Source organism: Erinaceus europaeus, chromosome X (assembly GCF_950295315.1).
Source record: "Erinaceus europaeus chromosome X, mEriEur2.1, whole genome shotgun sequence".
NCBI classification, from domain to species: Eukaryota; Metazoa; Chordata; class Mammalia; order Eulipotyphla; family Erinaceidae; genus Erinaceus; species Erinaceus europaeus.
The window spans coordinates 119,973,360-120,255,199 of record NC_080185.1 but is presented as its reverse complement, the minus strand read 5'-3'; the positions used below and the strand labels follow the sequence as shown (position 1 = coordinate 120,255,199).

The window sequence follows — 281,840 nt, the reverse complement described above, 5'->3', positions numbered from 1 at the left end:
GGGAGAACAAAGCAGCCACCTGTAGCTTGTTGTGGACATGAACTATCGTAGGGCTGTTTTTTTTACCCAGTTAGAATATATAAATATTTACTAATTTTTCCCCAGAGCAGTTTCAGATCCACAGTAACACTGAGGGGAAGATACGGAGAATTCCCACAGATCCCTTTCCCTGCCTTCCCGCTCACGCAGTCTTCACCCACCGGAGTAGCAGAGTCATTAAAACTGGGTACAGCATGTGTGAAGCCCCAAGGTTGATCCCCAGCCCCGCATATGACTGACTACACGGGGCTCTCATCACTCATACAAATAAGATAATTAATGAAATATAAAATAGAATGAAAATCTTTAAAAGTGATGAAGCTACATCATAATTCTCTGGAGAGAGGGAGAGAAAGACAACTGCTCCACTGCAGCCGGGGACCAGCAGCTGCACCTAGGTCTTTGGGCTTGGTAAAGTGTGCATTCTACTGGGTGTGCACTGCCTAGACCCCCACATACTAGTTCTTTTTCAAATTCATTTTATTCCCTTTTGTTGCCCTTTTTTATTGTTGTAATTATTGTTGTTGTTGATGTCATTGTTGTTTTTGATTAGGACAGAGAGAAACGGAGAGAGGAGGGGAAGACAGAGAGGGGGAGAGAAAGACAGACACCTGCAGACCTGCTTCGCCGCCTGTGAAGCGACTCCCCTGCAGGTGGGGAGCCGGGGGCTTGAACTGGGATCCTTACGCCGGTCCTTGAGCTTAGGGCCACCTGCGCTTAACCCTCTGCGCTACCGCCCGACTCCCGAAATACTCGTTCTTTAGTTGTTACTTCTATGGATACCCGTGGGCATAATATTGTACAGAGTGTTTTCACTGCCCTATCTAGTCATCTTCTTTCCCGTCAGCCTATAGCAGCCGTTCATCCATTGCTGTCTCCATAGTTTTTGCCTTTTCCAAATGTCATATTGTTAAAATCATGTGGTGCCTTTTCAGACTTTTTTTTTGCCTCCAGGGTTATCGCTGGGGCTTGGTGTTGGCATTACAAATTCACTGCTCCTGGAGGCCACCCCCCCCCATTTTATTGGCTAGGACATACATACAGAGAAAGATACCTGCAGACCTGCTTCACTGCTTGTGAAGCGGACCCCTGCAGGTGGGGAGTGGGGGCTCGAACCTGGGTCCTTGCGCGTGGTAGTATGTGTACTTTACTGGGTGAGTGCCTCTCCCCCAGCTTGACTTCCCTTACGTAGCTCTACACATTTCAGATTCCTCTGTGTCTTTTCATAGCTTGATGGCTCCTTGCTTTTATTTTATTTTAATTAATTACTTTTTTAGCTCCTTGCTTTTTAGAGCTGAATACTACTCCAGTATTCAGATGGGCCAAAATATATCCGTTTACCATTTGGAAGACTTCTTGATTGCTTTCAAGTTGTGTCAGTTATGGCTAGAATTGTGATCAACTTTTGCAGGCACCTAAGTTTTCAACTCCTTTAGGTAAAGCCCAAGGGTTATGTATGATTTCAGGAGTAAGTGGTAAGAGTAAGTTAGAAAGGAACTGTCAGTGTCTTCGAGAAAGGCTGTGCCATCCTGTGATCCCTCCCTCCAGTAATGAACGAGAGTTCCTGTTGTTCCCTAGCCTCACAAATGGTGGTTTTTGTTTTTTAATTTCTTTATTGGGGGATTAATGGTTTACAGTCGACAGTGAAATACAATAGTTTGTACATGTGCCACATTTCCATATAACAATACAGCCCCCACTAGGTCCTCCTCTGCCATCATGTTCCAGGACAAATGGTTTTGAAAACTTTGCCAGTGTTTTCAGATTTTGACTGTTCTAATGGGTATGTAGTGATATCTCTTTGTTCTGATTTGCATTTCCCTCATGACTTTTGATGCTGAGCATCATTTCATGGTCTTATTTGCCATCTTGAATTAGATTTATATAGGATTTATGATATTTACTTTATAAGAGACACCAAAGCATATGCTCTGTGTGGGAGGGATCACATTTGGGACCCTGACACATTGCTAGTCCTGTGCTCTATCCACTGAGCCACTTCCTTGGCCCGTTTAGACTATATTTTAATAATCATAATGACCTAATTTAAAAAGCCTTTTGTTCTCTCTCTTTTTTTTTTTTCTCCTCCAGGGTTCTTGCTGGGCTCGGTGCCTGCACCATGAAGCCACCGCTCCTGGAGGCCATTTTTCCCCCTTTTTGTTGCCCGTGTTGTTGCAGCCTCGTTGCGGTTGTTCTCTTTATACTTACCTTCGTGTGCTGGTTTATTTTACAACCAGGATGATTCTAATACTAGGTGGGAAATGGTCAGATGAAGCACTTAAATTAGAAAAAGAAAATGGGAATGTGTGGGAAACAGGTAAATAGGTCTTCTTTCATTTTTGAAGAAAAACACTACAGAGATTAGAATGATTGATTTCCTCGCTTGTGAAGTAGCCCACTGGTATTCCAGGGTGAGCAAGGGAGTCAAGTTCGAGTTTGGCTTTCCACACTCTGCTGGACTTCAAGCAGGGTTTAGGTGTAGAGGTTACTGTAATGAGTCAAAATAAACCGTTGTCCTCTGGGAGCTTATGTCCCAGTGCAAATAAGGACGAAACGACTACCTTAAACTGGAAAGTTTTGTATTTTATGTAATGAATTACCAAATACCTAAGTTGGTTTATGTGTCTTTGAAGATGGCCACTTAGGGAACATTGTGCATATTTTAAGTAGCCATTATATTCAGTTTTCATTTTTGGTGAGCATTATAACTCCTAGCCATTAAGGGGAATAGTTAGAAAGCACTGTTGTGTTTGGATTATCAGGGGAAATTATCAAATGGGAGAAAAGCCAGTAAGTATTACCTGATTGGATAAGAGGCTTTCATTTAGGTAAAGAAAAAATATCTGCGTGAAGATAGGGATATTTTAAAAATTCCTCCCATGAAATAAGTAAATCTTTTTTAAAAAATAAAAGAAACTTTTGTGCATGGCTTCAGCTTTGGGAAGAAGGGATTTGTGAGGTTATCTTGTAATTCTTTGAAGCAAATTATTACAGAAAATTATAGGTTAGAGATGACATTCTTTTTTTAAATTATGTCTTTACATTTTAACTTTTTCATATTTATTTATTTTCCCTTTTGTTGCCCTTGTTTAACATTGTTGTGGTTATTGATGTTGTTGTTGTTGGATAGTACAGAGAAATGGAGAGAGGAGGGAAAGACAGAGAGGGAGAGAGAAAGACACCTGCAGACCTGCTTCACCGCCTGTGAAGTGACCCCCCTGCAGGTGGGGAGCCAGGGGCTTGCACTGGGATCCTTAGGCCAGTCCTTGCGCTTTGTGCCACGTGCGCTTAACCTACTGCGCCACCGCCTGACTCCCTACACTTTTTTGTGTTATCTTTATTTATTGGATAGAGACAGCCAGAAATCAATAAGGAAGGGGGTGATATAGAAGGAGAGAGACAGAGACACCTGCAGCACTGCTTCACCACTGCAGGTGGGGGCTGGGGGGTTGAACCTGTATTGTAACATGTGCCCTCAACCAGATGAACCGCCATCCGACCTTGAGATGAAAAATTCTTGTTTGCCTTTTCCATTGCTACATTATTTGTCCAGACTATTTTAATGTAAATGAAATAGCTTTCTGTTTTTGCGTCTTTATTTTTTTAAATTTATTTTCCCTTTTGTTGCCCTTGTTGTTTTTATTTTTGTTATAGTTATTACAGTTGTTGTTGATGTCATCATTGTTGGATAGGACAGAGAGAAATGGAGAGAGGAGGGAAGACAGGGGAGAGAAAGAGAGACACCTGCAGACCTGCTTCACCACCTGTGAAGCGACTCCCCTGCAGGTGGGGAGCCGGGGGCATGAACTGGGATCCTTAGGCCGGTCCTTGTGCTTTACGCCAAGTGTGCTTAACCCGCTGAGCTACCGTCCGACTCCCTGTTTTTGCATCTTTATATCATATCCCATCGTAATATTTCCCTTAAGAAGCCAGAAGCCAGCTTACTAAAACAGTAACTAGAAATATATGTGATTTTAGAGCGCTCCCCCCCCTGCCTTTTTCTAAAATACAATGAATGCAGGCAGATATGGGAAGTTCAAAAGCCAAACCATTGTCTGGTTAAAAGGGAGACATCTGCATAATAGTTATTTGCTAACTCTGTCAGAAAAATATTTCAGGTGTGCAAAACTAGAGAATTGTCCAGCAACGGTGTACCTATCACTCATCATAAGAAGTAGAATAGCCCAGTGAGTGTTCACATTTGCTGTGAGCCCTTTGGTGCCATTCCTCCCACCTACCCCACAGGTTACTGCTGGCCTCAATTTGGTGCGCATGACTTTAACATTTGTGTACTTTTATTATATGGGTGTGTGTATGTATTGTATATAGCATATAGATAAGGATGGTGTGGAATATGAATATGAATATCTATATCTATATATCCCCATCCAAAATATTGCATTGCTTTATACGACTTTTCAACTTAAAATGATGAGTATGGTACTCTGTGTTACCTGCGATTTACACTTTCAGTGCTCTGTTTTCGAGCTTCATTCTTGTTGACACAAGTAGCTCTTGTACATTTATGTTCCTTCTAGAAATTATTCATTACATGTCCTTACAGCGACTCATCATCCTGGTGCTGTAGAGACCTTTATGCCTAAGCAAAGTAGGTGGCATTTTATTTCTGTGTATAGACTGTCCTCAACATCTGCGGACATTAAAAACACCTACATAGCAAAATACTGACTGGTTTTCTTGTGTTAGAGGACCTTAGAGCTAATTGATTAGGATTTTATAAATTTGCTTTTTTTCTCATCTTTTTTAATGAAAAACAATTTCAAGAGTAATGCATTAAACTCTTCTGTATTTGTCCCCAGGTCTTACCAACCTTCAAATATGTGGTCGTTTCCATTCCCTTTGTATTCCCACTTTTGTTCCCTGCCCCTTCTGCTATTTTTTTTTTTTTTGAACAAGTCTCAGACATGATAGGACTCATAGATTGAACTTTATGGAAGAAATCTGGGGGTGATTAGGAGATGGTAACATGTAGAGTTTTGTCGGGCAGAAAAGGTAACCATGGACTCTGGTCAAATGACAAGACTGAGTGATAGTTTGATTAAGCCCTTGACAGCTTCCCTAATAATTGGGGAAACCAATAGGGTGGTTGAAAAATCATTAAAATGAAGACTAGAAGTACAAGATGCATTTGAACATGGTCCTAGTTTCATATTCATATCTAAGCTGCTGCACTTTAAGGGTTTTGAATTTTTTTTCTTGTTGCTAAGATCTATTTATTCAAAACATTTAATTAATTTGTTTGTTAATGATGGGAATAAAGGGAGACAGAAAAGAAGGTATTAAAACACTGCTCAGCTCTGGCATATGATGGTGCTGGGGACTGAACTTGAGTCCTCCTGAGCCTCAAGCATGGAGATTTGGTGTGCTTGTCCTAGTGCTATCTCCCTAGCTTTTATTTATTTTTGAGGTGGGGGAGAGAGAGGCACACCACTCAGCTCTGGTATATGCTGTGCTGGGGTTGAGCGTGGGGCCGTGCACATGAAAATTCTGTGCTCTACCATTGGGCTATCTCTTCATTCCTAGAAAATTGGATTTGAAGAAATCTTAAATTATTTTGCTAATTATTGGTGACATTTAAAAGATGTAGTCTATTTGGTGTCTCCAAGCTTTCCTTTTTATACTTTTTTTAAAAAAAAAGTTTATTTATTTATTCCCTTTTGTTGCCCTTGTTGTTTTGTTGTAGTTATTATTGATGTCGTCGTTGTTGAATAGGACAGAGAGAAATGGAGAGAGGAGGGGAAGACAGGGGGAGAGAAAGATAGACATCTGCAGACTTGCTTCACTGCCTGTGAAGCAACTCCCCTGCAGGTGGGGAGCCGGGGACTCGAACCGGGATCCTTACGCCGGTGGTTGCGCCTTGCGCCACATTCGCTTAACCCGCTGCGCTACCGCCCAACTCCTCTTTTTATACTTTCTATATTTCCTAAAGCCAAACAACTAATATGTTGTATTTTGTCATTCAGTTGTTCAGTCACATCTATTGTAGGTAACTGTCTTAGTCTGTTTGGAGTCCATTCAAATTGGCATAACAAAATATTGGGTTGGCAGAGAAGTCATGGCACATTTCATGACTTTTCCAGCCACCCAGTACCACAGATGAGGTGACTTGTAGACAGTGGACAGTTATCTGCAGTTCTGGAAGTTGCATGTCTAAGATCAAGATGCCAGTACAGTTACCTGTTGGTGAGGGCTTCTTTCTGGCCCACAGCCCGTGCAGCCTTGCTGTCTCCTCAAATGATGAAAAGTGCCAGATGACTCCCTGAGGTCTCTCTTTTTTAAATTTATTTTAAAAATATTTATTTATTTTCCCTTTTGTTGCCCTTGTTTTTTGTTGTTGTAGTTATTATTGTTGTTATTGATGTCGTTGTAGTTAGATAGGACAGAGAGAAATGGAGAGCGGAGGGGAAGACAGAGAGGGGAGAGAAAGATAGACACCTGCAGACCTGCTTCACCGCCCGTGAAGCGACTCCCCTGCAGGTGGGGAGCCGGGGGCTCCAACCGGGATCCTTACGCAGGGCCCTGCGCTTTGCGCCACGTGCGCTTAACCCACTGCGCTACCATCGGACTCCCCTGAGGTCTCTTGCATACACGCACTAATCCCATTCATGAGGGCTCCTCTCTTCATGTCCTACGCACGTCCCAAAGCCCCCGCCTCCTAATACATTTGGATTTCAACGTACAGATTTTTTTTCTTTCGGCTCGGATACACACTAAAACCAGAGCAGCAGTCAATGTAGGTTGCTCAGGAACTGGGGCTTTCCTGGACTGTGGAACTTCATTTTCAAATCAGACCTTCTCCAGCAAACCGGGATAGTTGGCTACTCCCTCTGTGGTTACTGCCTTAGTTAGCTGTTGTTCTTCTTCTTCTAGCGTTTGCCAGCTGTTGTTCTGTAATGAACTCACAGAAATTTAAATTGCAGTGTAAAGCAATCCCAATCCCCTATCTCCGTGTTTTTAGGAAACAGGAGTCTTGATACAGCTTGCTGGGTTCTAAGTTCAGACTTTACAAGGCTGCAGTCAAGGGTGCGTGGTGTTCCTTCATGGAACTGGAGACTCCTTCTAAACTCACAGGCCTGTTGGTAGAATTTGGTTCCTTGGGACTTTAGAAAAGAAGCATTCAGTTCTGAGAGGCCACTTGCAGTTTCTTGCCACTTGGCCCTCTGTGCAGATGATGCTTGACATGACAGAGCAACTCTGTAGATGAGTGTCGTCTACTGCCTGTGCCTTGTTCTCTTCTTGGCTAGAAGGAAGGGGAAGGTTCTGTCTACACTGGGGTGGTGGTGGGATTATTTAGCAGCACACAGTCAGAATCAGGACATGAGGGTTAGTGAGGGGTGAGAGAGGCCACCGTGGCATCTTCCCGCTGCTCTTGTCTTCCAGAGTTCTCTGGAGCAGAAAATTACTGCTTAGCTGTTGGGGTTCAGAACTCTTCAAATGTCTTTATCTTTTCAAAAAAATGTTTTCATGCATAATTCATTTTTATGCCAAGTAGAACTGGCAAGTACATATCTTCTGAGACATCATTCTCAATTTCAGTCTTTAAATAATTCGTTTTTCCTCTTAACTAGTAAGAGTTAGAAAAAAATTATGCAAGTAGATGTGCATGCCTTGAACATTTTAAAGGAGGTCTTTTCATTTGCTTACAGTTCAGGGGTCTGTAAATTTAGATGTGAAAATAATTGCTTCTTTAGTAAAACATTGTTAAATCACAAATAAAAAATACTTTAATTTCACTCTCCCTATAACTGAAATTCTTTTGTTATGCATGTAGACACCAAATGACAGTTTAAATGGACCCAGCAACATTATCACCTGTAAAAAGTGTGTTTTTTAAATCACATTACAGTTGTAGCGGGTATTTCAGTGATAATTGACGTACACGAGGTGTAGCGAGCGGCTGATTGTATTCATTGGCATTAAAGTAGTTGTTTCTTAATATTTCCATAGTTATTTTCCAACATATTTCTTACATTGTCCTATGTGTTTTAATCATTTATTTTATTTTACAAGTTTTATTCATTTATTTAGTTACTAACGAGAGGGAGAGAGAGACAGAGCATGCAGGGCTTGAACTCAGATCGCGTGCATGCAAGTGAGGCACTGTGCTTGCTGGCCACCTCTCGGGCCACAAGTGTTTGTTTTAAAGAAAGACTTGTTTTGATGAGAGACCAGATCATCTCACTGCTCTGCCATATTTATGATAGTGTCAGGGTGTGAGCATGCCAGTCCTAGCTCCCTGGCCCTCAAGGGCCTAATCGTATGCATTTAAAAGCACTCTGAGAAGAGGCTGATGTGGACTGCTAAGGGAAGGGCTGGCCTGCCGGCGGGGGGGGGGGGGGGAGGGGGGGGGTTGCCAGGTACGGGAGCAGGCATTTTTGGGCTTCCTGGTTCCTTGTTTCCTAAGTCAGGGGCAGCCCTGAAGGCGAGGCCACTTGGGAGCTGGCTCTGCCTGACCTCGGTGGTTCCTGCCCCTGGGTCTGGCCTGCGGGTCAGGGAGCCCAAGGCCCTGGTGCTCAGCTGTCTCTCCCACAGGGCCCTGCACCCTCCGCTCCAGCCTTTCCCTTGGTGCAGGGCTCCTCCTGAGAGCCCTTCCTGCAGTGGTGTTAGACCCGCTTTCTCTCTTTCTTTAATTTAAAAAAAATCTTGTATTAGTGATTTTATAACAAGATTGTGGGATAAGAGGGATACAGTTCCCACCACCAGAGTTCCATGTCCCATCCCCTCCTCTGGAAGCTTCTCTATTCTTTATCCCTCTGGGAGTATGGACCAAAATTTTTTATGGGGTGCAGAAGGTGGGAGTCTGGCTTCTGTAATTGCTTCTCCACTGCTGTCTTTACCTCCAGCATCACAGCTTGCTGACCTCAGCACTGTCCTGAAGGGAAAAGTATTTTTTAAAATATTTATTTATTTATTCCCTTTGTTGCCCTTGTTGTTTTATTGTTGTAGTTATTGTTGGATAGAACAGAGAGAAGTGGAGTGAGGAGGGGAAGACAGAAAGGGCGAGAGAAAGACAGACACCTGCAGACCTGCTTCACCACTTGTGAAGCGACTCTCCTGCAGGTGGGGAGCCAGGAACCGGGGTCCTTGCGCTTTGCACCACATGCGCTTAACCCGCTGCACTACCACCCGAGTCCCCCAGAAAAGTTTTTTTTTAATTTCTTTATTGGGGAATTAATGTTTTACATTCGACAGTAAATACAATAGTTTGTACATGCATAACATTCCCCAGTGTTCCATATAACAATACAACCCCTACTAGGTCCTCTGTCATCCTTTTGAAGAAGTGGTTTAACAGACCAGAGAGGACCTGGATGCCCTCAGAAATTCAATTCAGGACTAGGTGAGGTCATTAACATCAGGCTAGGAGGAAATTGTGCTCAGAGTGAGATCATGTGCGCCACTGTGCCATCAGTTACAGAGAACCGGCTCTGCTCAGCTTCCTGGAGGTTATTCAGTGTTTCACTTGTTAATTTCCGACTAATTGCAGTAAATCCCGTAAATGCTATCAATTAAGAATTGTACTTTAAGGCAGGATTTCTTAAATGTGTAAAGTTTGCTTCTGGTGCCTTCAAAATAGTATATCAGATACAGTTATCTAGCTGCCTCTCCATTAGTTGAGGGTCAGCTTTGTGGGAAACACATGGCTGACTGACTGACTATACATGAACAGCTTCCCCCACCCCCACGCCCACCCCCACACCTGGGGATGTTTGGTTTGCTTGCTTTCTGAGTTGGTCTTTAAGATATTTTTCTTCAATTTTTTGTATTACCTTTATTTATTTATTGACTAGAGACAGCTAGAAATCTAGAGGGGAGGGGCGGTGGAGGGGGAAGAGAGAGACACCTACAGCCCTGCATCACTACTTGCAAAGCTTTCCCCTTGCAGGTGGGGACGGGGGGCTCAAACCCAGGTCCTCGCACATTGTCACGTGTGCACTCAACCAGGTGCGCCACCCGGCCCATCCTTAGGATCTTTTAAAAGCCACTGGGCGCTTCATCTGTGCTCACATACTGGAGATAGCATTGCCAACAAAGCATGTGAAATTTTGTATGTGGATGCTTTAGATTCTTGTAGTTCGTTTGTTGCTCTAGTTTGGGTTTTCTTCATCTCAGACTCTTGACACTTTGGACCTGACCTGTCTGTGGAGGGGACTGTCTTGTGTCTTGTACGCTGATGCCACACCCCTGCTCACCATAGATGCCACTATCTGCCTCTTCCCTAGTTGTGACAGAACAAGCCATTTCTAGACATTGCCAGTATCCCAGGGCCAATCCCTCGCCCGATTCTAGGTACATGGTAGCAGCCAGCATTTATTTACTGACTACCATGCACTTGGCCTTGTCCTTTAACTTAAAAACGTTCGTCAAGGGGCTCAGGAGGCGGCTCACCTGCTGAGTGCTTGCGTTTACTATGCATGAGGATCCGGGTTTGAGCGCCAGGCCGCCACACAGGAAGATCTGCAGGGGGAAGGTTTCCTGAGCAGTGGGCCAGTGTTGTGGTGCCTTTCCTCTTTCTCTCCTTCTCTGTCTTTCATTCTCTACTTTTTCAAATCACCACCAGGGTTATTGCTGGGACTTGGTGTCTACATGGCAAATGCACTGCTCCTGGTGGCTCTTTCTTTCCTTTTTTATAATTATGATAGAAATAAAGTAAGAGAAAAGGGGGAGAGAAAGAGAGACACCTGCAGCCCGTTTCACCACTTGTGAAGTTTCCCCCTGTAGGTGGGGACCCAGGGCTTGAACTTGGGCTCTTGTGTGTGGTAACTTGTGTGCTTTACCGGTTGCACCACTCCCCAGTCCCTCTCACCCTCTATTTAGAGCAAAGAGAATGGCTATTAGGAGTGATGGAGTTGTGCGGGTCCTGAGCCCCAGCGGTAACTGTGGTGGCAAAAAATATTCATTGCATTTAATTCTTGCCATAGAACCACCAGTTAGATGTCGGCAGCCCTGTTCGAGTTCAGAAAGCAAAGTGGAGGTGGAGAGGCTCAGTAACTTGCCCGAGGTCACATAGATAAGTCACTGCTGGCAATACCTTTACAATTACAGCCATTGTTGAGGAGACCAGATCAAATGGAGGTTTGTGATAACACACGAATGCAGAGGCTGGTGCTGTGAGTGCGGTGCTGTGCCCATGCTGGAGTCCCGGCTTAAAGGGGTGAGTCTGGGGGCAGGTGTGTGATACGGCAATTTAGAGCAGCAATTACATGTTCCATCTTTGGTCCAGTTTCTGGCACGGGGTTCTTAAAATTCCTAATTCTCAGAGATATAAAGGTGTCTCTTGTGTTAATGAGGTGACTTTTGAACCCCACCTATGGATGGCTGCAGAACCCGTGTTCACTGGGGTCAGGACTGAGAGGATAGGACCTTACATCCTGTTCCCCTAGCCCCAACTTGGGTGGCAGGGAGTCTCTAGGATCGAATCAGTCACACCTGCACAAAGCCCACAGGCACAGGGGCCGGCGAGCTTCTGGCTTGGTGAATGCCGAGACCTGGAGAGAGAGAGCCTGGTGCTGGGTTAGAGCCTTTCCCGGTGAACTGACCATTTAGTCAGGAGCCTGTTTCTCTGAGTTCTGAGAGCCATTCTAGCAAAGTAATGGAATCTTAGGGAGGGGCCTGGGAACGGATCTGTGATTTATAGCTGGTGTTTCGGAAGCCCAGGAGATGATTGGAACTTGGGGGTGACATGAAGTGGAGGAGGAGGGAGGTAGCTTGGGCATGCCTACGGTGGGTTTGGGTGTAGAACTTGTAGTGTGTGTCTGGATGAAGACGTATGACCGCTCCTTACAGGCTGATGCTCTGAAGCAGAATATGGGGCAGGCAGTCTGTGCTCACGGCTGAAGAAAGCCATCAGGAATTGGGGTAAAGCTGTGAATCTTTTAGGGCCTCACAGGAACTGGCACACCCAGAGGTTCTCAGTAAAGCAGGAATGTGGAGACCTGGAGAGACTGACGAGTAGGAGGCGCCCCTGCTGCCCCTAAATCTGAAGGGAAGGGGCACATCGTGCTACAGCTAGGAAGGGAGGTCTGGAAGAACACAGCTGTTGGCAGAACTCTGTTTGGGGAGGTGGACCCGGGACCCATAACCAGCGCAGCTTCCCGTTCTCATAGGATGCCCTGCATCTCATGGTCCTCACCCAGCTGGGAGCCAGCCTCCTCGGCGGTGGACTAGGGTGGGGAGTGGCTCTGGGGGGCCAAATGGTGGGCAAGCCAGCACAGCCCGCCAGCTGAACTGGGAGCCCCTGCTCTGGGCCCTTGGGAAAGTGGGGTTTGGCTGGCGTGGGGAACAAGAGAAGTCCTTTTGTGTCAGGCAGGAACTAGACACACAAACCTCCAGGACAGGGACAGCAGAGGCCCGAATAAGGGCAGTCTGTCCATCTGGCTGTCTGGCCTGCTTCTGCCTACTTCCCTAGGAAAGCCCTGAGGACTGCTGCCATCTGCTTCCATTAGGGCCTGCGGGTGTGTTTATGGCTTTTAAAAACATACATTTTATTTAAAAAATTTTAAAAAAATATTTTCCTTTTGTTGCCATTGTTGTGGTTATTGTTATTATTGTTGTGGTTATTGTTGATGTCATCGTTGTTGGATAGGACAGAGAGAAATGGAGAGAGGAGGGGAAGACAGAGAGGGGGAGAAAAAAATAGACACCTGCAGACCTGCTTCACCGCCTGTGAAGTGACCCCCCCCTGCAAGTGGGGAACCGGGGGCTCGAACCGGGATCCTTAATGCGGTCCTTGTGCTTTGTGCCGCCTGTGCTTAACCCGCTGCGCTACCGCCTGACTCCCCATTTCATTATTTTAACGAGAGAGATACAAAGAGAGATCAGAGCACTGATCAGCTATGGCTTAGGGTGGTGCTGGGATTGGGGGATTGAACCCGGGACCTCAGAACCTCAGGCATGAAAACTTGTTTGTGCAACTATTATGCTGTCTCCCTTGCCCAGTTTGGCTGTTTTCGATCAGAGTGGGGCATTTCCATGGGTGGAAGTGTTTGTTCTTAGGGCGCTGGTAAGTTCAGAGTCGGAGTGACTTTCTTGGATATTCTACGCGTGACTGGCTGCTTGTTGTGAGAAGCTTGCTCCAGGAAAAGAGATCATTTCTTCAGTTGTTTCGAGAAGCAGAGAATGGCTTGCCATGCTGAGGGGCTCGGCTCTTTCCTTTCCCTGAAGGACGAGGTTCCTGTAGGAATTCTTCCTCACCCCCACAATAGCTCTGGGTATGTGTGTGTCCACTCCAGACTTCTTTGTGCCCGCTCAGATTCTCCAAGGCCCTGTTAAGCAACCCAGAGCTTTCGAACAAGCCGGACTCCTCCTTGTATAGTGGAAAGTAAAGGCAAATGCAGAGGGGCGGCTTCGTTCTCCTTGACGCTTGTCATGGGCTAGCATGTCTTCTGGAAAAGTTGTTGCTCTGGCGATGGGACATTACCCGCCTCTGTAGAAATAGCCCTTTCGTGTTTTCAGGATGCTGTCAATGACAGGCGGCTGGGGGAATGTATAGCAAGGCGCTTTGTCAGGAGCTGGTTCCCCCAGTTTCATAGTTGAAAGTTGCGAGATCACAGTGACTATTGATTACACTATCTCTAGCAGTATGGCGACTACGCAATTTTGTCTTGGAGAAGACAGGTAGCAGTAGTCTGTTTAATTGTGAATTATCGGCCCCTGCCTGCAGGTCAGGTAAATGGAATTGAATCTACCTCTCATGGTAAGAAGAACATGGCTTCTCCAGTCTTCCAGCTCCTGACCATGCAGCAGGAGTCGTGGAGGGGCTGTGGAGGGGAATTCCTTCATTCTCCAGCACCTTGTCCAGTCTCAGCGCCTTCTTGTATATATAAACCAAGAAGTAGCACGTGATTTGACAGAACAGATGAGCTGGAGCTGTTTATCAAATACTGACTTTTTGTAGGTTCTTTTTTTAAAAAAAAAAATATTTTATTTATTTATTAATGAGAAAGATAGGAGGAGAGAGAGAACCAGACATTACTCTGGTACATGTGCTGCCAGGGATATTGAACTCGGGACCTCATGCTTGAGAGTCCAGTGCCTTAGCCAGTGTGCCACCCCCTGGACCACTTTTTGTAGGTTCTTTTGTGGGACAGATCCTTGGGAAAGGTCAGCTTACTCTGCTGCTGGTTTCAGTATTGACTGTGCAATGTAGCCAAGGATGGAATCTCACCCTGATACTCATTTCTTATCTGAAAAAGCTTCTGGGGATTTTTTTTTTCTTTAAGAGCAGTAACTCTCAAGCATTTTGTCATCTTCTCACCTTCTTTTAAAAATGTTTTATTTATTACTTGAATAGAGGTGGCAAGAAATTGAAAGGGAAGGCGGAGATAGAAATAGAGACAGTGAGATAGAAAGAAAAGCCTGCAGTACTCCTGCACCACTTGAGAAGCTTCCCCCTCAGGTGGGGACCAAGGGCTTGAACCCAGTTCCTTACACATGGTTGCGTGTGCTTAACCGGGTTCACCACCACCCGCCACCGTCCTCTCACTTTCCAGAAGTCTGTTTTATGTGTAAATAACATCTTCTGGGTGCAAAAGTAAAATTTGCTCTAGTTTTGAGAACTTTAGATCCTCTTGAAAAATACCATGGCTGGGAATTTTAGACCTCAGAATAAGAGCTCTCTGATGCACATTTGACTACAGGAGTGTACTGGTTGCCTTTGTTTATTTGTTTTTTTTTCCTTCTCTTAGGGTCAGCTCGACTATCTCTTTGCTAACAGTATGAAGGTAGTTGGTGAGTGCTTTGCTGGGTATCTGCTATACCTTCAAAACTTGTCATGTCTTTTAATTCCCATCTATGTTTTTATCACTACTTTCCAGATAAGGCATCCTCTGCAGGTTTCTGGTTCTGGTAAGCATCACTGCAGTGTGGGACCTGGGTGTTCCTCCTTGCTTAGCAGAGCGGCATTCTTCTGGGATGGCAAAATGCAACTCAGCGGCTGAGTTTGTCTGGTAGCTGCCTCGTCCCCTTTTGGTATGACTGAGGGGCTAAGAATATTTGACATGTTTTAAGGATTGGAAACATTTACATTTCTGACATGTGGAAATTAACATGAAATTGAAATTTCAGTTGCCATAAAGTTTCGCTGACACATAGCCCCCCCACTCATGTGTTTGCTGCCTGTGACTGTTCCCAGTAGTGGCGGGTTGAGGAAGCGCCAGAGGCTGTGTAGCCCACAGAACCTAAGGTATTGACAGCGAAGGCTGACCAGTCTCCACTCTGTGTTCTTCTACATCTGGGATGGGAGATTGCACTGAATAATGAAAGCAGATTGAATCCGTCTACAGGCTTTCATGTGTCTGCATATTTACTACGTTCATTATTTCTAGAATATTTTCATCATCCCCAAAATAAGCCCTGTTCCCATTAGTAGCCACTCCCCAACCACACTGTCCTTAGGCAAACATGACTATTTTTTTCCTTCCTTCCTTCCTTCCTTCCTTCCTTCCTTCCTTCCTTCCTTCCTTCCTTCCTTCCTAACTTGCCTCCAGAGTTATTGCTGGGGCTCAGTACCAGCACTATAAATCCACTGGTCCTGGGAGACATTTTTTTTCTGTTTTATTGGATAGGACAGAGAGAAATTGAGAGGGGAAGGGAGAGGGAAAAGGAGAATGAAGGAAAAACACCTGCAGGCCTGCTTCAATGCTTGTAAAGTGATCTCCCTGCAGGTGGGAAGCCAGGGGCTTGAACCTTGTGCTTTGCATTATGTGTGCTTAACCTGGTGCACCACTGCCTGACCCCCTATTTTTCAACATTAACTTTCAGATAGAAAAGCAGAGAGGCAGAGATAGATAGACAGGCAGACCATGGCACTGCTCAGGTCTGACTTGGGGTTGGTGTGGGGGCATTGAGCTTGGGCCTTTTTCTTTTTGAAAAACCATTATGCTATTTTCCCTACCCTGTGATTGACATTTTTTTTTCTTTGTCTCCAGAGAGACTGCTGGGCCTTCTCACCTGCAGGATCCCACTGCTCCTGGTGCCTTTTTAGAATTAGATAGAGGATAAGAGACAGGGAGAGACAGAGGAGAGACACAGTTCCACTGCTCATGAAGTTTCTCCCCTGCAGGCACTCGCAAGCTGTAACCAGGGCCCCTTCTTTCCCTTGCCCTGAGGCACTCTCACCCCTTCAAGTTAGGACGCTTCACACTTGGTGGCATCTTCGGTGCATGAGAGTGTGCAGTCCGGCTGGCAGCAGGTTGGGAGAGGACACTGGAGCCTGCAGGGGCTGTGGGGGCCATGGGGGCTGTGAGAGGTCCTGCACTGCATGCCCCCTTGCTGATGAGTACACTCAAAGCAGGAGTTGAAAATAGCCTAGATTTACAGGATTTCAAAGCTGAGTACTAAGGCTCTTGTTTCTTTTTTTGGATTTTTTTTTAGAAATGCTTCATCACTGGTTCTGTTGATAGCACTGTGGGAAAGAGGAGGAAATGGCGAGAGTGACAGAAATCCAGTTCTGAATGGGAAGACATTTTCAGAAAACCTTGAGCAATTAATTGTGTTTCTTTGCCTCTTCATGCATATAGATGAGTGATAAATGAAAACCGGAGTTTAAAAGAACTTTTTTTTTTTTTAAAGCGAGGTCTCAGATAAATGCTGAGTGGTAGAGGATTGTGCTGTCTCTCACTTGGCAGCGCTCTGTTTTTTAGTGCTGTGTGAAATAATGGTGTGTGGGGTTTGAAATGCGCTTCTCCTCCTGCTTCTGCTTCTAGCTCTGTTTACACCTCAGAGGCAGTTGGGTCTCTTCCCAGACTTTGTATGAACTGACCTTCTTGGTTTCCATTTCCTGCAGTCATTTTATGTCCATCTGTTTTTCGAGCCATCATCCTTTTGTTCTTTCTCTTTTGTCCTTGTAAGCTTAAGTCTTTTTTTTTAAAGCCCTATATTTTTGTTCTAGTAGAGTTTTGAGTGGGAATAGAGGTTAATGTCTATGCTCAATCACTCAGGAGATAAGTTTATTAAAAAATGACTTACAGAAAAGTAGCAAAAATAGTTCAGGGAGTTCCCTTATATTTCTCACCTGCTCTCAGTGCTACCATCTTACATAGGCTCCAATGATCAGGGACATGAAATGAACACGAGTATGATATTATTAGTGGAATGACCAGTTTTTTTTTATTTCTGATTTATCCATTTTCCCACCGGTGATCTTTTTTTGACCCAGGATTCTATCCAGAATCCCAGATTACAAGTAGCTGTTATTTCTCCTCAGCTTCCGGGGGTCTGTAGCAGATTCTGAATCCTCTCTTTCAGGACACTTTTGGAGAGTGTTGCTAAATTATTTTCTAGAATGTCCCATTTGAGTTTGTTTAATGTCTTCTTTGAATAAGGCCTATACTTTAGGGTAAGATCACTAGAACTGCAGTGATGCCTGCTTTGTGCATTGTGTCATGAACTTCATAATATTGAGCTGTCTTAGTATTGGTGGGATTTACCTTGATCTCTTAGTTGGTGTCTGTAGGGCTTCTTCACTATAAACTTACTGTATCCCCCCTTGTCCTTATAGTCTGTTGGGGGGAGATACTTTCAGACTGTGCACATACCATGTCTCTTAAAAATGGGATTTACACACACGCGTGTGTGCACACGCACGTCCTCTCTCTGGCCATATGCAGTGCTGAGAACGAAACCCATGGCCACAGGCCCGCAAAGCAAAGCATGCTCTCTGTCTGCCACTCGTATATTCTATCTCCCTCCAGACTTTCGCCCATTAGTTGTTAGCATTCCTTGGTGAATCTCTCCGTATCATCTCATAGAGCATTTGTGATAAATATTTGATTAAGTAAATTAGAACTGAGCCCTATACATAGCAAAGATCAATTCCTTTTTAAGACATTTATTTGTTCTTAAGAGCGAGAGAGGGGCACATAGCAGAGCACTGATTCATTCTGGCATATTGGTGCTGGAGATTGAGCCTGGGATGTCATGCATACAAGTATGGTGTTCCACCCACGGATACCTCCCTGGTGACAAGGACCCATTACCTTAAAGCACTCTAGCTACTGTGTGCCCCAATTAGAAGCTTTCTTTCCCACTGCAGGTATTTTTGATCAGACAGGCATTTTTCTGCCATGTAGTGAGTCTAGGACCCAACTACACTTTTTATTTTGAAGTAATTTTAAACTGACAGAAAAGTCACAAGATAGTATACCGAGAAACTGCCGCATTTGCCTTATTTTCTTTCTTTGGATACGCGGATGTATTGTCTGCCTGTCTGTCTACCATGACATGCACCATATTCTTTCATGCCTGAATAGCTGAAATATACCCACCTGTTTAATACGCTTAACGTAGTTTCAGAATGGCTTATTCAGACACTGTGAGAAATACTTCCACTAATCAGATGACGCTGCCTCTTTCCCTTTAGCCTTATAGCATCTTACCTAGTTGAGATAGTGTTTTCGACAGTTTGCCACTGAAGTCTTACATTTGCAAAGTGTACACAATAGTATAAAGTCACTCAAACTCAGTACGTTCGCTATGTTAGAACACTTTGGTCTGCAGTCTATATTTTTGTCAATTTCCTTAAAAATGTTCTTTGTAGGAATCTTTGTGTTTGTTCCTAATACAAGATCCAGCCCAGGGCCACCTATTGACTTTGTTTGTCATAGTTCTGTAGTCACCTTTGGTTTGGAATAGTCTCTGCAAGCATTTATCTTTTGATAATGACATTTTGACAAATGATACTTCATGCTGCTGTCTTGTAGAATGTAGTAAATCTGGGGCTGGTTGGAGCTGCTCATGTTTAGACTGATGATGACATTTGTTTGGATTCTGCACCAGAGATGGGACCTCAAGAACTGACTGCATCAGGGTGCACATGGTGTCTCCTTGTCCCTGTTTGGTGACTTGGGCTTTGATCATTTGATTGTAGTCATTGTTTAAGTTGGGAGTGTCTTTAGATATGAACTATCATAGTGATCAGTACTGTGAAATATTTTTTTTTAAAAATCTACATATTGAGGGAGAGAGGGAGAGAAGAGAAGAGAGGCGCATGAACTAGAGTATCATTCTGTACATGTACTGCCAGTTATTGAACTCAGGACTTCATACTTGTGAGTCTAAAGCCTCACTGTATCCTGAACCATTGTGAAATCTCTTATAACAGTGTTTAGGTTGAAAATGATTGAAAAAGATTTTCAAAAATCATTCAGATTCACATATACCTAACTTGAAATCCAAACTATTTTGTTTTTTGAGTCATTCTCTGCCATTGAAATGTTAGTGTGTGATTTAACCATTCGTATCTGTCTTCTTTCCTCATGTATTTTTCCCTGAAAAAATTACAAAAAAAGAGTTTTTTGGGGGCTTTAATGGTTTACTTAAAATGGAAAAAGTTATTTACATTTTAATGCAGTAAAAAAATATGCTGAACCACATGTTGATTTTTTTTTTTTTTTTGCCTCCAGGGTTATCTTTGGGGCTCGGTGCCTGAACTATGAATCCACTGCTCCTGGAGGCCATTCCCCCCCCTTTTTTTGCCCTTGTTGTATTTATTGTTATTGTTGCCATTGCTGCTGCTGTTGTTGGATAGGACAGAGAGAAATTGAGAGAGGAGGGGAAGACAGAGGGGGAGAGAAAGATAGACACCTGCAGACCTGCTTTACTGCTTGTGAAGTGACCCCCCTGCAGGTGAGGAGCTGGGGGCTTGAACCGGGAGCCTTGCTCTGGTCTTTGCACTTTGTACTGTGTGCGTTTAATCTGGTGCACCACCACCTGACCCCTATGATTTAGGTGTGTCTTTTAGTGACATTCACATTCACAATGTTCCAGGCATTCACTTTCTCATTATTCTGAACAGACATTTTGTACCCGCTCAGCAATTATTTTCTGTTTCTCCCCCTTCCCCAGGTCCCGGCAACCTCATTTTATATGCCAGCACAATATTTTAGCATAAACACTGTTTCCTGTTTTACTTGGAATAAGGTCACTTGATTTTTGCATTCATATGAGGACTGTGATACAAGTCATGTTTGTCATATCATACAGGACAATTTCTGGATTCTGACACGAGTTATATAGTAGCCTCAAATTCCAGTAAGGGGAGTTTATTGTGAAAGCTAATGATTATTATTAGTCTGAACGTTTTTATCTCTGGCGTGGGGCAATTTGAATAGGAAAGGTGAAATTACTCCTGCAGGAGTGGCGGATCAGTTTCAGTTGCTTCACATGCTTTCCGTTTCGGCTGTAAACTAGTTGAAGTCAGTTGTTCAGCTCATCTACAGCACATGGCTCGTTAGCACAGAGAAACTGGAATGACTTCTAGTACTGTCAGAGGCTCAGGGCTCATCAAGGTGCTTTCCCACTGGGATTTCCCTGTATCTCTACTCTCTGGTCTGTAAACTGAACATAACAAAAGTAACTTCTTGCTAGAGGGTGACTTGGGACAAAATGGTAAGATGCTTTGCAGAGGAGAAAGAGCTCCTATTTCTTAGTAACATTCAAAGGAGGTCTCGAAACTTTACATCAGGCTCAACCTGACGCTGTTGACTGGCTACAGAAGAAGGGCAAACGCTAGAAGAAGAAGAAGTAACATTCCTCAGTGTTCCTTTGATGGTATACCTACTCCCAGTCGTTCTTCTGTGCAGGGAATACGCATCAGAAGTCACTTTAATGGCACCATAAAACAGAGCATAGCGGCCGTCCTGGTCTGCTGGAGCTGAACAGACAGCTCTGATGTCACAAATGAACCATAAACTCACCCACACGAGCCACCTAGCTGTTTGCTGCACTGGGTGACAAGACCTGCGCACTGCTAGCAGATCCCTGGATCAGGTGGGTAGTAGGTAGTGGTTGTGAGGCTCTAGGACTTGCTCTTGGAGTATTCACATGCAGTACTGCTAGAGTGGACAGCCAGACCACTTAGAGGAATTCACACACCGGGGGGAAGGGAGAGATTGTCAGAGGTCTGAGGAGTCAGTCATTACTGTAGGGTCCTACCCTAGGTTTTTCCATTCTATGGATTGAATGAGGTAGCCACTCTCCCGTGGTTAGTTCCCTGGGGCCTTGGTGATTGCAGTGGGATACCTCCACCATAAGCCAGGCAGTCTTTCTGGACTTCTTGCTGTGAGGGGACTGTGCCTGAGGATGAAGCATGAGTGACTGTGTCAGGTCCTAAGCCAGCTGCTGGGAGCCTTGCTCAGTTTCTACTCTCGACTGTGGGACAGTCAGACCACCTCCCTGTTACTTCTCTGGGGGTACAAAAACTTATGTGATGGGTGAGGACTGTCTGGTTTGGTTCTGTGTTTCTGCCTAAACCCCCACCATGGAACTCAGTGGATTAGATGCACCCTACTCACAGCTTGTCTGCCAGGGTCTTCAGCTGGCCAGTCGATCTCTCCTCCCACTCACGTTGACTGGACCTCGGGGGGCAGACGAGCCCCCTTCCACGGTGGCCTCTTTGAGGAGTGAATGGCTTCTTTTCTTGGTGTCCGTGACCATGTCTCTCTCCCTGTGCTGTCTCACCCTCCAGGTCCCCTTCAGACAGCTTGGGCTTCTCACATTACTCTAATGCCTGGGAAGCTGTGCTTCTTCCCGGGTGGCAGTGCAGTGAAAGCCTCTCTTTGTTTGACCAGTCATTGACCAACACATTTGGTACTGGGCCCGGGATATTTACAATAACCCAGTCAGGGTAGAAACTTGAAGTAAAGAAGTAATACGTCGGGAGTCGGGGCGGTAGCACAGTGACTTAAGCGCACGTGGCGCAAAGCACAAGGACAGCCATCAGGATCCCGGTTCGAGCCCCCGGCTCCCCACCTGCAGGGGAGTTGCTTCACAGGCGGTGAAGCAGGTCTGCAGGTGTCTTTCTCTCTCCCTCTCTGTCTTCCCCTCCTCTCTCCATTTCTCTCTGTCCTATTTAACATTGATGGCATCAATAACAACAGTAATAATAACTACAACAATAAAACAAGGGCAACAAAAGGGAAATAAATAAAATATATATATTAAAAAAAAAGAAGTAACACTTCATTACCTCTGCTCCGGGTGTGTGGGCGAGGGGTTGTCTAAACAACAGGAGCTCGGATTACTGAGCGTCACCCTTCAGAAACGCTGTCCAAACACTCTCCAGCCAGCCATCTGACCTGAGCAAAGAAGACCTTTTCCTTAGTCAGAGTAAGCTGATGATAATAGCAAGTGGAAACATCTTGATGATAAACATTTGCACAGCTTTTCTAGTCCCAGAGTACTGAGACTCTGTCAGCCTTGGCTGCTCTCCATATTCTCTGTACCCTGTTGTGTTCTTTTTTTGTCTTGAGTTAACTGCTGCCAAGAGAGCAGGGATGCAGAACAGCTGAGGGTAAGGCTTGGGTTGATGTGCAGTAATCTTCCCAAGTTTTTGGTAGAAGAGGGGAATGGCTTTCCCCCTCCCTGTTTTTACAGATGAGGGAGAAGAAATCTAAGAAAGATAAAGCGACTTTTCCTACTGGCAGGATCGTACTTGCTGTACCCTTTACCCTCGCTGATTGGTAACACAGAACACGTGCTTTGAGCAAGAGGAGGGTAGTAGAGCAGGATCGTTTTATGATCTTGGGTCTCTTGTTTGTGCTACCAGTGGATCTTTACAGTTGGAAAAGCAATGTTGGTTCTAACCAGGGGGCCAGTTCATAACATGAGAGCCAAAATGACTAGGAAAGGTGAAACCACTGGCTCCCAGTTTCAAGCATCTTTGGTATATGTTCATAAATGGCCATGTTTCAGTGTGATAAGAAGGGAATTTCAGATAAGCTAACTTCAGAGTGTGCTTTCTATTACAGACACAATGCCAAATTCACCCAATGTGATGAGCGAGCACATTCTAGGTGACTTTGAAAGCCCATAAGCAATTCATTCCCTAGAAAAAGACTGCTCAGATGACAAGTTTCCCCCACACTGTAGATGTATTACCTAGCACTGTATGAATCTTCACTGGGTGTCAGATATGTGGGAGGATTTAGATGAGTTCTCCTAGATGCTTCATCGGATACGATGATCCAATAGGAACTGAATGTTTTCAATCAGGATGTTTCCATGGATACCATCAAGCATGCCAAAATTCATAGCCACAAGAGATTTTCTTGTTTCAATATTGATTAAGAAATCTGAGAACAATTTCAAGAAGTGTAGGAGGTAGGTGGAAGATAAATACTTGGAATAGGATGAAATTTGCTCTCTCTCCCTTGGTTAAGGGACAGTCCAGATAAAATTCTAGGCAGTTGGCCAAGTCCAACATTCGGGTTTATTCCAAGAGAATGTGCCGAATAAAAGTGAACATGGATTATTACATCTTTTGTTCTGGGTATGTCTAGATGTTATTTGTTAGCATTCATTTTTTAATGTGCTGGGTACATGGCGTTGGTAGTATTTAAAAAAAAATCACTAAAACCACTATCCTTTCTCTGTTGCTTATAAAGGAAACATTCTAGATGGTGTCTGCAGATATCTAACAGTTTGCATTCCTCTGGGAAGAAGCCACGGTTTAGGTTATTACTCATTTTTAAACACAGATTCTTTACTTGGGTTCTCAGCTCTCCAAGGGATCTGTCTGTAGAATCCATTCAAGGGGACCTTGACCTTGGCTGGAGACAAAAGTACATGTTGTTTTGACTAGCCATGGATATTTAATGATGTCATCAACTAATGAATTCAGGCAAAAATCATAGTGCCATTAACCTACCTGTGACTTAGTCATCGATAAAACACTTTCCTGTTGAATCACAGCTGTTGCAGAGATCTTGAAATATAATCTATGCTAATCACTCTTTTAGACTGTTAGCGGTTACTAAAACACCATTAAATCCATGGGAAGGTAGAAATGTTCCGATGCAGTTTCTTCTGGATTTTAGTTTGGGGTCACACCCATCCAGAAAGTTTCCCAGTGTTTCTTGCCTTTTCCTTCCCTGGGTCACAGGTCCTGTCAGCAGGTGTGGGAGCTTGAGTGCTTGCTGGGAGTTGGAGCCCTGACTTTTTTTTTTCCTGTGGAACTGTTCCCTGGCTTATGCTGGAGGGGAGTGGCTAGAGGTTTAGTCATAAAAGCTCATCTTTCCATGTCTGGGAATATGAATGACTGGGGGAGGGTTAAATAAAATGTCATAATTGAGTGTCCACCATGATAGCAGTTTTATTTATTTTATTACTTATGTATTTTATTGATCGAGAGAGAAATTGAGAGGGAAGATATAGAAAGATATAGGAAGATATAGAAAGCGAGACACCTGCAGCACTGCTTCACCCGTGAAGTGTGCCCCCTACATAGTAACATGCACTCAACCAGATGTGCCACTGCCTGGCCCCTTCCATGACAGCATTTTTGTAGGAGGTGATGGTGAACTTGCTGTGATGTGATAGCATCATTGTGGTCTTTCCCTTGACTTTGTTTAGTCCCTTTACTTTGAAGGCAGTTTCGGTGGGTAGCCATTTAACATTCTCTAGCAGAATCCTGGAGGAACATAAGAAGGTAAGAGGTAGGTAATAATTACATTCTGTGACGTGGTTATTTTGTTAGGGAAAAAAAAACATTTTTGTGGACTTTCAAGATAATTATTCCCCCCTGCCAAGTTGGTAAATCGAAGCCCTCTTCCTTCTCTTGCTTTCAAATTACCCTTTCTTCTCCCTGTAGGGAAGCACTTCTTCTGAGTGCCAGCAAGAAGTGACAAAGAAGTGACCAAGAGTGTCAGTTATCCCCACTTGCAGGCAAAAAAATTGTATCACATTTATTTTATAGATGATGGCAATGAAAACAGAAAAAAAAACAAACACATTTTATTTCTGTTCTGGTAACTTTTTTCTAATAATTTTGTTAACACACAAGTCACATACAGTATGAATTTCTAATTCAGAGGGTGCAATGTGGTGGCTTTTAGTCATTTCACAGGATTGTGCTATTATCCCTACAATCAAATTTAGGATTTTGTTTTACTATAGCAAGAAACCTCATACCATTCAGCAGTCTCCGTAAGCTTCCCAGCCCTCCACAGCAGTCCTAGGTACCCACTAGTCTACTTGCTTTCTCTCTAGATTTGTCTATTCTGGACAGTGCACGTAAATGTAGGTGTGCAGTGTATGGTTTTTAAAAATTATTTATTTTCCTTTTTGTTGCCCTTGTTTTATTGTTGTTGTAGTTATTATTATTGTTGCTGATGTCGTTGTTGTTGGATAGGACAGAGAGAAATGGAGAGAGGAGGGGAAGACAGAGAGGGGGAGAGAAAGTAGACACCTGCAGACCTGCTTCGCCACCTGTGAAGCGACTCCTCTGCAGGTGGGGAGCCAGAGGCTCGAACCGGGATCCTTACGCCGATCCTTGCGCTTCGTGCCATGTGCGCTTAACCCACTGCACTACCGCCCAACCCCCCTAGTGTATGGTTTTGGTGTCTGGATTATTTCACTTAGTATGCTTGTAAGTCCCATCTAAGTTGTAGCATATATCAATACTTAATTTTTATGGTTAAATAATATTCCACTTTGTAGTGACAAAGTATTTTGGTAACCCATTTGTCAGTTGATAGGAATGTGGGGCTATTTCTACTTGATTATTATAAGTAAAACTGCTGTGAGCACAGATGTGTAAGTTTTATGTGAACAGAGGTTCTTAGTTCTCTTGGCTATCTATTGGGGTGGAGACAGACGCTGCTGCCAGCATCCTTGCACCTGCAGGTCCCACCACTTTTGGTGGGCTGTTTGTTTTTTTTCAGATGGAGGGTGAGATACATAGAAGAAGGGGTCGACAAGGACCGAGTGGTGGCATATCTGGTTGAGCACACATGTTACATTGCACAAGGACCCAGGTTCGAGCCCCTGGTCCCCACCTACAAGTGGTGGAGCAGAGCTGCCGGTGTCTCTCTGTGCTTCTCCCTCTCTATCTCCCCCTTCCCTCTAGATTTCTGACGGTCTCTATCCAATAAATAAATAAATAAAGATAATAGAAAAATATAAAAACTGGGGGCTGGGCGGTAGTGTAGCAGGTTAAGTGCACATGGCACAAAGTTCAAGGACCGGCGTAAGGGTCTGGGTTCGAGTCCCCAGCTCCCCACCTGCAGGGGGGTGTCGCTTTGCAAGTGGCGAAGCAGGTCTACAGGTTTCTGTCTTAACTCCTCTCTGTCTTCCCCTCCTTTCTTGATTTCTCTCTGTTTTATCCAACAACAACTGCTATAACAACAATAACAATAACAACCACAACAAGAGCAACAAAATGGGAAAAGTAGCCTCCAGGAGCAGTGGATTTGTAGTGTAGGCACTGAGCCCCAGAGATAACCCTGGAGGCAAAAACGGAAAAAAAAATATAAAAGAAGAAAGGGGAGATGGAAGGGAAGATCACAGCACTGCCCTGTCATTTCCCCTTTATATGGAGCTCTTGCCTGCGATAGCTGCTTGAACCCATGTCCTTGTGCGTAGTCAGCTATGTGTTCTAAAGGGGGTGGTATTTTCCAGATTCTCAAATATGTATATGCATGTTTAAATGATGGATTCATAGGTGGGTGAGAGGACCATAGCTTCAGCTGTCATATGCAGTGCCAGGGATTGAACTTGCAACATCACAAATCAAGTCCTGTGCTCTGCAGCTGATACACCTCTCAGACTCAAAAGTATTTTTAAAAAAATGGAATGAGGGGGTCGGGTGGTGGCGCAGTGGGTTAAGCGCATGTGGCACAAAGCGCAAGGACCGGTGTAAGGATCCCGGTTCGAGCCCCCGGCTCCCCACCTGCAGGGGGGTCGCTTCACAGGCGGTGGAGCAGGTCTGCAGGTGTCTGTCTTTCTCTCCCCCACTCTGTCTTCCCCTCCTCTCTCCATTTCTCTCTGTCCTATCCAACAACAAATAGCGTCAACAAGGGCAATAATAATAACCACAACGAGGCTACAACAACAAGGGCAACAAAGGGGGGAAAAACGGCCTCCAGGAGTGGTGGATTCGTGGTGCAGGCACCGAGCCCAGCAATAACCCTGGAGGGGGGGAAAAATGGAATGAAAATGAGTTACTCTGAAATACTTTTAAGTGTTTGTTTTCATAGCACATGGTTTTTGAAAATTTATTTTTATTAGTGATCTAATAATGATTTCTAAGATCCTAAGATAATAGGGATATTCTGAGCTCACATTCTGTGGTCATGAGTAGGAACATTCCAAGCTGCCCCAATATTGACCCATCTTCTTCAGGTGTAGCATAGAGTATGTTGTCCATCCTCCCTTCTGAAGATGGAACATTCTCTACCATTGTTGATCCAGGTTGAGGGCAAGGTCCTAAGGGGGCCCACAAAGAGGTCTATTTTGTTGTTCCTGATAGAGATGACCGGTAACAATGGAGAGAGGGATTTATTTGAGGTCTAGACCCATCATGTCTCTTTGGGAATCCCAGGACTCCCCGAATAGGGCCCCAGATGATGGAGTGGCCTGATAGTGACTAAAGAGTCATCGTTAAAGTATGCCAGTCTCTTGCCTTTATTCAGCTTTTGCAGTCCTTGCTTTGCTAAGGTTAGCTTTGGAGTGAGTGAGAGAACTGTAATAGGAGGTAGGTGAGGAGGGTATCTAAGACTAATTAGACACTATTTCATTAGGAACTTTATACTGACTCACTACAGACTGTTGTGTACTTTTGCTTTCAGGTACATATTTAGCCCTCATTTATGGATACATGTGAACGTACGCTCTATCTCACGGGACCTGGTCTGTATCTAGGTTTTGGAACTTTGTTAGGAAGTGAACCTCCTGGAATGGAATTAGAGAATACTATGAAAGGAAAGGTCTCACCTGAGTAATGAGGGCGAAGGGTTGACATTCCACGCCTGAAGTCTCTGGACACAGTCTGAGGTGAAGCATGCTGAGGTGGTCCTCATTGTGTTGATGAGGTTGGGATCGGCGGATGCAATATCATTTGGTATGACTTGAGAGAAGCATGCAGGAAAGTGAGCCCCACCCTAGAGGTTCCAGGACTGGGGGAAATATAGGCTCTATAGAGAAACGGGAGGTTCCTGCTGTCTTAGGGTCTAAGAAGACAATAGATAGTTATTGCTATAATCACATTATTTGGCAATTGGGTTAACTTTGAAAAATCCCTTTATTAGGATTTGCTCTATCATACACACCCTCACCATAATTTATGTCCTTTGACATTATTTGTATATAGCTATGCCACCGGTTGCTTCTGTTCTCCCTGGACTAAGCTTTTAAGAGAGTCAACATTTAAAAGACTCAACCTATGTATTAAAAAGACTCAGTGTATGATTTAAAAAGTTTGAGACATTCAATCAGTTTTTCCCCTCTCATATTACTTAGTGACTTATATGACTACAAATTAATGAGTGTACATAAACACCATTCTCACCACCAAAAGACTGTGTCCCGGGGCCGGGTGGTGGCGCACCTGGTTGAGCGCACATGTTACAATGCACAAGGACCTAGGTTCAAGCCTTCAGTCCCCATCTGCAGGGGAAAGCTTCACAAGTGGTGAAACAGTGCTGCAGGTGTCTCTCTGTCTCTCACTCTCTCTACCCCTCCCTTCCCTCTTGATTTCTGGCTGTGTCTATCCAATAAATAAAAAAAGATAGTAAAAAAAAAAAAAAGACTGTGTACCACCACCTCCCCCCCGCCCCATGAAGCTGAACATCCAACCTCACCCTCAACCCAGGTTTTTTACTTTAGTGCCCTACTCCAAATTTAGTCAAATCCTGCTTTGAGTTTCCCTTTCTGTTATTCTTTCTCAGTTTCTGTTTATGAGTGGAATCATCCCATACTCATCTTTATATTTCTGACTTAGCTCACTTAACATAATTCCTTCTAGCTCCATTCAAGATGGGTCAGAGAAGGTGGGTTCATTGTTGTTAATAGCTGCGTAGTATTCCATTGTGCATATATACCACAGCTTTCTCAGCCACTCATCTGTTGTTGGGCACCTGGGTTGCTTCCAGGTTTTAGCTATTGTGCTGCTATGAACATAGACAAACACATTTCTTTTTGGTTGGGCATTATGGAATCCTTGGGGTATATCCCCAGGAGAGGAATTACTGGGTCATATGGAAGGTCTGTGTCTAGCCTTGGGAGAGTTCTCCAGACTGTTCTCCACAGAGGCTCCACAGAGACTGTTCTCCACCAGTTTACATTCCTATCAGCAATGCAGAAGGGTTCCTCTGTCCCCGCAGCCTCTCCAGCATTTGTTGCTGCTGTCCTCTTTGATGTCTGCCATTCTCACAGGAGTGAGGTGGTATCTCAGTGTTGTCTTTATTTGCATTTCTCTGACAATCAGCGACCTGGCTCTAGAGGGATGCCGAGGTCACACAGGCTCCTAAGCTGATTACGGGCCCCAGATGACATCAAATCGATGAGGTTTACAGTCAACTATATCTATACTCCTTTCCCATATTGGGGAGCTACTCTCTTCCCTGATCCAGCTTTCTGGTCCTTTTTCCAGCCATGATGTTATCTTCCCAGACAATAACTTGGTTCCACCGGCATATCAGGTTTCAGGCTCAGGGGAAAAAAGAAAAAGGAAAAAAAAAAAAAACTAGTATAGCCACACGCCCTTTGGAATATAACTAAAATATGCCTACTAGCTATCTACAAAATGGAGGAAACCCCCCCCCCAACTCTTCATCTGCACTATTCTAGCCCGTAGGTACATGATTGGTCAACAATTTGTTTGGCTTTGTATGTTAACTCTCTTGTCAACCACCAGGTTCCAGATACTAGCAGGATGCCGACCAGACTTCCCTGGACAGACAACCCCACCAATGTGTCCTGGAGCTCCCCTTCCCCACTAGGGAAAGAGAGAGACAGGTTGGGAGTATGGATCGACCTGTCAATGCCCATGTTCAGCGGGGAAGCAATTACAGAAGCCAGACCTTCCACCTTCTGGACCCCACAATGACCTTGGGTCCACACTCCCAGAGGGTTAAAGAATAGGAAAGCTATCAGGGAGGGGATGGGATACGGAGATCTGGTGGTGGGAATTGTGTGGAGTTGTACCCCTCTTATCCTATGGTTTTGTCAGTGTTTCCTTTTTATAAATAAAAAATTTTAAAAAGCTCTGAAAAAATAGGGGGATTCCTCCACACCACTCCCACCACTCAAGTTCTGCCGTCGCACACAGTTGTAAAGTGATGTTTGAGTAGAGACAATGTTTATGTCTATGTTGGGTAGAGAAGGGTTGAATCTTTTGTTGATTGATTGATTTTTTATTTTTATTGTCTTTATTTATTGGATAGAGACAGCCAGAAATCAAAAGGGTAGAAGGAGATAGAGAGAAAAAGAGAGACACCTGCTTTGCCATTCTCAAAGCTTTCCCTCTGCAGATGGGGACTGGGGGCTTCAACAGAGGGGTCGAATCTTAGTAGACTGTGATATTAGTCTTGCCAAAGTTACCCAGGAACAACTTTATGAATGAAATCTAAGTACTTCTGGATGTTTAAGGATGTGCCAGATGCAGTACTGCTGACACATAGTCACCATTTCTTTCTTGATATAATTCCTGAGGATGAATCTGCTTTTGGTTGGTGGCTTGTGAGGGGTAGTGTATCTTATCCCAGGTGGAAACTTTAAGAGCTCCCATGTAGTTAGTCATATTTCCTTCCCATTCTCCCACGAGGACTAATGACATCACCTGATGGAGACACAGCTCCATCAGCTTGGATCAGAATGAAAATATCAGGCAGAACTGTAGTACCAGTAGGACGAGCAGGGAAAAAGTCTTTTAGGCCATTCGTTTTTGGTAACTGCTGCTTTGGGAAATGACTCAGCAAGAAGCGCCCAGGACTTGCACGCATGGGGGTCCCAGGTTTTATTTCTGGCATCACACATGCCAGAGTGATGCATGACTTTGCAGGTGTGGGGCTCTGGGATCTAGCCTCATAAAAACAGGAAAAGCAAAAACAAATAGGCTATCATAGTGTGGGATAGTGCTTTGATATTTCTCTCTCTCTCATATGTGAAAAGAATTAAGAATTGTAAATTGCAGTCTCTTTTCATATTCTAAAATTCCAAAGTAGAATTCATATTTTACATTACCTAAGTCATTCATAAGATAAATGAAAGTGTCAGTTTGCTTTTTTTTTTTTTTTAATCAGTTTGCTTTTATAAACATTTAGTGAATGGACAAAGTACTTACTGTGATAGCTATGTTGCAAGTATTATTTGGATGATATGTTTTCTTTTATTATTATTATTATTATTTTTGCCTTCAGGGTTATTGCCGGGGCTTGGTGCCTGCACCACGAATCCACTACTCCTGGAGGCCATATTTTCCCTTTTGTTACCCTGGTTGTTTTACCATTGTTGTGGTTATTATTATCGTTGTTGTTGGATAGGACAGAGAGAGATGGAGAGAGGAGGGTAAGACGGGGAGAGAAAGATAGACACCTGCAGACCTGCTTCACCACCTGTGAAGCGACTCCCCTGCAGGTGGGGAGCTGGGGGCTCGAACCGGGATCCTTCCACCCGTCCCTGCACCTTGCGCCACGTGCGCTTAACCCACTGCGCTACTGCCCAACCCCTGATATGTTTTCTAATGGTATGAATTTACAGAGGCGGGCTCTTGAGTCCTGAGAAATCTAGGCTGCTGGTGCTCCCCCTCCCCTCCCCTCCCCGGAAAAAAATCCCTGTAGAAAACACTGAATTCTTTATTTCCCAAAGTCCTTCCAACTTTTTAACATTTTTATTGCTGATTTGATATGCTTGAATGTCAGCCAAAATATAAGATAAATGATAAATGCAAGAACTGGGTAGTTTCTATGGAGACTTGTGGGGTCCTTCCTTTTTTCATTCAACTGTTGTGGGGAAGTATCCTCTTCCGGTTGGTGTGTAGTTCCTAATAATTAAAGTCCCTCTTGGAAAGAGTATTTACTTAAGCAAATTCAGAACTGAGTTAGAGGGTGCCTTAAATATTTCTGAAGCTTAGGGATGTTCACTGGTCTCCTCTTCCTAAGGTATAGTTTAACTATACATTTTCAAGGTCTTGACTAGGCACAGAAGGGTATGGTTTCACTTTCTGACCCAGCAGCCTTGAAATAAAGACATGTTCATCTCGGGAACTAGCCCATTACTTTTTCACCACTATTGATTGCATTGGCGTCAAGCTTTTTGCTTGCTTTTAAGTCTTTTCCCTTTTCTTGCAGAATTGTGTTCAGTTGGATAAGACCAATTCTACATGCAGGCCAGCTCACTCACTTCCTTCCTGGACACTCGTTGCCCCAGGGTCCTGCTTCACTTACACAGCGATAGCTTTCCCTTCCTTTATCTATTGATTTGTTATCCTGGGCACCCCATTTTCTTTCTTGCACTTAGGAAACTGTGAAAACATCCAGGATTGGAAGAAAAATCACAAAATTGAAGAGTATTTTAAGTGAGGGAGATTGAATATCACTATAGCCTGAAAGGTGGCCATCTGATGGGCAAAGTTGATTTCTGCTTGCACTCTGCCTGGTATAGATGCCCCCAGGTCAGTCAAGGTCAAGTTGGTCAACAATACAACTTTTTTTTTTTCTCATCAAGCTTATCCCTGTACTCAGTGTCTGCGTGACTCTTTTGCTCCCAGTAGCTATTTTATTTTCCTTTTTTCTTTTCTTTCTTTTTTTTTTTTTTTTTGTTGCCTCCAGGGTTATTGCTGGGACTCGGTGCCTGCACTAGGAATCCACTGCTCCTGGAGGCCATTTTTTTCATTTTGTTGCCCATGTTTATCTTTGTTGTTATTGCTGTTGTTGGATAGGACAGAGAGAAATGGAGAGAGGAGGGGAAGACAGAGAAGGGGAGAGAAAGACAGACACCTGCAGACCTGCTTCACTGCCCATGAAGCAACCCCCCAGCAGGTGGGGAGCCGGGGGCTCAAACCAGGATCCTTGTGCTGGTCCTTGCGCTTCGCGCCCTGTGCACTTAACCCATTGTGCTACTGCTCAGCCCCCCTATTTTCCCTTTTTCTTTTAGATAGAAGGTGAGAGAGAGAGAGATAACACAGAGACACTACAGCACTGTTTGTGAAGCAGAAACTCCCATGTGGCTTGAACCCCAGTCCTTGCACGTGGTAACATGAGTGCTTTACTGGGTGAACTACCTGGTGACCCTCCATCTTTTGTTTGTGTAGCTGTGTGTAGGGGACCTTACCACAACTCACAGAGGCTACTGTATCTCTGGATCTGTCTCTGTGGTCTCACTGTAGTCTGAGTTGTGGCACCAGTAGTAGAGTTGTTGCCTAGTAACTTGAAAACTGGAGGATTTTGTAAATTTTAGATATCCATGATCAATTTCAATTTCTGTGTCATTATAAATACATGGTGGATGCTTTTACAATCCTGAGGTTTGTGGACAATTTGTACAGGGCCCAGAATGAGACTAAAAAGTAATTATGAAAATCCATTTGAAATACTGATCGTGCACTGATCGTGAAAGACTGATTGAAAGACTGATTCATTACAGGAGTTTTTATGCCACTTCTATGTAGCCTTTTAAACCTTTGGACCTTGCATTCTTCAGAGCTGACTTTTATTCTAGACTTTGCATTGTGCGTTAGCTATGTCTGATCACAGCCATGTTTTCATTTGTGCATCATGCTAGGCTGTGCTTTGGATGGAGTGGGATTCCTTTATTGGCCTAAATCTGAGACTAATCCTTTGCATGGCTTTGGTAGAAAATCAGTTTCCTCTGCTGTGTCAAGATTTTTTCAGGTCAGTGCTCATTGGAAGTTTCCCAATTCTCTTAGATTAAAATAGATTTCATTTCTCTGCTACATGTTGGTATTCTTTAGTAGGATATGGGGGATCCAGAAACTGCAGAAAAGAGCTGACTCCTCTTGCTTAATGAGTTCTGCATGTGATCTAGGGCAAGGCGAATGGCTCTGGACACCAAAGGTGTGATTCATGGAAGGAAAAATGGTAAACTGGACCTCATCAAAATTCAGAACTTTACTCTGAGAAAGACTTTAAGAGATAGACTGCAGAGTGAGAGAAGATGTTTGTAAACCTGTTCCTGACAGTGCTATCTGTCATATGTCAAGAACTTCCAAAACTCAGCAGGAAAGGGCCAGGGAGGTAGCTTAGTGGCAGGGCACATGCTTCACTTGAATGAGGCCCTGGCTTCTACCCTACACTCCAGTCAACAAGATCAGATACTCACTAGTAAGAGCAACAAGCAGCCCAATCAGAGAATGGGCAAAGCGCTTGAAGAGATGTTTCCTTGAGGGGGAGATCCAGGTGGGCACAGGAGAAGATGGGGGAGATGCAAACTGAAGCCACACTTGGCAGCCTCGCTGAACTGAAACTCAGTGCCGTCATCGAATGGTGGGCTCACTTAGACCCTACTGATGGGACTCATATAGCCCACCGGAAGACACTGGCAGTTTCTCTACACCACTCACCTGTGTAACTATCATGTGTGACCCAGCAGTTGCACTTCTGGGCCTTTATCCCAGAGAAATGAAGGTTTACGCTCCCACAATAACCTTTACATAGTGATTCTAGTGCTTTATTCATACTAACTCACAAGTGAAGAAGACACAGATGTCCTTTGAGTAGTGGATGGCTAAGCAGACTGGTACCTTCATAGCATGGAGTACCACTCAGCACTGGAAAAGGAATGTGTTAGTGATTCATGCGGCGACCTGGCTGAATCTCCAGGGAACTACGCTGAGTGAAAGAAAACAATCCTGAATGGTTATGTGCTCTACAGTCCTACTTACCTGACGTTTTCTAAACAGCTATAGAAGTGGAGAACTGGTGGGTGGTTCCCAGGGGCTGAGGGCACAGGGATGGGTGGGAGGCGATTGTCTCTAGAGGGCAGTGGGAGGGAGCCTTACGGCCACGGCAGTGCTCTCTCTCGACTCCCCATTAGTGTCAGCAGAGTGGTTGTGATGCCGCGCTAGAGAGCCAGTGTGTTACGCACTAGGGGAATCTGGGTCCAGAGTGTACAAGCCCTTTCATCTCTCACAGCTGCTGGTGAATCTACAAGTATGGCAACACAAAAAGTCTCGTTTGAGGGGAAGACAAGATCCAGAAGGCTGAGTCAGAAGCATCACAAATACTAAATAACGTCTGTCTGTCTGCCTCTCTCTCGCATTTGCTGATATTCAAGGTTTTATTGTGAAACGGAGCCACTTAAGGCCCTGTATGTAGGTGTGTGAGTGACTTTGCCCCTCAGGTTCTTTGAATTTGGGACTCAGCTCACTGTATGCCCACGCAGTGTCCTTTGCCTCTGGTTTTCACAAACTCCCTTCCTCGGTTCCAAGGTCTCGTCTAGGCACCACGAACTTTTATGGTCTCATTTGTGCCTGAGCTCTCAGTGAAGAGCCAAAGTGCCTGCACAGGAGACTTGCTTTCCCTTGTGACTTCCCCGTTTGCCTATGTGACAGAGATGTTTAGTTGTCTCCTGATGTTCAACCCCATCTCTTTTGCAGTGGAAACTCCAGTTTTGAGCTGGGTGCATGGCTGGCCAAAGTAGGCTGCACTAGTCAGATTTCATTGTAGCTAGGGGCTGACTGTAACACCATGTAGGCACCTTCTGTTTTGGTTAAGCTACAAAGTCAACGGAGCTACCCATGTTCTCTAGTACCAAAGTGAAGAGAGAATCAAATGTTCTCTCTAGAAACCGTGTGTTCTGGGCTGACTTGTGTCTGCTGCCTCCCAAAAGTCAGGTTGAGATTCTAACCCCAATACCTTAGAACATGACTTTATTTGCAATCAGTTGTTTTGCAGAAGTGATCAGTTAAGATGATGTCCTACTGGGGCTGTGTGTGTGTGTGTGTGTGGGGGGGGGTAGTTACCTGGGCAAGTGGGAGGGGGTGCTGCTCCAGTAGGACTAGCGTCCTCATAAGAATATGGCCTCACACACAGATGGGAGAATAGAATGCCTTGTGAAGACGGGGTTTGGAGGGGGTGCATTCACAGCTCAGCTAGACAGAGCATTGGCATGGATTTTCCCTCCAAGCCCTCTGAAACAACTAACCCTGCTCGACACCTTGATCTTTGGCTTCCAGCCTCCTTAGCTATGAACCAGTAATACAGTTCTGTTTTTTTTAATTTTTAAAAAATATTTATTGATTGATTTTATTTGATAAGACAGAAATCTAGAGGGAAGGGGGGATAGAAAGGGAGACAGACAGACAGATAGACAGACAGACAGACACACACACACACACACACACCCGCAGCACTGCTCATGAAGCCTTCCCCCTGCATGTGGGGACTGGGGGTTTGAACCCGCTACCATGAACAGATACCCAGGTCCACCACTGCCCGGCCCCTAGTATATTTCTGTTTGAAGCCACTCAATTTACTTGTGGCAGCCCTAGGAAAACTAGCGTACTGTGTCTCAAGACTTTGTTTTGGAGATCTTTTAAGAAAATGAGTTGGACATGAGAGGCTTCTTGACCCAAGTCCCAAGACATCTGGATGGAATTGGCTCCTTTTGTCCTGGGAAGCCTCACTCTTGCAGGCACCGACACTCTGCACTGCTCCTTCGCGCCTTGTTGCCGAGTTGCTGTGCTTGGATGCCAGCCAGAATATCAGGTACATGGCATAAGTGACGACTGGGTAGTTTCCATGGAGACTTCTTACAGGAGCTTTTTTTCCTTTTAGTTCAACAGTTGTCAGGGAAACGTAGTTTCAATTTGTGGGGTCTGCCCATGCAAGTGGTCTTAGATGAGGATATGGCTGTGCCCCGCACAGTCCTAAGAAGCACGTCCAGGCAGAGCCTTCAGCGTCCCTGACAGTTAGTTACACCAGGCCTTTCTCTAGTGGAAGGACACTCACTAGTTCTCTGCCTGAAGTGACCACACTGCGCATTTGCTTGTGTACAGAAAATGCTGGTTTTTGAGCAGAGGGAGGTATGGGACTGGAAGAGAAAGAAAAGCTTGAAGTTGGAGCTGGTGTCACCTTCCATGTGGCTCCAGCCTATGGTCTTTATCACGCCCCATGGGAAGAGAGGTCCAGGTGGCAAGATTCACCCACTACTTCATAACTTCTTCTTTAGACAAGAGAGAGAGTTTGGGGGCCACGAGGTGGTGCACTTAGTGCAAGGACCTGGAATTGAGCCCCCCACTGCTTACCTGCAGGGGGAGGCTTCATGAGCGGTGAAGCAGGTCTGCAGATGTCTCTCTTTCTCCCTCTCTGTTTCCCCCTCCCACCTCAATTTCTCTCTGTTGTATCTAATATAAAGGATAAAATACAAAAATTTTAAAAAGGGAAAATTGGTTTCTGGGAGTGGTAGATTCATCATGCAGGCACTGAGCCTCAGCAGTAACCCCAGTGGCAATAAAAAAAAAAGAGGTAGAGTCATTGTCCCTGTCCTTAGAGTGTTGGCTGGCCTCGGGACGCGGCTTGACTGGACGTAGACTGTGGTGAGATGACTTGGTGCAAGTGGTGAGTGTCGACCTGAAGAGGCGTGTCAGCTGCAGATCTTGCTGCTATAGAACTCTGTCACCACATGCAAAAGACCAGACTGGCTGGGGGGCGGGGGACGGGCTGGCGGCTGAGAGGCCACGGGAACGTGGGAAGACACCTAGGTCCACCCAAGGGCCACTGCTGCAGCATGCAGGCCCCACCTGAGCTCGGGTCCGGGCCAGCTGAGTCCGACCCTATCTGTGGACTCTGAGAATGATGAAGGACATACATGTTTTCAAGCACTAAGGCTTTGGGGTGGATTGTTAGGCATCAGTCAAGGCTCACCCAGGATTCTCTGGAAGGCAGCCATGCCAGGAGCAGAGTATCCACAGGTGGTTGAAGCAGAAAAGGAGCTTGTTGGCAGGATACTGAGAGCCCTCTGCCTTGCTCTAGGAAAGCTAGGAGAAAGGCTGGAGCATACCCGTTAGGCTGGCAGATAGCTGAGGCAGCCGGGCACATGCCTTACCCTCATAGCAGGGGTGGGGCCCTGGGCTTGAACCCCAGCACTGTGGACAGCACCAAGGAAGTCTAGTGGACTTGAAAGCAGTGCTTTGGTGCCTGCCTGTCGTCCCCCCCCCGCCCAGTGTCTAGAATCAGGCAGCATCACACACTCAGAGGGTCCGCGGCTCATTCTCTGGTGCTTGCATAGACAACACACGACCAAGGAGCAGCACCACCAACATTATAGCACCGGCGCAGTACAGAATTAGTCTGGTGAGGATGCTGGAACCTCTGTTCCCGGGGACTGGCTGTTTCCCGCTGTACCAGGTAGGAGCTCAACCCCCTGTGGTTGTGAGGCTCGGACAGTTTTAGCTTATTTAGCTGAGGGCAGGTGGAAAATTTCATAAATGTTGGCAAGGGATTTTGATGCTGGGCAGCCGAAAGGGGAAATGGGAAATGCCCATTAGCTTTTGTTCAGTACTCTTGTTAGCTCAGTTAGCTACAGCGGGGCGTGATGAAGCCAGCTTTGTGGCTCGCTCCTTGGCTCCGCTGAGAGAAAACCCTCAGTTCCGAGTCTGTACCCTCCACACCTGCTCTCTCTCCCACAGATGTGTGCCCATGGCCATTTGGGAGGCCAGGAAATATGGGCTCTAATTTGCATGGCTCTCCAGCTGCCAAGGTACAAACAGTATGTGTCTTTGAGTTGGTGGCCCAAAGAGACTCCATTCACGGCTGTCATGCGCCACCTCCCAGAACAGAATGAATCTGGCATCTTAGTGAACATAAGAGCCGCTGTATAGTGCAGTGGCTTTGGTTTATGTGGCATTTGTAATTATAGGTCGTCAGACAGCAAGATCTTTCATTTTCGGTAGGTTCTCATTTTCCAGAACTTCTTTAATAACTTCTCTGAACAGTAAAGTTCCTGTCTGCAAAGCCATCCATGGAGGACTTGCTGAAATATTAAAACTAATACGTAGGAGAGTGAGGGAAATAGCATACTGGTTATGCAAAGTTTCCTGCCTGGGGCTCTGAGCTGCCGGATCCAATCCCTAGCCCCACCGTAAGCCAGAGCTGAGCAGTATTTTGGCTGACGACAACAACAACAACAACAACAACAACAACACAACAACAACAACAACAACAATACATAAGAGAGCAAAGTATAATTCCCAGAGGCCGTACAATTGGTGTTTTGGGGTGTCTGTCCTTTTCCTCAAAGTTCTTAGATACCTTGATTAAGTGATGTCTTTTTCAGCTCAGACTGTAACAGAGGAGACCAAGAAGTGAGTATCTTACCAGTCACAGGCGGCTGCAAGTCTGAGGTCAGGGTGTCTGCCCGTGTTCCTGTGAGGCACAGACTGCTCAGCTCTTTCTGTGTCTGCACGTCAGTAGCAGAGAGGAGAAGGAAGCTTGTGACCGTTAAATGGCCACCAATGCCATTCACAAGGCCTCTGGCCCCCTCCCAACCTCCTCAGATCCTAATCACCTCCCAGTGGCCCCACCTCCTAATGCCCACACACTTGGGGCTGAGCTGCAACAGATGAAGTTGGGGGGGGGGGTCATAGACATTTAGTCTGTGACACTTTGTAAAACCCTTGAAAGCAGGGACTGTTCTCTGTGTGTGTGTCAAATACCTTGAAGCTGTGAACTGCATAGGCTCGGCTTATGAATGAGGACTGAACTTGGGGTAGAACATCTGGGTTCGAGAAGCCCAGCTGGCTCATTGTGGTGGGTTGGCGATGGCGCGGGTTGTGTTAGATCAGAACACAGGAAGGCTACCTGGGCCAGTGGCACCAGGAAGGAGATGGGGCCCACTGGGGTGGATCGTGCTGGCTGCCTTGAGCCTGGGCAGGGAGGGGCTGTCTTGGCGCAGTGCTCCACAGGAGACTGCCCGGCGTCGGAGAGGCCAGAGGGGCACTTGCTATTTGTCCAGTTGGATAGGGCCATCTCTAGGGATTTGCCAGACACCAAGCCAGTGCCAGCGAATCGCCCGCTCCATCAGTGGCAGAGGTTTGTGGTGTGAGTGTCGCTGTGAGCTGGAGGGCCCTAATCTGGGTTTAGCCTGCACTCTGCACTGAGCTGAGATGGAACTTCATCTCTCCTGTCCCTGTGCAAGCACAGTAAGGACCTGTGCCCAACTTACACAAAACGGTCTGCCTTGCTCTAATCCCCTCATAAGGCGGTAGTTTAGTAGTTTTTTTTTTTTTTTTTTGAGAGAGAGGGAAAGGTGTGTGTGTGTGGGGGGGGGTGTGTTTCGCGAGTGGGAATAAAAGATATAAAATAGGGAATGAACTGAAACCGAGAAACTTAAAAATACAAGATAACCCAACCTGTCACTTTATTTGTGAAAAACACTATAAATGTCAATAAGCAAATTGAGAAGCAGATCCCGTGGCTGTTGGGAGAAGTCGAAGTTGCCAGAACCAGCAAAAGCTTTGTATAATTCTGGACCTGTGAGGTCTCTGCCTCTAGCTGTATGAAATTCTCTGGTCTGCAGAGTCTGGAAGCCCGGGCCAGAATTTTCTTTTGTCATCGGAGCTACAGTTGCATTTTCATTCGGGTCTGTTATCAACACTGCATGAGTATCTGTGTGTGTGTTTCCTAGCATTTGCATCTGTCCCTCAGTGAGTATTAGTCCTTACCAATCAAGCCTACTGTTCTGTGCCCCTCAGGGAGGATATGCTTATATCTTTTCGTTTTTGCTTACTTGGAATTGGGTGATGACAAAAGTAGTTTACTGAAGCCACACTAAGTTCTTGCTCTCCTGGGATCAGGAGCATCTCTGCTCCTTTAAAGAGAAAAAAAAGCCTTTTGACTGGGTTGGTATGTTCACACGAGTCACAATTCAAAGGTGCAAAACAGCACGGAGATGCAGTGAAGAGTTAAGACTCAGAAGGCAGATTTATTCATTTAATAGTGATTTAATAATAGTTTACAAGTGTACAAGATTATAGGGTATAATTCCACACCACACCCACCACCAAAGATCTGTAAACCCCTCCCTCCAACCCCCACCCTAGTGATAACCATTGTAGTTCTTCGAAAGTCTTAGAGACAGTTTGGTCACTGTTTTGTTTTGCAGGTTCATTGTTTCAGTTCTGTATTTCACAGATGAATAAACCACCTGGCTGTTGTCTTTGACCTCCTTACTCCACTAAGCATATTCAGCTCACCTCCAGTTCTGTCTGTTTTGTCCCAAAGGACACAAGATCTTCTTTTTAAAATTGCAGAGCAGTATTTCCTCGAATGCATGCCCCCTAACTTCTTTCCCTACTTCTCTGTCAGTGGGCACTGAGGCTGCTTCCACAGGTTGGCAACCGTGAGCAAAGCAGCTGTGAACATAGGGGTGCATAACAGGTGTTTTCCTGCACTTTGTTCTTACCTCTGCCTAGTAGGAAATGCAAGGGGGGCTTTTTCAAATGTAGGGTTTGCCCCCAGGACACCTGCGGTTTTGGGGGGTTGTGTGGATGGAAGATGGCTACAGCACCCTAGTATAAAGTAGAAGTGTAAGTGCTGGAAGGAGAAGGCCAGACTGCAGTTTTGGTTTTCGCCCATATACTTCCTTCTCATAGACAGATAGCTTTTCTTTTTGCAGAGCAGAAACTTTACACATTTGCAGTTCCATTGAGCTGGGATGACCTTTTCACTCTGTTTACTTCAGGTAGAGGGAGGGAAACGAGGAGGGAGGGAGGGAGGGACAGCACAGCACAGCACAGCACTGCACTGTACTGCACTGCTGTCGGTGACTTCCCTCAGAACAGTGCCATGTTGGGACTGGAACCCAGGGCTTTGAGTCTGGTAATACACATGAATACCAGATGAGCTACCTCCCAGCCCTAGAATTTTTGAACGTAGACAGTCTTGCATTTTGGCTAGTCTGAGTGCTTCATTCCGGTAGCTGAGACAAAGCCACGGGGAACAGACACCTTCACCTTCAACTCGCCAGCTTGACAGAGCTACCTTTGAGGGCGAGAACACACTTTGCAAACTACTTCCTTCTGTGCTGGTGATTTTGAGGGGAGAGCCCCGAGTTGTGTGCTGCATGGAGGCTCAGTGAGCAAGGGCCACTGTGGCTTTGTCCCGCTGGGGGCTCTATGTTGAAATCGCTCTAAGAGCAGGTAGGAGGGGAGTGGTCTGGGGACACAGCTACGGTGGTTCTTGTTGGCATGGATTAGGCTGTATCTCTTGTACCTTCCAACTCCCTCAGTTTGTCTTATTTATGATTCCATATTTTATTTATTTATTGGATAGAGTCAAAGAAATTGAAATGGAAGGGCGAGATGGAGAGGGGGAGAGAGAAATGCTGCGTCTCTGCTTGCGAAGCTCTCCCTCTGTAGGTGGGAGCCAGTGGCTCGAACCCTGGTCCTTGCTCACTGTGACGTGTGCTCAACCGGGTGCACCACTGCCCACCCCCTGTTCATTTTTAAATAGATGGTGCCGTGAGATTCAGAATTCAAAATGTACAGGATGAGGGACCGTGTGGTAATGCACCTGGTTGAGCACACACAGCGCACAAAGACCCAGACCCGAGCCCCTAGCCCCCACCTGCAGGGAGGAAGCTTCACAAGCTGTGAAACAGTGCTGCAGGTGTCTCTCTCTTTCTCCCTCTCCACCTCCTTTCCCCTCAATGTCTCTCTGTATCTGTCCTAAATAAACAAACGTCAGAAAAATATGCAGAAGGCGTACGAGGTGAGATCCATTGAGCTCTTCCCAGCCGCTCCAGTCCCTTTCTTGGCTGCGGCCCAGATTGTCAGTGCTACTTTCTAGAGCCCACAGAGTAGCAGCTCGCCTGCGTCGATAGTCACCTCCTCTCTAGAAAGTACTCTCTGTTGTGAACCTTGCTTTGTTCTTTCCAGCAACAGTTAAACCTGATGATCTTTCCTATGAGAACATGAAGAATTTCCGCATTCTTTTCAAACCGGTGGCTCTTGTGGCAAACAATGGAATCCACTCCAAATGGCGCAGCCAAAAGGGGACGAGCACTTGAGGTGATGCATAGAGCCTTTAGGGGCTGGAGGCACAGGCTGGCGCTCAGCCCCAAGCCATGCACAGTGCTGGCATCAGGTAGGAGGCACCTGCGCTTCTGCCTGCGCCGAGCAGGGATTTGACGTGAGCCTCTGATCCCACTGCCACCTGGAGCCAGGAAGCAGCCTCGCAGCTGCCCGGCAACCACTCCGCCTCCCCCAGCAAAAGGACATGCTCCGAACAGAGCCCTTTTCCTTACAGTTCTTACTGGAAAATTAGTTCTGTGTGGACGTGGCTGATTGATGGCGACTTAGGTGTCGAATGTTGGCAACTTAGCTGCACAGGAGCAGAGGAACTTGATTCTTGGCTTCCGGGCTGGGAGGTGGACATGCAGTGTGAAAGTCATCTCCGAACAGAGGGAGGCTTTTCACAGGATGCTAGGCAGTCATTCAGAGCTGCTCTGAATTCTTCTTCTTTTTTTTTTTTTTTTTTTTTTGGCCTTTAGGGTTATCACTGAGGCTTGGTGCCTGCACTATGAATCCACTGCTCCTGGCGGTCATCTTTTCCATTTTATTGGATAGGACAGAGGGAAATTGAGAGAGGTGGGGGGAGATAAATAAGGAGAGGGAAAGATAGACCCCTCTAGACTTGCCTTCACCACTTGTGAAGCGACTGCTGCCGTGCAGCAGGTGGGGGGCCAAGGGCCCAAACTGGGATCCTTGCGCTTCCTACTATGTGTGCTTAACCTCAGTGCGCCCCTGCCTGGCCCCGTGATCTGCAGTTGGTCAGAGTATTGTTTTGGATGGCGTCCCTATAGGTGCTTTTCAACCTGTGTCTTAGCCCTGGGACATCAGGCGCATTGCCTGTGTAAAATGGAATATAAATTCCTAGATTTAGAACTGCTAGACTAGGAAGTCAATGGCAATGATTACAAGTATTTACGAGTGGCCTCTGGGTGTCACGGCCGTCTGTGCTTATACTAGCTAGCAATGTGCAAGTTCCTGATTTGTGGCCCACTACTGGGTGAATTTTGGGTCTTGGGCTATAACCTCTGCCACTGCAGCCTGTGGTTAACATCTGGGCTGTGTTTGGCCCACAATTTATCACGGACTTTCTAGCCCCAAATTCAGTGACATCTTGGGGAATCTGAAAAATAATGTAGCTTCTGAAATTGGGAGTAGCTTATATGTCAGGAGATTTCTGGATCAGTATTTGTTCACATATGTAGAAGGACATTTTCAGAGAACGGTTATGAAAGTGTATGACACTTTTCCCCTCTAAAATAATAATAATAAAAACTCACACTACTATTGCAACAATAAAATAAAACAAGGTAAAAATAAAAATCGAATGAAATAAGTCAGATACACATACTGCATAGTATCATTGATGTGGGGAATCTAAGGTAAAAAAAAGGAAGAAAAATACGCCTAATTCAGAAAAAGTTGAATGGTGTTTGCCAACTTGGCTGGAGGACTGGAGGGGGTTGGCCAAAAGCTACACACGCCTTTCGTTCTAAGGTGAACAAGTCCGAGGAACGGCTGGAGTTCACCACCTTGTAGCTGTCTGGTATAACTGAAATTTGCTAAGAGAGTTGAATTTAAGTGTCCTCTCTAGAAAAAAAGGTAACTGAGGTGGTGACTGTGTTACTAATAGTTAAGAACCTTTTACAGTGTACACATGTTTCAATCAAATCCAACATGCCAAGTTAGTCAGTTAGACTTTCGTAACTCAGAAAAAAAGCAAATTCTTGTTTTTGTCACATGAACTAGTGCATCAAACTCATTCTGAAAAGGTGCCTGTCAATTGCTCCAAGTAGTCACTGTGGGAGTTATTTTGAATTAATTTTTATTTTAAAATGAAACATTTTAATACAACAAGAATTGATGGCAGGTAACTAGCTAAAGCAACGTAGTGGTGTCCCATTCGTATAAGGTATGGGCATTTTTTTTTCTTTTGAGAACTTATAGTGGAGAACTTATCCCTCGCCCTCCTTCCCCAGAGTCTTTTGCTTTGATATACTACTCCTTGTCCAGTCCATGTTTCTCTTCTCTTTGTTCCCTCCTTCCCTACCTCTCCCCATGTATTAAGTTCTGCTTATAAGTGAGATCATTCAGTACTTGTCATTCTCCTTTTGGCTTATGATATCATATATATATATATACATATATATATATAAATTTTTTTAGCCACTTCTCTGATGTTGGACATCTGGGTTGCTCCCAGGTTCTGGCAATTACAAATTGTGCTGCTATGAACATAGGTAAACATAGGTATTTTCTGATAGGTGTTTTTGTTTCCTTTGGGTATAACCCAGGAGAGGAATTGCTGGGTTGTAGGGTACCATTTCTAGTGTGCTAAGAAGTCTCCAGACTGTGTTCCACAGTGATTGGGCCATTTTATACTCCCACCAACAGTAAAAAAAAAAAAAAAAAAGTATCCCCTTCCCCCCACATCTTCTCCAACCGTTGTTTCTGTCCTTTCTTTTAAAAATTTTTTTATTATATTTATTTATTTATTGGATAGAGACAGTCAGAAATTGAGAGGAGGATATAGAGAGTGAGAGACAGAGAGACGCCTGCAGCACTGCTTCACCACTTGCGAAGCTTTTCCCCTGCAAGTGGGGACTGGGGGTTTGAACCTGGGTCCTTGCACATTGTAACACGTGCACTGAGCCAGGTGTGCCACCACCCTGTTTCTGTCCTTTCTGATGGATAACTTTCTCATAGATATAAAGTGGTATCTCATTGTTGTCTTTATTTGCATTTTTCTAATGATCTGTCACTGTGGAAGTTTTTAATAGTCAAGGAAGACCTTGTTTGAAAGCATATTATGGAATTTAAAAGTTATGTATGTTCTGCTTTATGTATATACTCTTTTGTATATATCCTGATATATGGAAATGAGGATGGAACACATGTGTTCTTCTCCCTTTCTCTTTCTCTCTCTTCCTCTCTCCCTTTCTCCTTTCCTTCTCCCTCTCCCCCAGAGCACTGCTCAGCTCCAGCTTGTGGTGGTGCTGGGGATTGAACCTGGGACCTCAGAGCCTCAGGCATGAAAAATCATTTGCAGAGTCATTATGTTATCTCCCCAGCTCTTGTTCTTTTCTTCTAATGGTGGATGTATTCTCTCTTAGTTGACTGACTATTTCAACTAAATGCCCTGGTTATTTCAAAGAAATGCCCTTTCTGTATGCCTGTGGAGGGTACTCACATGGTACCCACATGGCTAGACAGTGCTGCTCAGGGAGGCAGGATGCTATTATGCAGGGGTTGGTAATCAAGCCTTCCTGTAAAGTGCCAGGCAGTCAATATTTTCGACTGTGTGGGCCAAGATGTAAAATGAGGATATTGTATAACGAGAGAAGAAAATAACCTTCCACAGATTTCTTTCTTTTTTTTTTTTTTTTTTTTGCCTCCAGGGTTATCACTGGGGCTCAGTGCCTGCACTAAGAATCCACTGCTCCTGGAGGCCATTTTTTCCATTTTGTTACCCTTGTTGTTGTTGTTGTTATTGGACAGGACAGAGGGAAATTGAGAGAGGAGAGGAAGACAGAGGGGGGTGAGAGAGAGATAGACACCTGCAGACCTGCTTCACCACCCATGAAGTGACGTACCGTGCGGGTGGGGAGCTGGGGGCTCGAACACAGAACACATCGGTCCTTGCACTTTGTGCCATGTGCGCTTATCCTGCTGCACTACTGCCCAGCCTCCTCTCCACAGATTTTTAATTGACAAAATCAAATATATATATATAATTGAGTACTTTTGCGGGGGAGTAATGCAGTTCTACTAGTAAGAAGCATGCAATTCTTGTTTTAAGGACAACATTTTGCCTGATGAGATTCAGAGTTAGTGTTCTGTATCAGCAGACTGCAAATGTTGATCAGTACAAATCATTCTCAGCTCATGGGCTATATAAAACCAGGCAGCATGCCAGATTTGGCCTGTGAATATTAGTTTTTCAGTCCCCAAGATAATGGGAAAATTATGAACTTTGAACCCAGACATAAGTAGGTTTGAGTAGTGAGCCTGAACTTGTGACCTTGAACCTTACCACACTGAATTGTTTAAAACACTTAAAAAGTTTTTTTTAATTTATCTTGGCTAGAGACGGAGAGAAATCGAGAGAGAAGGGGGATATAGAGAGGGAGAGAGGCACCTGCAGTCCTGCTTCACCACTTGTGAAGCTTCCTGGCTGCAGGTGGAGACCCCAGGCTTGAACCTGGGTCCTTGTGCACTGTAATATGTGCATTCAACCAAGTGCGCCACTGCCTTGCTTCCCACACACTTCAGTTTTTGAGTTGGGGTGCTTGGGGGGGGGTAAGGATAGGGAATAGGTCCATTTTTGTTATTTTCATTAGGGTTTCAGTTCTGTAGATGCAGATGTGATTTAGCTAAATTTATTTAGAATTAGTGCTCTGCAGAGCTGGTGTGTCGGGAGAAAAACATTCACATGCTCTTGAAGTAGCATGTGGAAAGCCTTTTTGTACTGAGCCATTTCCCAGTCCCTACAACTCTCTCTTCATTTTTAGATTCTGTAAATGAATTAGAGAACCCAGCATATATTGGGTTGTCGGAAAAGTCATGACGTATTTTTTATGCAAGAACACATCATGATTTTTTCCGACAGGCCACTGGTTGGCTTGACTCTTCAGCTGCTTCCTTAGAAGCGAAGGCACAGCTAGAAAGCATGCACTTTAGTCTGTATTTGCAGAGTTGGGGAACTTACTGCGGGGCTGGTATCTTCTGGGGCAAGCTGGGTCGCAGGAGGCTGGAGGAAGCTGCCTGACCGGCATTTCTGAAGCCCCCCCTGAGATCTTCTGGGCTGTGAGGCCTGATGGAGGCCTTTCCTTTCGCTTTGTCTCTAACCTGTACCCTCTGAGCCCCAGCTGAGCAGAGAGAGGGCACAGAGGGTTTAGTATGGGGCTTTCTTCCTGAAAGAACGTTTAGATGGCTCTCTAGTGTGAGATGACTAAAGCCAATTTAGCAGCCACTTGTAAAAGTAATTACAAGATGAGTGCAAGAAGAAGGAGCCTGCTACTTCAGGCTGTGAAAGCTAATTAATTTCACAAAGCTGCATCAAGCCCTGTACAGCCAGCTTCATAGAGGACGAGTCCTGGGAAGATGGATTCTTCTTCTAGCGTTTGCCCTTCTTCTGTAGCCAGTTAACAGCGTCAGATGGATGGTAAAGATTGATACTCACCTTGCGCTGGGCACTTGAGGTCACTGGAGAAAATGGCCCAGATGGCAGGTTCGTTCTATTATAAGGCTAATGATGTAATAGAAAGCTGCTGAAAAGGGCTCTGGGAATGCAGAAAATACGCCACATGCAACCAACTACGGGCTCAAAGATCTGTTTGACTTTGAGGTGATACTAAGAATGAGTGTGGCAGGAGACACATCATTGATTCCAGGGGCCTGAATGATAGTCGTGTGTTGAGAGACTGCTTTGCCTTGCTGCTGATGCGGGTGACGTCTTTGATGCAGGGTGGGGAGGAGCCTGACATGGGGCTCTGAGGAAGGAAGCTTAGGTCTTCCCAGTCTGAAAGGGAGGCCCCCCAAAAGCTGTGCTTGGGGGCCTGGGGGCCCTGGAAGCCTGTTTGAGATGGAGGGTGATCTTGTCTTAAGAAGATCTCCTGGAGGGAGTGGAGGGGACAGTGTCTGCCTGAAGTTGCTGTGTTTGACATAGTTGAGGTGAGACCAAGGCCCTGAGCAGTGAGTGCAGGGGCAGTGGAGAGAGAATAGAAAAGAGGGCTCCACTGGTGGAGCTTTGGGAGAATGCTTCCAGCCCCTCCCACCAAGTCTTGATAAATCTTTCTAAGGCCTTCAACAGGACTTGGAATGAGGATCTAGTGCTTGGTGGTGGTGGCGGAGGAGGAAGGAGGAGGAGGATAGTTTGGGGGGGAGGCTGTGATGTATTGACAACTGTCTTGGGGAAATATGGAAATGTACCCTTGTGACAGCAACAGTACTATTAAGTCAACATTTCCTCAGTAAAGTGGCATTAAAAAATAAAGGCACAGGAGTCGGGTAGTCGGGTTAAGCGCACATGGAGCGAAGTTCAAGGACCGGAATAAGGATCCGGGTTCGAGCCCCTGGCTCCCCACCTGCAGGGGAGTCGCTTCACAGGCGGTGAAGCTGTTCTGCAGGTGTCTGTCTTTCTATCCCTCTCTGTCTTCCCCTCCTCTCTCCATTTCTCTCTGTCCTATCTAATGACGACATCATCATCAACAACAACAATAATAACTACAACAACAATAAAAAAAACAAGGACAACAAAAAGGGGAAAAAAATAAAGGCACTTGGAAAAGAAAAGCGGTTCAACCTTTGAACAACTGTGAAAAATATTTACAGTTCAAACTAGAGTATGTGTCGACTGATTACATGCCCACTTAATCTTTCAGAATGGAGTGAGGGGAAGGCTTTAGACATGACCTTCAGTTCATCTTCCAGAGCTTTGTCCAGATTCCTCCCAAATGGTTGGCAAACTGTTCTCTAGTTTCCAGCACCCAACTGTTTAGTTTTCTTTCTTTTTTAAAAATTAAAAAAAATATATATTTATTTATTTTCCCTTTTGTTGCGCCCTTGTTGTTTTTTATTGGTGGTATAGTTTTTATTGTTGTTATTGATGTCGTTGTTGGATAGGACAGAGAGAAATGGAGAGGGGAGGGGAAGACAGAGGGAGAGAGAAAGATAGACACCTGCAGACCTGCTTCACCGCCTGTGAAACGACTGCCCTGCAGGTGGGGAGCTGGGGGCTCGAACCAGGATCCTTATGCTAGTCCTTGCACTTCACATCATGTGCACTTAACCCGCTGCACTACTGCCAGACCCCCAACTGTTTAGTTTTCATCTGTAGATTGGAAAGAAGTTGATTTCTCCAGTTTCTTCCACTCCCCCCATCTCTTGTTTTTCACCTGAGAAAGCAAATCGTAGTCCTCGGGTTCTTGTTCTGCATTAGAAGTTTGCACAATGTGTAACCTAAGTTACATCCAACCGAGAGTGTTCCAGGTTTGGAGTTTAGACTGAAGAAGCAGAGTGGTGGAGTCTTTCACTTCTCCATTTTGACAGAAGAGTCAACTTGGACTGTTTGAAGGAGGAATTACGCCAAATACCTCATCCTAATTGCGTGCTTGGGATCAACTACTGCCTTCTTTTCTTTAGACTCTGTTGAAACATTTCTGCACAAAATTTAGAGCTTTTCCATGGAGAATTTAGACTTAGAACATTTGGACCTCAACAAATAGAAAACCTTTAAGATTTGAGCCTGCTTTTGGGATTGGGAAGTCTTGGCTTTATGAGCCTCCATATTTCAATGCCAAAGCCTTGGAATTATCTTCCTTGAGATGAACTGTTTCAGAAAGTTTTGGCATGCTTCTATGTATATATTATCTCTTAGCAAAAAAAAAAAAAAAAAAAAAAAAAAAAAAAAAAAGATTCCAGTAGTGTATGATACCAAAGGGTAGATTCCAAGGTACATGAGGTGATTGAATGCCAGTGTAGGATGTTGGTCTCCAAATACCACAGTGATGGTTTCAGCAGCAATTTCAGTTAGCTTTACTTAAGAACTTTTCAGTCCTATGTGCTATTCACTGTAAATGAGTAACTGCAAGTTAACTTGATACTAATTTCGTACTTATTAAAATAGACTCGTTTCATTGTTCACATACCAAGAACCCACCACCTAACTTGAGCATTTCTCAACGCTTGGTAGTGCTTGCTTCTTCTCTACTTCCCCTCTTGTTCTCCTCTCTCCTTTTATTTGGAAGCAAACCCAGCGCAGCTTATTATGTGATGGACATTTATAGACATCTGGAGAGAGTAGTCTGGGAACACACAGAGGAGCTAAACACCGCCTGGGTTCTCAGGAAGGCGCTGCAGAGAAGGCAGTTTTGAGTGTGTTCCCGAGGGGAGGGATAGCTGCTCCAGTGCCAGGTGAGTGGGATGGGCACCAGCCATGATTGAACATTTCTCAGCATTATATTAGGTTCCTTTAGCACATTATTTCCTTTTTTCTCTCACAATAGTCCCGTGAGGGAGACAGTATCCCTACTTTCCATATGAAGAAACTAGGTTTCACGCAAATCAAATCAACTTGTTTAAAGGTAAAAGTTAAATTAGCTTTTTCCGTGAAGCCTCACCTTGACTTCAAGAATGCTGAGTTTCCCCTCCTCTGCACCCCGTGTGCTACTCAGACGCATGAGGCCAGAGCATTTTTGAAAGTGGGAAAGCTGAATACAGTCCTGGAACTGTGCGCCTACTTCCAGGGTTAAGACTTGGGAAGCTCTTTGAGATCAAGAGAGACCTGCGGCCCTGCTTTACTGCTTGTGAAGCTCTCCCCCAGCGGGTGGAGACTGGAGGCTTGAACCTAGGGCCTTGTGCATGGGCATACATGCACTTAACCAGGTGCCAACTTAACCACCTGGATCCCTAGTTGAGATTTTATAGGCATTTTCTTAAGATTAGTCAAGTGATTGCTTATAGTTTGTTCTGGAAGTGCTTCTAACAGATAGTTACTGGAAATCTAAAAGTCCATCCATAAGGATCAACTAATTAAAAACCATGGTATGTATTTATAGTAGAATATTGTGCAATTGTTAAAAGAATTGAGTACTTTTAACTGCTGGTAGAGAAAAGTATTCAGGAACTATGCAAAATGAAAAACAAGTTACAAAATGGCATGTGGTATTCTATTTGTATAAGGTATTAAATAAACAATAGGAAAAACAGGTTCATGAACACACACACACACACACACACACACACACACACACACACCCCATTTCAAAAAGAATATACTGTTTCTCTTGGGCAGAGGAATCCAGGGCTACTTTTTAGTTTTTCATGCCATTAATTAGTACCTGAATTTTGGAGTGTTTATTACAGTGAAAAATACTTTAAAAGTTGCCTGGGATTCAGGAGACAGCATAGTGATTATGCAAAAAGACTCTCATGTCTGAGGCTCAGAGATCCCAGAATTAATCCCCAGTATCACCATTAGCCAGAGCTGAGCAGTGCTCTGGTAAATTAAAAGAAAAAAATATATATATGATTTTTTTTTTAACCATAGGACTGCTCTGGCTAATGGTGTTGCAGGGGATGGAACCTGGGACCTCAGCATCTCAGGTGTGAGAGTCTCTTACCGAACCATTATGCTGTCTCCCGAGCCCAGTTGCTTAATATTTAACTTTTTTTTTTTTTTTTTTTTTACTATCAATGGAATATGGGTTAAGGTCTGCAGACTAAAGATTATAATGACTTGAAAAATATCCGGTACCACTATAATCCAGACCTGAACAGTGTTCTGGCATCTCTCTCTCTCTCTCTATTTCTCTTACTAAAATAATGAAATAAATAAAAATGAAAAAGAAAATACTGTGCATATAGTGTTTTTGTTTCTCTAAAATGAGATTCAAGATGTAATGCTCATGGAATTATGTTGCTGAGAACCTTAAAAGTACTGACTTGAAATTTTGATCATTTAGGATAAGCCACATGTCATGGTAATGACTAATCTGTTCTCTTTTCACCTCAGTGACTTTCTAGACTTTGTACATTAAGAATCCACCCCCTGAAAAGTCAGTCTCTCATAAGAAGTGTAGCTGCCATCCTTTGTTACCTTTAGTTTTATCTTTGAAGCAGGAGGAATAATCCCCCAGTCCTGAAACTTCCTGAGTAGACGGACTGTCACTGTCCGGATTGAGAGAGAGAGACACACACACACACACACACACACACACACACACACACACACACACACACACACACACACACACACACCACACACACACACACACACACACACACACACCACACACACCACACACACACACCACACTCACACATACACACACACACACACACACCACACCACACACACACACAACACACACAACACACACAACACACACACACACACACACACACACACACACACACACACACACACACACACACACACACACACACCCCGTACTGGAGCACCAGGGAGCCACCGGTGTACGCACAGAGGCTCTCCAGGGACTTTCTGTGGCTTACTTAGCTCTACCTGTGAAATCCTTGTGATTTCATAATGCATCTTGTCTCATTTTCTTGTTATGAAATGGGGTTTTCAGCATTTTTTTGGTCTGTTTTCAGATCACAGAACTGTGTGGTGCAAAGCGGGTTGGTTATTTTGGTCCGACGCAGTTTTATGTTGCCTTGAAATTAATTGCTGCAGCACAGTCTGGCCTCCCTGTGCGGATAGAGAGTATCAAATGTGGTAAGTATTTGACATTTATACATTTTATTGTCCATAATAGCTTTGTTTCTGAGAGCCATTTTTAGTTGGTCGAAGGCCTGTTCTATAAGCTTTTGTGGCCTTTCTTGTTGTCTCTTCCTACCCTGGTAAAAATTAAAGAACACTAAACGGGCAGCTTAGTTTTTCTTTTTTTCCTAGTGGGAAAACTTCAGAGAGGGTCCTGAGACTACTTCCTTTTCCATGAATTGTAGCTCAAATAGGTTTTGCTTTTTAACAGGAAAAGACTGGGGCAGCAATTCTAGATGGAGCCCATGGCGAAGTGTAGTAGCTTTAAGCTTGATTTTCTTCGTGTGGTACCTATAGTCATTTAGGGCCCTGTTAGGGACAGAGGATGAGAAGCCGGGAGAATGGGGGTGGAACTGTCCCTTGCTCTCCCTCTTGGCCCTGCCAGTCCTATCAGTTATGATCAGCCTGTATAATTCTCCCAGTCACTGTTCTGATGGCTGTCAAGTGCTTTGGGCCTACTAACATGTTTGCAGAATGAGTTTATCTCCTCAGAAGGTTGTTTTCTAAGATTTATTAAAGTGGTGGCTGAGTGGTGGCACACCTGGTTAAGAGCTCACGTTATGCAGGTTCAAGTCGCTGGTCTCCTGCAGAGTGGAGGCTTCACGACAAGTGGTAAAGCATTGGTGCAGGTGTCTCCCTGTCTGTCTCTGTCTGTCTGTCTGTCTGTCTGTCTGTCTGTCTCCCCCTCCCCTCTCAGTTTCTTTCTGCCTCTATCAAATGAAAAAAAAAAAATTGGCCATTGGGAGCGGTACCGAGTCCCAACAGTAACCCTGATGGAACTAAAATAACTAACAAACTAGATCAATAAAAGACGTATTTAAATGCAATGGGGGAGAAAGACACACCTCAGAACACTGCTCAGCTCTGGCATATGCTGGTGCCCAGGACTGGGTGAAGGAGGCCCCGGAGCGAAGTGTGGTATGCTACTGCTGTGCTGCCTGCCCGGCCTGCTCAGCATTTGTTTTCTTGTCACCAGGGTTAGTACTGGGGCTTGGTACCTGCGTGACTCCACTGTTCTCGGTAACTATTTTTTTGTCCTTTTCTCTAGTTAGAGGGTGTGAGAGAGAGAGACAGAAGAAGAGATACCACAGCACCATTTCATGGCTTGTGGAGCTCCTGCCTTCTGCCCCTCAAATGCTCCCGTGTGGTGGCCTGCGGCTAGACCTGGGGCCTTGTGCATGATAACTTGTAGCTTTACAGGGTGAGCCACCTGCCAGTCCCCTTCTCAAAGCTCTAACTAAACATTTTCTTCCTTTTAAAACTTAAAAAAAAAGTGTGTGTGTGTGTGTGTGTGTGTGTGTGTGGGAGAGAGAGAGAGAGAGAGAGAGAGAGAGAGAAAGATTGAGATTTTTTTTTACAGACCAGAGTACTGCTCAGCTCTGGCATATGGGATGCTAAGGATAGAAACTGGCCTCAGATTTGCTAGTCCTCTGGCCAAATTTCTGTATGTTATTTCTTGACTGAGAAAAAGAAAGGAGAGAGATGAGGGAGGGACACTGTGACACTGTTGCCCCACCCGTGGGGCTCCCCTGGTGTTGTGCATGGTGTTGCCATGTGGTTCAGCCCTGTGGGCATGCCCTCTACAGGGTGAGCTGTCTCCTCATGCTGAAAGAAGTTTTTGGGTGAAGCACCGTTTCAGTGGCGAACCTGGTGTTTATCACTACTAGACACAGCGTCTGCTGCTGCAAGTTTCGGGCATTGATGACATTTACATTCACTGACTTTGGATTTGCAGTAGGCAGTGACAGTTTCGACCCCAACTTCACTAGTCTTTAAGTCTTGTCATCAAAGCTCCCATCTTAGCTTTAGCTTCTGGGAAACTCGAGATGCTTTACTGTGTACAGCAAAGTTCTGACACTTCCGTTGCTTACTTGAAGTTAGACTGAAGTCCTGTATCTGATTTGTGCCCAGGTCCACAGCTTAAGTGGTTGGGGGGGTTGGGCGGTCAGGGAGGACGCTCTACACTGGCACTGCATTGTGTAAGGGGTTAACAAACCTGAAGGCATCCTCAGTTGTATTTTCCAAACACTGATACTGCTTTCTTCCTCTGAGAGTTTAAGTACACCCAGATAACTGATTTTTCTGCCTTCATTTTAAAGATCTATTCAAGTTATTAGCAGTGAGCAAATATATTCAGTAAGGATGAGGGCAGGGCCCAGCCAGACTTTGAGTTGCCACTCAGAATTTTCCAATTTGCTGCTTGAAAGCCATTAGCTTAATGTTTAGTGACATAAACCTTGGAGGCCGAAGAGAGAGGTTTGTGAGAACCCAGTCCGAAGGCTCTAGTCGCTCCAGTCACACTGAGGGAACTGGGAGTTCACCTTGTGTTCTGTAAGAGTCACAGCCTTACTTGCTGGGTGGCAGGCACCTAGAAGTCAGGCATCCCTGAGTCCTCCTTTCCTTTTGCTCCCTGATGTCAGCCGTGGGAAGTTCTGGCAGAGTGGCTGGCTGCGGCTTCACCTTCTTTTGTCCCCATCACTGTCTCTACAGACCAGACTACCCTCAGCACTCACCGAGATACCATGTGACTCTCTTCTAGTTCCATCTTCTCTTACCCAGCAACCAGGACCATTTCCTCAGAATATTCGCCAGATCATCTCATCCTTCTCCTGAACACCCTCCAGCGACTAGCTTGTTGAATTCTGTACCTCACTCCAAGTCCCTGGACTGATCTGCCTCACCTGGCCCCTGCTTTCTTCTCCACCCACAGCGCGCATTTCTGGGCCATCTCTTTCCTGCCGCAGGACATGTGCCCATGCTGTCCAGGTCTTCGGGGCTGCTCTGCCCCGTTGCTTTGCATCACTGGCTTTCCTTCATGCATCAGAATCCAAAACCTCCCCCGCCATCCTGTCTGAGCTAGGTCTTTGCCAGAGGAATTCAGGAACCAGCATAAAGTAAAACTGATCCAAGAAAGTATAGGGGAGTCAAGTACTTCCATTCTTGGACAATTATGTCAGGAGGAAGTCTGCTAAATTATATGTAAAACTCGACCAACGTTCTTCGTCGTTTGTTCTACTTGCTTCTAAGATAAAATCCTTTTTCATTGCTATTAGAGGAGAATTATCTGTTAGCTAACAGTTTTCTCTAAGTTAAATATCCACCCATTCAGAGTTGTAAAGTGCCTAATCAAGAGTAAGTAGTAAGTCAGAACAAAAGCGTATCTCCCCAGGGGCTGTTAGCTAATGCAGCTGTGTGACAACCCCTGCCTGCCTCTAGCCTCTCCACACCTGCTCCTCGGCTGGCTCTCAACACAAATCTGTGCACACCCCCTTCCAGGTTGGAGTGACTTTCTTGGCTGGCTTTCTTTCCGGTCTGCGAGCTTAACTAAGGGCCCTGCACTTAGGGGTGTTGTGGGCATGCCTTTGGGAAGTATGACTGAATGACTGAATGAATGAATGAATGGAAAATGAGTGCTTCTGCGTGAGAAAAGTGACGTTTGTCTGTGCCATCTGACGGTTACTCTCTAAGCTAAACCAACTGGAATTCTGCTTCATCTGAGCTCCCCAGGGGCTCTTCCGAAATCCTTTTTCTCAGGCTCTGGGGCCCAGCCGCCCCTGCACTTAAGAACCACCTGGAGAGCTTCAGATGCAAAAAAAAGACAGATGCAGGTGCCTCTGGCCACTGCCAGGAATTCTCCTGAAATCAGTCAGCAAAGCAGTATGAACTGCATGAGTTTGAAGAACTCCCCGGTTGATTGTCTTGTGGAGCCTGGGCTGAGAAAGGCTTCTTAGGAAAGCTGACTGGGGCAATTGGAAGAAAGTCACGTAAGCTGTGACCTGGATTTGGTTACATCAGGCCTGCCCTGGGGTGAAGCAGGAGATGCCCAGGACTCATAATATGGGGGGGGGGTACTTACTTAGCTGCATTTACACGAGCGAGAGCCACCTCAGCTGTTGGCACTATCATCTCTCTCGCCTCCACCTTAGTTGAGTTCCGTGGTATGGGTAACTTTGAAGACTTGGTCAGAAAGGTGAAGATAGGCTATCTGATACTTTCTTTCATTCTTCTTTTTTTTGTTTGTTTTACTTTTATTTTTCTTATCTTATTGTTGACACATGGCTATAGTTTCCATCTCTGTGTGATGAGTGTCTGCAAAACATTCTCTCTCCCAACTTAGAATCCCCCAAACCTCCCCTCCCTCGCTCCATTCCCACCAGTGCCCTCTCCAGAGCTTGGGTGCAGTACACCACTTGGGAGTGTTGCTTTGTTTGTTTTTGTCTTTTTTTTTTTTTTTTTGGTCCAAGTTTTATTTTGCATTTCCCCTTTCTGTTCCTGTCTCTCGCATTCCTTCTACCAGTGAGTTTATCCAGTATTCATCTCTCTCTTCCTGACTCATCCTATTCAACATTATTCCTTCAAGTTCTATCCACGGTGAGGCAAAACCATTAATTTTTAAGAGTTTCTGGTCTAGTATCCAGATCTTTGATCCATTTTGATCTGATTTTGGTGCATAGTGTTAAGTGGTGACCCAGTTTTCCCTGTCACATTGGTTGAGGAAACTGTCTCTGAGTAGTTTTGACCCCTTTGTCATATATGTGTGTAGGTTCATATCTGGGCTCTCAATTCTGTTTCATTGATCCAACTGTCCACTTGTATTCCAGTACCTACCATTCTTTCTTTCTTTTTTCCAAAAAGGGACGTCACCTTTAAATTTATTCTTGCTATTTATTTATTTTTATTGTCTTCATTTACTTATTGGACAGAGACAGCAGAAATCGACAGGGAGGGGGGTGTTAGAGAGGGAGAGAGATGGAGAGACACCCGCAATGCTGCTTCACCACTTGCAGAGCTTTCCCCCTGAAGGGAGGGACTGGGGGCTCGAACCCGGGTCCTTGCACATTGTAACATGTGCACTCAACCAAGTGTGCCACGACCCAGCCATGCCATGCTGTTTCAATGACTTTGGCTTTGTAGCATCAACTGCAGTTGGGGAGGATGATACTTCCATTTATCTCCTTTTTTTCTCTCAGAAGTGCTTTGGTAGTTTGTAGTTTTTCTGTGGTTCTACACAAATTTTTGACGAGTTGTTCAATTTCATTGTCTTTTGCTCACAATATCTGCAACAGTCTTCGCAGGTCACAAGTTTAAATTTTCGTAGTTAGAATCAGGGTTTAGAAAAGGGTGGTGGGGGGCAGGGGGCGGTGGCACACTTGGCTCCCCACCTGCAGGGGGTCACTTCACAAGCGGTGAAACAGGTTCTCTGGTTTTTCCCCCCCCTCCCTCCCTTTCTTTCTTTCTTTCTTTCTTTCTTTCTTTCTTTCTTTCTTTCTTTCTTTCTTTCTTTTTTTGCCTCCAGGGTTATCACTGGGGCTCGGTGCCTGCACCACGAATCCACTGCTCCTGGAGGCCATTTTTTTTCCCTTTTGTTGCCCTTGTTGTTTATCGGTGGTATTGTTACTATTATTGTTGTTCTTGGATAGGACAGAGAGAAATTGAGAGGGAAGGGGAGGACCGAGGGGGGGGGAGAGAAAGATAGACACCTGCAGATCTGCTTCACCGCCTGTGAAGTGACTCCCCTGCATGTGGGGAGCCGGGGCCTCGAACCGGGATCCTTACTCCGGTCTTTGCGCCGGACCTTGTGCTTTGCGCCACGTGCACTTAACCCACTGCACTACTGCCTGGCCCCCTCCCCTCCCTTTCTTTCTTTTAAAAATTTTTTTTTTTTTTTAAAGAAATGGGAAGAGGGAGTCGGGCAGTAGCGCAGCGGGTTAAGCACATGTGCTGCAAAGCACAAGGACCAGCATAAGGATCCCAGTTCGAGCCCCCAACTCCCCACCTGCAGGGGAGTCGCTTCACAGGTGGTGAAGCAGGTCTGCAGGTGTCTTTCTCTCTCTCTCTCTCTGTCTTCCCCTCCTCTCTCCGTTTCTCTCTGTCCTATCCAACAATGACAACAAAAATAATAACTACAACAATAAAACAACAGGGGCAACAAAAGGGAATAAATAAATATTAGAAAGAAAGAAAGAAAGAAAGAAAGAAAGAAAGAAAGAAAGAAAGAAAGAAAGAAAGAAAGAAATGGGAAGGGGCAGGGGAGATAGCATGATGGTTGTGCAAAGAGACTCTTGTGCCTGAAGCTCTGAGGTCCCAGGTTCATTCCAAGGCACCACTATAAGCAAGAGCTGAGCAGTGCTGTAGTTAAGAAAGAAAAGTGGCCCAGGAGAGGTGGTAAGGCTTTAGACTCTCAAGCATGAGGTCCTGAGTTCAATCCCCGGCAACACATATGCCAGAGTGATGTCTGGTTCTTTCTCCTCCTATCTTTCTCATTAATAAACAAATAAAAATCTTTTTTTAAAAAAGGCATTGGGATTCTCAAGCATGAGGTCCTGAGTTCAATCCCCAGCAGCACATGTACCAGAGTGATATCTGTTTTTTTTTAAAAAATTATTTCTTTATTGGGGAATTAATGTTTTACATTCAACAGTAAATACAATAGTTTGTACATGCATAACATTCCCCAGTTTCCCACTTAACAATACAACCCCCACTATGTCATTTATCATCCTTCATGGACCTGTATTCTCCCCACCCACCCACCTACCCACCCCAGAGTCTTTTAACTTTGGTGCAATACGCCAATTCCAGTTCAGGTTCTACTTGTGTTTTTTTTTTTTCTGGTCTTGTTTTCCAACTTCTGCCTGAGAGTGAGATCATCCCATATTCATCCTTCTGTTTCTGCCTTATTTCACTCAACATGATTTTTTCAAGGTCCATCCAAGATAGGCTGAAAACGGTGAAGTCACCACTTTTTACAGCTGAGTAGTATTCCATTGTGTATATATACCACAACTTGCTCAGCCACTCATCTGTTGTTGGACACCTGGGTTGCTTCCAGCTCCCCTCCCTTTCAGTCTTACCCTCTCCTCTGTTTCTCTGTTCTGTCAAAAAAAAAAAAAAATCGGAAAAAAAATAAAGGCCCCCAGGAGCAGTGGATTTGTAGTGCCAGCATTGAGCCCCAGCACAGGGTGAGAAACATAGCATAATGGTTATGTAAACATATTTTCATACCTAAGGCTCTAAGGTCCCAGGTTCAATCCCCTACACTACCATAAGCCAGAACTGAGCAGTACTCTGGTAAGAAAAAAAGGGAGGGGTGTGGAGAGCTTTTTTCTTTGTGGAAGGGAGAAAATAATTCATACTTAATATACAAAGCATCTCTGTGTTCAGTGACTACAATCTAAGATACCATTATGAAGTGAATTATTGCCTTGGATGGCTGTTCTCATTATCTGTTTGGCCCTCACAAACATTTAATTTGAACTCTTAATTTGTTTCCCATGTGATAATTTAATTCAGCCTGTGAGAAGAGATTCTAACTAGCTCCTACAGACAGATAATCTCCTGTGATTACTTGCCATAGATGATTAAACAGCAGATAGATAACTGATTAATTTCCTAGTAAATCTTCTCTATTAAATCTGGTGTTCGTATGACTAGGAAAAAATCTTTAGAATGATAATTTACAAACTGGAGGTTTACTTTTCACATTTTGAAAATCTGCAGCTTTTATACTGAAGGGAAAGAGTACTTTTATTGAGGTTTTCAATGATAAGAATGCAATAATAATAATAATAATAACAACAACAACAACAAGAATGCCATGCATCTTTACGATTCTTTTGTATGAGATGTGTTTAAAACCACACAAGCAAAGAAAATAGTAGAACAGTTGTGCTGTTTGGTGGCTATGTGGAAGAGAGGTTGTTGGCCAGATGTTCTGGGTAAGTGCCATGCCGGCGAAGGTATGGGATGAGAGCCCTGACTAGAGCGAGCGAAATGATTGTTGGCAGAATACTGTCTGTTCCTGGAGTTAACTGCTCAACACCTGTGAAACACTGGTAAGGGAGCTTCCAAGTGCTGAGAGTTTAGTTTAGTGGTTTTTTTTTTTTTTCTCCTTCAAGTAGTTCTTGAAAGTAGAGTCATTTTCTTGTGGGCAGATCAAGGTGTAAACTATTTTTTAAATTATTGTCTTTATTTATTGGGTAGAGACAGTAAAAACTGCAGAGGGAAGGGGGAGCCGGAAAGGAAGAGAAACAAAGATAAACCTGCAGCCCTGCTTAGCCATTCGTGAAGCTTTACCCCTTGCAGCTGGGGACTGGGGCCTCGAACCTGGGTCCTTATGCATTGTAACGTGTACTCAACCAGGTGCGCCTCCACCTGCCCCCAGGTGTAAATTATCTGATGTGATCTTATTCTATCGTTTAGATCCATTTTGCTGACTGAAGTGAAAGAAATAGCTTTCTGAAAAGAGAACCACAAGTTTAGCTTATAGCTGCTTTATTAAAGGTCCAGATCTTCTGTCCTTTAGAGTTGTTGTTGTTGTTGTTGTTGTTTTGCAGTCCTTTCCTGCTGAAGCACTATCGAGGTTGGGAAACATTGAAGTATTAAAAATGGCTGCCATGCTCTCTTTAGAGGAGATTCTTAGCTTAATTTTCCGGATTGGTAATTCTGTTTATGTCTTTGGGCTCTTGGCTGATGGATCATGCAGTCATTTGTCATATGGTCTACTTCTTGAATCAGATGTGGACATAGCAACTAAAAATAAGCATGATGTGGATATGAGGGCACCAGGGGCCTTCTTTGGGGAACTAGGAAACTTGCTTGCAGTTGCTGAGATGTTTTCTGGCTCTAGCGCTACATCAGTCATTGGAAGGATAGCTGTGTTTTGGAATAGCGAGCTGATGGACACACAGAGGCTCACTGAAGAGTACGGGCCTGAAAACTGACTACAGATGCAAATCGTTAAATGTCACCCATATGGTTATTCCCATTTGTGGAGCTCTTTCAAAATTTATTTTACTTATTCATATTTTTTGGCTAGAGACAGAGAAACTGAGAGGGAAAGAGGAGGTAAAGAAGGAGAGAGAAAGACACCTGCAGCACTGCTTACCACCCATGAAGCTTCCCTGCTGCAGGTGGGGACTAGGGACTTGAACCCAAGTCCTTGAACATTGTAACATGTGCGCTCTACCAAGTGCACCACCTACCCTCCTGGAGATGTTGGTATTGTGCGATTTGCTGTGGTGAGATCTGTAAGTGTACCAAAACATCACTTCTGTTGATGGAACCGTTTGCTCAGAAACTTGAGAGAGAAGTGAATATGCCAAACGATTGCATTTCAGTTCTGCCTTAGAAATATCAGTACAGGGAGTCGGGCTGTAGCGCAGCGGGTTAAGCGCAGGTGGCGCAAAACACAAGGACCGGCATAAGGATCCTGGTTCGAACCCCGGCTCCCCACCTGCAGGGGAGTCGCTTCACAGGCGGTGAAGCAGGTCTGCAGGTGTCTGTCTTTCTCTCCCCCTCTCTGTCTTCCCCCCCCCTCTCCGTTTCTCTCTGTCCTATCCAACAATGACGACAATAATAACTACAACAATAAAACAACAAGGGCAACAAAAGGGAATAAATAAATAAATAATAAAATATTTAAAAAAAAAAAGAAATATCAGTACAGTCTGGTATACAGTACGCCCTGTATATGTCTTGCCTGCTACCATTTGTCACTTTGTTGGATTTATACAAGGCCGCATCCTTTTGCTTGGTGCTGGACCAAAGGCTGATGTAGGAGGTCAGTCCAAAGCTTGAGTGTGTACTGTGAAAATGTTAAGCCAGAATACCTTGGCAAAACCAGAGCATTCTTTCTGTCATGACATTTTCCAAAGGTCCTCATTGCATTGAAATTAAAATTTAATCTGTGTTTAGTGCTCTGGAATTTTCCCCTCAAAAATGATTCACCTTTTAGCCACGGAGTTCCCCTTTTTGCAGTCTCACTTGAACTTTTCTGACTCTGGTCCTAAAGAATTGCCACTGCCACGATTTATGATGTCAAAGAGCGACGGCGACATATGTTTTGGAAACCCCACTGAACTGCATGGGACTAAGGCTCAGATTCCAAATGTAGCCACAGAAAAGAACACCTTCACAAGACTGGATGATGAGGATAAGCAGGTAAGCAGTTTGATCAAGGGTGTCCCTTTCATTCTGACTGGGAAGCCTTGTGTGACAGTGCCACGTAGCTGTTGTCAGGCTTCCGTCAGTCTTGTCATCTGCTGTATGATTACAGACTTGTGACCAGAAAAAGAGAATGACCACATGGGGGGGGTAGCATGAGCCACGCTAGGTCCTTTATAGACCACTTAAAGGTAGGTTTGATTCTGCAGGAAGGCTACTGCTTCAGCACCCTTGTTTGGTTCGCTAGTCAGCATTTACAAACGTCTTCGTTGAAATGAAACTTCTAGGAGTGTGCGATAGGTCTTTACTCCCCCCCCCCCAAAAAAAAAAAAGATCTGGAGAAAATGTTTCTCTGGTTAAACGTGTTAGGTGGATGCTGCTTCGTATCCTATTGTTGGGGCAGGGGGAGAATGTATCCTCGGTGTTGGTTAGCACATTTACAGGCTCTGAGAAGTCCTGCAACCCAGAGACCTGGAGCTCTGTGTTTATCCACCTTCTTTCTCCAGACTGTCATAATCCCATGCTGGGAAATGCTACCAGTACTCCTTGGCAAGTTGGGAACAATAACAGGGAGAGTGGGCTTCTGAAAAACAGACCTCGGACTGTGATAGTCAGCTGATATCCTATCCTATCCTACCCTATCCTATCCTATCCTATCCTATCCTATCCTATCCTATCCTATCCTATCCTATCCTATCCTATCCTATCCTATCCTATCCTATCCTATCCTATCCTATCCTATCCTATCCTATCCTATCCTATCCTATCCTAGGCTCAGGGGAAAAAAGAAAAAGAAAAAAAAAACTAATATAGCCATCAGCCCTTTAGAATATAACTAAAATATGCCTACTAGCTATCTACAAAATGGAGGACCCCCGTCAATTCTTCATCTGCACTGTTCTAGCCTTTAGGTCCATGATTGGTCAACAGTTTGTTTGGCTTTGTATGTTAACTCTCTTTTCAGCCACCAGGTTCCAGATGATGCTGACCAGACTTCCCTGTACAGACAACCCCACCAGTGTGTCCTGGAGCTCTGCTTCCCCAGAGCCCTTCCCCACTAGGGAAAGAGAGAGACAGGCTGGGAGAATGGATCGACCTGTCAACGCCCATGTTCAGTGGGGAAGCAATGACAGAAGCCAGACCTTCCACCTTCTGCATCCCACAATGACCTTGGGTCCATACTCCCAGAGGGATAAGAATAGGAAAGCTATCAGGGGAGGGGAGGGGAGGGGATACAGAGTTCTGGAGGTGGGAATTGTGTGGAGTTGTACCCCTCTTATCCTATGGTTTAGTCAGTGTTTCTTTTATATAAATAAAAAATTGAAAAAAATACACAGATGTTGAAAACTATGCAGTGATGTAAACCAATGTTACTTCAGTTTAAAAAAAAGACACATAGGGCTCTTTAGTCAATACTCGTTGGCATGTTTTCTCACAGTGTTTGCAGAGAAATGAGGGTCCCCAGTTCCCAGATTGTTGACACCGTGGGAGCTTGCAGGCCCCTCCCCAGCTGTGTGATAGAGACACATCCTTGCACTTCACGCTGGGCTTATGTTTTATGTCAGGCCCACCTAGTCAGTGGGTGCCAGTTCACACCCAAAGCAAATACTCTGAGAAGACTGTTTGCTCACTACCTCGGACTGCATTCTGTGGCCCAAGAGCTCGTCTGTAGTCTCTGTGCTGGTGAACAGCACTGCTCCTTGTTAGTGGGGGGAGTGCTCCAGATTTAGCAGCCTGCTGCAGCAGGTGGGAAAGAGGAGACAGCCTCAGAGGAAGTGCGCCTCGGCCCCAAGTCATGCTTACATTCAGTCATGATTCAGAGTGTAGCTTGGAAGGCTTCATCCTAGTCTCTAGAGTGTGCTCCTTACTTGCAGTGGGCTATCCAAAAGGAATTATTTTACAGTCACTCAGTGTAGAAAAACCAAAAAAACCCAAACAACAAAGCTGCTGTTATCCTTGAATGTACTGAGCTTCAAGAATATTTGAGAATATTTTTAATATCCTTTATCTGCTGGAAGAGTTGCTAGTTATAAATGCAGGAAATGAAGACCTTTATTAATAAATGAAAATTGAATCTGTTCACAAAGAGAGAAGAATGGGGAGTATGAATGTCATTTCATGTGATAAAGTGTCCTTCATTTTTTCCAAAGCAGTATTATTGGAATAACTGAAAGTGTTTCTGGCTTCTTTTAGTAATTTAGGTAGCTGAGTGCTGGCGAGACTACTCTCTGGGAGGCTTTTGAATCCTTAGCTGCTGCCTTTTTTTTTTTTTTTTTTTATAGCCATGCTGCATTTTTTGAGAAAACATTTTCTCCATTTGTGAAATCAGCTGGCTCACCAGCAGTAGAGTTGTGTTATACTTCATAACTGCAGCTCAGAGCACCAGGCTTCTCCTGCGATGCCTCTGAACTCTACTTTGGTTCTTTGAAGCAGGAAGCACAGTCTCCCACGATGTCACCCCTCGCCTCCCCTCCTTCTTCCCCGCCTCATTACCAGAGGGTGCCCTTGATCCATGGCTACAGCAAACTGCGAAGCAGCACGGAGCAGATGCACCCAGGTAAGAGGCGAGCTCCGGGCCGGGCCAGCTGTCCCAGGCAGCATCTCCCAGACTTCTTAACCTTCCGGGTAGCAACGCCACCCACTGCTCAATCTCTTGACTTAATTACCTCTGCCTTTGGAAACATGACTCGATTTAATTTCATACTGTCAAGCAGGGTTTTTCTTCAATAAAATTAAATATATCTTAGTGATGCCTTGTTTCGTGTCCTACAAACTGTTCCATCTCTGGACTTGTAAAGACTATTTAGCTGATTTAATTCTTCGTATGCAGATTGCATCCTACAGAAACCTGGCATATTAAGGGTCTGTTTTGTTTTGGGATTGTAATTCCTTCCTGTAATATATCAAGCGTATTTATAGCCTAACCGCTCTTACGAAGCTACTTAGAATATACGCAAAAGCAAGAGAGTAGCATCAGCCTTTAAAGACTGATGACTCCATGGAGATATTCAGTCACTGCATCTGGGAACAAGGACATGGGAAATGGGAGAGGAGGCATTTTGCTGTGATGTGTGCCCAGTGCCCTGTTGTGGTGTTGCCTGCGTGTCCATGTTGATGCTGTGTTGCCCATATTTGTGGTCAAATACATTTGTTGGTTCCGAGGATGACTTGCAGAGTTGGCTGCTCAGGCTGCAGTGCTTAAAGCTCCACAAATTCACTGCAGCGTCTGGTCCACCTGGGGCTCAGATAAAACTCTGTTTTAGATACGGCCGGTTAAAGGTTTTCTGAGTTTGGCTATCTGTGACTTCCTATTAAACTGTGTGGGCCGTGGCTGAAAGTGACCCAGTTTCTATAGGTTTTTTACTGCATTGAAAATAGCGGTGACTTCTGGAGGGACACAGAGATAAAAATGTGTGTTAGGCTAGCCTAAAGAGAGGCTGTCATATTGCAGAGAGAAGCCAAGTGTGGCACAGAGGAAATAGCTTTTGATTGGAATCAGAAGGAGTGGAGTAATGTGACCAGCTATGCGACCTTGGGCTAGCCATTGAAGCCATCTGGATCAGGATTTCTCTGCTCTTTTAAAATGGATTAGGAGTTTCTTATTGGAGTGTTGTAAGGATGAACGAGAGCATGGGAATTAAGTGCTGTGCAGATGCAAGATGCGTTGCTAGTGGATAGCAACAACAAAAATTGCTCTCGTGCAACTTGAATGTCTCACTGGTGTTGAGGATGAAACAGACTGAGAATTCACGTTCCTCCCACAGTCTCTCTTGCCTGATTTAGCTGTTTGATTGAATGCTAATCTTACTTGGGATTGGAGTTAGAATGTTCTGCTAGTGGGCTGCCTTTCTTTGTTTGTTTTGAATCATAGGCAAGTCATTTTTGGTCTATCGAATCAGCCTGTCACCAGGTCCGACCCTGTGCTTTTGGTAGTCCTCAAAAATCTGGCTTTTACTCTTCTCCCTTCTCATGCCCCATTGTCTCCTTGTCCCAGTCAGGTGGACTTCCATATGCCCCAGTGGCAAAGGAGAACCCTGCTCCTCTCCGTCTTGCTTCCTCCCTCCGAGCAGTTCGTGCTATGGTTGTCCGTGCCCGCATGATTTTACATCCTTTTAAAAAGTGAGAGAGGGAGGGAGGTCAGCTTTATATATGATCAAATGTCCACATTTAAAATCTTCAGTCTGAGCTTTAACAGATGGCTACCCCCATATACTCACCACTCCATCCTGGAGTTCCACTCATTTTTGTCTTTGGTGCTCGAGTATTGTGCTAGGGATTGAACTCAGGGCCTCCCACATAACAGACATGCACTGTACTCACTGAGCCATTGCCCGGACCCCTCATTGCAGTGTTTTCTTACAGTAATCCTCAGAGGCAGTATCCACAAAATAAAGATGAAAACGAGTGAAACTCCAGAGATGGTAGTGAGGTGGTTTGGTGTTCCTCCCTCCGCCTCTTCCCCCTTTCCCCCACTCCAGGAGGGGGAGTCAAAGAGGGACTCCAAGTCACGGACGAGTTCAAAGAGGCTCAGTTTGATTGAAAATACACACACACACACACACACACACACACACACACACACACACACACACACACACACACACATATGCCCCACTAGCCAGGAGTCACGGCAGAGCCTTGGACAGGGAAATGACTTCAGAAAAACATATTCCTAGAAAATGATCTCATCAGTAAATCTCCTTCCTGAAAAGGCAAAAGCGATGATTAACTCTAGATTGCGTAAGAGCAGAGTCACTAAGATGTAGCAGGTTTGAGGTGTGCTACTGTGTCTGCCGACAGAGGGAAGATAGAATCCGGAAACCATCAGGTGACTTGAGGGTGCTGTCAAGGCGACAGAGCAGATGGGAAGACACGGAAGCCTCAAGAGGAAATGAGTCTTGCAAATGGAGGGAGAAAGATGACGTGTGGGTTTTTTCGTATTTCTTGACATAAGCATATATACAGAAAGGGAAGCAGATAGGTCAAGAAAACAAAGGCAGGGAAAGTAGAAGTGAATAAGCTGTAAAGTGAGACTAGAAGCAACAACCCCAAGATGAACCCAAGTTGCAGATAGAAAAAAATTCATCTTTCCTTTGATTTGGATGGAGGAAGTCTAACATGTTGTTTATGAATGGCCTGTTTCCAGCTGTTAGACCCTCATCGCCTCCTGATTGATGGCTAACCCCAGAAAACTCAACTCCTTGAGAAATAGGAGACGGCTTGCTCAGATGCCTCTCCATGAGCATGCTGCTCAAAGGAGAACTCTCCAGAAGAGAACTCATCCAGTGAAGGATCCCCACAATAGTGAAAACCAGGAAGGGGTAGCAGAAACTTAGAAAACAGTGTTTTAAGAGCAAAGACGGTCAGGGATCAGGTGGTGGTGCACCTGGTTAAACCCACATCACCATGAACAAGGAACATGTTCGGGCCCCTACTCCCCACTGCAGGGGGATGCTTCACAAGTGGTGAAGCAGGTCTGCAGGTCTCTCTCCCCCCCATATATATGTATATATATATCCTCTCAATTTCTCTCTGTCCTGTCAAATAAAATTTTACAAAAGACAAAGAAAAGCCACTGGGAGTTGTGTGGATAAGTAGTGCTAGCACCAAGCCTTAGTGATTAACTAATAGAATGGCTGAAGTTTAAGACACTGAGGTAAGGAGGCCGGGTGGTAAGCGCAGTGGGTTAAGCACATGTGACGCAAAGCTCAAGGATCTCGGTTCGAGCACCCAGCTCCCCATCTGCAGGGAGGTTGCTTCACGAGCAGTGAAGCAAGGCTTTCTCTCCCCCTCTCTTGTCTTCCTCTCCTCTCTCGATTTCTCGCTGTCCTATCCAACAACAGTGACAGCAATAACAACAAAAATAGTAGCAACCACAATGATAACAAGGGGAGCAAAAGGGAAAAATGGCCTCCAGGAGCAGTGGATTCGTAGTGCAGGCACCAAACCCCAGCAATAACCCTGGAAGCAAAACAAAACAAAACACAAAAAACTGAAGTAAAAGAAACCACTGGCATTAATAAATGCTGGTGAAGAGCGACTGAACTCTCAGTCATTGCCAGAGGGTGCATATAGCCACTTCTGTCAGCTCTATCAGGAGCTTCTTACACACCTGCTCAGAGATCAGCTGTTCCATGTGTATGCGTCAGGGAAATGACATCATGTGTCACAAAAGACTAATGCACGAATGTTCGTAGTGTCCTTATTCCTACCAGCTAAACACTGGAAAGAATCCAGATGTCTGATAGCGGAAAGGATTGTCATGTTGGTAGCACGCAGTGGAGCACTACTGAGTAACAAAAAAGAATGAACCAGTGATACAGACAATCGACCTACACCTCAGCCATGCTGGCAGACAGTCATTTACATTGATTCCACGGACGTGGAGTCCTTGGAGAGGCACAGCTAAGTCTGGTCATAAGAATCAGAGCAGTGCTTGCGCTGGGAGGCAGAGATGATCAGACGATGGTGATCAGGTGTTTGCTAGTTCTTTTTGTGTTTTAAACTCTTAAACCGGTTTTATTTGAGAAACTCTGATATAGCCTTGAAAAGCACCTTCTGGGGAGTCTGGCGGTGGCACAGTGGGTTATGTGCATGTGGCGCAAAGTACAAGGACTGGTGTAAGGATCCCGGTTCGAGCCCCCGGCTCCCCACCTGCAGGAGAGGCGCTTCACAAGCGGTGAAGCAGGACTGCAGGTGTCTTGTCTTTCTCTCCTCCTCTCTGTCTTCCCCTCCTCTCTCCATTTCTCTCTGTCCTATCCAGCAACAACGACATCAATAACAACAATAATTATAACAACAACAACAAAAAAACAACAAGGGCAACAAAAGGGAAAATAAATAAGTCAATAAAAGAAGAAAGTCACCTCCTGGGCATCATTTGGGGTGTTGGCTACAGAGTCTTTATTGTGCAGTTATGTATGGTTTCTGTTCCATCTCAGTGATGGTATCTTTAGGGTTTGTTTTATGCTCTTTCCCTTGGTATAAAATGGTAATTCTAGTTCCGTAAACCTCTTGTAAGAGGATCTGAGAGATTTCTTTTCCCTTGGGTTGTTTGGTTGAGTTTTTTTTTTTTTTTTTGGAAGGCAGGAGAGCAGAGTCAGTAGGTAGCACCCAGCTCTTTATCTCCTAATTTCAGATCTAATTGAAGAATGAGTCAGTATTCTGGCCCAGGATGGCCTAACGTGCCAGCTGTGACTCTGGCAGCGCTCGCCGGGACACATCTTAGATATGTGACCACATGGACTTCAGACACTCACCTTTTCAGTCACTGGCTACATGGCCAACCCAGACTTCCCACAGGAGTAGGAACAGAAAAATTGCAAACATTAGCCATCCAGTCGAGGCCTCTACTAAATGACACCCCCCCCCCATGCAGTGGAGTCTTTACGGTTGAGAGACGTCTGGTTTCCAAGGGAAGGCCTTATAGGTGAGGTACAGGGTGGGGCCAGACAACCCTCCCTCCCAGGTGTTCCTCGTTGGTGGCAGAAGCTCCGCCCTCCTCGGAAGTAGATACTTGACAGGGGCTTCCCAGGGCAACCTCATGGCCACTCGCATCCCAGCCCCGGTACAGTTCACTCTGATTCAGACCATCTGGCAGTAAGAGTTTCATTTGGCCTTCCATCAAAATGCAGTGATTTAAACAATCCTTCTCTGAAGACGGCACCCGCATGTGCCAGACAGCTGAGACTTCTTTAGATTCTGTGCGCTCTGTGTATGCTGCTTTGGCAGGTTCTGAAAATCCACTGAATGGCTCGGTAGGCAATGATTTGAAATTTTAGTGCGTTTTAATGTATTGTAATGTGTTCTAGTGTTGTGTTCTGGTTGTTTGGAGGAAGTAAAAAAAAAAAAAAAGAGAGATGTGAGTCCAAGAGTGGTTCGTTGTTTCATTCTTGGTATGCTGTTCTAGCTTTTCCTTGTTTTATTTTACTTACACCATTTTCCCTCTGTTCGAAAAAGGTCAAACTAGGCTAAAGATGTTGTCATAGCAGGTTGTTCTGCTCTCTCAATGTAATTTTATTTGTAGGGAAGCTGCAGAAATAAAGCCTCTTACTTATATGCTTTCAGAAAGGCTGTCATAACACGCAGAGCTGAGGAATGGTTTCAGTGAGGTGATAATGTCTCCTTGCCACTGCAGCCACGTACTGCCTGCTTTCAGAAGGCTGCTTTCCTCTGTATCACCATGGTCATTCTCAAGTGTTGTCCTTGGAAACAAGAAGTGGAAACAACTATCTTTAGGCTTATAAGTATAGACATATATATTATATATACTATTACAGAAATATTATATATCATTAATATATAATACTATGTTATATTCTATGTAGTTTTATTAGTAATATTACGATAAAATATATAGGCTTATATATATTTTTGTCATAACCAGGGCTTCCCTGCTCCAGGTCCCCTCCTCTCTCCATTTCTCTCTGTCCTAACAACGACAACTTCAATAGCAACAACAATAATAACTACAACAACAATGACAAGGACAACAAAAGGGAAAATAAATATTAAAAAAATACTTTGCTTTAAAAAAAGAGAGAGAAAAAGAGATGGGGGTGGGGAGGGACACTACAGCATTGAAGCTTTCTTTAATGCAGTGGGGACCAGTCACATGTATAACAAGGACAAAACAGGCACATTGTCCAGATGAGGTATTTTGCTGACTCAGAATTCTCCCCCATTGCAGCCAGTGCTTCACCAGGACTTCATGTGTGCATGATTCTACTGCTCCTATTAGAGTAGCTTTTTTTTTTCCTCCAGGTTTCTCATCTCTGGGCTCAGTGCCTGTACTTTGAATCCACTGCTCCGGTGGCCATTTTATTTTATTTTTATTTTATTGGATAGGACAGAGAGAAATTGAGAGAGGAGGGGAAGATAGAGAGGGGAAGAGAAAGAGAGACACCTGCAGACCTGCTTCACCGCTTGTGAAGGTGGAGAGCCCCCTGCAAGCTGGGAGCCGGGGTCCTTGTGCAGGTCCTTACGCTTCATACTGTGTGTGCTTAACCTGGTGCACCACCGCCCAGTCCCCATAGACTGTCTTCCCCCACCCCGCTTCTTCTTTTTTAGGTAGAGGGTAAGAGGGAGGGGGGGAAAGGAGAAGACATACCATATTTTTCTTTTTGAAAATTTTTTATTAGTGATTAATAATCTACAAGATTATAAGGTTAAAGGGATATGGTTTTTGTCAGTGCTTCCTTTTTAGAAATAAAAAAGGAGCATTCCACACTGCGCCTGCCACCAAAGTGATTCTCCCAGGGAGAAGACTATTTCCCACAAATTCTTAGAAATAGTTTTGCCACTTAGGTTTTTTCTAAGTTGAAGTGTGCCAGTTCTCTCCAGTCTACATATGAGCAAAACCACCTGCTAGTTCCCTTCACCTCTTTACTTCCTTCACTAAGCATAATCGCCTCCAGTGTCATGCACTTGGTGCCAAAGGACAGAGTATCATTTTTTGATTACAGAGTATGAGTCTATGGAGTAGATATCCCATAACTTCTTTATCCATTCAGCTGTCGATAGTGCAATCTATTTATCTTTATCCCTCCTTCTTTATTTTTTTCTTCTTTCTTTCTTTCCTTTTTTTCCTGCTTTACCACACGTGAAGTGTCCTCCATGCTCGTGGAGATGGGGCCTTGAACCAGCATCCTTGCACATTGTAATGTGTGTTGTACTGGCTGTAGTACCACTTGACTCCTGTGCCATCAGTTTTTCAAAGCTACAGTGAGCACTGCTGATTGTTAGTGTTCAGAAATGTGCATCAGTCTTCTTCTTTGGATGGTGGGAGATGGAGAATTTTAAGTTTTTTCATTTATACAAGATCGTAAGATTACAGGGTATAGTTGCACACTGCACCCACTACCAAAGTTCTGTGTCCTCTGCTTCCCACCTTGAATGGAAATTAAAAAATATATATTTATTTATTTATTTTTATTTATTTTTTATTTTCTCTTTTGTTGTCCTTGTTGTTTTTCGTTATTGTTGTAGTTATTATTGTTATTGATGTTGTCGTCGTTAGATAGGACAGAGAGAAATGGAGAGAGGAGGGGAAGACAGAGAGAGGCAGAGAAAGACAGACACCTGCAGACCTGCTTCACCGCCTGTGAAGCGACTCCCCTGCAGGTGGGGAGCCGGGGGCTCGAACCGGGATCCTTATGCCGACCTTGCGCTTTGCGCCACCTGCGCTTAACCCGCTGCACTAGCGCCCGACTCCCGAATGGGAATTTTTTAAGCAGGACGACACGTATGTATAGAATCTACAACATGGTGCCTTTCTAAATCATTGTTTCCTTTCTCGTTTTGTATTCTCACCATTTTGCCCTTACACTGTGTTCCTAATCTTAACCCAGTGCATCTATTTTCTCACCTTATCATGAATTGATTGTGAGCCTCTCAACTGTTTAGTTAAACTGTACTCCTGAGCACCAAGGTTTGTTTGTGCTGGGTGCTCTGGGAACCTTACTCCCCGTCTTCTGATAAATATTTCCCGAGGAGTAGACACTGTGGGTTTGATTGCGAAGTCACAGTTAGGGGATGGAACCTCTGTATACCATGCTGAGTCTTCTTTCTGATGTTTCAGCTCCTTATGAAGCCAGGCAGCCCCTTGTCCAGTCGGAAGGACCATCATCTGGTGGCCCTGGAGCCAAGGCCCCTCGACATCAGGCTTCTCTTATCCGGGTAAGTGATGCCAGCAGGAGAGTGCGCACACGGTCTGAACGTGGACTGCAGGCTTTTGATAGGCCTTCTCCCCCCCTCAGTATTTATTTAATAGAGGCAGAGAGAAATTGAGAGAGAAGGGAAAGATAGAGAGAAACACCTGTGGAACTGTTTCGCCACCTGTGAAGCTTCTTCCTGCAGGTGGGGGGCCGGGGGCTAGAATTTGGATCCTTGTGCATTGTGACACAGGTGCTCAACCAGACGCACCACTTCCTGGCCCTGTATAGGCCCTCTTTTTATTGTAAGGAAGATAGAAAAGTGCCCACCTGCACAAACACTACATTTCTCCTTCTGTTGATTGTGTATTTTCTCAGTGTTGTTTCTTTGCGAGTGTTCTGCTCCTTCTCAGTGTCTCTGGCTAATCTAGACCCGCTCTTGGCTGTCTGCCCTTCTGTTGTCATTGACTCAGTCATTAGGCACCTTCTTCAGGAGAGTTTAGTTTTTTTTCCCAAGCATCCCATCTTACTTGGTTTTTCTTTTTTCTTTCTTTTTTTAAAACTTCTTTATTGGGGGATTAATGTTTTATAGTCAACAGTAAATACAGTAGTTTGTACAAGCATAGCATTTCTCAGTTTTCCACATAACAATACAACCCCCGCCCCCAGGTCCTCTGTCATCCTTTTCCGGGACCTGTACTCTCCCCCTCACCCGCCCCAGAGTCTTTTCCTTTGGTGCAATACACCAACTCCAGTCTAAGTTCTGCTTAGTGTTTTCTCTTCTGATCTTGTTTTTCAGCTTCTGCCTGTGAGTGAGGTCATTCCGTATGCATCCTTCTGTTTCTGACTGATTTCACTTCACATGATTCCTTCAAGCTCCGTCCAGGATGGGCTGAGTTTTTCTTCTTTATTATCACACAATTCAGCATATACTGAGCTTGCTCCCATTTGCTTTCTGCCTCCAGTTGCCTTGCACTCTTTTGGAAAGCAGAGTCAGTTCTGCGTTCACTTTCTGGGCCTAGAGCAGTGTTGTCCTGAGAGCAGTTAGCTCCCAAGTGGCAGCAACGTCCATCTCCTGTGTTATAGCAGAAACTCTGCTGCCTCCCCCCCCCCCAGTTCCTTCTGGCTACACCAGAGCAGAGAGCACTGTGGCTTCCCTGCCTTCTGGGTTTCCTTAGGCTGAAGCACCTAGTTTGTTCTCCTCCTTATCTGCAGCTGTTACTTTGTGGAGCGTCTCTGATTCCTGAGCTGGGGAAGTCATGTTTTCAAAGACGTGTGTGTGTGTGTGTGTGTGTGTGTGTGTGTCTGTCTGTCTGTCTGTCTGTCTAAAAACTAGGTGCCACTGTTTATCCCTAAGGACAAAAGGAAGTTGGGTGGTGTGTGCACCGTTTCGATTGTCCAGTGTAGGAAAAACAATCACTTATGCACAGATTGCTGGGCTCAGAATAGAAGGGTGGTGTCAGACACTCCCATGAAGAAGTGGGCTGTCTTCTGGAGCAGAATAAAGATGAAAGAAGGATCGCGGTATTGAGGGAATTCCCCTCTGGGAATGGGCCACTGTGTGAGGCAGGGTACACAGCTTTATCTCCTGTGGTGGCACTCTGTGCAGGGAACCTCCTCAAAGACTGTATTTGTGCCATGGGCAGTCATTTACCTGCAGTGGCTCCCACAGTTAGCAGGTCTACATGCTGTTGTATCTGTTGTAAATGAGCCAGCAGAGGTGAACTAACAGGTCTGACTTTTCATTCAAACCAGTAAGCAAAAGACAGAACTTGAACCTAGTGTGGTTCAGTATCAGTCCGTGCCCTTTAACATCCTCTGGAAGGTAGTCGACTCCCCTGTCCCATGGAGGCCAGGTTCTAGAGTTGTTGCATAAGCAAACACTGAGTGTAGTAAACATACTCTTGAAAATCCCTTACTGCTGTCACATAAGAGAGGCAAGATGCCATTCTCTCTTAGGTCAGATAGAACTCAAATTTACCACCCAAGTTGGAACAGATATTTGGTTGCATTTAGAGGGCTTGTGGGACCAAAGTATTTTTATTACTTGTTTTTGTTGTAATTAGGGTTTCACTGCTCTCAAAAGAGCAAAGCTGACTTTGTGTGTATGTCTCTGTGTGTGTGTGTCTGTCTCAAACGCACCACAGTGCTGGAGCCTTCCCCAAGGCAAAACAGGCATGCTCCGAGGTGAACTGCCTCTCCAATTCCAAAATAGGTTCAAACAGGGTAGTCATAGGCATTATGGAGTGATGTTCATCGCATTGAGAAAGGTATCAGAAGGACTGAGATTCATCTGAAAAATCTCAGCTGTGTGTGTGTGTGTGTGTGTGTATTTTTCTGCAGAGTGCATTAAAATTTTTTTTTTTTTTAATACCAGAGCACTGCATAGCTACGGCTTATGGTGGTGCGGGGGATTGAATCTGGGAACTCAAGAGCCTCAGGCGTGAAATTCTTTTGCATAACCAGTATGCTGTCTCCCTTGCCGAAGTGTATTTTAGTGCAGTAGAGATCCAGCCCCAAATGGTTTGAATGGTCACCCAAGCAGTAAAGTCGGAACGTTGCAGTAGTCTGTCGGGGTTACTGCACTCCTGCCGCCCAGCTCCCTGGATGGAATAGCTGTGAGCCCGGGCCTTAGATTGGTGACCTCTGACTTTTAATCCCAAGGTCCCTTTTTTCTGCCAATAAACATGATTTTTGGACACTTCCCTCAACTAATGTGTAGTAACTGTGCTAAGTGCTAGGTACGGTGCTGAGAATATAAGGAGTTTATAGACTGCTGGAGGAGACCATCATTGATCAAAGCGTCCCAGGGTAAGTCTAGAGTTAAGACAGGTGATGTGAATGGGTGTTACACTGGACTTTGAGGGTGCAAAGCAGAGGACGGCATCACGACTTCACTTTGGCTGGCAGTGGTGATGAAAGGAGGCTTCCGGCAGGGACAGACGTTTGAGTGGAAACAGGACAGTTCCACGGGGATTACTAACTAAGGGAGTGGGATTGGAGGGAATAGGCAGCAAGCGCATTGAGCGGCAGGTAGTCCTGAGAAAGAGTTAAGGCATAGTGCAGGAAAAAGCAGGCGGGTTCCTGCCCAGGGCCCACCAACCTCTGCGTGACCTTGGGCAAGTTCCTTCTCTCTGGAACTCGAGTGACTGGGGGTGGATTTGACAGTTGACTGCCGAGTAATCTGTGATGATCTGCCACAGCCCAGCTCTTTCAGTGCTCGTCTGGCCTCAGTGGTGGTTCTCCTTCTGCTTGCAGCTTTGCCTTCTGTTTCAGATGAGAGCGAGGAACTTTTGCCCGGACTGCTGTTTGCGGTTTGTATGGCTGCTGTGTTTTTCTTTCCTCTCTTCTTGGGTTTCTTTCATACACCTGTCAACTTGGTTTGGCCAGACTCCACGCCCTTAGAGAGCAGAATGCCAGCCTGAATTAGTCATGTAGATGAGAGGTTGGGAAGGGAAGGTTCTTGGTGGATTGAACACGGTGCTGGGAGAGACCAGGTAGCCACTTCCCCTGATGCCATCTTAGCGTGCTGACGGCACCCTCCCTGACCTCTAGCTTCCTCATGACCTTGTATTCCGGTTCCTTCTGTCCAGCTGCGGGGGTGTGGCCCCTGTGTATTGTGTATTGGCCTTTAGGGATCCTGGGCTGGAGCGTTGCAACTCACAGGCTGGCATTTTACAGATGCTTATGCCAAATCCCCCATCCAGACATTCCGGGGAAGAGTGGTTTTGCTTACGATTTTAGGGTGTTCACTAATTTTTGTCCAGGTATTTTTTTTCCTATTGTTGATGAATGGCTGACCATGGTTTGTAAGGAAAGTACCCTCCATTGCTGCGTCTTCTGGTACGGTGTGTCTATAAGGTCATTTTGTGGTTTACCTTTCCCAAGTTATCCTGACCATCTAGATCACGTGGTCACCTATAGTTTTTTTTTCTGGCATTGAATTTAGAACTGTCCCTTCTCTTCCTTCTAGCCTCTGCTGCCTCTTTCTTTAGTCACATTTGCATAAACTACCTTGTGTTAAGTTCTAGCTCACCGGAGCCCTGAGTAGCTTTTGAAGTGTCCAAAGGATCCTTCTGAAGATGTTCTTTCTCTCTGGCTGAGTGCACAATGTTATGCTTTCTTGTTTGCACCACCTCTCATGACGGCCTCCTCTGATCTTTAGTCCACACTCTTTCCTCCACTGTCCCTCACATGCTGTGAGCCTGGGCCCTCCTCATTGTAACACTCTTCTGTATGGAGGCCAAAAATCTCCTGCCAAACACCTTGACTTGAATGTTGCATTGCCACTAAGGAAGGAAGGGAGGGAGGGAGGGAGGGAGGAAGGGAGGGAGGAAGGGAGGGAGGAAGGGAGGAAGGAAGGAAGAGGGAGAATTGCTGCCAGGGATTGGACCCAAGTGCCTTCCTCATACAGTCGACCATTCCGCCATGCTAGCCCGTTTTTTAATTTTTAATTTTTGAGAGTGACTGGGTTGGGGAGAGTGGGAGAAAGGAGGGAGAGAATAAAGCACTGTTCGCTATATTTGCAGAGTTCCTCTTGTCTTGTCCTTGGTGCTCTCATGCCCTCCAGCACCCAGCAGCATCGCTTCCCCCGTCATTTCACTGAGGAGGCTAATGGTTTGCAGCACCGTTGTGGACACACGAATACAGTTTCCTCACTTCCTGTGATAGGAAAACGCTCTCACCCTCAACTTAGCTCCGCTTCAGTCATCATGCATCGGGACCCCAAAGCCCCCTCTGGCCTGCCCCTGACCCCTCCCTGCCCTCCTTCCACAAAGTCTTTTGCTTTGGTGCAATTCACTTCATCTTAGATGGAGCTTGAAGTGATGATGCTAAATGAGACAAGTCAAAAAACAAAAAGATCAGGATGCTCTCACTCATTGGAGGAACTTCAGAAACAACAGAGACCCCTCCCAAGTCATCATCTGAACTATTCCAGCCTTTAGGTTCATGATTAGTCAACAGTTTGTTTGGTTTTCTATATTAACTCCTTTTTCAGCTACCTGTCTTCCTTCCTTCCGTCCTTCCTTCCTTCCTTCCTTCCTTCCTCTCCTCACCCCCTTGCCATCAGTGTTACTGTTGTAACTCAGAGCCTGCAGGATGAATCCACTACTCTTGGTAGCCATTTTGTCCTTTTAATTTTAAAAACATTCTTGATAGGACAGGGAGAAATTAAGCGGGGCTTTGGGGGGGGAGAGAAAGAGAGACCTGTAGCACTGCTTTACCACTTCTGAAGCAGGTGGGGCGTAGAAGCTTGAACCCAGGTGCTTGCACATAGTAGTGTGTGTGCTCACTGGGTGTGCAACTGCCCAGCCCCCAATTCTTTCTCTTTCTAGAGGGTCAGATGTAATGGTCTTCTGGAATAGATACACAATACTCCCTGTTCTTTATTTCAAAGACAAAATAATAGCAAATAGAATGGAGAACTTTTTCACCCCCAAGTTCTGCTTGGGATATTTGTCTCCTTCTTTCCTCCCTCCCTCCCTCCCTCCCTCCCTTCATTCATTCATTCATTCATTCCTCTTTTTTTTTTCCTTTTTATTGCTCAGCTCTGGCTTATGGTGGTGCTGAGGGTTGAACCTGGGACTTCAGAGCCTCAGGCATGAGAATTTTTTGTATAGCCATTAGCTGTCTGCCCCACCTTTGGCTGTGTTCTCTAATCAACAGGTGGGGAAGGGTTTCAGACCTTGCCTGCCCAACCACCATGTTGATCTAAAGGCCTCAAACTTACATATTGATGGCCTCCTTTCCCCTCATTCTCTCCACCTCAGTTTCTCCTCCCCTCCTCCCCACTTAACTACGGGTACTTCTGGCCAGAAGGAGATTCTCTCTGTTCCTTGGCCTTCTTTCTACAGAGAGAAAGACCAGTGTGAAAAGAGCAAATACCCCGAGGCTCTGTTGGCATGCGGTTGGCTTTAGTTGGAAGAGCCTAGATCGTTATTGCAAGCCAGTGTTCACGGTGAAGGTTTTGATGGGAACAGGAAGAAATCATCTTCGGTGGGGGGTGGGGGGTCTGGCACTGCACGCAGAGGCCGTGCTCTGTAGAGGATGCTGGGAGGGCGTGGAGAGTAGAGGGTGTGCTGGCACACTGGGACCAGATCAGTGAGGTTCTTCGGAGCGAGTTCTGAGCAGGCTGGCGCTCTGAGTTTGGAGCAGAAAGAAGCAGGTGACCAAAGGAGCATTCTAGGCCTGGCTTCGGCCACTCTGGTTCTCTCACTTGGCACTCAGTCCAGGGAAATTAGCGGGGCTCTTTCAGGGGCCAGGAGCCCTCCAAGAGACAACAGTTAGCCTGCAAGGGATTTTTTTTTTCCTGAAGGGTCTCAGGCAGTTTCTCTTCCTTTAGTTTGGAGCCACCCTCCCTTTCCTCACGGCTCTGACATTGTCCTCCAGGAAGTGTCCCTGCACATAGACTGCACATAACCTGTGCACTTGCTGGTCCCTACCCTTCCCTCTCCCTCATCCCACTGAGGCCAGGAACCCCGGGGCTAGGGATGTTCTCAGGGGCTTAGAAGACCCACCTCAGAGTGCCAGCCACAGCCACACCAAGTCTCGATTTGCTTATTGCAGATCATACAGAAAGTAGCAGTAAATAAAATGCTGATATTTTTGGACTATTATGAGCTTTCAGATGCTCCTGTTTGTCAGAGCAATTGGAAATGTAAACTGTGCCCTCTCTCCCAGCCACCTAGTTCTCCATTCCGGAGGCAGCTAGCTTTTATATTGTTCTGAGTGTATTTCATGCCCCACCAAGTGAATATCAGTGTTTCGTATGTAACTATATGTCAGGTGTGGCTAAATGGGCGGTGTATCTATGTTTTACATATAAATACATTTATGTTTGATATATACATATACATGTAAATATCATATATTTGACATATAAAAACACCTATATCCACTAGTTGCATCTTGTGGGCACACTGCTTTTAAGACTTAGCAGTAAAGTATAAGAACATTCTCTAGTGGGACATAAAGTACATCCTCATCTTTTTAAAAAAATATTTTATTTATTTTCTCTTTTGTTGTCCTTGTTGTTTTTTATTGTTGTTGTAGTTATTATTGCTATTGATGTTGTCATTGTTAGATAGGACAGAGAGAAATGGAGAGAGGAGGGGAAGACAGAGGGGGAGAGAAAGATAGACACCTGCAGACCTGCTTCACCGCCTGTGAAGCGACCCCCCTTCCAGGTGAGGAGCCGGGGGCTCGAACTGGGATCCTTGCTGGTCCTGGTGCTTTGTGCCGCGTGTGCTTAACCCGCTGCACTATCGCCCAACTCCCCCCTCATCTTTTTAAAAATATACAAATACATGGTATTTTGTTGTATGCTTTACATTGGGTTCTAGTTCTCCCCCGCCAAGAGAATTAGATCAGTCCTGTTAATTTCGCGGCCCGCTTGGCCCCGCCCCTAGGAAACCCGCCAGAGTTCTAGAGTTGCAGGGTTCGAGAGAGAGGGTTCCTGAGTTCCAGAGTAAGAGAGAGTGCTTGCGCCGCCGCAAAGAGACAGCAGAGTTCTGTTTGGTGATTAGTTTGTCTTAGTTTATGAATCGTTGTTCCTGAATAAAGAAATACAGCTGCCCTGCCCAGCCGTTGTCTCCGCGTCTCTGTTACCCGCCGTGAAGCTAGCCCGGCCAGACCCGCGGAAAATTTTAACAACAGTATTTCATGATGCTCCTCTGCCTTAAATAATGTATTCAGCCCTTTCATTTTATTTTATTTTATTAATGAATTAATAATGATTGACAGTATCATGGGATAAGAGGGGTACAATTCCATACAGTTTCCACCTCTAGAGTTCCATATACCCTCCTCTTGGAAGCGTCCCTAATTTTTATCCCTCTGGGAGTGTGGACCGAAGATCTTTTAGGGGTGCAGAAGGTGGGAGGTCTGGCTTCTGTAATTGCTTCTCCACTGGACATGGGTGTTGGCAGGTGGATCCACACCCCCAGCCTGTTTCTGTCTTCCCCTAGTGGGGCAGGGCTCTGAGGAGTGGGGTTCCAGGACACATTGGTGAGGTCGTCTGCCACGGAAGTCAGGTTTATTCAGCCCTTCCCTATCAGAGAAATTGCAATCAGAGAATTGTTTGCTGACCTGTAGGACCAGTTTCTTGAAATGGAATATTGGGTGAAGTATGCATACATATCAAGTTTTGGGTAAGCTGTATAAGTTTACACACTGTCTGTGAAAATGTCCCCTACCGTAACACTGTGTTGAAAAACTCATGGGTCTTTGCCAGTCGTATAGTTAAAAACTGGTGTATCAGCGTAGTTCTTTTCTTTTTCTTCAAGTTTTTTTTCCCCTGATTTTTGTTGAGAGGGGGAGAGACCAGAGCACTGCTTCACCATTTTCTGTAGTGTCAGGGATCAGACCCAGGGCCTCAAAGTGCGCCCCTCAGTGTAACTCTAATTAGCATTTGACTTTGCTAGTGAAGTGGAATCCTTTCTAGTATTTCTTTTTCTGTGAATTGCCTCTTCATACCCCACACCTCCCCTCCCTTCCGGGTTACTGGTGTTTTTCTTGTTGCTTTGCTATTCTCAACAGTCTGAAACCAAAGGTTCATGTGTCCTCTTCAGGTGAGAGGCTGCAGAGGACATGCAAAGCTGCTTCTTGAGAGGTCGGAAGGAGGGGGGAGGACCCCTGCTCCTGAGACCCTTGAAGGTGGTCAGGGACCCCAACTTCTTGGGGATTCTGGAGTGCCCCTGGCCTGCCTGCCTGCACTGAAGATTGTTGATTTCTGTCGTCATGACAGTAAAGCTGAATGTCTGGATTGAGTGGTAGAGAAGAGAGTGAGGAAGATCTACTCTTGTTAGGGACGGTGAATATCAGCATGGGGTGTGAGTGTTGGCCTCCCAGCATAGCTGAGACAAGGCGGTTCTGTTCCTCTGACCATGCAGCCTGGGAGGGGGGGGGGGGGAGAGTTTGTCTTTGTAACAGGAAGAACTGGTTCCATAAATTGTATAGGAATGCATGTTCCCTGTTCTTAACATCGTGTTCTACCAAATTCATTCCCTCGCTTGGTTTCAAATGGTAGCTGGAGTTCTGTCGTCTCCTGGGGGGTAAGGATCAATGTGTTCTCATTATGTTCTAGGCATTGAGTCTGCTGCAGGACCCGTGGCTGCTTGAGTGGCCAGTGCCAGCCACCGTAGAAGGTCTGCTTCCCCAGCCCCGGCCTCTTCCCTGCTGGCTACCTTCTATTCATTCTCTTCCAGACTTTCCTAATCCTTATTTTGAAACTTTTTTTTTCAAAACTTTTTTTTTCAAACTGATGCTGAAGCTTTCATTTAAAAATTTTTTTATTATCTTTGTTTATTGGATAAAGATAGTCAGAAATTGAGAGGGAAGGGGGAGAGAGAGAGGGAAAGAGACAGAGACACCTGCAGCCCTGCTTCACCACTGGTGAAGCTTTTCCCCTGCAAGTGGGGACCAGGGGCTTGAACCTATGTCCTTGTACACTGTAACACGTGTGCTTAACAGGTTGTGCCACCCTCCCCGGCCCCCAAAGCTTTCGTTTCTTAGCCTGAATCTCTTACTGTATCCCTCAGGTATTGACCCTTTATCCACATTTCTCAATAATCAAAATAATTCTGATTACTTGATTTCTTTGCTGGGAGGTACTTCTGCAGAAAAGACCACCATGTTTGATGCTATAAGGTGAGACTAGTAAAGGTGACTCCAGGATATAAGAGGAGGGAACCTGGGATAGATACAGAAGGATGTTTATAGGAGAAGGACACATATGCCGTACTAGGACTATCGGGAGCGCTGCCTTTAAGACCTTGAGGAGTCTGTGCTTAGAGACAGTGCAGGCAGTAGGCCAGAACTGGGATTCTAGTGGCTAGTCTAGCATTCAGTTTTTAGCCTCACACTGTACACAACCTAGGCCAGCAAAATGAACGCTTTGTTCCCTGTCTCTTAGAAAACATATATATTTATTCACTGAGAGGGAAAACCAGCATCTCACTCAAGCATGTGTGGTGCTGGGAATTGAATTCAGGACCTCACACTTTGCAAGTCCTGTGTTCCGCCGCTGCCAGTGTGCCACCTCCCCAGACACGGAAAGATGGTTCTCATGACCAGAGCCCGTAGGTGGAGGAAGACGAGGCTGGAGAGGCAGGCTGAGTGCTGAGGGCTGTGCCAGGACCTTTTCACGTGGGAACCAATGGCTCTGAAACTGGTCCAAGCCTCATGAGTAAGTGACCACCCCAGATTTGAGCCCAAGTCTGTCTGTCTCCAGAACAGGTATTCTTCTGACACCTCTAGCTGTTTCCTGACTGAACTCAGGGTGCCCAGAGTCGGGGGCCGGGGGGGGGGGATGGGCAGCCATGACCTAGCCGGCAAGGCAAGGGCTGGGGGTGTCTGCGCAGCAGGACAGCAAGCCCAAAGTCCCGTCCAAATCTCTTGCGGCTGGCTTCTCACTTTCTCCTGGCTCCTCTAAGCAGAGAGCAAAATCCTGATACTCATAGAAGGAAAATGCTGTCTTTAGAACAGTCACTCAAATCCTGATAAAATCAGAGGCAGTGATTATGCATTAGCATTTCTTATGTTAATCAAAAGACTATTAGTACCACATGCTAAAAATAACAGTGAAATGGTTGCGTACTTGCATTACATGGCAATCTATAGGATTCTTTCCTGATGTGAAACCATGCCAGATACGCATAGGCAAAAAGCACGTGAGAAATAAGTTGGTGCTCTGTCTGGAAAATTCTCCAGCTAAACTAGGTAATGGGAGGGAGGTGTAAATATCGCATATTCATATCCCAAGCACAGATCCTCAGTCTGTGAGATTGCTGCAGTGATCTTGGCATTGCAGTGAAGTTCTTTCTCAAAAGGAAATGGCATATTTGACACGGTAGATGGATGGTAAGAGCTGGCTGCGTATTCTGGTCCTATCATTAACTAGGTGTGTGGCCTTGATAAATCACTTCCCTTCCCTAGCTCTCAGTTTTCCGTTCTGCAAAATGGGAAGAATGGGACTCACATCTCAGTGTTGTTGTGAAGATAAAACAAAACACATGTTTTAGGTACTAATGATGCCTGGATCTTGGCAAAGTGGGGATGAGAAATTACTTAACATGCTCCCTGTCCGTGGAGATTTTATTTATTGTAATAAGCAGAATGTGTGTGTTGCACATTATAGAGTCAGACATATATATCATTGTCTGACAGTCAACCTTATAAGGTGTTAAAATTGGGTCCCTAAGTGAGTTTGGCGATATATTGTTAAAATCCATCTTTATAGATTTACTTCCACGAAGAAGCTGCTAATACTATGTTACTCTGTTGGGATTTAATTGGAGCTAACTTCTCTCTAGACAAAGACAATTTATATTTATTGCAACTTGCTGTGAGTCTGTATAATTATTTCAAAGCAAAAAGTTAAGAAAAGATATTTTCTAACTTCATAGATAAGGGAGAAGGTTCATTGTTCACACTGTTGGATGACATTTTTGGGTAAGTGCATGTCAAGTTCACTTCCTCCACTGTGGGAGAACTCAGCATAGCCTTTCTGTCCCCACAAGAGGCCAGATGTTTGCTTATTTGTTCGTGTATTTGGTAAACAAGTACCTGCCCATTTAAGAGGCATTTTTGAGGTGCTGAGGCTCTAGTGGTGATCAGAATGGACATTTCCTACACCCGCAGACCGTATCCTCTAGTGAGAGTTGCATAGGAGACGGAATATAGACACAGTTTACAGAGAGCAGTGTAGGATGGTTTGATGCTAAAACAAAATTGCTGAGCTTTTCATTTTTAGTTTCCGTTCTTCATTCCTCATTTAGTGGTGTTTCTACTTCCCCCCTTCCCAAGCCTGCCCTCCTTTTTTATTTTTGCCATTGCTGGGGCTTCACTGCTCTAGGCCTGCTTTCCTTTTCAGACAGAAAGAGGCAGCTACAGAGAGAGGGAAAGGCACCACAGCACCAAAGCTTCCTCCGCTGCGGCGGGAACTGGGGCCACTTCTGGCTTGCCCACATGACAGAGCAGACATGCTAGCTAGGTGAGCTATTGTGCCAGCCCCCTAACCTTCTTTTCTTTTTCCTCTGTAGAGTTTCCCTGGGAATCTCCTTCAAACACACAGGCTAAAGTCTTATTAAGCAAAAAATAGCAAGCCTGGAAAAAAAAAAAAAGGCTCATCGGCAGGCTGTCTTCAGGAATAGTCTGCAGGGACAGTCGGATATGTGTTTAATGACGTCATGTCGTTGGGTGGTGAGGTTTCAGAAACAGGCGACCTCACACTTCCATCAGCGGTGTGGGAGCGGCTGTGCTGTGGGGGCTGCTCGGGCTGGCATTCCTTTGGACCTCACTTGAATCCTAGATTGGTTAGGGAAAGGGGCTGCTACCTTGCATTTGAATGACTTACCGCAGTGCATCCATTTCTCACCTAACAGGCCGACAGGTGGCAGTCCTCCACGTGAGGATTAGGGTAGCGGGGCTCCTTTGGCCCTCTGGCTGTGTCTCCTCCATTCATCAGGCCACTAGGAAGGAACATGGAAGAGCGGGACCCACCACATGTGCTCACATCACACGGGCTTGAGCTCCATCACATGGCTGCAGCTGACGGCCAGGGGGCTGGAGTAAGTCTTCCCTCACCCAGTGACACCTCCACACCAGCTGTGGCGGACACGAGTGACGGGAGGAGAGCATCAGGATCGCAGACAGAAGCGCCGCTGTCAGTGGTTTGTTTCTCTGACTTATTTTTTTTGTCGGTCCAGGGCTCCTCGGTCAATTCCCATACTCACTGGGGCTGTTCTCTTCCCAGCCGCCTAGCCATTCTTTCTGTTTAGGGTGAGTGAGTCTCCTGCTGTCTTAGCTCAGGAAACCGTTTTGACTAGTGATCAAACTATGCACAGTGATCTTACTTTCAGAATACGGTTGGTAGGGAGGTATCTGTGCATATTCCCACCGGGCTTGGTATGAGCTTTTGCTACTCCAGATGGTTTGTTTAGCAAGGATATTGCCAGAAGATCATCGTACCCTCTGGTGCTATGCTGGCCTCCAAGACAGCATTTACAGGATGCCTCCAGCGTGGGACTTTAATCCAGACGCGTGTTCTGTGGGAGGGAAGAGATCCACCCCTTTCTTAAGTCCTCCTGGCAATTCATATTACTCATTTCTGCTTGCTTTTAAAGATATTATGGGGTTAAATGGCACCTTTTGGGATTGTATTAATAGCATTACTTTTTAATGGACTCTTGACGTTTCATAATAAACAACCTGTTTTCCCCAGAGATAATAACTTGCAGTGCCAAATATTTGCATTTCATCTGAAACAAAACCAAAGGTTTGCATGTTTTAAATAATATAAGCAAATATAAGTCTCCGGCATCTAGGGAAATTGTATCATGAACCATATGTGTGTGGCTTAAGCAGACAGATGTAGCAGTCTCCCCCCCCCCTTTTTTCCTTTTGTCCTTTCTTTAAAAAAAAAAAAAAAAAAAAAAACCACTGGCAGAACTCAAACCTGGCACCAAGAAGTAGTATCTCTCCCCAGCTGATGAACCTTCTGGAACTGGGGGAGGCCTCAAGTGCTTGCCCAGTGCACTGGACGCCCAATGCTGTGTAGCCCACCCACCCGCAATTCCCATGGCCTCCAGTCTTGCAGTGCTGGGCTCTCCCTGGGAAGCTGACTCTGCAGATCTTTGAGAAGTTGTGTTGACTGTTAGAGTTGACTTTGGGTTCATTTGGAGAGAGGAACGCTTGCACTGGGGTCCTCAGCGGCCCCCCTAGTTGCCGACAGAAGCGATCTGTTTTCTAACTGGAACTTCTTCTTGTGCCTTAAGACTTCTCTATGGCTCCCTGCTGTCCCCTGGATAAAGCTGAGAGCCTTTCAACCTGGAGTACGACGCCTTCATGAGCTGGGCCCTACTTTCTTCTTGGCCTAACTTGAGGCAACTCCGCTAGGATCTGCTCTGCACCACAGCCTGTCCATCTGTGTGCAGCCCATCTGGGCTACTTTGAAGACGTGGCGCCTCTCTCCCTCTCTCTTTGGGGGTGTTCTTGAAAATGCCTGCCTTTCCCTGCATGTTCTATAGCTTCTCAAAACTTGTGAGTGTGCTTCAGATCATCTAGAGGACTTCTGAAACCACTTGCAGACTTTCTGATTCAGCTGTGGGGGAAGCCACGCCCCGGTGATGCTGGTGTGGGTGACTAGGGCCTGTGCCCGGAGAACCAAAGGTCTTGAGTGCCCTGTCTTACCAGAACATGCACTCCACTGTTTTTGGACCTGCCTGACTGTCTTTCTCCCTCTCTGGACCCTGGGCTTCCTAGGGGAAGGAATCTGTTTGCCCACCCCCAGTGTATCCCTAGTTTCTGAGATATTGTCGGTGTTCAAAACCATCTGCTAAAGGAAGGAATATTTATGTTGCAAAGTTCAAAAGCTATTTCTCCTCATAGTGAATTAACTTTCTCTTGGAATATTTCAGCCTGAGGGTGTACAGCCTGTGATGTCACCTTTCTGGATGCCCTTATCTGTCCCTGAAACAGTCACTTTATGCATATGGAACTTGAGAACTCCCTGCAGAGATCAGAGACCAGGGGTGAACTATAGGAAGAGAGACATGGACTTCTTTTGATCTCAAACTTTAAAATATGGTATGAAGTCAGGGGTTTTCTTTCATTAAGCGTGGCACAGAGTAGTGCTTCTGATTCTCTTTCAGTATAAGGCATATTCCTGAAGTGAGTGGAGCCTGGCAGTAAGGGCACCTCACTCTTCCTTATAGTATCTGCAACACTGTGTGTGGACTAGGAGTCTGCGAAATGATTCTAGACGTCCAGGTTGAACCACGAGTGAAGATACTTAAGAATACTTTGAATGTTCAAGCTGTGTGATACTTAAACCGTGTGTGTGTGTGTGTGTGTGTGTGTGTGTGTGTGTGTGTATTTGGAAAAACTTTAGACTGAGACAGATGCAGCAAGAGAGAGAAGGACAGAAGCCCCAGCACCAAAGCTTCCTTCATCACACTGGGGCTGGGCTTGAACCCGGGCGTGCACACGGCAGAGCAGCTCACTCTGAACTGTTTGGCCAGTCCTCGTGTTCTTTGGCTGCTCACATCACTTAGTTTGAAATCAGCTAAAAGCCTGCAGTGAGTGCTAAGCACGGAGAGGGAGCTCGAGGCAGGCTGACGGGCTTGATGTGAGCTGCTAGAAGGGCTGGCCACTCTCTGAATGCGCTACAGTGCTCTTTTGCTTCACCCCTCTTCCAAAAGTAAGGGAGGGAGGGAGGGAGGGAGGGAGGGAGGGAGGGAGGAGGGAAGGAAGGAAGGAAGGAAGGAAGGAAGGAAGGAAGGAAGGAAGGACGGACCCCGTGATAAAGTATTTTTGGTTTTGGAGCAGAAGCTCTCCTTTGCAGCTGTGCTCTTGAGGAGGAGGCTTGGGGTTCTCCTGGGATGCAGGCCATGAGCAGCTCAGAGCGCCGGCCAGGGCCTATGGAGCAGGACTCCTTAGCTGAGCCAGCGGTGAGGAGCAGTCTGCTTCACCATCTGCTCGCTTTCCCTTCCCACTGGCTGCCCCCTGCTCACCCCAGAACTTCTCTGCCTGCTCAGGGGTGCTGCTCCCCCTTGCTCCAGGCCCCCACATGCCTGTAAGTGTCCTCCGGCCCTTCCCCGTGCTGGCGCGATATGGAACCTGAGAACTCCCCAGAGATGAGAGTCACAGACTGCTTTCTCTGTGGATCGGTCTGTGCTGAACTACAGCCCCCAGTTTGAGCCTGTGGCCTCGGCTGTCCTTATTGGAGTAGAGCTTTCTGCGGCAGGACATCCCAGAGCCAACAGTAGTGCCCTCTGCCGTGGCCATGGGCGTGGCAGGGACATTGGAGAGTCATTTGGGGCAGTAGGACTTGCACACGGGGGCGTGGGCAGGCTGGGAGTAGAGCAGAGGAAGCCTGCTGCCAGGGATCAGGTGGCCGGATAGATGAGAAGGGCCCACAGACCAGGTGGAGGAAGTCGAATTTTAAAAAATCAGGCCTCGGCTCATCTCTAAGCTTTTAAGCAAAAGATTCAGCCAGCCACTTTCGCCTGTCTTTTCCTGCTTCCTGCTGTCCGAGTAGACTGCAGATTTGCTGAGAGTTCACTGACGCCATTCAGGCGTGAGGTAGTGTGGGCGAGGAAATAGAGCGAGCAGATGGTCATGGGATTGGAGAGAGAGCAAACATGGCTTGACGTGAGCAGCAGCAGCTGGACGTGGCAGCTTCATTTCCAGACAGGTAGGCGTGGGCTCTCTCGAGTTATAGCTTCCACGTCAGAAGCAGGAGCCCAGTGGCCCACGGCTTGCAGGGAGGTTTCAGCCCCTTTGTTCACAGGGCGGTGGGACAGAGCTTCCCTGAACCAGCTCTGCCCTTGGAACTATTCCCTCAGAAGCACCTGTTCTTGCCTCTCCTGCCACGCCTAGCCTTTTGGGTTCCTTTATTCCAGCTATTTCTGTTGGTACTGACCCGCAGGGCAGTGTTCCTGGGAGCTCTCCAAGCCGCAGTCAAGCATGTCACTCAGTCCAGCACTTCCCATCTCCCTTCTCCCTGGAGGCTGCCCCCAGACCCGTCCAGAGGTCCACTGTGTGTTCAAGCTGTCTGGCTCTCCTCTGCTTTCCTAGTTGGTATTGTCCATTCACTACCAGAATGATGTGGGCTTTCTGCAAAAACATTTAGCTGGGTACAACTCACTTTGAAAAATCATGATCTTCAAGAGCCTGACTTTGAACAACAGGCCTGAGGAAATCTGTTGCTCGAGCAGTTGCTTGCTGACTTCAGGGGTTCCTGAAGAGGATACGTATGGCCTGTAAGCTCTCTGGACTTCACTTTCCTCATCTGGAAAGGAAACACAACACATTGTATGAAATGCTTACAAGTTTCAAAGCAGTCAGTGTATAAGGTATTAACTCCTAGGTTGTAACTTCCTGGACATACAGAAATGATTTGATTTACAGATAGTGGAAATCCACCTAGCACGAGGTGGGTGGCAGCTGACCTGGTAGAGCGCACTTGCTACCATGCACTAAGTCCCTAGTTCAAGGTATTCCTGGGAAGAATTACTTCCTGGGATATGGGGTATGTGTGTTGGGGGAGGTGAAGGGACAGATGGTCTGCTGTCTTCGCTAGGGACAGTGAAGAGAATGCCGTCCTAATATGCCAGCTGGATTCCTTGATAGTGTGTTCAGAAGCAGGCAGCTTGCTGGCTTCTTCTTCTTCCCCTTCTTCTACTACTTCTTCTCCTCCTCCTTCTCCTCCTCCTCCTCCTCCTCCATCTTCTTTTATAAGCAGGATCTTGATTTATTGTGATTGATTAAGGGACGTCTCTGAGGCTCTCAGGAGTGCGGGGCCTGCCACTTGTCAGGGGAACACTGTTGGGGTTGTATTTGACTCCACAGCCATCTGGGATGAAGCGCTTGTCAGCCACTGTGTCTTCACACTCATCCGCGTTAAACGTGGTGAAGCCCCACCTCTTGGAGATGTGGGTCTTCTGGTGTCCAGGGAATTTGAACTTGGCCCTGCGCGGGGCCTCGATCACATGCTCTTTGTTCTGCAGCTTGGTGCGGATGGACATGATGACCTGGCCGATGTGGACTCTGGCCACGGTGCCCTGGGGCTTCCCAGAAGCACCTCGCATCCCTGTCTGGAGCCTAAGGTTAGGGACAGCAGGAGGTCAGGTGTAAAATGAACACGGAGCAACAAGAGCTGTCTCCAGGCTCCCTTAGGGAAGCCTGTACAAGCAACAGGCTGCATGCATTCCCCACGAGGCTGCTGTTTGCAGCCACTGCGCACCGGGCGCCATGGGGAGGGCAGCACGGTCGGCTTCATTGGCTGCAGAGCTTGCTGGCTTCTTAGCAGCGGCCTTCTCCCTTTTTGTCCTAATTCCCTTTGGCCCTGAGCAGGGGTGGGAACATCTGGCCCAGGGCCATATACCACTGGTGAGATCATCTGGCCTGGTCCTGCCAAGGCAACCAGAGCTTGTCTCATAACAATATTAGGTGCTAATTTTTTGATCTGATAATTTTGTATGGCCTGCAAATGATGTAACAAATATCCAGTTGGCAGGAAAAAGGTTCCCCATCCCTGCCCTAAAGGCGCACCCTCCTTGTGTTCACCTCTTGGCTCCTTGAAGCTGGTGACCCTTGTCAGCTTAGCTCCAGGGTTGATGGGAGAAACAGACCAAAACCCTGGCCTCCCCCTTCCGGAATCACCAGTTTTGCTTTCTTTCTCCAGTGCCTGCCAGAGCTTTGTTTTCTTCTGTGGTACTGTCTGATTCTGTATCCTAAATCCTCAAATTTGACTTGCACGCCACCTAGTGGCAGATCTGGTTACCCTTAGCACCCTGTTTGTTGAGGTTCCCTGCTCACTGCTCTCCATTCCCAGCCCTATCACCAAGCATTATCCCCAGTTCACGCACACGGAAAGGGAATTTGAGTGATCCTGGCTTGCCACTCAAGTGGGACCTGGGGAAGTGAGATTTGAATTGAGGCTATTGATGCCAAGGTTTCTACAATGGGATGCCTGAGGGGAAACGATGTGTTTTTATCTGCTGTAGTGTTTTTTTTTTTTTTTTTTTTAGTAATGGTTTGAAAAGAATCCAGATTATTTTTATAATATATAGCATCTCCTCAGCTACTCTACAAAGATCAGAGTATGGTGGCTATTTGAAAATAAGAATTATAATATTTTGAACCTTTTTTCTTACCGTACTGAAAAACCTTCCACACTCAACAACTGTTAAATATTCCCTGAACAGTCCCATTAACAACTTTGGAAAATGTACAAGCCATTTTAAGCACATATTTGTTCTTTCAGAGTTCATGTTCTAGTTATGAATCATGTAAATTTATGCCTTTGAGTAAGAAAATTAGTACGAGTGAGAACTTCAATGGGTGTTTAATATGTTTACTTCATCTCACTAAAGACAGAGTCTTTGGACATTTTCTGTTCATTAATTATTTTCTTTTGAAAGTCCTTTTCAGTGGAGAGAGAGGCACAGGACAGCAACAGTAACTACCCGGACGAGCCCTGGAGGATAACAGAAGAGCAGCGCGAGTACTATGTGAATCAGTTCCGGTCTCTTCAGCCGGACCCGAGTTCCTTCATTTCAGGTAATGGAGGCAGATGGGTGAGCACACAGGTCCCAGAACAGTACCTCACAGAAATCACAGTACAGGCCGTGAGGAATAGTTCACACAAACTGAATACGACAGCCTTCTGGGATTGCAATTTGTTTTCCTCCAAGATTGAATTTCATATCAATTCTGAGCTGTGCAGAAAACTACTTGGCAGTGACGTTTGGAAAAATAGATTTCTGTTTGAAAAGGGTGAAATAGGAATGTGGGGGGGCGGGTGGGACCTGGGGGTAACCTGGCCGTAACCCTGCACCTTACCAGCGCTGTCGTTTTTTTTTTTTTTTTTTCTTGAAATGGTAGGGCGTGGCACCAGTGACTTACTCATTATGTCAAGCCAGAGAGAGCATGCAGCATGGGCGGCCTTCTGAAAAACTTGACGCCACAAGTCTTCTAAAGTGATATGTGCCTTGGAAGTTCAAATTCATGCTCGTTTTCTTTGGCTCGAATTGTCCTCCTCTGGTTTTTCTGAGAGAAATGAAAATATGGGAGGAAAATTGGCCTGCTTTTTTATGTCCACAGTTCTCCTGGGTTGCCTGTTGAGCTCTCATGTAAAATTCAAGCTGAGAGGAATTGATTTAACTCCCGTGTGCCTACATTTTACTGGGCTAAAGACTAAACAAACATTGAAAGAGTAGAGCATAGAAGGAAAAAATAAAACATAAAATCTTCTTTTTGTACTTTAATTTGAAAGAACAACATGTCCCAGATAACTGTAAGCTGGCATATTGAAGTTTGTACTAAGAATAATGTTCTTCTGCAAGGTAAAGCACGTGATTGAAATATGCTAATATAAGAGCAGATACCACTTTCTGACGGGTGGCAATGGCTTTATTTAAGGCGGGATATTGTAACTGTAGCAAGTTAACGTTGACAACATGATTTTAAAAATAAACAGAAACCCAGATTGCATGTACTGATTCCTTGCAAACTGTACCCATTGCTTAAGTGAATGTCTCCAGTATGTATTTAGATATTTAGAAAAATACAAGTGTAGGCAGTTCTGAGGAATGCTTTGATTTCTGTCTCCCATTTGTTTGGCAGAATTCCAAGCGTAGACACAGCCAGCATGGCTGCATGGCCGACCCTTATGTGCCTTTCACACAGTTCCAGCTGTTTTCTCTATATCTTCTCTAAACACAGATGACTTTGAAACAGTCACCAGACCATTTCATTTGAAAATAAGTCCCGATTTATCTGTAAAAATAAAACTCTTAAAAATATCATCACAGTTCATTGACATATGTACAAAACACACATCCCTTAATCTCATATAGTTTTTATTGTTCAGATTTCTGATTATTTCCTAAAGGCCTTTTAAAAAAGTTCCATTTCATCAGTGTCAGGAGAGGTTCACATACTGTTATAAAATAAGCTGATGTCTTCTTTTAAAAATAGCTTTATTGAGGTATAATACAAATACTATAAGATTATAATAATTCAGTGGTTTTAGTCTGTTCACCAAGTGTATGCACAGTCTAAATTTAGAACAGTTTGAAAAAAATATTTATTTTCCCTTTTGTTGCCCTTGTTTTTTTTTTTATTGTTGTTGTTGTTATTGATGTCATTGTTGTTGGATAGGACAGAGAGAAATGGAGAGAGGAGGGGAAGACAGAGGGGGAGAGAAAGAGAGACACCCGCAGACCTGCTTCACCGCCTGTGAAGCAACTCCCCTGCAGGTGGGGAGCCGGGGGCTTGAACCCAGATCCTTATGCCGGTCCTTGCCCTTCACGCCATGTGTGCTTAACCCTCTGCACTACCACCTGACCCCCAACAGTTTTTTTTAAGTTCTTTATTGGGGGATTAATGGTTTACAGTTGACAGTAAACTACAATCGTTTACACACGTGTAACATTTCCCAGTTTTCCACATAACAGTTCAACCCCTACTAGGTCCTCCTCTGCCGTCCTGTTCCAGGACCCGACTCCCCCCCCCCCCCCCCCCCCGCCCCGCCCCGGAGTCTTTTACTTTGGTGCGGTACACCAGCTTCGGCCCAAGTTCCGCTTTGTGTTTTCCCTTTTGTTCTTGTCTTTCATCTTCTGTTTTGAACAGTTTTTATTACATCCCAGTAAATCACCTATTTATCAGTAATTACTCCCCATAATTACTAAATCACTATGTATGTCTGTCTGTCTGTCTATCTACAGGTTGTTGGAAAAGTCATTATGCATATTTGCCTAGAAAAAAAACATGTCGTGACTTTTCCAACAATTACACACACACTGTTGGCTTTCATATAAATAAAACCGTGTAGCATTTGGTTTCTTGTATCTGACCTCTTTTACTTAACACAATGTTTTTTTATGTCTATCTACGTTCTGTAATTGGTACCAGAACATCATTCTTTTCTTTGAGTGAATAGTCCCATAGTATAGAGTTGCTCCAGTTTATTTTTCCATTTACCAGTTGATGGATATTTGAGTTGTTTTCCACTTGCTGACTATTAAAAATAATGTTGGTGTTGTGTCCACATTTTGATGTGGCTCTGTGATTCAACTCCTAGGAGTGCTAGTGGGAAAGTCGCTGCACAGTCTTCCATTGCTATCAACAGTGTATGAGGCTTCTGATTTCGCACATCCTCTCCAACATTTGGGCTTTTCTCTTGAGTATTATCATTGCGAGCGTGTGCAGTGGTATTTCTTTGTAGTTACTAGCATTTTCCAGATGAATAGTAACATGCTACAACTTTGCATCTTTTTATTGGTCATTTGTATATCTTCTTTGGATTAATGTCTTATTAAAATCCTTTGCCTTCTTATTACTAAGAGTTCATTATGTAGCCTAGATAAAATGTTTCTTACTGTCTGTGATTTTCAAATATTTTCCCTGATTTGTGACTTGTCTTTATTTCCTAATGATGTCTTCTGAAGTGCAAAACTTTGACATTTTGATGACACCCAGTTTATGTATCTTTCACTTGTGTTACTTGTGCTTTTTGATGGCATGTTTGTGAAGCTGTTGGCTAACCAAGGTCAAGAAGTTGATGTCTATATTTTCCTCTTAAGAAGGAATGCAGGGGCCAGGACATAGCTCACCTAGTAGGGCGTGTGCCTTAGTAAGCAAGGGGTCCTCAACCTGAGCCCCAGCATCACATGGGGACCACGGATAACATGAAGGAGCTCAATGAATGATAGAGTGGTGGGCTGTTTCTTTCTTCCTCTCTCTTTCTCTCTAAATAAAAAATGAAGGATTTGACTCAGGAAGCTACATGGTGGTATCCCACATGTGTGAGGCCAAAACCACTCTTCAGAGGGGCATTAAAGAAGGAATATGTTTCGTAGTTTCATCTTACACTTAGTTATTTAATCTGTTTTGAGTTCTTTGTGTATGGTATGGAATAGGAATTTATATTTGTTCCCTTTTTTGCATGTGGCTATCTGGTTGTCCCACTGAATAGTCTCTGTGTCACTGCAAAAATTCAATTGACTTGAAATGTGAGGGTTCATTTTGGGATGCTAATTACCTTCTGTTAATCTATATGTCTAGCCTAATGCCAGTACTGTACTAGAAATAAGTTTTGATATTGGAAAATAGGAGATCTCCAACTTTGTTCATTCCGATTTTACTTGGTTTTAGTTTTGGGGGATTGCGTTTTAAAATTTTTGTTTGATTTCATAGGTACAAAGATGTTTACATAGCTTTAAAGTTGAGTCTACAAAACAAGCAACTTCAAAGCCTAGCTTCTGTCCCCATCACCCCTACCCTGTTCCTTCTTTATCCTTGTAGATAGCCATCTTTTGGGAGGGCTTATGTTTTCAAAAGTAATAGCACTGCGTGTTTGTTAAGTATCTTCATGTGTGTGTCCTTTTCTCCATCTTAGCTAAATTGCTGCTTACCATTGACTCATTTTTCCATTTTTTTAAAACTGGAGATTAGTGTGTATCCTATGTAGATGTATTTCACATTTTCTATAGCTATGTACTGCAATCATTTCTCATATTTGCTATTACAACTATTACTGTTGTGAGTAGCTTTCTGTAGCATAATGTCACGTTATGTTTTTGTCAGTGTGTCTTTGGATAATTTGGAAGTGGAGTTGCTGGGTCAAGTGAGGTTTTGCTCACTATTATAAAGCACCTCTTCTTTGGGAATGTGGCACCTTATAACCCCACCAACACTGTGAGTGTGTTTCCCTTCAGTCTTAGTATCACAACATGCTATCTAAATGTTGTGTGTTTTTTTCCCCAGTTGATAGAAGGCTGTAATTGGGTGCGGTTTTAATTTGTGGATTAAAAAATTTTTTTAATTAAATTTTTAAAAATTTATTCCCTTTTGTTGTCCTTGTTGTTTTATTGTTGTAGTTATTATTGTTGTTGTTATTGATGTCGTTGTTGGATAGAACACAGAGAAATGGAGAGAGGAGGGAAGACAGAGGGGGAGAGAAAGACACCTGCAGACCTGCTTCACCACTTGTGAAGCGACTCCCCTGCAGACGAGGCACCGGGGTCTTGAACTAGGATCTTTACACAGGTCCTTGTGCTTTGCAGCACCTGCGCTTAACCCACTGTGCTACCGTCCGACTCCCAATTTGTGGATCTTTTATGAACATTTAAAGTATGACAAAGAGTCAGTTAGATTGATTAGCATAGGGTAAGGGAACTTGTAAACTCAGTGACACGTGTCTCAACGAAAATGAACTCAGGATATTCAGTGAAATCCATCAGTCTTGACAGGGATGTAGAGGTCACACAGGCTCCTGCGCTGAATATGAGTAGACATGGGCCCCAGGTCAGATCGATGGGGTTTACAATTAATGGTATTTATATATTTTTCCCATGTTTGAGAGCTTCTCTCTGCTCTGATCCAGCTTTCTAGTCCTATCCTCAACTCTGGCACAAGCTTCCCAGACAATACTCCTAGACCACCTGCATGTTAGCTGTCAGGCTCAGGCAAAAGTTAGTAAAGTCATGGGCCCCTTGGAATATCCCTAAAATAGACTTCCTAGCTTCCTCCAACATGAAGACCCCAAATCTCATCCGCTCCATTCTTACCCTTTAGCTCCTGTTTATTAAACAGTTTGTTCTGCCACCAAGTTGCAGATGCTACCATGATGCCAACCTGACTTCCCTGGGCAGACAACTTCACCAGTATGTCCTGGAACCCCAGCTCCCCAGAGCCCTGCCCCACTAGGGAAAGAGAGAAACAGGCTGGGGGTATATATTGACCTGCCAATGTCCATGTCCAGCAGAGAAGCAATTACAGAAGCCAGACCTTCCTCCTCCTGCTCCCCATGAAGATCTCTGGTCCATGCCCCCAGAGGGAGAAAGAACAGGGAAGCTTCCAATGGAGGGGAGGGGATATGGCACTCTGGTGGTGGGAACTGTATGACCTGTACCCCTCTTATCCCACAGTCTTGTCAATCATTATTAAATCACAAAAAAAAAAAAAAAACAGTTACGTGAACTCCCATAACTCTTTCTTTTTTCTTTCTTTTTTTTTATTGTTGTAGTTTTTGTTGTTGTTGAATAGGACAGAGAGAAATGGAGAGAGGAGGGGAAGACAGAGAGAGGGGGAGAGAAAGACAGACACCTGCAGACCTGCTTCACCGCTTGTGAAGCGACTCCCCTGCAGGTGGGGAGCCGAGGGCTCGAACCGGGATCCTTAGCCAGTCCTTGTGCTTTGTGCCACGTGTGCTTAACCTGCTGCGCTACCACCCGACTCCCTCTTCCATTATTCTTATAGTCTAAAATTTATTTTTTGCTTTATTGAGTTCACTTTTTTGTCGGTTTCCTCTCCCCATTTTATATTGGGTTATTGTACTTTATAAAGACCTGGATGTTTTTGGAATATGTGCCTCAGGGCTTTGTATGACGGTAGTTAAGCCTGGCTGAGGCTCCTTGTAGTAAAAGGGTCTGAGTCCATGTTCGTGTTAGTCTGCTGGTGACTGTGAGCCTCGCTTGTCCTCATCTTCCCCACATGAGCCTCCCGCGCAGCTCTGAACGTGACAGAGAGTAAAGAAGAGGCTGACTGTGGAGCTGGAGTGAGGTTTGAACTTTACTCAGCGCCAGAGGAGAGTGTGTTGGAACTTTCTCATTAGCTCCCTCTTCTGGTGGGTGGCAGCCAAAGCACAACTGATCCTGCTTCCTGTTCTGGCATGCGTGGTGCAACAGCGCCCCTCGGCTCTCTGAATGCCAGCCTAGGCCTTTAGCTGCGTGGCTGGGTCTTCCTAGTGTGTTCTGCAGGAAAGAGACTAAGATGGCCAAGAATGAGCTGAAGAAAGGATGGTTTTATATCTATAAAATAGTTAGCAAACAGGCTTTCAAGAGATTTCTGATAAATATTTGATAAAAGTGGCAGCAGCATCAGTGGCCAACAGCCATATGTCGGCATTCCCCTTTCAGGATGCTTTTGGGGGAAATCTCTTGTCCAGAGAGCAGTCTGCCTGTTACCCTTAATGATCTATCCAAGGAAAATGTGGGCCTTAGGGTCTGTTAGAAACCACTCTTTGTTGTTGCCAGGGTTTCCCAGCTCAGCGTCAGCTTTTTTCAGAGAGAGAGAGACAGACAGACAGACAGAGACAGAGACAGACATACCCTTGTGCCAGAGTTTGTCCCAGTGCAGTGGTGACTGGGTTTGAATTCAAGTCAGATGCATTGCAAAAGCAGGTGTACTGTCCAGGTGAGCTGTTGGGTTGTTGGCAGAGTCATGGCATATTTTTGCTTTGAAAAAAAATACATCATGACTTTTCCAACAATCCAATATTTTGCAGACACTGTTTCCTTTTTTTGAAAAACAGTTTATTGTAATTTATTTATTTTCACATGATGGTTTCATATGGTCCATCAGAATGGGTGACGGCCTTTGCCTTCTCATCGTGTTTGGTGCTTCTCTAGGACCTGGGCTGGGATTCTGTGTGGGAGCAGACCTGGGCGGCAGCCAGGGCCTCGCAGGTACATGTGCCTGGTGGCAGCTGTAGCACCGAAGCCCAATAAGCTTTTGCACTGTGACCAGGAGTTTGAGATTGTGGGTGCCAGGTGGTGCCAGTGTTTGGAGTTTGAGTAGGCCTGGGTGACACTAAGGTTTTGGGCTTACAGGCATCTGGCAACTACCAGTTTTGGCTGTGAGAGCAGGCTAGGACCCCAGCCCCAGGTGGACACAGGCAGACTCTGGACCTGGCGGGGAGCAGACCCTGGCAGGCCTTGGGAAGAGAGTGATGCAGAGAGTGGGGCCTCCGTGCTGACTGGCTGGACTTTGGGCGCTGGGTGGGGTGCTTGCCCACTGTAAGGATGTAGCTTGTAGCTAGCCGGCCGTGTGGGATGGAGTCTGCTGGGAGTTAGTACTCTTGCTAAGTGCCTCTAGTCCCCAGCTGGCTCTGTTACCTGGTAAGGCTGGGCGAAGCCCCGATTTATCATTTTCCCCCAGGCCCCTCCAAGTTTATAGCCTGTAGTTGATCACCTCCCAGTCCAGCATTCCAAGTACAAGATGGCGAAAGAGCTGGCATTTCAGGGTGTTAGCGCAACCATCCCTCTGCTCCACGGTGAAGTTGTGCACCTCAGACACCTCTTCCTGGCTGCAGCTTGTTGCCTCCTGGCAGGGGCTCCACCCTCACTAGGACCGCTCTCTCCCCGTCCCCATCCCCGTCCCCGTCCCCTGGATGCTGGCCTCTCGTTGCTGGTGGGGAGCCATGTTCATCTGGATTTGAGTTACTTTTCTGTGCAGATGGGTTTCCATTCTGGTGTAACTGCTGTACTTACAGGGGGAGGTAAACACAGCTTTTCCTTATTCAGCCAACTGGCACTGCCCTCAGTTTTCTTTTTAAGACCCTTTTAAATTAGGCACAGGGAGCGGACCTAGCACTGCTGCACATGCGCAGTACCGCTAAGTGGCCTCCATGACCCAGTTGTTTTTTAATGAGGGAGAGTGTGTGTGCGCTCATCAAAGCACACACAGGCAAAAGAAAGAAGGGGGACACCACAGCACTCTTCCTTCATCCATGGAGTCCTCTGTGCCCCCATGCGTGGCAGGAATTGAATCCGTGGCCTCATGCACACTGAGCTGTATGTTCTTCCAGGTGAACTCTCTCCTGGCCCTGTACATTTTTTCTTATTATACTTGAGAGGACAGAGAGCAATTGAGAGGGGAGGGGAGATAGAGAGGGAGAGAGATAGAGCCCCGTGGACCTGCTTTACTAGTCATGAAACGCCCCCCCCCACACACACACACATACAGGTGGGAAGCGGGGGCTTGAACTCTGGTCCTTGTGCATCGTAATACGTGTACTTAACTGGGTGCACCACTGCCCGACTCCCATATTTTTCATACAGTGCTACGGAATGAACCCAGGGTCCTGCACAGGCATGATACCCTCGAACCATCTCCCTGACCTAACTTTTATTGTATTTATTTTTTAATATGGAGACACCAAAGGACCTCTCTGCCATTTCTGGAGTCCCTGGGGTGCTCTTCATGGGGCTCCAGTGACATACTAGAAGGGCATGCATTTTACTTACAGGGCCACCTCCCAGGCCCACAAAGACTTCTTATTTTACAACTGGGAGAGAGAACAGCGAGAGATCATATCACTGCTCTGGCATCTATTGTGCTGGGGAGTCAAACTTGTAGCCACGTGTGTGCAAGGAATGTACTCTACACACTGAGCCTCTGCTGCAGCTGACGGGCCTTTAACTCGCTTGAAATTTCTCTTCTAAATAAAAAAAAAAAATCCTAGATTCTTGGTAAACATGAAGTAGTAATTAGTTTGTCTGATTTGCATGGCATAATAACTGTTACATCGTGACTTCTTTTGCCCTGCTGCAATTTGCATATCCTTATAAAAGGTGCTCATGTCATTTATAGTGACATGATTTTTAGTTGCTTTGATGAATAAATGATGTATTTGGTGGTCCTTTGGTAGGAGTTGCTGAATGAAGAAATGGGTGACTTAGTGCCATGTGGTTGTAAAAGCTGCTCTAGATAAGCAATTAATCATTTAAACAATGTCTCTCGACAGGTTCTGTGGCTAAGAACTTCTTCACTAAATCAAAGCTGTCCATTCCAGAACTCTCTTATATATGGTAAGAGCACTTAACACCACATAGTCGGAGAGTATCATACCTGCCCACCTTTCAGTTCCTTCTGTTGTGCATTTTGAAAGTCTCGTATTTTGAATTTATGTATTTTTAAATTTTTATTTATGAAATGGAAATACTGACAGGACTATAGGATAAGAGGGGTACATTTCCACACAGTGCCCACCCTCAGAGCTCCATATCCAGTCCCCTCCCTTGAGAGCTTCCCTAGTCTTTATCCCTCTGGGAGTATGGGCCCAGGGTCATTATGGGGTGCAGAAGGTGGAAGGTCTGGCTTATGTAATTGCTTCCCCCTGAACATGGGCGTTGACAGGTCGATCCATACTCCCAGCTTGCCTCTCTCTTTCCCTAGTGGGGCAGGGATCTGGGGAAGCGGGGTTCCAGGTCACATGGTGGGGTCATCTGCCCAGGGAAGTCTGGTTGGCATCATGGTAGCATCTGGACCCTGGTGGCTGAACAAGAGTTAAGATAGAAAGCAGAGCAAATTGTTGACTAATCATGAACCTAAAGGCAAGAATATTGCAGATGAAGATTTGGGGTCTCTGTTTTGGAAAAAGCCCACAGGTCTATTTTAGGTCTATTCCACAGGGCCCATGACTTGACTAGTTTTTGCCTGAGCCTGACAGCTAATATGCAGGTGGACCCAGGTTATTGTCTGGGGAGATGATGTTATAGCTGGAAAAAGGACTAGAAAGCTGGATCAGGGAAGAGTGTAGCTCCCAAATATGGGGAAAGTGTATAAATATTGTTAACTGCAACCCCATCGATCTGATCTGGGGCCCACAGTCAGCACAGGAGCCTGTGTGACCTCTGCATCCCTGTAGGTCTGAGCTCACAGTCTGTGGTCATTGCTAGGAACATTCCAGGCTGCACTCATTTCAGGACCCATCTTCCTCGGGTGGTAGGTAGAGTGTGTTGCCCACCTTCCCTTAGGAGAAAAGAACACTCCCTACCATTGTTGATCCACAATGAGGGCCAGGTGCTATAGGGGCCCACAAAGGGGTCCATTGTGTTGTTTCTGATGGAGATGACCAGTGACAGTGGTGAGAGGGATCTGTTAGAGGTCTAGGCTCATCATGTCTGTGTGGGAGTTCAGGGACTCCCATTTTGAATATTTCAAAGCAGACGGTGTGAATAGAACTTAAGATTTTAGTGGCTGTGAAGATGAAATAAGTTCCTGTACGAAAAGTACAGTGAATGGCGTCTGGCACATAGTGTGCATTGGAAGTGTTAGCTGTTATTTGAGAAAGGGATGTCCTACTCATTATTCTCGACTAGACCCCTTTCTAGTTGAAGCAAAACAGAAAGCAAAACTTTATGTTCTGATTTCAATTTTTGCCCACTTGTGATGCAAGTAACCAGAAAAACCTCAGAAAAGCTATTCTTTGTATTCTTTTACAAGGTCAGGTGGACAGAAGGTCCACAGTGTTTTAAACTTAAGCCATCATGGGCTGTTTAGTCTGCCTCTGAGCTCCATGAACCGGGCTGGCGTCTTATCAGCTGGCTCCCCGTTCCCACTGGCAGTTGTGGAGGGCACCGCACCTTGCCGTGCAGCTAGCTGGTGACCCCAGGCTCCAGAGAGGGAGTGCTGGGAAGGGATGAGACCTCCACCTGTATCTGCAAAATACTTGGATCCCTTTGGAAAGTCACTGCAGACTTGCACCATTACAAACTTATAATAGAAATAATGAACTAATTCATTTCATTATAATAAGTCACTGCAGACTGCTTTTTAGGAGACTTGCACCATTACAAATTTATAATAGAAATAATGAAATAATTCATGAGGATTGAAAGTATAAAATGCAGGATTCCTTATTGTGTTATGTGCATTTTATTGGAAGATGATTCCAATAATACCCCTGTATCTAATATTTTTTTGTTTTTAATTTTAAGCAGGGAGAGAGAGAGAGAGAACACACCAGAACCTCACTCTGGTATATGCAATGCCAGGGATTAAACTTGGGACCTCACAGTTGTAAATTCAGAATTCTACCATTATACCACTTTCCTGAGCAGCCATTTTTGTTTTTCATAAGTGTCTTTTGTGTGTGTGTGTGTGTGTGTGTGGTCCTGATGGGTCTCAAATGCAGTCTCATACATCCAAGAATATGCTCTCCCACTCCGTTATAGCCATGACCTTCTACGAGATTTTGAAGGTAGGAAAAAAAGATGATTTTGAGAGAATCAATTACAGAAGCCAGACCTCCCACCTTCTGTACCCCATAAAGATCTTTGGTCCATGTTCCCAGAGGGATAAAGAAGAGGGAAGCTAGGGATAAAGAATAGGAAAGCTATCAGGGGAGGGAATGGGATATGGAGTTCGAGTGGCGGGAATTGTGTGGAATTGTACCCCTCTTATCCTATCTATGGTCTTGTCAGTGTTTCCATTTTATAAACAAAATCTTAAAAAAAAAAAAAAAAAGAAAAGAACAGGGAAGCTTCCAATGGAGGGGAGGGGATATGGCACTCTGGTGGTGGGAATTGTATGAATTGTACCCCTCTTAACCCACAGTCTTGTCAATCATTATTAAATCACTAATAAAATGAAGAAAAATAAAAATATTGTTAAGGGCAAAAAAGTTCATTTTGAAAAGAATGCAGTCTGATAAGAACTCTCAGTTTTAACATGACTGGTGTGAGACTTCCTACCTTTCAGTTAAGACACACCTGTCTGAGTTCACTCCATGTTTCTCTGACTCCTCGCCTTGGGAATTGCTATTTTAGTCTGGTGAGTTCTAAATATTTGAGGGGACGAGGATGTGAAGGTCCATGGAGAGCAATGCATCTCACTTTAGATATTTTTCTTTCCAATAGTAACACTTTTCTAGTAAATTTGATGCTTTATCTCTTGTCTGAACACAAGTATGCTTGTCTCTGCATACCAATTGGTTGAGCTTGTGGGGTCTTAGTTACTTTGGCAAATCAGTTTCTTTTGTGCTGAATAAATAGATCTGTGCCTTTCAGTGGAAAACAGCTCGGAAGGGAAGATAAGCCTCATAGAACTCTTTCTTCCCTTCAGTCTTATCTGGTTCCAGCCTTCCCTAGCCATTTTATCTGAAAGCAGAATTCAACCAGTGTTTACTCATCTTTTGTTTTTCTTAGGAGAGAATTCTTAAGCAAATTTTTGGTACAGTATATATGTGACTTGAAAAGTTGAAGGGTTTCCCTTAAAATGACAAAGAAGAGCTTCTTGGTGAGCGAAGGTGACTGTCTAATGAGACTGTTTCCTGCACCAAGGCCAGACCTCTTCACACCACTGTCTTAGTGGTTTGCATGTTTTGGGCTGAGAGTAGCTTGCCGGCTACACCCTGCGGTAGGTGTTGACCCCGCCTGTTGTGTTCAGGGAGCTCAGTGATGCTGACTGTGATGGAGCCTTGACCCTGCCTGAGTTCTGTGCCGCCTTCCACCTCATTGTGGCCCGGAAGAACGGCTACCCACTGCCCGAGAGCCTGCCTCCAACTCTGCAGCCAGACTACCTGCAAGCAGGTAAGGGCCCCATCAGCCCCAACTTGAACCTGGGGCATTGTTCCATTTAGGCTTCCCAGGCATTCCCAAAGTGTTCCAGAATGCCCCATGCATCTATCCACAGTTGCCGTCCTCTGCCATCTTACGGTGGGAGTGCATGGGGTGATCTGGGTAAGTGGGAGTCAGCTGCTAGTCCCACCCTCATACTGTCTGGATGCATTTGAACTACAGCCACTTAAAACCCTGCACGACGGGGCCAGGCAGTGGTGCACTTGGTTAAGTGCATGCACTACAGTGCGCAAGGATCCAGGTCAAGTCCCTAGTCCCCACCTGCAGGGGGAAAGCTTCACGAGTGGTGAAGCAGGACTGCAGGTGTCTCTGTCTCTCTCTCTCCCTCTCTATCTTCCCCTCTCAATTTCTCTCTGTCTCTATACAATAATAAATAAATAAAACATTAAAAAAAAACCTTGCATGACAATTGTGGACTAGGCAAGTACTAAAATTCCCAAATGATAAAAAAAAAAGTCAAGGAAGTTCTTATAGAGCGAAATGCGGACTTGGCAACTTTAGGCAGTGGCCCTGATGATGGAATGCAGCAGAACTCTTCCAGCCAAACAAATACCTGACAACATAGTGAAAAACACATACAGTGAAGTGTGTGGAGAGCTCTGATTGCAAATGTTCATTTGATAGGTTTTTGTATATGTATGCATCCATGTACCTGCGGGTTACGTTTCAGCATACCAGAAGGTTGGGTTAGAACTGTGTCTTTCTTCTTAACAGAATAGTTACTCCCAAATCCTTTGCATAGGAGATAGTCACAGTGCCTCCACGTTTGTAGCCAGTCCTTTGGAAGGCAGCGGCCCCTGAACTCCATGGTGTTGTTTTATGCTCTCTGTGTGTCTTTCTGTCTGTCTTTCCCTCCTACCACTTTCCCTCTCTTTTTCTTGGGTATTTAGAATAAAAATAAGTGGACCAGGGAAGCTGCTTGTTGGTCTTCATGTGTGAGGTCTTCGGTCCATTTCTTGGCGGCCCATACAAGCAGTGGACAGTGATCTGATTTCTATTGCACAGAGAAGTATAGCTTCCTGTGGAAGGGTCTCACAATATCTGGTACTTTCAATAACCAGACTTTTTAGGGGAAATATTTTTGAAAATATTTATTATATGAGAAGGGGAATGTGGGAGGGAAAGGGAGAGGGAGAGAGAGAGGGAGAGGGAGGGAGGGAGAGAGAGAGGGAGAGAGAGAGAGAGAGGGAGAGAGGGAGAGGGAGAGAACACGAGAACACACCACTCAGTTCTAGCATATGGTGTTGGAAATTGAACCTGGAGCATTTGGCACCTTAGACATACATGTTCGGTGCTCTAATTCTGAACTATCTCCTCAGCCCAGAAGTTTCTGAAAAATATGAGAATTTAATCATGGATGAGTATTGTCATGAGAGAGCAGTGCCTAGAGAAGGTGTGCCTAGTTATGAATAGAATGTTTATTTTGTGATTCGATTTGGCAAAGCTCTCAGATATTCTTCTCAAGTCTTCTGCTCATGATGACACTAAAGTCAAAGTGGTTAGTGGCTTATCTAAGCTAGCCTTGGTGTCGTGTCTCTGACTCTTAAAGTAAAAAGTTGTCATTTTCTGTACTGGATAGCCAGGGGGCCAGGAATCAGCGACACGAAGTATTTGACTGGGGCCAATGAGAGATGAAGATGGGGGGGCGGTGAGCTATTCTAAGACCTTCCCCAAGTGCCCCGTGAAATGTGTAAGGGGAAGGGTCCAGCTACACTTTTTCAGGGCCTGAATTTTATTTAAGAAAATGTTTTATCGGTGATTTAATATTGATTTACAAAATAACAGGTATAATTCCGCACCTTCCCCACCACCAGAGTTCTGTGTCCCCATTCCCTCCAGTGGAAGCTGCAGTAGTTCTTCCAAGGTCACAGATAGGGTTGACTATTATTTTTTATAATTATCTATCTATAATTGGAGTTCAGAGCCCTGTGATCATCTTCCATTAACATTTACCCGTCTAGGAGTATGGACCAAAATTCTTTTTGGGGTGCAGAAGGTGGGAGTTCTGGCTTCTGTAATTTCTTCTCTGCTGGGCATGGGCATTGGCAGGTGGATCCGTACTCCCAGCCTGTTTCTATCTTTCCCTATTGGAGTAGGGCTCTGGAGAGGTGAGGTTCCAGGACACGTTAGTGAGGTAGGTCATCTACCCAGGGAAGTCAGGATGGAATCATAGAAGCAGCTGCAACTTGGTGGCTAAAAGGTAGTAAGATACAAAGTAGAACAAAGTGTTTGATGAAAAGGAATCAAAAAGTAGGAATATAGCAGATATGAATAGGGATTTTAGCGTAAAAAGCTAGGGAGTCTATGTTAGGTTAGGTAAGCTCCTAGGGGCCCATGACTGTGTTAATTTTTCCTGGAGCGTGACAGCTAACATGGAGATGGTCTAAAAATATTGGCTGGGGAGATGGTGTAAGAGTTGAGAATAAAACTAGAAAGTTTGTTAAGGGCAGAGAGTAGCTCCCAAACTTGAAGGAAATCTATGAATACAATTAACTATTTACCATATTGATCTGACCCAGGGCCCACATATATTCACATTTAGCACAGGAGCCTGTGTGACCTCCGAGTCCCTGTTAGTTTGATGTCACAGTCCATGGTCACAGCTGGGAACATTCTAGGCTGCACTCATTTCAGGACCAGTTTTCCTAAAGTGGTAATGTGGACTGAAACCAGCCTCCCTTCAGAGAGTGGGGCAGTCCCTACCATTGCTAGTTCATAGTGAGGGTACAATCCTGTTGAGGCCCACAAGAGGGTCTATGGTGTTGCTCCTGGTAGAAGTGACCAGTGGTGGTGGAGAGAGGGTCTGTTAGAGGTCTAGGCTCGTTGAATCTATGGGGCCTGAGCTTCGCCGGTAGCTGCTTTCTGCAGCTCTCGCCTGCCACCCGTCTTCACAGACTAGCGAGGGAGGACGCTCATAAGTCCCCAGAAACTTAGTTTGCAGGTGGACACCAGGACACACTGCTGTGTTTCCTCTTTGGTCAGCCTCTCTCCTCCCCTGGCCTCTCCTTGCCTCGCTTAATTTCTCCTAAATTGAGGCACAAAGAAATGCTAATATTCCTGGAGCCGTCTTGGCAACCGTGTGACTCCCATCGCCTGGCCAGTGCATGGTCCTTGAGGAACCCCTTCTCCTGGAAGTGGGCCCACACGGGGCTTTGTCTTTCTCTAATGGGGAAGAACAGTTGCCCGGGGGACCTTGAGCTGCTCTGGGGCCATTTACTTTTCTTCACTGCCTTCGCGTTTCCTCTCCTGAGCCTGGGCAACCTCATCTGCCACCCACCCCATTAGCTTTCTGTTTCCAGTTTTGCTCAGCGCTCCTTTTATTGCTCTGATGTCCTTTGGCCAAGGAACTTGCCGGATGTCATGGCACCTTGTTTGAGTGGTCATTTTGTAGCTCTCCAGGTGTTTCAAAAGTCTGGTGAAATGTGTCCACACCCGGAAGGCCTGAGCGAAAAGTATGCTAGCAGAAGAGAGGCTGCGTGCGCCTTGAGCTGTCTTGTCTTGAGTCTTTTCCCTACTTACTGCAAGAGGCTGCGTGCAAGAGGCTGCAGTGGAGGAGAGCCTGAGTTCTCTTGCCCAGTCAGTCGGCAGCTCTTCCACCTGCCGTGGTTTCTGGCTGGCCCTGGACTGAGACTGTCAGCAGGCATTTCTGGAGAAGGAACTGAAGGACCACCACACACCCTTCAACTGGCGGCGCATCATTCTGGAGCCTCTGTGATGAACCTTAAATAGTAATTACATAGTTCTGACAGAAATGAGACCTCCTGGAACCCCATCAAACTCGGCGGCAGTCTATTTTAGGCAAAGCCTGAGGGCTGAGCAGCTAACTCTTAAACACTTTGTTCCCCACGCTTATCTTTGTATAAAACTCAAGAAGAAAAAAAAAAAAAAGGTGGAACTCGTAAGGTGTTTCCCATGCTTTTAGACTCTGCTTTTATTTCCTTGCTGTAAACCAACAAAATATGAGTGGCCCTACTCGTTTGGGGGCTCATTTTTTTTTGTGGTATCCCACTAGACTTTTTGAAAATCTTATTCAAGCATTTTTCTAATTGATTTATAACGAGTCTTTAAAAATTGAATTCAGGGCACTAGAATAGGGCTCACTGAGTAGTGCGCATGCTTCACCATGTAGAAGAACACAGTTCGAGTCCCTGCCTACAGCATGCAAGCATCTCGCAAAGGGCAGCAACTTCCTAAGTGGCAGAGCCGTGCTGTGGTGTCTCTCTTTCTCTCTCTGTCTTCAACCCTTTCTCTGGGAAAGAAAAATGGAAAAGAAAAGGCCCTCATGGGACAGAGGGAAACTCTGGTGGAAAAGCAAAGAAAATTGAATCTGTTTCTTCTTCTCCTTCAGATTTTGTTTATTTATTAATGAGGGGAGAGGGAGGAAGAGAGAAAACCAGACATCACTCTGGTACGTGCCGCCCGGGATTGAACTCAGGACCTCATGCTCGAGAGTCTAATGCCTTAGCATTTGTGCCACCTACTGAACTACCGAATCTACCTCTTGACAAGCTTGGTAAAGATTATACATTTGGTTGAGATCATCATTTATCCTAAGCTATCTAAGCCTGTTTTCAGTCATGAAATGGGATTTGTTGTAGCTGGATCCATTTCACTCTAAATCTCGGAACAGTTCCTTTTCCCTAGCAGGAAAACTAGAGGGTAGTTTTAGAAGGAAATTTGGATTATTTGGTGGCTTACTTGGGAGCCTTTTCATACTTTCATGTCTAGGTACTAGGTCAGTTCTGCTGTGGAATTTACCTTTAGTTTGTTAAAAATATCATTTGTGCACTTAGTAGGCGTGCGTTTTCTGTGGTCGGAACGTGGTAGGTGATTCATTCTGTCCTGGCCAGGCCCACTGATGGTGATCAGAGGATGGCTAGGAAAGGAACTCACTGGTGCGGGCTTGGAGCCTGTGAAGAGGAGGTTAGCTGAGCCAGAGAGTATGCGGCCTTAGGGGAGATGCCTGTCAGCCATTATGCTGTGCAGGGAAGGATGAACTGGGGGAGACTAAGCCCTGTGGGCAGAGGGAGTGGCAGGGGGTGCTTCGGAGTCCTGAGAAGGGACTTGGAGCATAGGAGGCCAGGAGAGTCCAGCTCTCAGTGCCTGGAACTCACAGAACCCGGGAGGGGGGGGTGGTGGGGTTGAAGAGGCTATGGGGGAACCAGCCTTGATGCTCTTAAACCGGGAAGTTGAAATCATCAAAAATGTTTCAAGCAGTGAAAGACTTACAGTTTGAAGTGAGCGCTCTGGCTGCAGACCAGAGAGGGGACTTAGAGGGGCCAGGGGTGGAAACCAGACCAGATTATGGCAGCAAACCAGTTGGGAACCACAGGGGCACCCCTGGGGGAGGTGGAGAGATAGGGGTGTGCTGGAGAGAGACCGAACACTTAATTGATTGCATTTGTAGTTTTTGCAAGTGATAGCTTTCTTCACAGGGAGACTCTGTTGCAGTAATGCATTAGTCCTGTAATTCTAGTCAGTTAACTCATTGGGAAGCTGGAAAGAGAACTTGCATATTAGTTAAAAACCACTCTCAAGGTTAGGTTGAGGAATGCTACCCAGAAAGGCATTTATTTGAGTTTTTACCAAGGAGGGGGAGGGGGAGGGGGAGGGGGAGGGAGGGAGGGAGGAGGAGGGAGACCACCTGCACCTGGTATAGGCAGAACCTCACCAGAGTCCAGAGTTTTCCTCACCTACTAGCAGTGAAATTCGGAGGACCGGAGCAAGCAAGCAGATCTGGCGGCTGTTACCCAGTGGCTGGCACTTTACTGGGGGTCGGGGGGCGGGGGGGAAGTTGCTATTTGAAACCCTCATGGGACTGGGAACATGGAGGCGGCTTAAAAACAGTGCCAGGCCATCTTTATTAACAGCTGATTAACAATTAAAACATTGCACTACCATCTTGATTTCTTAATTAGCTGGTCTTGACAAGTTTGATTTGTGGCTTCTGTTTATTGTCTGTCTCAATCTACTTCTTTCCTGTGGAATATTGACAATTTTTCTAATTGTTGAGACATTTCTTTCCTAATTATTTTGTGACAAAGTTGTGAGGCAGAATCTGCTCCTAAGAAATAGTTGCGTGAAGTCTTAGCTTTTCAACTAGCATGGTTTTTCCTCAGGCAGAGCCACTCAACTACCCACCTAACAGCCCGTGCCACCACAGTGCCCTGGAAGAAACCTATAGCGTGATTATGTCTTTGTTGTAAATCAACAAGAACGTATATTGTTATTTTCTGTTGCTGCCACGAATCCAAAGGAATGAGTATTCATGAAGTTTTCTCCAGTACACATTGTCATAAGATCTTGCTTGTTTCCAACACCACCAGCTAAACAGTTTTCTTAAAGTTTATGGTAGTAAGACTATCACCATAGTTGCTACTGTTTAAAAAATAGGGCTAGTGCCACAGTTAGAGACTTAAGCTTTGGAGTATCAATGGTTAACGTGAAAAATGACTGTCGCGACATGGAAGGCTAAGTGTGTGGGCATTACAGCAGAAATGCTGGCAGCTCGAGTTCCTGCTCTTCCATTTCTCAGCTATTCATGACCATGAGTGAGTTGCTGGACTGCCCTGCTCCCCAACTCCATCACGTATAAAATGAGGAAGACCAAACTACCAGGTTGTACGTGCAAAGTCAGATACTACCTCAATATGACTGGTGCCATTACTAGTACAGAGACATTGGCAATTCGTCTTGGAATATTTACTGAATACAGAGAAGTTGATAGTAATAGTGACCCACCATGACTATAATAGATAGCCTTACATGTTCTTTTTCTCTTTTCTTAGCTTTTCCTAAGCCCAAGTGGGAGTGTGCGCTGTTTGATTCTTACTCTGAGTCAATGCCAGCAAGCCAACAAGCCCGTGACTCGAATAGGATGGAGGTAAAAAGACCTTGAAGTCGTAAGTAAGGATGTGTGTCAAATTCGGCCCACTGGCTCAATATTGTCTGGTATTCTTTAGACTTCGAAAAATTCTCTTCGATAACATTTCCTCGTCATACTGTGTTCTTCCTCTTAGGTTCATCCTTAGAAATCTAGCACCAGATGCATATTTCACTGACGTTCCCTTCTTTGACTCTCTAAAACAAAAGTTGATGAAATAAGCAAATTAGCCTCATTTCCTACTAGAGGTAAAGCTTAAGTTTAGCCAAACTAAGCCAGAAAAACCAAGCCAAACTAAGCAAGTTATTTACTTTATCCAAGTTTTAATCCTGAAGTCAGCATTGTAAAGTTATCTGCTTGGTAGCCTAAGGTATTGTGAACCAGAAACCATGTTGAGTGGAGGTCAGACAGATTTATATGTGAAGACCCCAAGTCCTTTGCAAAGCTGCTTTCTTCTTTAGGGATTTTAGCTTTTGGATGAAGTGAAGACTGATTTAGATGATTCCCAAAAGAAGCACAGAGAATTGCCAGCCAGCATGCTGAGCCATGGTTGTGTGGGATTAGCCAGTTTATAGAGGTCCTTAGGTATCTTTGGGGAGCATCAGTGAGGTGGAGTCCTTATGGTTATGGTTGATGTGAGCACCATCGTCCTCACTATCAGCGTTGTTGATTGTTACGGTGACAACCTATGAAGTCTGCTGTTCCCATCCTAACAAAAGTAGGACATTCTCCTCGACTTTCTGGCTAACCCTCACACTGGATTTGAGGTAATAGGTTGTCTACTGCTGTTCCCATCCTAACAAAAGTAGGACATTCTCCTCGACTTTCTGGCTGACCCTCACACTGGATTCAGAGGTAATAGGTTGTCTATGCACATGTTCAGCGTGAGTTGTTATGCCTCTGTACACATGCATTTTCAATACAGATTAGCTTTAGCACACTGGGAGTCTAAAGGTGACAGTAAAGTATTATGTCAAAGCTTACCGAAGACAAAAACAGTGGCAAGATATATAGCCTTTAGAACATCTTTGCCATATGTGTCCATCTCTCAGTTTCCTTCTAGCCCATATAATTAATTCATTTCTCTTTTTCAAGAAGGCAACTATTAAAGACGCAGCAGCTGACTTTCCTGCCCCCACCCAAGCTACGACTGGTGATGACAGTCAAGGTATGAAAACAAAAGCTTTCTTCCCCTATGTTTCTTTGTCCACTCCCCTGGAGTGGCTGATTTCTTGAGCATATGAGGACAGTTGTAACTACATGGGCATATTTGGATTGATTACAAAGTTGAGATTATTAGCACAACACTATAGTTTACAAGGCTGAAGTCCTCCAGCTTACCGGCCCCTTCCTCACTGCTCAGTCACCCTCAGGCTACCCTGGGACCTTGTCACATGCACGAGGAAGTAACTGGAAGCTGGACCACTTGAGAGCTTGACATCTTGTGCTGGCAGGATGTGATCCAGACTGTCACAGTCGGCGCACCTTGGTATATCGGTCCCATCCAGTAGGAAGCTGTTTTCTGGAGAGAGCTTCTGTCCCTGGTCTTTGTTCTCTCTGGTTCGGTGGGTGTGACACGGAGCTCAGCAGTCTGCCCCATAGCAGCCATCGATCACAGAATGAGTCGGCCTGGGAATTATGTGGAGGAGCGGGAGGAGGAACCCTCTTCCCCGCCCACCTCCATATTTCTGCAAAATGCTTCCTAATCTACCAGGTCCTTCCTCACTCTTTTATTCACTCCTCACAAAAGTAATGGAAATGGATAGGCCTTATCACTTGAGATCTATAGACTAGTAAACTGAGGTACAGGAAGTATGAATCATCTGCTTAGCAAGAAAAAGATCTGGTATACGACGCAAGCATTTAAAAACCTCGAGCTAGTACTTCTTCTGTTATCTGCTACTGATTTACTACCCCCGGGTAAGAGGCTCATATGAAGGAACTAATACCTGCAGAAGCTCCTGCAGGTTTTATTGTAGAGGCCTGGAACCAACGCAGCTTTCCACGGGACTGAAACATGAAAAGTACGGTCTCCATTAGGAAGCAATAATTGCATATTCTCTACTTGAATATTTGCTCAGCAGAGGCAGGCAGACGTGGGGGTTGGCCACAGCAGCAGTCTGCACTATGACAGCTCTCTGAACTGGTGGCTTTGCATCTGAAGTGCACACTGGGTGATCTCCGAAAATGCTGGGGCCTGCGTCTCACTCCCAGAGTTTCTGATGGCTTAGGCCTGGATGTCACCAATGCAGAGGGAAAATTCCCAACGCTTCCTGGCAGTCCCCCTCCTAAGCACTGGTAGCACTCTCTGGAATGTCAGAAATGCTGTTTTTTCTCTGGAGGAGAACCTGTTTCCTTGTTTATGGAGGTCTTTCTTGTTTTAGAAAATGCGATAATAACTTAGGCATTTGTAACACCTTAATCATTAGGCATAACTAGAGAGTCTTTGTTGTAAAGTAGTACTCTGCAGAAATAAGATTTTATAGCTTTTTCTCTTTTTTTCCTCTTGCTTTTTTTTCTTTAAAAAAAAACACACAAAATACAACTAGCTTTGAAAAGCACTGCAGATGAAGCCTTACCCAAAGACATGTCCAAGGATCCAGGTAGGAGAAAATAATTTTCAATATAATTATGACTTACTAAAAACACACAGTTTTCACTGAGTAGAAGACTGGTACATCTGTGATAGTGTGTGTTTCCTTCTAAGTTTTTTTCTTGTGTGCTACTACAAGGAAACCTTTGTAAATTTTTTAAAGAAACCCCTTCTTTCCAGGTGAGGGGAGAGTATCTTTTTAAGATTCAAATGTATATCGTACTGACTGAAAGAATCACTCGGTGTGAATTTGAAGACTCAATAGTTCACTGTGGTTTCTGTGTAGAGTAAGGATTAGCCTGTGGGGGTAAGGCTAACTGAGGACCCACAGTTAAAAAACTTTCCATTCTCAAAGCAAAAACTTATATTTTCCCTACACTTCACCACCAGGAGGCAAGTAAAAGTGCTTATACTTGGACTTCATATCGGAGAGAAAAAGACAAGTTGTGTTTGCCCAGGCTCTTGGAGGGTGAAATTGTACATGAGGCGTGGAGATGGCTTTGCTTGCTTGTTCCCTCCACTCTCTGGACAGAACACCTATTGAACCAGGCGGAACCTACTTAGACACACACTGGCTAGGGAAGGCATTATGATGTGGAACTCTGGTTATGAGGACATGAAAGACATAGCTGTTTTCTCTTTCATTGCTGTAGCTCTTAGTATTTAACAAACAGTCCTTTGGTTGCTTATAGTTGTCATCCCTGATAGTTGCTTAAAGTTGGAACCGATAACAGTATAACATCAGGGTTCATGCTGTAATACAGTATTTCCCAAGCATCAAGTTCATTCAAGGGCTAAAGGGGTGGTGGTGGTGGGGAAAGATTTAAGGGGAAGAGGGGAATGGATATGAAAAATGAATGAGAATAGATGATTGATTTCAGTGAGGAGACCTGAGGATGCCCTCCCCACCCGCCCTCCCCAGTGGTTCTGTAGCTCAGCCTGTTTCGGGGAACCAGTATCTCTAGCAGGTGATGTGAAGAAGAGCTTTAGATCAAGCATGATTCCCAAGCTGGTTTTGGCTTTTGCAGCTGAGTCAGCTCCATTTCTATCAGGGAACACTGTATTTGTGTAGGAAGACTGCCCAAGCTCGCTTCTTCCCAGCTGTAGTTTCTGGAGCTAGAGTAAATACACCCCAGCTCTTGTAGGCTTGGTGTGACACTATTAGTAAAAACTATTCAGATTTGCAGTTAACTTGATGCTTCTCCAGCAGCCCCTAAGGCCAATAAATCTTGCTGATTCCTGAGGGCAAGATGGGCACGGACTTCAGAAAGACCCACATTTCTTTTTTTCTTTCTTTCTTTCTTTTTTTTTTTTTTTAAAGTTTTTATTTATAAAATGGAAACACTGACAAGACCATAGGATAAGAGGGGTACAGTTCCACACAGTTCCCACCATCAAAGCCCCATATCTCATCCCCCTCCCCGATAGCTTTCCTATTCTTTATCCCTCTTCCCAGAGGGGAAGAGGAGCCAGGGTCGTTGTGGGATGCAGAAGGTGGAAGGTCTGGCTTCTTTAATTGCTTCCCCACTGAACACGGGCGTTGGCAGGTTGATCCACACTCCCAGCCTGAGAAAGATCCAGATTTCTAACAGTCTTCCCTTGAATAGGGCATAGCCCCACCAGGTGCGGCGCAGTGTATGAAGTATCTCTGAATCCGCTTCACCTTCTGCACAGGAGCACACCATGTGGTTTCCGGTGAGCTCCTTCCACTCCTGCCCTTCCTGGGAGTGGATATGAAGGAGCACCTCATTTGGAAGTACATTTAGTTCTCTCTCCCAGGAGAATATTTAATTCCCGGTGGGGTAGCTGAGAGATTCAAGGTAGTGTAATTCAGGATGACAGTTGACGCCACATGGACCTGTCATCTCAGTTGGATTGCTGCCTTTTGAAAGTAAACATTAGGCCTGCTCTCCAGTTCTGTTCCAGTTTCCTGGGCAAATGACATGCCTGGGCGGGGGTCGCCTAGGAAATTGCCATTCTTTTCCCCTCTTCTCAGCTAACTCAGAAGCTGTGTTCCACCCCGTAGCTTCTGCCTGCTTGCCAACACGACACACTTTTGCTGTTTTTGCAGATGTTTGGCTTTATTTTTCTTATGGCCCAAATGCTGAGTCTGACTTTCAGGGACTTGAAAGAGCATGGGTAAATGAACTAGAACTGTGGCTCCAGCTTTTTCTGAGCTGAAGCCTGGGGAGACCACCGCCTGCCTGAGGTGAAATTTTGTGGGCGGAAGGAGACACACTCTTGCCTGCTCTTGCCCACTTGTTGCTAATAGCAAGGGAGTGTGAGGGCCTGTGTGAGCAGCGGACGGGGGCTCCTTGATGCATCGTTTTTTTCTTACGCCCTTGCCTTTTTAATGTTCACATGTACATATGGCAGTGGGACCTAATCGATTTCTTAGCCAACAGCCCATTTCAGCCTAATTCAACAGAGCACACCACACAAGGCTGATATTTTTCTTGACGTTCTTGGTCATGCTACGCTGATGGGTTTGGGCTTGGCCACCCTCACACTGTGGTCTGCACTCTGCCCTCAGGGACGTCAGTCCCTCCCGCCGCACACACTGCCAGCCATCATCTCATGGCTTTATGGGGCTGGGTGGTTCTTTCTCCAGTGCTTATCTGCTCTCCCCATGTTCTACAAGGAACTGAATTTAGAAACCAGAGTTCCTAAGCTTAAGAAAGTAGGAGCAGTCTATAAGACTAATTCATCTCTTAACTCACTCAGTTTTTACAATACCTTCACCTTTTCTCTCTCTCCCTGTGAGAATGATGCCATGTTTTCCTTCACTCTGTAGGTGAGGAGACTAAAGTTGAGAGAGGTCACTACTAATTCATGTCATGGCTGAGAGGAGCGCCTAGACCTCAGGACTCCCTGCCTGGTCTCCACGGCTCCTCTACCCCACCCCACCCCATCCCTGCAGCCTGTCCGTCTGCTAGTTATCTCTCACCAGCAAGGTTCCTCCCTCCTTCTAGACCCCAAGAAATGGCAAAGATAATGAATGACAAGGACAAGGAAATAGGTCATCAGGGTCTGCTTGGTAGAACATAATTTGTACACAGCCAAGCCTTGTGCTCACACATTTCTGGAGAGTGGTGGGGCCTGAGGGACAAGAGGGCCACGGAGCCCACTGTGGGCAGCCTGCTCAGAGGACAGCCCCCGGCCCTCATGGTGAGTCTGCTCACACTCTGTCTCCTAGCCCCAGGGCACCACGCGTCCCGTGGGCTGCTTTCCCAGCTGGCTGGGGCTTGTAGGAGGGAGGTAGTTTTCCGTCTGATTCTAGTGTGGGTACACAGCCCTGGACAAGGCAGGGCTCATACTCTAGCTTCCCAGGCTTGTCAGCATCCCAGAGGCAGTCTGGCAGTCAGAAGTGAGTACTCTCTCCATGAAACTGAAATGCTTCGGTTGGAGAAATGCGCCTCTGCCGCAGCTGACCACATCTGGGGAATAGAGAGCTCGTTTGCTTTGTGCTGTGTTAGCACTCCGGCTCCCCTCTCTGCCTTGCTTATCTAACCTAGAGATTTTAATGATCATCATAAATTCAGGTCACCTCATACCAAGGAGGGGTTTTAAATCTTTGGAGCTGTGTAAAAAAGGACAGATTATGCAGCAGGACGTTTTCTTCCTGGATGAATTTCTGAAAACAATATACAGACGATATGCATGTTTCTAGTTAATAGCATTCTTTGTGATTTTTTTTTTTAAATGTCAGTCTATGATGAAAATCCGCAGAGTTCGCAACAACTTAGCATAGCCAGTGTCTTGTAAAGCTGTCTTCTGTAGGGGACTGAAGATGTCAAGGACTTCATGTTTTTGTAAATGTTCCTAATTACTCGCAGCAACTTGTGATGGGAAACTACTAGGATCTCTGTGACTGTTGGTGGTGGTCAAGTTAGTTTGGTCAAGAAAAGTCAAATGGTTGACAAGATGTTTTTATTTCACTTCATAGTATTCTTAATGTGGCTTGGTCACAGTAACACGATTTACCAGAACATTTTCTAATAGGAAAAGCCACAGAGCTTATTTAGCTCACTTGCAGGAGCTTGGAGTTTTGTGGTGTGCCGGCACTATACTTGAAGTTTAGTATAGTATTGTGGAGCTCCCTAGAGCTAGCCTTCCAGGGAGGGGCTTAAAGCTCTCTTGGTGGGTTCTCACAAAAGGCCAAAAAGTCTTTAAGTGTGAACCCACCACGAAAATGATAAATGACCCCTTGAGAGGCATGTCTTTCAGGGAAAGGAAACCAAGCTGCCTAAGTGATGCCTTAACTTTCAAAACAGAACAACGAGATCTCTCTCACACACACACACACACACACACACACACACACACACACACAAAAAAAAAAAAAACATTGAAGGTATCAGCTTCTCCACTCCCTTACTCTCACTCACTGGCACTGTGTGTGTGTGTGTGTGTGTGTGTGTGTGTGTGTGTGTGTTGGTGTGTTCTGTACTAGCCTAGGCGCTGGATGTAAACCTGTTTACTGGAGAAGTGAGACCCACACAAACAATAACTAAATTTTGTTTCAGCCATCCCTAAGGATTCCAGCAGCCTCAAAGCAAGACCAAGATCCAGGTAGTACTTACTTAATTTCTGCTTTGATGCCCTGCCTGTCCTTTCCCCGATTAGAAATAACCTGCTCTCTCCTTGGCCTATGAAGCCCATTTGGGTAGATGCCCTTGCCTTGGGGAGGCCTGACTGGAATATGCAATGTGCTTGGGGAGCCTCTCCCCCCCACTTCTTTCTAGTTCATTAGATAGGACAGAGAGAAATTGAGAGTGGGGAAGAAATACAGACAAGGAAAAAGAGAGAGAGAGAGACAGACCTACTTCACTGCTCATGAAGCTTCCCGCCTGCAGGGGGGGAGTGGAGGCTTGAACCCGGGTCCTTGCCCATGGTTACATGTGCTTAACCAGGTGCACCACTGCCCGACCCCCTTGGGGACCCTCTTAGTTTCTGTGATTATTCCTGCTTGTGTGTTGCAGTGACTTGTGCCATATTACCCCACTATTGTAGAGTGCCGATTAACTGGGGGTGGGGGAGTGGGGGGATAGCATTGCAAAGAAGGAAATGCAGTTTTTACAAAGGGGGCCAGTGCTAAAATTTATCATCAGGACAAAGTGAACAGCAATTAAGTAAGAAGTTGGGATGGGGGATAAAATACAGAACAGGACAAGAAAAAAACACTGTGATAATTTCAGTGAAACTGGGTGCTTTAAAGACTGTTTATTTAATTTATTATTTTTAGATTCTCTTGACCAGAGCACTGCTCAGCTCTGGCTAACGGTGGCGCAGGGGATTGAACCTGGGATTTCAGAGCCTCAGCCATGAGAGTCTGCTGTGTAAAACACTATGCTTTCTCCCCAGTGGGACTGGGTGCTTTCGGTAGATAGTGCTCATGGCCAGCTTGACCCTATCTCCCAGTCTCTGTTCAGCCTCACAGTCTTTAGATCCTTAGAAGCTAGCAGAAGAGGGGGGCCAGTAAGGCAGAGCTGCGGTGCCTAGCAGACATCAGTAAAGAGGACCAAGGAGAAACACTGCACTGAGAGAAAACCCAAGAGGGCAAATGGTATGGGCCGTCTGGCTCGGTAGCGCGACAATGTGAAACGTATGCAGGACCTCACACATGCACCTCCTGCACGGCACCCACTGAGCTACTTTCCTCACCCCAGAAGATCCTTTCAGTTTCTCACAGACGTCTCTGATTCCCCCTTTAAGTCAAGAGTTCCCATAGCAGTCTGCTATTGCTCTGACTGCAAGCATGAAAGCGTTCTCCCTGCTGGCTCCTGGACGACTTGTCTTGTCCCTCTCGTCAGTTATGAACTGGCATCACCCCCTGAGCACATCCCATGCTCGTGCCATTCTGGTGGCTTCATTAAAGAGCGATGCCTTGCATGACTCTTGACTACCACAGAGAAGCATTCATTGCTCAGGAAAACGACCACTTGCTTTGTTAACACCGGCATTACCCGAGACTGAAGGCTCGAGTGACTGACTGCAAAGAAGACTTTATTGAGGTTCACTTATCTTTAGGACACAGCTCTGACTGAGGTCGTTTTCTTAGACACGGTGTTAGCCCAGAAGCTGAGCAGCACCGGTGTGTAACCCACTTCTGAGAAAAGAGTGGGGACCCATCTACAAACCTGTTCCTAAGTAATAGGCAAATGTACTAAACTGAACTGATTTAGACAGTGAGGGGGTCTCTAAATGCCACTGCCAGAGCATTTCTGTTCTGGCTCATACGCAGTGTCAGGACATTAAAAATTTAAAAAAAAAGAAAAGAATTTAGAAATTGGAGTTTGAATCGAGCCCTTGTCACTTTCTAGGTGGAATGCAGCTTTGGAAAACTTACTTAAATGTCATTATTAGAGTTACAATATCAGAAGTTGTATAGTTAACTACTGCCTTTAGAATTTTTAAAATATTTATTTATTTATTCTCTTTTGTTGCCCTTGTTTTATTGTTGTAGGTATTATTATTGTTACTGATGTCATCGTTGTTGGATAGGACAGAGAGAAATGGAGAGAGGAGGGGAAGACAGAGAGGGGGAGAGAAAGACAGACACCTGCACACCTGCTTCACTGCCTGTGAAGCAACCCCCCTTACAGGTGGGGAGCCGGGGCCTTGAAGTGGGATCCTTACGCCGATCCTTGGGCTTCGTGCCATGTGCGCTTAACCCGCTGCGCCACCTCCCAACTCCCAACAACTGCCTTTTTATAACGAGGGAGAAGGTTAAGATGAGACTTCCGCTTTGCCAATTTCCAGAAATCTGTCTCATTTGTGCAATACAACCTAAAACTAGGCCCCTCCACCTGATTGATGTGTATTTTTCTTTCCTGAATTTCTTCTGTGGCACACTCCCTTGAATATTTTATTATTCCTCTCAGCTAATCTGTCCCAGTTCTACAGGTGCCTGTCAGTGCATTTGTATGTAAACTGGAGAAAAGCTCCATGCTCACTCAAAACCATCAAGCCCTTCCATTAAAATAGGGACGTGTCTGAGTGGTAGGGTTTGCCTGTTGTTCTTATTAATGATTCCAGTAGAAACCAGTTGGCACTAAAAGAAGAGATGTCTCACTGGGCATGGGTGCATGCCTTGCTATGAATACAGCCCGAGTTCAAGTCCTTGCACCACATGGGAATACCAGGGTGCCAGAACATGCCCCAGTACTGTGGTTCCCCTTTCTCTTTGAATGGGAAAAATGAAAGGCTGCTAGGGGGTGGTGAAATGGCACCCGTGTGGGGTCCTGGTTCTGCCAAATGAAGAAGAAGACTTTCCCTTTGGGGTAAATTTAGGTCTCGGGTCTATGCAGTGAATAGAGGCTACAAAGACTCTAATTCTGGGTGGGAGTTGGGGCAGTGATTGTAGGTAGTAGAATTCCTGGCTACTTCCGGGCGGGGGGCGGGGCTCATCAGTCACTTGGACATTGGGGGTATTTTCCATTTCAACCCGACTTCAGAAAGTAACACTTTGTTCTTTCCCTTCTGACCTTTGTGTATTTTGCTGCAGATCTTACTCCAGCACCTCCATAGAAGAAGCCATGAAAAGGGGTGAGGACCCTCCCACTCCCCCACCACGGCCACAGAAAACCCATTCCAGAGCCTCGTCCTTGGATCTGAATAAAGTTTTCCAGCCCAGTGTGCCAGGTGAAGTGTCCTTCCCTTTCCTGTGGGGGCTCAGTGGACGAGTCTCTGCTGCAGGGACCGCTGTGTCCCAGGGAGGTCTTGATGTCGGAATGGTATTCTGCAGATGGAGGTCTATGTGAATGTGCTTCTGTAGAGACCTAGGTGTAGACAGAGATCACGTGTGTGGAGCCTTGCACACACTTGCTATGGATCAAGTGATTCTGTACCAAGAACCTGAAAAGGTGTCAAGCTCAGACTCCCCACCGGGCGCGTGGCCGCCTGCTGATTCCCATGCAGCGCTGCTGTCCCCCGGCTCCTCCGACTGCTCTTCCATGGAGAGCTCATCGGTCACAGCCTGGCCAGGGTGCATCCTGTCTTTGCGGCAGAGGCTCAGTACTGCAGGGTTTAGTGCTCAGGGGCTCCACTTTCTCAGCTGCACTGACAAGTTGGTTAGGTGGGTGGCGCAGGGTTCAGCTGGGCTGCTCTGGGACTGTTTTGAGCCAGCAGCTGGCCTGAAGGGGGACAGTCAGAAGGGCCTGTCTGTTTCCCCAGTGCCCCGGGAAGTGGGGGATGCCCTCCTAGGGAGCCTGTAGAAGAGCAGATGACAATCATGCCGTGGCACTGGTGAAAATGCCAGGGCACAGCGCCTTCCCGAGTGCTATTTTGGGAAGCACAAGGGCCTTGCCATTGACGGATGCCGGCCAGCTATACATTCAGTGACTTCCTGGAACTTTCTCTGTATCCACGTACACTTTAAAACCAAGCCAGCCTCAGATGCTAGTGATTTACAGATTATCTTTTCTGCTAAAGCAAGAAAAGCCTCTCCTTGGCTCACACATGAGCATGACCTCTGTGTCCCAGCAGAGCTCAGCATGTTTTATTTGTTCTAATAAAGTGCTCTCCTCACAGTACGGTTACAGACTGGGTTTTAATATACAAGAATCTGGAACTCTCTATGAAATTTGATTCTCTGCCATGAGTTCATCAGATAAAATTGGGCCTTGAATTTCCCCCTTTACTTTGATCCAGATTCTGGCTTAATTTCACTATAAAGTGGTATTCGGGGCTGGGGGTAGCCATGGACAATGATGCTATAAAATGTCCACATGGCTGGTGGATTACGGCCTAGAAGATTTGTGCTGTGGTGCAAACAGATGAAAGCAATCTGGGCAGCCCTCTCCGTGCACTTCCCTGGCGAGGACAGAGACTGGCTGGGTGCGGGTGCAGGTGCAGCCCTGCAGGGGGCGTCCAGTGGACGCGCTGTGGCTTTTACTGTGTGCTCTCACGGAGCAGAGGAGAGAGGTCTGGACTGGGACTGTCTGATTTCCACAAGTGTTTCGATCTTGCTGCATTTCAGGTTTCTGAGCTGTGGAGTTGGGTCAACACTCCAGAATCGACTGGTTTGGCTGCGATAGTGAACATGAGCTGAGTGGCATCTCTTTGGCTCTCAGGCCCTTGTTCCCCTGGTCTCTGTGCCAAGCGCCCCTCGGAGTGGAAGCCTCTGCTGATGCGGAAGCGGGTGTGAGGATGAAGGCCCACCCCCCTTGACTCACAGCTGGAGGCTTCTGTGGCTTGTTCCCCTGGTTTCTCGGAGGGCCCACTGAGGGGCAGGACTCGAGTTGTTCCTAGAGGCTGTCTGTCAGTCACCAACACCCCCTTTCTGGTCTTTCTTCCCTCCACCCAGGTTCCTGTCTCAGGCTGCTGCTTGAGGGAGAGCCTGTGGCCACAGAGATTCTTTTTATTTTACCAAAGCACCGCTCAGCTCTGCTTTATGGTGGTGCAGGGGATTGACCCTGGGACTCTGGAGCCTCAGGCCTGAGAGTCTCTTTGCATAGCCATTATGCTGTCTACCCCGCCCTAGAGGTTCTCTCCACTCCCCTGGTGTTGACAGAACGGCCGGCCGAAGAGCAGCCAGTGACAGCTGTTTTCATAGCCCCAGCCCACTGTTTCCGTACAGGTTTGCACAAGAGTTTGAGTTGAGCGCTTCTGCAGTGCAAAAACCAGGGGTTGCCATTGCACCTACTTAATCTCTTTCCGTGTGGTGCGGTTCTCACAGGGAAATGTAAAGGTCTATTTAAATCGTATAGCCCTTCAGTGTGTTGTGTATTGCTAGAAATTATGACTGAAACGTCTGGCGAACGGGGAAAGCATGGCATCTGAGCCTGTCGGGGCAGTGCACCTGCCGAGGACCACGGGACCGAAGTGGTCACCCCTCCGCGCCACTTGCACTGTGCTTGCTGTGCTGTGGCCCTGGCCTCCCAGTGAGCTAGCTCTCTACGTCCTCATGGAGCACTGCCTTGTCGCTGCTCTGTCCCTGCGATGCGGTGCCCTGGCTCCCTCTCCTCCTCTTTCTGGCCCACCTGTCCCTCCCAGGCTCCATGCCACTTGGCTCACTCTTGGCTGCTCTTCTTGCTCCTCTCTCATGGGCATCCCTTGGAAACCTCTCTCGGCCTCTGGCCCATCCTCCACTTCGTGTTCCTTCCTGTTCTCCTGTTCCTCCCCCCCCTTCTTTACAGCTGAGAGCCTCCCTCTCCAGCCTCTGTTCCAGACCACTTTGCTCTGATATCATACACAAGGCAGAATCTATCCACAGTTCCATAGCCACCTCTTTGTTTCCTTGTGTACAGTTGCTGGTCAGAGGTCACAGTTGTTAGGCGTGTTATCTGCTGCCATATTGAAAACTTGGAGTTTTCAACTCACCCCATGGCTGACATTGTCGGGAGCGTTTCCTTCACACCCGGGCGGCACTGCTGTGCCATCCACCTGGACCTGGTGCTTCGTGCTTGGCAGGCATGCATCCTACTGTGTGAGCTATCTCCTGGCCTGAGCGCCTGCCGAATTGTTTGCATCCAGTTTGTTTTCCCCTTAGATGTGGAGCCGTCTGATCTAGTCCCATTAGCTGAGCAGTAAGCATATCCTTTGCCCACTAATGTCCAGGCTTAAGAGTGATAATGACTAACCACAAGTGAGTTTCCTTTGTACAGAGGACACATCCAAAACACTTTCCTTGATTCACTCTTGCCCTTACAATAGCCTCAGTGAGGATAGGTGCTGTTTTATTCCCAGTTTACAAGTGATGGAGGTGAAGTAATCAAGGCTACAGAGCTAGCGATAGGCCCATAGAGTCCACTGCTAGAGTCTCACCTCTGCTCCCACCGGAAGGGGCAAGTATCTTTCTCCTCTCTCCCTGCTCACCTACTTGGCTAGCTGAGTAGGAGTGTGTCTGTCCGGCTGTCTTTGTGGGAGGGTGAGTTCCTAAGGCAGGGCAGAAGGCAGGTCACTTTGGTTTCTGGTGGCTACTGGCCTCACTCTCTCCCACCAACTGGGGATTAGAGCTCATTTCCACCCCAGGCAGTTTTCTGCCACTGTGGTCATTTGTCTTTGGATGTTGTTTGTTTTTAAAAAATATTTATTTTTTAAAATAAACTTTTGTTGCCCTTGTTGTTTTATTGTTGTGGTTTTTTTTTTAATTTCTTTATTGGGGAATTAATGTTTTACATTCAACAGTAAATACAATAGTTTGTACATGCATAACATTCCCCAGTTTCCCATATAACAATACAACCCCCTCTAGGTCCTCTGAATCCTTCTTGGACCTGTATTCTCCCCACCCACCCACCCCAGAGTCTGTTACTTTGGTGTGATACGCCAATTCCAGTTCAGGTTCTACTTGTGTTTTCTTTTCTGATCTTGTTTTTCAACTTCTGCCTGAGAGTGAGATCATCCCATATTCATCCTTCTGTTTCTGTGTTGTAGTTATTATTGTTGTCATCGTTGTTGGATAGGACAGAGAGAAATGGAGAGGGGAGGGGAAGACAGAGGGGGAGAGAAAGATAGACACCTGCAGACCTGCTTCACCACCTGTGAAGCGACTCCCCTGCAGGTGGGGAGCCGGGGGTTCGAACCGGGAATCCTTACGCTGGTCCTTGTGCTTTGTGCCACCTGCGCTTAACCCGTAGCGCTACCGCCCGACTCCCTTATTTGTTTATTTTACCAGAGTGCTGATCAGCTTTGGCTTATGGTGGTGGCTTGTGGTGGGGGGGGGGGGATTGAACCTGGGACTTAAGCGCCTCAGGCATGAGAGTCTCTGCATAACCATTATGCTATCTCCTCCCCCCCCCCAGCTTATTTGCCTTTGAAGCACAGAGGTTCCTAAATGTCTCCACCGGGGCTCTTTACCGCCAGACCTCCTTCATCTACTTGTGTACTCAATTCAGTGACAGCACTGAGGCTTCGCTCCGGGCTTTTCAGGAGCTTACAGATGAAAGGAGTTTATTGTCACTTGGAACTCTAGCCATTAATTTAAGTATTGAATTGAACAGCAGTGTGTTCTGGCTGTTGAGCATTCTGGGAGGTAAAGATGCAGTCCAGATATTTCCGGGTTTGTGCCGCGGGTAATTCAGAGTGTTCCTTTCCATGAAGGCCAGCCATTGATTTGCAAGGTGTGGCTGCAGCGTGCTGTTCTGTCCATGGCTTCACGTTGCTTTGCCCTGCACCTTTCTCTGCCTCTCACACTAGGCTTTCTTCTCCTTCTCCTCCTCCTCCTCCTCCTCCTTCTCTTCCTCCTTCCCCTTCCTCTTCCTCTTCTTCTTCCTCTTCTTCTCCTTCTCCTCCTCCTCCTTCTTCTTCTGCTGCTTCTGCTTCTTCTCCTTCTCCTTCCCCTTCCTCTTCTTCTTCCTCTTCTTCCTCTCCTCCTCCTCCTCCTTCTTCTGCTGCTGCTTCTGCTTCTTCTCTTTCTCCTCCTTCCCCTTCCTCTTCCTCTTCTCCTCCTCCCCCTCCCCTTCCCCTTCCTCTTCCTCTTCTTCTTCCTCTTCTCCTCCTCCTCCTCCTTCTTCTGCTTCTGCTGCTTCTGCTCCTCCTCCTCCTCCTCCTCCTCCTCCTTTTTCTTTTGCAGTAGCCATGGTGAGTTTCTGTACTAGCACAGTGACTTACTTGCTCTGCTGAAGGTGCAACCAATCTTGAAGCTGGACAATGTGCAGTGTTTATCTATTTATGGGAGCGAGAAGAACCAGAGCGTCGCTTTGGCCTATGTGGTACTGGGGATCAAACTTGGAACCTTAATGCCTCAAGTCCTGTGCTCTGCCACTGAGCCACCTCCTGACCCCAAGGCTACGTTCTTTCTTATTTTCACCCTCCAGTGCCCGAATGTTCTAATAGGAGAATGTAGAAACAGGACTAGGGGCTCTGAAGGATATAGGGAGCAATGTTAGTATAACTTTTACTTTGAAAAAATTAAAGTAATTTGAGTAGCAGGCACTTTTGGGTGGTATATAGGTCACACAGTAAAGCTCTGTCTGACTCCATGTCATTCTCTTAAGTATTATATTATAGACAATGTCAATTGTGTGAGCACCCCACCCCCAGGTTATTTTGAAGAAATCCCCAGGTATCCCATAATTACATATATCAATATATGTGTTGCTAACCTTTAAGGTCTTTTAAGCACTACACCTTTATCATGTGTGACAGTTAACAGTAATTAAACTCTTATATCTAGTCAATGTTCAAAATAATCTGAATTGTTTCCAACATTTCTTTTTATAGTGGTTTGTTCAGATCAGGATCAAAACAAAGGCTAAAGGCACACTGTGTTTCTTTGGACAGCTATTAAAACTTTTTATTGCGGTAGCCAAGATTGAACTTAGGGTCTTGCACATGTACTCTGTTGCTAAGTTCTTTATTTCTCTGTTTTTTAGTGAGGCGGGGGAGACTTCATAGCACCACAGTGTTAGGGATTGAGCCTGTGTCCCTGTGCTCGACCTGCTGAGCCCCTTCCTGTTAAGGGCCCATCAGCCAGTGGAGTCCTGTACTCGTTCCCTCCCTTGACAGTCATTCATGAGAAAACACTCACCCTCTACACATTTCCACACTTGATGTCAGGTTAACAGTGTGTGCTTCCACATTGTCCTGTATTTCCTATAAACAGGCAGTAGGTAGATCTAGGCCTGATGAGAATCAGATTTAATTTTTGGCAAGAATGCTTCCTGTTGATGCATTAGACACCTGGGTTGAGATGTTTCTTTTATTTATTTATTTATATATTTATATATTTTCCCTTTTGTTGCCCTTGTTTTTTTCATAGTTGCTGTAGTTATTGTTGTGGTTATTGATATCGTTGTTGTTGGATAGGACAGAGAGAAATGGAGAGAGGAAGGGAAGACAGAGAGGGGGAGAGAAAGATAGACACCTGCAGACCTGCTTCACCGCCTGTGAAGCGACTCCCCTGCAGGTGGGGAGCCGGGGGCTCGAACCCAGATCCTTACGCCGGTCCTTGCGCTTTGCGCCATGTGCGTTTAACCCACAGTGCTACCTCCCCAGCCCCGGGATGAGATGTTTCTAGCAAACCAATGCTTAGATTCGTTATTTCATTGCTGGCTGTCAAATGGTGGTACTCTGCTTGCTACCTTTACTAATATGAATCATGGTCTATTTAACCATTTTCCTGTTGTACTTCCTACTGCACCACATAAGGAGGTTTCTGATGCCTCCTGCCTGTTTAGTGGCTTTTGACTGATCATTAGGCTTCCATACTATGAACTTGGTTTATCCATTGTGGTAAAGATCACCAACAGCCTTCCAGATAGTAGTTTGTAGCAGAAACTGATCATCGTTACCTAAGCCTAATAGTGTGTCACTAAATGTTTACTTACCCACCCACTTGTCAATTTTGTGTGGTGTAAATATTCCTGCCATGGTCAGTTTCACTGTTACTGATATGTCAGTGTTTGTTGGTCAAAACAGATGTGTACTATTTGATTTCACAAGCTGATATGAACTGTGCCCAGCACACCACTGTTTCCATCCATTATTTCATTGCGAGTGCTGAGATGGCATTCCTGGTTTTTGCCTCTATCAGTTTGGACCACAGTCTATTTAATCATTTTCCTATTGCTGGACAAGTAGCTTATCTGCATTATAAATCTTACAAACTCAGGAATACCATAACACAGCACAGTTCTCAACACATCACTAAATTCCTCATGGGCATCTGTATTTATAGAATTCTATGAAAACCAAAATAGACTAGTGATGGCAATCAGGGAAAGTGTGACCAACATTTCCCGAACACTTGCTACATATTTGACTTTGGAAAATGCCAAGAGGAATGTGGGTATGGCTGCAGACTCTGCCAGCCAGTGCTATGCCGATGTGTGAAGAAGGGTGCTAAGTGTAGGTGGTCTCTGCGATTATCTGTGGGTGTGTTGGTGGGTGTACACAGGGTTGGTAAACTAACCTTTGAAGGATGGATATGATCTTTGCAATCAAATTTTAGTAGTTATTTTTTGGTCTCTGCTTTGGCTCAGCTTTATTATTATTTTTTCTTCCAATATTCCTGGGAGACTTCTGTGGGAATCTTGAATCTGGTTTTATCTGCTTCATTCTTTCCTTCACAAAACAAAGGGACTCTTTTTTAAAATACAACCGTGATGTCACTTTTTTACTCAAAACTCTTTGGTGTCTTCTCTGTAAACACTAAGTTCCTTGACCATTGCACCTGAAGCCACGAGAACATCACGAAGCCATTAAGGGACATAGCACCGTGACCTGACGTGCCTGGGAAGGAGTGCACTTGAGGAAGAAGTGGAGACTGCAAGTCTCGAGCCTGTCTACTGACCTGAGAGAGTGGAGACTGAGGAGAAGGAGCTTGCGAAGGAGACCCCTAGAAAATCTTAGAGCACTTTGTTGGTCTGGCAGGGCTAATCCATACTGCAAAAGGTGGCAGAGTGGTTGAGAAACTTTGGTGCAGATTATTTGTTACCACAAACTCATTAAAAATCCACAGTGAAAAAGACAGTTTCAAGAGACTGTAGTGATTCTCTAGGTTGCTTGCCTGTGTTTGTTTGTGCGCGCGTGCATCATTCAGCTATAATGAAAGTGTCATGGAGACAGTTACTAGTGAAGCAGTACTAAGCTTAGGGAAAAATCTGTTTACTGCCTCAAATGTTAGCTTGATTTACCTTAAAATTCACACCGTGCTGATCATTTTAGCCAACTTGAATGTAATAGTGGAATGATTTGGAGAAATGCATTTAGATAAGTGTATTATGAGAAAGGAAAGTCGCCCTTCACCAGGGTTATTGCTCTCTCTGTTTTCGTCAGCGTTACAGTCCTAATGTCTCCATCTGGGGCTTCGTTCACCCGTATCACATATCCACGGTATATGGGAAAATAGTTACTGGTAAATGTTGGCAAGTTCTAAGACCATGATGTCAAGGCTATGAGAAGTTAAATGTCATTTCAGGCAACTCTCACATATTACAGGTGAGGAGACAGAGTCAGAAGACGCCTTGGCCTTGTTCTCTACTGGAGTTCTTTGAGGATGACTCATTTTTGTTCTGTCTTTTAAGTAGCACATTTGTTGTCAGAAAAAGCAATCTATATTAATTTGATTTGATGATACACCATACTGTTTTTCTCTCGGTATTAACAGTAATACCTAAAGTTAAAGAGATACATTAAATAATGAATATGATGTTCTCTATATGCAAAACAAAACTAATTGCTTTTCTCTTTTTTTTTCTATTTTATTTGATAGTACAGAGAGAAACTGAGCAGGGAAGGGGAGGCAGAGGGGGAGGGAGTGACACCTGCAGACCTGCTTCACTGCTTGTGAAGCACCCCCCCACCCCGTGCAGGTGGGGAGCTAGGGCTTGAACCTGGGTCCTTGTGCATGGTGACGTGCTCTTAACCAGGTGTGCCACTGCCCGGCCCTCTCTGTTTCTTTCTGTATAATTTAGTTTTTTGACAATTTCCCTGAGGTACTTCAAGGAGAGAGAAAAACATTGGCTTCATAAATATGAGAAATTTTCAGATGTCTATTTCTAATATAAAATTATTAAAAATACATAGATTGACATGTTGAATCTTACTTCCATAGTTAATCTTAATTCCATAGGTAATCTTGTTTCATCTATATTCTCTCTTCCCAGTGGATTTCCCATTCTTAGCTCCTGAAAAAAACTTTATGAAAGTATGTTCCTTGTGGGCATTTTTACATAATTAATAGACTCAGCCTATATTCAGTCTTTGACAGTTGACTTTCTTCAGTTTGTACCTTTGAGCTTCACCCACGTTGCATGTGCATGCATCGGCTTGTCCTGTTTGTTGAATCATATTTCTTTGTATGGCCACGCCACGATCTTGTTTACGCATTCTTCAGTTTGATGGACATCTGCGTTTTGTCTGCTTTCTCTTGTTATGAACAATGCGTGAACATTTGTATGCAAGCCTTCGTGTGAACATATGTTTTCATTTCTCTTGGCAAGATACCTAGAATTGTTGGGTGTGTGTTAAATCTTGGGTTTTAACTTTTGCAGAAACTGCTGAACTGTGTTCTCGAGTGTCTGTGCCATTTTCTCTTTCCACTGGCAGTGCGTAAGGGTCGCTGCTGCTTCTTCCTCCCACACTCACTGTTTCTTCTTCACCCAGCCCTGCTTGTGGGTTGGACTTGCATTTCCCTGAGAGCTCTAGGGATGCTGAACACCCTTTCGTGTGCTGATTGTGGATTCTCATAGCAGCTTCGGTGAACTGCTTGAAGTTCCCATTCTCCAACTGGTCGCCTGTCTTCATGTTGTTGAGTCTCACTTTGTAGAGTTGACTATATATACATTTTGAATAAATCTTATCAGATATGTGACTTGAAAATGTTTTTCCCAGTCTGTGTTGCCTTCCTGCCTGCCTGCCTTCCTTTCTTCCTCTTCCTCTGCCTTTCCTTTCCTTTCCTTTCCTTTTTTTCCCCTTTAGATAGAGGCAGAGAGGGGGGAGGGAGAGAGAGAGATGGAGACTGACTCTACAACCCTGAAGCTTCTTTTAGTGAGGTGGGAGCCAGGCTCAAACCTGGGTCGCACACATGGCAAGGCAGCGCACTAGCCACTCGAGTTATTTTGCTGGACCTCATTTTCTTAATGGTATTTGCTGAGGCATCAAAGTTATTTTTTAAATCATTTTATCAGGCAAATAGCGATTTATAAAACAGTTGTCACGTGTGTACAGTTTCTTACCTCGCCATGATAGGAGTCTGCGTACCACTCCTACCACCAATTCACGTCCTCCTCCAAGCGTGTGCCCACTGAGTTCCCAATGCTTGAATTTTGAGAAGGTGCAGTGTAGCCATTTTCCCTGTTCAGATCACGCTTTTTGGTGTCACATCAAAGAATTCTTTGTCTAACCCAAGTTCTTTCTCCTGTTTTTATCTAAAAGTGCTTTAGTTTAGCGCTTCACACTTCCTATCTCTAATCCATTTTCATTTAATTTGTATGTATGGTGTGAGGTAAGTTTCTCAGCTCAGCTCTCTGAGGGTCTCTGGCTGCCCCTACTGAGTTGCCACGTTCTTTTCTTAAAGATCGCATGTCTCTGAATATAGGAAGGATGTTTCCTGAACTTTCCATTCTGTTCTGTTCATCTATCTGTCCATTAAGAAAACTACTGAGGACATGTTTTGCAAGTCTGATGTTACCTGTCTGTCCTTATGCCAGTACTACACTGATTGGTTTTTAAAAGCAGGAAAATCATACATAGTCTTGTGAAGAGGTGATCACACGACTCAGAAAGCTAATTATTTGCTATATAGGCACATTTTTAGATAGCCTTTGAGGATGATTTATCTGGGTTTATGATGTGTAGCTTTGTAGGTGTTCACTTGGGGTTCCTTAAAGTTGCTCTATTTTCTGGCTTTGAAGCCTTCATGACATCCTAACTCCCTGAATATATAGTAATCCCGTCCAGCTGCGTACTTCCACATCAGTGCCCTTGTCTGCGTCATGTCACAGCCTGTGTTATAGGATGAAGTATGATACTGATCAGTGTTTCAGTGACCTTGTGACCTTGCATTGTCTTTCTACTTCTCCAGGCATGAATTTCCTCATCTGCAAAGTGCCTCGACCTCATTGTTTTTCCAAAGTCAAATTATTAATTCGTCTCCTTTGGACATATGTAAAGCATGCATAAATTCATGTCTTTCAACAACTTCTGTTTAAGAAAGAATTTATTAAACTTGCATGGCGGGGGGTGAAGATAGGGCTCCCCAGTCAGGGGCTGGGGACACATCCTTTTAGCAGACAATTGGCAACAGTTGCCAGGAGCTTTGGCAGACACTCCTGGCAAACATTTTCTTATATACATAGGTGTGTGTGACATATATACCAGTCCAGGGGAAGGCCTGGGCTCACATGTGCTTTTCTGATTAGAAAGGGAGGGAAGGGAGGAGGAGGAAGAGAGAGGGAGGGAGGGAGAGAGAGAGAGAGAGAGAGAAGAGGGGGCTATGTCTATTCCAGAGAAACAGCCATCTTTAGGAACTTGCCAAGAAGAGCTATGGTCTTTACTGCTGAAATGTTTGAAGCATTGCATCCAGCCCTCTACTTGATTGATACTTAAAAGTGTAGGTCCAACTGGCAGGCTTCTTTCAACATTTTCCATTCTTTAAGTGTTTTGCTTTGTTTTCCTTTTGGCATTTGAGTGCTTTTAGTTTCTCCAGACAATCTTTCTAGTTTGAGGAAGGAGGATGGGAGTCCTTTCCCACAGCTGAAGTCATTCCGAGTTTCGCTCTCCTGAAGAGTCAGTTTTCGGTTCCTTGAGGCTTTCTGTGGCCACATCTGCTGCTTTGTTTCCACTCACTGAGTTGAAACGTGTTTTCATTCAGTCATTGATTGGAGGTTTTGTGAAAATCTGAAGGAAATTAGTAAATAGACAGTAATATATATATATGAATCGCTTGGAAAGTTTTAAACATAATGAAGTAATGGGATAACAAAGCGTAGGGGCTAGAATTCTGGATAAAACTACGAAGAAGTTACGGTCCAGAATTCAGTGTCAGCACGTAAACATTCCCGCACATCTGCAGCATCTGAAGCACTGGAAGGTATTGCTGTGTTTTTGACATCTAGGATTAAGTGGCGATTTCTTTTCATGAACTTTAAAATTTGTTTCTCAGGATTTGAGTATTTATTTTTTTCTCCCTTACAACTGTATTTACAGGTTTTTTTTTTCTTTCCGGCAGAGCTTTGCCAATCTCTGGTGTGTGTGCCTTATGAACTGTAAGACATCCACAGCAACCCTGCAGTTGTTTCATAGTGTGCTGGCTTTTTAATGTATGCAGAAAAATGCTTTCCTCCCTGCCTTTTTTTTCTCTCTCTCTTCTTTCTGGAAAAGCTGTGACTATAGTTAGCAAGTACATTGCCTACATATATTCTAAGTTATTCAGCCAAGTATACTTTTTCTAATTTTCCTTTGTCTGATATACTTTAAAATTATTTTTACATTTATTTATTTTCCCTTTTGTTGCCCTTGTAGTTATTATTGTTGTTGTTACTGTTGTCATCGTTGTTAGATAGGACAGAGGGAAATGGAGAGAGGAGGGGAGACGGGGAGAGAAAGACAGATACCTGCAGACCTGCTTCACTGCCTGTGAAGCGACTCCCCTGCAGCTGGGGAGCCGGGGGCTCAAACCAGAATCCTTACACCTGGTCCTTGCACTTAGCACCATGTGCACTTAACCCACTGCTCTATCACCTGACTCCCAAATATACTTTTTCTTTGCGGGGGAGCATGCTGGGTAAAATATTTGAATCTAACTTAAGATCAAGAGTGAGCTGAAAATATTATAGTGGTGGTTGGGCAGTAGCACAGCGGGTTAAGTGCAGGTGGTGCAAAGTGCAAGGACTGTCGTCAGGATCCTGGTTGGAGCCCCCGGCTCCCCACCTGCAGGGAGGTCACTTCACAGGCAGTGAAACAGGTCTGCAGGTGTCTGTCTTTCTCTCCCCCTCTCTATCTTCCCCTACTCTCTCCATTTCTCTCTGTCCTATCCAACAACAGCAGCAGCATTGACAACAATAATAATGACAACAAGGGTAACAAGGGCAACAAAGTGGGGAAAATGGCCTCCAGGAGCAGTGGATGTGTAGTGCAGGCACTGAGCCCCAGCAATAACCCTGGAGGCAAAATAAAATAAAATAAAATAAAATAGAAAATATTATAGGAAAAGATTTTTTAAAAGATTTTATTTATTTATTAATGAGAAAGATCGGAGGAGAGAGAAAGAACCAGACATCACTCTGGCACATATGCTGCCGGGGATCGAAATCAGGACCTCATGCCTGAGAGTCCAAAGCCTTATCACTGTGCCACCTCCCGGACCACACGGGAAAGAGATACTTTACTAAATCTAGCGGTAGTTGTTTACCCGTGGTGAGAGTACATACATTTACAAAGCACCACTATGTTTAGGTGCTGCGAGAGACAAGGAAAAGAATTAGATGTAAAATTCGAAAGTGAAGCTAGATTAACTTTTCCCACCATTAAAGAAAATGCCCAGAGACTTAAAAGCATAGGGAATAGAGTTCTCAGTGCCAGCCCAACAAGGAAAGATGCTTGAGCTAACGGCATATTTTGAACAGAGTGGCAGCAGAGGGAAAGTCTGAAGTTGGGCACAGTCTCCACTCTGCCTGTGAGCACCCAGAAAGAAGCCGCTGTGTGAGCAGGCAAGCATTGAGATTTCTTTACTGCTGCTCCGAAGGCAGAGAAGTGACACGAGGGTGCTCTCAGTTTTCTCTTCTCTTGACTGAAGGTCAGTGGAAACTTCTGGAAAGAGGAAAGGGGCTTCAAAAGTGATTAGTCACAGCTGACATTGGGATATGGTAGAGGAGGTGGGTTCCCTGCTGGACTGAGGGGGGCGAGCTGGAGTCTAGGGAGTTAATGTACCTCAAGACTTGGCAAAACATCTTATTACAGATTTTTTTTTTGCCTCCAGGGTTATTGCTGGGGCTCAGTGCCTGCACCATGAATCCTCTGCTCCTGGAGGCTATTTTTTCCCCTTTTTGTTGCCCTTGTTGTTTTAGTGTTGTTGTGATTATTATTTTGTTGTTATTGTCTTTATTGTTGGCTAGGACAGAGAGAAATGGAGAGAGGAGGGAAAGACAGAGAGGGGAAGACAAAACTAGACACCTGCAGACCTGCTTTACCGCCTGTGAAGCTACTCCCCTGCAGGTGGGGAGCCAGGAGCTAGAACTGGGATCCTTATGCCAGTCCTTGCGCTTCTTGCCATGTGCGCTTAACATGCTGCACTACTGCCCAGCCCCCTATTACAGAATTTTTGAAATGTTGATTTCTTTCATATTTCAAAAATAGTGTGTGTGTATGGCCTCTTGTTGACTTTTCAGTTTGTTATAATCTATTGTGTTTTCCCACCCCACCACCTTTCCCCTCTTCCTTTTCAGTATTGTTACAGTTTTGGTTGGATTTCATATTTAGTGTCTATATTATGACTGTAAGTCATATAGTAAATAGTAAATAATTTTTAAAGATTTTCTTTTTCACCAGAGCACTGCTCAATTTTGGCTTTTGGTGATGCTGGGAATTGAACCTGCAATATTCATTTTTCCTACTTGCACAGATTTCCTTTTGCCTTGAGGTAAATAATCAGCTTGTTTCAAATGTACTTGCCCCAGAATCAGCTGTGGACTCCCGCAATTTCCTAAAGTTCCTCTTAAAATCTTTGACATGTCAGATCTTTCATGTTTATGCCGGGCATATAGTTTTCACTGTGGCATCTCCCCATCACCATCACCCAAGGATCCCCACTCTCTTCCTCCCATACTGAATATCCTTTAGACTGGAGCCACACCTTTTTTTTTTTTTTTTTGGCTTGCTTTTGTTTTCAGAGAGCACACTTTTTTATAGATTTCTTAGAAAGGGTCCATGAAACTTAATCTGAGATTCTGATGTTTAAATATGCCTTTAATTGGGGCAAGGTGGTAGTGTACCTGATTGAATACATACACTACAGTGTGCAAGGACATGAGTTCAAGTCCCCACACTCCAACTTTTCTTCCTATTTTCTCTTTCTCTCACCCCCTTCCCTCTCAGCTTCTCTGTGTCTATCCTAAATCATATATATATATACATATATATACATATACATACATATACATCTTTTTAATTGAGCTCTCATACAGATTGATAGGACAGGAATACAGTTGCTGATTGGAAATAGCACTTGAGAATTTTGGTGGCATTGTTTCCATGAATTCTAGTTCCCAGTGGGTATGTGTTAAGAAGTCTAAAACCATGTTTGAACTTCGATCCTTTGCACATGGCCTGCTGTTTGCTCCTAGACCCTGCTGGAAACTTGTATAGTCTCTGACCTTCAGTATTTTGAATTTTCTTGATGATGTGCCTTCCCACAAGCATGCTTTCCATTGTCTTGTATACTCTGTGGATGGACCTCTTTAATCTAGATGCTTATATCATTAATTTCTGGGAATTTTCCTCAACTATCTGATTTCTTCCTGTTTTTTTTTTTGTTTTAATTCTATTTCTTTTTGTGAGGCTTTTGGCTTTTATTTGGCAGGTTTCATCAGATTACTTTTGAACTTTTCTATTAAGCTTTCCACATCTATAATCATGTTTGAAATTTCCAAGAGAATTTTTGTATTTTACTGAATGTCATTTTATTTTTTCCCAGTACCTTCTTATTATACCATCTTTGCTGACGGCACCTCTTACCTTTTAAGCAGGCTTTCCCTGGCGACTCTTTTAAAAATCTCAGCCCTCCTACCCCATTCTCAGTAGAATATATGCCCCGGGAGGATACAGTGAGTGCTTTCCCTTGGTGTTCACTGATATTTTCCCAGCACTTCAAGCAGTGTCTGGTACATAGGAATTGTGTATATATTGCTGAGTTTGGAAATATTAGTAAAGCAGGGGCCAAGCGGTGGTAGCGTGCCTGCTTGAGTGCACATTTTTTATTTTTTGCCTCCAGGGTTATTGCTGGGGCTTAGTGCCTCCACTCCGAATCCGCTGTTCCTGGCAGCCGTTTTTTCCCATTTTTTGGTTGTTGTTATTGTTATTGATGTTGTTGTTGCTGCACAGGACAGAGAAAAATGGAAAGAGATGGGGAAGACGGGGAGAGAAAGATAGATACTGCGTCACCACCTGTGAAGTGAGCCCCCTGCAGGTGGGGAGCCAGGGTCCTAGCACTTCATACCATGCGAGGTTAACCCAGTGCACTACTGCCCGGCCTCCGAGTGCGCATGTTCTAATGTGCAAGGACCGGGATTCAAGCAAGGAAAAAGCTTCATGAGTGGTGCAGTAGTACTGCAGATGTGTTTCTGTCTCTCTTCCTCTATCTACCCTTTTCCTCTGGGCTTTTCTCTGTCTCTATCCAATAAATAAAATATTAAATAAAAACGATTTTTAAAGAGATATTAGTAAAACACATTTAAAAGTTTTCAAGAGAAAGGGATTCTTACACATTGTTAGTGGAACTATAAATTGGTATAGACTTTATGGTTATACTTTACTGTGTGGAGCTTCCTTAAAGAAACAGAACACTAAAAATAGACATGCCACATGACCCAGCAACCTCACCCATAGATATTTATCCTGAAATTATAAAGCTAATTTGGAGATATATATGCACCCCTGTGTGTTCATAACAACATTATTCACAATAGCCAAGACATGAAAACAACCTAAATGCCCATCCATGAATTACTGGATAAAGAAACTGTGGCTATATACTCAGTGGCCTTCCACTCAGCTATTATAAAAAGATGAAAAATTGCTCTTTGTGACAATATGGAGGGAACTTGAGGGGGTTGTGCTCAGTGAAATAAGATAGAAAATGAAATACTGTTGATGGATTTTTTTCCTCATGTGGAACATAAATAGCCAACGTAAATGCACTAAGGAGTCACAACAAAACAGCTCTTAGACTCTAAAAAAGTATGTTTACAGAGAGAAAGGGGAAGCATTGGGGGAAGGAGAGGAAAGGGCTGAAAGGGGCAATCTTATATTGGGAATAACAGTAGAACTTCTCTGTGAGGTGCAGTTAAGGAAGGGTGAGGCTGTACTCCTGACATGAATGTAGTTACAAATCATTTTAGATCAACAGAATTGTAATCAAACCTTTTGCTCCTAGCATGGATCTAGTCTGTTATTTTGAGGTTGCCTTTTTCTGTTTTATTTTTTTAATTTATTTTTTAATGGGGGGATTAATATTTTACAGTTGACAGTAGTTTGTACATGCATGACATTTCCCAGTTTTCCACATAACAATATAACCCCCACTAGGTCCTCTGCCATCCTGTTCCAGGACCTGAACCCCCCCCACACACACACACACACACGTACCCCAGAGTCTTTTACTTTAGTGCAATATACCAACTCCACTCCAGGTTCTGCTTAGTGTTTTCTCTTCTGATCCTGTTTTTCAACTTCTGCCTGAGAGTGAGATCATCCCATATTCATCCTTCTGTTTCTGACTTATTTCACTTAACATGATTTCTTCAAGCTCCATCCAAGATGGGCTGAAAATGGTGAAATCACCATTTTGAATACCTGAGTAGTATTCCATTGTCTTTATATACCACAACTTATTCAGCCAGAGGCAGGAAACGCCCTTTCGCCTGATAGGCCCTGCCCTTTGAGGCAGGAAACGCTCCCTTCATGCCTCCCCTTGGCATCACACTGGTTCTTGCTGCTCTCCTATTTGTTCCTCCATGTTTTATGCCAGTTCTATTGAAAACGCCTGCATGCTATAGGTTTCTGTTCACCCCACACTCCTGATACTATGGCCATTAGTTAAAAAGAAAGGGGGAAATGTTGGTCTGTTTCTAATTCTGCTTCTAAGACCCCTTCTGTTGCATTGCTTAACGCTGTGGTCTAGTTACATAATCACTGCTTTACCTGAGAACCGCCCTGCCTACAGGGCATTGGTTTAATCCCCACTGGTTCGCACTCTTTTCGGAGCTCCGCCCCCTCTCCTAGTCACACCCTGTTTTCCACCATTTAATCCCCACTGGTTCGTGCTCTTTTTCCACTCTGCCACCTTATCCTACGTACTTCCTTTTACACCCTACCGCTTCCTTCCTGGAGAGTATAAATGCAGATGAATAAAGCCAGCATGGCAGTTGCATTCCCAGCTCAGCCATGAGTCCCTGGTTCTCTGTCTCCCGCCTGTGAAGCTAGCCTGTGAAGCTAGCTCCCTATAGTTCTTCCTTATGTTAGCTTAGCTGTTAGTTGTCAGTCACTTAACTATATTCCAAATTATCCAGGTTAAATACAGGTGTATTCAAAAGTTATAGTATTGAACATGTGATAGAAAGGCCAAATAGAACTTCTAGAAATGAAAAATGTGATCGAACTCATTTCAAAGACTGACTTAGTAGGACATTACGTACAGTTTAAGAGAGAATTGGTTAATTGGAAAATAGGTCTTAGAAAATAATCCAGAACACAGCATAGTTAGTTCCAGAAGGAGAAGTGAGAGAAAGTAGGGGAAAGACAGTATTTGAAGAAACACTGAGAATTTCCCCCAAGTTAATACAGTGCCACATGGCTCCAAAATGCCAGTGAAGTACACTAGGTTATGAAAGAACAAGAAAGTGAAGAAATATACATGTAAGAAATGAGACCGTGTGTAAGAAATACACAGGGTAAGGTTTGGCATCACAGAATTCTAAAGACAAAATTCTCAAACCAACCAGAGGAGATAGACTGCCTACCAAAAACCAAGCAATCTGTTGACATCTGACTTCTCAACAACAACAATTGTTATTTTAGAAGACAGGTAAATGTCATTTCCAATATCCTGGGAGAAAATAACTGTCAGCACAGAATTTTATACTCAATGACATCACCTCTCAAGAGTGAAGGTGAAATAAAAAATTTAATCTCAGTTCAATAAATGAAGTTTATTACTGATAGACTCATAAAGGAAATTCTAAAGAATAAGCTTCAGACCAAAGGTAAAAATTATAAAAGCTGTAAATTAAACTAAGAAGAATTTAAAACCTAATAAAATGACATCAAAGGCCATGAGATTCTACTAATGTGATATTTGGAAGAAAAATGATAACTCATAACTGCTTGTGTTGGAAAAGAAGTAAAGCTAGAAATTAGTTTCAGCTAGAAAAGGAATAGGATAAACACAGAGAAAGTCAATGGAAAGTAATGAGCAGGGACTTCAATGAAAGCAGGCAGGACACAAAGACTCAAAAAAGAGACTAATGAAGGTGACCCATGTCAGGCAAGATTAGTGAAGGAACCCAGACTGCCGGCTAAAATAGCAGCTGGACTGGAGAAAGAAATTTACATATGCACAGATGATAAGAAAGGCTTCTAAATACACTTATGGCAATAACTTGGACAATTTGGAGAAAAAGGATAATGTCCAGAAAATGTTATATATCAAACTGACTCAGCAGTCTTAAGTGTGAATAGTTCTGTGACAAAGAAATGAAATCAGTAATCAAAAATCATTAAAAAAAAAAAAACTTCTGGACTCAGATTTTTTTGCTATTTTTTTTTTACTTGACTTTCAATAACTGCAGGAAAAATTTCTCATCTCACGTAGCTATTCCAGAGTATAGCTGAGGTCAGAAGTTGGAGAGGTTGTGAAGGGAGTACTTGCCACAGAATCAAGCATAACAGAGACCATGAGAAAGTAAACTCACTTGTCAGTCCCACTCATGAATATAGTTGAAAAAAAACCTAAACAAAATATTAATCGACTAATATGAAAACTTGATCAAACTGAGATTATGCTAGGCCCAGGAATACCCAGGAATATTTTTACTATGAAAACATTCTTAGTGTAATTTATTATAGTAACAAATTGGAATAAATATCTGCCACCTCAATTGAGGGAGGTACATCTTTGGTTAAAATTCAACAACAAATTATGAAAATATTCCTAATATATATGGGAATTTTTAAAAATATGTATTTATTTATTCCCTTTTGTTGCCCTTGCTTTATTGTTGTAGTTATTGTGGTTGTTGTTGTCGTTGTTATTGTTGGATAGGACAGAGAGAAATGGAGAGAGGAGGGGAAGACAGAGGGGGAGAGAAAGATAGACACCTGCAGACCTGCTTCACTGCTTGTGAAGTGATGACTCCTCTGCAGGTGGGGGGCTGGGGGGTCTGGAACCGGGATCCTTACGCTGGTCCTTGTACTTTGTGCCACATGCGCTTAACCCGCTGCGCCACCACCCGACTCCCTATATATGGGAATTTTTATACTCTGTTAAATGGCTCTCCCACAGAAAATACCATGCTTACTGGTGAAACAGCAAAAGCTTTCCCTTTCAGGTGAAGAGAAAGTAAGAATTCTTATGTTATTACTTCATTCAGCTTTATAGTAGTTGTTCGAGGTGGGTAAGCTAAAACATGAATAAATAAAACACCAGAGTGAGGACTCCAAACTCCTGTTAATATTGATAGGTAATGTAATTCACCCAAAAGGATATTCAGAAACAGACCCTCAGAACACTATCTTTTACACAGTTAAGACATTTTGTCTTTAACTAATTCAATAGTGAAAATATCAGCAATCAGACAGAGGTCTGGATGGAAGTTCTGCTTTGAGAAACTCTAGGTAGTAAGTAGGCACAGTGCGTGGCTCCTCTTTGTTCCTGTCTTTCGCTGCCTGATTTTCTAGTATCTTGAAAATCGTTGATCTGCTTTGTTCTAGTGCTTGAAAGCTGCCTTTTTCTCTTGTTTGTTTATGGTGCTTTCAAGTGGAAGTGTAAATCTGGGCTCCATTGCTCCCTCTTGACTAGAAGCAGAAATGAAGATCAAAGGGCTTAGCTTTCCTTGTCCTCCACTTTTCATAAAGGGTTACTTTAACACACTCTTTATTCTGACAAAATCTTGCAGAGGCTTTTCTTTTAAAGTACCTGGTAATCTAAAAGCCTAGTATGAGGACCAATAAAGTAAGGACCCTAAAGTGACTGATTTCTAGGACTTTATTATATATATATTTTTTGTCATTTTTTTGCTGCTACATGTTTTGCTAACATAGGCTATTCAAGGTCCCAGCACCTCTAGAATTCTGAGCCTCTGATGTGTTTCATAAAATTTTAATGAAAGACAGACAGAGGGAAATCATTGATGGGCTCACAGGACTGTGTCATATCTGAGTACTGGCTGAGAATAAAGATGTGTATGAAATGACTCTTGAGTTATTATACTTGTGGAAAGCCCCAAACTCCACTTTCTTATTTGTCTGATCCAGCTAGGCCAAATCAAAAGTGATTTGCAAAAACTTTCATGTTCTTGGCGCGTAGCTATGATTTATTTTTAAGACACAGAAAATTGTCCAAATATTAGCACACATATTACAGACTTGCAAGTAAACCATGTATAGTTGTATAGAACATAGTGTACTTTTCTAAGGAGTTCGTGAAGAATGTGGCTTAACTTGCCAGAGTGTGATAATAAACATATTTCTTCTGTGTGATTATGAGCTTTATTTATAATTCCGTAGCACTTGTTTATTTATCTTGTTAAGTTCTAACTCAGATGTTCTTGGCTTAACTCAGATTTTTATTGTATCTATCTCTCTTTCATACACACACACACACACACACACACACACAAAGAGTGTCCTGGGAGGTGGTGTAGTGCAGTGAATAAAGTGTTGGACTCACAAACACGGAGCCCTGAGTTCAGTCCCCAGCATTGCATGTACCAGTCATGTTCTGGCTCATATTCTCCCTCCCCTCCCCCTCCCTCTCCCTCTCCCTTAAATAAGGCTTAAAAAACAAAGCAAAAAATGTGCCAGTGATGAAGTTGCTCACTTAAATAGTGGAATGCTTTGTCATATGCACAACCCAGGTCTGAGCCTGACACTCACCACATTAAAGGGTGTGTCTTTCTCTCTCAATACCCCCCCACATATGTCTAGAAGAATTAAGTAGATATAATAAATAAATGCTCTTTAAAGTTAGATCAAAACTTTCATGAGATCTTTCACACGGGACCAGGTTGTTTTAGGAATATATTTAATTTTCCCTGATAATGGAAGAGATCAGGAGAAAGAAGATACTGAGAACTTTGAAGAACCCTTTATTACCATTTTAGATCCTCCCTTTGCACCTGCCCTGCTGCTATCAGATCCATTCACTTGTGGGCTTCAAAGCACCTGCATTGGGACTCTGGCTCCCTTCACTTCTGCAGCCTACTCCCTGAGCTCATTTGTAGTGTGATGGCTGAGAGATAGGGAGGAAAGGCCAAAGGACTTAGATATTTGAAACTAAGTAAGTAACATCAGCATAGTGAGGGGTGGACTGCCTTCCGCACACTGAGTTCCACTCTTTTGAGTCTTAATCACAGCAGCCTGTGTACATACTTGAATATTTGTTGGTGGGGGAGGGTGGAGAAAGGGATTAGAAGTAGCCTGGATGGGTGTATGGGGCTGGGGACACAACCTTATCCTTCATGCGAAAAGACTTTTGTGGCTGAGGTTCAGACATCTTAGGATCAATCCTCAGTACCACCAGAAGCCAGAGCTGAGCAGTACTCTGACTGGGTGGGGGTGGGGTGGGGGGCTGGCATGTACTCGTTCTTAATAATAGTGCCTTCAGATGCATTTTTAAAAATGTAAAGATATCACATGGGATTGCTTTTCCTAGTTAACAAGTGGTTGGTTTTATGTTGGTTTTGGTGGTCCTTAACAGTAAGGATTTCTCTTTTCAGCTACTAAATCAGGATTGTTACCGCCACCACCCGCACTTCCTCCAAGACCTTGTGCATCACAGGTAAGAGACAGATGTCGACTTCTTTAACTACTGACTTGCATTTCACTTTCTTTGCAAAGGTTGATGGCCTCAGACCTGGCTGGTCAGACTCCCAAGATGATGCCTGGCCAGAGTGGTTGAATGTCTTCTTCTCTAGCCAGGCCCCCCACTGCTGGCGCTCACGTGGAGTGGCTCCAACTGTGGGCGTAGGTAAGCCTCTGACCCTTTCTCACCAGTTCTAGTGACTGTGTGAAATAGAAAGAGGCATCGGGGGATATTCTGGTATGAACACCCGTTTATTTGGAGAGGGGTACAGGGTTTTATACTGAGTTAAACAAAGAACATTTTTTTACATGTGTCAAATGTAATTACAGGTTTCTTAAAGGTCAGCTTGCCCCCATGGTAGGGGGTTGATATGATAAGAATTGACGAGGTACATAAAGGTCAAGACAGTGAGTTTCCATGATGCAGGCAAGTTAATTATCCAAAGGTATTTGAGAAAAGCATAGGGGTTAAACCAGTAAGGTGAGGTAGAGAAGGAGAAAAACAAAGCTTGATGTAAATCACAGATATCAAGGGGCACAAGGAAATAGAATATGGGTTCTCATTGCCGGGTACTGGCAGGGGTGTATGATAGAGTGTGTTCTCCTATATGATCAAAAGGTGAATGTGTGAACTTTGAATGAACTTTGAAGCAAGCAGCCACTTAGTTTGCTAGCAAGAGAATGAACTAAGTGTGAGAGGCTTGTAGGCTTTCTGTGGGCTTGAGAGACTAACAAGGAGAAACTGAGTCTGGGAGACTTTTCCCTCTTGGCTCATCTCTATAAGGAGAGAGGCTAACAAGTGGGGTGTCTTTCCAGACCTCCATCCAAGGATGCGAGAGCTCCCCTAAGCTCTACCAAGCTTTCACATAGTCCCACACCCCACCTCATGTGCAGAGGAGAAGTTCTTCAATACACAGCCAAGCAATTGTGTACTAGTTTATTCCTGACTGTAGAGGGTTGCAGGTAGCTTTCAGACCGAGAAAGGAGAAGAAAAGATCAGGGTGAAGGACACGTGTAGTTTGAGTTTCTTTATTTCCATCAGGGTTCTAGAAGGTGTGATCATTCTGCGTAAACTGTAAACGAAGGGTCATCAGCATGGAGTGTGTGCTGTGGTTTGGGCCTGAGGTGCCACCTTTGGGATGGTATTTTCCTTGGCACAGCAGCCTGGGAGAACACGTCACCCCAGCCTGAGCACGAAGCCTGCCTTCTTACATGCACGGCGTTGATGAGGCCTGCCCTGCCTCATCTCAACACTCTCTGAGGAGCTGAAGAGAAACAGCAGAAATGTGGAGTGTGGTAAAGCATTCTCAGAAACTTCTCAAGAATTGCTGCTGAAGAAGCATCCTGCCTTTAAAGACAGCCTCTGAGTTTAGGCAGGAAAGACCGGGGAGTTTCTCTCTACGCTGCCCCAGTTTCTGTGTCACTGCTCTGGGTCCAAAACAGACCTTTCCTTTAAATTTTTTAAGACTTTTATTTATTGTGGTCCAGGAGGTGGCACAGTAGATAAAGCATTGGATTCTTAACCATGAGATCCTGAGTTCAATCCCTGGCAGCACATGTGTCAGAGTGATGTCTGGTTTCTTTCTCTCCTCCTATCTTTCTCATGAATAAATAGATTCTTTAAAAAAAATTTAAAATATTTTTAATTAATTAATTTATTTCTGAGAAATATAGGAGGTGAGAGAGAAAGAACCAGACATCATTCTGGTACACGTACTGCCAGGGATTGAACTCAGGACCTCATGGTTGAGAATCCAATGCTTTATCCACTGCGCCACCTCCCAGACCACAAGACCTTTCCATAAAGTGCATCTTGGGATTCGCCTAGACACTGAGCCCACTTTTAACACTTGCTTGTGCCCGCCTCTCTTAGAAGATTAGATGTTTTTAGTGTCCACTTAACCTTTAGATACCAGACACCGTGAGACATTAGCTTCCTGTTTCAGTTTGAAGAGTAATGAGAAGTTGGCTCATCTTGGCCTGCCTATGGACACATGAGAGCCCCTCTCCCAGTACTTCACTGTTGAGTCAGCAGCTGTTTATTGAGTCCTGGCTTTATAGCTGAAGCTGAATTCCTTTGGCTGCAGTGTCTGCTCCTTTCAGCTGTTGGCTCTGCTTCGTTGTTCTTCTCAGTTTCTTTTAAAGATAGGGAGGGGGAGGGGAGGAGACCCGGAGAGACACCGAAGTTCCAGTTCACCATGGAGTTCTGCGGGTGCAGTCCATGGTGCCAGGGTTCGAACTCAGGACCCGAGGCATGTAAGGCATGCGCCTGTGCCTGCCGAGCCACACCCCAAGTCCCCAGTTGTTGGGGACGTTTATTGAGTATCGCCTTAGACTGGCATCGTGCCAGGCACTCTCAGGATATTATTTCATGTTTGGAGCCCCTATGGAGGAGGTGGTAGTACTCCCCCCTTTTTTTTTTTTTTTTTTTTTTTTTTGCAGATGAGGAAATTGAAGTATGCAGGGGTTGAGCAAGTCACCTCAGTGCATAGCTAGCCCCCCACCCCCACCCCAGCATCTGTGGGTGCAGGAGGCAGTCATGCACTGCACTTGCAGTTAAGGCTGTCACCACACACCCCACCCTGTGGGAGGACCTGATAGAGGGCAGTCCTGATGCACCACCAGCAAACCTGGGTGTTGTCACAACAAAACTCGCGGTCATTCCGGAGGTGCTTATAGGCCAAGTTCCGCCTTCACACTGGAGCTTGGGAGCGACCTGCATGGACACATGTTGGACCTGTCTGAAAGGGTGTTTGTGACCAACCTTATCTTGCTTCTCCCAGGCAAGTGACCATAGTTACTTCTTCCTGGTGACTTGTGCTGCTCTTATCATCATTCCTCATGTGAGCTGCTTGAGGTGGACTTCCGGACAGCTTTGGGGCTCAGGGAGGAGGCTGGGGCGGGGAGGTGAGAGTTTCCAAGCCACTGCTAATGAGTGAGGGTGTTGTTCTGTTGATTTGATTTCCCGCGATAGATAAACGGGCAATCCAGCCCTCAGCTCAAGCCTCCATCTCAGCTGCCCCACCATAGGGACTTCAGACCACAGGGACAGGCATGCAAGAAATGCAGACAGAAAAGCCAGTCCCCTACACTTCTCCACAGAAAGTGGGACACTCACCATAGGTGGCGCTGCATGATAAGCAGCCTTTGTGTCCTGTGTCAGATTGCTAATATTGGCTTCAGGAGACTCACCTGCCTGCCTGTGTGAGAACTTAGATATTCTAGTCTTTCCCAAGGTACTTGCGATAAGACAATCTTCGGGGAGCTATGAATAGGGCTCTGTGGTAAGATGAACCATCTCTGTACCCCCTCTGGGAGCTTCACAGTGCATGAGAGCCCATTAAAGGCTTTGAAGTTCTACAGTAAAGAAACCTGGTCAATTTTGTTAAAGCTGGCAATTTCCTTGCTTGGGGGACCATTCATCTCTATGTATAAAACACCCATTAATATCCTGAGGGCTTAGTGGTTAGGAAATGCTATTGTACACCAGCCTGGAGGCATTGGTGAGAACATTTCCAAACCTCTCGTCTGTCACCTTATCTCTCTATTATGTGATTAAACTGAATTTTTTATATCTTATGCCAATAGTTTTCCCTGGAAGAGTCGAAAACAAAGTTTATTGCGCATTAGCTTGGGAATCCAAATTATCCTGTTTCCACTTTGTTGTATTTTCTTCGTAGTATTATTATTATTATTATTATTCCTACATACTCACTCTCTCATGAGGTCATTTTTACCACTTCACAGCAAGTTTCACTACAGAGAACTGAAACACCCTGGATCGTCTGTTGTTTTGTTAAAAAAAAAAACAAAAGGAATGTCCTTTGATATACTTCAACAATCAATCTGACTATGGAAAAATATTTTAACTACATACACACATCTTTTCTGGGCTTAAATTGTAGTACATAGGAAAGGAACCAGGAAGCCTAGAAGCCTGGTATAACTGAAACTATTGTGCTTGTTAGTGATTCTGAGGAAAGATTGAGATAAAAAGTTTCTTTCTCTCTTTCTTTTTTCCCTCCAGGGTTATTGCTGGGGCTCGGAGCCAGCACTATGAATCCACTGCTCCTGGAGGCCATTTTTTCCATTTCCCCCCCATAGGATAAGACAGAGAGAAATTGAGAGGGGAGGAGGAGATAGAGAAGGAGAGAGAAAGAGAGACACCTGCAGACCTGCTTCACCAGTCGTGAAACGGATCCACTGCAGGTGGGGAGAGGGGCCTCAAACCTGGGTCCTTACGCTTAGTACTATGTGTGCTTAACTGGGTGCATCACCACCCATCCCCAAGATAAAAAGGTTTTGGATTAATTTTTTTCTTACTATTGTGATTTGAAAGGTTGTGCAGTGGATAAAATGCTGAGTGAGACTCTCAAGCTTAAGGTCCTGAGTGTGACCCATGCCAGTACATATGCTAGAGAGATTCTCTAGTTCTGTCTCCCTCTCTCTCTTTATCATTAACAAGTAAAATGTAGGGGGGATGGACACATACGGTTAAGTGTGAATATTACAGTGTGCAAGAACCCTAGTTCAAGCTCCCAGCCCCCACCTGCAGGGGGAAGCTTCAAGAGTGGTGAAACAGTGCTGTAGGTGTCTTATCTCTTTCTCCCTTCCATCTCCCTCTTCCCACTCAATTTAAAAATAAAGCTTGAAAATCATATTATTTAACTTGATAAATGCACAAGACTAGATTGTAATATACATGAAAACCGATTTCTTCAAAGTGAATACTATTTTAGAAAACTATCTGACTAATCGTTAATGTACTTCTGTGGACTTCTAGTGTATAAGCATAAATGCTTGTGAATTTGCAGATATGTGTACAGAGGTGTACATATATGATTTCTGTGCACACCAAAAAATTGTCTCTACTTTGAGACTTCTCTCTAGTGAGAGAGGTGAAGCATAGGATTTCAGCATAAAGTACAGTTTAGCTGGCCTCTGTTTGTACCAAGCACTACAATGATATGAACATCTGGATTAAGTTACACAAATGGGGCCCTGCAGTTAGGAAAAGGAATATATTTTTAAAAAACACAGATCCTTTTCTTTTCCACTCTATAGGTAAACTCAAGAAGGACCAAGTGAGTATATCAAGGAGTCTGTGCCCCACATTTTCCTGTAGGAAGGCTGCAGGCCAGGGTGTGGTATTTGGACTCAGTTTAGAAGAGGTGACACATTTTTCAAAAGGCCAATTCATAGCATAAAGGATCAGAAAACAACTAGAACCAAAGATTTCATTTGGAGCAGTGTTAAAATGAGTCGGTTCAACTTGTTAGCTCATTGTTTGTGTGCACATAAATCATATAGATGGTGAGTAAAACCATCTGCAGAGTCGCTGCTTGTCCTGTTGGTCAGTTCTCTGCTAAGGGCCCATTTGGTCTTTCCATTGCTTAATCCCTGTAATTGATTTGATCCTATGCCAGATGTCTTGCGGTGATTGTTAGAGCTACAGCTTCAGGATAATTCTCTTTAATAAAAACAGATTTTTTGGTACAAAGGATAATCTTTTAAGTTTTATATCCACATCACATTTGATACATTGGGACTCCCTGGAGACCAATGTGCTCAGAGTTTTCCTACTTATACCATTACTTTCTCCCCTTCCAAGCACAGGAGTGCCTCACTCGCAGTGTAATGAGTGCAGGAGCAGTGCTGTCAGATGGCAGTGCTGTGGAGGAAGCATCTTAGTAAGGCTTCCGAGCTTAGAGAGACAGAAAGGGATCCCATGGGAAAGGTGAGATGACCAATGAAAGGATCTTAAGGGAGAAGGAGAGGGGGAGGGGGAGGGAGAGGGAGGGAGGGAGAGAGGGAGAGGGAGAGGGAGGGAGAGAGAGAGAGAGAGAGAGAGAGAGAGAGAGAGAGAGAGGGAACTCTTGTTTTCAGATGGCTAGGGGTTTCAGAGCTTACAGAAAAAGCAAACACAAAAGAACAGGTATGCAGGAGAGCCCTGTGCGTTTGTGCCCAATTCGGGACAGGGAAAGCTAGGGGACCTTAAGGGAAAGAGACAGCGTGTAGGTGTTAGTGAGAGTAAGTCCCCACTCACACTGAGGCCAGTGGAGCCAGTCGATGCCCTCCCCCAGCAAGAGTTCTGTTGGGGGCAGTGCAGCGTAGCCAGCGCAGTGGTACTTACTCTGCTCACTGAAAGTGTTGGGGGAGCTTTAAGCCCACTGAGGCCAGAAGCCCATTCCCAGCCCCTCTGGTACAGGCTGAGGCCTGCGCATTGGGAGGTCTAAGAAGCAGCCCAGGTGACTCTCAAGAGTGGTCACAATGAGAAGCGCCGCTTTAAGGCAGAAGGCAGAGTACTCAGCAACACTGAGAATAGAGGGGACTTTATGGGTGCTGGAATGTGGATTCTGTCGGGCACAGTAAAAGGCATGGCTCTTGAGTTGGCAAGGATGGGAGGCATGAGGTTGGGTTAGGGAACAGACCCATACCTACAGGGATCAAGAACCCATATCTGGAAGTCCCTAGCCCTAATCCTAACCCTGGTGGCTTGGAATGACTGATACCAGCAGTCAGAGGGCATACTGGGAAGGTTCCTTTTTTATTTTAATTTTTATTTATTATATATATACAGCCAGAAATTGAGAGGGAAGGGGAGATTAATAGGGAGAGAGACAGAGAGACACTTGTAGCACTGCTTCACCACTCGTAAAGCTTTCCCCCTGCAGGCGGGGACCAGGGGCTCAAACCTGGGTCCTTGCGCATTGTAGCATGTGTACTCAACCAGGTGTGCCACTTCCCGGCTCCCTGGGAAAGTCTTTCTAGAAAGATTAGTCATTGTATGCCTGAGGTCCTGTGTGCAGTGTTGGGAAGGACTGGCCATGAGCGCTGATAACCTTGAAAGGAAACCTGCTCTCCTTCGCTAATCTCTCATCTCACCTTGTCATCTGACTATAGGCAGGCTCTCAGAGCAGCACCGAAGCCAGTAGGAATAGACTGGCTTTGCCCCTCTACTTCAAAGGCAAATTTCTTAAGCACAGCTTTTCATAAAGTACCATTTCATCTGGAAGGAAAGATAGTTTGTAGACCCCAAGTTTCTGAATTATTTGATACTGAGCTGTTTTGAAAAAATACCCTGTTCTTGTAATTGATATCCTATACAGTTGATGCCCCCCCCTGTAGGTGGGGAGCCTGGGGCTCAAACCAGGATCCTTGCGCTTCATACTATGTGCGCTTAACTCGGTACACCACTGCCCCAGGTTGTTGTTGTTGTTGTTGTTGTTTGCTCATCTGTGATGATGAAAGAACATTCTGAAAGCTGTTCTACAGAATGCTAAATGTAGTGAGTAATACAAATATCTAGAATATATGTCTGTTGCTACATTCTTAGTCCTACCATCGTGTGGCTCTGTGACTTCATGGAAATTAAGTCGATTAATCTCCTAGGCTCACTACCCTCATTTATAAAACGAGTTGACTAGATGGCGCCTTCGAAGAGCTGCGTGAAACAACAAGTAGAAATCAAGTGAATAGGTGCGTGTGGATAAAGATAGAATTTATGACGGGGCCGGGCGGTGGTGCACCTGGTTGAGCGCACACGTTACAATGTGCAAGGACCCTAGTTCGAGCCCCTGGTCCCCACCTGTAGGAGGAGAGCTTTGCAAATGGTAAAACAGTGTTGCAGATATCTGTCTCTTTCCTTCTCTACCACCCCTTCCCTCTTGATTTTTGCCTGTCTCTATCCAAGAAATAAAAGATAATAAAAACTCAAAAGAAAGACGTAATTTATGACAATGATAATCTAAAGGGTGGCAGAGCTGTAAAGGAGCAGAGCTTTCGCATACTATTAAAACTACGTTGGTATTGACTAACTTAATCACAACGGTAAGATGTTAACCGCAACCCATAGGATGACTGCTAAGGGGGTAAAAGCTCTGGAAAATACACAGAGAAAGTGAGGCTATTCAAATAAACTATATTAAAATGATACTCTGGAAAAAACACAGTCACAAAAGAAGCTAGTGATGAAGGAAGTGAGTGAAGCAGCCATAAGGCATAGGAAAGAAATTGCAAAATGGCAGAAATAAATAGGTTTTCTATCAGGGCCAGGTGGTGGCGCCCTAGTTAAGCGCACACTTTGCAGTGCACACTTTGCAGTTGCAGGTTCAAGCCTCCCAGTCCCCGCCTGCAGGGGGAAAGCTTCATGAGCAGTGGAGCAGGGCTGCAGGTGTCTCTCTCTCTCTTCTTTTCTGTCTCCTCCATCCCTCCTAAATCCTCTCTGTCTTTGTCCAATAATAAATAAAAACATTAAAATAATAAAAAGAAATAGCTTCTTATCAGTAGTTGCTTGAAGTTAAATAGATTAAGATCTTTAAAAGGCAACGACAACAGAGACTGAGATATCTGTCCAACTGTATACTGCCTACGAGAGATCGACTTTAGAGCAGTTGATGCGAATGAGTTGACCATGGAATGATAGCCAGAAGGTGGCTGGGGTGGCTGTACTAAGCTCAGGCTAAACTGAGGCCAAAATTGTGACTAGAGACACAGAAGGACTTTGTGTATTGATAAAAGAGTTGATCTACTAAGAAGATAGACACATTATACATATTTATATGTGTATATATAAGCACATAACAACTAAACCCCAAAATACATGATGAAGACCCCAATACAACTATAGGGCAGTTTAGTTCTACATTAATGGAACATCAGCAGTCCTCTTTCAGTAATGAGTGAAACAGCTAGAGAGAACAATAAGGAAATGGTATAAATCAGATGGACCTGACAAACAGTAAACTGCGCTCAGAAACTACGGATTACGTATGGAGCATTCTCTGGGATGGATCACATGTCAGGCCCTGTCTCAATAAATTTACAAGATGGAAATCATACAAAATATGTTCTCTGACCACGATGAAATAAAGCTAAAAATCAATACCAGAAGTAAAACTGGAAGATTCACCAATATGTGCAAATTAGATAATCTACAGTTCAAAAAGCAACGGACTGAAGAAGAAATTGCAAGTGAGATTTGAAAATATCTTGAAGTGACTGGCAACAAAAATAGACCAAAACCTTGGAAGGGCGGCCACAATGCTAGGCACATTTACAGCTATAAAGAAAGAAGGGATCTAGGGCTTTGGAGGCATTGTGCCTAGTGAAAATAAGTCAAAGAAAGGAAAATACTGTCACATATATGTAAATCTCAAAATCAAGCAAATGAAGGTACTAGCTTCCAGTCCTAGATAATACGGTACTGGGGGCTGGGTGGTGGCGCGCCCGTTAAGTGCACCTTATCACCATGTGCAAGGACCTGGGTTTGAGAGCCGCCTCTTCACCTGCAGGGGGACACTTCAGGAGCAGTGAAGCAGGACTTCACACGTCTTTCTCTCCCTATCCCCCCTCCCCAATTTCTCTCTGTCCTGTTGAATAAAACAGAAAGGAGGAAAAAATGGGCAAACAAAAATGGCTGCCGGCAGCAGTGGATTCACAATGCTGGTACCACGCCTCAGCAGGAGCCCTGGAGGGGCGCGGTGCGGCGCGGGGGAAGGTCTGCAGTGCCCAGGCTTGTACTGTACAGCTTGCTGACTGTAGCCACATCTCCATGGTGCTCCATGGTGTATGTGAAAGTTCCTAGGAGAGTGGATTCTAAAGGTGTTATTTCAGGGAAATATCTGTTAACGATATGAGGAGGAGGAGGAGGAGGAGGAGGCGGCGGCGGCAGGTGCTAAGTAAACAGCGTGTAGCGGTGACTTCACAGTACACAGTCGTCATGTGCTACACATGAGAACTGCACAGAGCTGCATGTCAGTTACAGCTCCATAAACCAGGGAGGGGAATCCAGCACCAGTGAGTTGGCTTCGCACTGCAAGAAGCTAGCTAAACAAGAGCAGGGCAATTAATTCCAAAACCAACAGGAGGAAGAACACAGTAGAGTGGACATCAATGAAATGGAGACTAGAAGAACAGGAAACCACTGAAACCCAAAGGTGTTAGTTATTTATTTGCTTATTTATTTGTTTCCACCAGCGTTGTTGCTGGGTCTTATTCCTTGCATGATGAATCCGCTGGGAGCAGTGGAATGATAGAAAGGGGGGAGAGGGAGAAATAAGCAGCACTGGTCTGGGGGATCAGGAGCTTGAACTGGCGGGTCCTGCACGTAGTCATGTGTGTGCTCTACCCCGCCTGACCTCCCAGAGTGCGTGGTTGGTTTTATTTCTAACAGCATATTGCTCAGCTCTATGGTGGTGCAGGGGATTGAACCTGGGATTTAGTAGTCTTGAGCATGATTTATTTATTTATTTATTTATTTATTTATTTATTGCATAGCCATTATGCTATCTGAAATCCAAAGTTGTTTTTTTTTTTTTTTTTAAAGATCAATAAAATTGACTAACCTTTAGCTAGAGACTGGCCAAGAATGGACTTAAGTTTATATTATCCTCTGGTCAAAATTAAAGTCTCCCTTCAAGTTAGGCTCTGGTAAATGAATCTCTTGCTATTTTGAATCTATCAGAGTTGACTGATAAGTAAAATAGTTCTGTGGTAAGAAAGATATTTTTTCCTGTGTTGATTTATTATTATTATTATTATTATTATTATTATTATTATTATTATTATTTTTTACTAGAGCACTGCTCAGCTCTGGTTTATGATGATCGAACCTGAAACCTTGGAGCCTCAGGCATGAGAGTCTCTTTGCAGAACCATGATGCTATCTCTCCCACCCACTGTGTTGACTTTGGCAGTACATTTCACTGTCTCTAGGGTGGCTTTTCAAACTTTGTTTTTGATGTGCTTTCATCTTATTGTGATGTGCTTAGGCATAGATTTACATTTCTTTATTCCAGATGACCCTTGATGTGCGTGCTTCACCTGGGGAACCATGTTTTTATTTCTAGCTCACTCTCAATCAGAGCTCTACAAGTTTTCACTCTTCTCTGTTTCCCCCTTGAACTCCACACCCAGCTGTGTTTCTCTGTCTGTCCGCACATCTCTTGCCCTGTGTAATAACTGCCACATCTTGTTATCCTCTCTAGTCTGGCCCAGGGTTAAGTCTTCATTTTCTCAATGAATTTTTTTTTTTTTTTTTTTTTTTGTATAATTGTGCCTGACTCCAGATTTTATGACCTATTTTTTTCCTATTAATCTGTTCTTGGTTCACTTTTCCTAGGTTGGTGTTTTTTTGTTTTTGTTTTTTTGTGCTGGGGTCCCATACATGTGTGATTTCACCAACTTTTTCATTGTTTTTGCTTCAGATAGAGACAGAAACAGTGGAGGAGGTAGAGCACAGAGCACAGCACTGGGGTTTCTGCTGGTGCTGTAATACTTCTCTGCGGTGTTAGGGCTTAAACCTAGACCGTACCCATGGCAAAGCCTGTGTCTCATCCAGTCAGATGTCTTCCAGCCTCTAGATTTCTGTTTCATATTCATCAGTCTTTTTTTTTTTTTTTTTTTTTAAAGGGCATATACTCTGCTTTTAACTTTGAAGATTCTAAACATAGTTTCTAGTTATTTTCAACTGGTTCTATTTTTATTTTTGATAGTTGTAAACTCATCTTCTCGTTATTGGAAAACTGTTCTTTGTGTTTATTTTTTAGTCTTATTTTGAAGTTTAAATTTTAATATTTTATTTTTATTGGATAGAGACAGAGAGAAATCAAGAGGGGAGAGATAGGGAGAGAGAGAAAGAGACACCTGAAACCCTGCTTCATTGCTCATGAAGCTTCAACCTTGCAGGTGGGGAACAGCAGCTTGAACTTGGGTCCTTGAGCATAGTGACACTGACTCTGCCAGGTATACCAGCATCCGGCCCCTTGGAGTTTACTTTTACTCTCAGTTCTTTGAGCACCTGTTACCCTAGCCCATTACTGGTGTCTCTCCCAGCCACAGCCCTGCACATAAGTGCTTCAGACTATGACCAGTCACTTAGTTTTTGTTTGTTTGTTTTTATTTATTTTGTTATCATCTGGGCATCATTGCTCTGGAATGACTTTTTTTTTTGGGGGGGGGGGTATAGGGGAAGTGCGGGCTAACCAGCACTGGCACCAAAGCTTCCTGCAGTGTGTTGGTGACCAAGCTCAAGCCTGACATAGCAAAGCAAGCACACTAAAACAGGCGAGCTGTTTTGCCTGAGTAGTCATTTCTCAAATTTAATTTTTGTTTAGATCACACACACACACACACACAGTCATGTGAAATGATCACTACAGTAACTAGTTGTCATCTATTACCATCTAAAGTTAACTTTTAAAATTTACCCTCTTGGCAATTTCTTTTTTTTTTTTAATTTCTTTATTAGGGGATTGATGTTTTACAGTCAGTAGTAAATATATTAGTCTCTACATGCATAACATTTCTCCGTTTTTCACATAACAGTACAACCCCCACTAGGTCCTCTGTCATCCTTTTTGGACCTGTATTCTCCCCACCCACCCCAGAGTCTTTTACTTTGGTGCAATACACCAAGTCCAGTTCAGGTTCTACTTGTGTTTTCTCTTCTGATCTTGTTTTTCAACTTCTGCCTGAGAGTGAGATCATCCCATATTCATCCTTCTGTTTCTGACTTATTTCACTTAACACAATTTCTTCAAGCTCCATCCAAGATGGGCTGAAAACAGTGAAGTCACCATTTTTAATAGCTGAGTAGTATTCCATTGCGTATATAGACCACAACTTGCTCAGCCACTCATCTGTTGTTAGACACCTGGGTTGCTTCTAGGTTTTGGCTATTACAAATTGTGCTAAGAACATAGGGACACACAAGTCTTTTTGTATGTTTGTGCTTGATTCCTTAGGATATATTCCCAGGAAAGGAATTGCAGGATCACAGGGTAGGTTTATTTCTAGCCTTCTAAGAGTTCTCCAGACTATTCTTCACAGGGGTTGGACTCTTGGTGATTTCTAAGTAGGTCCTATACTACTACTGGCTGTATCACCCTACTCCACTAAGCCCCATTCTTGAACTGGAAATTCAGTGCTTCCGCCTGCTTTGGAGTCTGGCAGATGGCACCAGATGGGGTCTCAGCCCCATGCCTGGCTACAGTGGTAGGGCTTCTTCCTTCTTTCCCACATAGGCAGCCCCGAACTCCTCTCCCACAACCTCCTCCTGGCAAAGAAAGCCCATCTCAGTCTCTGGCTTCTGGGAATGAGCTCGCTGCCACTCCCCAGCCTTACCTGGAACTTTCTGAGAGCGCTCAGTGGCCTCTCCCTGCTGTTGAAACTCCAGCCTGGCCTCCTCGGGACTCTTTATCTTGTAGCGGAGTGTGTCCTAGTGTTTTGGATTCTAACACTGTTGTGCTCTCGCGTTGTGTGACCCTGTCACCATTATTTTCCTAACCTCTTCCATCTTGCATGTCATTTTATGCAAGAGGAATTTGAGATTCAAAAAATGGGAAGTGACCACTTGGATCCCCACAGTTAGTAAGTGAGAGAGCTAGTTCTTGAGAAAAGGAGAGCTGGGAAAGGTATCCAGGGAGGCAGTAGAAACTTGGTGGCAGGGATTTAAAGGGGGCGAAAATTATTCATTGCACATCATAAAAATTAACTATAGGTCTGCGAAGGAAAAGCTAATGTGGATTGCCAGTTTCCACACCCAGCAGCAAATTTTAAAATAAGAAATATTTTCCTATATTAAAGCTAAAATGTCTTCTTCAACGCAGACCAACACTCACTGTGATTGAAATAGCTTTCACATTTTGTTCAGTGGGCCATCCTTGGTGTGGCAGTAAGGTAAGTATAACCCTTGCCCTGCCTTTTTTTAAAAAAAAAATTATTGGGGAGTCGGGTTGTAGCGCAGCGGGTTAAGCGCAGGTGGCGCAAAGCACAAGGACCGGCATAAGGATCCTGGTTCGAGCCCCGGCTCCCCACCTGCAGGGGAGTCACTTCACAGGCGGTGAAGCAGGTCTGCAGGTGTCTGTCTTTCTCTCCTCCTCTCTGTCTTCCCCCCCTCTCTCCATTTCTCTCTGTCCTATCCAACAATGATGACAACAACAATAATAATAACTACAACAATAAAACAACAAGGGCAACAAAAGGGAATAAATAAAATTAAAAAAAAAAAATTAAAAAAAAATTATTTATTTATTGCCTTTTGTTGCCCTTGTTGTTTTTATTGCTGTAGCTATTATTATTGCTATTATTGTTGTCATCATTGTTGGTTAGGACAGAGAGAAATGGAGAGAGGAGGGGAAGACAGAGAGGGGGAGAGAAAGACAGACACCTGCAGACCTGCTTCACCGCCTGTGAAGTGACTCCCCTGCAGGTGGGGAGCCGGGGGCTGGAACCGGGATCCTTAAGCCGGTCCTGGTGCTTTGTGTCACCTGCGTTTAACCTGATGCACTACCACCCGATTCCCGCCCTGCCTTTTTTTCACCAGGGCACACTGTGTTTATGTGGGCTGCATCTAATGTTCTAAAACCCTCAACAGTGAGCTTTACCATGGCTAATGACCGACTTTCTTTCTTAGATTCTGTTCCCTGTTAGATTGCATTCATGATACTACTGTGTGAAACTTAGTTTGCCAGCTTGTCCATCCTTCTGGAAGATACCATACTTTAGTCTGATCAGTTTTTCGAGGTCCGTTTTGGTCTCTGTCACTTACTGGCTGCATGTCTTTGGGAAAGTTGGTTAACCTCTTTGCCTCATAAAATGGGGATGGTGGAAGTGTGGCTGTGCTGATTAAATAAGGGTGCCAGCCCACAATGAGTGCTAGCTAGAGTGGCTTACTAACCCACCTGTAGAAGAAGGAATTTCTCCCCTGAACGGGCTCTCTGCCTACATAAGGACCGTGCAAGCTACAACCTACAGATTGGCATTGTTTCCACAAATAACGGAAATGAAGAGAAGAACCCAGCATGGAGTCCAGTGAGCCTTCTTGCCCACCACCTCCTCACTCAGGGCCTCAAGGGCTGCCTGTCTCTCTGTTTTGCGACTCCTTACCTGGCCAGGCTGCTGTGCCTTCCAGACTTGACTAGCAAAACCCAAAGTGGATACTCTTTACTCAGCTGGCAGCTTGAACCGCTGGCTGTGGGTGGCCCTGTGCGTCTGGAACATAATCAGAGCAAAGCAGACAAAGGCCTTGCCTTCAAGGTGAGGGAGAGGGAAGCAAGCTTGTCCAGAGAAAACAGGATGAGGGGTTTCTTTCTCCAAAATTTCCTGCTCTGCTCAGCAAGTTCGGTAGCTATCACCGCCTGGTATGCTGGCAAACCCTCTTTTTGAGGGAGAGAAAAAAGAAAAAAGAAAAACTTCTGTATTTGTAGTCTCTGGCAGGCTCTGTGTTACAGACTTTGCAGATCCCAGGCGGGGTTGGGGTTGGGGTTGGGGCAGCTGGCTCGCTGATGTCAGTGTGCTCTGCAGTCCACAGCTTTGTTGGCCACCCGTCTTTGTGGTGGTGAGACCTGCTTGTTATTTAGTTAGTTGGGTTTTTTTTTTTTTTAATTTCTTTATTGGGGGATTAATGGTTTACAGTCGACAGTGAAATACAATAGTTCGTACATGCATAACATTTCCACATAACAATACAACCCCACCCCCACTGGTTAGTTATTTTATCTCAGACACAGTTTCAGTAACTAACACTAGTCCACACTGTTAGAAATAGGGCCTTATCTTCAAGTGCTGAGACGGTTGCCTCTTGGTCACATTTCACTTGTGCCACTAGGTGGCACTTGAAGGACATTACAGGAAACCAGCTTGGCTGGGTTGAATTTTGATTTGACTGAACACTGAGTGTAACTGCAAACTGAACATTGAGTATACAACTCAGTGAATCATTACAAGTGGAACATGTGTATAATCAGCATTCAAATGAGACAATATTTTAGCTCCCCAGAAACTTCTTTTAATGTGATTGCCTAGTCATCAGTCCTGATTTTATTATTTTTTTAATTGGGGGGGGTAAGGTTTACACATAGGCGGAACCCCTCGTCTCCCCATGATAGGTGTCTAGGTGTCCAGAAGACACTCAATCCTCCAACCAGTACCCCCCCCCTGCCCTTCCAGTATACATCAGGGCCTAAGTCCTTATTCTTTGGGTTACAACTGTTCTTCTTCTCCTTCTCCTCCTCCTCCTCTTCCTCCTCCTTCTTCTTTTCACATTTTTTTCCTTTATTGGGGGATTAATGTTTCACGGTTGACAGTAAATACAATAGTTTGTACATGCATGACATTTCTCAGTTTTCCACTTAACAATAAAACTAGGTCCTCTGTCATCCTTTTCCAAGACCTGTACCCCCACCCACCCACCCACCCCAGAGTCTTTGACTTTGGTGCAATACACCAACTCCAGTCCAGGTTCTGCTTAGTGTTTTCTCTTCTGATCTTGTTTTTCAACTTCTGCCTGAGAGTGAGATCATCCCATATTCAGCCTTCTGTTTCTGACTTATTTCACTCAACATGATTTCTTCAAGCTCCATCCAAGATGGGCTGAAAATGGTAAAGTCACCATTTTTTTTTACAGCTGAGTAGTATTCCATTGTGTTTATAGACCACAACTTGCTCAGCCACTCATCCGTTGTTGGACACCTGGGTTGCTTCCAGGTTTTGGCTATTACAAATTGTGCTGCTAAGAACATAGGTGTACACAAGTCTTTTTGTATGTTTGTGCTTGATTCCTTAGGATATATTCCCAGCAGAGGAGTTGCAGGGTGATAGGGTAGGTCCATTTCTAGCCTTCTGAGAGTTCTCCAGACTGGTCTTCGCAGGGGTTGGACTAATTTACTTTCCCACCAGCAGTGCAGGAGGATTTCTTTGTCCCCACAACCTCTCCAGCATTTCTTGCTGCTACTTTTTCTGATATATGACATTCTCACAGGAGTGAAATGGTATCTCATTGTTGTCTTTATTTGCATTTCTCTGACAGTCAGTGACTTGGAACATTTTTTCATGTTTCTCCTCGACCTTTCGATCTCTTATCTGGTGAATATTCTGTCCATGTCCTCTGTTTATTTTTGGATGGGGTCATTTGTTTTCTTGTTGATTTTGGCAAGCTCTTTATGTATTTTGGTCATTAGCCTCTTGTCTGATGTATGGCATGTAAAGATCTCCTATTTTGTGAGGGGTCTCTTTGTTTGGATAGTGGTTTCTTTTGCTGTGCAGAAGCTTTTTGATTTGCTGTAGTCCCATTGGTTTATTCTTGCCTTAGTCTTCTTTGTAACTGGATTTGTTTCATTGAAGATGGCTTTAAAATTTATATGGAAAAGAGTTCTGCCAATATTTTCCTCTAGGTATTTGATAGTTTCTGGCCTAACATCCATGTCCTTGATCCACTTGGAATTTACTTTTGTGACAACTGTTCTAACAGCACAGATTTAGTTTCTACCTTTCTCCCTGCAAGTGGAACCTTTGAGTCTAGATGCTCATGTCTGTCTTCTTTTGTTTAAATCATTGTGCGATTCACCATAATGTTGTACAGGTTGTAAATCACTGTTGTCCATTACATATGCAAATATATCTCTGGGTTTTTTTTTAATACTACTGATGGACATTTGTGTAGTTTGCAAATTTCAGTGATTATTGGAACTGTGTGTATTCATATATAATTGGATGGATGGATGTTTTCACTTACTTTGAAGATATACCGTGTGTGTGTGTGTGTGTGTGTGTGTAGAATTTCTTGGTTATAGGAAACTGGGTTCAGATTTAGTGGATACTGACAAATTATTTTTATTTTTATTTGGGGGAGGATATATTCCAACTTGAGGGAAGGGTGAGGGCGTTCTTTGCCCTGCAGCTCAGTCCTGACATTTCCAGAGAGTTCTATGACCCCCTAGCGGGACGGGATAGAACGGGGCCCGTTGGGCCTGGACAGTGAAAATGTGCAGGTGACCTTGGAATCAAGCTGGCAACCTTCCTGAGGCTCTTTGTGTTTATCAACTCAGTAGGTCAAAAGTCTGCAGACACTGGGTGGGGCAGCAGTTAGCCACAAAGCTCACACTGTTCTTCCCTGGTACAGCCCTGCCAGCTGCACCTCTCTCGAGGGAAGGAGCGTGGGGTAGACAGTCATACACATGGGCTCGCTACCCTGGTCACAGTGCCCCAGGAGACTTCTGGGTAATGAGATTGGAGACAGAACATTCAAATCCTTCAGGAGGCGGTGGCAGGTGTGATGCAGATTCCACATGGTCAGCTCCTGCAGCGGCAGAATGTGGTCTCTCTCTGTCCCGATGACCTTCACCTCAGCTGGGAGGAAAACAGTGAGTTGCCCTGATGAAAAAAAGGACAGCAACTTCGCCTAAGAAACTTGAATGGGAGCCCAACCCATAGCCACCGCACCCGATGACTTTGCTGTCCAGATAGGATGGCAAGCTTTTCAGGTGAACGTTGTTATCTACCTATACATATTGTAGTTCTTGAGCTCGACCTAAATCACATGGCAAACATGCAAGATGGTTTTCAGCCATGGAGAGCTCATTGAGGCTGGGCAGCTGGCAGAAGTGGCGCTGCACATAGCATAGAGGATTTCGGTTCACGGTGAGGCGCTGCAGAGAAAGGCGCAGGTGAAGCCTCTTGGGTACAGTTAACGAAATCGAGTGTCTGCACCTACTTCACATTGCCAGCCTCTGGAGGTAGGACTTGTAGTTGGTTATTAGCTAATTGGAGATGGATGACATGAAGCTCTGAGATGACCAATTTCTGGGCGATTTACAAGTCGTTGTCACTAAGGTCCAAACACTGGAGTTTTACAAGGGGTCCAGTAGCTTCTGGAACCACAGCTATGCTATTTGAATGAAGATATAGTTCCACAAGGATTAGAAGCTTCTGAGCAAGGTTCTCTGGCAAGGTTTAAGGGAGTTCCTTTTCACACAGGGTCTCTTCAAATACTGCATCTTTCAGTAACTCCCATGAAAAGTGGTGTAGGGTTCCATAGTTTAAGAATCAATCCTTGTGCTTCTCGGCCTTGCCGCAGAGATCATCTTACAAGGTTCTGAGGCCGTGAGTGTGCATAATCCCACCAGGTCCGTTTCAGGCAGTAAGATTCTAAGATTGTGACAGTTTGGAGGCGACAAGCACGACTACCCGGACTCAGGATCTTCTGGCCGCACCAGGACAAGACGGGCCTGGCAGCCGTGGCCACCTGAGGCCCTAAGGTCCTGCGTCCATTTGCCGCCTCCCAGCCATACGGCCAAGGGGGTCACAGGCTGGGTGGGACCTTGCCATCTGAGGTCTCCCCAAGCTGCAGTCTGCCACCCTCACTGACAAATTTGTTCCCATACTAGCCTAGCCTCATCAATACTGAATTCATTTTATATGGGTTCCTAACTCTTACATAATTTTAATAGCACTAACTATAGCCATCTTTCTCTAGTTGACTTTGTAAGTCTCTTCCTGTGATAGTTAACGCCTCATGCAGGAAGGACTGTGTCAACCCCAAAGGGAACATTTGTCATAGTCGGTGTATGAGCTTTCAATAGGTAGAGGCGTGACTCTAATACTTCATCACTGGCGCAAGGCATGGGGCTGGAAAGGGAATTCAGAATTGGAAGTGGAATCTGTATATTTTTTAAATTAAAAAGGCATTAAGTTCACTTTATTTTATTTTTTCATTTTGTTTTTGCCACCAGGGTTATTGCGTGGAGTTCGGTGCCTACAGGACAGATCCACCGCTCCTGGCAGCTGGTGTTTTATGTTTGTCTGTCACTTCCCTTCCCTCTGTTCCCCTCCCCTCCCCTTCTTTTCTCTTCCCTTCCATTCCCTTTTTCTTCTCCCCCCCCAAACCAGAGATGGAAGGGGGAGAGAGAGAAAGAGAGAAAGAGAGAGAGAGAGAGAGACACCTGTAGACCTGCTTCACTGCTCTTGAAGTACCCCTCCCCTACCCCCCCCCCCCGTAGGTGAGGACTGCGGGCTTGAACCCTGATCCTTGCTAAGGGTGAAGTGTGTTCTCTGTCAGGTGGACCCTCATTTTACCTTTTTAAAGGGAAAATCTCTCCATGACAATGGCTAAGAGGTGCCTCAACATGAAGAAATTAGGGAGAGGCAGTTATAAAGATTCAGCCTTGGGTTGGGTACTTTGAAGGCACATTTTGTGAGGTGGGGAACTCACTGGTAGCATTGAGCAGAGCTTCTGATTCTTCTTCTAGCGTTTGCCCTTCTTCTGTAGCCAGTCAACAGCGTCAGGTTGAGCCTGATGTCAAGTTTCGAGACCTCCTTTGAATCTGGAGAGGTGGCAGTCGTTGACTATGTGGGTCATTGTCTGTCTGGAGCCACAGGGGCAGTTCGGGTCGTCTCTGGCTCCCCAGCGGTGGAACATAGCGGCGCACCGGCCATGGCCTGTTCGATAGCGATTGAGGAGGGCCCGATCATAACGTGCTAGGTCAAAGCCGGGTGGACGCTTGCAGGGGTCTGTGATGAGGTGTTTGTTCTTGACCTCAGCTGACTGCCAACTCTGTTTCTAAGAGTCTGGAACAGAGAAGTTCAGTGTAGGCGTAGGGGACCAGACTGGGTGACGAGACGTCAAGCGTTGGACAGGGTGGGCGAAGATATCCGCGTAGATTGGCAGGTCCGGTCGCGCATAGACGTGGGAAATGAACTTAGATGATGCTGCATCCCGACGAATATCTGGCAGGGCGATGTTGCTAAGAACTGGCAGCCATGGAACCGGGATGGGATGGATGGTTCCAGAAATTATCCTCATGGAGGAATATAATTTGGAATCGACCAAGTGGACATGGGGCACATACTGGGGCACAGTATTCTGCAGTGGAATAGCATAATGCCAGAGATGATGACTGTAGTGTGGAAGCACTCGTGCCCCATGAGGAGCTGGCCAGTCTTGCAATGATGTGATTCCTCGCGCCCACCTTTGCTGCAGTTTTTATGAGATGTTCGTGAAATGACAGAGTGCGATCGAGAGTAACGCCAAGATAGACTGGCTGGGCTTCATGCCGGATTCTCGTATCGTCAAGTTGCACATTAGCTCGCAAGGCCGAGGCATGGTGTAGATGGAAAATAGATGATACCGTTTTGCAGTGCTAGGGATTAATCGCCATTTTTTACAGTAATCAGATATCAGAGACATGTCTTTCATGAGTGTTTCCTCGAGGATGTCGAACTTGGATGCCTGAGTTGCACAGCAGATGTCATCGGCGTAGATGAACTTCCTTGAAGAAGTTTCTGGGAGGTCATTGATGTAAATATTAAATAGCGTAGGAGCCAGAACAGAGCCCTGGGGGAGGCCACTTGAGACAAGTCTCCATCTGCTAGACTTGTCACCCAGATGCACCCGGAATCTTCTGTTTTGGAGAAGAAATGATAATAGTGTTGGCCACCCATGGAGGCAGGCATCTTGAGATCTTGACTAGGAGACCACGGTGCCAGACCGTGTCATAGGCTGCTGTGAGATCAACAAAGACAGCACCCATCTTTAAATTCTTCTGGAATCCATTTTCAATGTAAGTTGAGAGGGCCAGGACTTGTTCACAGGTAGATCTTCCTGGGCGGAAACCAGCTTGGGCGGGTGATAGGAATTTCTCTGTAAGAGGAGAAATTCGTGCCAGAAGCAGCCTCTCAAGGAGTTTGTAACACACGGAGAGGAGAGAAATTGGTCTATAGCTGGCGGCCAGTGTTGGGTCTTTCTTTGGTTTCAAAACTGCTATTATCTTTGCACAGAGCTTCTGATGAATCGCTGTGAATCACTGGCTCCAGTGGAACAAGCATCTTGAAACGAGTCTTGATAAGCTAGTAGTTTTGATTTTTTTTAAAAAACGACCACTTAATTCACATTCTATTCCTGTCAGCAGCAGCTAATATTTTGTTGTGTTTTTTAAACACAGGGATTTGAGATGACATTTGTTTAACTTCCTGTGTCCCTTACAGTTTGGGGGCTAAATTTGTGTATCTTGGGTTGCCAGACAGTCAAGGCGCATTTTTGCATAGGAGGATATGGCATGACTTTCCCGACAGCCCAGTCAGTTCCATAGTGTTGTCAGGTATAGGTGTGCTAGGGGTTGGAGGCCAGCAAAGAGGCTTTCTAAAGGCCTCATTGCCACATGCATGTGCATTGCATGGTGGGAGGTGCCTGACAGCAAGAGTTTGTTGGGCGCGTCCTGGGAACGAGTATGGCCTCTTTCTTGAGCCTTCTCCAGTGGGGAGCAAGAGACTCCAGAGCTCCCTGTCCTGCATCACCTGAGCTGCGAGGTCATTGCTATCAGCTGCACAGGTGGTGTGCCACGGGTTTAGGTTTATGACATAACATAAAGGTGACAGCTCAGATTTCTGCCCTGGCACTAGAATTGAAGATGGTAGAAGAGCAGACCCTTGGCATGGCCAAAACCTTGGCGTTATGACCGAAATAAATTGCTCAGTCCTTGAGTTGGAACAGTACGTCTCCAGTGGGTTTCAGGAATGGCCAAGGGATTCTGCTGTGTGACTGCTCTCTTCAGGGACTAGCTGCCCCTCACGCTTACTGATTACTCACTTCCTTTGGAACTGTCCCTGAACTGCCCGGTCAGCAACCCCCCCATGTCTCCCATGCTAGATGGACCTGCTGACGGAAGCCATCAGCTGTTCTGTGCCTGCAGCCTGAGTATCAGTGCTGGCAGCCGTGACAGCTGAAAATCTACAGGGGCTTTTTTATTTTATTGAATTTTAAAATGTTTTTTTTTTTTTTTTTTTTTTTTTTTTTGCTGCTGGGGCTTCACATCTGCACAATTATATTATTCTTGGTAGACTCTTAAGAATGGCCATTTGTAGCCTTTTTTTTTTTCGTTCTCTTTTCGATTTTACTGTGGGTACAGATAGAAAATGAGGGGGGAGATAGAGAGACAGAGACACACCTTCAGGACTGCTCTCCCACTCGTGAAGCTTCCCCCGTGCAGGTGGGGACAAATAAGTGATCAACATGTTTGGTCATCGTCGTTCCAAAGAACGAAAGACACAGTGCTGGCAGGGACCAGGAAATCTGCCCCAGTCCAGGGGCAGCGGGACATGGCACCGACCGCGTGTCCCTCTGCTGAGGGGACAGAATTGTTAGCACGCCATCCTGCTCTTCCATTTTCTCTTGATAGAGGTGAGCTAGAGGGGCGCCTGCGGCGTTGCTCCGGGCACTGACGCTCCCTGCGGTGGGGGCGGAGGCTTGAACCCAGCAGTACCTTGCACACAGTAATGCCTGCGCCCTGTCAAGTGCACCACTTGGTCTCCTCCTCTTTTCTTTTTAGTTTCGATAGATCTCTTCTTATTTTCTTTTTTCTTTATTGGGGAATTAATGGTTTACAGTCAACAGTAAAATTCAGCAGTTGGTCCATATATAACATTTCTGTTTTCTTTCTTTTTTATCTTTTGCCTCCAGGGTTATCGCTGGGGCTCAGTACCTGCACTACGAATCCACTGCTCCTGGTGGCCATTTGGTCCTTTTTTTTTAATATTTATTTTATTTATTTATTCATTCCCTTTTGTTGCCTTTGTTGTTTTATTGTTGTAGTTATTATTGTTGTTGTCGTTGTTGGATAGGACAGAGAGAAATGGAGAGAGGAGGGGAAGACAGAGAGGAGGAGAGAAAGATAGACACCTGCAGACCTGCTTCACCACCTGTGAAGCGACTCCCCTGCAGGTGGGGAGCCGGGGTTCGAACCGGGATCCTTATGCCGGTCCTTGTGCTTTGCGCCACCTGCGCTTAACCCGCTGCGCTACAGCCCGACTCCCCATTTGGTCCATTTTATTAGTTAGGACAGAGAGAAATTGAGAAGGGAGGGGAAGATAGAGAAGGGGAGAGAAAGATAGATACCTACAGACCTGCTTCACTGCAAGTGACCCCCCCCCCCATTCCAGGAGGGGAGTCGGGGTCTTGAACCAGGATCCTTGCATGGGTCCTTGCACTTTGTACTGTGTGCGCTTAAGCCAGCGAGCCACCGCTTGGCCCCCTATTTCTCAGTTTTCCGAATAACATTCTAACCCCCCACCCAAGGTCCTCCTCTGCCATCATGTTCCAGCACTGGAACCCCCCCCCCCCCAGAGTCCTTGACTTTGGTGCAATACAGCAGATCCAGTCCAAGTTAAGTGCTTTGTGTTTCCCCATTCTGTTCTTATTTCTCAACTTCTATGAGTGGGATCATCCCATATTCATCCTTCTCTTTCTGACTCATCTCACTTAGCACGATTCCTTTACGCTTCATCCAAGATGAGGTAAAGAAGGTGAATTCACTGTTTTTAATGGCTGAGTAGTAAGGAACCAAACACACCCATCCAAAAAGACCTGTGTACACCTATGTGTGCATAGCAGCACAGTCTATAATAGCCCAAACCTGGAAGCAACCCAGCTGTCCAACAACAGATGAGTGGCTGAGCAAGTGGTGGTCTGTATGCACAATTCAATACTACTCAGCTACTTTTTTTTTTCATTTTGAGACTAAAATTTGAATCGGGGGAGAGAAACACAGCAGCTCTGCCCTACTGTTCATGAGGCTTACTGTGGTGCCTTCCACGGTGCTCCCTGTGGCGCGGGGGGGGCCCAGCCAGGTCCCTGTGAGTGGTAAAGTGCGTGTTTTCCTGGGGAAGCTATCTCCTGGCCCAGCAGTTTTGTTATTTTTTTTAAAAAAAGATCTTCTGTCCACCATTGGCATGTGGATAGATGCTCTGTGGGATCTTACAGTCTAAACTGGAGTCAGCACTGTCTTGGTCTAGGCTTTCATTTTTTGGCGAGAGGAGAAAAGTCTCTTCTGGTGAATTGGCTGCTACTTGCAGTAGCAGAGACTATGCCTGGGAAACCTATTGTAATTTCATTCCTAATTATGATACTAACTGACACTATTGAACAGTTACTGGATAATGGAGCTTAGCACTCTAGACAGATAATTTACTTGGTCTTCACAATGCTGAGAGCTAGGGAGATTATTCCCTCTTGCGGACGAAGAAATTGCGGCCCAGAGAAGCAAAGTGAATGCCCGGAATATACACCAAGCAAGTGTATTGCCTGGATCTGACTCTGCTCCCTGTAAGTGCTGTGCTCTGTGGCCCCACTTACTGTGGAGAGAATGCTGGAGTTGTCCGGAGGGACATGAAAGCGTTGGCTTCATGTTTAGCTCTGACCAGAGGCCCTGCCACTTGCGACCATTGTTTCCGTCAGGGAATGACAGGAAGCAAGAGCCAGCCCTGCCTCCTGGTGCTTAGACTTGAGCTCCACTCTGTCTCTTGGCCACCTGGGCCATGGATTGTGCTAAGCACTTCTGTAGAGAAGTCAGTCCTGGAGACATACCTCAGACCAACTGTGGAATACCAGGGCTTGCTGTGGCCGGTGTGCTGCCGGCTCGTCTCTGTGTGGATTTCACCTCATGCCTTTCCAGTGTGTCCCTGCCCAGTAGAGATGGGGGGTCAGGAGAGTGGCACCGAATGGCATTTAGAATGCCAGTAGGATACTGGAGGACCCCCAGAAGCCATAGCAGGCTATTCTGCTCCTTTGTCTAGAATTCAGGCTCTGCATTCCTAACTCGCAGTCTTGAGGTCTGCCTGGACCCTCTCGTGATGAATGAAGCTGTATATTCATTCTCTAATCTGTTAGTAGCACACACGTTGCAAACTAAAAAAACAAGGCAGGAACTACCCCTCCACGTGTAAGAGCTGTGCTCTACACACTCAGCCACTTCCTTGGCCACTACAACTTTTTTTTTTTTTTTTACTTAATAATGATCAACAAGAAGGGTATAATTCTACACAATTCCCACCACCAGAATTCCATATCCCCATCCCATCCCATCCCATCCCATCCCATCCCATCCCATCCCATCCCATCCCATCCCATCCCATCCCATCCCATCCCATCCCTTGAAAGCTTTCCTATTTATCACTCTGAGAGCATGGACCAGGATCATTATGGGGAGCAGAAGGTGGAAGGTCTGGCTTCTGTAATTGCTTCTCTGCTGGATATGGACATTGACAGGTCACTCCATACTCCCAGCCTGTTTCTATATTTCCTTAGTGGGGCAGGAATCTAGAGAGGTGGGGTTCTAGGGTACACTAGAACATTTTAAAAAATATTTATTTATTCCCTTTTGTTGCCCTTCTTGTTTTATTGTTGTAGTTACTGTTGTTGTCGTTGTTGTTGGATAGGACAGAGAGAGATGGAGAGAGGAGGAGAAGACGGGGGGGAGAGAAAGACACCTGCAGACCTGCTTCACCGCCTGAGAAGCAACTCCCCTGCAGGTGGGGAGCCGGGGGCTCGAACCGGGATCCTTACGCCAGTCCTTGCGCTTTGCGCCACGTGCGCTTAACCCACTGTGCTACCGCCCGACTCCCCCAGAACGTTTTTTATGAGATTTGATTTACTGTTTTTTTTTTTTTTGGTGGTGGTACAAATTTGACTTTTAAACCAAAATTTTATTACTGAGGATTTGGCCTAACTAATCTTGATTGTTTGGTTGATGAAGTCTGTTGTTGTGTGCCGCGGTGAAGAGAGAGAGAAGGTCCGGAGCGAAGAGGGAACACAAATCTTTATTTGCACTGGCACCTCAGAGTTGGGCGCTAGAGAAGCAGGTTGGGCCACGTGGAGGTAGCGAAAATGGCCGCCTCACGCAGTAACCTTTCCTGCGTCTGAACACCGAAGTGAAGCGCTGGCAAGAGAGCGAGGTGCAGAAGAAGAAGGGCTTTTATAGGAGCAGCTTTCGCGAGAATGGGAAGGGGGAGGAGTAACCATAGCACTCCAGGATAGAATAATAATAACTCTCGTGAGAATGGGAGGGGGGAGGAGTGACCAAAGCACTCCAAATATCACGGGGAAATAGACAATGCCCTGAGGGCACAACATGGCGAAACAGGCACTCCGAGAATGTCCCAACTCTCCCGGGAACTAGCAGTAGCCTGAGGGGACAACATGGCAGATGTGACTGCATCTGCACAATTTCCCAGCAGAAGTCGTATGGCCGCTTCCCTCCACAGCAGGTAGACAAGTAAACCAGGCCTCGTTATTTTGTGGAGCGCCTGTGACCTTTTCCAGAATAAGACCTTGAAGACTTGGTTTCTTCATCTCTTGAATGAAGAGTCTAGACTACTAGTGGTCTCCACTTGTTCTGGGCTGGCTACATAAAATGACCTAGAGAGCTTGCTGACATAGGAATGTCCGATGCTCTTACCCCCAGGAGATTCTAATTCAGGGACATCTGCAATATTATCTAAACTGCTTTGTTTATACACTTATAGAAATTCTCCAGATAATTAAAGCAGCTGTATTGGGGATAACTGGGCTAGAAGCTCTAGAATAAAACAGCTGAGTTGGGAAGAAACTCCCAGTGAGTTTGAAGATTGAGGTCATAGTTATGAGCTTGGCACAGGTTCCATATGGGAAAAGTAGTACAGTTATGATGCAGAGGGAAGTTGGAGTCAGATGATTGGGCATCTAACTGGCTGAGGGATTGTTGTATGCCATAGGCCTGAGGGATCGATCCACTGACGGACGTTGGCGGTGGGGCGGGGGACGGGGGGGGGGCGGGGGGGGGGGTGCGAGGAGTGTTGTTGAGAAGATGCTTTCTAAGATTAGTTCCAGTGATATGCTCAGTGAGTTGGGCCAGGAAGAACCCTCAAGATGGGAAAAAGATGTGTTGAACTTCCTGCAGTGGCCCTGGAGAGAGGTGCGATGGGCACTGACGGCCTTTGGACAGCTAGCCTGCCAGAGAGTGAGTCCAATCCGAGACAGGATGTGTTAAGCTGCTTTTAAAAAATTCGTAATTTTACAGAAGCACAGACACCTAAATGAAGTCATATTTCCTAAGGGATTTCCGAATGCCAACAATTTCAATGTTCATCTTTTTTTTTTCTTTTCATTTTAAATGTACCAGGGGGAGCTGCTTACCTAGAGAAAGTCAGCACTAATCTGTTAAATATATAAAATTTCACATTCCACTATGAGTTTTAACTATTTACTCTACTCCTCTACTGTCTACTCCTTTTTTTTTTTTTTCTTTACCTATTACCCCATTTCTAAGATTAAAAACAGCCATCTATATTTAGGTCCAGGGAGCTGAGTAAGACTTTGAACTCAGTTACATCTGACTTCCGATACCTGTGCTTTTGGAGTTTTGTACCGAGAGCTATTTTGTAAAGTATAAATGCATATGTCCAGTTTTGCTTCATTGTTAATACAGACCAGGCCTACAGTCTGATACACCTGTATAAATAAATGAAAATCCTAGTCTATATGTATAAATTCATAATTCATCAGCGCTGTGTTCATGTGCTTTAACCATTACAGTGAATGGTTTTGTTTTGTTTGCGTCCAGGAGGCCTTAAAGGAGCCCAGTAAATAAATTCCTACAGAAATGTCCTTGGCAGCAGCTACAGCAGCTGCTGCTGCAGGCTGGGAAAGAAAGAGTCCCTTCTTGTCAGGTGGCAACCCTGCTCACCCCGCCAGAGGGGTAGGGTTGTGCAGGAGGCCTCCTGACATCGGATTTGCCAACCACCGTGGACAGTGTTCTTGAAGGATTGGGTGTGGAACATGCCGTTTGAGAGCTTGTTTGGAGGTTCTAGTAGGGGAGCGCAGCTACTCGTATACCGTCGACCAAAGACCGGTCCGTCTCTATTCGGGGAAGGCTGTCTTCTTCGACTGAGCGCACCGCTTCGGGAGGGACGCACATGGAGCGGTGAGGGAGGAGGGGGTCACCCGCCTAGCCAGCCAGATCAGCCGAATCGACCCTGGCGATCAATGGGGTGACAGATGTCGCAGCCAGATCACCCTCACATCTGGAACATAGCATTTGAAATTCAAGTCAAATGGACTGTTTTTCCTTTGTTCTTCTAAAACTATAGGTCATTGTTTCCCAAAGTATAGTGCACACAACATTGGATCAGCTGGGTATTAACAAGAATTATATGAAGATAAGGAGTTGAAGCGAAATTTATTTGGGAACTGCTAGGTTAAGCAAGGTCAGGTATATTCACTTACATTATAGGGTTTTAGAGAATGTGATGCTAATGCTCTATGGATTCCCAAGTAGGAAATAGACTATCCCCGTATCTGTAGACTTCTCTTTCCCCTCTTGGCCAGACATTGACAAATCATGAACCATAGGCCAAATCTATCCCAACACCTGTTTTTGTAAATGAAGTTTATTGAAACATAACCATACCCATTGACTGAATTATGCATGTGGCTGTTTTTCACATTTAACAGCAGAGTTGCATACTTGTAAGACCCAGTACCCTGCAAAGCCGAAGAAATTTTCCCATTTGACTCTTCACAGGAAGAATCTGCCAGTCACTACTCTATAGACAATTCATGGAACTGGTGTTCCCTGGAACATCCTTGGTGAGGTTGGATGGTTTGGAGCTGTGGATGGTTTGTTCTAGCACTGCTTTGTGATGAATCCGCTTGATTTTATTCCTCTTCTGTGATACCCTTTTCTTTCTTTCTTTCTTTCCTTCCTTCCTTCTTTCTTTCTTTCTTTCTTTCTTTCTTTCTTTCTTTCTTTCTTTCTTTCTTCTGTCATTTAACCAATGACCACGGTTGAACCTGGCTTCCACAAGCCAGTGTTCTTTCCTTTCATTTGCCACACTTCATCACTCACCAAGGATGTCTCTTGTCCCCAGCTTACATAGCTCTCAGATCTGCCTATCCCAATAGACTGTTTTAATAACCTCCTCTTACCTTATTCTTCAGCCTTCTAGTTGAGTTTCCTTCCTCTAGTATGGGGCTGCTTCCAGTCCATTTAATTCTCTGGGTCCAGAGTAGTCAAGTCTTTAGAGGTCCCAAATAACTAGTATTTATTATCCCTTAGTTTTTGTGGGTTGGAAATCGAAGAGGAACAGATCTAGGCAGTTCTGTCTCCAGGCCTCGTCTCTCGTTAGACTATGCTAAGCTGCTGGCCTGTGCTGCTGTCATCTGAAGGCTTGACTGGGACTGGAGAATCCACTTTTCTCTCTCTCTCTCTCTCTCTCTCTCTCTCTCTCTCTCTCTCTCTCTCTCTTTTTGCCTTCAGGGTTATCGCTGGGGCTTGGTGCCTGCACTACAAATCCACTGCTTCTGGAGGTCATTTTTCCCATTATTGTTGCTCTTGTTGTGTTGTTGTTGTTGTTGTTGTTGTTGTTGCTGTCATTGAACAGGACAGAGAGAAATTGTGAGAGGAGATGAAGACAGGGGGAGAGAAAGACAGGCACCTGCAGACCTGCTTCACTGCTTGTGAAGCGAGCCCCCTCCCTGCAGGTGGGGAGCCCGGGACTTGAACCAGGATCCTTACGCCGGTTCTTGCGCTTTGTGCCTTGTGCGCTTAAGCCACTGCACTACTTCCCCAAGAATCTACTTCTCTGATTACTCCCTCATAAGGCTGTTGGCAGGCAAACTTCACTCCCTTGATACATGGGCACCTCTCATTTCCCCCTTGATTGGTGGCTAGGAGAAACACTGGGATTCCATTGTCCCTCCATCTTGTCCCCCCCCGCCCCCCGAGACCTTTGCTTTTTTGCAATATGCCACACCCAGTCCAAGATTGCCTTTATGTCCTCTATTACTGTTCTTCATTCTTAAGTTTCACTTGTGAGATCATTCAGTATTGGTCTTTCTCTTTCTGACTTGTCTCACTCAACATGAAGCCTTCAACTTCTGACCATACTATATATAGCAAATGAGGTGGCTTCATCATTCTTAAGAGCTGCATTGTGTATATGTACCAAAACTTTGTTAGCCACTCATCTGTTGTTGGGCAACTGAATTGCTTTCCAAGTTTGGCCCATTACAAACTGTGCTGCTATGAACATTGGTATTCACAGGTCTTTTTGGATAGGTGTCTTTGTTTTCCCTGGGTAAACCCCTAGGAGAAGGATTGTTGGGTCATAAGATAGGTCCATTTCTAGAGTCCTGATAAATCTCCAGATTGTTTTCTATAGGGGCTGGACCGATTTTACATTCCTAAATTGGCCTCCTATTATTTTTTTTAATGAAGGAAAGTGAAGTTATTTATTGTGGAGAGGGGCTTTTGCTTGTCAAAATCACATCTTTTAAAAAAATCATATCTTTAGTTTTTTGTTTTTTTTTTTAATCAAAAGCTGATTTTTCTCTCCCCATCTCTTTTCTTTGGGTAATTTTGGCCTTTGGCAGGACACTGCCAGATTCCTGTGTTCCAGGTCTTTTGCAAGAATTACTGGGTTGTCGGAAAAGTCCTGATGCATTTTAGCATAGAAAAATACATACAGATTTCCCCAACAACCCAGTACTTCTTTAAACCTTCACTAGATCCATATCAAATTAGTCATGGAGATGCAGACAGGTGGGGAGGTCCCGAGTTTCTTCATAGGAGATTGGTGGACTAGGGTTGACCTGCCATAATGCTGTGGAGTTGTTTTTCTTTTTCTTTTTTTTTAAATTTTTAAAAATCGGGGGTTGGGCGGTGGCGCAGTGGGTTAAGCGCACGTGGTGCAAAGCGCAGGGACCGGCGTAAGGATCCCGGTTCGAGCCCCCGGCTCCCCACCTGCAGGGGAGTCGCTTCACGGGCGGTGAAACAGGTCTGCAGGTGTCTAGCTTTCTCTCCCCTTCTCTCTGTCTTCCCCTCCTCTCTCCATTTCTCTCTGTCCTATCCAACAACAAAGCAACGTCAACAATGGCAATAATAACCGCAACGAGGCTGCAACAACTAGGGCAACAAAAAGGGGGAAAAAATGGCCTCCAGGAGCGGTGGATTCATGGTGCAGGCACTGAGCCCAGCAGTAACCCTGGAGGAAAATAAATAAATAAATAATAAATAAAAAAAATTAAAAAATTTTTTTTAATTATCTTTATTTATTTATTTATTGGATAGAGACAGCCAGGAATTGAGAGGGAAGAGGGTGATAGAGAGGATAGAGACAAAGAGGCACCTGCAGCACTGCTTCACCACTCGCAAAGCTTTCCCCCCTGCAGGTGGAGACCGAGGGCTTGAGCCTGGGTCCTTGAGCATTCTACCATGTATGCGCAACCAGTTGCACCACCACCTGGTCCCTGGAGTTGTTTTTCTTACCAGCAATAGAGCTAGAAAACCCAAGTCCTAGGATATAATTTCAGGGGGGTAAATTTGTTTAAATGGAAGAAAAGATTTTTGATCAGCTGGAGAAGATAGCTTACCAGGTAAGATAGCTTACATCGATGTTGGGAAATTATGAGGATGTGGTAGAGGCTGGCAGAGCAGACCCGGAAGTGGCAAGTCGGAAACGGAAATGGCTAGGAAAGGGACAGAAAAAGGCAAAAGGGGGGCTGGAAAGGTAGGAACTTCCTTAGCAACGGTTGCGAGGGTTTTAACTGGTAGGATTAATAATAATACCCTGCAGGCAGGGAGGGTCTTGAGGGTAGAAAGAAGATAGATCAAAGGAATGGAGTGGGTTGGGGGATCTTTCAGGCAAAACAGTGATAATATAGATAGTAAGGGAGTAGGCCACCCGACAGCACGCTTGGTCTTGCCATGCATGCAGCCAGGTTTCAGTCCTGACAACATATGTGATGTCCTATGACACCTGAAGAAACTCTGATGCCATTGTGTGTGTGTGTGTGTGTGTGTGTGTGTGTGTGTGTGTGTGTGTGTGTGTGTGTGTGAATGAAAAAGTGGCCCAGAACTGTGAAATCTTACAGGTGTGGGATCCGGGTCCCAGCCCTACCAAAATTGAGAAAAGAAAATTCAGACATGTCTTACAACTGCTTTCTCATCCTTCTCAAGCCCACCTCCTTGTTTGTATTTTGAATAGCAAAGAAGAGAAGAGAACCAGAGTTTCACCGTCCCCAGAGTACCCTTGGTGCTATCCTGGCTGCTCTCGGGCTGTGGGGACGGAACCCAGGACCTTGTGCGTGGAGAGCAAGTGCGCCATCACTGAGTCATCTCCCTGTCTCTGCTGTTCGTATTGGAGAGAGGTTTAAGGGAGAAGGAGGCAGTGGCAGGGATATTCTCCTTACTGCTTTTGCCACTTGGAGTCATCATTTTGTTGAAATGAGTTCAGTTGATTACTCCCTCCCATGTTTCCACAGAAAGGAGGCTTCAGTCATCTCCCCAGGAGACAGAGCACTGAAGTCAACACTTCTCTCCCTGCCTGATGACGAGGGGCACTGAGCATCTGGGGCCTTTTCTCTGAGCCTGGCTGGTGGGATTGGTTCCTGCAGGGGGCTGCATGGGGGTGGTGGGCAGGAGGCATGCATTGCCCACAGTCAGTTGACAGGGGAAGGCCAGTAGGGACCTCCTTTCATGGGAAGCCTGCCTTCCGGACTGCCTTCAGCCATCATTAAAGCAACAGCGGGCTCACAGAGCTGGAGTCTGGTGCCATTTGTCAGAGCCCCAGGGGAGGTGAGCGAGTGTTTGCATCCTCCTTGCAGCAGATGGCTTCTGGATGCCTTCGCTTGGATGTTTCCCAGGTGCACTCCCCCACAGCTACTTCTTTGTCTCCTGGTTCCTGTCATGGAATTGGCCTCTGTATTCTTGTGGCATCTTGGGCTGATGTGCTGGGTGTCTGGGCACTGGAGGCCTCAGGCCCTCCTTTCTCACCACCCCCACTCACTGGCCCCTCCAGTTGGCTGCACCCTGATTATCACCCAAATCTCAAGCATGATAGTGTATTTGCTAGCCCAGAAGAATGGGTGCTTATGTAGCCCCTAGCCATCTACACTGTAGTATTTCTCCTTCCTTCCTTCCTTCCTTCCTTTCTTCCGTCCGTCCGTCCGTCCATCCTCCCTCCCTTCCTCTCCTCCTGTCACTGGAGCTTCACTCTGCCATTTCTCTGTCTCTCCCACTAGAATTCAGGCTTATTGTCTGCAAGGCCAACATCTTAGTTACCCTTAAACGCCAGCACCAATACTAGGCCTGTCTGTGGTAGCTATTTCGCCAGTCTTTCTAGAATGATTGGCATGCAGGTCCCATGTAGCATAGTGGTCGCAAGCCCAGCTCTGGGCCCAGTGGTCTGGGCTCAGGCCCTGCTGTTTGCTTGGTGGTGGGTGAGTGTGTCAGCCTTTTGCTCTTCAGTTTCTTCACTATTCCGATGGAGATAGTTACTGCCCTAGGATGGTGCTGATGGACATCAACAGTTTGTGCAGAGCACCTCAAGCCAGGCTCGCCAGGGAGGAAATGTTCAGTGTTCTGTGGAGTAAAATCCCAGCGTAGCTACACTCACAATACAGTTATCCTCGATGGAGAAGGCCCTAGAACAGCTTGGGGCTGGAAGACAGGCATGGGAGTTAATTGAGAAATAGGCTTCTTGAAAAGGGAATTAATTTACAGGAGCAGGTAGCATTAGTCGGAGTGAGCAGGGTGGGAGCGTGTGATGGGGCACAGACAACAGAATCTGAGAAATTCCACTTTGGATGGGTAGGAGGAATCAAAACTGGAAAGAGGGCATGACCTCTGCCTTATCAGATGATATGGATGGGAGTTTTCAGAAGGTAGCCGAGGGTGCCCTGCTGCACAGAAGATCTAAGCCTGGAGGAGGCAGTCTGAGTGTCAGGGGGAAGCCTCGGTGCCGCTGGGGCCAGCAGAGGCAGAGGAAGGAGCCACACTCCCTGGAGGTTAGAGGCAGCATTAGGGACCTAGTGGACACACCGAGCTCATGTGTTATGATGTGGTATGTCTTTAAATTCCAGTGTGACCAGTTGTGGTTATTGTTCTTGGTAGTGCTCTCACTAAAGGTTTCAGGTCTTTCACTCCCCCCCTCACCCCCAATAAGTCATGCTATTCTTAGTTTGAGCTTAAGAAGCTCACGTTTTTAAGAGTGTATATGTCCATGGGTGGGGGAGAGAGCATAATAGTTATGCAAAGAGACTCTCATGTCTGAGGCTCCAAAGTCCCAGGTTAAATCCCCTGCACCACCATAAGCCAGAGCTGAGCAGTGCTCTGGTAAAAAAAAAAAAAAGAAAAAAAAGTGTCTATGTCCAGCCCTGGAAGAACTCTGTGATTCCTTGCCCCAAGGCTGGGCAGTGCAGGAAGGAGGGGTGTGAGGGAGAAGCAAAGTGTATGGGACATTTCCCCAAGGACTGGCAGACCTGACTGTTTGCCAGAAGCTGGTCTACATCAGCTGGAGTGCTCTTCATTTTATATTTCGGTGGCTGCGCTTACACATTTTTATCCTCTTTGTGATCTTTTGGTACAGTCAGAGCAAGCACTTGACGCTGAATCGCACCCTCAGCTGAGCAGAGCCCCCTCGCAAGCTGCGGAAAGTAGTCCCACCAAGAAGGTAAGGCAGCATGAGGAGGCCGCTGTGGTGGCACTGTGAGCCGCTGCTGCCCAGACTTCTTGCCTCTAGCTACAGATGTCTTGATATGAGCGTAAACGATCCAGATTTCCTAGAACTTGGGTTCTCTGTGAAGACTGGGAGCCTGATGATTCCTGGGCTTGACCTTGATGTTGCTGACAGTTTGTGTTTCCCTCATCAAGCTCCCAACTAAAGATAGCAGCTTTGCTTTTAGCAAGACCAAGAGGCATGGTGGGATGGGGCCGATGCCTTTGGCAGAAACCTACACTTCTGCTGAGCACCTCTGGGAGATGGGGCAGTCCTGCCGTCTTTGGACTTGTGCCATACTTCCCTCTTGCATCCTGAAAATTTCACCTCAACCCTCCATGTTACCACGTCACCATTCTCGTATCCTGATCTCCCTTGACCTTCACAGCCTGTTATTCTGGTTTTCATAGGCCCTTCTCGCATCAGAGAGTGGGCCTGGGATCCTCTGGGGTAGCAGGCCTGCTTTTTTTTTTTTTTTTTTTTTCTTTTTTCTGGGAGATGATGGCTCTTGCGCTTGACTTTCTGTATGAATCAGTATAGGCAGATGATGAGCATATAGCTAAGACTGCTACCAACTTGAAAACTGATGTTCCAGAGTGGCTCAGATTGAGACTACAGCCGGTGTTATCTTTAGTTAGGGGTTCATGGGGGGTGCAGTGTACATAGCGAAGGTGGACGAGTGGGCCATTGGAATCTGATCCCTGTCATCTTTCTGGTGACCGAGGAAGTAGTTGACTGCACACCTGGAACAAAGGAAAGGCCACTGGAATCTGGTGCCTGTGTCTCCCTTGTTCTTGCTGAGCCATGAATCTCTCACAGTTTTGGGGGTAGAGTTGGGTAGAGCACAACCCTGACCTTGCAGACAAAGCCAGAGGCACATGGGGTACCGGCATTATGGGAAGCAGATTTTTTTTTTTTTAACTTTCTTCTGAATCCACAGGACACACATGCTCAGCCACCATTAAAGCCTATCCGTAGGAAGTTCCGAACTGAAAATCAAGCTACAGAAAACCAAGAACCTTCTGCCACTGTAGGTGGACCGAGTTCTGCAGCAACTGCGAAGGCCCATCCAACAGTCCAAAAGTAAGTAGATTGCATACATGAGGCCAGGGCGGGAACTTTCTGTTTATTGTATTCAAAAGATTGGTTGATCTGTACGAGAATGACTCAGGGCAACACTCTTGGCCTGTGTGGCGCTGGGGATTGAACCGAGTTCCATCAAGCACGCACATTCTGTGCTTTGCTACTTAGCCACTTCCCTGCAGAGACTTCTGTCTCACCTGTGTTTCCATTACACTCATACCCATAGAAGGCTGTGACAGCGGTTGTGATCTTACCTCACTCATCTCTAATGATCACATAAGAGAGAGATTTTCTACACTGTGGAACTTATCCTGGCCCAACGGGGTGTGGTATGTTTCCCTTTGGTTTGATTCCTTCCCTTTCTCCTTCCCTCCGCACTCCAATTCCGCTTCCTTGTACTGTCCCACATTTCGCTAGGAAGAAGACAGTAATATCAGTGGCAGTTTTCCACTATTGCCTGGCTTGCGCCATACTCCCCTATGTGGAGTGCCACTTCCTTTTAATCTCTGTCAAACACAGAATGGCCATGAACAGAACCTTCCAGAGATCTATCTAATTGATTGTAACAGACTTGGAGGAGAGGTTGGGGACACCCAGGGACATGGCCAGGGAACAAGAAAATGATATTTGCACAAGCCATCCTACTTCAAAAGTCTCTGGCTTTAAGTAGAGCCCTCTCTTGTTTCCATTTCCCTGTGTAGACCCCTGGGCAGATGACCTCACCAGTGTGTCCTGGAGCCCCACTTCCCAGAGCCCTTCCCCACTAGGGAAAGAGAGAGGCAGGCTGGGAGTATGGGCGACCTGCCAGTGCCCATGTTCAGCGGGGAAGCAATTACAGAAGCCAGACCTCCCACCTTCTGCAACCCACCATGACCTTGGCTCCATACTCCCAGAGGGATAAAGAATAGGAAAGCTATCAGGGGAGGGGAGGGGATACGGAGATCTGGTGGTGGGAATTCTGTGGAGTTGTACCCCTCTTACCCTATGATTTTTGTCAGTATTTTCCTTTTTATAAATAAAATTTAAAAAAGAAAAGAAAAGAAAGTTCACATAGCATACAGGCCATGCTTTGAAATGTCGAGTCCAGTGGGAAATACTCAGTTCGTCCATCAGTATGATGCTAATTCTAGTTCTCTATCTTTGTGGGCACTCTTTGTCCTGTTGAGAAGGTTCCCCCTCTAGTCATTGCTTTCTGAGAGTTTTGTTTTTCTCATACATGGGTGTTGCATTTTGCCAGGTGCTCTTCTTAAAGCAAGTGATAGTCCTGGGATTTTTCTTTTTTCACCTGCTGAGGTGTGGTGGGTTGTGTTTATTTATTTTTGAAAGTTGGCCTCGTCTTGTACCCCTGTACTAAGGTGTATAACTCCTTTCATCTGGCGCTGAGTCTTACTGCCTAACATTTTGTCAGAGCTTTTTCATGTCTCTGTTCATGAGGGACATTGTGTCTAGTCTCTGTTTTGCTAAGGCTGCCCCTTTCCAAGTCCTTTGGTTAGAGAGACGAGAGTTGCGAGGGAGCTGTGGTCTGTGCTCATGGACACTCACCACCAACCTGCCCTCTGTTCAGTCTGGAATATACGGAGAAAAGAGGACGCCCAGGGAGGTTACCGGTGTATGTGCTTCCTTGGGCGCCAGGCTCCCTGGGCTGCTCGCCTTCTTCACTCCGCCCTTCGGAGTCATGCTCGTTCCGTACATAATGTTCTCAATTTGAACTGCACATGTGGGCAGACTAGAGAGAAGCGTGTCTGCTCTGTCTTGCCCTGCAGCTGCAAGTTCAGTCTTTATTTTTTAAATCTCTTTATTGGGGGGGTTATAATCTTTACCTTTTAAAAGTGCAGTTTAAAGTCTCTTCCCTGCTTCTGTGGTTAAAACTTTAATCTTTAACTCTGAATTTGTTAGGAAAAGACGTATGTCTTCTACAGGTTAACAGAGTTGCTAGCACGGTGTATGTCCTCAGTGACTATTACTCAGGACCCTGCAGTGACCATAGTTCTGTTCCAGTTCAGTTGCTCTGGTCTGAAACTCGTCTCTAATAATTGTAAATGTACATAGTTTTTTCTAGAGCAACTAAAACTGTCTTCTTGTTTTGAAAATTCATTGCTTCTTATTGTGGGCATAAAGGTATAAGTCACATGACCACGATGATCTATCATCCTAACCTTGTACATTTTTAATAAGGTGCCAGGGAATGAAATAGGGGCCTTGCCCATGTGTGCTAGCCCCAGGTGACCCCCTTGGCTCCATTTTCCCACTGTGTCCCCCTAGTGGGGGTGGAGAGGGTTGGAAAAAGGGAGGAGAGATACCAAAGCACGATTCCATGACTCCATGCTCCGTGGCTTTCCATGGTGCTCCAGTGTAGGCCCCGGGCTCCAATTCAGAGTGTCACACAGTTGCACATGGTTAGACTTGTGCTGAGTCTTCTGGCCCCAGTCAACTGTGGACAGTTTTGAGGGGTTTGAGGGTGCATAGAATAATCAGGATGGACATGGAGTGGACAGGGTGGTCTGGGATGTAGGGTCACGTTAGTCCTGCTCTGTGAACTTACTGTGACCTAGTTTGGGAATATTGCTTTCCTCAGGTGTTGCAAACGTATGCAGTGAGTGAACGAACGCGGGCAGGCGGGCACACAGGAGAGTCAGGCATCAGATAACGGAGGGCTGATGTCGGGTGGCTAAATTAATGTAGGATTCTTGCAAAAGAGAATGTTCTTCTCTTCTTTGCTCTCAGACTTGGTCACAGAGGCCACCTGCGGATCTTTCAAATGCCACTAATGCTTACTCAAAAAGGGTATCCCAGTTCACAGAGATTGTCAGGAAGAAATACTTATTAAAATGTCTTGAAATAAATGGAATGCATTGTGTTTGAAAAGACCCGATTCGCAGCTTTGCTTCAAGTTATAGAATGGATGTAAGGTAATTCATCCTGACAAATCCATTTCATTTGGTGCCTGCCTGCCTGCGGCCTGCCCACCTGTCATTCAAGAAGCACTGTGACATTAGGCTCTTGCTAGCTCAGCACTTCTTTCTGAACAGTAGTATACTGACCTGCGAATGCCCAGGCTTCCGTGTTCGATTTTACTCAACTATTTGTACTTTTCTATAGGCAATCTTCCAAACAGAAGAAAGCTATTCAGACTGCTATCCGCAAAAATAAAGAGGCAAATGCAGTACTGGCCCGGCTGAACAGTGAGCTCCAACAGCAGCTCAAGGTGAGGAGCTTCTCAAATTTAGATCACCAGGTTTGGCATCTGTCTGTTCGTTTGTGTGTGTGTGTGTGTTTTTTTTGGTTTTTTTTTTTTTAGTTTTCACAAGCATTGGCTTGAGTGTCTGGCTCAATTCCTGTTGGTAAGACCGGTATCTTTGTTCCCAACCACCTTTTGTAGTAGAGAGAATTGCTATATTTATTAAGCTCCATGGAGCTTTGAGTCCTTAGACATGCTGAAATAGACCACTGTTTATTAATGTTTCACCCTGTATTTTCCTTTGCTTTGTTTCGTAAATCCTCCCTCTGAATGAGATCATCTGGTATTTGTCCTTCTCCTGGGCTGTGTATGGCGTGTTAGCTGGAAGGATAGAAAGTCTCTCACAAAGGCTCTTTGAAGTATTCTCTGCTGTGCAAAGCTTCTGGACCAACCCTTAATTTGTTTAGCTCCTTGCTGAACGATGCTGTGCTTACTTCAGTAGAAGACGGTGGCCCTGACGCTATCCCTTGGGACCTTGGAAGTCGCTCCATATTGGGACCTGTGTCCTTACCACCTGCTTCTCTTCCCCAGTCATCTCTCCTGCACTTGCTTTCCAAGGCTACCTTAACAAAGTTGACTACAGACTAGTGGCTTAAAATGGTAGGCGTGCCTTTTCATAGATTTCTGTGGTCTGAAATCTGACTCTTCCTCCCCTCCCCTCCCCTCCCCTCCCCTTCCCCCTACACCTGGTGCTTGCTGCCAATCCTTGGCACCCCCTCTGGCTTGTAGATGTACCGTGCTTCATTTCTGCTCCCTCGGTCACCTGATGTCCCCTCTATATGTGCCCAAATTCCTCTTTGGACAGTTATGGTGGTCAGTTCTACCCACGGCGCCCCCTGCCTCTCTGCAGGAATGGTCTCGTTCACACCTCAGGGTGCTCTGGGGTTGCCTGTTGTCTTTGACCCCACTCCTTTCTTCAGTTGCTGCCTCCTTTCTCTGGATTCTGTCAGGGCGAAGTCCTTACTTTGACCCTAACAATTTTTGGTGTACTTCTTCAGCATGGCCTCATTAATCTCCACTCACAGTCCTCTTAGGACCACATCCCATGGACCTGAAATACCTTTTCTGACTGACTTTTGGGATACATACTTTTCTCATTTTCCTTCTACTTCACTGATTCTTCTGTTTCCTGCTATCTCCTCTCTCTCTCTCTCTCTCTCTCTCTCTCTCTCTCTGTGTGTGTGTGTTATTGGGAGGCTATTAGATGGTTGATGTTTTACGGTCCAGTTGTTGTACAGCTTGTCATCTTACTATGCTGGGCGTCACCCTCTCACCCCGACTTAGGTCCTTTCCCGCCATCACACACCAGGACCTGAAGCCCTCCCTGTCCTCCCACCCCACTCTCCCTTGTTTCGGTGCAACACACCACAGCCCGTCCAAGCTTGACTGTGCGTTTCAAAACCCCTTTCTGTTCTTGTTGAGCTCTGCCTGCATCCATCCCCCTTTTATTTCTCTTTGCCCCAGCACTCCACCCCTTGCCCCAAAATTTAACATGAAAAAGTTGAAACATGCAAGAAAGCTGAAAGAATCCGCACGGCAAATACACTGTAGCCTGCACTTTGATTCTGCCATTTCACTGTGGCTGCTGTGCCACGCAGGCAGGTTCATTCCTCCACCCGCTCCTTAGAAGGCTGTCTTAGTTATGACGGGCAGGTTCATTCCTCCACCCGCTCCTTAGAAGGCTGTCTTAGTTATGACGACTTGGTTTTTTTTTTAAAAATTACAGCTATCTGTGTTCTCCCCCTGCCCATTTTAGCATGCGTACCATTGAGTAGATGTAGTGTTTTGCTGTCTTTTGTTGAGAAGCCTTCATGACTTGAATGAATGTGCAAATATGAAGTGTCCATCGCTGAGTTTTTAGCAACTGGAGAGAGTTACAGAATTCAATTCCTGTCTCTTTCACACAGAGGCAACCAGTATTCTAATTCTTACCACATGGTGTTGCCTTTTCCATAATTCTATGTAACTGGGGTCCTAGAACATTTACTTTTGTGTGAAGCTTCTCGCCCATGGTGTTGGGTTCTGCGGATTTATTTATCTTGCTAACAGACACCTGAACTGGTTCAGTGCAGGGCTGTTTTGAGCGCGGCTGCACTCCTGAGTCAGTCTTACGAGGACGTGATGTTTTCCTTTCTCTCTGGGCAATACCTAGAGCTGGAGCCGGCGGGGAACCTGGTGAGCAGACGCGGTTGATTTGATTAGGAGCTGCTGCTCGCTTCCCTAGAGGTTGGGCACTTTAACCTCCCACCTCTCAGGGTTGACGTGCCGGTTGTTCGCACATCCTCACCACACCCGATGCTACTTTCCTGCTAATCCTAACCAGTCTGTGGCGATGCAGTTTCTACTTTGCCTCTCTCCGTGACGCTTACATCGAGTACTGCCCTATGTGAGTCTTCACCTTTCATTTATTTTCTCTTTTGAAGTCTTTCGAACGTTTAAAAAATTGAGATATAAATCTCTTGGGGGTGCTGAGTTGCAGATGGGTGCCTTTGGCATTTTCTTGGCTACTCGTTGTTTTTTGTTAGATCTGTTCTGTGAATGTTTCCTCCCAGTCTTGGTCTGACTATTCATTTTAGTGACTATCTTTTCATGAACGTAAGTTTTTAACTTGGATGCAGTCTTATTTGTGATCTTTATGGTTGTTTCTTTCTGCAAACGCCATGTTTGACTACATCTAGATTATGGAGATACTCTCCTATGCCTTCTAAAGACCTCATTGTTTAAGCTTATGTTTAAGTCTGAGATCTAATTTTAAACTACATTGTTTGAGGTAAAGTCGACATACAAGAAAACTGTACGTTTTTATTGTGTCAGAATCAGTGAATTTGCAGATAATTTTATATCCAGGAAAGAATTATCATGACAGTTTGTGTCACAAAACTGTCACTTGTACAAGTTTCCTCCTGACCTTTTAATTCGTGATAAGAACACAACATGAGATTGACCTGCTTCGGCTAGGTGGCTCGCTGAGTAGAACAGGTGCCTCACCATGTGCGCAGCCTATGTTCGAATCCTGGGAAGTGGCTGCTATGGCACAGAGGGTGCTCTGGTTCTCTGGTCTCTCTCTAAGTCTCTGCCTCATGCCCTTGTGTCTGTATGGGAAGAAAAAGCAACCAGAGTGAAACCTGGCTCTGTGAGAGGAAGATATATATATATGCTTTCTTAGCACATTTTAGATCATCTATCACAGTATTTTTAACTCCAGGCACTGTACTGTTCCATAAATCTCAAAGTCTTATTCATCTTACATCGCTTCGAAGACTACCTCGTTTCTCCCTCCCCCTAGGCCCTGGGCAGCCATCATCCTAACACTCTGCTTCTGTGAGTTTGCACTGTTGTAGATTCCTCATGTCAGTGGTGTCATGTAGTGCTTGTCCACTTTCATCTACCATACAGTCCTTTTTCAGGCTGAATAATATTTCTTTGTGAGTACGTGCATTTTCCTTATCCGTTCGTTTCTCGATGGCTGTTCGGACCGTTTCCACACCTGGGCTAGCGTGACTAATGCTGCAGTGAACATAGCAGTGCAGGTATCTCTTTGAGTTGCTGATTTCAGTTCATTTACATATATACCCAGAAGTGGGATTGCTAGATCATAGGGTGGTTATTTGTTTCAGCTTTGTTGTGATATAATTTGCCTGCAGCATTGTTTAATTTGAAGGTGTACAAAATGTTGGGTTGGTAGACTCACTCATATATTGAAATCATCAAAGTATTGTTGGCAATATCTCCATAACATCACATACTTGCCATTTCTCTTATGTGGTGAGAACATTTGATACCTACTTTTGGCAAATCTCAAGTATTCTTAACTGTAGTCACCATGACATCTGGGTACCCAGAAACTATTCATCTTATGGCTAGATGTTTGTACCTTTGGCTACCATCTCCCCATTCTTCTCCTCCCTCCAACCTCTGGCAGCCATTCTAAGCTCTAATTAAAAAAAAAAATTATTGGGGGATTAATGGTTTACAATTGACAGTAAAATACAATAGTTTGTACATGAATAACATTTCCATATAAAAATACAACCCCCACTAGGTCCTCTGCCATCATGTTCCAGGACCTGAACCCTTCCCCCAACCCCAGAGTCTTTTACTTTGGTGCAATACACCAACTCCAGTCCAAGTTCGGCTTAGTGTTTTCCCTTATGATCTTGTTTTTCAACTTGTGTCTATAAATGAGATCATCCCATATTCATCCTTTTGCTTCTGACTTATTTCACGTAACATGATTTCTTCCTGCTCCATCCAAGAAGGGGTAAAGAAGATGAATTCACCATTTTTAATACCCGAGTAGTATTCCATTGTGTATAGAGACCACAACTTACTCCTAAGCTCGAAATCTGACTTTTTCAGATTCCACACGTAAGTGGTATCATATGGCATTTTCCTTTCTCTGATTGGCTTCATTTAGCTTGATGCCCTCATGATCCATTCAGGTCACCCGTGGCATTGTCCTTCTTGCTCATGGCTGAATCACGGCCTGCCATTTCTAACTGGCACGTCTTCATTAGCCGGCTTTGCTCCGCATGTTATGGCTGTTGTGGCCAATGCTTCGGTGTCAGTGAGCATGCACACTTGATGCCAAGGTCCAGGTGCGACCTACAGTTCTCAGACCCCCTTTTGCTCCTCCTTCCAATAGATACTGATGTTGTCAGTTTGAGTCTTTCAGGGGTTCTTTGATATAAAATCAGATTGGTTCCTGTTTTATCTCCATGCTTGGCTTGAGAAAAAGTTTTCTTTTTCTGCTCTGCATGATCAGAGATGCTCTGGGTCAGGTGAACAGAAGTCTGCCCATCAAAACAGAGCTCTAGTCATAGTCTCCAGTCAGTTCCCAGACTAAGTCAGCATGTAGATGCAGAAGCCCTTGAATAAAGGGGCATCTGGGTCCTGTTAAGGAAGGACCCCACTGTGCAGCCAAAATGTACACCATTGGTCCTTCTCTTAGCCTTTACCAAAGGAATTTTCCCCCTAACAACCATCTTCCCACGTGATACTACATTGCAGAAAAGGAAATAACTAATCAGATGGGGTGGGAGGGTCGACTGGAGGCTCCTTCTGAACTGACACTAATTCCAGGAGCCACAAAATGTGTCTGTAATCTGCCAGCCACAGTAGGGCTGCGGAGGTCCAGTGCTCTTAGAGTATCTCAGGTCCGTCTGGCCGTGGCTCAGGGATCCCCAAATCACTCCATGTTTATTTTCCTACTTCTTTTTAAAAATATTTATTTATTCCCTTGTTGTTCTTGTTGTTTTATTGTTATAGTTATCATTGTTGTTGTTATTGATGCTTCTTTCTTCAGTTCAGTTATAGTGTTACCTTGTTCTGCTAATTGGCCTTTTAGCTCAGCCATTTCAGCTTTCAGTTTTCCAATTACCTCGAGGTAGCTAGTATTTTCCTTGAGGGTCTCATCTGTTGTTTCCCTAATTCTGATAGCCCTTTCCTCCTTTCCTCATTTCTGTGATTATTAGGTTTATTGTTGCTTGCATACTTTTCTTATCTATGGTTACTTCTGACTGATTTGAAGTTTCTTCTGGGCTCCTGCCCTGATTCATTATGGCAGCAGTTTTATTGGCTCTTGATTTAACCATTTATTTTTAATCGATGTGGTTTGTATTTTTCTGTTCTGTCGTTCTTCAGTTGTTGTGTTTTGAGTATAAGCCACGCTATCCTTCGGAGCTTTCACAAATGCAGTCACCAGCCTCAGAAATTACAACAATAGCAACTGAAGCAAGGATTGATGCAGTTCAACCAGTACCAGTTAGCCAAATAACACCTCCAGTCCAAGGAAAAATAGCAACCAATACCAAAAGAAAAAGAAAGAGAGGAAGAAAGGAAAGCAAGAATAGACAATTATGCAAATCTACTGTCCACTGTAAATTCCAGGAATAAAAAGGGGAGAAAGGGAAGTAGAAAAAAAGACACACACACACACACACACACACACACACACACACACACACAGAGAGTTCACTCCGAGTAAGATTTCTTCCCCAAAATAATACACAAATGAGTATCAGTAAATTCAGAAAGCAAAAGAAGGAAGAAAAAAAAAGCAGTGAAAGGAAAAAGTTTGTTTTTTTTTTTAGTTAGCTAGGAGGAGAGAAAAAGGAGAGTGGAGGGAAGAGGTAGAGAGAAACAAGTTCCTCTCACAATGGCTAGGACACCCAGTCACCCTATCCAGAGAATTCCATGTTGTAAGCTGCTTCTTTTTGGAGCTCACACCAGCTGTTGTTTCCAAGTCGCCATCTTGGCTCCACCCCACACACAAACTTTAAACGAGGCCCACACTCCTAACTCTGGATCCTACTTAACTCTCTAATGGAAGTGTTTGCGGATCCAAATGCAAGTTTCTTTATGCTGTCTGATGATGAAGAAACCCAGGAAATGACCTTTTTGCTTCTTTTGTCTTTCTTTTCTCTGTTTTGTACCCACAGGAAGTTCATCAAGAACGGATTGCTCTGGAAAACCAATTGGAACAACTTCGCCCAGTCACTGTGTTGTGATCTCCCTTCCCCAAGATTCAAGTAACAGTGGGTGACCTTTTCTGCCAAGATTCTTCATTTGAATGTTTGAGCCTAGCTTTGTTATAGGTGTCTGACCACGTCAAAAGCTGTGAGCAGTGATTATTAATCATATCACTTTTCCTCTTGTACTTCACTTGTACATTTTACTGTGGTAGAAAAAATTACAACTGACTTTCACACTTTGAACTGTAATTACCAGTGGAATTTCTCTCCCATTCATAAGTACTTCATCAAGGTGTTAGATATTGCTCCTTACCAAAAATCAATCTTCTTAGCACATAAAAATTAATTTAGAGCATTATTTATTTAAAGAATTTATGATTTATACAAAATCTGATAACCCAGTTAATTCAGGATGGTAGTTTTATTTTTGTGTGTGTATATACACACAAACATGTATATCATATATAGTAGGTTGGTCTCCTGAATAATTGGAATTCCAGCTAGATAGTCTTGCATGATTATAATAAAAATCAAACAAAAGCCTCAGATTTAGACTGGCACTGTGCCCTCCACCACTATATGCCAAAACTTGCTTCTCTAGTGCCATTTTGATATTATATCTAGCTATAAATAATACATGACTATTGCTTTCTGTTGAGTGTCAAGGACTTATTAGATTTTCCCACCTTTGTAAAGTGGAAGTTCTGTCAATGATCTATTTAACTCAGCCACCCTAGGCCATCAATTCCAACAACTCAGTCCTTTCCCATGAAGTTTTGTGCAAGAACACTGGGTTTTAACTGCCTCACCCAATCAAATTAGAACAGCAGCTGCCAGCTCTCTACTTTTATCCTGCATGGGATAACGTTTCTGTGAATGCATGAATTTGGAAACTACACATCGAATATGAAAGGCTGATGATAGTGTTTGGATTGGTGAATAGTTGTTGTTTGAACCCAGTTATTCAAACTGGGGGAGGGAGGGAGATGGTTGCTATGAACAATCTAACAAACCTTGGGCATTATTTTTGTCTTTGTTATTTTAACCCGGATTGTGAGTACATTGGGTATGAAGAAGTAATGGAAGAAAGCCAGTCAGTCCTCACACTGGATGGACAACTGTTTTGCCCTCTGTGAAATGCACCTTTGGCAAATGATTGCTTCATACGCTTTCCAGAGGAGCCAGGTGACTGCAGCATACGTGATGTACAGCTTCAAGCTTCCCTTTTGAAGCCAGTGTACTAGAGGAATATAAGTAGCTAAGGCTTCTGAAAGTCCGAGATGAAGATGGAAACTGACCAACCCTCACGGGGATCAGAGCACACCAGCTTTCATAGCATTTTGAAAGACAGATGGCAAGCAATGCTGTCGTACACATTTTGCTAATTTATTCATTCTTAGGGTAGAGGTATGGCTGTGCCTAGTGTCCTTTGTGAAGGGGTCTAGGGTAGATTTGCAGTATGTGGGATTAAATCTTTGATTTTAGTAGAGGCGAGATCTTTTAGGGAAAGGCAGTAATTTAATGCTTATTGGAGAGACTCAAACAGATGATGCTTTTCCAAAGAAAAAGAAATTAATGGCTCTCTTCTGTGCATATGAAAGGCTTTTGTATTGATTCAATTTTGAAAATCACCAACTTGAACTATTCATTTATTTCCCTTTTCCTTCTCTCTTTAGATGCCTTTGTTATTCCCGTGGGAAGGCTTTAAGCAGTTTAAACCTTTCCCAAGATTAAGAATGGGTCAGTACAGGTTTTTAGTTTGTTTTGTTCACTCTGATCTTATCAAAAGTATCCTGGTTTCAAACCTAGTTGTTAAGCGGTCTTTCTCCTGAGGGGACCTAGAGTTCAAAGGCTGAAAGGACAGTAGGACTTGGTAGCAAGACTGTTGGGTACCTCAGTGACTCCTGTGTGTGGTGTATTGCTTCTGCCACCTCCATAACCAGCAGATGGGAAGCAAAGCTAAAAGGCACAGAGCCGGACTGCAGGTCCATGTCGTAAACAAAGCAGTTGGAAGGACCTAAATGCTTTGTGAACATTAGAGGAGTACTTTGAGCCTGGTTGGGAGAGGAGGCAGCACAGTGTCAGAGCTGAGACAACCTCTGTCTCATCTTGGCAGTTCGCATGTGGTGCTGAGGACCCACCGTCTGTGGCCCTTGCACTCATGAGAGGAGACGCCTGATGACAGAGGAGTGAGTGATGCCAGCTTGATTCTGAGTGAAATCCTTTCACCTCAAGCAGTACTAAAAATAGTTGACAAAGGTGTCTTCTATTGACCAGGCTGAATTTTATTGACTTAATCAGTCTCATAACATGAAAGCATGTTTTAGTGAGCTTTAGATCTCGGCTATATTTCTCTTGGATTGAAGCAAAAAAAAACAAAAAAAACAATCTGAGAGTAAAGAATATCATAGAACTATGTGTTCTTCTGAACACCTCACCTTTCATGATGCAATAAATTATTCTGTGTTTCTTGGCAGCACTTTTGACAGCTGTTGCTTTAAATGGATTCCATTTCTATATCCCTTAAGGGAGTTTGTTTTTAAAATAGACTACTGTGATTGAAATGAGCTCAATATATAGTAAGTCATAGTTTTCTTCAATATATATTTGGTTACTTGGTTCACAACATTCAATTTCAGCATATCTTAGGGTGAGTAATCAAAACCATGAATTTCCCTTTGACTTCTACTAATGTCTGAGCAATCATAAGGCATTCTTCCCTTCATATGGGACCTGAAGATTCTGTAGTCTATTTCTAAATGAGAGTTGTCTTATTTCTTAATTGACCTCACAAATACCTAATAATAGATGTATACGCAGAAGAAGATCAATAAGAAAGTAATCTGGAATGCATGTGCCTCTTGCAATTAAGACATCCAGTGCAAATATCTCTTCCTAAGCAGTCACTGGGAAGATCTCAATTACAGCATAACACCTAGAGCTAAAAACGTTTGTTCAACACAAACTAGAATCACACCTCCTGCCTAGATAACACCAAGGGAATGCGTTTTTTTTTTTCTTTTTTCCTTAATGTAGGAAAAAGAATTTCAACTGTCATAGCAACCAGATATTCCCATGTTATTAACAAGTAGGACTCCACAGGTTGTGACTTAAACATTAGAAATGTGAACAGGGAATCGGGCGGTAGCGCAGCAGGTTAAGCGCACATGGCGCAAAGCGCAAGGACCGGCGTAAAGATCCCGGTTCGAGCCCCCGGCTCCCCACCTGCAGGGGAGTCGCTTCACAGGTGGTGAAGCAGGTCTGCAAGTGTCTGTCTTTCTCTCCCCCTCTGTCTTCCCCTCCTCTCTCCATTTCTCTCTGTCCTATCTAACAATGACATGAATAATAATAAAAAACAACAATGCAACAAAAGGGAAAATAAATAAATATTAAAAATGTCTTCTCTTTAAAAAAAAAGGAAGAAAAGAAATGTGAACAAAATGGAATATCACTTGAAAGATCATTTCCCTCCTCTAATTAAATAGAACCCTAGTAGCTTTTGTTTCTCTTTCCAACCAATGTGTTTCCTGTTTAAGTGTGGTTAAAAAAATAACTCTTTGATTTCAAAGGATCCTTCTGATCACACTTTAGTTATGAGTGTTTTGTTATGCTTGTTGCGGACTTGATGTGATTCAAGGAATGGAGAGCTCTGGATTTTTTTTTTTTTTTTTTTTGAGTTCTGAGATGGCACTTCTTGCTTCTCCTTTGACGCAGCTTAAGGGAGATTACCCACCATCGCCAGCAGACATTGATGGCAATGCCAACAGTCACTGATGGCAGTTTGTTGGTGAATCTAACTCTCTGAGCCACCCACTTTGCTTATTTCCGATAAGAAACCATCTAGTTACAGGAACAGCCCAAGAGTAATGCTAATAACAGCAAAAATGGAAGACTGGGCCTCAAAAGCAATGCAAGCAGATTCTAAGCTCCTTTCTTCCCTAAAATGAGCTTTTTTAGAGTCTGTCTGTCTTAAAAAAAAAAAGTGTTTTTCCTGAAACTGCCAGTCTATTAGTATAAGCAAGTCATCCCAGGCACAAGACCTCTTCAGGGGCTCTCTGCCTTGGGAATGGAACCCCATTGCATGGAGATTAGCTCAACAGAGTTGTATTTGAAGGCAACTTGTATGAGAGCTTCAACTGAATCCACCTTGAGACCCAGGTGTACTCTTTTCTTTAGCACTGCCATTCATTTTCTTCTGAGCACAAATCTGCTGTTCAAGTGAGCCAGAGGCAGGAAGAGCCATTTTAGTCTTTATAGCTGTGGGCCAGGAGAGATAATGAGCTGATGGTCTATTTTAACCTTGAAAGTAAAAAAAAAAAAAAAAAAAAGTCTATTTTTTCAGTACAGGTACATTGAACAGTAAAATGAGTAACGGTATAGTATATATTTGATGCCTTCTGTCTTTTCATAATAATGTGCTAAAAAGTTGTGCTAATAGTTTACTCAGCCAGAGTCTCATTCATATGCTAAGCATTAGGAATGTTACATATATATTGATCTTAAACTAAAAAATTATGGGATGCCCTATATTTGGATTGTGACCTGTAGACTTAAACTTAACCTTACTGCCTCTTTTTCACACTTGTTGATAAGTCTTCGAAGAATATAGTAGATTAAGGACCTCCAACCTTGGAGAATGTACATGATGTGAAACTGAGGTGCTATGTTAAAAATAAATGTATGCTAACTAAGTATGGCTCTTGTGCTGTCTTGGAGATCCATTATGCTCTGCATTTGATCTGGTGCATTTACTACAGATGACACAGAAAGCAGTTGGAGGTCTTTCCAGTTAAATTAAAGTCTGAGACTTGGGTGCTTTCGTCTCCAAGTAATCTGAGCTAGTCCCTTCAGTTTCTGTACACTGAAAGCGCTGGGAAGACATGAGATATCATTTCAAAGAGCCACTGAATTGAAAACTTGGTTTCATGTGAGGCCAGATTATTTGCTTTGTTTTGGGTCCTGTTCCTTCTGATTGAAAAATGTATGTACCTATACTAATGTCTGGAGTGGGCAGGAGTGAAGGTGTGGGTGTCAGAAAGACTTGAAACCCTGACCAGTGATCTGGCCACTAGTTTCTTACAACTTCTCTTCATAGAAGTCACACACATCATTTCTATGCATAGTCCACTTCCTAGAACTCAGTCACGTGACAGTAGTTAGCCGCAGGAGACACAGGGAACTGTAGTCTGGCTGTCCACACAGGAAGAGAGTTGTGGTGAGCACGTTGTCTGCAGAAGACACAAGGTAGTTCTGAGGAGACACAGGAGGGGCATCTTGACTCAGAGCATGGGGATCCCGCGAGGCTTCAAGAGGAATGAGCATAAACTACCAAGAGGATGTTGTTCTAGGCTGAAGGAGCTGCGTGAGCTAAGGCCAGTTAAAGGCAGGGCTAGTCTGGGATCTGAAAAAAACAGTCTCCTCTGGGTGGAATAGATGGATCTGGGGCGTGGAGGGGGAGAATATGGCAAGAGTCTGACCCAAGGGCAGATGGGAAAGCCTTGCCCTATGATCCTGCAATTCCTCTCCTGGGGATATATCCAAAGGAACCCAACATATCCATCCAAAAAGATCTGTGTACACATATGTTCTTGGCAGCACAATTTGTAATAGCCGAAACCTGGAAGCAACCCAGGTGTCCAACAACAGATGAGTGGCTGAGCAAGTTGTGGTATATATACACAATGGAATACTACTCAGCTGTAAAAAATGGTGACTTCACTGTTTTCAGCCGATCTTGGATGGACCTTGAAAAATTCATGTTAAGTGAAATAAGTCAGAAACAGAAGGATGATCTCACTCTCAGGCAGAAGTTGAAAAACAAGATCAGAAAAAAAGACACACACACACACACACACACACACACACACACACACACACACACACACACACACGTAGAACCTGAAATGGAATTGGCGTATCGCACCAAAGTAAAAGACTCTGGGATGGGTGGTTGGGGAGAATACAGGTCCAAGAAGGATGACGGAGGACCTAGTGGGGGTTGTATTGTTATATGGGAAACTGGGGAATGTTATGCATGCACAAACTATTATATTCACTGTTGAATGTAAAACATTAATTCCCCAATAAAGAAATTTTAAAAAGAAGAAGAAGGCACAAAGCACCCTGTGATTGAAACTACCTTCAAGAGTTCAGCACAAGTGCATGAAGTCGCTTCACTAATATTCAGGGAATGATTTGTATTCTTTTTTTTTTTAATCAGAGCACTGTTCAGCTCTAGCTTATGGTGGTGCAGGGGGATTGAACCTGGGACTTTGAAGCCTCAGGCATGAGAGTCTCTTTGCATAACTATTATGCTGTCTACCCCCACCCCTCCTGACATGAATGAAACCTGTTAGTTTGATTGGTTATACATCTTCTGTCATGTGTTTGGACAAAGGACCAAAACCCAGGAAGGGATTAAACCCTCATTGGCAGGAATCTTAGTGGTAGATGTGGGAGACTATTCCCTTCCTCAGCTCTTTCTTTTTGCTCTCTCTCTCTCTCTCTCTCTCTCTCTCTCTCTCTTCATTTTGCAAGGAGGATTATCAACATGCAGAAGTAAAGCATTTGGAAATGAAGCTGAGATATCCACTTCCTTTTGTGCAAGAGTTCTCAGTTGAGTTTAACATTTCTGAAACCTGAGCCTGGAGGAGAAAAATGCTCCTCACGTAGCATCTCCATGGCAAACTCCAGCTTCAGAGAGGTCTGCTGTGCTGTTTTCCAAGCATGGATGGTTCTGAATATGGACACTAGTGTTTGCAGATATAGCCAAGTGGTTTCTTCACTGTGTTTTTCTTTCAAACTTAGAATAGAAATGGTCTTTCTCTTTGAGGATCAGAATGCTTATTAGGTGGTTTTATAACCCAGTTACACTTTTATTTGCCCTGAAATTCTCTTAGCAGATTTGACATTAAAAAAAGGAATTGGCACAGACACTACTGTGTAAAATGTTTAAGATTCACTTGTGACTACCCCTTTTACATCATAAGTGAAAGCAACATCAGCAAGAAGGCATAAATATTATAGACATATATGTGTATAATATTTTATATAGTCTTCCTGATATTGCTTAGGCTTCTAAGTGTGTATAACACGCGTGCGCGCGCACACACACACACACACCTCTACACACATTTGTAACTGCAGTGTTTGTTTAGAACATAAGTGAACAGAACCTTTTTTGAAGGAAAGAGCATTTCTCAGTGACCAATGTTGAAATGCTTTTAGAACTGCTGCTGCATAGTGACCGTAAAAGCCGACTGACTTTTAGTCAGTTTCATTGTTGTTGATACATCTTCTGCTGAGAATGTGCCCCCTATTCTTATTCCTAGGGGGGACCACTTCCAGCCTTGGTTCAGTCCCGCAGAACAGAGCACGTCTCCACCCTTGTATTAGACTTAACCAAAGCCTGGAGGCTGAAGTAAAGCCAAGAGGAAGAAAGATAATGCTTGGGGAGTGAAATAAAGGAAAGCAAATCAAATACAGATACAGAGAATTGAGATGCAGGGTCTTTGAAATGCAGATGAAACTAGCTTGAACCTCAGCCCACTTGTGGTGGGCGCCTACCTTTCCATGTTCCTGGAGAATCTGAGAGGCAGAAGGAATGGTGGGGGAACCGATGCTTTAGTCTGAGTCCCTTCTGGCTCCGGCACGCTGCTAAGGAGGAATCGGCTTAATAAATGGACCACTTCTTTCCCCCCAGATACCGGTGCACAAGGCGTTCGTGTGTACACACGAGGAGGATGGGGGCACGCCATTTAGAATATTTAGGGAGGAGATGGGGGCTGAGAAATTGCTGAGGTGCTGGGCCACCACACGGCAAACACCCAGGGGACATTGTTCACATTGTGTGCTGTGTGAAAGATGCCCCCTGGACTTTGATGCAGATGCCCTGATGCCAGCATGAGCCGAGCCGTCCACTCTTCCTTGAAGTGTTCCTTCCTGCTCTTCCCCCCACCACCCCATCTGTTGTTGTTTTTGTGCTGGCTGGGGGAAGGTGGGAGTCTTATGGATGCTTCTAACCCCTGCCATATGAGCTCACTGCAGCCTTCCCCCACCAGCACGCATGCGCACACCCCAGGGGACGTTTGAAAGCACCTTGAACTTTCGGTTATCACAACTGGAGGACGTTTAGTCGGTGCAAGCTGGGGACACTGCTGAACATCCTGCAGGGCGCGGAATGGTCTCCACAATAGCACGGTGCGTGGCCCGAGGGAGAAAAACCGTGCTGTGAGGGAGGCCCTCGGCCACCACTCCCCTTTCTCTCTGTTCTCCAGAGCAGTGCAGACTCCTTCTCGACAGAGACACCCCTTCACCAGGTCAGGACCTCATCAGCAGGGTCCAGGTGGTGGTGCACCTGGGTGAGTACACACATCACGATGTGCAAAGACCCGAGTTCAAGCTACTGGTCCCCACCTATGGTGGGGGGGAGTTTCAAAAGTGGTTGAACCAGTGCTTGTAGATGTCTTTCTTTCTCTCCCTGGCTACCCTCCCATCAACTTTTCCCTGTCCTATCAAATTAAAAAATAATAAACTTAAAAAAAATCTATAAAAGCATTTTAAAAAAAAGTGCATCAACGAAAGGGCTCTGTTTGATTAGTCCTCTTATTGGAATGCCTCCTGGATCGAAGCAGCAGTGGCAGTGAAGCAGACGAGCCGCGGCACTGGCCTTTCTGCACACGTAGAGGCGTTAATGTCACCGGCACTCTGTCTGAAATGGTGGCTCTGCATTGCTGCCAGGCAGGTTCCTGTGTTGCTCCGTGTCGGAGGCCTTGAGAGAAATTGAACATCTCGTGCAATGCCCACCACACCTGAAATTCACTTCCATGGTACATGTCTGGTCTTTGTTGAGGCATATCACACCTCTGCTGATTTGAAATGCTCATTCTAACACATACTCAAAGAGAATCTTGAAGAGTGAAGGTGGAGGGATTATGGTCCTAGATTTCAAGACTAATTATAAAGCCAGAGTAATTCACACTGTGGTATTGTTGCAAACATTGGACAAGAATCAGTACATCAAGGGACAGAAAGAGAGCCAAGAAACATATCCATATGTATAGAGCTCTTTGATTTACCATGAAGATGCCACCATGACTCAGTGGGGGGATGACGGTCTTCTCAATAAATGGTGCCGGAGCAATTGGATATCCACATGGGGAAACAATGAAGCTGGATCCCTACCACTCACGAAAATTAATCCAATATGGGGCACAGAGCTAAACGTGAAATGTAAAACAATAAAGCATGGGGAAACCACGAATCTCACAAAGGTGGATTTCCCTACTAAAATGGCATATGCGACATGAGCCTGAAAGGCAAAGATGGATACATTGGATTTCATGAAGATTAAGAATTTCTATTTATCAAAATTCACAGCTAAGAGAGTTTGGGCAGGTTGTGGACCAGTAGAATGTATTTGCAGTACATCTGTCAAAAGATTCTTGCTTATTTTCTGTGTGCTGGGGAGTGGGGGGGGTGGGGGGAACCAGCATGCAGGCTAATGTGATGAGAGCCAAATAAAGCACATCTTCATGCCAGCTCAGGCCCTGGCACTCCCAGTTTGAGACCTTGCCTTCAAAAGCACGGAACAATTGCAGAGGCCCTAATGTTTCCGGATCTTCTCATTCCTTCCTGAGGGGAGAAACAATGCAAACATCTATTTGCCAATAAGAGGAACGTGCCCCTCCACACCCCCTGTAAATGGCAGAATGGCTGGATAACCCAAGTTTAGATTTCTTTCTTTATGGGGTGATTGTGTTTTACTGAGGTGTAATTGACATGTAGTGTTAGTTTCAGCTGAAGGACAGAAAGGTTTGAGACTCGTGTACATTGTGAAATGATCACCAGAAGTCTAGTTAGTAGCTATCCCTGTTCCTCGTTATAAACAAATACTTTTTATGAGAAACTTAAGATCGAGTCATTTAGTTCAAATAAACAGTGTTATTACCGGGGGTTCCCATGATGTACATTGTATTCCTGTGAGTTGTAGACGTTCCAACAGGACGTTTGTACATTCTGACTACCTTTCCCCTTTTGCCCCACCCAACCCCCCACTTCTGGCAACGACTGTTCTTTGTATCTTTTGAGTCTGAGTTTTCTGTTTGTTTTTATAGTCCACATATGAGTGAGATGATATGATGTGTGCCTTTCTTTGTCTGACTTATTTCACTTGGCATAATGCCCTCGGGATCCATCTGTGTTGTCACAAATGGAAGAATTTATTCTTTTGTGTGAGTGAGATTATATATATATATATATATCCCTATAAGTAAAACTGCCGAATCACAAATTAACACTCTTCTCTTTGAAAAATCTTCTCACTGTTTTCCATTGTTGTTGCACCAGTTTGCAATCTCACCAACAGTTCCAGGCTACTAATTTAAAAAAGAATAATAAGTTGAGAGTGTTGGTAAAGGTGTAGAGAAAAAGGAATAATTTTTAAAAAAAAAACATTTATTTATTCCCTTTTGTTGCCCTTGTTTTATTGTTGTAGTTATTATTATTGTTGTTGTTGTTGTTGGATAGGACAGAGAGAAATGGAAAGAGGAGGGGAAGACAGAGAGGGGGAGAGTAAGACAGACACCTGCAGACCTGCTTCACCACCTGTGAAGGGACTCCCCTGCAGGTGGGGAGCCGGGGCTCGAAACCGGATCTTTACCCCGGTCCTTGTGTTTTGCGCCACCTGCACTTAACCCGCTGTGCTACTGCCCGACTCCCAGGAATAATTTTATACCTGGTTGGTGGGATTGTAAATTGATACAGGCATTATTAAAAATTAAACATTGAACTACCATGTATCCATTAATTCCATGTCTGGGTGTCTATCTGAAGAAAACTAGAATGACAACTCAAATATAAATTATATGTATATATATATATATATATATATATAATTTATATATGTCTCTTATTTATTGTGGCATTATTTACAATAGCCAGAACCTGGCAACAACCCAGTACCCGTTGATTGATAAGTAGATAAGGAAGTTGCTGTGTATATAGCATGTGCTACTTAAAAAATGAGGACACATTCTGAGAAGTGTGTCAGTAGGCAAAGTTGTTGTTGTGTGAATGGCATAGAGTATAGTGTAGTAGTTACACAAGCCTAGCTAGTATAGCCTACTTCACACCTAGGCTATATGGCACAGCCCTTTGGGACTTCCATCATATATGTGGTTCATCTACCATTGACCTAGTAAGTGTCATTACACCATAAATAGCTTTATATACAATGGAATACTCTTCAGCCATATAAGAGAAATAAATCCTGAGGTTTCTGACAACCTAGATGGACCTAGAGGACATTATGCTAAGGTAAATGAGTCAGAGAAAAACAAATACTTTATGATCTCATATGTGGAATCTAAAACAAAAAAATCAGAGGTAGAGAAAAAAATAGTGGTTGCCAGAGCAGTGTAGTAGGTGAAATAGGTTAAGAAATTAAAGCCTTGGGGCTTGGGCGGTGGCACACCAGATTAAACGCACGTAGTATGAAGCACAGGGACCCATGCAAGGATCCTGGTTCGAGCCCCTGCCTCCCCACCTGTTGGGGGGAGGGGTCGCTACACAAGTGGTGAAGCTGGTCTGCAGGTGTCTATCTTTCTCCCTCTCTATCTTCCCCTCCCCTCTCAATTTCTCTCTGTCCTACCCAATAAAAAAAAAAAAAGGGAGCTTGGCTGCCAGGAGCAGTGGATTCATAGTTCTGGCACCGAGCCCCAGTGATAACCCTGGAGGAAAAAAAAAAAGAAGGAGAAGTATAAGCCTCCAGTTATAAAGTAAATAATTCATGGGGGGATCTAATTTGCTTCATAGGAACCATAGTTAATAATAGTGTAGTTTGAAAGTAGCTAAGAGAATAGATATAAAAAGTCCTCCCTGTAAAGGAAAAATGTAACTATGAATAGGGATGACTGGTAACTTGGACTATTGTGGTCATTTCTCCATGTAGACAAATCTCTAGTTATGTTGTGTACCTGAAACGAACATGATGTTACATGCCAACTACACCTGGAGAAAAAAAAAAAGACGGTGGTGGCTTTGCCAACTTTTATCAGCTTGGCTAAACAAGTCCTACACTTCCCAGAGTACTCTTCTCTGTATGTTTTTTAGTTAGCTTTGGCCACTAAAGGGTGAGTTTGCAGGAGATTTTCAAGATGGAAGGGAAACAATAGCCGTATTTGCTTTCTGAAGGTCAGTGTAGATCAGATGCTATTAATAGCTTTCAAGAATCTAGTCATTGCAGAATTCTTTCCTTTTAACATCTCCAAATCCTAAGCCAGGTGTCGAGGTGGCTTCATGGGCAAGAGCATTCACTTCTGCAGGTCACCATCCCAGAGCAGCAGGACTGGAAGGGTAGAGATGGAGAAAGACCAGTGGAAACTCTTGCCTGTTCTTGATGGGTTCCAGCTGCCCCTGTCCTTAGCTCCCTCATGTCTAACCTATCATTACAAAAGGGATAACCAAACTGAATCTCTTGTCACCAATCCCCATACTTACCTAAGGTCGCATCTGATGAACACATTTCCTGTTCCTTCCTAGTGGTTCCATTTCTCTGACTAATCCCTGTCTTCCTGGGACTTAACTTGAGAATTTACAACCAGTTTGTAGTTGTGAAGGAAGTTTAAATAAGTGAATTCTCTACCACAGACTCACTTATTCTTTCCGACTTCAAGAAGACCGCTCCTGGGAACACCTCCCTAGCCCAGTGTGCCACCTCTGAACTGGCTCTTTCTGATTCCGTCACTTGCTTGGTTGCTTACGTGTGTCCAGAGGACTTGATGACTTTATCCATTTTTTCTGTGTATTTGGGACCTTAGTGCCTCCAGAAAGAGTAGACTCCTATGTCTCCAAACTTACTATTGCCATCAAACTCATGTGACAAAACACTGCAAAACTTAGTGACTTATCATATGAAGTATCACTTCCATGCGTCTGTGGGTTGGTGATATGAACGGTGTCAGCTGGGTAGTGTCTCTGGTCTTAACCTGGCTTACTCACACACTTACAAATTAACTGACTACCGGCGGGTCCAAGATGAACCCAGATAAGTAGGGTGAGGTGGCTTGACTCCACTCCCTGCCATCCTGGTGGTGGCGGAGACCAAGAATGAGTCGGATTGTACTCTGGCGAGACCTTGCCTAGCTCATAGGACTCCTTCATTCCATTTTGGGTGACGCACTTCCCAAACAAAACCGCAGAACCTAGATATAGAGCAGGGCCCATGAGACAGGGCACATGTGCACATGTATCCATAAGTTAGGGGAAAATATAGACCTTAAAGTAAAAGTGTACAATAGTTTCCAGTGAATAAATGCAGCAAGCAAGTGGAATGTCTTTTCAAGTCCCTGCGTTATGTCCTTCTGTCTCCTGTTGCCCTGAAGTAGACCACGTGCTGAGCCACAGAGCATAGCAGAACACTGCAGAGTCACACGGCAAAGAGGGCATGGACTTAGCTAAGGGGAAAGAACTGGGGCCTTCAAAAAGAAAGAGAAAAAAAAAAAAAAACTTCACCAAAATCCCTAGCATGCTCTTGCCAGAGGTGACAAGTACCTATGTCAGCTACGGTTATTTCCAGAACCATTTCATTTCCAACACTGAGCTTCCTCCCCGCTTTTAATTGCCATGTTAACACACGATACAAATTGCTCATCGTCAGCCCATTGTTTTCAAGCCTTGAGCTCAGCACCCCCTCTCATTAGGGTAAGTAATTGCCTTCCGAAAGCTGCAGCTTTGTGCAAGGCTTGCCTTCTTCCTCTTTCCTTCTTATGAAAACAAACAAGTCAAGGATAGCAAAAACAAAAACTCCAGGGGTGAAGATTGGCCCAACGAATGAACGGTGACAAATACTTACTGTTAGGCTGAGCCTAAGAGTCACGGCCAAGATTTTCCGAGTTACCCATCAGAAATAAGGACAAGTGGATCAACTCTAAGCCAGGTGCTTACATGATATATTTTTTCAGTGGCACCAGCTTTATACTTTAAAAATTTTTTAAATATTTATTTTATTTATTTATTCCCTTTTGTTGCCCTTGTTGTTTTATTGTTGTAGTTATTATTGTTGTTGTCGTTGTTGGATAGGACAGAGAGAAATGGAGAGAGGAGGGGAAGACAGAGAGGAGGAGAGAAAGATAGACACCTGCAGACCTGCTTCACCGCCTGTGAAGCGACTCCCCTGCAGGTGGGGAGCCAGGGTTCGAACCGGGATCCCTATGCCGGTCCTTGTGCTTTGCGCCACCTGCGCTTAACCCGCTGTGCTACAGCCCGACTCCCAGCTTTATACTTTTAAAGCTTATTTGTAGGCAGGGGAAAAAATGCATCTACTTGAGACTCTTGGTCGTGTTTTCTGTTCCTTAGCAATTTCTCTAAGAGATGCTCTTGTATTCATCAGACGTGCCCACTGCATGTCTGGGCTCGTTGGAGCTCCCTCCAGAAGCCCTCCATGAATCAAGGGTTCCAGTGCAAGTTGTTTACTTGGAGGTAGAGGAAATGCCAGGAGGGTAGTGGGAAGGCAACCAAGAAGGGAAACATTGTGGAGTCACTGAGCTCTGTGAGCAAGGAGAGCATAACCTTGTGGGATTCTGGGAAATAGAGGCTAGTAGTTCATGTATAATGTGCTTTTCAGCATGACTCCAGTTAAGAGGTGAGGGAGCTGAGGGATTTATACACCAGCCGATTCCCAGCAGGCACTGGTTGTGTGCAATTCCTCTGAGCAGATTAATTCCCTGACACTTCCGGTTGGACCAATAGGAAGGCTTCCGCAATCAGAGACCGCTGTCAGGCAGATGCAGATGCTGGCGGTTGGAAGTTGAGAGAGGACCCGAAATCCTAAGCGTGAGGGCAGACCCCACCCCCAGCCTCCTGTAATCCCCTTGGGTGCTCTCTGCTGCAACCTGCGCTGTGGGCAGTCCTTACAACAGTCTTTCTGCCTGCAGAGAGCCCACCTGCTTTAATTGAGTGGAGATCCCAGTAGCTACCATCTCACTGGAGACTGCTATGTGCTCAGATAAAGACATTTCCCGGTATTGTTCAAGCAATTTGACATGCAGTAAACCACATATATGTAAAGGGGTCAAGTTGATGAATCATGCCAGCATCAGTCACTGCCATAGTGCTCGTGTGTGTGTGTGTGTGTGTGTGTGTGTGTGTGTGTGTGTGGCAGTGGGGGGGGGAGTGTTCTATTTCCCTTATTCTACTTACTAATTGGAATTCTTCTGTAAGGAATAGTTATCTCTTTGTCTCCTTTTTGTTTTTAAATCAGTTATTTCTGTCACTATGAACTCCTGGGTGTTTATGCTTTGGTTATAGTCCAGTGCTGTCACTGTTTCACCTCTGGCCATTGGAAGCTCTTCCTAGTGTCCTCTTGCCATCCTCTCTCTTCTTGAGTCTCTTCCTCTGTTTCTCTTAGGCAACTATCTGCTGCACCAGAACGAGTGGGGATATTTCTGTCCTGGTTGGTGTTAGGCCTGGCTTCATGTAACACATGCTAAATAGCAGGGTCTTTGCAGTGACCAAGTGGACTGCCCAAACTGGTGAACTTCAGCCCTCACTTTGAGCCATATGCAACAATTAATTGGAAATATATCATAAAGTGACATGGAAGTATAAAACTAAACATTCTAGAAGACAAGAGAAAAGTCTTTGGGGGCTTGGAGTAGGCAGAGTGTTTTTAATTAGGATGTAGAATCACAAACCATAAAATAAAATTTGGTAAATAAAACTATCAGAAAGGGGGCCAGGCAGTAGCGCAGTAGGTTAAGCACACATGCCGCAAAGTGCAAGGACCGGTGTGAGGATCCCGGTTCGAGCCCCCACCTTCCCACCTGCAGGGGGTCGCTTCACAGGCAGTGAAGCAGGTCTGCAGGTGTCTATCTTTCTCTCCCCCTCTGTCTTCCCCTCCTCTCTCCATTTCTCTCTGTCCTGTCCAACAACAACAACAGCAATGACAACAACAATAATAGCAACAACAAGGGCAACAAAAGGAAAAAAATAACCTCCAGAAGCAGTGGATTTGTAGTGCAGGCACCGAGCTCAGCGATAACCCTGTGAGGAGAACAATGAAAGTGACACTTCAGGAGGAGATATTTTACAAAGTACGCATTTCATGAAGACTGACATCCGTAATACAACTCAATATTTTGAATACAACTAAGAACATGGGCAAAGGATTTGAACACATGCTTCAAACAGAGGAGCTACAGATGGCATATAAATACATGAAATGATGTCTAATATTTCAGTCATTAGAAAAGTACAAATCCAAACCACAACCTGATACCACTGCACACAGGAGAGAGAGTGAAATGGACACTTCTGATCAGGGTGTGGAGTAGCTGGGACTCTTCTGCATTGCTAGTGGGTGAAAACAGGTTTGGCAGGTTCTCATTTTTGTGATTAATAGTGGTTTACAAGATTATAAGGTTCCAGGGGATCGCTCCATACTGTACCCACCACCAAAGCTTTCTGCCCTACCCTCCCAACAAGAACCACCAGAGTTTTCACAAGGCTTGGAGATAGTTTACTTGTTTTGTTGTTGTTGTTTTGCAAGTTCATGTGTTACAATTCTTTAGATTTCACATATGAGTGAAGCCCTTTGGTAGTTGCCATTCACCTCTACTTATTTGGCTAAGCAGCATCACTTCCAGTTTCATTCATTTTGTCCCGAATACCATTTTGACATAATATCGTATGTTTTGATCTGGCAGATTTGTATATGAAACACACTCCCAGTGTACAGTCCAACAAATGAAGAGAAGTGAACTCTCACAACAAGGACTGTTGGTCTGCTTCTAAAATCCCTTCTGTTTCATTGGTTTAATCCCCCCTGATTAACACTGTATTCTATTTACATAACCACTGTTAACTAAGCACTGCCCTGCCTGCAGGGCATTGGTTTAATCCCCAATGCTTCATGATGTCTTTTTGCTCCGCCCCCTCTCGTAGTACACCCTGATTTGCGCCAGTCACTTTTCGCTCCACCCTCTCTATGTCACATCCTGTTTCCGCCCTACTTGGCGAGTATATATATATATATATATAAGGACAGGATTGTGATTATAGTTTAGATGGTTTAGGTTGCACTGTGTTCTGCATGAATAAAGACTGATCTGCATACCACTCAGCCATGAGTCCCTGGTCGTCTGTCTCCCACCTGCAAAGCTACCCTGGCAAAGGACTTGTGAATGAAAATGGTTAAGTAGCTTTATTTGCAATTACCAATATAGGAAACACTCCAAATACCCATTGGCTGATAAATGAATAATAAAAAAAAATGCACTCTCCAAGTGCTAGAACCCCGCAAGCTTTTGCAACCTCCAATGGCATAGACGGGTCTCAAAAGCGTCCTGCAAAGCCATAGAAGCCAAACACAGAAGCCTGCATACTGTTTGATCCCAGTCGTGTCATATTCTGGACAAAGTGAATTCTTTGGATGGAAATCAAATTGATAGTTGGTAGTAGCCAGGGGTAGGAGAGGGCTTGAACACAAAGGAACATAAAGGAACTTTCCCAGGGTGGGACGGAAACGATTGGTTGCTGTCTTGAATGTGGTGGTGTTTACAGGACCAGAAATCTGTTAAAGCTCTCCAGTGCATACACCTATGAAGGGTCAATTTTACAGGGTGTGCACTATGTAATAAACCTAGCATTAGGGGAAATGATTTTATTTTTCTCTCATGTAAAAGAAATCTGAGCTGAGAAAATAGCTTCGCTGGTATTGCATGACTGAGTCTCTTGGTTCTATGCCCATCCCTGCAAGTGGCAGAGTGGTGTTCTGGCTTCTCTTTCTCCTTGTCACATGTAAAACTATCTTAGAAGATAAATAGTAGAAGTGTTTTTAAATGTGAGAATTAAAAAAAAAAATCTGGATGTGGGCAGTAGCGCACTGGGTTAAGCACAAATAGCACAAAGCGCAAGGACCCGCGCAAGGATCCCGGTTCGAGGCCCCGGCTCCCCACCTGCAGGGGAGTCACTTAACAAGTGGTGAAGCAGGTCTGCAGGTGTCTATCTTTCGCTCCCCTTCTCTGTCTTCCTCCTCCTCTCTCAGTTTCTGTCCTATCCAAAAACAACAGTAGCAGCAACAAGGGCAACAGTAACAGAACGAGGACAACAATGGGAAAGAGAAAAGATGGCCACCAGGAGCAATGGATTCACAATGCAGGCACTGAGCCCCAGCGATAACCCAGAGGCAAAAAGAAGCTGGACGTGATAGTAAGGGTTAATGTGGTGACTGACTCCCTGTGGTCACAGGAAGTCTGTTTTATAATCCTCCATAGTAAAATTCTTTCAGTCACTTCTGGTGGCTTGGACTGCCAATAATCACATTAATAGTCACACAGGAAGGAGAGATGTAATTCAGGGTTGGTGAGATAGTTCACTTGGGAGGATTCCCACTTTGCCATGTGATCAACCCAGGTTTAACTCAGGGATAAGCTTTGGTGCTGTGGTATATTACTCTCTCTCTCTCTCTCTCTCTCTGTCTGAGAAAGTTGACCTAGAGCGAATCCCCTGAGACAACAAAGCATAGATAAAAAATAGACTTCCTAAATCAACAATTGCATATACATTTTTAAATTAAAAAAATCTTGTATATGGTAAAAAAAAAAGACTTCCTATAAGCCATATATATATATATATATATATATATATATATATATATATATGTATGTAGTGATTTATATTCATTGATTAATTCTCACTGGCTACATCTAAGTGTAAGAGAGATTGGGGAAACACAATCTTTAGGTCATGATTATATTGAATGCAGTTGGATTTTTACACTAAAAATGGCATGACCGGGAATTGGGATAGGCAAACAACTGACCATCACAGACTCACCCCAGTTGTGAGCCCGTCATAGCTTGTCAGTTTCCAGGTAGACTATTGTATATACTAATAACTTCTCTTCCATCTGAGAAACAACACCTCTTTGATATATGGATATATACCCCCCCAGAGGGGTTACATAAATAAAATGTCTTAAGATTGAGGGCAGAAGCTTCAGTGAACTACTGGGCTTCAACTTTCATGCATGTACATTGATATACAAGCCCACAGAACACAGTTCCCTACTTGTAGAAAAGAATGAACCAATTTTTCTGTGCTTCAATCCTTAACATTTTTGCTAGTGGTTAGGAAGTAGTCAGCATCTGTGATTAACATCGTCAGGAAGTCAGAGCTCACCTATTATATTAAAGGCTGAAAAATTCAGCTGAGGAAAACTTAGTAGCCAGCAGAAAACTCAGCAGTGTTTTCAGAAACACCTGTAAAATTTGCCAAGTACCTTCACACACTTTTCCTCCCATCTTTCTTTCTCACAAGCTACCATGTTTTCAGGACCAAGAGCACACAGAAAGTTTAGCAACACTCGCTGAGAATACTCAGAGGCAGAAAACATATTTCTATCATTTTGTTGGGAGCTTAACTGTTAATAGTACAGTTGCTGACACCTGGATAACATTTCTCCTCTCACCGTAAGGGAGCCGATTTAGGTCCCTTTCTCCCATCATGCACCAGGACCCCAAAGCCTGCACCTCTCAGCCCCCTCCCTGCCCCTTTCTCAGAGCCCTTTGCTTTAGTTCAACGAATCACATCCAGCCCAAGTTCTACTTTGTGTTTCCCTGTTCTTTTCTTATTAAGTTCAGCCTGCAAGTGAGAACATCCCATAGTCATCCTTCTCTCTCTGGCTGATCTCACTTAGTATGATTCCTTCAAGCTCCATCCAAGATGGGGTGAAGAAGATGGCTCCATCATTCTTAAAAGCTGAGCAGTATCCCATTGTGTATCTAGGCCACAGCTTGCTCAGCCACTCGGCTGTTGTTGGACGCCTGGGTTGCTTCCAGGTTCGGGCTATTACAAATTGTGCTGCTATGAACATAGGTGTACACAGATCTTTGGATGGGTGTGGTTGGATCTTTAGAATATATCCCCAGGGAAGGAATTGCCAGTTATAGGTCTACTTCTAGCATTCTGGCAGAAAACGTTTTTCCCACAAACGTCACCCAGTCAGCAAGGTGTTTTCTGAAACTGCCCTGAAGGATATATCAAATTTTCTTGAGGCAGATCTTGGCCAAACACTTGACTTTCCATGACACCTTTGCATGTTGCAAACTGTTCTCTCAGAGAGGGAAGACGGGGGTCATTTCTCTTTTGAAAGAAAGACCTGCTCTTTTGACCTTGAACTTCTGCTACCCGAAGGATGGCTTCCTGGAGATTGTTTTGCGTGTGCTTGATCTAATGTCACTGTCACCTTTCATATTAGACATTGATTCCACAACTCACACAATCTAAAGTGTCTCCCTAGCCTAACCTAGAAAAGAGGAGCAAGCTCTTGTTTTCACCAAGAGCAGGAGAAGGGCAGTGATGGTGGTGGAGCAGGTCTTCAAGTAGACAGACTCCAAGGATCTGATCAAGACATGTTGTTTCAGGATGGCGACAGAAAAACCTCCCTTTGGCTCAGTGGCTCAAACCATTTGTTCTTGTTTGGACATCTCTGGGTTGACTGACGTTTGAATAACGGAGACCGAGCTTGACTGAACTTGGGTTTTAAGTTCTAGGTTGGGTCCAGGATTGCTCCTCATGTCTTTTCTCCTCCTTGGACCACTGTGCTAACTGGGCGCAGTCTTCTCACAGCAGTGACAAGAACACGAATTGACTGAGCAGAGACAGCAACTGCTGTGTGGTCGAACTCAGAACTGGCACCTTCACGTCTGTTCGCATTGCACTTGGCCAACGCTACATGGCGAAGCAATGTTATCAGTAAAACAGGAAAGTTTACCCTGCCTCTGGATAGAAGAGCCACAGTGTTACAAGGCAAACCAAATGATATGGATAGAGGGAGGAGCAGGTGCAGCAAAACCCACCAGAGCATACGCTTAAAAAGGGTGAGGGGGTGGGCAGTGGCACGTTCAGTTTAAGCATACACATTCCTGTGAGCAAGGACCTGGGTTCAAGCCCTCGGTTCCCACCTGCAGGGGAAAGCATCACAAGTAATGAAGTGGAACTTCAGGTATATCTCTTCCTCTCCCCTCTATCTTTCCTTCCCCTCTCAACTTCTGTTAGATAGATGATAAATAGATAGATAAGGAACAGTGGCCACCAGGAGCACTGGATGTTTTGTGCAGGCACAAGCGCCAGTGATAACCCTGGTGTCAATTTACAAAGAAGGAGAAGGAGGAGAAGGAGAAGAAGAAGGGGAGGAAGAGGAAGAAAAGGGTGAGTGATAATAAAATGTATTGCCTTTTTTTGTTGCCCTGGTTGTTTTATTGTTGTAGTTATTATTGATGTCGTTGTTGGATAGGACAGAGAGAAATGGAGAGAGGAGGGGAAGACAGAGAGGAGGAGAGAAAGATAGACACCTACAGACCTGCTTCACCACTTGTGAAGCAACTCCTCTGCAGGTGGGGAGCTGGGGGCTCGAACCGGGATCCTTACACTTGTGCTTTGCGCCACATGCGTTTAACCTGCTGCACTGCCGCCCGACTCCCAAGTAAAGTATACTTTCTCTTTCCCTTTTAAAGTCTTTTTCTGGTCTTCATCCCATGGATCCCTTATTTGGAATAATCACCAAGATGGATGGTTTGACAGACACACAGATTGACCCACTGCACTGTCATTCCAAAACCCTCTGCAATGTGCCTGCCAACATGCGGGGGACCAGAATGCTAAATCCATTTCCCATTTTCTCTTACAGCTTGAGGGTCCATATGTAGTTCAGGTTTTGGCTTGAATATACTTCCCAGAGAGGTTTACAAAGTGAGAGTGAGCTGGGTGCCTGGCTTCTCGTGGCAAGCATGCTGAATTGTCTCCGTGGTGGCCGTGACTGAGGTCGTTTGTGAAGCTGTGACTTCTGGAGGGTCGGGAGGGGAATCGCGGACTATTCCTTTCGTTGATGTGGCCAGGACTGAGGCTGTTTGGCTGATATTTGATCAGGAATCAACCAACTCTTCCTGTGAAAGGCAAGAGAGTACATCTTTCAGGCTTTCTGGGCCATCTGGTCTGTGTCGCCGTGACCTAGCTCTGCAGTTGGAACGAGGCAACAGGCATGCCGCAGTGTGGGTGTGGAGGACAGGGCTGTCTCCTCACAAACTTCATTTACGGAAAATGTAGTCCACGGCTCATAGTCTGTGACCCTTGTCCTGGGAACAATTACTGTAGGGGCCGTGGTTTTCTGGTGGTTTATTAGCTCCCTCCCTTTCATTGCAGCAGATGTGGGGTTTCCTATACTGAGTCAGTTCCGTGTTGTGTTTGAGACCATTAGATTCTTCTTAGTGGTTGCTCTGAGATTGCGAAATGCATGCCTAACTTTTCACCAGTGGTATATTCCTGCTTCGCTGAAAATGTCCAAACCTCACAGCCGTTTGCCATAGTTGTCCACACACTACATCTGTGTAGGCTGAGAGCACCCTCACACAATGTTTATACTTTGATTTTACCTCCACTCATGTTTTAAAGAAGTATCATTAATGAGGGGTGGCGGTGCACCTGGTTGAGTGCACACACTACAGTGCGCAGGTAAGGAAACAGGCAAGGACCCAGGTTCAAGCCCCTGGTCCCCACCTGCAGGGGAAAACTTCACAAATGGTGACACGGTGCTGCAGGTCTCTCTCCGTCCCCATTCCTCCCAATTGATCTGCTTTTATCCTAAATAAACAAAACTAAATATTAAAAAAAACAAAACAAAACACGTCAAAAAAGAACTACCGGGAGTCGGGCGGTAGCGCAGTGGGTTAAGCTCACGTGGCACTAAGCGCAAGGACCGGCGTAAGGATCCCGGTTCCAGCCCCCAGCTCCCCACCTGCAGGCGGTGAAGCAGGTCTGCAGGTGTCTGTCTTTCTCTCCCCCTCTCTCTGTCTTCCCCTCCTCTCTCCATTTCTCTCTGTGTTATCCAACAACAACGACATCAATAACTACAACAACAATAAAAAACAAGGGCAACAAAAGGGAAAATAAATAAGTAAATATAAAAAAAATTTAAAAAGAAAGTCTTAAAAAAAAGAACTGCCATGTATATGATACAGTTATATTTAGTGCTTGATATATATATATACATACATATATATGCATATATATATATATATATATATATATATATATATATTACTGTTTTGGTTTCTAGTTAATTTCTACTCTTTCCACTAGTTCCGTGAATGTATGGATAATAGCTGTAACAGCCACCTTAAAGAATTTGTCTACTAGCCTAATCGTTTGTGTGACTCTAGGTCAGGTTTAATTGATTGCTTTTCTTGACTCTGCTTTCCTGGTTTGATGATGATGGTGGTGATACTCTAAACACTGAAAACTTTGCCTTGCTGGGTGTTGGATTTTCTTTTTTCCAATAGTGCCCCAAGGGCCCAGCAGTGGCATACGCACACATTATTCAAACCCCTAAAATAAGTATGAAAGAAAAGGAAAAAGAAAGGGAGATAGAGATAGAGTAGAGAGAGGGGAGGAGGGAGAGAGGAGAGAGAGAGAGACTCCTTTCTTTCATGGGCTGGGATTAAATTGCCTAAAAACTGTCTGGTTCATTTGGGTCTTACACCTAAGACTCGGTAGGCAGGACCAGAGCTGCATTTAGTTCGGGGATCATTGTTCTCTGCTATTGAAGCAAAGTGCTTCTGAGTGCTCTGTCTGAGGCCTCATGAAGTAGGAGGTTCTCCTGCTCTGGTTGGGGGAACAGACACTAGACACAGGGTCCTGCTGTGTGTAAACCCTGAGGGTTCTGTTTGGTCTGCCTTGCAGGTACTCATCACTCTGTCGTAAGTACTCTGAGCTCCCAGTGCCATTGTCCTTTAAAGCTGGCTTTTCTGCTGGCCACACACAAAGGCCCAGGTCCCCTTATTTTATCCAAACTGGTCTGTCCACCTCTCACTTAGATGTACAGTTTGTCCGCTCTCCTGGTTGGCCTAGCTTGCTCCTCAGCCCCATTCAGCCGATACCAAGGCTTCGGAAACAATAGCAGACAGGAAGTGAGATGACCCAAGGGGGTGAGGCCTTTATGTCATCACCTTGTGCCTTAGCACTCTTTCTCCCACCTTCTGCAGGCACTCTTTCTAATCTTTTTCATTTTTCTCTTTCCCCTGGCGAGCGCGCACACACACACATTCACACACACACACACACACACACACACGTTCACACACACACACACACACGTTCACACACACACACACACACACACCACATATATCAAACTGACAGGAAACACACCTGTTGCCATTTTTCTAGAGACCAGACACCCTCACATGGAGGCTTGTTCAGTTTCTGACCCCTTTGGCCTACTCCACCAGGGACAGCCCTATAAATCAAGTGGCCAGAAAAACGCTTGGTGAGTGAGTGACTGTTGAAAACAAACTGTACATCTAAGTGAGAGGTGGACAGACCAGTTTGGATAAAATAAGGGGACCTGGGCCTTTGTGTGTGGCCAGCAGAAAAGCCAGCTTGAACTCCTACCTCAGCAAACACATGCCCATCTGTGAGCCTGGTAGAAACTGTTGTTCTCTGTCGCCTTGGAGAGCTACTCTGTCTCCTCTTGGGCATGCAGACTTGCTCCCCTCTTTTCCTGTGGCTTTCCCCCAGTTCTCTTTCTAGGGGTGCCACTTGTTCCCATCTGTAGGGAGTGTGGCTGGTAGCCAGTCTGCACCCTGCTGTATTGTCTGAGGGAGAAGCAGAGTGGGGCTGGGGGCCCACATTTTTTGGTGAAGAGTGAGGAGGAGACTCCAGAGCTTGTGGGAGTGAGGTGTGGAGGGGGTGAGAGACTGGGCAGAGGGGAGGGAAGAGGGAAGAGAACAGTCTGTGCACTTGCTTGCTTGGGCCGTGTCCTTATTCTCTAGGAGAGATGGTGTGTGGCTTCCAGAAGGAGCCCCATCCCTCCCTGTGGAACCTCCATTTCTCTCTGTCTTATCCAACAACAACGACAATAATAACAACAACAACAAGGGCAACAAAAGGGAATAAATAAAATAAATATTTAAAAAAAAAAAAACCACCATCTGCCCAAAGCTTTTTCTGTGGACAGTCCAATGTAGATGACTCCTGTTCTTGATTCCTCCAAATTAAAGATTCTACATGGTCACTCTCACATACACACACACCTCAAAGAGATGTCTGTACCCCCATGTCTGTGGAAACCTGCAGACAAAAAGACCTTCTTGAGTGTTTTCAAAGATAGACAGAGAGAGGAGGGGAAGACAGAGAGGGGGAGAGAAAGATAGACACCTGCAGACCTGCTTCACCGCCTGTGAAGCGACTCCCCTGCAGGTGGGGAGCCAGGGCTCAAACCGGGATCCTTATGCCGGTCCTTGTGCTTTGCGCCACCTGCGCTTAACCCGCTGCACTACCGGCCAACTCCCGGCAGATGGTGTTTTATGAGGAGGAAGGCCTGGAGAGTACAGTAGCACCTGGTGGTACAGTGTGATGTTCAAAACTAAACTAAACCTTGGAACTTACTTTGCCCAATAAAATGTTGGCAGAAGTGAGCGAGTTCTGAGCTTGGGCCTCAAGTAACTCTGGATAATGCCGTTCTCATTTGGATAAGCTGGCCACTGTTCTGTTTACATTCCAGAACTAGCCTGCAGGAGAGAGACCACAGGAGGGAAAGGGAAGCTGTCTTGACTGAAGAACCCTCTAGACTAGCTCTCAGCCATCCCAACAGCTGACCAGAGACATGTTGGTGAGCACAACAAAAATGAGCTCAGCCCAAATTGCCCGGCTGAGGAGCTAGGAGATAAATAAATGGTTGTTGTTTAAGCCTCTTGAGTTTTGGAGTGGTTTGCCATGCAAGAAAAGCTAACTGGTAGATCTTGTAGCAGCCGGGCCAGGTCAATTGAGCACCCTTATTACTGATCAAGCTGGAGGGTAATCTGGTCATCTTGATTGGTTTTAAGCTGGTCTTCATGACCTAGATTGGAGATAAGTCAGGGTAGACCTTGAGTGCCATCTTCAAGAGCTTGGAAGTAGTTCAGTGGATAAAGAGGTGTTGTGGGTAGAGGTAGTGAATTGGTTGACAAAGATTGGGGCTCCCAATTCTATGGTGTAGAGTGGCTTCTGGAAAGGAGCTGTCCTGACAGCAACTCTGTTTTTCCAGCTTTTTGCATGCAACTAATTATCTCGAATAGGATGTAGGCGTTGGGGTGGGTCTACCTCTTGACTGAGAGGGCAAGGTATTAGGGATAGGGCCAGCCATGTTCTCCTCGTCCTGATGACTAGTGGGTGATAACAAAGCATCCTTGAATAATTTTCCAGTGAGGTCGAGCCTCTGGATGAGCACAACTTGAATTCTGAGTCTCCCTGTAGAAGAGAACCAATCAGCAGAACGGACTTTGCATGAGCAAGAAGTGAACGTGTGTGTGTGTGTGTGTGTGTGTGTGTGTGAGAGAGAGAGAGAGAGAGAGAGAGACAGAGAGAGAGACAGAGAGAGAGACAGATAGAGAGACAGAGAGAGATGTGTGTGTACTATTTAAACATCTATGCTATTATATTTTGTTGTTTTTGTCATCACCAGGGCTTCACTGTTCTGGGCAAACTTTTGCAGATAGTCAGAGATAGAAATAAAGAGAGAGGGAAAGACACCATGGTATTGAAGCTTTCCAGTGTGATGGGGTTGGGGCTTAAACCTGTGTCACGCACATGTCAGACGAGGGCCCTCCTTGGCTGAGCTATCTTGCTGACCCTTGTCTTGCTGTTTTTATTTATTTATCTATTGATTTTTTTTTTTTTTTTTTTACCAGAGCACTATTCAGCTCTGGTTTATGGTGATGCGGGGGATTGAACTTGGGACTTTTCAGCCTCAGGCATGAGAGTCTCTTTGCATAACCATTATACTATCTACCTTCCACCCTATTTATCTATTGATTTTGCCTACAGGGTCATCGCTGGGGTTCCGTGGGTGCCTGCACTATGAATCCACTGCTCCAGGAGGCCATCTTTCCCATTTTGTTGCCCTTGTTTATTGTTGTTGTTATTGCTGTCACTGTTGGACACTGTAGGACAGAGAGAAATTGAGAGAGGAGGGTAAGACAGAGAGGGGGAGAGAAAGACAGACACCTGCAGATCTGCTTCACCATTTGTGAATCGATGCCACCCACCTGCAGGTGGGGATCTGGGGCCTTCAACCCAGATCCTTAAGCCGATCCTTGCGCTTCGCGCTGTGTGCACTTAACCTGCTGTGTTACCACCCAGCTCCCGTCCTTGTGGTTTTTATACGGTGCCAGGACCGAACCCAGGACCTCATGTGTGCACTCTTGTTGAGCCACCCCTCCCCCAGCCCAAGAAGCAAATGCTTACCATGTTCAGGCATTGCGATTTAGAGGCCACTCTGTTACAGCGTCTGGGATTACTTAGCCTGACTAATATAAAAGCTTTTGAGTGGGGTATTGAACCCCTCAAAGCAGTGATATGGGGGTGTTGGCTTTGGCAGTCAAATGCAGGATTAAAAAAAAAAGCTCCGGCAGTGTTCTGGGAGGCAATTACCTGGCTTTGGCCATGAGAGCAAATAGTTAAGCACCAAAGGAGACAAGCCTTTCAAGTTAGACATCTTCCTTCCTGGGGAGGAAGCTAGTTAAATCACAGACAGGAAAGTCTTTCTGTCTACATCAATTTCTACCTGTCTGGCTGTGACTTAGAAAGCTAGTCCTGTCCATACTCAGCATCCCTGAATTATCTTCCGAATCTAAACAAAACGGAGGCCGCCATTTGACTGCTCAGTTCTTTGTGAGTGTGGAGACACGGCCTCCTGAGGAAACACAAACTCCTTTAGGAGTTTGCCTGGAAAACAATTTAAATTTATTTCTTTTTCACCTTGTTCACCCTGGCAGTAATTCCATGCCCATCCGTTGAAGCATTTTTTGCCACAGGCTTCTGAGAGACTCACTCAGTCATTAGAATTTCTCCTTGGAACCAGCAGCTACTTGTCCAACACCCTCCCACCCCCCAGCTGTGCACTGCAACCAGTCTCCCTTGAGAGTGATTGGCCTCGCCTCTGCCCTTCACAACCTTCAAGACTCCCAAGGCGAGTTTTGTCCCAGGAATAAAAACTTTGTAGGATGCCCCTGAGTCGGTCTGCCTGCCAGGCTGGCCATCTATCTGCCTGTGTCCTGTCTGTGGCCAGTCTGTGGCCACCTCAGCACACACCCGGCCTGTAGCTCCTGGTGTTGGCCCTGCCCTTGTTCCAGCCTGTTTGTTGAGACTCCTTGGTCTGGCCTGGCCCGGCACAGCCCAGCTTTTGATGCTGTCCTAAGGGCAGCTGTGGCTTTTCAGCCGTGCTCAGTGAGCTATGTGTTTCACGGTGGCCTTGGAGCACTTCCACCTCCTACCCAGAGTATAGGGGTGCCTGGAACGTTGAATGTTGAGAAAGTACTTTGACCTCGACCTGGCTCACCTCATACCATAACTAACTGGTTTATTGCAGCGTGAACTAAACCTCAAGCCGGCTTGACTCAGGTTCTTAAAGGGCCAGTTTCAACGACACATGTCACCTTAACCGAAACACAGTGCTAACTGCACTTCAGAGCCTCCTTTTAGTATTGAAGGGAACAAAATGTGCCTTCAGCATCCCACAAGAGCTGCTTCGGGTCTTTCAAGGAGTGTGACATACATTTATTTATTTAATTTATTTATCTTAACTGGAGGACTGCTCAGCTCTGGCTTATTATGGCAGTGCTGGGGATTGAACCTGGGATCTTTGGTGCCTCAGGCATGAAAGGATTTTTGCATATCCATTATGCTATCTCCCCAGCCTGGTGATAATTCATTCTAATGTTGGAATGAATATATCAGAAGTATCCTGGTTTTCTTTTGAACTTGTTTTAAAGCCAAAGAACAGCTGACCCTAAGATCAACACCAGGGCTGAAATAGTGACCCACACATGGGAGGCTGGTTGATAATAATGGTAGCGCTAACACTAATTACCATTTGCTGAGCACTGATTACATACCAGGCTCATTTCAAAATGATTTTATGCATGATTTTATTGCATCATGAGGCAGACAGATATTATAATGTTCTCATCTCCTGAATGAAGCTGAAATTTTGTCCAGCTTGAGAAAATCTGACAGGTGGTTAGCCAGACTTGAAATCCTGGTCATGTGGTACTAGGACTTGAATGGTTAGCGCTGCGTCGCCATATGTCTTCGTGTGTGGCACAGAGACTGTGAAGAGAGTTTTCCCCACTTAACCATAATTCCCCAATTAACTGTGGTGTCTCCGCCCTGGGATAACCATTGTTAGCACTTGAACTTCTTATCCATCGTTTCTGATCTTCAATATTTTCTAAGTGATACTGCAAGTAAGTTTTGAGGGCCCAACAGAATAAGTCACTTGGATAGTGTGCTTGCCCAGATCCTACCTTCAGCAAGTAGGAAGTCCGAGTCATCTCAAGTTCTACTACACAATAGATTCTGCTTTTAGCTCTGTGTCCTCTCTGTGCGTATGGGAGAGAATGAGAATTAGTGAGTGTTGGGTCATACAGACCTACAAGCTGAGCTTGTAATTCAGTACTCTAAATGTGTCACGTAAAGAGTTTTCTCCTGTGGCAGGCATCTCAGTAAGTTACTCTTTCTGTGTAGCAAAGTGCCACACATCCCACGGCTTCAAACAACACACATTTAGTATATCTCACAGTTTCCCTGGGTTGAGAATTCAGGCCAGCCTCCGCTTGAGTGCCTGCTCAGGGTATCAAAAGGCTACAATCAGTATAGGCTGAGATGTGTTCTCATCTGGAAGCTCAGCTAAGCAAGTTGCTCTCATTCAGGTTTGGGGCCCATGTTCACTCTCTTGAAGCTGTGTGACTGAAGATCCAACTTCTTCCTCTTGACTGACCTCTTAGGCCCTGTTCCTTGTCACGTGGCTCTCTCCATAGGCACTTTGCAAAATGGTAACTCCTTGTCAAGACCAGTAAGAGACCCTCTGGATTGTGTGTGAGTAAAAAAAAAAAAAAAAATGCTGCGTCTATGACTATAATCATGCCCATCTAATGTCTATGCTACGCTCACATCTTCATCTGCGTCTCCACTAATTTAGCCACAGGAGTGGTAACCCATCACTTTTTTTTTTTTTTTTTTTTGCCTCCAGGGTTACCGCTGGGGCTTGGTGCCTGCGCTATGAATCCACTGCTCCTGGCGGCCATTTTTTCCCCTTCTGTTGCCGCGAGATATAAATTTATATATGTTTTTAAGATTTTATTTAACGCATTAACCAGTGAAGGAGCCCGGCAGAAGATATAACCAGTGCAAAAAGAAAATCTGAAGGACTAGCACATTCATAGATCAAAAATATTGAAATGAGTATGCAAATGAAGGCAAAGCTAGCCTCTTCCACCAGAGGGGAGGGAAAGCACTTGGGCCTCAACAAGCTAGGATGGAAGTTGCCTGTTTATAGGCAAGAGACAGTTTACTATCAGCCAGCCACTTCTTCTTCTTCTTCTAGCGTTTGCCCTTCTTCCATAGCCAGTCAACAGCGTCAGGTTGAGCCTGATGTCAAGTTTCGAGACCTCCTTTGAATCTGGAGAGGTGGCAGTCGTTGACTATTTGGGTCATAGTCTGTCTGGAGCCGCAGGGGCAGTTCGGGTCGTCTCTGGCTCCCCAGCGATGGAATATAGCGGCGCACCGGCCATGGCCTGTTCGATAGCAATTGAGGAGGGCCCAATCATAACATGCTAGGTCAAAGCTGGGTTGACGCTTGCAGGGGTCTGCGATTGTTGTTGAGGTGGTCTGGTGTCGGGCTGCACCGCGGAGAAGAGAGCGGACGTCCAGAGCAAAGGGGTACACAGATCTTTATTATAGGATGGGGGGGGAGGTTTGGTTCAGACCACGTGGAGCCAGCCAGCAATGGCTGACCACGGGGGGAGAGCAGGGAGCGAGACCTCAGAGAGGGAGAGCCGAGAGCCCAGAGAGAGAGGGGAGGGGTGAGGGGGCTTTTTATTGGGCGACAACCAGGGGTGACGTGTAGGGCCAGGATTGGTTGAAAGGGGGCACTCTAGGATTTAGCGAGGCATAGAAAACCTGGGGGCGGAGCCAGGATTGGTTGAAAGGGGGCACTCTAGGATTTAGCGGGGCATAGAAAAACCTGGGGGCGGAGACTGCATCAGAATAAGTCCTCAGCAACATCTCCTCCTTTCCCTTTATATCTAAATGGACACAGTAAAGAAAAATGGAGCAGGCTTAAATGTTTTAGAGGAATGCCATGCTCAGGTGGGAAGATGTAGGACTTTCTGTGGAGGAGGGAAGGCTTAAATGGCTGCCAACCTTGTGAGATTTAAACGTCCTCCTGTGCTCAACCCCTCTTTAGAGAGAGAGACTTACCTGGAGAGACTCATCTCATAGGTTTAAGCGCAGCCTACTCAACCATCTCTTCACAGTATCTCTACATCTTTTCTATCTTTCTATCTAGTAATTGCATAAGATGTACAAAGTCTATAAAAGACTATCATGGGGCAGAAACCTTTTGGGCATAAGCCTAAATGACATAACAAAATAGGAAGGGACACGAAGGGGAGAAGCAAAAGTCAGTGTGGTGTGAAGGGAAGGATTGGTGTGTAAAGGAACATTCCCTGCTTGGGTGGGGAAAGGGGCAAGGGTACATAATGAGGGGGAGGCGGGAGGCATGACCCACCAAACAGAGGGGCTATTTGGCATTGTATAGTCCTCAAGGCAACAGTCTGTAAAGTCTATGAATTACTCAGGATCAGTCTATGAAAAACCAGCAGCGTGAAGGGAAATAAGCTGCTTCAAAATTGTGTAAAATGTATATAGGGTATGTCAGAAAGTCCGATACAAGTCTCAGTCCGAAGTAGATGGCTAGGGGAAGAATTGGCAGGGGATGCAACGCTGCATGAGGGAGGTCAGCCGCTGGAATGTTGCTCTTTGTAGATAGCTAGCTGGAACTGCCAACACGTAACAAGCAGGTCAGAAGCAGGAACGGTGACCAGGCATGAAGAAAGTTCTGTCCTTGGAATTCGTGTATCAGGTTCTTCAGATCACGTTGAGTGACATCTAGGGTTTTGGGGGGTGTGCCACGGTAGTCGTGCCATCTAGTGAGTGACATCAGGGTGTGCAGGGGTTCAGATGGTTTTTTTCCGGGATTCCTGTGAAAGAAACACAAACAATCTGCTTCTCGTGGTTAATTTGAACTTGTAACAAGTTATAGGTTTGTTATAGTTGATACCTCGATGATTATAATTGGTTTAGGATCTCTTTATGATTTATTAAAAGGTCATCTAATGTTACCTCCTGTAGCAGCCTCTACCGCAGGATCTTGAGACCAATTTTAGCTAAAATATGTATTTTAAACAGACTCAAATTGCTTAGAGAGTTAACGCATATTCGTGACAATGATTTTAACGTTTACAGTGCCAGATTGATGCCAGATCTGTTGTGGATTAATTTCCACAAGATAGTTTACAGGGCACCTTTGGGGGCCCTTCAAAGGTGTCCTGTATATAAAATTTATATAGTTTAGTTTTGGGAATGAATAGTCACGTTGAACATTTAGACTTTTACCTAAATAGTAAGTTACCTTAACAATTAATTTTTACCTTGTCTGGTAAAAGTGTAGCTGTAGGGTTACACTTCTGACCGTTAAGTTAGTGTTACCAAACTTGAGACATACCCATAAACATTTAGTTATAACAAACTGGAGGAAAAAGAACTTTTGTTATAAAAACACATTATTTAAAAACAATTTTAAATCTGTCATTAGTCACACAGTTTAAGACTAAACACTTACATATATACCAAAACTATATATAAAATTCAAAAGAGGAAGAAAAAAAAATTTTGGAATGTTTCTGGACGTCTCCAGAAACTTTGGCTGCGTCCAGCATTTTTATATAAGGCCAATAACCTTTTAGAGTACTCCAAGCAGATGGGTCATGCAAAAAAAAGAAAAAAAATTGTGTCATTTAACACACTCACTCACAAAAACAACTGGCCAGTTATAACATAAGACATACAGGGAAAGGGTAGGAGAGAGGTCTCTGTGAGCCAGATTTTGCAGGTTCTGCCATGTCGTATTACGGGTCCTGGGATGTATCCTGCATCTGGTCCTCTTGTAGTATTTCTTGTTCTTCAGGAATAACAGCGCCATCCTGCGGGTATTGTCGGACATGGCGGGCAGGAACCCAGACAGGTTTAGAGAAATTTTGAGGGAAAATGCATGCGAAACCCCTTCCCATGGTCAATAATGGGTCAGGCCCTTTCCAAACTTTATCGAGTGGGTCTCTCCATTTCACCTTAATAGATGGGAGGGTAGATGGTGTTTGCCAGTGAAGAATAATAGGGGGTAAGGCTGAGTTATTGTAAATATTAAAGAGATTTAACGTAGTTAAGGCTTTTGCTAGCTGGATATTGGGGGGATATGTTCCTCCTTTATCTTTATTTAGTTGAGCCTTCAGTGTTTGATGGACCCTCTCGACAATGCCTTGTCCCTGTGGATTGTAGGGAATGCCCGTGGTATGAGTAATATTCCAGAGGGAACAAAAATCTTTAAATTGTTTGCTTGAAAACATAGGTGCATTGTCTGTTTTCAAAAGTAATGGGACCCCCATAACGGCAAAACAAGAGAGCATATGGCTTACAAGCTTTTTAGCACTTTCTCCTGTCTGAGCTGTAGCCCACATAAATTTAGAAAAGGTATCAATTGAGACAAACACATATTTTTGTTTGCCAAAGTTTGGTATGTGGGTAACATCAATTTGCCAAATAGCATTAGCTTTTAAACCTCGGGGATTAACCCCAAGGGTCTGGATAGCAGGTGTCTTTATGAGATTTGCACAAGAAGAGCATGTAGCAAGGATATGTTTTAACTGTGGTACAGGAACATCAGGGAATCGAGCTTGAAGGCCTTTAAGATTAACATGGGTTAGAGAGTGAAAATTAGCAGGATCAGAGACAGAGACTGGGAAAGTTCCTGTGGAGGCAAGGCGGTCAACTGCGGCATTCCCTTCGGACAGGGAACCAGGAAGAGGGCTGTGGGAACGAAGGTGTTGAATATACAGTGGTTGGGTTCGAGAACAGAGCATAGAGGCGATTTGAATCAAGAGAGGGGAAAGTGGGTTGTCATCAATTTTCACATACGAACGAGCAAGCCATGGAAGTAAGTTAACAGTATACACACTGTCAGAAAAAAGGTTGAAGGATTCTGGTACAGCTTTTAGTGCAAGAAAAACAGCATAAAGTTCTTTGTACTGAGGGGAATTATCAGGAAGCTCAGTAAAGAGATGTTTAGGAGATTGTTTGTCTGGGTAATATATAAGGGCAGCAGCTCCCCTTTTTCCGCCATCAGTAAAGATTGTAGGAGCAGAGGGAATGGGATCCCGAGAGAAAAGTTTAGGTGCTAGTAGAGGCAGAAGAGGTAAAGAAGCTATCAATTTATTAGAAGGAAAATGGTTATCTATTTGTCCTGGAAACCCCACGAAGCTTATGGCAAAGCGGGAATGATGGCGTATAAGCCACTCTGTATCTGTGAGAGAAAAGGGCAGAATGATTAAATCCGGTTCTTTCCCTAAGACATGCACAGACCTATTTCTCCCTTGGCGAACCATGAATGCTAACGCATCTATCTCAGTGAGGAGTCTTGGAGCTCCTCCTACTGGCGTGTGAAGCCATTCGAGAACCCCATGGTCTTGCCACAGTGCCCTTACTACTGTGGGGGTGGAGTTGAAGATTAGAAGGTTTACCGGAGAGGAGGGGGAGAATCGAACAAGGTGCATGTCCTGGAGGGCCTGGTTAACCCTTTCCAGTGCCAAGGAGGCCTCAGGAGTTAACTTACGTTTTGAAGAGGGCTGTTTGTTTCCTTTCAACAGGTCAAACAGTGGTTGGAGGCAGCTTGTGGGCAGATAGAGATACTGCCTAAGCCAATTTAAATTTCCTAGAAAACTTTGTAAAGAAGCAAGAGTAAGGTTAGAAGGGAAGGTAACATTAGGTTTTAAGGGACGAATTTGCGTTAGAGAAATCTCTGAACCTAGGAAGGATATTGGGGGGATTAGCTGTATCTTCTCAGGGGCTACATTAAGGCCGCTTTTCTTTAATGCAGGAATGAGAAAATCACGTAAGGCATAGAGATCTGTATCTGATTTTCCCCATATTAAAATATCATCTGTATAATGAAAAATATTAAGGCCCTTATGAATATATGGGACAAGGGCAGATTTAACAGCCTCCTGACAAATCGTAGGACTATTGGCCATACCCTGGGGCAGCACCACCCATTCAAATCTATCAGCGGGGCTGGCATTATTAATAGACGGAACAGAGAAGGCAAAACGTTTACAATCTCGCGGATGCAAGGGGATAGAGAAAAAACAATCTTGTATATCAATAGCTATGATTGGAATTCCCGTGGGAATTGCAGAAGCAAGAGGCAAACCCCTTTGGGGGGAGCCCCAGACCTGCATGGTTTTGTTTACTGCACGGAGACCTTGAAGGAGGCGCCATTTTCCCGAGCGCTTTTTAATCACAAAGACAGGAGTATTCCATGGGCTTCGAGAATGACGAATGTGTCCCAAGGACAACTGCTCTCGGACGAGCTCTTTTAAAATTTTTAGCTTATCCCTAGGTAAAGGCCACTGTTCCACCCAGACAGGCTCATTAGAAAGCCAGCTTAAGCGGGGTGTTTGGCTACGAACAGTGGCATTTAGTATTGGGGGTGCTGAATAGACCTGGTATCACGGGAATGAGTTTTACGCTCTGCAGAGGCGTCTGTGGATATCCTAACATTAAGACATTCCAGAAGATCCCTGCCCAGTAAGTTGGTGCTAATATTAGCTACCAAAGGGCGGAAGTGTCCAGTAGAACCTTCTGGGTCTTCCCACATAAGCGAGTCTCGTGTGTAAAATGCTCTCGTCATCCCTCCTATTCCATGTAAACTGGGTCCAGGGATGAGTTCCCAATCTTGGGGAACCTCTTCTTGCCTTAAAATCGTCTTTGCTGCCCCTGTGTCAATCAAAAATTTAAAAGGAATGTTGCCTATCTTTACTGTCATAGAAGGGTGACCTTGTTCTAAAACAGGAGTGGTCCACAAAATCTCGGTAGCTGGCCCGGCAAGAGCCTTCCGAAATTTTAACAACATGCGATGAGGTGTTTGTTCTTTACGTCAGCTGACTGCCAGCCACTTAGAGAGTTATAAAGCAGCTGCCCTAGACTTAGTCAGATACCATGGAAGGGCGTGCACACACCATTTAAAACTGAACCCTGCTTGTTCAGTTATTATTATTATTTTTAATGTGCTCTGACTTACTTCACAATTTCCTTATAATTAAGCTTAAGTGGTTTGTACTTTTTTTTTTTTTTTTTTTGGTCAAGTGATCACTTTCGTGGTTAAGCTTTTCCTGTGTCCTTCATTATTTCCTTTTCATGCCTCCCCAGAGCCAGACTTTCCTGGGTCAAAAAGTTCACACATTCTGAAGGCAACTGATAGTGTTGCCAAGTTGCTTCCCAGAACGAGTCCCCGCGGAGTAGCTGGAGGCTGCTTCAGGGAAGCAAGTTAATACTCCTCACGTGCTTGGATGGTGCTGGGCACCCTGGCGGGCTATCTGTATGTATTAAGAAAAAGAAGCTCAGGGACCAGGAAATGACCTACCTAGCGGAAGATGCGTCATGCTGTACGTTGAGGCCCTGGGCCTTGACAGCCACGCTACACAGAGAACCATGATGGCATGGGGTGTGAGGGGGGGGATCTCCACGGATGGTGGTGAAGTGGTGCTGTGTTTTCTCTACCCCCTCTGTGTGTCTCCCCCCACCCCCCATCTCTAAAGTGAAAAAATCAGGCTGAGGAGGTCACTCAGTAGCGTGCATATGCAAGGCACCACATATATGTATATATATTGTAATAACCTGAGCAATAATGACTAGGAAAAGTCAGTCAGTAAAGTGTAGGACTGGCATGCCCAAGGCTGCTGGTTTGATCCCTGGTGCTGCACATGTCAGAGTAGTCTTCTGTCTTAGGCCTCTCCTTTTCTCTCTCTTTTTAAAATTTTTTTTTCATTATCTTTATTTATTTATTGGATAGAGACGGTAGAAATGGAGAAGGAAGAGGGTGATAGGGAGGGAGAGAGACAGAGAGACACCTGCAGCCCTGCTTCACCACTTGTGAAGCTTTCCCCCTGCAGGTGGGAACCGGGGGCTCGAACCTGGGTCCTTGCGCATTGTAACATGTGCGCTCAACCAGGTGTGCCACCACCTGGCTCCTCCTTTTCTCTCTCATAGGAAACCCTCTGTACATCTCACAGGAAGTAAACATTTAATGGTCTTGATTAACTGAAAGATAAGACCGAACTGTTTTCACCCTGTGAGGCAGGCTGCTGGTCTACCCATTTTACAGCCGAGAAAGAGGGCAACTGCTGCCAGGGTCGCGTCCTGGCTCCATCAGTCATGAAGCCTGTGACTTGAAGCAAGGCCCTTTTCCTGTCTGAGTTCACTGTCTTCTGTCAGACGGGGCCAACCATTCCACACGGCCTTGGTCACATCAAGGGGGCAATCTGGGTGGCTTGTACTTGGCAGCAACCATGACCTAAGTCTCACCCTTTGCTCTGGAAATGCCTGTGTTGTGGGTCTGGGCCAAAGTGCCCAGGTGATCTGTAACTCTGGCTGCCCTACTTGCAAGGGACTATTTGTGCTCGTGGCCGAGGAGGCAACTCTCAACTCTTGCTCTCTTGCTTGAGCTGTCAGGAAATGGCCCAGTAGGGTCAGGCTAGCATCAGACCTCTGCCTTAAACTCCAGACTCAACTCAGTCTGCTGAGTTCATTTGGGAAGCCATCAGTCACCTGTTGTTTTGCCCTCCGGTGTGGGTCCCCGGGCAGTGAGGCCTCTGCGTCAGCTGTGCTGGCAGGGCTGCTGTCCAGTGGAGTCCGACGCTGCGGCTACTGCTGCTGCTGTGTTTCTCGAAGCCAAAGCAGGGTCTCACACTAGAGCTTCAGCTCCCTGCTGCCTGTCACTCACAGCTCCGTGGCTGAGGCAGCGGGACCAGATGCCTGGCTGCCTGCCACCGGAGCTGGGGCGCAGATTTGCTGAGGTATCTTTGGGACCAGGCCAGCCAGCCAGCTCACTGTGAGGGCTGGGAATGAACTGCTGTGAGCGGCCAAATGCAGCTCCAAATGAACACGATCAATCAGTGGGATGGAAGCCATGGTCAAGTTGCCTTAGTGTGACAAGGAAGGCCAGAACCGGCCCGTCTTTCTCCTGTGCCTGCTAAGTCATGAGAGGCACAAGTGTCTGCCATTTTACTGAGGGCAGACAACACCCAGTGATCTTTTGGGGGGTGGGGTGGAGATGGTAGTGTGAAGAAGTTTCCAGAAAAAAATAAGGGAGGAAATGGGCAACTTGTGTTTAAGGTGGGTCTGTTGTGTGTCTGTCAGGCACTGTGTAAAGCTGAGATACAGAAATTGCTTTAAATCCGAGCATTACAACCACAAGCACTAGATGTGATGATTTCTTGGTCTGTTAGCCTGGACAGCACTTACTTGTACTTCACACACTGCTTTTCTACTGGGAAGGGAAATTGTCAAAAGAATTTATTATCAATGTATCACAGCAGTGTAACATTATATAGGGTTCATGTAAACAGCATCGAAAATCAACAGGGGCCAGGTGGGGGTGCAACTGCTTAAGCACACGTACTGCCATAAGCAAGGACCTGGGTTCGAGCCCCGCTCTTTGCCTGCTGGGGGGACACTTTACAAATGGTGAAGCAGGTCTACAGGTGTCTCTATCCTTCTCTTTCCCTCTCTATATCCCCCTCGTTTCTCCATTGCTCTCTGTCCTATCTAATGAAAATGAGAAAGATAAAAGGAAAAAATGGTTGCCGGGAGCAGTGGATTCATAGTGCCATCATCAAGCCCCAGATATAACCCTGGTGGCAGAAAGAATAAGATAAGATAATCAACAGGTGTGTCACTTTATCCTGATTTAAGCCCCCCCACCCCCAGGAGCTGCTGTAGCCTCCTCTTCCGTCCTGCTAACCACTGCTTGGTAGTAGAGTCCGAAAGTTTGACGCTGCGTATTTAGTTTATTTGTTTCTTTATTTCCTCTAGATACCACATATGAGTGCAATCATCTGGTGTTCTGGTGTTTGCCTTTGTCTGATTTGTTTCATTTATCGCAAAACCCTTTATAGCGGGAGGAGTGTGATGTATGTGTGTGTACGTGTGTGTGTGTGTGTGTGTGTGTGTGTGTGTGTGTGTGTGTGTATGTATCGCACTTTCCTTTTGCATCTACCAGCTAATGGACACTTAGGCTGCTTCCTGCTCTTGACTTTTGTAAGATAAACATGGGGTGCATATATCTCTTTGGAATACTCTTTGTGGTTTGAGAATAAATACCCGGAAGTGGGATAGCAGGATCATATGGACTTTCTATTTTCAATTTTTTTGTTTAAGGAACCTCCATGTAGCTTTTCATGATGGGGTTTACATTCCTGCCAACAACACACAAGACCTCCCTTCCCATCATGTCCTCTTCAACACTTGTTGTTTCTTATCCTTTTCTTGTAAAAAAAAAAAAATCATTGTATCAGGGTACAGTCCAGCTGTTGCCTTCTGGGCACCATTTCTCTTCTCCCTGCAGTAGGTGTCTGCAAGTGACTATCGCCCCCACGGTGGTCTCTTGGAGGGCAGCCACTCTCACAGGTACAGGGTGAGAGCTCACTGTAGTTAGCATTTCCAGAAAAGGAAGCTTCGATCTAGGCAGCTTGTTTGGGGTCAGTCGGCTCCTCACTCATTGTCAACGGCACGACACTCCAGGTTGCTTTAGTCGTGGCTTAGCTTCCCTGTGGAATGAACTTAGGGAATACTGGCTCCCGTGGCAGATAGACCTTCTAGATCTCAGGGACTTGACAGAATCAACTTTGAAACATAAGCTAGGTGCGGCGGACTGAACCAAAGACTCTGGGGAAGAGGGGGGGTGTAAAGAGAACCTTGGGGTCCTGGTGCCTGACAGTGGCGAAGGACCCAAGTTGGGGGTGAGAGTGAGTTCTGCAGACCCCTGTCATGGAGACGGGGACGGGGACGTGAGGGAGTGTACCCATGTGTCAACAGCTGCCCTGGAAACCATTGACTGTCCCCATAAAAATGATGAAGAAGGAAAAGGTTGGGGCTGGGCGGTAGCACAGCGGGTGAAGCACACATAGTGCTAAGCGCAAGGACCGGTGCCAAGTATCTCGGTTCAAGCCCCCGGCTCCCCACCTGCAGGGGAGTCGCTTCACAGGCGGTGAAGCAGGTCTGCAGGTGTCTGTCTTTCTCTCCCCTCTCTGTCTTCCCCTCTTCTCTCCATTTCTCTCTGTCCTATCCAACAACAGTAGCAGCAACAACAACAATGGAAAAAAGATGGCCTCTAGGAGCAGTGGATTCATAATGCAGCCACCGAGCCCCAGAGATAACCCTGGAGGTAAAAAAAAAAAGAAAAGAAAAGAGAGAGAAAAAAAAAGCTGTGTGGCTTGTGGCTCCGTCCTCCCATGGGGACTTCAGTATTCTCCACTAGAGCAGAGTGGCGGGCAGGTGGGAGGAGGGAGTGTAGGGGACCCCGCAGACACTTCCTCAGCTCAGGTGAGGAGACACAGGTGAGGAGTCACACCTTCCAGGCCACATTCCATCAGCCAAAACTTGGTTGCATGTCAAGGTCCAAAGCAAGTGAGGATGGGAAGTGTAAGTAAGACCAGGAGGTGGTGCACCTAGTTAAGCACACACATTACAGGGTGCAAGGATCCAGGTTCAAGCCCCTGGTCCCCACCCGCAGGGGGAAAGCTTCACGAGTGGTGAAGTAGGGCTGCGGGTATCTGTCTCTTTCCCTCTCTATGTCCCCCTTCCCCTCTCAATTTCTCTCTGTCTCTATCCAATGAGAAATAGATTAAAAATTAAATTAAAACAAAGGAAATGCATCTAGCTGTGTGGCCTCAAAGACAGGAAATGGGCCATATATGTCTTCTTCCCTGGATCCTTGCTTTCTGACCCTCCCCAGGACCCACCCCGTGCTTCATACCGTCTCTTCCGGTCCGCAAGTGCCTGCGCCAGATTCTGCCCAAGGTGCGCGCAGGAGCACAGGGCTACCTGGTGGCGACTTTGCAGAGAGTGTCCAGGCCACCTCACACCCAGATGGCACCTGGACCACCAACCAGGGGCTGACTGATCAAAAGAAGGGCCCCCCCTGCTGCCAGTCCCTTCGAGCAGGGTGTTGCAGAGGTGAGGCTGCCGGCCTTTGGCTTAACCCTTGGTTTGGCTAACGATGATGAATGGCAGTGTCTTGCAATCTGAAAGCCCTGGCTGTTTTTCCTGCGGTGTCTCCTCCTTGATGTGTTTGCTTTCTCCTCTGCTCTGCTCGTTCCAGACCCCAGGGGGATGAGGAGTTCTACACTGATGGATGGTGGGCATCTTCACACCTGCCAATTCTGACATCCCAAGTGGGCAGGTTCTGTGCTGTCAAGAACAAGCTCTGATTTAGAGGCCCTCCGTTAAGACTCAAAATGTTCTCTGAAAATTTTCCATGAGCCTTTGTGCTCAAGGACAGTTCTAACTTCAAATTTCCTTCAGAAATAAGCATGACAAAGAAAGCCTCAGCCAGCCTTTCCCCTGGTCCCAATACTTTGGTCTTAGGCTGGCAGACATGAGGCTTCATAGGACATGATGCATTCAGGCCCAGAAGCAGAGTAGGAAACAATCGGTCATAGATTTTACTTAGTTAAGTAATGTGCTGACAGTTGAACTAAGGGGTTCAGTGTGTGCCAAGTATGCATTCTACCTGCTCGGCCACCTCCCTGGCCGCCTCTTTTATATTGTTTTTATTGACATATAAGTGACATATCGTGTTATACTGAAGAAAACTAAGGGCCTACTGCCTGGTGCCACAGAAAGCCGAACACTCGCATCAGCCTTTGCACAAAGCAAAAGACTCCTTAGTTGCAGTGCAGAGCGCGGTGCAGTGGAGGTGGGGGCAGTGCTCAGATCTGCCTGCCTGGCTCTTGGCTTGAGGGAGGATTTATATAGCTCCAAGGAGGGCTCAGGAAATTCTGTTCATAGCTGTTTCTTGAAACACAGGTGGGTTTGGGGATAAATAGGACCAGGCCCTAAGGCCATCGGGTCATCTGACCAATTGGATCAGGATGGGTTTCCTTCCCTTCCTTGTAAAAGGTGAGCAGCTCCATTGTTGGCCTGGAGGGAAAAGGCATACAGGAACTCAGGCAGGTGTGTGTCTGCGGGCCATCCAGTCATCAGGGCTTCTGCTTTGGATGGGGTTTCTTCCAGACCTGGAACAGTATCTGTCAACAAGCGAAGTTATTTTCTTTTTTCTAACCCAATCTATCAATGTCAGTGCCATGTTAGGTAGGCTTATGCCTTTAGGGGCACGGTTTCAATATTGGTATCAGGTGAACGACAGAATGATTCAATGCAGGCCTTTGTTGGATAGTAGTCACCGCTGTAACGCTAGTTAGCATCCATCATCACATGTAATTAGGATTTTTTTTTCTGGTGATGAGAAACTCTACTTTCTCACTACTTTTGAAATAGCTAATACAGCTTGTAAACTATAACCACCATGTTGTGAGAGAGACAGAAACTGAGGGAGGGGAGAGAGAGAGAGAGATCCCGACCTAGAGAGAATGAGACCTGCAGCCCTGCTTTACTGCTTGTGAAGCTTCCCCTCTGCAGGCCAGGACTGGGGCTTGAACCTGGATCCTTGTGCACTGTGACATGTACACTCAACTAGTTGCATCACCAGCCCCTAAACAAGAGCTGTGAAGCATCTCTCCCCTCAAAAATTTCTTCCAAGAGGAAACACTTGCTGAAGTGAATAGGATCCTGACAAGCAGAGGGTACTTTAAAAAGCTTCCTGGCTGCTAGGAAGCCAGGTGGGCATTTCTCAAAAAATGTCTTCTTTCGGGAAGTTCAGTGTAGAAAGAAGAGTGGGAAGAGGAGATAAAGATGGGGGGGTATGCTTTTTGTTATGAAAGTGCTAATTGAATAAGAAATCAAACATACTTCTTGTTTCGGTTCACACCGAGGACTTGAATCCAGGAGAGTCTTGAACCCAGGAGCAGTCCTCCCATTGTCCTGAGAGAATTGGTCCAGCGTTGGAGTTCTGAAGTAGAAATTCTGTACACCGCGCACATGAGAGGAAGTTCTAGCAAACATCTAAGGAATTCTATGGTGTAGGAGCAGTTAGGCAGCGTTACCCACAACTCAGTGTGATCTCCACCCTGTTGATTCATTCTCCTGGGACTGGGGGTCATGCCTCGTGGACTGGCTGTTGTTCTCTGTGCATCTTTGTTGGCTGACAGAGATCATGTGTCAGGTCCCTGTGCCCTTCCTGCTCCTTCACTGAATCAGGAGGTGTGCAACCCGGCCGCCTCACAGAGGCAGAACCCCTGGGCTGTGTCTTCAAACAGATGTCTGTGAACGATGCCACGTTCGTGCTGATTCTCTGACCAGTCCCAATTTCCTTTAGAGCAGCCCCCTGTCCTGCTGGCAAAGCACATGGCGGCAAACCGTAGTTTGCAGACTGAATCCTCCCACCCCTCCGTTTTTGTAAAGAAAGTTTCATCGGAACACAGCCATTTGCATTCACTTGCGGACTGTCTGTGTCTGCTTTATGAACAGACTCTACTGGTCTCTGAGGCCATACATATTTGCTACTTTGGCTTTTTCAGAAAGCTTGCTGACTCTGTTTAGCCCACTGCTGGCCCCGCAGTGTGCTGGCATAGAGCCCATCCTTGGTAACTTCCATGTGCTGAGTCATCGAGCTTACCTCCGGTCCTGTAGTGTGTTGAATCACAGAGCTCAAACATTACTGTGCAGAGAAATCACCTGGGACATGTGGACAAGCACATTCTGTGCCAGGGGTGGAGTGTGATAATGTTTCTAGCAGGCTCCCAGGTGCCAGATTTTGCTGGTCCACGGGGCACCCCACCAGCAGCCGTTATTCATTCCTTAAACTGGGGATGGAGAATGTCTGGCCCTGCCAAGGCAGACAAGACTCAGAATTCAGTCTGTCTAGTCTTCTCATAGCAGTGCTAAGTGCTAATTTTTAAGTTGATAATTGTGTAAGGCCTGTGAATGGTGTTATAAGTATCCAAATGGCCTTTGGCAGAAAAAAGGTTCCCCACCCTGCCCTAGACTTTGATCAAGAATGTGCCTGTCGTCAGGGTCTGAGGTAGTCCCATGGGCTTAATTCTTCGGATTGAAGGAGGTAGAGACATCAGGAACTCCTCTAAGAGCTTAACTGCCAAGCCCTGGTGGTTGGGGAACAGGTGGGCTCGGAACATGGAAGGGGAAGACAGAGACTTGTTTGGAGACTAGTTGGAATTATTCATAGTTTATTGAAGTCCACCCCCATGGTGTAACTGCAGGGGTTACTGCGGTTTACCCAGGCATATCCAGGTGAGGTGTCTAACTGGAAAAAATAAACTGGATCCCCCAAAACTGAAGGCCAATTAAAAAAAATAACATTCCACAGTGGACTTTTGTCTCACTTTGCACAAGAACACACACAGCCCTGGGGCTCTCTCCATCCATTTCTCTGGTAGGTGGCCTTGCTGTCCCAGATGACCTTTTGTTTTCCCAGTCTCTGGGTTTGACCTGCCCTAGTCTGTCAAAACAATATTGGGGGGGGGGAGAGAGAAAGAGAGAGAGAGAGAGAGAGAGAGGGATGCATTGGATCGACCTTCCTGTGGTGCATCCCGTGAGTACCCATTCATTGGGGAAACTGAGGATCCTTCCTAGCCGACTGAATCCACATGGATCCCAGTCACTTTCAAAGCCAGCAACAAGCAGACGCTGTTGACTGGCTACGGAAGAAGGGCAAGCGCTAGAAGAAGAAGAAGAAGAAGAAGAAGAAGAAGAAGAAGAAGAAGAAGAGAGAGAGAGGCCAAGAAGCAGAACTGAGTTGCTTTTACTCGTTTCCCCCTTTTGCTGATGATAATGTGAATGTATCGAGGTTGAGTGTTGCTCCCCTTGGGGCTTGGTAGGCAATTAAAAAATAGGAGCAGCAGAGCCATACTGACGTCCTCTGCAAGGGCCTTGGTTGCCAAGGTCATTAGGGGTCCCCTGGGCCCCTAGCAGCCTTGTCTTTCATCTTGTTAGATTTGGCCAGAGAGGAGGAATTCACTGCAGACTAGGAGCTTTTGAGCCTCCCTGATTGGTAGGTTTTCACATGCTTCAGCGCAAGGTTGACTCATTAATCCTTCCTTGACTTCTTTTGTGGACCCCAAAAATCAACCCTCAGAAGGTGGTTCCACTCAAATTCTATTGCAGCACAGCATCACATGATAGAATTAAAAGCAAACTGAGGGGTGGAGCTAGATAGCATAATGGTTATGCAAAGAGACTCTTATGCCTGAGGCTCCAAAGTCCCATGTTCAGTCCCCTGCACCAACGTAAGCCAGAGCTGAACAGTGCTCTAGTCTCTATCTTTCTGTGTGCCTTTCTCTCTGTATTTCATCACACACACACACACACACACACACACACACACACACACACACACACACACACACACGAAGTCTGGTTGTCCTGTAGCTGCCATGTTGTAGAAGCCACAGGGAGAGACCACACAGAGCTAAGGGTGGCCAAGGAACCCCGACTGTTTGAGTCTTCCCAGCTGAGGTGCTACAGGGTTATCACTGGGGCTCGGACCACTCCCAGCGGCCATCTCTCTCTCTCTTTCTCCTTCTCCTTCTTCCCTTTATTTGATAGAACAGAGATACATGGAGAGGGGAGAGAAAGATAGAAAAGAGATAGAGAGATACCTGCAGAACTTACTTTACCACTTGTGAACCAGGTGGGGAGCAGGGGCTTGAACCTGGGTCCTTGTACATGGTAAGATGTGCACTTAATCAGAGGTGCCACCGCCTGGCCCCCACCAGGCAACTTTTCCACATCGGCGTGGCCCAGTCTCCACGCAGCATGCTGTACATAGCAGCCTCTACATGACCCTCTAGCCACTAGGGGTCAACAGACCGTCAGAACCCACAGAGAGACAGTCAGGAAGGCAGTGCTAGAGAAGGAAAAATCTGAACCAGTTTTCTCGTTCACTTGTAGATCCAAGTAGTCGGCCTGACTACACCTTACCCAGCGACCAGCATCCTGCAGACATTCGGTGAGGGGTGCGCTGGGGCTGTCCAATGTGCTTTCCCTGTGGTAACGTTTGGCCAGCCCAATGTCACCACTCAGTAGTCCTGTCATTACTCTGGTTTTAAAAGCATGACGGAGATCACACAAGGAAGAATTGGCCCAGTTAGATCTTGAGCCTGGCAGACTGGCTCCAGACAATGTGATTTTAATCACCAAACTTTATTTTTCATAATCCCGGTTAAGCCAGTGAATGTTCCCAAATCAGCTTCTAAGAAAAATGACACTTTAAGTAAATGGGTTGAAAGGAAATGTTGACATCTTGGGAGACTACAATAAAATAAGAAAAATAACTCCTGAAAGGAAAAAAAAAATCTGAATCCAATTCACAGAATTGTGAACAGAAGAATTATGAAAGAAATACTCTATTCAGTGTACAGATTCTGAATTTGTGTTTATTTTTTTAAGTAGGGGAAATTGCCTGTACCTTTTCCTACTTAGCAATAAAAGATGGTGTAAAATATGAGTACATTGCACACTTATTAGTCACTTCTCAATAAAAAAAAATGGCGATGGACATATGAAAAGTGAAATGATACCAGTGGCCTAAAGTTTACAAGCCATATGGATCAAATAACAGCCTTTGGTTTCACGCCAGAGCGTGTGCTGGAAGGAATCTTCCCCTCCCAAATAATTCCAGAACCCAGGCCCATCTCAGGACCACCACTGACACCCCCCCCCCCAATCTGAGACAGCACCTTCTCTTCCTGGAAGTCACACTGGGCTTCAGCTTGGCATGCTGTTACACTCTGTCCTCCTCCGCTTTGCAGCCAGAGTGGCCTTTAGAAGATGGAAAGCAGATGGTCTCCCTCCAGTTTTAAATCCTTCTGTGATTTCTGAGTCTGCCTTTGCCTCGGACCACATTCCCTCATATCCCAGCTCACTCAGCCTTTGCTGCATTTCCTGAAAACGCACCCTAGAGGCTTCCATTTGCAATTCCCTCTGCCCTCAGGTCTTCACCTAGATGACTCCTCCCCCTCATTTGGGTCCCAGCGAAAATGTTACCTCTAGAGAGGTCTTCCCTCCACTAGCTTTTCCAAATTTGGCGAGCACTGTTTCCATAGCGCCTCTCCATGCTTTTCCCCTTTGTGTGACGTGCTGTGGTTTGTATCATCTTGGCCTTCTATTTGTTTTCTTCTGTTTGCCTTCCCTATGTTTGTTTCGCTCCCCCTTCATCCATTTTATTACGGAGCAAACTACCCCGAACTCAGTGACCTCAGTCACCACTTATTCAATGACTCGTGACTTTCTAGAACTCAGTGATGGTAGATGCTCAGTGGGGTTGTTCTTGGGCCCGACTTGGCTGACTGGGGCTGACACTGCTCATATATCTGTTGAAAGTGCAAGGGTCAGCTGGAACTGGCTGCTTTATAACTGCTTCACTCGGAAGGTTGGCACTCTGGGGCCCTTTCCATATGCCCTCTCATTCTCTAGTAGGTTTACTTGTCCGCAGAGCAGTTGTCAGTCTTCCAAGAGCTTCAGTGTAGAAGTCTCAAGGTTTCTTGAGCTCTCATTCAGGAACCAACATATAGTTGCTTTTGTGACTGGTCAAGCAAGTCACAAAGCCAGCATTCAAGGAGTGCAGAAACAGACTCCAGCTCCTGAGAGGAGTCACAATGCATGGTGGCCATCACTGCACCCTACCACACCCCCCGCACTGGTTCACAGCTTCGTGGGAGCAGGACATTGGCCCTGCTCCATGGACTGATGTTTGGAAACTGCTGCTCCCAAGCCTGGGACTGTGCTCCTTTCTGGTCACTCCCATATTCAATCCGCCCTCTGGTTTAAGTTATTCAAGATGTGGCAATTCTGCCTTTCCCATTAACCTACCCTGGAATGCAACCGCCGACTGAGAAACTGTCACTTTGGAGAAAAATTACCCGAGCTGGAATGGTGGGAGGGGAAGGGGTAATATGAGAAACTTCAAATTAAAGAGCGAGGCTGGAAATCTGTCCAGTTCTGTGAGATAAAAACCTTCTCAAAGGACACATCTGCCAGGCGCGCTTCTAGAGTTTTGCAAATATTAACTTCTTTAATCTGCTCAACAGCCTATGAAGCTGGTACTGTGCTATGGCTTCGTTTTACAGGTGAGGAAACCTAGGCACAAAGAAGTTAAGTGTCTTGTGCAAGGTCACAGAGTTTGTAGTAGAAGATTTGGGATCTGAACCCAGCCAATCTGGTTCCTGAATTCCTGCTCCTAACTATTATGTTCTGTTATGAAATACAAGCATGGTGAACATCCAATTTGTACCATGTTTATTCTGAAGGTCCCTAATTATTCTGAAGGTCCCTAATTCCTGGGGCTTCTTCTGAGCTCATGTAAGAGAAACCTTTTCTCTTCTCTTCTCTTCTCTTCTCTTCTCTTCTCTTCTCTTCTCTTCTCTTCTCTTCTCTTCTCCTCTCCTCTCCTCTCCTCTCCTCTCCTCTCCTCTCCTCTCTCCCCTCTCCCCTCTCCCCTCTCCCCCCTCCCCTCTCCTCTCCTCTCCTCTCCTCTCCTCTCCTCTCCTCTCCTCTCCTCTCCTCTCCTCTCCTCTTCTCTTCTCTTTTCTCCCCCCTCCATCAAAGCACTGCTTAGCTCTGGTTTATGCTGGTGCTGGGGATTGAACCTGGGGTCTCTGATATCACAGGCATGAAACTCTAGTGCATAAATTGTTGTACAGTTTCCTCCAACCTTAGAAACCTTGTGTCTGTATTTGCACCATATTTTTCTATATTATGCACTGCTGTTATTTAACTTAAAAAGGGTTTGTGGGGGCTGCTGTGGCGCGTAAAAGGATTCACAGTGGGGAGCTGGGAACGGGTTTAAACAGTACACGATTTATTAGGGTGAAACAGGTAAAAGGCAAAATAAGCATTTATCATCAAGGGTTAAGAGTACGCTAGGTCCATAAAGTCTGAGTATAGTTATCAAAAGTTTAGTCACATAAGATAAATAATTATCAGCTATGGTAAAGGTTAATCATGGCTGTAGAGGGGTCTAAAAGTTTACCAGCTATCAGTCACACGTGTTCAGTTCCCAGGAGAAGTAGCCATGGTGGATACCTGGAGCATCTCCGTCGAGATGCTTTTGACTAAGAGAAGAAGCAGCAGCCAAAGAGAGCAACCGCGCCAAGTCCAGTGCTTTATACACTCCCTTCTCTGTCAGTGCCACCTCAGGGTGACATCATTCATATGCTAATAGTCCCAAACTCCTGTTGGGGTCACCACAATGCACTATCTCTATTTCTCCCAAGGCAGTGCTACTTTCTAACTTGTAGTAGAATGATTTTGGATAGATGTTTTTTCCAGTGGGAGAGAAACCGGAGTACTGTTCCGCCATTCATGATGCTCTGTTTGGTTTTGTTAATTTCATTTTTTATGTGGTGCCTGGGATTGATCCCAGGGTTCTTTCCTAACCCTTGGAATGGCGTGTGTGTGTGTGTGTGTGTGTATGTGTGTGTGTGTGTGTGTGTGTGTGTGTGTGTGTGTGTGTATAAAATGCTGGGGAAAGTGAGAGGCAGGCTGGGGGTATGGATTGACCTGTCAACGCCCATGTTGAGCGGGGAAGCAATTACAGAAGCCAGACCTTCCCACCTTCTGCAACCCAGGACCCTGGGTCCATGCTCCCAGAGGGATAAAGAATAGGAAAGCTATCAGGGGAGGGAGTGGGTTACGGAGTTCTGGTGGTGGGAATTGTGTGGAGTTGTACCCCTCTTATCCTATGGTTTTGTCAGTGTTTCCTTTTTATAAATAAATTTAAACAAAAATTTAAAAAAAAGAAACAGATCAATAAAAACAGGAAATGGATATACTGTATGGGTTTGGCACCACCCAGTGATCTTTCTTAATCCTCTAGCTCTCATTCTGGGTTTGTATAGCCTTCTGGAATCAGAGCCTGTCAGACATAGGGGTGTGTGTGTTTGTGTGTGTGTGTGTGTGTGTGTCCATCCACTGAGCTCAAGTTTCCAAAGGAGTGGAAACTTTCTGTCCCCCCCACCCACCATTGCCACCAGGGTTACCGCTGGGGCTTGGTGCCAGCACTACAAACCCACCATTCCCAGTGACCATTTTTTCCTTTCTAATTTATTATTATTATTATTATTTAAGACAGTGAAAAATTGAGAGAGGACAGGGAGGTAGAGAGGTAGAGGGAGAGAAAGATAGACACCAGTAGACTTACTTTACTGCTTGGGAAGTGGACCCCTGCAGGTGAGGAGCAGAGGTTTGAACCTAAGTCCTTGTGCTTGGTAATATGGGTGCTTAACCAGGTGCCCCACAGCCAGGGCCCCGGGAGTGGACACCTATGCTCAAATCATCATTTCATCCCCGCCAGTGTGAGTCACCGTTTTGTTAATGGGAGACAGTGGCATCTCTGGAGGTGTTTCAGCATGAAGTTCTCCCCCTCAGCCTTCAGAGCCGGTCTCTCCTCTAGCTCCCCCTATTAGACCTACTGTTGTATGTCCCCCCCACCCCACAGTCCTTTGAGTGGATTAGTCAGCTGGCCTGTCACTTGCTCTGGGGACCATGGATCCACCAAGCAGGAGCAGGAGGACAGAAAACAGAGGTGATGTGGTCCGGTGTCCCCTGCAGTGATTGGGGGCAGCTCTTCCTTGCATTTTTTTAAAATCTTTATTTCATAGAGACAGCCAGAAATTGAGAGGAAGGGGGAGACAGAGAGAGAAGGAGACAGAGAGACACCTGCAGCCCTGCTTCACCACTTGTGAAGCTTTCCCCCTGCAGCCAGGGACTGGGGGCTCGAACCCAGGTCCTTGTGCACTGTAACATGTGCGCTCAACCAGGTGCATCAACACCTGGCCCCTAACTTTTTTTTTTTAAGAGTTCCATATGATTTCTTTTAGACATATGCAAATTGGGCCACATTTGCCTAGCAAAGGGTATAAAGTGTGTGGACATCTGAAGTGTTTTTCTTTTTAGCCTCTGCACATATTCAAGTAAACATCAGCAGAATCAAGACATCAAAGCCATTCCCAGCACTCTAAGTGGTTCCTTGAGCCCCTGTAGCCAGTAACCATTTCCCATCCCCTCCTGAGGTAGCCACTAAAGATGAACTTGGCCTGTTCTTGAACGTCATATAAACAGCACCACACAATATGCACTCGTTGAGTTTGGCTTCCCTAAGATCTCTCCATGGTGGAACTGGCGAGAGAGCTCACCTGGGAAAGGTGTTTGCTTCTCCATGTGTGTGACCCAGGTTTGAGTCCTGACACCCTAAGCACCTGGGAATGCTTTGGTGCTGTGCTGTTTCTCCCTGTCTTGTCTCGGTTTTTCTCTTTGTGTCTGAAAAGTCAGCCTAAAGCAATGGAGCCCCAGTGATAACATCCCCCCCCCACACTCTGAGGGGTTTCAGAGATTTGACAGTTGTGAGTGTGGTGAGCTGGTGTAGGCGGTGAAGGCGCAAGGAGGAGCACCTGTGGGGTAGAGCGGGCTGGGGAGCTGTCCCAGCCTTGGAGTCCAGACTGAACAGCCATGCTTTTCTGCTGGCACCCTCCAGAGAGCAGGCTGGTGATTGATGGGCAGGGGCGGCCCTGCAGGAGGCCTTGCTGGAGTCCTGACGGGTAGATTGTGTCTCCCCTGGGCAGACAGGCTGCTCTGCAACTTTTTCTGGAACCATCTGAGCTGGCATGGCATTTCCAGTCATTTGTTTTCAGAATGACAGTCTGTCAGCTTAACTACCGCTCCCTGGATACACTTGTCAATTGGGAGAGAAAGTGGGACCGAAGCACAAGGAGTCGCTGAATGTTTATCCAGGGAGGGGAGAGCACATCTCACCTCCATCTCTTCATTTGGGCTGTTGAGGGCCTGCTAGCACAGGCATCTCTAAAACAGAAAGGTGACAAGCTGCAGAGCTTGCAGGCAGCTCACTGCCCTGATTTGGGGGCGGGGGAGACACAGTGGAGAAACAGCTGGGGAGCCAGGCTACCCCAGGGCAGGCTAGTGAACAAAGAGCCCTTGGAAGGAAGGTCTGGGTGCGGATTCTGACTGTACCACTTCCCACTGCGCAGCGTCAGTGTGCTGCCTGATGGCACGGAGACGTGCTTCATCCATCCAACGCAGACACTGACGGCGATCTCACAGAGACTTTTACGGTAAAGATGTGCCCAGTGGGTAGAGTCGGCATTTAGCAAGGACTGTTGAGCCAAGAATGCTCAGGTGGAAGCAGCTGGGGAGTGGCTGAACAACCCAGGGCGGGGAAAGCTACTGTCGATTCACACAAAACCTAGCTGGACCGACCGGCACTGTGTTCTGCTGAGTGCAAATCGCACCAACACATGCAGTTCGTTTAGGTGACATTTTTGAAATGACACCATTTTCTGCAGGGGAGGTGGGAAGCTTCACACACAGTGGAGTGACGATGCGGGCGTCTCTGTCTCTCTCCTCTCTCCTCGCCCCTCCCCCTCTATCAGTTAACAGAAAAAAAAGAACAATGACCACTGGAGCAGTGGAGCCATTGGGCAGGGACTGAGCCTCAGTGATAATCCTGGTGGCAAAACCAAAAAAAAAAGAATGTTCTATAGGAAGGGGCTTTTTTGGGATAATGAACCTGTCTAGTATCTTGACAGTGTATGGTGATGGCTGTGCAAAATGATGTGTGATAAAATCATCTGGTAGCAAATACACACACATACGAGTTCAACTGGGGAGATCCAATAGAAATATACAGGTTGTATCCATGTTAATATCTTGGTTGTCATAGTGCATTATGTTTTTGGGAAATGTCACCACTGGGAGAAATGAGACTAAGAGTCCGCAGGACCTGTGATGTATTTTGGGATTCCATGCAGATTTGACCGCTATCTCGGAAAAAAATTTCCATAAATATGATCGTTTCTAGAAGCCCCTTTGCCCTCCCCCCTGACTTCCACCCTCTAGTTCTTTCTTTCTGCGGTCTCATGGATGTCACTCAACCAAATTCCCAAAGGGAGAAACATTTTCTGGAAAAACGATGTCACCCTAAATCAGTGCTGACTTGCGTGATGAATGAATGAATTTCTTGCTTCCCTTCATCTCTGCCCATGTTCCTACCCCCCAGCTTGTCTTTGAGTCCCTAAATTTTTGGTGAAGCCAGTGAGATAATTTAATTTAATTTGATTTATTATTATCTTTATTTATTTATTGGTTAGAAACAGCCAGAAATCGAGAGGGAAGGGGGTGACAGGGAGAGAGACAAACACCTACAACATTGCTTCACCACTCATGAAGCTTTCCCTCTGCAGGTGGGGGGCGGGGGCTCGAACCTGGGTCCTAGCGCATTGTAACATGTGCACTCCACCGGGTTTTCAAAGAGAGTTTTTGAGTAGGGTCATTTCTAGGTTGGAGGAGTAACTGTCTTAATGGTGAAATGCTCAGCTCTTGGCACCTGGCTCGGAACAGCAGTTAGGTGTGGGGGCTTCTGGTTCTGCTCAAGGAGCTCCATAGAACCTCTTGCCCAGTCTAATCTCATCCACACTCAAAACTCATCCTCCCCCCGCCCCCAATTGTGTGTTTCAAGTTAAAAGAAAAATCAGCCCAGAGCTGTAAGGGCGTATGTACACACTGGAGAATCACATCGTCTCTGGCCCATCTGTGGCATCTGCTGCACGTTCTAGAGCTCTCAGATGATGACCGATGAGAGGACTCTACCTCCGAGGCTCGTGGCCTTGCTTCTTCTAGCCTGGAAAAACCCTTCTCCAACGCTGTATACGGTGTATTTGAGGTAATATTTAGCAGTGGCTTCTGCTTCAAGATTTCCCTCCTGATAACGATAATTAACTTGCATTTGGGTTTATGCAAAATGTGATAAAAATAACTTGATGTTTAATTATTAGCACACCAATGTTCGTTTTCTTAGAATAGATATAATTAAACATAGAAACCGGTACTCACACATTTCCATGATCTTGCTCTTCAACTTAGCTTAGATATTAGGATAATTTAAAAAAAAAAGTCATCTAAAGAAGTGATTCCATTCTGGTAGACAGTGTTTATTAAACATAGTATAATGTAAAGTGGAGGCTTACCTTCCTGGGAGGAGGTAGAAATAGTGTAAAACAATGAAATCATTGCTTAGGAACTAGGAAGCCACACTTGGTAGAGTGTGTAATATGAGGAGCGCTTAGCCAGGTATGCCATCACCTGGTCCCTCAACTTAGTTGAGTGTGTGTCTTACCCCATGCTAGGCCCTGACTTCCAGTCATAGAAGTGTTATGGATGGGGAAACAGTGCTGTGGTTTTCTCTCTCTCTCTCTCTTTCCATTCTCCCTTTCTCTCTGGAAAAAAAAGGGGGCCAGGGAAGTTGCTCAGTGGTGCTGATCCCACACATGTTGGAGGTTTGGAGGTCCTGGGTTCATCCTCCAGTGCTACAGAAGAGATTAACAGAGGGCTGGGAAGATAGCATGATGGTTGTGCAAAAAGATTTTCATGCCTGAGGCTCTGAGGTCCCAGGTTCAGTCCCCAGCATCACCATAAGCCATAGCTGAGCAGTGTTCCGGTAAAAAGAAAGGAAAAGATAAACACTGTAATCATCACTTAGATTTAAATCATGGAATATATATATGTGTATGTGATGTAATTTTACTGGGTAGAGACAGAAATTGAGAGAGAAAGGGGAGACAGAGAGGGATAGGCACACACACACACACACACACACACACACACACACACATACACACACACACACATGCACACCCCTGCAGCACTGCTTCACCACTAGTGAAGTTTTCTCCCTGTAGGTGGGAACCAGGGGCTTGAACCCGGGTCCTTGCTCATGGTAATGTGTGTGCTTGATCAGGTGTACCACCATCTGGCCCCACAGCTAAAATTTTAAAGTGTTTATGAGGATGACAGTCTTAAGATTCAAACCAGCAACAGAAAGAAGCCTTTTCATGGGATCCCCAAAATTGGGCTCTTAAAAAAAATGGAGAGTTAACCATGAAAGCTGCAGGATAAGCTTCCACACAGAAGAGGGCACTGAACATAGAGAGAGGAAGAAGCAACTGTCCCTAGCTCCCCACCCTCCAAAGAGGCCATGGGGGCAGAATTAAGGGGTGGTGGGGGTGGGCAGAGACACACCCACAGGACCTTGGCATGGTTCTAGGTCGTGGCAGAGGTCATGATCATAGTGTGTGTGTGGGGGGGGGTTGCCAGTACAAGGCCCCAAAGACCAGCCTGGCCTCAGTGAAGATCAGGGCAGGGTGCCAGGTGTCCAGATGGGCCAAGCCAGCCTCAGGGAACACAGAAGGGGCTTGTGTACCTCGGTGTAAGAAACACCTAGCTGGGAAGACAGCATAATGGTCTGCAAAAGACTTTGATGCCTAACGCTCTCAGATCCCAGGTTCACCATCAGCCAGAGCTGAGCAGAGCTCTGGCAAAAAAAAAAAAAAAAAAAAGGATAAGAATGTACCTAGTTGTCATGTTGGGATAGAAGAGGGGGAAGCAGAACCCCTCCCCACTTCATTCCCTGAAAGAAGTAATTAAAACAAGAAGCTAAGATGTCTCCAATTAGCGCTATTAGTAAGGAGAGGAATTCAGGGGTGAGAAACAGTTAAATTCCCTTCTACCCTCATCTGTAAGTCTTAAACGTTGGCATTGACACACTTCTTTTTTTAAAATTTATTTTTTATTATCTTTATTTACTAGGGAGAGACGGCCAGAAATCAGGAGGGAAGGAGGAGAGAGACAGAGAGAGAGATAGAGATATCTGCAGCCCTGCTTTACCATTCACAAAGCTTTCCCCCTGCAGGTCGGGCCCAGGGACTTAAGCCTGGGTCCTTGCGCTGTAACGTGCCCTCACTCAGGTGTGCCACCACCCGGCCCCGCACACTTTCTTAAAATTATAGTTTCATTTTTTGATTTGTAGTTCATTTTTCTGTATTATTTTTTCTTCTTCAGCATTGGTATTTATTAATCATTGTCAGTTTACATTGAAAGCTATTACAAGTTCTATTATTATTATTATTACTATTTTCTTTTTTTAAGATTGTTCTTTTAATTTTTTTTATTATCTTTATTTATTTATTGGATAGAGACAGCCAGATATCGAGAGGGAAGGGAATGATAGAGAGGAAGAGAGACAGCTGCAGCCCTGCTTCACCACTCATGAAGCTTTCCCCCTATAGGTGGGGACTGGGGGCTCGAACCCAGATCCTTGTGCATTGTGACACACTCACTCAATCAGGTGTGCCACTACCTGGCCCCTATTATTACTATTTTCAATCCTGCACTGGTTTTCTCTTGAACCTGCAGGATCAACTCTTTTAAAAAATATTTATTTATTTATTTACTTATTTTAGTGAAAGAGAGAGAGAGAGAGTAGGGAAGAGAGAAACATAGCCCAGTGCACTGCTCAGCTCTGGCTTATGGTGATGCTGTGGATTGAACCTGAGACTTCAGAGCCTCAGGCATGGAAGTCTTTTGCAGAACCACTGTGCTGTCTCCTCAGCTCCAAGTTCAATCCTTGATTATGTAGTTGGTATTAGAAAACTACATACTTACTATAGTTAGTTAAAACCTTAAAATGCGGGAGTCAGGTGGTGGCGCAGTGGGTTAAGCGCACGTGGCGTGAAGCGCAAGGACCGGCATAAGGATCCCGGTTCCAGCCCCCGGCTCCCCAACTGCAGGGGAGTTGCTTCACAGGTGGTGAAGCAGGTCTGCAGTTGTCTGTCTTTCTCTCCCGCTCTCTGTCTTCCCCTCCTATCTCCATTTCTCTCTGTCCTATCCAACAACAACAACAACATCAATAACAATAATAAGTACAACAATAATAAAAAAACATCAAGGGCAATAAAAGGGAAAATAAATAAATAAATATTTTTTAAAAACTTAAAATGCAACCCAATTTTCTTATGTTTCATTCCAGAGTAGAGGTATGATCTGACGGTTCATTTTGAGTCAGGATTGGGACTTGGCATAGGATTAAGCTGGGCTGGGTGCCCCCAAAAGCATCTAAGGTGTGGTGGTGGAAATAGGATGGAAGTTTGCAGAGTCACTCTGCCATATAATCTATGCAGGGATCGAGCCCATGGCATCAGGCAGGCAAGGCATGTGCTCTGGTGCTGAGTCACCTTCCCAGCCCTGAAAAGTGTGATTTGTTCGAAGAAGATGAGGCCAAAGTTTTTGGTGCCCTCTTTCTATCACGTGGGAGGGCTAGGATGTGAGGAATTCTTTGAAGTGAGATTAGGACTAAATTTTAAAGTCTTCTTCATTATTTCTAAGTATAAGAAGGCTGAATTGCTGCTGTGGTCAGTGGGAGGGCACCAGTAGATTTTAAGCAGGGAAGTACGGATTCAGATTTGAATGTTAAATGGGCCTGCTAGAATGGATGTTGTATTGGCGCCGGGTGGTGGTGCACCTGTTTGAGTACACATGCTACAATGTGCAAGGACCTGGGTTCGAGCCTCCAGATCCCACTTACAGGGGGGAAAGCTTTGCAAGAGGTGAAGCAGGGCTGCAGGTGTCACTCTCTGTCTCCCTCTCTATCTCCCCCTTTGCTCTCGATTTCTGGCTGTTTCTCTCCAATAAATAAATAAAGATATAAAAAAAATCAATTCTAAAAAAAATGAATAATTAACAGTAAGAGAGCGGATTTTTAAAATAATTTTTATATTTATTTATTTATTTACTTAATCCCTTTTGTTGCCCTTGTTGTTTTATTGTTGTAGTTATTGTTGTTGTTATTGATGCCATTGTTGTATAGGACAAAGAGAAATGGAGAGAGATGGGGAAGATAGAGGGGGAGAGAAAGACAGACACATGAAGACCTGCTTCACCACCTGTGAAGCGACTCCCCTGCAGGTGGGGAGCCGGGGGCTCGAACCGGGATCCTTATGCCGGCCCGTTCGCTTCATGCAACGTGCCCTTAACCCACTGCGCTACTGCCCGATTCCCAAGAGAGCAGATGTTTTATTGGTGGTGGCTATGGGGGAGAAGTCGATGACCTTGGAGACAAGATGATTATTTAGGAAGTCGTCCGTTTATGTCTCTGTTAGTCTTTGCTGGGTAACAAATGATGCCAAAGTCTAGAACAGACTCTTAGTGGCTGAAAACTTAGCTCAGGACGCTGAGCCGGCAGTCTGGGCTGCTTTAGCTGTGTGGCTCTGGCCTCAGCTGCGCTCACTCATGCGACAGCAATCAGGAGCTGCGTTGCTCCAGGGCTCTCTGGCTTAGTGTGGCATGAGAGTTGATGGCTTGTTTCTGCTCCAGTTGGTCTCTTCTCCAGCAGACTAGCTTCTTCTTCCCCCCTCCCCCTCCTCTCCTCCCTCCTCCCCCTCCTCCTCCCTTCTCCCCCTTCCTTTTCCCCTTCCCCTTCCTTATCCCTTTACAAAAGTTGGAAGATGGGTGATATGAGAAACAGCCCAGTTGGCTGTAGCCTTTTCATTGATGTCTATCAATGCAGTCTGACTATAGACAAGTGACTTTTACATGTCTCCGTGACTACAACCATGCCTTGTTTTTCTTCAAAATTAGCTTAGACTTCCCAGCCCCTTCCTAAATCTCTCTTTCCCAGTATAGCCACATTGTCCTAGCATTGTCCCAGTATAGCCACATTGTCCCCTTCTTTGCATTTCCTTGTCCATTATAGTAGACCCCCCCCCCTTCTAATAACCGCTCCTATCCCCTTTTCCTAAACGTGGTTAGATTGTGAGCCAATTCCCTCTCACCAAAGGGGAAGAGGACAGGTTCTTCCCATGTCCAGTAATGTATAAAAAGGCTCTGCAGATTGCCTTTGGGGTGCTTTCTGGCTTATACTCTTGCACCCATAATATATATATATGTAAAACTTTTGCTTTGCTCATGACTCTCAGTGTCTCAGTCCTTGTTTTAAGGCAAAGACAGAGTGTGTTTTGCACTGTTTCCCACAGATGAGGTAGGTCTGGGTGTTAAGACACATGGGACTATTGGGTCATCTGAGGATTTTTCTTTCTCACTACAAATTGGAGCTAAAGTTGGAGTGGATGGAACCAAATTCGAGTGTCATCTTTTTTGGTGAGACTTCTTCAGCATTTTCCTGAATTGGCTTTTTGAGCTTGGTTCTGACCTCTGCTTTGAGACTTGACCTTTTCATCTGTCTCTGTCGACGCCTGAACGCTGCTGTCCTCGGCAGCAGTGGCCATTCTGGTCTCCTCACCCGTGAACCTAGCTAGTGCCCAGCACAAAGCACATGCTTTATTTTTCAAATGAATGAATACTGGACATAGACCGGATGTCTAGTAAACGTCTATTTGAGCCAAGAATGGCGGTCACTACCGTTTATTGGGCTCTTTCTACATGCCGGACATATTTCTACCTGTCCGTGCTCAGTGTCGCACTTAGTAGCTTGGCTTGTGATGCCCTTTATACAGATGTGGACAGAGACCCGGCCACTGGGAAACAGTCTTCCGTGGGCCTCTGCTGTTCCTGTGCATCTTGCAGGCAGAGGCACTGGATGCCCTTTATTCTGGGCTAGCTCCGCAAGGAGCTGTGTGTCGTGATCAGTCCTGGGACGTGGCAGTCATACCTCCCTCTGGAGAAAGGGGCCAGCAGGCTCACCACCTAACATGACCAAGGCTCAATCTCCCTCTAGAGTTGGGGGAAGAGATGCTGATTCTCTCAGGCTGTGTGGTGGTGTACCTGCTTAAACATACATGTTACAATGCTTAAGGACTCAGGTTCGAGCCCCCAGTCCCCACCTGCAGGGGCTTTGCAAGTGGTGAAGTAGAGTTCCAGGTGTCTCTCTGTCTCTCTCTCTCCTCCTTCCTCTTGATTTCTGCCTGTCTCTATCCAATAAATGAATAAAGATAACAAAAAAAATTAAAAAGAGAGAGAGAGACTGATTCTCTCTTAAGCCCAGGGCTCCCCTCACCTATGCAGGTGCTACCTGGCCTTCTTCGTGGGAAACTGTAGCCAAAAAAAATGTGTGCTGATCATCCGGCCACTGTTCTTGCCAGGAGCACAAACCCCAGTCCCATGCGTCTGTTGCCCTGCCACACAGTGGAACGAGATCACTTGTGAATTTGCAAGCAAGGCAGTGTCGGTCGTCCTTGGTGGTTCTTGATAGCAGCTTCGTGCCAGGATCTTTTGTTTCTAAAACAGCTGATTTCACAATAGCCCTGCAATAAATGCGTGAATATATATAGCTTCATTCTCTAGAAGAGGAGACCTATGTTCAGAGGTTTAAATGCTTCCTCGAGTGAGTGACCAGGCTTGCATTTGAACTCAGGATGTCTGACTCCCATGTGGTAGCGTTCCTGTGACCACAGTCTCTCTGTTTCAGGGCAAGAATGAGCTTTGGCTGCTTAATCATTACCTACTGTCCTGTATCCTGTTTGCAGACTATTGAGGAAAAATCTTTCCAAGATTAGCCTTCTGCTTAACTTGAGAAGACTTTTCATCTCTTTGGGGCTTTTTAAGAAACATATATTTTCTGTTATTGCAGAGTTTCAAGTGGAATTTGAGAACCTGGCTGTTGGTGATTTCTCTCAAGGAAAAGAAATATGAAGCCATTTGTTCTTGGAAAAATAAATCCATGTATGTGACACGTATACCCATACAGATCTACAATGGAGCAATCCGACTCAAGATTTATTTTCATGTAGACGACTGCTGTAATGCAAACATACACAGACCCACTCTGCACACTAAAGATGTTTTCAGTACAGAGAGCTGGGGGTGGCAGAAGGGGGAGGGGACAGGAAGAAGAAGGGACACATAGGCTCACAGAATAATCTACTCCCTGGCCTCTTTTCTTTTTTCTCTTTCTCTCTTTCTGTCTAGAAACAGAGAAATCAAGAAGGGAGGCGAGATAGGGAGAGAGACAGAGAGAGACCTGCAACACTGCTTCACCACTCGTGAAGCTTCCCCTTATAGGTGGGGACTGGGGCCTTGAACCCAGGTTCTTGTGTGTGGTAACATGTGTGCTCTACCAGGTGCACTGCCACCTGGTACTTCTTTTATTTTTTAAGATTTGCTTTTATTAGAGAGAGAAAGAGAGAAGAAGAGGAAGGAGAAGGGGAAGGAAGAAGAGGGAGAGAAGGAGGAAGAGGAGCAAGAGGAGGAGGAGGGAGTCCAGAACACCACTCAACTCTGGAATATGTTGTGCTGGAGATGTGAACGGGACCTCATGCACGTGAGTCCTGTGCTTTACCACTAAGCTCTGTCTCCAGCCCTTGACTCTTTTAGATGATTCTGGGATAAATGTTGTATGGCAGTTTGAAATCATATTCAATCTTTCAACTCTACTTTCAGAAGTGGAGCTGCAAGTGCTAATGAATACCCGAGGTCCACAAGTCTCCAAGTAGGTCAGCTGACTGGCTGTCAGCTATGCCACAAGCAGAAGTTAAAAGCTTCTGAAGCCCAGGTGTGAGGAAAGCAAAGGGAAAACCAGGGCTGGGTTGTTCACCCTAGACCCAAGCCTTGAACTTGAAACCACTGCTGAAGCCTCCACATGCTTCCCCACCCTCCCTTCAACCCACAGACTCAAGTCTGGTCCCACCAGGTTCTGCAGAACGCCCCCCTTAATTAGCATAACTGTGGCTATGAGAGCACATGGCAAAGATTACGGTTTCCATGACCTCACTGGTTCTGGAAAACACTGATATTACAGAAAATGCAGGTATTTTTCCTTCTGGGGTTAGGAACAAATCTAATAGCAAACACACAGGAGGCTGTCTGACCCTTCTTTTACTGCCCTTCCCACCCTCTAAGTACTGATCTTCCTAATCCTTCTGCCACAACCATTTCAGTGAGGTCAGGGTTAAGGGGTAAAGACGCAGGCCACTTAGCAGCACTCTGCCCAATCGATGTCATCTGCTATCTGCTGGACTGGTCTTTTGGAAATGATTGTGCAAGGCTTGGCCTATAATATGTAGGACTTGCATATGTAGGGACCCTTTCCTTAACTGGGGGTGGTGGTGGTGGGGGGGACAGACTTGTTTCCCTGTCCGTAGCCCTTGAACTCTACCATGTCAGGGTGCTCCCACTGACCTCCGAATGGCAGCATCTATATGCCTGTACTGGATGGTTTCTTCTGGAACACCGCGGCCCAATGTGCTCCTGTAAGTGACAGGCTGGAAGATCCAAGGCCTTCACACTCCTGGGAGAGGCCATTGAATGGTATGTGCATATCTCAGCAACGCACTCTCATGTGGATAAATTCAACTCCTGTTTTATGTCACTTCCCAGAGAGCCCTGGGGCATCAACTGCCAGTTCTCTGGTATAAGAGTGTTCTCTTTAGCGATGCCTTGCCTTCTCTGAATCCCATCTTTGCCTTCCTATTCATGTTCCCCAAATGTCCCAAGTAAGCTTGGGTGGTGTTTAGGGCTTAGGAATCTCATGTGAGCAAATGCATACAGTGATGAGTTAGCCTCAAAATAAGCCCAGCAGCCTTTGTTGAGCTGGGCCATGATCAAGTGTTTGCTCTCTGGTTGGCCTGTCTTCTTCACTCATGCTCATCTCTCCCTGAGGATTATGTCAAGATCATCTCTGTGTTGATAAGAGCCCGCTGCCTTGACATAGCAGAGAGATGTGCTTCAATACCAGTGCTCCCATTTGTAGTATAATTGGTGTCTCAAAAACCAATTGTAACGTGTCAGTGTGTGTTTCAGAATTCTTTTGCATTTAGCTCATTTTGCCTTAAATTTGGGGCCAAACGCCTATTAGGCAACTCACTTGATATGATTTTTTTTTTTTTGTCTTTTTAAGACTTGTTTTCATTCTCCCCCCACCCCAGCTTTATATCAAGGTGTGATTGACAGATAGAAATCTTTTATATTTAAGTTCTATGACATGGTGCTTTATTTATTTTTTCTATAAGTGTACTTTGTTCAGTGGTTACTACAATCAATCAAGCTAATTTACCATAAGCTTACCTCACACATGCTCTTGGGTGTAGGTGGTGAGAACACTTAAGTTTGCTCCCTTAGCAAATTTCAAATATGCATTGATATTAACCGTAGTTGTGATGCTGTCTGTATATTATGTATCTAGAACCCTTTTGTCTTAGAACTAAAAGTTTGTGTTCTTTGACCAACTTCCCCCTCACTTCCCTGCCCCTCTCCAACTCCCTTCCTACTCTGTTTTTCTGTGCTTGACAACTTCAGTAAGTGAAGTCTTTCTGCATCTGGTCTGGCCTATTTCTCTTAGCATAATGTCCTCCAAGTTCATCCACTTGATACAAAAGCAGGCTCTCCTTTGAAAAGGCTAGATAGTGTTACGCCACGCACAGACAGGCACCGCAGTTTCTTTATCTGTTCAGCCACTGGTGGATACAATTGTGATTCTGTTTTCAGCCATCCAGTATATCTTCAGCAATTTTCTCAACAATAATGCAGTCTCTTCAATTCTTGATCATCTAAGGTGTCTTTCTGTTGCCTTTACACAGAAAATCAACATTTGCCTAGCAGTTCTAATGCTTCCCACTTTGTGGAATAGAAAAATAAATTTCCATGATCTTAAACACTAGGGGATGACTGGTTTGGACTAGAGTAGTTATAGGTGAGACAGGCTTGAATCTGTGTGTCAGTAATAACAGAACATTTCTAGTGCTCTCTCCTCTCTGTTGACACTTTTGGAGGGGGGGACCTAGCACATACTGGTTTTGTGCTACTCTGCTACAGTTGTGAATAGTTAGTGCCTTTTATCAGAACACAGCTAAGGTCTTGTGGGCCTTCCGTGTTTACTTTCAGCTACCTTGGTGGCCTCACCAAATCTTCGTTTTCCTTTTAATAAAATGAAGCTAATTGCCTCATAGGGTTGTGAGAATTCATATCTGTGATGTAGGTCAAGACACTGTTCCCAGATCGTAGTAAGCATTCCCTCAGTGGGTAGGACACGGAGAGATGGTGATGGGACATATTGCTACTTCAAAATGCAGCAAATGCAAAAGTTCCTTGGGTCACCCAAGAACCTTTAGCGGGAAACACTGTTCTTGACTGCTTTCGTTTTCCTTTTCCTCTCTCTCTCTCTCTCTCTCTCTCTCTCTCTCTCTCTCATGTCTCCAGGGTTATCGTTGGGGATTGGTGCCAGCACTACAAATCCACTGCTCCTGGAGGCTATTTTTTCCCTTTTGTTGCCCTGGTTATTTATCGTTGTTGTTATTATTGTTGTCGTTACTGCTATTGTTGTTGGTGGATAGAACAGAGACAAATGGAGAGAGGAGGGGAAGACAGAGAGGGGGAGAGAAAGACAGACACCTGCAGACCTGCTTCATCACTTGTGAAGCGACCCCCCTGCAGGTGGGAAGCCGGCAGCTGGACCCAGGATCCTTATGCTGGTCCTTGTGCTTTGTGCCCCGTGAGCTTAACCTGCTGCGCTACCGCCCCGCCCCACCCCCGCTGCTTCAGTTTTTCGTCCCCATCCTGGCAAAGAAACGTGCAGAAAGGTAGGGTGAGTTTCCTGAAGTCACATAGCTAACCCACAGAGCCACAATTTTGGTCTGGATTCAGGATCCACATTCTCGGTCTTCCACCTTTCCTTTTCAGGGTGTGGTGCTTGGAAGAGGTATTAGACGGGAGAATCTCAGGCCCATCCCAGACCTACTCAGTCAGAATCTGTGTCTGAGGCTATGTCCAGGTGGTTCACATGCGTATAGTCATGCCAGGACAGCTCTGCCCACTATCAACTGGAATTTGACAAGTGCAGGGCTTTGGTGGGACAAGGTCTAGAAGTCTAGGACAGCCTGAGCTGCAGCCTAAGCCAGATATGGTGTTTTTTATCTGAAAGTTATTGATATATAGCTACTCAATAAATATAAAAACACGCAACCCACCAACACTCCACCTGTCATGAACATGGGCACAGCACAGTGAGTTGGAAGGGTCTAGATGCCTCCCCTTCCATATTTGTGCCCAACTCCTGCATTTGTCATTGACAGCCAGGGTCCTGCTTACCTAGATGCTTCAGGAAGGAATTTGCATGGGCATAATGGGTTTGTTTGCTTGTCCTCTTTGTTGTCATGGTTACTCAAGCTGATTTGCATTTGCAAGCTTTTTTCATACAAAGCTGAACACCACTCCAGAGGGTCTCCTTCAAGGGAGAGGGGGTTGCACTTGAAAGGTGATGCAGAGTCCTGGCCCCTAAGCATCTCCAGAAGAGGATTTTAGCTGAAGGCACCACCCACGTAAGGACAGTTTTTCAGAACCAGTTTGAGAACCACATTTCATATAGGGACTTCCTCTCTCATCTAGGGTTGGAGCTCTGTCTCCCGCATATGCCTGTATCTTTCTGAAGTGATGGAGAATGTGTCCCAGTGTTGAGAAGAACCATCACTGTAATACAGCCCCAGCACAGAGACTAGAGATTTCCCAAGGCAGTTGGACTCTTCCAAGTACTTGTGAGGCTGAGAGAGTGGGGAGTTTAGTTTGTATTTATGCTGATAATGCCATTCTCTGAAGAAACCCAAAGTTCCTTGGTCATCACACACACACACAGACTTTGTGCTTCCTTGTTTGATCTCTTGTACCCAAGTCTCTTAGAAATGTTATGGTTGAAGACACCACCCACTGTGTAATGTCCTGTGGTTCACTGGGTCAGATGGACTAAGATGGATGGTTTTTCTTCTCATGATCTCAGTGAGGGCAGCTGTCATTTGAACACCTCATTGGATGACAGTATCCAATATGGTCTGCTTGCATGCCTAGTAGTTGAAGAAGCCTTTTTGACAGAAAGCACTGGTGGGCCATGGCCCACCAGAGTTCCTTAACTTCCTTTAATTCAAGGTGGCCACCCCCCAAAAAAAAGCTTGAACTTTTCATAGCATGTAGCTAAGTCCTAAAAGAGAACAAACAGCCCAAGGAGAGAAATACCCTATAGGTCAAGGGGTAGCACTGACCCAAGGGGAGGGTAGTATGGGTCCTCCACCCCAGTTCCTCACTAGCAGAGCCCCTGATTCCATCTTTGAGTGGCAGGTCATTGGACTGGCCCAGCTACCACTCCTCTTGGATACATTTGTCTGCCAACCCTCCCGGTGTCATTTCTCTTTTAAAAGTTTTGATTCGACTCCCCACTATCCTGCTCCGTCATGCTTCTGCCTGAGTCTTGGGATGCCTGTCCCATGTGAACAACCTTCCCAGTGGTTTGCCTCACTGTACTTTGACATCCCTCCTTCTACAGGAGCCTGGACTGGGCCGGCACAGTTTCTGACTCAGTGGTTCAGCCTCTGGCCCCTGTGGCCTCATGTTCTACAGGAGTTAAAAGAGACCAGGACTCTCTACTCAGCTGCCCTTGACAAATGCTTCTTGACTGATTCCACAAAGGAGCAACCCCTCCACTTCTTTCTGACGTACGTGTCTTGGTCTTCCCCACAGGGATTAGTGGCTTCTACCCATGCACTACCTCCTGGTTCTGTGTCATAGTCAAAGAAAATGGACATCCGATTCATCCAAGTGCACCGTTTTTGTTGCACACCACAATAGCTCTTACATTCTCAGATGCCCAAGGGATTACTTTTCCTATTGTGTGCTCTCGGACATTTCCTTCTTAAGTGTAAAATGTTAGAAAGAGTAGTTCTCTATAAAGAAAAAAAAAATGAAAAGATTTTTTTTTTTTTTGCTTTAATGGAAGATGTTTTTTGTAGTGGAGGAAATGGTACACAAAGTTCCACAAGTTTGAGCTCTCAGCCTGGCAATGAACAATCACTGTGAGCCAGCTCCCTGCCAATCTGTCTGTCTTTGTTTGGAAAACGGGCCAGAGCAATTGCTGCAGTGAAAGACAACAAAGAGAAGTTACGAAAAGCAAATTGAAGCTCTCTCTCTCTCTCTCTCTCTCTCTCTCTCTCTCTCTCTCGTGTGTGTGTGTGTGTGTGTGTGTGTGTGCGCGCGCGTGTATAAATCATTCGGTGCTTTAAGAATGGAGCAGACTGAGCAGCCAGAACCGCAGCACATGTAGACAGGTTGTGTGCGTGAATGGAACGGTTAGAGCAGCACTTATTGCCAAGAGCCCCCAGCCGAAATAACCCTCCAAATGCTCACTGTATCAGTTAGCCGCTGCTACATAACAAAACAACCCCGGAACCTAATTGTCAGAACTGAACCTGGATGCCAGTGACCCATTGTTCTGCATGGCAGCAGTTGGCTCTGGGTCCACCTGGGCAGACGGGTTTGCTCATCTAAGATCAGCTGAGTCTGGCTGAAATGTGTCCAGCAGAATGAAAAGTAACTGCTGATGGGAATCGTGGTATTCCCCGTGGCTTGCCCTGACACAGGAGGTCAGTGCTACACAACTCCCTGGGTTCTTAGTGGGCAAGGCTCTGTAAGCAAGAAGTACACCAGTCACTCCGTCCTCCCTGCCCCCAAAGCTCCCCCCCCCTTTGTTTCTACTTAAGGACAAATTTGTGCAGAGTGCGGTGGTGGAAGCAGCTTAGTGAGCTTATTTGTGCCCCAGTATGGGCAGCTCTGAAATTGAATCTTTTGCCCCAGATGTGGTGCTAAGGAGTGATCCCAGCACCTCATGCCTGTGCGATACCACTGAGCAACCTCCTGGGCCAGTTTTTCTCTCTTTCTTTCTTCCTTTCTTCCTTTCTTCCTTCCTTCCTTCCTTCCTTCCTTCCTTCCTTCCTTTCTTTCTTTCTTTTTTTCTTTCTTTCTCTTGTTCATATTTTCTTTTAATTTAGAGGGAGGGGTGAGAGGAGAGAGAGAAACCAGGGAGAGACACCGCAGCACTCTACCACCTGCGGACTTCCACTGAGTGCTGTGCATGGTGCTCCTGTGTGGTGCCGGGGCTCAAACCCAGGGCCTTGATATGCTAAGACACATGTTTTGGTGACGGCACTATGAATCCACTGCTCCTGGCAGCCTTTTTTTTTTTTTTTTTTTTTTTTGCGTTTTCTTGGACAGGACAGAAATAAATTGAGAGGGGAGGGGGAGATAAAAAGGGAGAGAGAAAAAGAGACACCTGTAGACCTGATTCGCTGCTTGTGAAACATCCCCCCTGCAACTGGGGAGCGGGGACTTAAACCTGGATCTTTGCACGAGTTTTTGCCCTTAGTACTATGTGCACTTAACCAGGTATACCACCACCCAGCCCCCCTCACTGTACTTTTTTTAGAGAGGAGGAAGAGGACCAAAACACTGCTTCACCATCCATGGAGTCTCCCCCTTGGTACATGTGTAATCTGCACACATATACATATAGAATGCACGTGAGCAGATTCATAGGTGTTGGTGTGCGAGTGTGTCTGTATGTGCCATGTATGTGTGTATCTTACATGGCTTTGCATATCAGCACATGATGATCTGCCACATTCATTAATGTTTGCCTAGTATTCCACACTAGGAACATGGTAGCATTTGGTAAACCACCTTTAAATTGTTTTTTTAATTTCTCTTTATTTATTGGATAGAGACAGTGAGAAATCAAGACGGAAGGGGGTGACAGAGAGGGAGAGAGACACTTGAAGCCCTGCTTCACCACTAGTGAACCCAGGTCCCTGTGAATTGTAACATGTGTGCTCAACCAGATGCACTACCACCTGGCCCCAGTAAACCACCTTTTTAAAAATGTTATTTTTGCTCCCCCCCCCCCCCCACAGCACTGCTGAGCTCTGGTTTATGGTGATTCCAGGGGATTGAGTCTGGGAGCCTCAGAGCCTCAGGCACTAGAGTATTTTTGCATAATATGCTAACTCTCCTACCCTTTCTTTCTTTCTTTCTATCTTTCTTTCTTTCTTTCTTTTTAATATTTATTCCCTTTTGTTGCCCTTGTTTTACTGTTGTAGATGTTGTCATTGTCGGATAGGACAGAGAGAAATGGAGAGAGGAGGGGAAGACAGAGAGGGGGAGAGAAAGACAGACACCTGCAGACCTGCTTCACCGCTTGTGAAGTGACGCCCCTGCAGGTGGGGAGCCGGGGGCTCGAACTGGGATCCTTATGCTGGTCCTTGCGTTTTGCGCCACCTGCGCTTAACCCACTGTGCTACCGCCCGACTCCCTGTTGATTTTATTTTAAGGAGAGAGACAGATACAGAGAGAGACCAGAGCACTGCCCAGCTCTGGCTTACTATGGTGGTGTCAAGGGTTGAACCTAGGACCTCAGAGGCTAAGGCATGAAAGTCTTTTGCAGAACCATTATGCTGCCTCCCTAGCCCAGTAAACCACCCTATAGTGATTGAATTCCACTCTTACTGCAAAGTGGCACTTCATAGCTCTGCACACGACTTTCCCCTGCATGTGTAATATCGCATACGCTTTCATTTCCTCCTCCTTCCAGCAGTGTCTGTACTAAGATCAGTGCAATTTGGGAAGCAAGGGAAGGAAACAGAGCATCTGAGCAAAATATCACGTATACAATTAACCTCGATGAATCAAGCCTCTGAGATAAAAGTTGACAGCAAGCTGACCCACATGTGGCAAGTTAAAAGTGTAAGAGTAAGTTTCTGGGCCTGGTGGGTCCCAGACTCCTCCTCTGGAATCCGCTGGAGTGGGATGGAGCCAGGGACATTTCTGAGTCTCCCCCAACCCCTATGCTTTGACACCTATAGGTCCTGATGTGCTCAGGGATAGTGGAGCTCAGTTCAGTTGAAGTCAAGGTCTTTCAAACTCCAGGTGTGTGCTCTTGCCATCACACTGTCGCAGTGTCCTTCCCAGCCCTGACATGGAGCTGAGAAAGAACTGTCCTTTCAAACGCAAACTGTATCCACTTCTGCCTTCCAAAGTGGTGGTGTGACTCTTGGCAACGAAGAACCAAATCTCCTATCCCTTTGGTCTCTGTGACCGTGAGAATGGCGTGTGTGTGTGTGTGTGTGTGTGTGTGTGTGTGTGTGTGTCGGGGGGAGGGGGGACAAGATTGGTATTTGGCCTTGATATTTGATATTTGGTATGAAGAAGTGATGGCCTGCCTGGGCAGAGAAGTGGAGAGCTGAAAGATTCTGCAGAGCGCTGTGTGGAGAAAGGATTTTTCTGAGGAGCCCTGAGATGATCCTTATAGTGGGTGAGCAGAGTTCTAGAAGACAAGCGACCATTTTACAGTGATGAACAATGTCTGTGAGTCAGTCATGAGTTCGGCCTGGTTGTGGGATGCGCTCAACTGTTAGTAAGCGTCACACACAAATATCTGTCGTGAAGTGTTTGTAGAAACCAATGCAGAGAGCTGAGTTCTACCTGCACATTAGGCCAGAACCATGATCAAGGAGAAGGGACAAGGACAGAGCCCCAGGGCTCGTGGGATAGGGAGCCAGGTGGCAGACGATCAGGTCCTGGGAAGCCTTCCACCAAACGGGGCAAATTGTCTTGGGAAGGGAAATGTCGCCTCACTATTACTTAATTTGCCTCTTAATGACCAAAAGGAGAGCCTAGAATCAGTTAGGAAAATCGTGGTTGCCTGTAACCAAAAACACCAGTAACTCTGTTTAAGGAAGAATCCCTTTAGCTAGTGCGAGAGCTGAGGGCAGAAGTTCGAGAGCTGTTACCTTGACTCGCCCAGGCCGGGGCCCTGAGCTGCCACCGTGTGAGTCTCTCAGGATTTTCTCTGTCAGGTTGTCATGAAGACGCTATACCAAGTAGTCTCAAAACGACCTTAAAATGCAGACCAGGGGGACAGGGACTGCAAATGGGAAGAAGTGTCTTCCCCGGGCATTCCCCAGGCCCCAGGTTTATACCTCTCTTTGGCCAGACCTGATTCCGTTGGCCACCCCTTTGGGGACTTGAGTTCTGCTCAAGTCCCCAAAGAACATGTTTTTCTTTCTTTTTTAAATTTGTTTTTTAAATTTTTAAATATTTATTTATTCCCTTTTGTTACCCTTGTTAACAGACAAGCTTCACCGCCTGTGAAGTGACTCCCCTGCAGGTGGGGAGCCAGGGCTCAAACTGGGATCCTTACGCCGGCTGGTCCTTGCACTTTGCGCCACCTGTGCTTAACCCGCTGCGCTACAGCCCGACTCCCTCTTTTTTTAATTTTTAAATTTTTTATATTTGTTTATTTTCCCTTTTGTTGCCCATGTTTTTTATTGTCGTTGTAGTTATTATTGCTTTTGTTGTTGATGTCGTCGTTGTTGGATAGGACAGAGAGAAATGGAGAGAGGAGGGGAAGACAGAGAGGGGAAGACAGAGAGGGGGAGAGAAAGAGAGACACCTGCAGACCTGCTTCACCACCTGTGAAGTGACTCCCCTGCAGTTGGGGAGCCAAGGACTCGAACCAGAATCCTTATGCCCGGTCCTTGTACTTCCTGCCAAGTGCGCTTAACCCTAACCCGCTGCACTACTTGTTTTTCTTTGACTTGCTTCCCTTACTCACTTTTTTTCCCCCTTAAGATTCTTTTTTTTTTTAATTAGTGATTTAATAACAATCGGCAAGACTGTGGGATAAGAGGGATACAATTCATACACTTCCCACCACCAGTGTTCCATATTCCATCCCCTACATTGGAAGCTTTCCTGTTCTTTATCCCTCTGGAGTACGGACCGAAGATCTTTATGGGGTGTAGGACATGGGAGGTTGGCTTCTGTAGTTGCTTCTTCACTTGACATGAGCATTGGCAGGTGGACCCATGCCACCAACCTATTTCTCTCTTTCCCTAGTGGGGCAGGGCTCTGGAGAGGTGGGGCTCCAGCACACACTGGTGAGGTCGTCTGCCCAGGGATGTCAGGTTGGCGTCATTGTAGCATCTGCAGCTTTGGTGGTCTGACTCTGGTGCCAGTAGGTTGGAAATCTTGATTCATTTGTTCTTCTCTGGGCCAACTTTATTCAAATAGAAAGAGTGATGCAGAGACAGAGAGACAGAAGGAGAGAGGGAAAGGCAACTGGCTTTCTTTATAGCTCACATCTGAGAGAGCATCCGGTACTTGTCCCTCTTCTTCAGAGTCACTGACTGCACTTATGTGGTCCCCTCCAGCTCCGTCCCTATTGTAGCAAAGGGCGAGGTTTGATCTGTTCTCCGGGCTGAGAATCTAATTCTTCTTTGAAAGTCCTGTCACTCAGTGGAAAGCTATTAGTTTTTAAAAAAATATTTGTTTATTCATTTATTTATTTTGCTTCTAGGGTTATCCCTGGGGCTCGGTGCCAGCACTATGAATCCACTGCTCCTAGAGGCCATTTTTCTCCATTTTACAGGACAGAAAGAAATTGAGAGAGGAGTGGGAGATAGAGAGGGAGAGAGAAAGAGAGACACCTGCAGCCCTGCTTCACCACTTGTGAAGCAATTCCCTTGCAGGTGGGGAGCTGGGGGCTCAAACTGGGATCCTTGCTCAGGGCCTTTGCGCTTCGTACTATGTGCGTTCAACCCGGTTTGCCACTACCTGGCCCCTTAGTTTAGTTTTTATTTGTTTTTATTTGTATTATCTTTATTTATTTAATAGAGACAGCCAGAAATCAAGAAAGAAGAGGGTGGTAGAGATGGGAGAGGGACAGAGAGACACCTGCAACACTGCTTCACCACTTGCAAAGCTTTCCCCCTGCAGGTGAGGACTGGGGATTCGAACCTGGGTCCTTGCATATTGCGACATGTGTGCTCAACCAGGTGCGCCACCACCTGGCCCCTTGTTTTGTTTTTCATGTAATGATTTTAATGAGAAAAAACAAACTACAAGATGCTCTATCCCAACCCAGGCGTTGCCAAATCATTAGATCAGATAAATGCATCAGGAATCAAAGTAGGTTTACACAAGAATTTACAAACTACTGGAGAACAGAAAAGTTTGTACACAGACAGTTAGGTAGCCAAGTGGACTTGATATTGATGACGGAGCCTTTCTTTGGGAGGAGACTTCCTTGCTGTATACTGTTCATCTCACCAGCACTCAGAACTCTTACTTTGAAGAGGGGATCCGAGGTTATTTTGTTCCTGAACTGCCCTGGGGTTTAAGTCAGACCTAGAAGACACCTTAAGGAGAGTGAGCCTTAAGACAGAATGCTTGGGAACACGAGCCCCCCCCCCCCGCACACACACCACCGCCACCACCACAAACTAAAGAGACATAAAGGCCACCACCTCTCCACCTTCTCTCTTGGTCTCCTGATGCAAAGCAGAGTGTTTGGGGTTCACTCAAACATGATGCTCCATTCAAATCTGTTCCAGCTGATGCCCTGACTAGGAAGTGGATGTCCAGTAAAGTCAGTGAGCGTGACTCTGACCGAAACTGAAGTGATATCATATCACAGCTCATTGTAGATTTGTTTCATGTGTTTGAGGGGTAGAAAAGTCAGTATATTGGGGTGGGGGTGGGGGGAGTCTTTATTTCCAAAGTGGTTGAACTTTTCATTCGCCATTACGAGAAAATCCTCATCTGAGCCACCGTTGTTCTGTGCGGTTCTGTGCCTGGAAAGGGGGGAAATCACGGTGAGTGGTTTCTCCCCATCTTTTACAGACACCCCTAAGCCAGGGCCCATTGCCAATACAAACCAAATTCCTCTCTTCCTCCCAGAAGGTGGTGGCTTTGGTGGGGACACTAAGTGTATCCGCCACATGGCTTGGGGAATGTGAATGAGGTGACTGAAGGTTGGTAACACGTCTGGTTTTACGCAGAGTTCATAGGTCATTGCGGTTTCTAGAAATACTACCTCAGATAGCAATTGAGCACCAGTGCTGATGCAAAGGGGCCTGAGGACCAGTGATGGCAGGAGCCTTCCATGCTGTGGGAAAAGTGTCCTTTGGCTGAAACCAGAAGCTCCCTCAGCAGCGGTGTTCCCTCAGCTGTCTGAAGAGGCCCACACTGATCTGCCTCCCAAGCAGGGCAAGGACTGCAAGTGCCACTCCTTGTGGGTGTGTCACATCCATACCCCAAGTCGCCTTGCAAGCCATCCAAATGGATGTTTTTTTTTTTTTTTTTCTCTTGGACCTGCTGACTTTTGAGTCATAGATTCAGTGACCCTTTCCTGAACCTCTGCCATGGCTCATGCCTCTGTCTCAATCTTATGGGAAACTCGGAGACAGGCAAGAGACAACCCTTGCCCTAAAACAGGGGCAGCAGGTGGGGGATGGAGCTTAGTGTCTTTCTGCCACAAGTGTGCAGCAGAGGGGGTGTTTGGAAAAGATTAGGAATATATGTAGCAGTATCTTTGAGTTGTTCATATGTAGAGCTCTAGATCTGCAGGGCAAGTTCTGGAAGGCCTGCCCTGTCCACCCCATGTCCACCAGTCTGTTGGCCACCAGAGTGGTGTCATAGAGGAGGAGGAGGACAGGCCACGGTGGGGGTGAGCACGCAGCGTGACGACTCTGGACACTATGGCAGGGGATAGTGCGTTTATTGAAGAAAAAGGCAGGGTTTATATGGGGTAAAAAGAAGCCAGGTGCCGGGGAAGGGTGCCAGGGCAACAAGCCAAATAGGGGCAAAAGTTTGACAACAAGAACCGATCAGATATTTTTAGACTCTAGCTTCCTTCGAACAACTCCGGCTCTTGACTTCCCCTTACCTGGGGCATGGGACTTAAGAATGAGGAAGGGGCTCTTCAGGTTTATCCACATTCCATTGAGCAAATCAGGTTTATCTAGATCAGGTGGAGGGGGAACGGTTACAGCCTCTAGGTCTAACAAGATGGTGGTTGGGGAGGGGTGGGGAGGCTTATAGGTGAACGCCTTCCATCCTCATGGAGAGGTATTGGGGTTCCAACCAGACTCAACCCACCGTGTCCCCACATAGATCTATCTATATACTCAAAGACATTTAATCTAAGGATTCTTGGAACCTCCAGGGAATTTTCATGTGAGCTTCATGTGAATTTCCTTAAAGCATATGCTAGAATATGGTTATATGTCTGACTGCATTATTCTTGGAAGAGAATCCCAAATTCTGTCTAATTCTTAAATATAAGCATTGTTTAATTCACTACAAAACTCCCACTTCTTGAAACCTATGCTAAGGAAATCAACGTGTAGAGCAAGATCTATTATTGGGGTTGTTGATCACAGCATTATGTATGATCGTATGAAGTTGGAAATCACCCAAATATTGAATAACCGAGAATTAGTTAATTAGAGTACATCTGCACAATGGAGTTAATGTTCCCCTTCAAATGAGACATCAGAAAATTAGTGACATGAAAATATGCTCATGATAAAATGGGAAGTAGCAAAAAGCTGTATCCATGATATGCTCTCAATTATGTCTTTAAAAAGAAATCATCAAAAAGGCTAAATGGATAAAACCGGAACATGTTAACAGTGATTATCGCTGTGTATTGTAGAACTGACTGGTGTGTTGTTGTTTCTCCTTTAATCTTTCCCATATTTCTCAGCTTTGCTACAGTGGATGCAGGTCACCTCACTAATGGGGGTGGGGCGAGTTATGTGAGATCAAGGCTGGATGGAACGCTGAAGTGAGATCCATTTTCTTGGGAAAATCCAAAAGGCCTCTCTTAGAGGAGGTGACCTTTAAGCCTAGCTTGGAACCATGGCTACCGTCTTGACCTTCAGCAGGGCCAGGAGTAGGCAAGCCAAGGGAGTGGTGGAAGACATCAAGAGTGGAGAGGGAGAGTTCCTCACTGAGGTTGAGACATGCTGGTGATCCAGTCTTTCCTTCCAGAAGTCATGGAGCAGCGGGTGCTGGTGCACTTTGAGGCAAATACCAGACTTGGATGTGGACTAAGTCTCAGGGCCTCTCGGGGTCCCTGGGATGTGGCCTGCGCCTCCCAGAGACCCTACCCATCTCATGATAGGGACTCCAAAGCAGAGTTATACTGTCTAAATTAGGCAAGGGTAGGAGTGATCAAAACATTGACAGGTGGACTCTTTTTTAAGGGAGGGATTAGCCACACATTCTGAGAATGGGATTGCAAGGCTCAAGGAGGAATGGTGAGAAAGCAGAGAGAGAGAGAGGGAGAGGGAGAGGGTGAGAGAGAGAGAGAGAGAGAGAGAGAGTGTTTGTGTCTTTGTGACTTAAATTGTTTTGAAGCCAGATGTCTTAGTGTGAAGCTATACTTTTTAATCCCCTATATGCCCGGGGGAAACAAAAGCTAGTAACAGACTGATCAGTGCCGTATGGTGTAAGATCACACTGCATAGTGTTTATTAGTTCAATTTACCATTCCACGTTAGCTTTAACAAGACAATAACTTTTAAGGAACTGGCTATGCAGTTTGACCCTCTAATTCATTTGGGGAATTACACTTAAGAAACTAACTCAAAACAGGGGGAGATAGCTATTTGAGAAAGTATTTCCATAACGGGAAAACATTAGAGCCCAAGGGTGCTTAAACATATTGAATGAACTAAATATATTATTGTCACAAAACTAATTGATGTATAGATGTCATATGGATATACCAGTTCATTTAAGTTAGGAAGAAAGAACACAAAACTGGTATGTGTACAACAGACTGGTTGCATTTTGTTAAAATCTATCTGTGCAATGTAAGATCACAGTCTTTATTATTGAGTAATGGTTTACAGTAGATAGTCTTTATTTTTTTTTACTTTTTTGCCACTCCCATCACCAAAGGTCTGTGGCCCCATCCCCACCCCTATAGACAATGACTGCAGTGCTCCCACAGTCTTAGAAACTGGTTGACATTTTTTTCACATTCATATACTCAATTCTCTCTATTCTGTATATGAGTGAAGCCGTTCTGTAGCTGTCCACCATCTCCAGACTTGCTTCACTGAGTATCACCTTCTCCAGTTCCATCCACTGTCACCCTTTCTAAATTGCTGCATAGTACTCTGTCAAGTAGATGTCCCATCACTTTTTTAAATCCAGTTATCTGTGGAAGGGCATTTTGGTTGTTTCTAAATTTTTGCAATTGTGAACAAAGCCGCTGTGAACATAAAGGGGCATACATCCCTTTGAATATCCCCAGTGTGATCATCTCTTCCAGGTAAATGCCTAGGAGTGGAGTTGCTGGATCATAAGGCTTTTCCATCAGGATTTGTTTAAGGATTCTCCATCCTCTTCTTCATAATGGCTATACCACTGACAGTGCAGTAGAGTTCCTCTCTCTCCACAGCCTCTCTGACACTTACCTTCTCTTGCTTTATTGATGGAGCCCATTCTTACAGGTGTGAGGTAGAATCTCAATGTGTCTTTAATTTGCATTTCGCGAATGATGAGTGAATCAGAGCATTTCCACATATGTCTGTGGGCCATGTCTCTCTCTCCCTTGGAGGGCTTGCTATTCATACCCACTTTTTTATTGGGTTGGTCTTTTTCTTTTTTCTTGAGCTGTATGAGTTCCTTATAGATGTTTGATGTCAACCACTTTTGTTTTTATAGATAGTACAGAGATAAATTGAAAGAGATATGGAAGATAGAGAAAGGGGAGAGAGAGAGACCTGTAGCATCACTTCATCACTCATAAAGTCCCCCCCCCCCCCAAGCAGGTGGGGACTGGGGACTTGAACCCAGGGCTTTGCACATGCTAACAAGCCCAGCCCCTGAGATCACAGTCTTAAGATTAGAACATGCTATGAAGTTGAGAGGAGCTGGTGGTGTATGTCAGGTGGCTTTCTTTCCACGATCTCCCTGCTGAGTTGCCAGGGGCCTGAGAGTTGCATCCTCTACACCCCCTGTTCAGCAAGTTTCCAGGATAGAGGCCTCTGGTGAAATTATAATGGTAGAAGCCGCCATCCTCAGCAACGGGAGGTGTGTGGCTTTGCCAGACCGTGGATGGGAGGTTTTTCAGTAGCTTCTAGGCCTTTTCTTGTGAGTCACCCATTTCAGGGTACCAGGTGCTGCAGCCCGTTCACAGCAGCTACCCACAATTCCTGAAACTGCCTGATTTCTTGAAGCAGCTTTTGCCCACTTTCACTCCCCCAGTCCTTCCATGGGCTTTATAAGCATTTAACTCTCAGAAGGAAATCTTCCTGGAATACTTAGAGTAGTCTCTGATTTTCTGGCCAGATGCAAACTGGTTGGGGGTCTTTGTAATCCCTTTGTTTCCTTTCCATTGTGAAATTGGTTAACCATTGAAACACCTATTCATTCTTATTATGGCATCTAGGTTAGATACACTTAAAAAAACAAATATAGGGAGTCAGGAAGTAGCACAGCAGGTTAAGCACAGGTGGCACAAAGCGCAAGGACCGGCGTAAGGATCCCGGTTCCAGCCCCCGGCTCCCCACCTGCAGGGGAGTCACTTCACAGGTGGTGAAGCAAGTCTGCAGGTGTCTCTCTTTCTCTCCCCCTCTCTGTCTTCCCCTCCTCTCTCCATTTCTCTCTATCCTATCGAACAACAACGACATCATCAACAACAACAATAATAACTATAACAATAAAACAAGGGCAACAAAAGGGAATAAATAATAAATATTAACTGAAACAAATATTATGAGCAGTATTCCTACCTCAACATATCTTTCCAACCCACATCACTGTTTATTATTATTATTATTATTATTTACTTCACTCTTGAACATGTGTTCTTCACATGCAACAGCAGGAGTGGGTCAACAGATGTTGTCATAAAAGAAAGTGGAAACTGAATCTTACCACTTCTAAAGACTTACCGCTTAGCTTGAAAGTATAATGAGTCTGTGTGTGTTTTACAGGAAAGGACGTGTATCAGTTTCCCAATTGCTGTGAAAACTTTCTCCTTCTGTCAAATGAATGAGCCCAGATTGGGAGTCTTTATTTATTTATCTGGCTGGACATGATCAGTGTTGCTTCGGCAACAGTGAGAGAGGTGCCTTCATGCCGTGCCAGCAAGCACAGTGACCACGAGAGCACAGCACACATATGGAGCGTGTGTGTATACACAGATATCTGACATACGTGTGTGTGTGTGTGTGTGTGTGTGTGTGTGTGTTATTTTGTTCTTATAGAGACATGGAAATGTAATTGAAGCAATACCCTCTGGCAACTTTAAGCCCTTCACATCTTTTTCTTTGTTTCCCCCAAACCATTTCATTTTACACTGGGGAAAAAAATGAAGCATTGAGTTCAACCAAGCCTATAGCATTGCCAGCCAGGTGCCAGGGAGAAGAGAGAGGAGAGAGAGGAGAGAGCAGGGGAGGTGGAGAGAGAGAGAGAGAGAGAGAGAGAGAGAGAGAGAGAGAGATTTTACAGGGCTGCAGTCACACACGACACCAGGGCCTATAGTCAGCCAGCACTTTCTGTTGGCACACGCCTTCACAGTCTCCGTCAATAATCCAGTGACTCTGGAGTGACCATGTGACTTGCCCTGGCTGGTTGGGTGTGTGGAAATATGGTGGCTGCAGACTCAGAAAGGGTTTCTGCACTGGGTGTATCTTCTCTTATGGTTCCAGGGAACCTCAGGACCTTGTGCTTTGTAATAAGCTAGGGCTGGCCTGCCTGAGCTGTACAGCCCGATCAGTCACACCATAGCAACCCACAGCCAACACCAAGCACCAGACGAGTGAGTGCAGCGCCCTCCACCTGCCAGATTCCAGCCAGTCCTCCTCCAGCCGATGCAGCTGTGTGGAAAGCCTAAACAAGGCTTTTCTGCAGCCTGACCCCCAGAATCCTCAGCTTACGAGTGATTGCAGCTTGACATCATCACGTTTTGGAGGCGTAAAGAATTAGGCCAGGTATAGAGGTGTGAGTGGGGGGTCAGAAGTGAAGACCCCGTTCTAAGCCCTTCTGCTACTAAGATAAAGCTCTCTGAAGACAGTAGCCACCTGCAGTCAGTGACCTCTGCCTGAGGGGACAGCAGACAAGAAAGCAGTATGGCAGGTGCCTCTTCTCCCAGGCTAATTAGAAGAGTCTAAGGAATGAGGAGCTCATCACCTGATCGCCATCAAAGCGTAATGGGGTGGAAATGATCTTGATTCATTACGAAATTTAAGGAGACAGCATTTTCCCACAAGCCTTAGCTGCCTGTGTCTCAGAAGAGTGGGGAAGCAGGACATCTCTGTCTCCATGGAGGAATCACCATCAACCAGTGTTGCAAGTGAACCTACTGTGGGGAAGCTCAAAAGAAGTATGATTCCCCTGAGTTTACAGAACAAAAGGCAAGCCCTTCTGGCCAAGACCAAGAAGCAGCACTGTGGAAGTCTATCTAAGCAAGACCAAGAGGAAACACCAGCATCCTCTCCTAGAAGAATGACCACCTGCATCTTCAATAGACCAGTCACACTAAAAACTTCGCATCCTGACAGTAAGGTCATGTTCCATAAAGAGAGGGAGCTTTTATTCAAAAAGCCCCAGCAAGTGTCTGCATACAAGAGGCTGGAGGGATTCCGAGCCTGCAGCAGCAATGGAGACGTCCTGGGAACTCTGGATTTGAGTGATATCTATAAATCAACTGCACCAGGGAGTGCAGATGGCTCCCTGGGTCATGGTGGTACTGGGCATCAATCTACCAGGTCTTCACACCTTGCGGAGTTGATATCAGCAGAAGGTCTCCAGCTACCGCCAGCCCTCTGTAAAGAAATCACGGAAGTGGCTATCCAAAGACAGACTCTGAAAGTAAAAGAAGCCAGAGAGAGACTAGTGATGGCCTTGAGGGCAGATGATTTGGCCAGGGAAGCAGAAAGAGCCAGGAGTGAAGAAGGTTCTGGGGACCTCCACATGAGATCCGAGGATTCTGGCCTGTGCGGTGGCACAGCAGACAAGGCTTTGGACCACCAGACATGAAGTCCCAAAGTTTTATTCTCAGCATCACATACCAGAGTGATGTTCTTTCTATTTTTATTCATAGATAAATAAATAAATAAATCTTTTTTAAAAAAATAACTGGAGGAAATTGAAATGAGCTTGCGTGCGTTTTTCCTCTCTTCATCAAGCACTCCACAGTCTTGTCTGAGGATTACTCCAGCATCTGGCCTTGCTGTGGTCTCTTGGGACCTGGTCCCTGGCCCTATGTCTAACCCATCCTTGAATCTGTCATCGTCCAAGATCGGGGAACAGTTTTTTTCCCCAGACTTTTTCCAGATTAAGATAGAAAATCACTACTAAAAGCTTAAAAAAGAAAAGAAAAGAAAAACTAGTGGGCCAGATGCAGATAGAGAAAAAGAAAGAAACCACAGTGCTGAAGTTACCTTCAGTGCCGTGGAACCTGGGCTCAAATCTGCGTTGCCTACATGAAAAAGCAGCACACTTTCCAAGTGAGTTATTTCGTTGAGTCCGTGAAATACTTTTAATTTTATCCAGTAGGTTCCATTTCCTTGTCTGTGAGAAGTCAGTCTGACATAATATATGGAAAGGAAAGAAAAATCCCCAAACAGTGGTCTTTCCCAGCAGTGCCATCTTGAGTTAGCAAGTCGAAAAAAAAAAAAAAAGTCACTTCTGCAATACCGTAGTTACTCTCTTGCAGTGTAAGCACAGTGGTGAATTGGTCATATTGAGTGCTTTGGAAAGGTAGGGAGTGTGCCGGGGTCCGAGGAGGCCACTAAACCCGACTGCTCCATTTTCCTGTCCTTATCAGCGTGAGGTCCCGCTCAATCCTGACATCCATCATTTTCCTTTCCTGCACAAGACTCACCACAGCTTTTTGTCCTCTAGAAGGTAAGGTCTCAGATCCTCTTCAGAGCTCTGTACTTATATAATACTAACCAACCCTTCAGGGGAGAGCTGGGGTGGGGGGAGTGGCAGGGATTGGTGGCTTGACTTCATAAAGCATGAGAATTGGTTTGGGGATATATTTCAGAGTGAACCAGCCTCTGATTATCTAGACTTGGAATCGATTTCTTCCCATCATCCCCTCACCCCCACCCCCCACTCCAGGGGGATCTGAGAATTCTCTTGTGACCAGATTTCTCTTTGGAGAAGGAACTGAGAGGGGAGGCTGGCCGTGTGAGGATGGGGACATGGAAAGGCTTTGCTTGTGCTCTGGCCTGGCATTTGGATCCAGCTCTTGTTTAAGAATTTCATTCTTAGGACGCTTATGTTTTGTTTTTCTCCTCAGGGAAGTGCGGGTTGATTGAGGTTAGGGAGCCCTGTGTTTCCCTTCTCTGATGGCAAGCTCTGTGAAGAGAGAGAATACAGCTGTCTGGGTCCCTCCATGCCTCCAGTACCTTAGACACCTGGCACATAGTAGGTACTAGTAAACACTGAGTGAGCAGATGGATCAGTGAGGTATCAGTATCCGATCGCAGGTGTTGAGGGAAAGTGCAAAGTGAGGCAGACACATGGAAGAATGAAGAGCTGAAATCCAGTGTGGGGATGTGACGTGGGCAGAGCTCAGGGTTTCGCACGCAGGCAGAGCCCGCGGGAAGACTCCTAACGGCACACCTCGGCTCGCAGCGTTTCTTTGCAGAAGCAGCTGAGGGTTGTTACCTTGCCTCTCGCTGCTTATTGTGTCTGATCCACCTGCTTATTAAAGGTCGCTTCACTCCTTTCCCATTCATTTCACTCCTTTGCTCAACTTCGCTGCTTCAGGGTTTCGTTTGCCACTAATGGGGCTTACTGTCTCCTGGCTCCATGTGACACCACTCTGAAGGCCTTGGAACGGTTTCCATGGTTACTTCTTCAAGAATTCTCCCTGTGGAAGCCTCAGAGTCTTCCCTTCCCTTTAACTTAACTTCCATCTCCGAAATTGAAGCACACACCTTAGGGTTCTTGAGCGTGTTAACTCTCTCCCTAGAGACACTGAAATCATGGAAGAGGGAAATCAAGGGCTCCCTACCCCTTATTCTTGTTACATGTGGAGGAGAGAGAGAGAGAGAGAGAGAGAGAGAGAGAGAGAGAGAGAGAGGCATGTTTTGATGCTGAAATCCCCCAAAGCCCAGAGAACCAGATATTTCCAGAAAACAACAATAAAAAAAAAAAACTTCTCAGATTGCTAAAAGCCAATAAGCTCCCTTATTCCGGTGGGATTCATAGCCCACAGATAAGCAGGCCCGTCCGTCATCATCAAAGTCTCCCTCCCCCTTGCTTCTTTTCTCTTTTGACTTCTTCTTTTTTTAAAAAAAAAAGGTGAATCTTTGCGCTGAAATTTCATCAGTGTGTCTTACTTTGAAGCATTCTGAGCGTGTGTGTGTTTGAGGAGGAGAGGCAGAGTGGCGTTGAGGCTGGGAGATGGAGGCCATGGCTTTTCTTGCAGAAGGACCGCAGACATTTTCACAGGTTTCTGAACCAAACTTGAGGGATCATCTACCCTTTCTTCTTCTGGGGTCCTTATCTATGATCCAAACAGTGAAAACCTCCCAGGGAATCAAGTTCTGAAGCCGACTTAGGTCAGGATAATACCCGTGGCTCCCACAGACTTCAGATCGCTTTCTGATCTGTGCAGTCAGGAAGACAAACACCCCACAGACAGGGCCACCTCTTTTAAGACTTCCCTCAACCTCCCATGGGACCCCCATCCTTCCATTAAACAGCTCCCAGCAGTTTCTCCCTAGCTTCCAAAAGCCAGGAAATCAGAATGCGAAGTGACTCCTGGTCCTTTCCCATGCCACCCAGTGCACCCAGCTGGTCCTGGGCTCTGTCCATGGCCTCACACCCCCCCCAAGGCACACTCAGCGCTGGGAAGAGCACAGGGTGGCCGGGTCTTGTCCTCAGACTTTCAGTTCTCCCAGATGGCTCTGGCTTCTCTGACCTTTGCTTTGTGATCAGTCCTCATATGAGACCTGTCCTGGCACCCAAAGTCCATCCCCAGACCACTTTGAACCCAAAGAGAGACAGGGATGGCTGAGGGACTAGAGTGTGGTCGCACTCTGAGAGGCACTGTAGTGTAGCACTGACAGCACCGGTTCGCTCTGAAGCTCGACTTTGTGTACTCACCATGCGTGCCCTCAGCTGACACTGGAGTCTGAGAACAGCGGCCATTCTCCTCCTCCGTGAGTCAGTGAATGTTTGCTGCATCAGAAACCCTTAGCAGGCAGCACAGTAGCTCCCCTGGGTAGTGTGCCTGCTTTGCTCTGCATGCAACCCAAGCTTGAGCCCAGCCCTCATTGCTCTGGAGGAAGCTTCAGTGCTGTGGTGGTTCCCCCTCTCTCTATCTACCTCTGTTTCTCTCTTTCTTTCTTTTTTTTTATTGTTGTAGTAGTTGTTGTTGTTGGATAGGACAGAGAGAAATGGAGAGAGGAGGGGAAGACAGAGGAGGAGAGAAAGACAGACACCTGCAAACCTGCTTCACCGCCTGTGAAGCGACTCCCCTGCAGGTGGGGAGCCGGGGTTCGAACTGGGATCCTTATGCCGGTCCTTGTGCTTTGTGCCACCTGCGCTTAACCCGCTGCGCTACAGCCCGACTCCCTGTTTCTCTCTTTCTATTTGATAAAGTCAACCTGGAACAGGGAAGCCCTGGAGATAACAAAAAGAAACTATCACCAAACTTGGTAACTTAAACTAACAAGCGGTTTATTCAGCTTATTGGGCTGCTAGTTTGGGCCAGGCTCAGTGGGGTGGTTGTTCTGCTGTCTCAACAGTAATCAGCATGGCCCGACAGCCGGCTGCCATCCATATACATGGTTCTGCTTTGGAGGATTGGCTGGCTGGAGGTCAGGGCCATGGGGACCACTGGGTCAAAACGTTCCCGTCACCCACCAGGCTAGCCTGGCTTTTCTCACAGGAAGACGGCAGCGTGAGCTCCTGTTGCAGTGAAAGAGGGAGACCCCAGTATTTTGAGTATTTTCCAAGTCTCCGCCTCTTCTTCAATTGTTCCTTTGGCCAAAACAAGTTACTTGGCTAAGCTCAGAGACAGTACAGGAAATGACTGCCCAAGGCGTGTCTACAGAGATGTGTGACAAAGATTGGCAGTCACTACTTACAACAACCTGCCCAATCTCCCAATGGACAGTGGGGGGGGGGGGCATGGCACTAGTCCCCAGGCCCCTTCACATGTTCTTTCCATTGTGTCTAAGGGCCCCTGCAGAATTAAGAACATCTGGTATGACACCTGAGAGTCTACAGATCGAATTGTCCCTCAAAATGTTTTATAGTCAGATGGCCTTCATTTATCTTAAGAAAACTCAGACTGGGAGTCAGGCGGTAGCGTAGCGGGTTAAGCGCATATGGCACGAAGTGCAAGGACCGGCATAGGGATCCGGGTTCAAGCCCTGGGCTCCCCACCTGCAGGGGAGTCGCTTCACAGGCAGTGAAGCAGGTCTGCAGGTGTCTCTCTTTCTCTCCCTGTCTCTGTCTTCCCCTCCTCTCTCCATTTTTCTCTGTCCTATCTAACAACATAACAACGACAGCATCAATAGCAACAATAACTACAGCAACAATAAAAAAACAAGGACAACAAAAGGGAAAATAAATTTAAAAAAAAACCACAGACTTCGAAAATTGCTATTTTTCACATTTTTGGGGGGGAGGTAAGAGAGTGGTTAGAAACTTCTTTCAAAATGTGCTGAAACCTCAGTACTTCCTAAGAGAAGCCCACACTTACACATACGCGTGAGGTTTGCTTGTAATTCCACAAACTCCATGGAGCTAAGGAGCCTTTAACATAGGAAGAAAATACACTTACATATATAAGAGAATTCCTTGGAACCCTGAAGGTTTTGCTATAAGTATGCTTGTTTAAGTTATGAGGGAGGGAGAAACCAAAGTACTGCTCAAGTTTTGGCCCAAGATGGCGTGTGTCAGGAAGTGGACTGGGGATGTGTCTGGGGCTCTAACAGGTCCGCTTACTTTCAGGCTGTCTATTAGCTGGGAGGTGACTAAACCTACTGAGTACAGAACTAAAGAGTATTTTATTGTTTAAAGGGATTCATAAGCTACCACTACCTCAGGTTTATCCAGACCACCTGCTGGGACTTTAATCTCCTCAGCTTGCTCTTCAGCACAGGGATAATCCCCTTCCCACCTGCCTTTTCAGGAGTCACTCTAGCCTCAGCCTGAGCCATTGGGGCTCCGTGTGCTGCCCACTGGAGTTCAAGGCTAGGGGTGGTGTAGGGCTGTTAAGAACATCTGTGAGCAGATGGCCTGCATGAGAATCCTTCTCAGGAGTGAGTCTTTCAGACCCAGTTTCTTAAAGTCTAAGGATGTTGTCGCTGCATTTCAGGAGGTTCTGGGCTGCAAGCGCGTGCTATGGATGCCTGATGACTCAGCTAAACGCACTTCATGAATGGTGACAGTTGACTTGGGGAGGGGGTGCCTGATGGCTTTAGTCCCACTTCTTTTTAATAGCCTATTTTTCATTGGGTTTATATATTTATATATTGATGAATTAAGGAGAGAGAGAAGCAGGGCATCACTCTGGCACATGTGTTGCTGGGGATTGAATTCAAGAGCTCAGGCTTCCAAGTTCAGCATTCTAGCCACTGTGCCACTTCCCAGGTCATTAACTGGATTGAGTGATTGGTAGATAGATAGATAGATAGATATTTGCCTCCAGTGTTATCGCTGGGGCTCGGTGCCTGCACTATGAATCCACTGCTCCTGGTGGTCATTTTTTTCCTTTTGTTGCCCTTGTTATTTTTCTTTGTAATTATTGTTGTTGTTGCTGTAGAGAACAGAAAGAAATTGAGAGAGGAGGGGAAGACAGAGATGAGGAGAGAAATATAAACACCTACAGACCAGCTTCACTGCTTGTGAAGCGACCCCCCTGCAGGTGGAGAGCTGAGGGTTCAAACCGTGATCCTTACGCCAGTCCTTGTGCTTCGTGCCATGTGTGCTTAACCTGCTGCACTTATTGCCCAGCCCCCGATTTCTTTTTAATTAGTTCTGGCTGATGGTGGTGCCGGAGATTGAACCTGGGACCTCAGAGCCTCACGCATAAAGGCTTTTGCAGAACCATTGTGTTCTCTCTCCAGTCCACCAATTAAGGTTTTTTTTAATGTGGTGCCAGGGCCTCAGGCAAGTGCAATATGGCTGCTCAGTGGCCTTCTCTGAACCAGTCTTTTCTATTTTAGAGGGTGAAGCAGACAGGAGAGACACTACAGCACCATTTCCCAACCATGGAGAGTTCCCCTGGCGCCATCCATGGTGTCCCATGTGGTGCTGGGCTTCAAAACCAAGGCCCGCCCTGCACATGGTAAGGTGTGAATCCTACTGGGTGAGCTATCTTCTCGCCTCTTCATTAAAACAGACTTATTGTTTGAGAGAGAGAGAGAGAGAGAGAGAGAGAGAGAGAGAGGAGCAGAACACTGCTCAACTGTGGAGCTTTCGTGGTGCAGGCCCTGTGGTAGCGCTGCCTGCCACACTCTTGACTTGCCATCATTTCGCCATGAGGATTCCAACCACTGCCTGTAGACAAGTGTCCAGAGGCCGAAGGGAGGATGACCCCATTTCATGAGCAAGGCAGGCCCTCCCCAGACCTGCCCTGCCCTGGGTGTTCTCCAGGCCTCAGTGGCAAGAGCTACCTGGCCTGATAAGGACTTAGCCTGGTCCTTTCAGGGCAAGACTAGCACCCTGAGTGGCTGATACCAGTAAGTACTTCTTCCTAGTCTTGCTTGGCCTCCTCTGAAGAACATGGACATAGTATTTGTTGTGTGTGTGTGTGTGTGTGTGTGTGTGTGTGTGTGTGTGTGAGAGAGAGAGAGAGAGAGAGACGCTGGGGCCTTATGCCCACATGATTTCACAACTTCACACTGATTTTCCATCTAGACATAGACAGAGATATGGAGAGACATCACAGCACCAGAGCTTCCTACGTGTGGTGCCATGGCTCGAACCTGGGCCACACACATGGAAGGTAGGCACGCTACCCTGTGAGCTCTCTCTCCCATCCCAGGGCTGCTTTTTTAATATTGTGTTGATTGGATAGAGATAGAGAGAAATTGAGATGGAAGATGGAAAGAGACAGAGAAGGGAAGAGAGACATTTGCAGCCCTGCTTCACTACTCACCACTCGAGAAGCTTCCCCCGAGCAGGTGGGAATCTGGACTTGAATCCGGTCCTTGAGCACGCTAACGTGCTCTCAACCAGGTGAGCTACCACCCAGCCCCTCCCAGCCCCTCCCACAGAGGCTATTTACTTATTTTATTTTATTAGTGACTCAATAATGATCGACATGGTGGGATAAGAGGGGTACAGTTCCATGCAATTCCCACCACCAGAGTTCCACATCCCTTCCCCTCCATTGGAAAGATCCCTATTCTTGATCCCTCTGAGAGCATAAACCCAGGATCATTATGGGATGCAGAAGGTGGGAGGTCTGGCTTCTGTAATTGCTTCTCCACTGGACATGGGTGTTGACAGGCTGCTCCATACCCCCAGCCTGTTCCTGTCTTTCCCTAGTACAGTAGGGCTCTGGAGAGGTGGGGTTCCAGGACACATTGGTGAGGTCATCTGCCCAGGGAAGTCAGGCTGCCATCATGGTAGCACCTGCAACTTGGTAGCTGAAAAGCATTAAGATATAAAGCAGAACAAATTGTTTAATAATCAGGAATCTAAAGGTAAGAGTATAACAGATGAGATTTGGGGTCTTCATGTTGGAAGAAGCTAGGAAGTCTATTTTAGGTATATTCCAAGGGGCCCATGACTTTACTAATTTTTGCCTGAGCCCGACAGCTAAAATGTAGGTGCGATTAAAGTATTATCTGGGAAGATGGTGTCAGAGTTGGGAATAGGACCAGAAATCTGGATCAGGGCAGAGAGTAGCTCCCGAATATGGGAAAAGTATATAAATACCATTTATTGTAAATACCATCGATCTGACCTAGGACCCATGTCTATTCATATTCAGCACAGGAGCCTGTGTAACCTCTGCATCCCTGTCGGTCTGAGGTCACATTCCATGGTCACAGCTAGGAACAGTCTAGGCTGCAGTCATTTCAGGACCTGTCTTTCTAGAGTGGCAGAGTGTGTTGACCCAGTCTCCCTTCTGAGAGTGGGGCAGTTCCTATCATTGCTGTTCCACATTGAGGGCAAGGTCCTGTAGAGGCCCACAAGAGGGTTTATGATGTTGTTCCTGATGGAGATGACCAGTGATGGTGGAGAGAGAGGTCTGTTAGAGGTCTAGGCCCAGGAAAGCTTTTTAAAGGGTAAAGACTCTTGATGAGGAGATGGGAGCAGAACAGCCATTGGTGGAGCAGTCCACAGCCTTCCTGCCCCTGTGAGACTGCAGCTCAGGCCTGAGGGCTTGAGGCCAAGACCAGGGGTTGAAGAGGGTAGTCAGATAAGCAGAAGGAGAGGGGTGGAGTGGAGTGCAGGGAGTCACAAGGGAGGAAACATGGGGGGGGGGGGGATAAGAGCTTGATTGCCCAGGAGATGACAGAAAGCCTCACAGGTTGAGCTCAGCAAACTTACAGAAGAGAGTTTGAAGGGGTGTGGGATTGGGAGAGGGCCAGACGGCAGGGCCAACATCTGGGGCAGTTGCTCAGAATCAACTCTGGCCTACTTTTGACTGCCAGGGTCTGCATCCATGTGCTTCCTGCCTCCTCCAGCCCCCAGGGCAAAGCGAAAATGGGAGAATGATGGCCCTTCCGGCATGACCCTCAATAAGGACTCTGGGACTCGGTGTATAAACAACCCAGTTCCCCTTGGCTTGTGTGGGATCACTCTGAGCTGGGGTACCGCAGTGTTCCCCAGAGCCTTCCACAGGGTGAGGCTCGGGGTACCCCCGGGAGAGCCAGCCCAGCCCTTCCTGTTCAACTTTGTCCTATCTTGTCTCACCCTCTAAATAGCAGGCCATGCCTGAAGCTGGCTCAGGAGGACAGTCTCGGACACAAGAAGTTGTTCCATCTCGACAGTGACAGGAAAGGTAGTGGTTCTGAGCAGACCCAGGGGAGAGCTTCAGTGGGGCAAGTTCATTCAGCTGGGCAGTGGCAGAGCCAGATCTGAAACCCGGCGCTGGCTGGTATGAGCCCAACCCAGTAACAATTGTGTTGGTGACAGTGGCCAAGAAGCAAGTGCCAAGACTGGAAGGCCTGAAGGCAGCCTAGATAAGGCTGGGAACTGTGGGGCTGCCCGGCACACACCCACAACTTGCCCTGGGACTCAGCCGGGGACTGGAGGGTTTCTGCTGAGCAGAGCATCTTGTTCTTTCCATGTCTCACTATCACCTTACTATCTACCTTCTTTTCTTTTCTTTCTTTGTCATTTTTAAATATTTATTTGTTTTCCCTTTTGTTGCCCTTGTTTTTTATTGTTGTTGTTATTGTTGTTATCGATGTCATCATTGATAGATAGGACAGAGAGAAATGGAGAGAGGAGGGGGAGAGAAAGACAGACACCTGCAGACCTGCTTCACGGCCCGTGAAGCGACTCCCCTGCAGGTGGGGAGCCAGGGGCTCGAACCGGGATCCTAATGCCGGTCCTTGCACTTCGCGCCGTGTGCGCTTAAACACGCTGCACTACCGCCTGACTCCAGCTTTCAGGTTTTTTTAAATTATTTATTTTTAGCAGTGCACTGCTTAGCTCTGGTTTATGGTGGTGCAGGGGATTGAACCTGGAACTTTGGAGCCTCAGCATGAGAGTCTCTTTGCAGAACCATTATGCTGTCGACTCCTGCCGCTTTCTTTACTTTGCCCCTTTCTTTTTCTTGTTTTGCTTTGCTTTCTGTTGGTGTTATAATCACTGGGGCATTACCACTCCAGGCTGACATTTTTTTAAAAACTTTTTTATTATTATCTTTATCTGCTTAAAACTTTTGTATTATCTTTATTTATTGGATAGAGATGACCAGAAATTGAGAGGAAAGGGGAAGACAGAGAGGGAGAGAGACAGAGAGACACTGGCAGCCTTGCTTCACCACTTGTGAAGCTTTCCCCCCTGCAGGTGGGGACCAGGGGCTTGAACCCAGGTCCTTGCGCATTCTAACATGTGCGCTCAACCAGGTGTGCCACCACCCAGCCTCCAGGCTGATATTTTTTCAGGTATAAAAAGAAAGGGAGAGACATCACAGTACCAAAGTTCACCCAAGTGCATTGGCGGTTGAGCTCGGACCTGGGTCTCCAACGTGGCAAAGCAACCACCCTTCTGCGTGAGCTGTGCTTCTGACCCTGATTTTCTGATGCCTGTGAAATCAGGATCGCCTCTTCACCACAGGGCCGTCATGAGAATTCAGTGACTTTGTGTGTGTACAGTGGTTTGTACATCTGTAGTGTTCAAGAAGAACATAGTGATGGTGGTGGTTCAATAATTGAGGCTTCTTTTCAACCTGTGGACGCCATCCCTGTAGTTCCAGTTTCTCCACTAGGTGGCAGAATATCAACATTCATCACCCATGGAAGGCCTGGCTCTTAGAACCAGTAAAATAAGTAAATT

General features: G+C 45.5%; 1 protein-coding gene, 1 non-coding gene and 1 pseudogene across 10 annotated transcripts; 1 reads left to right on the top strand and 2 right to left on the bottom strand.

Annotated features, from left to right (window-relative positions):
• Window positions 1-50,701: 50,701 nt before the first annotated feature.
• REPS2 (RALBP1 associated Eps domain containing 2) lies at window positions 50,702-192,417 on the top strand. Of its 9 annotated transcripts, none has more exons than XM_060182983.1 (18): window positions 50,702-50,719; window positions 52,922-53,045; window positions 62,884-63,032; window positions 65,466-65,592; window positions 73,615-73,712; window positions 92,614-92,752; window positions 101,724-101,787; window positions 105,149-105,291; window positions 112,128-112,222; window positions 113,318-113,390; window positions 114,772-114,825; window positions 119,342-119,387; window positions 122,323-122,459; window positions 144,914-144,975; window positions 179,952-180,035; window positions 181,021-181,163; window positions 184,263-184,368; window positions 190,842-192,417. In XM_060182983.1, exons 3-18 carry the CDS (start codon window positions 62,904-62,906, stop codon window positions 190,908-190,910), a joined length of 1,569 nt encoding a protein of 522 aa, XP_060038966.1. In that variant the 5' UTR covers window positions 50,702-50,719; window positions 52,922-53,045; window positions 62,884-62,903; the 3' UTR covers window positions 190,911-192,417. The 9 variants fall into 9 exon arrangements, with proteins under 9 accessions (XP_060038966.1, XP_060038965.1, XP_060038970.1 ...); XM_060182982.1 differs by lacking the exon at window positions 50,702-50,719 and adding an exon at window positions 52,417-52,459; XM_060182988.1 differs by lacking the exon at window positions 50,702-50,719 and having other exon boundaries at window positions 52,752-53,045; window positions 65,532-65,592.
• On the bottom strand, window positions 91,345-91,478 carry LOC132536047 (small nucleolar RNA SNORA70). Its single transcript, XR_009547735.1, has one exon. It is a non-coding gene; the product is annotated as a small nucleolar RNA SNORA70 (small nucleolar RNA).
• Window positions 162,797-163,529, bottom strand: LOC103128126 (leucine-rich repeat-containing protein 28-like; annotated as a pseudogene).
• Window positions 192,418-281,840: the final 89,423 nt, after the last annotated feature.

Bases quoted from the DNA above. Each gene is read 5' to 3' on its own strand.
- REPS2 (XM_060182983.1), top strand. From the start codon at position 62,904: ATGATGTCAAAGAGCGACGGCGACATATGTTTTGGAAACCCCACTGAA. The intron at 65,593-73,614 runs GTAAGAGGCGAG...CTGATGTTTCAG, and splicing joins CACGGAGCAGATGCACCCAG to CTCCTTATGAAGCCAGGCAG. The intron at 122,460-144,913 runs GTGAAGTGTCCT...TTCTCTTTTCAG, and splicing joins TTTCCAGCCCAGTGTGCCAG to CTACTAAATCAGGATTGTTA.